The sequence below is a fragment of the Coturnix japonica genome, chromosome 4 (assembly GCF_054131305.1).
Source record: "Coturnix japonica strain WE chromosome 4, WE-NBRP24, whole genome shotgun sequence".
Lineage (NCBI taxonomy): Eukaryota > Metazoa > Chordata > Aves > Galliformes > Phasianidae > Coturnix > Coturnix japonica.
This window is the reverse complement of record NC_140666.1, coordinates 11,000,674-11,289,031: the sequence shown is the minus strand read 5'-3', so window position 1 is coordinate 11,289,031 and position 288,358 is coordinate 11,000,674. Positions and strand designations below refer to the sequence as shown.

General features: G+C 43.0%; 3 protein-coding genes and 2 long non-coding RNA genes across 35 annotated transcripts; 3 read left to right on the top strand and 2 right to left on the bottom strand.

Moving 5' to 3' along the window:
• Positions 1–4,862: 4,862 nt before the first annotated feature.
• On the top strand, positions 4,863–42,727 carry LRCH2 (leucine rich repeats and calponin homology domain containing 2). 8 transcript variants are annotated; one of them, XM_015860156.3, is made up of 22 exons: positions 4,863–5,189; positions 17,317–17,461; positions 19,734–19,860; positions 21,174–21,279; positions 21,371–21,507; positions 21,716–21,849; positions 22,179–22,266; positions 22,586–22,697; positions 22,999–23,096; positions 23,187–23,254; positions 23,433–23,537; positions 24,499–24,576; positions 27,724–27,792; positions 28,754–28,802; positions 29,829–29,945; positions 32,752–32,796; positions 33,208–33,258; positions 34,347–34,404; positions 35,287–35,399; positions 35,885–36,022; positions 36,337–36,414; positions 36,834–42,727. In XM_015860156.3, the coding sequence occupies exons 1-22, from the start codon at positions 4,892–4,894 to the stop codon at positions 36,951–36,953; spliced, it is 2,334 nt and encodes a 777-aa protein (XP_015715642.2). In that variant the 5' UTR covers positions 4,863–4,891; the 3' UTR covers positions 36,954–42,727. The 8 variants fall into 8 exon arrangements, with proteins under 8 accessions (XP_015715642.2, XP_015715640.2, XP_015715645.2 ...); XM_015860154.3 differs by having other exon boundaries at positions 22,176–22,266; XM_015860159.3 differs by lacking the exon at positions 24,499–24,576.
• Positions 42,728–50,520: 7,793 nt separating this feature from the next.
• Positions 50,521–65,454, top strand: IL13RA2 (interleukin 13 receptor subunit alpha 2). 6 transcript variants are annotated; one of them, XM_085544519.1, is made up of 12 exons: positions 50,521–50,684; positions 50,855–50,914; positions 55,416–55,539; positions 56,987–57,160; positions 59,369–59,520; positions 60,904–61,057; positions 61,198–61,318; positions 62,371–62,555; positions 63,625–63,782; positions 64,335–64,479; positions 64,638–64,740; positions 65,154–65,454. In XM_085544519.1, the coding sequence occupies exons 4-12, from the start codon at positions 57,046–57,048 to the stop codon at positions 65,194–65,196; spliced, it is 1,176 nt and encodes a 391-aa protein (XP_085400645.1). In that variant the 5' UTR covers positions 50,521–50,684; positions 50,855–50,914; positions 55,416–55,539; positions 56,987–57,045; the 3' UTR covers positions 65,197–65,454. The 6 variants fall into 6 exon arrangements, with proteins under 6 accessions (XP_085400645.1, XP_015715742.1, XP_085400646.1 ...); XM_015860256.3 differs by lacking the exon at positions 55,416–55,539; XM_085544520.1 differs by lacking the exons at positions 50,855–50,914; positions 55,416–55,539.
• LOC146760941 (uncharacterized) lies at positions 64,373–71,790 on the bottom strand. Of its 2 annotated transcripts, none has more exons than XR_014945115.1 (3): positions 71,489–71,790; positions 70,871–70,988; positions 64,373–64,508 (listed from the first exon to the last, which is right to left on the bottom strand). It is a non-coding gene; the product is annotated as an uncharacterized LOC146760941 (long non-coding RNA). The 2 variants fall into 2 exon arrangements; XR_014945114.1 differs by lacking the exon at positions 64,373–64,508 and adding an exon at positions 66,446–70,542.
• Positions 71,791–72,637: 847 nt separating this feature from the next.
• On the bottom strand, positions 72,638–263,167 carry HTR2C (5-hydroxytryptamine receptor 2C). Of its 18 annotated transcripts, none has more exons than XM_015860223.3 (6): positions 263,030–263,167; positions 141,956–142,339; positions 120,096–120,143; positions 106,568–107,210; positions 85,563–85,763; positions 72,638–76,278 (listed from the first exon to the last, which is right to left on the bottom strand). In XM_015860223.3, exons 4-6 carry the CDS (start codon positions 106,950–106,952, stop codon positions 75,446–75,448), a joined length of 1,419 nt encoding a protein of 472 aa, XP_015715709.1. In that variant the 5' UTR covers positions 106,953–107,210; positions 120,096–120,143; positions 141,956–142,339; positions 263,030–263,167; the 3' UTR covers positions 72,638–75,445. The 18 variants fall into 18 exon arrangements, with proteins under 18 accessions (XP_015715709.1, XP_085400634.1, XP_015715710.1 ...); XM_085544508.1 differs by having other exon boundaries at positions 106,614–107,210; XM_015860224.3 differs by lacking the exon at positions 263,030–263,167 and adding an exon at positions 188,212–188,380.
• Positions 263,168–263,185: 18 nt separating this feature from the next.
• On the top strand, positions 263,186–267,172 carry LOC146760940 (uncharacterized). Its single transcript, XR_014945116.1, has 2 exons — positions 263,186–263,584; positions 266,981–267,172. It is a non-coding gene; the product is annotated as an uncharacterized LOC146760940 (long non-coding RNA).
• Positions 267,173–288,358: the final 21,186 nt, after the last annotated feature.

Below are 288,358 nucleotides of genomic sequence, written 5' to 3'. Positions count from 1 at the left end.
CGCACCGCTCCGACCCCACCACGCAGCCCAGCGGCATCCAGGGACGGCTTTAATCCCGGGCACCGTGCCCTCAGTATCGCTGTGCCGACGGAGTTTGTTGTCCTGGGGACAGCACCCATGTGGGGTTGGTCCCTCAGCACACCCGGATCGCTTACTGAAGTGCAGTACTATGGGGGACCTTTCTGCCCCTGGGTCACAAAGGCAGCCAAGCAGCGTCTGCTTCTAGTAAAAAAGACGAAATGGGGGGAACAACCACTTCTATTCCAAAGGAAGAGCATCATTTTCCAAAGCTTCGAAACAAGTGCTCGGAAATAACCTTCCGTACCGCACGCACAGTGAAGTCTGTGTTCCGTGATCTCAGAACATGTTTTCCCATCTGAGCAGCTTGTACTTAGGGAGAGACGTTTCTACAGGCAAACAAATCAGGGCGAAGATTGCCTACTGAAATGTGGATGGCTCTAAGGAGGATTGAGTGTGGGATAGTGTTGGAAGGGAAGGGAAGGGAAGGGAAGGGAAGGGAAGGGAAGGGAAGGGAAGGGAAGGGAAGGGAAGGGAAGGGAAGGGAAGGGAAGGGAAGGGAAGGGAAGGGAAGGAAGGAAGGAGGGAGAAAATAGCGTGTATTTGAACCTTCAAAGTATCTAAAAGCAACAACTGAGAGATGTCCAGTTGTGTTTCCGTTTTATCCCTTTTAGGGAAACAAGAGACAAAACCAGAGTTTAGAAATGCTGAAAGCATCTTGTAAGATAACAGTCCTTTGGGTTGGCAGCATTTTAATGCAACACAGGTCAGCAAATTCCCCTTCTCAGGATGAGAGGTTTAACTACCTGTTTTTCACAGGGCCACTTAGGTCTGAAGGCTGTGACAAAACCTTCACAGGCTGTTTTTCTCCACCTGGGAAGCAGGAGCTGATGCTCTATTATCTCTCAGCTGCCTGTCTGTGACCTTTAGGTAACTCCCAATCACTTCATATGCCTAAGCACTGCCATTAACCCTACACTGTGTGAGTTCTCACGGTAACAGTGTAGCTGTCACACTCTGGTCTTGGTGAGAAGGCCCAAAGAGCCAGAACCCCACTTAAGCACAACCCCCTGTGCTGGATAGCACTGCAAGTGTTGGGCACATAGCTTTGACCCTTCAATCCAAGGGATGGAATTTCACCAATGTGGCTTCTTGAAAGCTGAAGTGGCATTATTTAGAGAACAGTTTGCCATGACTCCCTCTAGAACTATTTTGCATTGCCTAAATGACGCCGTGGCAAGCAGCCATTGAGCTGTGCCCTCACAGCACAGTGGGGCAGAGAGACCTGCAGGAGGTGCCTGGTCCTCCCTCCCTGCAAGGCACTCATATAATGGGCTCCTTCATGAAAAGGGAGTGTAATTTCAGGGCAGGGAGCATCAGAATTTATCAGGTGTTCCTTTGGTCACATAGGCAAAGCCTAAGGAACCTCAGAAGGCTTTTAGCTGAAACAAATAAAAATAGAAGGCAGTGGGAGAAGGGAACACATGGCAGCATTCACAAACTTGTATTATCTGAAATCTTTGCTCAGTCTCTGGGTAGATTTAGTGAATCCTCTGCATGTAAATGAACTGGAGGTGATTTGATGTTGCAGTAAATCTTATGCTGGGATATAAATATATGGATTTTAGTATTAATGCAGACCACTTTGGCTGTTGTTCTTAGGGCTGCCTCGTCTTGCAGCTCTGAAATATACAACTACCAGAAATACAGCTGTTTGCTTTCAGTGTAATGGACCCCAAATGATACAATGCCCTTGTAGGTTAATGTAGGGTTTTACTTGGCAAGCAGGTCTCAGTGCTTATGGGGATACATGTCAGGGAAGCGTTTCATATCTACACACCTACATTCGTACCTGCTGGGATGGAATCGCTCCAATATAGATCAGAATTGCTCAAAGGAGCAACAAAGGCTTCCACAAAGGCCCCAAAATCCGGTCGGGAATGTCGGTGACATTTCGTATTTCGCCCACCAGGGGGGGTGTTGGGGCCTTTTAACTGGGTGGAGCTCCGTTCTCAGCTGTGAACGAGTTGGGTGCTCTACGCGGCCGTCTCAACGCGTTGCTCCTTGAAAATCGTCTTTTTGGGAAGATGAAAGAATAAAACCGACCTACGGGTTTACCGAGATTGACGTTTATTTTTCCCCATCCCAGCCATCTCTGTAACGTGAGCTGCTTCAATGGCAGCACTTCAGTTTCTATGTAGAAACTATAACAGCGTGCGATGAAGGGGCTGAGGAGCACACAGCATCAGCTTCAGTTTTCACTGACAGGTCACCCACTTCTTGTTAACAGTTAATTAAGGACTCCATGATTTGGGTCTTAATGCCTTTTGCAGATAAGTGCTGGAAGACTGGAGGAATTTAGAGTAGGATTTTTTTCTCTCTCTTTATATATGTGTATTAAAGACTGAGATTTCAGGCTGGTACATGCAAAGCCTCAATTCCTAAACCCATGAGCTACACCTCTGAACTATGCAGAACATCCTTAAAGTCACCCCATTAAAATGCATGTCTAAATCTGGAGGTCTGCAGGGTGATGTAACACCAAAACCATTGTATTACAGCACAGTACAACTGATCATCTCATGTACATACATCTAGGACAAGGTCGCAGCAGCTACTTCCTATCTTAAACTGTCCTGTGTGAGATCAGAGCTGTGACTTGAGAAATGCATGGCATGCTTCATTAAAGATAACGGCAGGAGCAGAGGCTTGGGTTCAGCTCACACATGTGATAGGGGACTTGGTAGCTCTGCTGCAATCTGTATACAGCTAGCTACATCCTGGTAAGTTGAGGTACATTGATAACAGCACTGGTTGCAGTGTAGGAGTTGTTTTAGTTCATGTTGCTTCTCAGGGTCTCTGGATATTAAAATAAACCTCCAAAGAAAGGGATATATTTTGAATTTTGCCAAGAAAAAAACAAGGGAAGCATGTTGCTGCATGGCAAATATATTATTCAAAAAGGGAAGGGAGGGAGGGAGGGAGGGAGGGAGGGAAGGAAGGAAGGAAGGAAGGAAGGAAGGAAGGAAGGAAGGAAGGAAGGAAGGAAGGAAGGAAGGAAGGAAGGAAGGAAGGAAGGAAGGAAGGAAGGAAGGAAGGAAGGAAGGAAGGAAGGAAGGAAGGAAGGAAGGAAGGAAGGAAGGAAGGAAGGGAGGAAGGGAGGAAGGGAGGAAGGGAGGAAGGGAGGAAGGGAGGAAGGGAGGAAGGGAGGGAGGGAGGGAGGGAGGGAGGGAGGGAGGGAGGGAGGGAGGGAGGGAGGGAGGGAGGGAGGGAGGGAGGGAGGGAGAATAACCATGCAAAAATCATGTTAGAATGATCAGCTGAGGATAAAGTCCCTATGGAAAGAGCACTGGAAATCTTCTCATCAATGGATCTGCTGTTTTGTACAAAAGACTTCTGGTTATTTGGGGATTGTTTTATCTCTCTGTGTGAGGCTGTGGACATTTGCAGGTCTTGAAGAGGAAGAGCAGTATCAGTTAGGAAGAGGCCATACACTGATGTACAAAGAGAGAAGAAATTGAAGAGCAGACAAGGAGATGGCGGAAGGATCATGTGAGTGCTGAAATAACCATGTGTGTGTTATCTCTGTGCCTCACACATGTCAGAGGACTGAGGCTCCTCCTAATGAAGCACAGCAAGAACATTATGAAAGCTTTGGCTTTTAATTGCTTAAAGCAAGAAAGTCTCTAAAGGCTGAAAAGTCAGTGCTGACATCTTAGGAGGATTCCTGTTGCCTGGCTTTGATGCCCTTATCCCTTGTCCAGGTCATGGATCTGACCTGGGACACGACCTGTGGGATGATGGAAGATGCTTCCAAAGGAACATGGCTTGGCCTCACCTTACCCAGAGCAACAGCACCACAAGTCTTGTGAGCAGCCACAGCTTGTGATCCACACTGAAAGCTGGGCAGATCAAAGCCTTATCTAGATCTCATCCCTGTAGGGCACTAACGCTGCCTCTTGATGTTTGTGCATGTCATCTTTTGGTGAGTTTCTATCTAGAGAGGATGTGGGTAACCACAAAGTCTTTCAAAGTGGAAGCTGCTCGTGGGAGTGGGGGGTTTGGGGTGGCTGTCAGTCTCTGTACACACAGCCTCTGTCTGTGGTGTGGCAGCACAAAAATAGCTCATCCTGTGCAGTCACACTGCAACATCTGAGCGTTGCCACATCTTCCTGGATGCCTTTTTTGCTGCTGTGTCAAGCAAGAAAACACTCTCTGCTCTATAGAAGAAACCAAGGGATGGCACGGCCATGGCTTGCGGATCATTATGGCATGGAGGTCTGAGGAGCCTCCTGCTGCTGGATACATGGCTCTGGTTCTGCCTATTGCTGGTTCTTAATGTAAGAGAGAGCAGCAGGGATGGGAGGGAGGGCCCTATGGGTCAGCCTGCACGAATCTATAGCCGAGGAATGTGCACTGCTCTATTCCACACCGCCTACAGGGGCAGCTTCCCTTCGGTCACCATATTAGACACGATGCACGGCTACACGTGGAAAAATACTACATATCTTCCCATCCTTTTGAGATCCTCCTTTAGAAGAACCACAGCATAAAAGCAGGTTCTGCTTATCGCATTAAAACGCGGGTCTAGGAGGCTTTCTTAATGACGGCTGTGGAGGTATTTCTGACAGATGAATATGCAGCACCTAACAGGAGCAGATTACACGCTAATACAGATAATTACTCTTCCTATAGCATCTCATTAAGGCAGCGGGATCCACCGCATCCCGCTCCCCTACAGCGGCACCGAGCGGGCGCCGCCCCCCTCCGCCGTCTCCTCTCTCCCCCCCTGCAGGCCCGGCGGCGCATGCGCAGTGGCGGCGGCTGGCGGCCCCGCTGTTGTTATTGTGGGGCTGGGCTGCGCCGCGCGAAGATGGCGGCCGGGCAGGGGGGCGGCGGCGGTAACGGCGGTAACGGCAGCAACGGCAGCAATGGCAGCAATGGCAGCAATAACAACGGGCCGGGGGGGCTGGGGATCCCCGCTCACCTCACTCTGTCCTTCTCTGCCGGGCCGCATTGGGGGGCGGCCACCCTTCCTCAGCCTCACACGGTGCGCAGCTTGGACCGGGCCCTGGAAGAGGCGGGCAGCTCGGGTATCCTGTGCCTCAGCGGCAGGAAACTGCGAGACTTCCCCGGCAGCGGCTACGACCTGAGCGACACCACGCAAGCAGGTGGGGGACAAGGACAAGGGGGACAAGGACAAGGGGGGGCTGCCATGGGGCGAACGCATCGCTGCGGTGCTGTGGCCCCACGGCGCTTTGTTATAGCCGGGGTTTGCTTGCTGCTGCTTGCGGAATAACGTGAGTGAATGAACCTCCTTGAGTGAATGAACCCCGCGTTAGGGTGGTGGTGTTTTGTTTTGGTTGTGAATGGCTGCGTTATTGTTGTGAGTGCCTCCTGCCCATTGTGGCACCTGATCCAGCTCCGTGCTGCTGCTCCATCACATCCGCATTCTTGGTGGGCTTTGTTGTGGGCTGCGTTTGGTGCACGGAGTTAAAGGATGCCGCCGTCCTTGTGGCTGCCGTGGGTATAAAACACGGGAAGGGTGGGTTTATTCACCCCAGTCTTGTATCCATTACCTTGCTGATGGGTTATTGGCTTTTTTTCCCCCCCTCGGTGTGTGTGATGCATCCCTATGTGCACCACAGAACGGGGGGTAGGTAGAAGCGTGTTGGTTATTTCAGAATGCAGGCATGAGGTTAAATGAAGAACGTGTCCCGAGGAATAATAGCTCTGTCCCCACAAAACACATTCAGTATCACAGTGGGCCGATTTGCCGGGTAAATAAATGCTCGCTAACCAAAGCGTTGCAATGACACGTTCTATACAGGGAGCATCACTAACAAAAGACTTTCTGCATCCTGAAGCAGGTGCATCGAAGATCCCGTGTTTGCTTTACCTCTCGTTGCGTCTGGGTTTAGTCTTTAGCTCTGATTTTGGGTGTAGTTGAGTACAGTGTCTTTTAGAAGGCAGCAGGGCTCTGTCAGCACCACCACCTTCGTGAAGGACATTGTATGAAAACACTCCAAGGCAGCATCTGACAGGGGTAGCCGTAGTGCTGCAGCTTCTGCAATCACTCATTGGGCTCACAGGCGTGAGCCTGTGCGAAAACATTTTCACCACGTCACTGATTGATAGTAATAGTGATTTGCCAATTAAATCCATGCAATATGAATTTTAGGTGCCTTTCAGAAGCTCGCTGGTGAACTGAAGATGTGTAGCCTTTATTTTGACGTCTGTTGGCTGGGTGGATGGGGCTTTTCTTTTGATAAGTGGGTAAATGATATTCTGGTGATGAATCACTGACATACTTTACGGTATCAGTATGGCACAGATCTTTGGGTGTAGGATCAGCTGCTGCCTCATAGGCAGTCATTTGTTGGCATTGTAATCAGTTATCGCTCCTTCACAATGCAGTGTATCCATGAGTGAGGTTATAGGTGCAGGCTGAGGTATGGGGGGGCAAAGCCTTGGGTCAGAAATACTGCCACCGTTTCACTTTCAGTTTAAGTCATTTCAGCTGCTGAAGTTCAGTGGTGTGAAACAAACATTATAGAAACAAACAAAGCCTTCCAAAAATACAGGATGCCTCTAACAAGTCTGGATACAAAAGCTGATTGTACATATCACAAGTCTATGGAGTAGCATAGAATCATACAATGGGTTGGGTTGGAAGGGACCTTTGGGATCTTGTAGTCCCAACCCCCTGCTATAGCAGGACACCTCCCTCTAGCCCAGGTTGCTCACAGCCCCATCCATCCAGCCTGGGAGGGGGCACCCACAGTGCCAGCGCCTCCCCACCCTCACAATAGAGAACTTGAAAGCATCTGTAGCATCGCTGTAAATCCAGAATGTTCCACCTTCATGACAGTAAAATAACTAGAAATTACTTTGTTGCTGCAGTTCTTGGTGAGTTTCATACCTACAGAGACATACGTGCTTATAACGCATGGCTGCAGTTGATGTGTATCCTCAGAGATACCCGTGGACTTGTCTGGCCATACTTTGACTTACATAGCGGTTTGCCAGTCCATCACTTGCAAATAAGATGGTACATTTTGGGCATCTTAAATGATGTGATCAGACTTAATGCTGGGCTGTAAGTATGGCAGCCTGTATCTGGCCGTTCAGCTCTGACCTTACATGTGTCTCCTGTCTCACGTTAACCCTGAGTTTCCTCTCTGGCTGTTCAAACAAATCTCATGCATCTGTTAAATGCGCTTCTAGGAGGAGGGGAAAAAAAAAAGTCACAAGATATCAGGAGATGTATGAATATTCCAGTCACTTTATTAACGTGTGTGTAATTTTGCTTCTTGCTGTGTGAGCAACATTAAGCCCCTGGCAGTTAAGTAATTGAGTAATCACATCAATGTAATCACTGTCTGCTTAGCTGAGGAGTTGTGTGGTTTCTGTTCTGCTTTTTTTCCCTGCTAGGTTCCTGTGCTGTATTGCCGTCCTGACCCAAGGCTGCCTTTGCCTTTAGGAATTGGCTTCTTTCTTTCATAAGCAGTGCTTCAAAACATGAGCTAAGTAAATATGAAATGTATTGAAGTGACGGCTCACGAAACTATTTCTTTACTCCGGATAAATGCACAGATGCCCCAAAAAGCCCTCGATTCCCAGGTTTTAATGCAGGAGGAACCTCGGGCAATTGTCATCAGCCTGTAAATTCATTAACTTGGAAATTTCTCCTTGCTCACCACCTGCTGCCTTTTCATATGGTTGAGGAGGAACACCAGTCTATTACCAGTATGGCTTGAGAACAAGGCCTCCTGTCATGGCTAATCACCATCTTATTGCCAGCAGCTCAGTTCCCAATTGTGGTTCCTGGTGGGGCTGGGAGAAACATGCATGTCCTTGGCAGTACCACTGCCTACGTTAAGTGCACAACTTTGCTTTTTACATCATATTTCTGTCCTTTCCGAGGCATTTAGTCATCCGTGCAATGACAGTTTTAAAGCAACAGTGCCTATGGGTTAATAATATTCAATGTCTATTGCATGGGAATGATATTTGCACTGCTCTTCTGCTGCATACGCTTCTAAAGCAGTTCTGTTTTCCTGTGTGAACGAAGCTGTTTGTTGCTGGTACCAGTGTTGGTTAAAGTGATGGCAAGTAATTGAACAACACCGAGTCCCACTTGGAATTTAAGAGACATACAAATATGAGGTGTATCACAAATGTATGTTACCTTCTAGAGATCAAACACCTTGAAAGATGCGGTTCTTCAGTACTGACTTCTTCACATTTGAATAGGAACAACCTCAGGTTACATGGGGTTTTTTTTATACTGCTGTTTTGCTCAGACCTGCATCAGATGCAGGAGCTGGAAGTGACACCACTAATAAGAAAGCAGACGTGGAAATTTCCCTCTGTGGTTTGTGAGCCTATCCACTGCTTGGAGAAAGGCAAGATGAGTTATGTATGCTCTCTGAGGCTTTCTTGCTGAAGCCCAGTAATAAGAATGCTTGTTAAAGATGCTTATTACTATAGACAAACTGAGGAAGTTCTCAGCTCAATGAGCTGAGGTTGAAACAACTGCTTGTTAACCTGCATAGCAAATTGCGTTATGAATAATACAGCCTATATCTTAATGCTGTGTTAAAAGAAATCCGTGTTACATCTTCATCTGGGATGTTGGTCTGTGTAATTAAAGAACGTGAAACATGTAATTTTGGGGGGGAATTTTGTATTCTCCATCTAGTGAAATTGGATTTGCCACGACGTTGTTTGTGTCTTGGAATAGCAGGAAGGTTTAACCTGTGAAATACTGCTTTCAATTGGTCTGAAGAGCTTTTTGTGATACCTTATAAGTAACTTCGTTACTTGTTATTAGGGGAAGTGGTCAGTGGATTTAGGTCATGAATTGGTGTGCAAAGCCTGATGCAGTAAGAAGAGCACTAGCCTTTGCTTTTGCAGCTTCGTTGTCCTGTGACTCATGAAGGTTTCTTGGAGCTGATTGGGAACTGTATGTTTGTCCTGTTGGCAGGGCTGGCACTTAATGCTGGGATATGTCCTTAGCAATAAGATAACAGTGCAGGGGCAGTTGGAGTGCTGCGGCTTCACAGTAAATGCAGAGCTACTCCATAGTTATGTTACAGAACTATGTGTTTATTCCTTGGCTGGACAGGGTTATTACTGATATGTTCCCAAGCACTTGGAAGGTTCAGTTTGCCTGGCGAGTCAACGTGTAATTGCCCAGCAAAGATGAATTGTATGTGGCTGAAGGGAAGCCCTCATCTCAACAGCCCCACTTGTTCATAAGCTGCTGGCCAGCAGGTGTAACTTGCACGATGCAAATCCTTCACCATCTGTGTGCTGGAACAAGCAGTTACCTGGATTTGTTGCTATGTTATTTCGTTTCAGCTGGTAGAACCAACGAGCAGCAGAGAAGTGTTGGTATTAAAGATGAAAAAGCCACGTTGATTTCAAAGCAGTGTACTGGGTCTCAATCCCTCCTACCCAGTCAGAGAAGCTTCTCTTGTAAGAGAGCTTCTCATTGCCTGCTCAACTTTTCCGCTCTGCATTATGAGGATCTCTAATTACGTGGCCATGTATGGTTCCTTCCTGCTTTGCTTTCACTGCGTGGCTGAAATTAGTGGGTAACCACAGAGCAGGTATTTCTGAAGTTATTGGATCCAGAACCCAAACACCACTTCCTATCTCTTTTTGGTGTCTTTTTCATTATATTTCTTTAACCCATTACTTAATCACTACATTTGCAGCCCCGTGTTTTTACTGAAAGTGATGTTAATTTACTGTGTGCTCAGTTGTCTATTGCAGGCTGGAAAAAACCTGTTCTGTGTAGCCTTCTCTTACATGTGCTTATGTTCTCTGTATGTTTTGTGCTGGATCTTCTTGGAGACAAGCTACACAGTGCATACAGCATCCAGGTATGGGTGTTCCCTGCTCCTGGCATTGTTTTCTGCCTTTGGGCTTTCAGAACTTAAAGATGGAAAGTAATATGACCACATCAGTGTGAGCTTTGAAACGTCAGTGTGTTCACTTAGTAGTAGTTAAACAACATACTGAAGCTGGAGAAGGACGTGAGAGTGAAATACTATAAACTCCTTCTTAACCAGGTCCTTCCTCTAAGAAGTTTATTTCTTAAAATTATCTTGTCTTCCCATAGAGACTTGAAGCGGTTTGTTCTTTCAGCATGTTGGTTGCACGCTCAGATTACATTACTTGCACTATTTTGTGAGTTGGATGGAGCTTTTCTAGGTGGAAGTTCAAAACTTAATGTTACCTGGAGGCATTCAAGACAAGGCTGGATGTGGCTCTGGGCAGCCTGGTCTGCTGGTTGGTGACCCTGCATATAGCAGGGGGTTGGAACTGGATGAGCGCTGTGGTCCTTTTCAATCCAAGCCATTCTGTGGTTACAGGTGATTTGCAATTACATTTCAACCATGGCAATGTAATAAAAAAAATCCTCTTAGGGCTTTTAGATGGCATAAAATGAGGTACACAGGCTTAAATTCCTAAGTTATATCTGTCTGCTGTTTAAAAGGAATAGCAGTTCTGCCACTGCTTCCTATTTATGGGGAGGCTGTGCTGCAGAGTGAGTCCTGGTGTTTGTCATTCAGTCCTGAGTGCTCACCGCCATTAGGAGCCAGTGCTGAGGTCTGGTCTAATCTTTACCATTTTACTATGTCTGTTAAAATATGGAGCAACCACAAAGATCAGAATAGAAACAAAGATAGAAGAACAGTCTATCTTCATTCTGTTTTATTTGCCTATATGCGCCAGATAAGCATCCATTTAAATCTTACTACATAAACATTTAGCAGTCCATTTGAAATGGATTTTAATGTCCTTGTGACAGGGGAGGTGTGCTGGTGAGTTTCATTTCCTGAGAGATAAGTGCTTAGCATGTGCATTGAGCTTTCTTTTCTTCTGCTATGTGACCAGTTTGAGCAGAGCCCTTCACCATAGCTCTTAGTGTTGGAAAGCAAACAGGTATATTGGGGTATTAAATTCATTAAGCTTAATACAAAAGAAAAACCCTTGGCAAGTGTGTTATTTAAAAAATAATGATGTTATGTTTTGAAGTTGAAGCAGTTGATGTTTATATACACACTTGATGGTCTTGAAGGCCTTTTCCAACCTGAGGAACTGGGAGGAATGAGGAGTTTCAGGAACCTTGGCTTGTACATTGTTTGAATGTTAATGGGAAAGGGTAGGCAGCCAATGCAAGGGACTTGTCATCAGAATCCCTGCAAAAAGTTCTCTTTAATCTGTTTCTTCTTTTATCCCTCCAGATGTAGATTTCAGTTTCTGGCTTAGTTGGTTTCGCTTTTCTTTCTCCCTCCTCCTATAATTGGTAGCAGCGTAGGAGCACAGCTCTTAAAACACAGAAGGGTTCCATTTTGTTTTGGTGAGGTGGACACCTAAACTCATGTTAACCCAAAGATGAGTATGAACTGGGATTTTTTCCCGTTCCATATACATTCCTGGTGAAGATGGGTGTTTGCTTAATGTTGCCATGTAAATCAATGGCTGTCATGGTTATTAGGATCCTCTGTACCGTGGGTGTCCAACCTTTTGGCTTGCCTGGGTCCCACCAAGTGAAGAGGAATAAATAAAACCAGTGGGTTGGGCGCATATGCTGTGTATGAAGCAGATATGTATTTAGGCACACTTAGCTTTTATAGATGCATCGTTAATTTTCCTGTGTATCATCTGAATGGGCTGATGTTTGAAATAGCCAAACAGTGCTAAGATAGTTACACTTGTGTAATTCAGACTGCAATTTTAAATCCCCTAATAAGGTTGAAAGGGGCCTTCATAGGTCATTTAGGACAGTGTTGTGTTCGGAACAGGTCCAAATAGAGCAAGGTTGCCTGGAATCTCATCCAAGTCTTGTGCGTCTCCACTGATATTTCCATCTTTTTGAAATGCTTTTTCATGATTATCATAGAATCCTCTGTTCATTTCAGTGCATTAAAAGAGGAGTGGCCAGCAGGGAGAGGGAGGCGATTATTCCCCTCCACTCAGCTCTGTGAGGCCCCATCTGCAGTGCTGCATCCAGGCCTGGGGCCCCCAGCACAGGAAGGACGTGGAGCTCTTGGAGCGAGTCCAGAGGAGGCCTCTAAGATGGTCAGAGGGCTGGAGCACCTCTCCTATGAGGAAAGGTTGAGGGAACTGGGCTTGTTTAGCTTGGAGAGAAGAAGGTTGTGGGGAGACCTCATTGTGGCCTGAAGGGAGCATATAAACAGGAGGGGGAATGGCTGTTTGCAAGGGTGAATAGTGATAGGACAAGGGGGAATGGTCTCAAACTGAGGTTTAGGTTGGACATTAGGAGGAAGTTTTTCACGCAGAGGGTGGTGACACACTGGAACAGGTTGTCCAAGGAGGCTGTGGATGCCCCATCCCTGCAGGCATTCAAGGCCAGGCTGGATGTGGCTCTGGGCAGCCTGGGCTGCTGGTTGGTGACCCTGCACACAGCAGGGGGTTGAAATGAAATGATCATTGTGGTGCTTTTCAACCCAGACCATTCTATGATTCTTTGATTTTGTTCTGATCAAAGAAAGCATCATTGCTTAAACACTAAAATTGGTTCGTTCCTACAAAGTGCTGTTTCTGTGGTTAGTAATAAAACCAGATCTTTTCCTTTCTTAGTTTCTCATCAAACATGTCAAGGAGCCTTCCAGTTTTAGTAGATTGTGAACTACACATTTTCCTTCAGTTTTCTTTTTTTACATGCACCACTGTGTCTTAAATATCGGGCTTCAAAAGACATTGTTTTAAGGTTTATAAATTCAGCTCTTACCCTCATGTATCTTCTGACTCATGAAAGCATTTTTTCCCTGTCCTAGAATGCTCACATCACTTAGACATACTTACATGATTGCTCTGAGGATTGAAACAAGATAGAAAATGAGGAAATTATTAGTGCCAACAGTGATGACAAATTGTGTTCCTGGATGTAGTTTTCTGGTATGGGAAGAGCAAAACAGAAGTTGGCAGCTTTGCTTTGCTAATAGAACAGAATATATCCACTTGTCTTGCTTTTTGTTACCTTTTTACTTATCAAAGGAGAAAGATGTAGTACAGAATGCAGTACAAGGGATTTCATTTCTAAAGTGACACACTTAAATGCTTGTAAGGTGCTAGCTGCACTTCAGGGCCTTTCAAAGCTTAGTACTGGCAGAGTATTAAAATGAAAGATGGTATTTTCAGATACGGATAACTCAAGTTTCATGTGAGCTTATCAGTGCTTCTTAATTGCGTTTCTGAGCATCTGCATTTAATTGTTCTCAGTGAGGAAGATGGCAAGACTAAAGGAAATGTGGAAATACAGTTTGTGTAGCGTTAAACACATCTGAAGGGGAGATGTGCAGGCTTGGGATGCTTTTAGGTCTTTTTATCTCAGAAGAGACATGAAAACAGAGATATGGAAGAGGCTGCTGGATAAACTGTCATAAGTCCAACTTATTACAAATACATAGTTGTGGTGGGAGTGGTTGGGTGACAGATTACTGATGACTTTAAAATCAACAGAAACTCATGGTGGTTACAGTGCTGGAATAGTGTATGTAATAAGAGATCTGCTCAGACTTGGAAGCATTCTTACTCTTTGTGAAAAACAAATGTCTTGCTTGAAAGATGGGTGCAGACTGGGGTGTGCTCTGACATTCAGCAGTTATTTAGGATGTTGGTGGGAGGAAGAAATGGGGGAAAAATAATCAAGTAGGAATTAATGCTTCTCAGTGATGCCAATAGATGGACGTACTAAAGTGACAAATCAACACAGTTTGTATTTTGCAGGGTCTGACTTGTTGATTTCCTGCTCTATCAGATTCTTTGTATCAAACTGTTGTGCATGAGCTGTGTAATAACAGACACTGGAAAGAGCTCCTTCAGATGGAAATAACGCACAACTTGATTGCGGTGTGTTTGCTCAGTCACGATTTGTGCTTAGCTCTATAAAAAACAGCTCCGTGCTTTTGTTTTAGCTCTACATTTGCAGATTGAGCTGTAGATTGCTGCTGAAAACACTGAAGAGTGGATAAATGCAGGTGGGTGTGCTGTGCTCACTTGTGGACATGTAGCTGGCCTATCAAAGAGCTGACTTATCCTTTTCTTCACTGACAGCTACACTGTGAGCTTTCAGATTTTCTGAGTGATGATCTGTGGTCTTGTAATTATTAAAGTAGATGAGAGAAGATAGAACTCTATTAGCAAGAAATCTCCACTACCAGCATAAGAGATGCTGGAGCCTCTGTAAGCATTTTTCCTTGCATGCACCAGGAAATCAAGCATTCTTAAAACATAACAATTCATCTCATTGTCATGCATTAATTATTCAACCATTTTGTAATAGAGCATCATCCTGATATGTAAGCACTGTAATAACGTTAAATGTTGATGCAGTCTAATTAAAACAAAACCCTCCTATTCCTAAGCATTAACAGGACTGCAGGTGTGGAGTCTTCTGATGGTGGTATTGCCTAGCAGAGGTGTTGCTTGTGGAGATGGAGTGAAAGGGAGATTACTCCTTGGGACTAGGATTTAACCTGTTTTCGGTTGGTGTAGAAGCTTGTAACGCTTTGGTATTTACTAACTCGTATTTGCATGCTGTTATTTCACTACAAAAGTCCATTTACATTTTGCTTTAAATCATGTTATTTCTTTCTAACTGTATAGTTGGAATAATACAAGTGTAGTTCTGTATAGTTGTAAGTAGATAGCCAGAGGGTATCTAAGGAAAAGACTCACCACCAACTCTGAGGCCTTCAGTCAAGATGGATAATGTTGAGGCTTATCACAAGAACTCCACAAACGAGCAATCTCCAGAAAGAGATGCTGCCTTAGTGGTGGTCAGCCCTTAAATGGGATCTAGGAGAGGTGGAGTCAAGCTCTACCCCTTCCAGTAGCACAGCTGAATTACATTCACCCGTGCTCCTGCAGCTGACTTGTTGCTTGCCTCAGGTGGTTAATCAGAGGATAAGGCTGTGATCAGCAGTTTCCCTTACACTAACTCTTAAAAGACTCTGACTAAGTATTGAAATCATGTAACTTACATTGTGTTACACCATAAAATAATGCTTGAAGAGTAACTTGTACTATTTCTAAGACTAAAGAGAGAGAATCTTTCCCTCCTCTTCCTTAGCTGCTCCAGTACAAATAGTGCCCATTGCTTATTGTGGTTAGTTGTGAAGTTAAATGTGTTTGAAGCCTAACATCCTTAGAGAAGGTAATGTTAGCAGAGCCTCAGTCTTGTCTGCGGTGCTCATATCGTTCTTGGACTCTATCAGACAGAATGAATATCAGTTTTCTCTTTGGCAGGCTCTCCTCAAGGCAGGGGCTTGTCTTCCCATTGGGGATATGACAGCAAAAAGGGATGGGGTTGTTTGTGTAGTAGAACAACAGTTGGTAGCACATGTAATCATAGGGTGGCTTTGGAGTGCTGTGCTAAGTAGTAGCATTTGCCTGCCTATATGTCTTCAGTCAAGTGAAGTAATAATCACTGTCTGAATTATAATTAAACCTTTTTTATGCTGTTATAGTTTAATTAAAGCGTTAGCATGACAGATTGCAACTGTTGGTCTCCAATCCATGTTCAGATTGGCTATAAGTAAATCTTTAGGATGAGGTCTTGTATGTACAGTTTAGTTTTAGTCATTAATTTACTTCTGTGTTAGTTGTGCATATGTTTTTTGTAATTCCTGGGCTATATTGAAGCATTACTATAAAAATGGATAGAATTTTTTTAATGTGCTTCAGATTCAACACATCTCATGCAAAGTCAGGATATAAACATGAGTGCATTGGATTCAACAGCTTTCCTAGCTTCTCCAGTCTTACGCGGGTCTATGTGCGGGTGATTCTCATTGCCATTGGTTGGGGAGATCTAACTTGTTGATGGGGCACATTCTGGCTGGCACCCCAACCCTCTCGCTTTGGGTTGCCTCTTCTCCCCCTCTATCTCGATGTCATTAGCTTACAGCTTGTTCAGCCTTCATCCAGCATTGATCCCTGCATAATGCCACTCACAACTGCTTGGCAGGTTGCACTTAAAGCTGGTGAGCTCTCTCCTTTGAGCCTGACAGTGACCTTTAGCCACTTCTCCAGCCACTTTCTAGTCCACTTCCCCACTTTAGTGCAACAGGAGAAACAGTTTATTCTGCTACCACTATTACAGGGGCTAAGCAGAAGGCCAGTGAAACTGAGAACTAAAGCCTGGAATAGCAAGAGATCTGTGTTACTTCTTTCTTTAAAGAGTTTGTTCAGCGTTTTTGAGAAACCACATCCTTTTGAAACATCTTGGGTTGCCAGTGAATTTCAGAAAAGCAGGCTTTCTTTCTAGAGTAAATTCCTATTTTCCATCAAGACGGTAGTTTCCAGGGCCTGATGGCACAGGTTTTGGTAGTTAAGTGAATAGATCCTGAACTCAAGGTTCGTATTCTACTTGAACTCCTTTATATATATACATACACACACACACACACACATATATGTATGTATATACACTCCTTTGTATATATATCTTTGAAGATTACATGCAGTTAGAGGTGGTCTGCACTGTGTTCTTCCAACTTCTGCATGCAGATTGTCATAATGCATTCATACGTCGTATGAATAACCCTACTTAAAGTATTATATTGCTGTTGTCAAAGAGATGGCTGCTTGCTGCTCTTAGGCTGGGGTAAATTGCAGCCTTATTTTTACAGCTATGTACTTCTGGCATCGATAGTGTGATTTTATCCTCTTTTTAGCTAAGTCATAAATGTGCAACTGGAGAATTTCTCAGTTACTGTGCTTACAATAAAGGATGCATTTTTAGATGAGAATGGTAGCTCTTGAGCAAAACAAGCAGGGGTTTCTTTTGCTGACTTTGCTTTAGCATTGCAGATATTGTGCACAACAAAATTAGATTGTAACGTAGCTGTCAAGCAGGAAATGTTTAATGTTTACTGGGCTTGTTCCCTTCTTGGCTTTTAAGCCTAGAATGGGGGGGAAAAAAAAGCAGTTCCATGGGTGACTGGTAGTACAGGGACAAGAAGTGAGATTCAGTTTCATTTTAAACGTTCTTAACTACTAGTGGGTAAAACATCTCTGAATTCCTGACTTTTTTTTTCTATGTTCTGTTATGAATGAGTATCAAATAACACTATTTAGTATTTAAGTCCTCTTGGCCGATTAATCATATGTAATAACATCTGCTAAAACTGAATTATTTTATACTTGGATTTTTTTTGAGCATGTTAAGAATAATGGTGGGTTTTTTTAATCTTCTCTTGTTGCGGGCAAAATTTTGACTTAAAAGAAGGTTTTTTTTCCTTTTACTTCCAGATCTTTCCAAGAACAGATTTACTGAAATTCCTCCTGATGTCTGGCTGTTTGCACCACTGGAGACATTAAATTTGTATCACAACTGCATCAAATCCATTCCAGAATCTATAAAAAACCTGCAGATGCTGACCTACCTGAACATTAGGTGAGTAGTGCTTGTCTTATTGTTTGTATTTTGTTGTTAATTCAGTTTCCCTCATTGCAAAGATGGCATCCTGCTTCTGTGAAACATTGTCCTCGTGGCTGTATTTCTGTCCAGGTAAACACAATAATTGTGCTTGTTGTATCCTTGGTGTTTTAGAGCCAGCAGTTCTTCCCGCTTCCTTTGTGGGCAGGAATTGGCTGCCTTGCAGAACTTCTTTAAATAAACTGTGGTAGCTGACTGCAAGGAGAGTTGTTGAAGTTCTCTTTGTTTTTACTGTTATTCTAACAAACGGTTTAAAATCTACCCTTAGAAATTTACCTTTCTTTGGGGTAAATGGCTCTGGCTGGATCATCCTACGCATTATGTACATTAGTCACATCCATTCTTACTGTTAAACTTGGAAAGCGCCCGGTTGGTTTTTCTTAGAAGAAAAGAAGCTCAACTGGAGATTGTTCAAGTTGTTCTGTGAACATACTGCAGATGGAATCAGCTGGAACCCTCCTTTACAGAGCCCTGGCCTTGTTTTCCACAATATTCCTCACACTTTGAACACTGACTATCTAAAGTCCAGATCAGTTTCCTCAGCTGAGAGCTGTTTAACATGTCAGACTTGATTCCAGGGCTTATTTTGAAATAACTCTGTGAATTAAACTTGGAAAAGAGGAGGGGAAAAGAAACAGCCCCAAACCAGCAGCCCACAACAATCTTTAAACCTCCAATATCTGTTCTTATAGTGATTAAGAAGTCATCTGTATGTGGAGATTCTCCAGAGGATTCGTGATACAATAGAACTGCTGCTGGTGGTGTTGGTGGTTGTTTTTGAAAGAAAGATTTCCTTCATAGAAGCAAAATCCCATTTCTCTTTGGATGGTAATTGAGGTGCTCCATGCAGAAGTGCAGTAGCATTTACTTTGAAATGGGTGTTGTGTGTTATTTCAGGAGTCACCTTACCTGAGGTCGTGGTTGTTTCAGTTCTGTTCTTCCTTTTGGTGCTAATATCTGAGTGCTTTTTTCACAGCGCATGTGGTTTGCAGTGGTGAACAACAGGGAAACACTGCCAGACTAGGTTAAATATTTCCTTACAGAAGAGAACCACATGATCTCCACTTCTCATTTTGTATTTAAAAGACTGGAGGGAAGCATTACACAGTTCCAAGTTGGCCGTTCCTTTCTCAAACACAAAACAGCCTCAGTGACTTCAGATGAATTTCCAGCGTTTCACTGCTGATGAATTACTTTTTCATTGCCAAGTTTCCACAAATAAAAGTTTACTCGTGCGTTGTATCTCATTCCATCCCACCATAAAAAGCCCGTCATATCTGCCTGAGATAGAAACCCCATGCATGCATCCAAAGCTTCCTATGTTCCACTTGGTGTTAATGAAGTAAATACATTGTTCTTTACAGAGATACTGGTGACAGTTCACTTCCAGTTTGCTGTTACACTTACAGTGCCTCTTTGGAACTGAAACATTTTTGAGTTTTTGCGGCCTTGTCTGTAGGAAAAGAACATTAGGAAACTTCTTTTGACTATGGAAACAGTTGTTCTAATATGTATCCATTGAACAAAAGCAGTTAATATGATTTATTTTTTTCTGACTTAAAGTAGAGGCAATTGATGACATCTTGTAATTTTTTAGGTATGAAAGGAATTGCTTTCATACCACATCTGACCACGGTTCTTTTTTAATGCCTCTTTCCTCAATGTACAAGAATCTTATGAGAACAATTATATGCACTGCTGGCAGTGGCACTCAACAACTACTAGATTTCCTGATGCTGACTTAAAATTGTCAGTAACAATATCTATCTTGTTACCAAAGCAGACTTAAGCTGCTTTGAAGAAGTCAATGTTAATTAAAACCTAGCTGTTTTTTCAATGAAGTAATAAATAGGTGTTGAGAGTTTTGGTAATGGCATAGGAGCAACACAACCAAATGGCATGGGAAGCAGTGACTTTGTTTAGATCCCCCTGGTTGGGCTTTGATGAGAAGAATATAACTGGTAGACTCCATCAGTTTGGGTGGTCAAAGTTCAGCTGTAGTACATTCTCATTTATCCAAATAAAAAGGAGACCTACAGTGTATGTGTTTTAGTTTTTTTCTGGTGAGGAGTTCATGATGAAAATTATAACTTACTGAAGCTTAAATGAAATGATAGCTGGTGGAGAACATTGCTTTAGAATAGGAGAAAAGCAGCATCTGAGACTTACCATCAGGCTTCAAGAGAGTATTATGATCCAGCCTTGCTTGTTCATTTTTCTTTCTTTCAAGTCGAAATCTTCTGTCAACGTTGCCAAAATACCTGTTTGATCTTCCGCTTAAAGTTCTGGTTGTCAGTAATAATAAGCTGGTCTCCATTCCAGAAGAAATTGGGAAGCTGAGAGATCTGATGGAGTTGGTGAGTATTAACTGTGTTAAGGAAACTATAAGGACTTTGTTACAGCGTAAGGAAAAATATAAATCAATAATGACTTTAAAGTAAGAATGCAAAGTTCATTTATTCTTTAATAAAGATTAAGATTAATTAAATTATAAAAAATTTCATTTATTCTTTCCTGTTTATTTAATCCATACTCATATAGAAGTTATGCCAGCCCATTATTGTTGTCCCCTTATGCATTCCAAGGCCACCCCAGCCTTTCCTCCTTCCCTTGCTTTGGTAAGGTTGAAGAGAGTGATTTGTGCTATTCCCAGTTCAGGTGTATCTTGATCACTGCAAGTAAACCATATCCTGTTTTGGGACTAGGTGTGTATGCCCTGGAGATCTTTTAATGTGACCTAATTTATGAGATAAGACAACATTTCTTTCTCAGTTTACAAGTAATACGTGATTCTGATTGCGAGGCTTTTTTTAATGTCTTCTTCTCGTCAATTTGGTGAGAAGTTCTCTATACTTCAGTGTTGTAGAGATTCAGCATCTCATCAACAATTGATGCCAAGCAGCCTCTGAGGTATTATGATTTGAGGTATCCAGCTGTGTGCAGTCATCTCTCTTGCTAACAGCTGAAGTTCTGGAGCTGTGTGATGGGGAAGGAGGCTGGCTTAAGGCCTGGCTTCTGGTTGAGTCCTAGCTGAGCGAGTAACTAGAAGCTAGCCTTCAAAATCAGCTTCCAGTTCTTCATTATGTAGATAAGTATCTAAAATGTACTGGTATTTAGTCTAGGAAATGAGTCACTGCAGTGTATTTTATTGAAATTATTACTGGAAATAGAAAAGTTTAGACACTGCTGATTATATCAGTGTGATTATTGATTACGGACCACATAGATGTTGAGTTGGAGGCAGAAGTAGCTGTGGGCTGTGCTCATTTGGCACTACTTTGTTACATTCTAGGGCTCGAGTCCAAAGTACTGGTGAGCCTAGCATTACTCTGTACATTTTTGTTGCTTTGATTGAAGATTTTTAAGGAAAAAAGTATTTTTATGAAAGGAGCAGATTATAAATCACTTGCCTGCAGTGATACGAGAACTTTGTAGCTGACATAGAAACTGCAGCAGGATCCTTTGTTTCCTGGGGTACAGTTTTAGTTTCAAAACCAGTCTTCCATCATTTGTTGTTTTAACCTTTTGAATTGGATTTCAGAAACATGAGTCACTAAACAGTGAAGAAACGACGTGAGATCTGCTGTGGATGCCTTATAACAGATCTCATAGCAGTTTGCTTTTGTTTCATTTCATTACAGATAATTTGTTCATTGTATTTTTTATCTAGGATATTAGCTGCAATGAACTTCAGGTTCTTCCCCAGCAAATAGGAAAACTGCAGTCACTTAGAGAATTAAACATAAGAAGAAACAATCTCCATATGTTGCCAGATGGTAAGCTGCTCATCGCCATTTCTTGAATGTAGCTAAATGAGGTAAAGTGTTAATTGGATATCTTATTCTTTTTTTCTTTTCCTCCATACAGAATTAGGAGACCTTCCATTGGTAAAGCTGGATTTTTCTTGTAATAAAATTACAGAAATTCCAATTTGTTACAGAAAGTTACGTCACTTACAAGTCATAGTTTTGGATAACAATCCAATGCAGATACCACCAGCACAGGTTAGTATGGAAAAATTCTGCTTCAGTAATTGACATTAGAAGAGTTTCCTCTTTAAGGTCCTAACTTAATACCAGTCAGGTTTTATTTCTTGGCTGTATTTCTGCTAGTAGGGATTGTGAGCACAAACTCATCAACGTAGGAAAGAATTTGTTGGCTTGCGTTTTCTAAAGACATGCTATGTAATTAAGAACTATTTTTTGTTTCCAGATATGCTTAAAGGGTAAAGTACATATATTTAAATTCCTCAGCATTCAGGCATGCCTCAGAATAGATAAAAAACCAGATTCCTTGGATCTTCCATCTCTGGGTAAACGAATCCCCTCCCAGCCGCTCACAGATAGGTGAGTATGGGAGTTTTGTTTTGTTTGATGCTTTCATTTAAATTTATTGTTTAGCATTTGCTATGGAGTGGTCTTTGGGGTGGAGAAATGAATGTAAAACACTTATTCTTGCAGTTCAATAGCTGCAACTTCAGTCATAGAATTTACTTTTTGAGGTAATATTACTGGAGTTTTAAATTGGATCGGAGTTACTGAAAAATCTCTGTTATGTCAAGTAAAGATTTACAGATGAATATATAGAAAATATATATAAAAGTATGTTTATCTTCTTTTCTAAAAGCAAAACTACAGTTCCTTTCATTCATTGTTATTCTTTAAATTTTAAGTAGCATAGAGGACTTTTATCCCAATAAAAATCATGGACCAGACTCTGGCATTGGAAGCGATAATGGAGATAAAAGATTGTCCACAACAGAAGTAAGTGTATTTCACTGGTGAATTTCTGTAACCTGTTTTATAGAATTTTCTTTGCTTCTCTACTTCTTATAGTTTGGGAAATGCTTAACAAAGTACACTTAACACCCTTTAAATATTTGTACAGGTTAAACCATTGAGCTGATAGTATCAGTCAGTGTTCCCTAAACTGTTATTCTCTTAAAAGAAATAAGAAGTTTCTGTGTTGGGAGCTATTCCTTGTGATATGGGTGTGTCATGTTATAACTCGTGCTTTATTAGCAAATCATCTATCAATGTGGTTTATATGCAAATTCTGTATTTAGTGTGATTGTCTTTGCAGCCATCTGATGATGATACAATCAGCCTTCACTCCCAGGTATCAGAATCAACAAGGGAACAGACAGTGAGGAATGACAATCATGTAATGGGGAGTAAACTCGATCCGCAGAAAGGTAATATCTGTAGTGCGTCTGTCACTTTAAGTAAAAGAACTGCTTTTCTTAAGATAGTATAATTTGGGAAAATGGCACAAAATGATATGAAGGTATATTGGAATTCTGTCTTTGTCAATTCAGGAAAAGAAAAAGTAATAAGAATCATAAATGAAGGAAGATGGATCAGGGAGATGTGATTTAATTGTATTATCTTTATCTGTAATTTTTCATTGGTACTTCTGACTGTGACTTTTCTCTCGGCATTTGATTAAGAGAATTGTTAATACTATCTTTTCTGTTCCTAATCAATCTTCACTAGACCAGGAGGTGTATGATTACATTGATCCTAATGCAGAGGAGGGAGCTGTTCCTGAGCAGGGAGATGTGCAGATTGGACCATTGTTGTCTTACATAAAGGTAGCATAGCTTGATTCAAATCTCATTCAACAGACTACTTTGTGTGTGTGCATTAAATTGAAGTCTAAATTGTTTTTTATCCTAAACAAGGAACGAGGAAAACATCCTGAGAAATCCCAAAAGATAGAGCACAATGAGGACTGGGGAGATGAAAAAAGGTAAATCTTTACAGTCTTTTTTGATGAGGGCTTTTACTTATAAACTCATTGCATATAGAAGTCTGTTAAACACAGAGGTCATCTTCTTGAGCAGGAAAAACAACGAGGAGCTGCTTGTTGCTGTTTCTGTATCTTGCTCTACTGAAGTCAGGCAAGTCACTGATGTTTAATTTTTCAGGCTCCAGAAAGAACAGCTGCTGGCTGAAGAAGATGATGAAATCAAGGAAGTGACCGACTTGAGAAAGATAGCTGCACAGTTACTGCAGCAAGAACAAAAACACAGGTATTAACAGTGTTATTTAACTGTGTTACAGTTAATGTCTTTTTTTTAGCTCATCTTGCACTTAAAAGTTCTTTGTTCTGGGAACAGTTTTGTCCAGTTGAACAGCTGAAGCAATAGGCTGTCCCATGTTTCTTTTAATAACATTGCTGTCTTAAAGAAGGAGTGATATCCCCATGTGAAGAGGAAGACACAATAGGGAAAAAGTGTCTTGATTTTGATGGTTTGTATGGCAATCTATTTTTTCTTTCTCTGACCAAGATAGCATGGCCAGATATCATATAAGTAGACTATTATCTGCATTTAACATGTGGACATATATCTTCTATGATGCTTGTGTATATTGCATGTGTGTCTTGTCTGGTTAGCTTTAGAATGTCTTGGTTATTGAGTTGTTTGAAATTCTGAGCCACTGGTATGCTTTGAGTTAGCTTTGTCATACGTTCTCTCTTACTGCAGTGACCTTGTCAAATGTTTTACTTTGCTCTTAAATTGATCCTGGTTGTGTGATCTCAGTAATTAAATTTTACTTCTTAGTTTAGGCTTTAAATATAAAGCTTGCTTATGTATCTTTAGCTATATGGGGGGCAAATCTCTAATATAAAATGGCACTTATTTGCAATTAGTAAAGTGAAACTTAGGCCTGATTTTGTACCTGTGGCTTGTGGATTTGTAGCTTCTTGCCATAAGCATCAGAAAGAATAACATTTCAAAGTTGAATTGAGATATTTTTGGGTTTGTGGAGAACTTGTAAAGCCTGAGTAAGCAAAATGCTCAGAAAAGAGCATTGTGAAGTAACTCCTTACTAATTGCATTCCTGTTCGTTCAGTGTTTGCTTTTAATATTACGCAGTGTTTCTTTTCTTTTTGCTTGCTGTGCTAATGACTTCCCTGTCCTTTCCCATCAACCTGTTCTGCTTCCTTCTTCCGTCTTTGGCTTTGATGTACATGAAATATGAATACAGACGAAGGCCATTAAGCTATAGAACTTCATTCAGTGAAAAACTCTTCCAGAGGACGAGGGCGGCAGGACGTGCATCCAGGTATACAGTGTTTGTAGAGAATCAGATTTTCTAAGACAAAGTGTGGAGAGCAGAAACGTTTCTGGCCATTTTTGGAAGCAAAGCAGAAAACAGGGGCTGGCTATGTTAGCCAGGTTGCAATGTATTTATTGTTAGTTGAGTTGAAACATTCTTCCAGGAAATATTTAATTAGGCAGCTGTGCAGAGCACATTTAAACGACCCCTGACTAGAAGCCTGTTTGTTCTGTCCCTATCACATACTTTATCTCCTTTGTGTTTTTCACTTTTGTTTTTGAACCTAACAGCTCTAGTATGGAACCTCAGAGAAAAGGTTTGTTTCTTCAGAGACCTCTTGAGTTTAGTGATTGCTTTTATATTAACGTGACCGATGAGAATTTGTCTTGTATTTGTCAGCCGTGAGTGAAGTAACAAGTACACAAAACTCACAGGAACTCTGGAATGGGACTGGGTAGGTTATACTGAGACATGTAGGTGATGAACTGAGTTCTTTCAGGTTTAGTCACCTTAACAGTTAACTGTAACTTACTCTGGATGCTTTCTGCTGAAGCAGACCAGGAGTAGGATAATTAATTAATTGAAATGATCTTCTCTGGTACTGAGTGGGTGCGTTTCACTTCTTGTGAGCGTTGGGTGTAGGTGCTCCCCTGACAACAGGAACTGTCTGAAGCTTTAAAGAGCAAAGCTTACAGTGACAGCATAATACATGAAGGCATTAGACTGATCCTGAACGAGTGGAGTCTTTCTCTTGAGTTTAAAATCTGTTATTTTGTCTTACAGTGAAAGATTTCTACTGTCTTTGTGAGCTCAATAGACCCCCAGATAGTTCTAGTATTTTAAACATAGTGATGGCAATCCTTTAAGCACCAGTAGCATCATTCGCTTCATTTGCATTCCTTAATTGCAGTATTGTGTTCATTTAAAATATAAACAAAGACAGTTGAGAAGATGCTGCTTTATAAACTCTCAGACCTTGGAAAGTATTTTCCAGTAACGTAACCGAGTTATCAGATCTTTCCCATCTCCTCAGCAGTTTGGTTAGTTGTTAGTTTGCATGATTTACAACTAGAAAAATGAGTCAGCATCGATTTTTGAGCTTAATGTATATAAATATGTGTAATTGTGCTCTTGAGTTTTCACGTTTCACGCGGTGTATGTTTTATAACCCTTGCAAAGCAGGAGATGATCTGTGTAATAGCGCATTTCTGTGGTCTGTAATTTCTGTGGTCAGTGGGATCTGTAAGTAGGAAATGAACTGCAGTACTCATGCAGTTCTCTTCTGCACATTCTTACACTGGGATTCAATATGAGCATCAGCAAGTCCTTGCCTAATCATCTGTCCAAATCTTTGTGTAGCTGCATTTTGATAGATGGCAAAAACTAAAAGCAATTGCTGGGCTCTTTGTGCCATTAACATTGCATGTAGAAGAGTATCATGTTAGGATTTGTCCTTCCCTTTTTCACACACTGTTTTGTATTGTATTTCCTGGGAGAAAGATGTAAGCTACCAAGTTTGTATTTTTTCTCAAGATAAACTATTTTGCTATGAATTTGGGAGTCTGTAGTTCTCTAAATTCATGTTAATTTAATATGAATTATGACGTACATGTAGGTTTGGCATAGGTAGGTAGCATATGGCATAGTTTTTCCCTAACACTTCCTTTAATGCTTATGAAGAGGAAATAGCCTTTACTACGTAGAATCATTGGGTTTACAGGAGTTAATCTCAGCATTGGTGAAGCAGTTGCATCAGTGTGTTTGGATCACTCAAATTCCTACATCTTTTCATCTCATCTTAATGATTGTACATCACTGCGAAATTCCTCTGAATTTCTTATTGCCTTCAGTTGAAGAGGCAGTGCTAAATGACGAGGGAATTGATTCTAAATTTAATGACTGTAGAGCAGTTTATTTCACGATGGTCGATGCATCCTGTGCTCTGAATGTTAATTTTTGGATGAAACTTGCTTCTTTCTGGACTTCTTTAAGTTCTGGAAGGTGCCTCAAGGTTGTTTCTGTAGACAAAATACAGGGAGCACATGCTGCAAACTGTGAGTTATCAAGTTTTTGAGGCTTAACTTGTCAGTCCTATTAAACTGAATTTCACACGCTCAGATTTGAACTGAAAGAGTGATGAGTGACCTCAGAGTTCCAGCAGTAATCAGAAGTCTGATTAGAAATTAGCCATCATTTGAAGTTCTTTGTTTTACTGCCATACGTAATGATAATAACATATAAAAAGAAGGTGCCTGCAGAATAGTTGATTTTCTTCCTGGTTTGGTTTTTTTTTCCCCCTGTTCTTAGTAAATTCTCTACATAATTTGATGTAAACCTCCTTTGATGTCCGTCCTCTCCAGCACAATGCTGAATTCAGTGTTGGTTCATAATGTCGATACCTCCAAGAATTCATTAATCATTCCAGTTATTTGATCTGATGATGGGTGTGGTACTTTTAACATCTTAAACATCATCTCCTTCCCATGTGTGTAACCCAATTTAAAAATAATAATCTGAATCTATATGTTAAGATTTTTTTATTGTTTAGAGTTGAGGAAAGTTGAATTTCCATTGCTTTTTTTAGACTTAGCTTAGTTCTTAGCTTGCGTTTCTCTTGTTCTCCAGTTTCCCCCTCTCCTTTTCTTGCATTTCTTTTGCACTTGCAATCTTACTCAGCTGCCCTCCTTCCTCCTGCTGACTGATCTGTAGTGCTCAGCCTGTTGTTTTTCTGTCTGCTGTAGTTTGACCATCTTCTCTTCTAATTTTAGCAAACAGTGGGGCCTTTTATGTGGAGGGTGGAGTGGCTTCACGCAGCTGCGAGATCAGCTCAGCTGGTAGATATCTAAGGAGAAAAGGGGAAGCTGCAATTTGGTTTGGATTATGATCAATGTCAGTTTGTTAAAAATCAGAACAGAAGTATTACATAAGCTGAGAACTGTGTTGTTGATTTGAATGGGAGCAGGACTGGTCTTGGATCTCCTATCTGTGCGTACACACATACATACTCCAACTCAATGGAAAATCCTACCTTATTGTTTAAACTTTCATTTTCAGGATAAGTTATACTATGTAAGTAATGTGTGTTCTAAGAAAAAAAAAAACATCAACTACAAAACTGTTGTATATAATGCTTTTTTTTTTTTTTTCCTATAGGCTTCTTAATCATTCAGCCTCAGTAAGCACAAGGAACAGGCCAAAGCAGCCAGTGGAGTCTGAAAAATGGTATGAGTCTATTTTACTTTATCATAGCTTTTAATATTTTATGAAACTAATTCTGCTATGCTTTGTGTCAGTACTGCCATCTTCTGACCTAGTGTTTTAGCTCAGGATGAAACAACAGGAACAGGTGTGTACACAAAGTACGTGGGTGTTACAGACTATTTGTTGTCTTATTGCGCTGACATACAGGAACTCCAGTCACCTGCTCTGAAGGAATGTATAAAGATAATAGAAATACTAATGTATCCATAAGGAATTCATGCATATAGACCGTGTAGTTGCTATAGATACATACTAACAGCAGAACATGATTATTTGTTGTAGCAGTTCCTGCAGTTCTCAGCTGTATTGCTTAACAGTCTAACAGGTGTGATTCAGACAGGTCTCCTATGTCTGTCAGCTTTACAAAGCAGATTAATTAGTTTGAGGCGAACGTGAAGAAAAAGGAATAGAAAATACAGGAATTAAGAAATGAATTTCTGTGCCTGGTTATTTTACCTGGTTATTTTACCTGGTTTTGTTACCATTGCACGCAGTGCTGATTCCTTGTGTTAAATCAGCTGTAGTCTTTTGGTATACTGCAGAGCTTCTTAACTCGTGTTTACTTCAGCTGTCCGAATGTGAATGGAATGGTTGTTGGTAAGCTGATGGAGCTGAATTTCACAGAAGCTCATAAGGTTTAGGCACCATCCTTGGCCTCGAGGGTCTTTTTGAGATCGTGCCATTTCATTGTCCCATCTTAAAATGTCTCTCCCTTCCATTGTTAGTGTAAGCTTCTACTTAGCCTTATGGAGCTAACAATGAAATGAAAGCTGTGAGTCTTCCCAGTACTTATGAACAGATGTTTTGTCAGCTTTCAAGTAATGTTGGATGGTTTGCTTTGAGAAACAAATAATGGATCATAGCAACTTCTTTTTGTGTAAATACACAAAAACGTAGTAATGGAATCCCTTTTGATTTTTAGTGTCTCAACAGATGAAGTGAATTCTCCAGTGTCTCCGTACAGCTGGCAGGTAAATATCCAAATGCAAAAGGTTTATTTGCTTCGTAGTTAAGTCATTTTGTTTGTTTACTGCAGAAAATGCGTCAATTTGGTTGCTTGCAAACATAGTATACATGTAATCGTGGAAAATGGAAAACTTCTCAACTTTGAGATAGTTTGACTCACGTTGTGTAATGCAAGGCTTTTTAGGAGGTGTAGTAACAGCTGTATGATCTTGAGACCGCTGAGATACAAGTTTAATTGTTCTTTGAATTTATTTGCATAAAAATAAAGATCATGGCAAATCAGTTAAAAATAAATTATTTCTAAACGATTTGTATTATGTGCATCTTTCACTCCGTGCACCTCCTTCAGTCTTGCGTGACATGAAATTGCCGTGAAACTGTAAAGGGTATTTAATTATTTCGGGTCTTAATCCACTGGTTACTTACAATTGCTAAGTGGCCCAATATAATACAGATGAATATTTGAAAATGTAGATATTCTGTCTTAGCCTCTTTAAGAATCAGTCCCTTCAGCTTATCCATTGGTTTCCACAGAGTAAGCAGCTATATTTATTCTTCTTTTAAGAATGAATTTCCATTAACTGCCTCTATCAAAGTATTCTAGTATTCTAAATATGCCTCTGTATGCAGCATTCTGAGGAGACTTTTATACCGCTATTTGGCATTGGCACACAAATTCTTCTTATATTCATCCTCTTCCTGTGCAGTGAATGTTCATACTGAGAAATGAGATGTGCTGGTGGCTAACCACACTTCTGAATGGCTCTTCCAAGTCATGTATGATAGCATTACATGGCTTCCTATTGCACCTGTGAATATTAAGCTAGTGCAGAAAAGTTTGTTTTTCTCATAAGAATGATTTTATAGTTCCTTTTTCTCGTATAAAGTGTATTTTAGCATTTGGAGTTTTTTTTTTAAGCGGATAGTTGATTTCTACTAGAATTGCCTGTGATAATTCCGTGCCTTAAAGCTACAGTGTGGGAGGCCAACTGCAGTTTATAATAATTAATGGTATTTGTAAACTTTCCTAGCCACTGGAAAACCAGAAGGATTCAATGGATGATCAGCGTTGGCCAGAAACACAGCCAATAATTTGGCAGAATGAAGAAAGGAGGAGAAGTAAACAGATAAGAAAAGAGTATTTCAAGGTAATTCACAGTGATGGTAATTGTATTTTTTTCCTTTATCTTGAGTTGCTTCGACTTTCTCTCCTTTCTTTGCAAGCCATATGAGGTTGGAAAGGACCTTGAAGATCATGTAGTTCCAAGCACTGTGCTACAGATAGATTGCTCAAAGCCCCATCCCCTCTGTTTGGCCTCAGTTAGAAGGCTTTTATTTTCCATCTAAGGAAAATGTGCTTTGTCTTTTCTTGCAGTGTCATTACAAAGGATGCATGTGCATTTTGGTTCTCACTGCGTTTCCTCTGTATTGATTTTGCTATTGCAGTGAGTATCTTTGGTCAGCAGATGTCAGTGTCTGCTTGTTGTAGAATGGCTGAGAAGTAACAGTGCTATCAGGTTCAATTTGCTTTTACACACAGAAGAGGATCAGAATAGTTCTGACCACTTTTAAGTTGAGTTAAAATTTAATTTGTTAATTATAAGTCAGTTTCTTGGATCTCTACAATCAAAGATGGTTATAAAATGATAGGGAATTTTAAAGAAAATAAGCTATAGGGGGGAAAAAATAGAGTATGCTTTAATCACAAGGAAGTATCTGGATTATAAAGAAGCTATTAATTTTCTTCCCCTCAGGAACCTAGGGAGTTGTATCCTAACTTGAATTCCAGTGACCCCTTTCCAAGGTTTCAAAGAATCATAGAATGGCCTGGGTTGAAAAAAACAATAGTGATCATCTAGTTTCAAGCCCCTACTATGTACATCCTTTAATTAATTTCATCCTGTAGTCTTTGAGGGGATGGAGGGGAAAATTCTCAATCAGAATCCTGCCATTGAACACATTAAACTATCCTTGTTTAATAAGCATCCATATGGAAGGTTTGAATCAGTTATTTCTTATCATTTCAAAAGATGTATTTAAATGCTAATAGTTCTGAGCTCTGTGGCGGCAGCAGATGCCTGAAATTACTTTTCATACAGCTATTAGTATGTCTTAACAAGCTTAACTTATGTATCAGCAGCAGAAAGTACTGTCTCGCTTCATTCTCATCAGTTTCATTTGCAAAAACAAGGCAATAAGTAAAGGAAATGAACCCTTTAATCCATGACAAATAGTGAGGGGAATCAACCAAACATAAGTGAGCTTCATGGCTGTTCTGAGAGCCAAATCAAAGTGCAGTTCATAGTGTTCATATTTTCTTGTAAAAAAATAGCATTGAATAATGTCTGTAACGCCAAACATTAATGACTATCTGAAGAGATTACACGTCAAGTTACTGCAATGGGTGTTATTAAACCAGGAGCAATTTACTTGGCTCAGCATCCTGAAGTATTTATAGAGCATCTTTATTATATAATCTATATAGTTTTATTGCTGCAATTGTTCAGTGCAGCTAAGGATGCCTGTGAGAATCAGAAGTCCTTTTCCTGTAGCATGTCTTTGAAGCTTGGCCAATATTTCAGATCTTTATTGTACTAAATATTATTGTTACAAGAACCTTTACCATCTAAGACAATTTTATGAACCCAAATGCAATGGAATAATTTATAGTTGGATTGTAGCTCCATCTAGGCAGAAATTCTGGTTAGCATACCCACAAGGGAAAAGAATTACTGCCTGTGATATGGTTAAGTATGGGGGGAAAAGCCTGAATGCAGAACTGGCTGAAGGCCTGCATAAAAAAAAAGAAGTCATCTCTAGACATCTACAGGGCTCAGAAAATTAAGCTTTGGCATACAAGCTCCCAAAAGAATATGTATTTCCTTGCAAACACATTGGAAGTATTTCCCTTCAGATATACAGGGAATAACCTGAAGAAGCAAAATATCCAGACGTAGATGTGTGTGACACATCTGTATGTGACCCCAGGACTGCCCACACTGTGTACATGGGTTCTTTTTTAGAAACAAAAGAAGTTATTCAGTCACTCTTGAAAAGACATCTTCTTGGAGGAGGACTGACATCTCCGATGTTTCAGTTAGACACAGAACTTCACCTAACAGAATTATCTAAGGCTGCATATTTGTGAATGTTTAGAACGGGATTTCAAGTCAGTTTTCTCTTCTTCAGTTCTTTGAACCATAACTTACAGGCAGCCTTAAAAATCAGATCTCTGAGGAGAGAGATCCTGGAACTGGATTCTTCCATTTCACAGTCAGATTCTCAATCTGTCATGTGTTTTATGTTCTGTCATTAAAGCAGATAGTGCAGCCTAATGCACTTAAAGCTTAGAGTTTTGTCGAGATGGAACTTTTTAATTCTACCTGTGTGTTCTTGTTTATTTGCATGTTTCCTCTAAACTCAGTGAAATACATTTATTTTCCATTCTAAATAGTGCTTTTGTAACTTTCTTTGCTTTGATCCCTCCTGCGTTCTCATTGCACTTCTCAGACCAGGAGGAGGGGCAGGAGCAATGTGCAGAATTTCACAGACCTCCTGTGAAAGAGCAGTGACCTTCAGTAGGTAGAAGTATGTGATCAGGCTTTGCAATTGTAAACGAAATCCATCTTAAAATTGCTTCTACAGTGTATTTTTGTATCTAATGCCGAAGGGTATCATTTATTCAGGTTGGTCTTCTTGAATCAGATGTTATACGCCGTCAGAATTCACATTATAAAAGTATTTTTGAAATGGGTTTGTTCTCATAGAATCATAGAATCACAAGGTTGGAAAGGACCTACAAGATCATCTAGACCAACCATCCTCCCATTACTATTGCTGCCACAAGCCACTAAACCATATCTCATATCTCCTCATCCAGACACCTCTTGAAGCCATGTAGTTGAAATGAGAGCCATGCTTCCATTTTAACGTTGATAATTGTGTGTTTTGCAGTATAAATCCTCCAGAAAGAGTTCAAGTGGAAATGAAAACGATGAGGTAAGAAATGGTAATTGTGTGAAATACATAAGAGAATTGTTTTATTTGCCTCTTATCAACATCAGTGAGCCACATTTGTGGAACAGCATAGTGTTGGCTAGAGTTGGTGCAAACCACCTTTGCATTCCCAAGGCCGTAACAGGAATACATTGAAATAAATATACATGTATTTTGGAATAACAAACAGCCACCAAAACTGTGTGCTGTGGAAAAGGTATTACTAAAGTAATGCTCTACATAAGTTTTCTTAAGCAGAGTTTCCTGTATTACCTGTCTTTAAATTCAGTTTCTACCAATGTGTGCCATACTTGACAAACGTGTGTCTTGTGTGCCGTGTATTTTGTTATTTCATGTGTTCTTGTTAAATCATAGTTTTCATTTTATAATCTCATCTCTTTGGTTTCTTTTTAGCAAGACAGTGATAATACTAATGTGTCCCCACAGTCTCCTGTGTCGTCCGAGGTACAAGTTTGTGGCTTTGTTTTTCATTCAACAAATGTTTCTTTGTGTACATGACTCGTGTCCTCAGGTTTGCTATGCAGACAAAAATTTGCTGGCTTACTTTGAAACTGGATTTAGGGATATTTCTCTGTAATGAAAGGTCAGAGGTAGAAACTGGAGGCATAACTTGTTTTTACCTTTGCAACTATCTGGTCTTCCATAGGTGTTGTTTTTTTTTTTTAATGTAATTGATTGATATGTGGAAAGACACATTACTTTGTCTCCATTATTTTCCAAATGAAAGTAGCTAATGAAGATTAATCAGATTTGACGTACTGTGTAGTAAGCACTGTATGCACTGTAACTGTTCAGAGAACTTCAAGTAGAACTTGTGGTTCAGTTTTCAGCACGTTGCAGGGAACCCAGAGGTACTGACACTGCTGAAATGGTCTCATTCTTAGGATTTTCTGTCATCTGTATGATACAGCCTTGCAGCTTCATTCATCAGTTGTGTTGCTTTATTAGTAGCATCTGTACAGTCTCACTGTTCTTGCACTGATCTCCTAATCTGTAAACATACCATACCAAAGATAAATGTTTCCAGCTAATGCTGATATGAAGCCTAAGGGAGTGGAATGTGTGGAACATCTCCCAGACAGAAGGAAATTCATTGAACTAAGGATTTCTCATGTATGTACCAGATTGCTGAGTATTCTCTCTCATATTTTGACATGAGAAAAAATTATCTTCATAATTGAAAGTAAACATTTCTTTAAAAAATCAATTGTGAAGATGTCTGTTAGCTCACATCTGCATTGGAATTCAGTTAGCAGACTGCTTTGCAGTTGTTTGAAATGATTAAGAATAGATATTAATTCTTAGAATAGATCTTAGTTTGTCTGGTGCTGATTTTTCTGCCTTGGTAAGATTGGTTCAGTTCTGTTCCATTTTCTTTATAGTGTCCACTTCTAAGAAGTGTTTTAAAGTTAAGCAGAAGGGCTAATTCTGTTCTTTTTTTAGATGAGAATAATTTAAACACTATCTTGATGGGAACAGAAGTTAATTATTGTAAGGAACAGAAGGAAACAGACTGTCTCTCTTTTTGACAGGATTATGAGAGGACTGACAGTAACACTCACGGTCCATTTGGTCTCAAACCGAGGTCAGGTAAGCTACCATGATGGAACAGGTTTTTATTCCCCAAGCTGGAGCAGACAATAAGGACACCAGATGCACAAGTTGGAATGCGCACAAAGGGAGGACGCAGCACATTTCACTCAGTGTACTTACCACAAGCATAGTTCTGGAAAAGACATGGTTTGCCAAAGCAGCTGTCAAATAATGGAAAGTTCCCAGCGCTGCACAGTAACTTTTTTAACTTCACTGATTTATTTTCTGCACGATTAGTCATGGTGAAAGAAAAGGGAAACAGCGTGCAGTTGTTCTTGAGACGTGATGAGGCAACAGGGTTTCAAGAGAAGTAGTTTTATGTAATTTGTCCCGTGAAAGGATTGGCTTGTTGCATATAGGAGGGCATGACTGGCAGTGCATAGAGGAGGGAATGACTGGAGTTATCTGTGTCCTAGGCTGTAGGAAGTTGGGGTTTTATAGAATTCAGGAGGCTTGTTAGTTCTCCTTTGCCAGTATTCTATAAAATACAGTTGTCGTTAGGCTTTCAGAACATGACGAATGAAGTGAATTGCAGTCAAAGTATTTACGAGACAGGCTTTCCAAAGAAGTGCTCTGAACTTGTTCCTTTCTTTATCCTCCATGGAAATATTTTCAAAGCTGGCTTGTGAGATAAGCTTGAAGAAGTCCAAATAGAAACATATAACTTAGGTGTCCGAATCCTGAAGAATGTTGTGTCTGTATTTTGAAATAATGCACTTGTAGTTAAATAAGATGATTTATATGCTTTATTTGAAAACCAGGTCTTGTGGACAGTATCTGTCACTTCAGGATACCGATAGATCCCCCTTTCTGTCAGGTTCTGTAGCATGTTTTTCCCTGCTGTTATCCTTAATGGCTAACTTCAGTAATGTTCAATAGCTTTCAGCCGTGCAGCTCGCCAGGACTATGGAGCAATGGATCCTGGATTTACAATGAGGAGGAAAATGGAGCATTTGAGGGAAGAAAGGGAACAAATAAGACAACTTCGCAATGTATGTACTGTTATTTACTATGTGGGTGCAGTGCGTTTCGTTTGCTTTGTACCACAATTGAAACCTTGGTAGTCTTTTACTCCTCCTTCTAGTAAACTTGTATATGATTTCAGCCCACAAATTCTGCACAGTAACAGCTGTGGAGGTATTCAGCCTAACATTTCTGCCTCTAAATTCTGTGCTTTCCTCTTATGAGCAGTGGGATTCAGCATATGGTTTTGAGCTGTGTTATAGTAGTTGCTGGCTGAATGTCTGTGTCAGTGTATGTGGCTGTGTCATTTAAAGGAAAAAATAAAGCAAGAAAAGGGAATATAATCTTAATGCAGAGAAAAGAATAATTGTGCTCAGCAAAGTATGAATTGACTCTGCTTAATTCTGATATTAAAAATGTGGTTTTAAAACTGTCCACTTTAATACAATACCTTGTATTTAAAATGAGTAATTAGCTAATGTTGAAAATAACTCACTTATGGACTTTTTAATAGAATCTTGAATCAAGGTTAAAAGTGATCTTGCCAGATGACATTGGGGCAGCACTGATGGATGGAGTGGTTCTTTGCCATCTAGCCAATCACATAAGGCCACGCTCTGTTGCCAGCATTCACGTACCATCGCCAGCAGTGGTAAGTCATGTAGCTCCCTTTTTTGCACATGTAGCTCCCTTTTTTTTGCAGTATAATTGAAAACAAGTTTTTGAAGTTGACTGCAAAAAAGTCACATAGAGTATCTACTGTATTAGTTGGCTGATCCCTCACTTCGATTTTATTCAAGAAGCATTAAATAAGGCTCTGAAGTTTAGTTGAAGAGCTATTTTCACATATTGGATCTATATAATTTGTGTTCTGGTTTGTGTTTTAGCAGCTGTTGCAGAATTTGCATCAGTTGTAAACAGTACTTTACAATTAGGTGATGGAAATATGTCATCTTCTCTTTACAGCCTAAACTCAGTATGGCAAAGTGCCGAAGAAATGTTGAGAACTTTCTGGATGCTTGTAAAAAATTGGGTGTTCCACAGGTATAGTAATTGCCTTAATGACTAACATTATCACACCAAAGATATGTCAGTAAATGTAGCCTACAACAGGGCCTACCCTGTGGGGGCAATAGTGATTATAACACTGTCCAAGGAGCTTAAAGATATGAAAAGAAGGGAAGAGTCCTATTTCTGGCATGTGGCATTAGATTGAGGATGCTGTGTTTCCAGTTGGCACCCAACAGCAGGAATAATACTGAGAATCCAATCTGTTAGTGCTTCCAGGAGGTCCCAAGGGGAAAACTGTAAATTTTCTGCATGCAAACTACACGGAAAACTTAAAGCCAAAGATTTTTTCTATGCAGATATCTAAAGTATATGCAGCTTCAGGGAGAATGCTTTAGTTACCTGGCTGGGAAAAAGTGGACGAAGCTTAATACATATGCTACTTTATTTTACAGGAGAGACTTTGCTTGCCTCATCACATACTGGAGGAAAGGGGTCTGGTGAAGGTTGGCCTCACAGTTCAAGCTCTGCTCGAGTTGCCCACGTTGAAAGTATCTCAGCTTTCCGCCATGTAACGCTATTTCGTGGAAGCTCTGGAGCAGTTCAGCTTCCACATAGGATTCCTACCTAGGAACATCCAAGCCATCAAAAACTAATGTCTGTCCAGATGCTGTAGAGAGCCTTACTTTGGAATTATACATGAAGACCTTCGAGTCAGCTGATGTTAAAATACCATAATGATTCGTTTCCTTTTGTAGTTGGATGCACAGAGATGTTGGTAGCATCAGGTTCCCTTTCCATTTAAAAGTTAAAATTTTAAGTTCCAAATGACCATTTAACACCTCACAGTGTTACAGTTAAATGCTGGATTTCTTTTTCTACATTGGAAACGGTTTTTGAATTAATTCAGAAGTACAAAACCTGATCCTCCTTGCTTGAACTATGAAGGCCAACTATCTGATTTAAAGGTAAAGCGAAAACGTGGCGACGGTGTGACGGTAAAAACGCAGTGACTGATAGCTATAATCCACTTCCACTCTCTTAGAAACCTTAACATTAGTGTTCTCTCTTTTAATTTTTGCACTCCTGATTGTAACTTACGCACTTCCAACATTGCCAGTATTTAGTCTGAGTGTGTGGTGACGCAAAGCAATGGGAAAAAGGACACGCTGAGGTTTTCTTTTTCCAGTCTTCTAGGTTGGTGCCAAATATTTTTATTTCAGTTGTACTGTAGATTGTTTACATGTGAAGTGCCTGTGTAACTGATAACTCTTCATAGTCTTAAAACATTTTTTGAGATTTCTTTGTTGAAAATAGATAAAAAACGGGAATTTTTAAATATTTTAATAGTTTTTTTGTAAACTCGATATGTGGAGATTGAACTAATAACGCTTCACATTTTTTGATGTTGGGTGTTTTTAAGTTTGTTGCACAGTTGATTATGTCGTTATCTAATAATTAGAAAAGACTGTAAATACACTTTATTTATGATATTTAATTTGATAATACCTAATCGGTTCCTGTTTGTTTTTAATGTATTGTTGGATACAAACCAAGTTGTCTACTTTTCTTTGCTTGGGGCAAACAAACACACGCGGTGAGCATGACGTGAGGACTCGTGATGCATACAGAGGAATTGAAGACATTTTGATAACGCTGCCAAAATCTCAGGTTTATTCGGTGAATTCCAGGACTTCATGTAATACTGCTCTTGAATTGACATTATGTTTTATTTACAGTTACCCATCATTTAGTTGAGGAATATCAGCATTTACCTTTGTCACATTTGCAGGGTTTCTTGCGTGGTTTGCATAAGAGCGTGGCATAACACACAGATCAATTTGTACGGATGTCACTGAGATGTGAAAAAGCAGAATTCCCACCATGCTGCTTCTTTGTTTTTATCTTCATGTGTTCTGCACAGGTTCTCAGTATTTTGAGAGCATTCTGAAACCACGCACAGAATACACAGCTGAATTCATTTCCAAAGAGGCTGCGGATAATTTGGTCATTTCGGTGGCAGTTTGTTGAAGAGGTAGTTCATATGAATATTCTGCCTTAGGCTGAATTAGTTTCAACTGAGGGATGTGTCTGCCACGTGTGTAATAGGATTCAATTCTGTCCTTTCCTTTAACGTTTCCCAGCTCATTGAAAAGCTGGTGTAAAACTACATTTCCAAAGCCCTAGATCTAAAACCTTAACTTCCTTAAACAGAATACGTGTGTGATCTGTATTGTTTTGACCTTTTGAAATGCTGTAGATGCTGTATCTCAAATTAGTTTTTGTATAGTTCACACAATATTCATTTTTAACAACTTAAATCTATTTTTTACAAGAGGCAGCATCTATAATTCTGTGACCTGAAGTCACGCAAAGACTAAAATGAGAAGGTGATATGTTTCATTAAGCAGATTTCTTGTTGCTGTGTGCTGCAGTTGAAGAACCCAACCATCCAACAGGAGTAACTCATTGTCTTTCAGTTCCTTGCTGTGTAGTATCTGATGGCTGTAACAGTTCTGTTTCAGTTTATTGGCCATTGGATTGCTGGCTGTGAGTTGTCACTTTATATTACTTGGTTTAACCCAATTCACACTGCTACTTAATTGTCTTTTACATTTTTTTTTTTTCTTGATTTAAACACTTTTCATCCAAATAGAGCTAAACTTCTCAACTTGCCACATCACAGTGTAAACATTAAGAATCCTCTGTAAGTAATGTACCAGATGTTTTTCGGTTACATGGGATTAGCGTGTTGTGTCCTAGTACCATGATAACTAGATATGGAATTCATGTCCTTATCTTCAATTGTACCTCTGAAATTGAAAACTACAGAAATAACCCTTTGTAACCACTCCAGAATCCTTCCCCATTGAGTGTGCTGGGAACAGCCTTGCTTTGATTTCTTTGGAAATTATTACAGCCTCCTTAATGCCTATGGGGAAAATAAGTCATGATACTTAGAGGATTTCCTTTTTATCACTGCAAAAAGTTAAGAGTTTCCAGTATCCTTAAGAGCAAACTGAGTCAAGCTCTGCTGTACCTGAATGAATCTCTTCTCATTTTCCTGTAGCCACATTTCCAAATAGTACTCTGGAGCAATGCTACAAAAAAAAAACCCAACAATATGCAAAATGAAAATGAAGCTACATTACTTACTGCAATAATATGACATGCTTTATAAGCTGGAGTGAATCAGCATGCTGACAGGGCTTCTGCCTGCCTGTATTTGTTTCTTCCTGTTCTGTGTGTTACTGGATGCAGCACGTGGATGCTTTAAGCAACGTTATTGTGGGCTTACAGCAGTGGCATTGAAAGGATAGCTGTAAAGGATGGGGGCTTCAGACACTGTGTTTCAGAAATGCTTCACGTCTAGTTTATAATGCTGCTGGTCTGCAATATTGGTCAAGGGTTGCTGGCTGTCCAGAAACCTGTCTGTACGCACCTATCTGAAGGTCTTTCAAAATAGAACCAAAAATTAAATTACTGTAAGATACAGAAGCAGACATTATGAACAGTGAATGTTTGACATGAATTGTAGGAGTGTCTGGGTAAAGTCCTGGCTTCAGTGAAGTCAGCGCATACTTTGATTTCAGTAGATTTTATCTCTCTAGAGGCAGAATGTGAGTTGTGTGACATGAGCGAAGCTGCGGTGTCAACTTCTTAGCTAAAGCAGTGATCTCTGGTTGTATATTACTGATTTATCTACTTCATGCTAATGTTCTAATGTGCCATACAGTGTTAAGATGGTAGGAAAAAAAATACTCTTAAGCAGAGCTTTTGTACTATTAGAAGGTCTGTCACCTCAATAAAATTGGATAGTAATAGAACAAGGGGGAATGGTTTTAAACTGAAACAGAGGAGGCTTAGGTTGGATATTAGGAGGAAGTTTTCCACCCAGAGGGTGGTGACGCACTGGAACAGGTTGCCCAAGGAGGCTGTGGATGCCCCATCCCTGCAGGCATTCAAGGCCAGGCTGGATGTGGCTCTGGGCAGCCTGGTCTGCTGGTTGGTGACCCTGCACATAGCAGGGGGTTGGAACTGGATGATCATTGTGGTCCTTTTCAACCCAGACCATTCTATGATTCGTCTCACTTTGCTGCACTGAAAACTTTCTTACTACAAATACTTTATTGCTTAGCAGCAGTCTTCTCAGCTTAACATAAGGCTGGCCAAATTTAAACAAAAAATGGAGGCATCTATTTTCACTAACACCAAATTTCCGTGCCTTCTCCCTATTGAATAGGAGTATGAAGGGTCAGCATTGTGCATGTGTGCAAATATTTAAACTATTTATTAAGGAAAGTAAAGTAGCTCTTGTGTGTAAAACGGGTGGTCTGCTTGCCTCCAAAGAGGTCTCTGTACCAATGCAGATGTCTCTATGCTAATACAGAGGTCAGGTGTGCTAGTCATGTGCCAAATCTCAGTCAGGCAGTAAGCAAGACTATTCAGCGATAACTCAAAGCAATCTATATCTATTTTTAAACTCAGGAGTATGGATTTCAGCTGGACGCAGTGCAAGGGTGAGGTTTTTGGAGGAGTTCTTGGCACCTTTTGCAGACAGGAGGTAACTGTGTTGGTAAATGAAACTTGTTGTTTTTCTTCCCCAGATCAGACTAACACATGTGTTTCTTTCAAGAGGTGCGTCTTATTTAAACACTGACCCTTCCTTGGAAAAGCAAGCTTGAAAACCCCACTCCTCTGCAATGCACACACAGCCTATGAAACATTTCCTGTTTACAGATGACCTTTTGGAATTAAAATAATAGTAATAATAATAAAACTCTGCTGATCTCAATTGTTAAAGTAGAGGGAATGTGATAAAGTCGGTGCCGGATTAATCTCACCATTACAGGAGCTGTTCTGCCTCCTGTGTTCCTTACGCAATAAACCTTTGCTTTATTTGCCTGTATGTATTTCTCGCAGTGCAGTTCTGATAGTGAGCATCCTGCAGTCGTGGTCACATGCTGGAGTTGCTCCATTACTGCTTTTGGCATTCCTCTCAGATAGGAAGCAAAGGAGATAGCCGTAAGCAACACGATTTCTCTGGAAGGAATAAGAGTTGATGTAAACATGACATCATCGGCCATTTGTAGTTCAGATGTTTTATAGCCAACTTATACTTTCTAAGAAGGATTTTTATAGATATTTTTCTCATCTACACGCATCTTAGAATACTAATTTTCAAACAGACCCACTCCCAAAAGCCTTTCCAGGATCTCTTGATTCCCTTAGCAAACGTTAGAGGAGAAGAATGGTTTGAGCTGACAGCAGATGAAATCATCTGGGGGGTACTTTCCGTTGCCTTCAGTGAGAACAGAGTTTCCCTCAATAGTTCTGAGAGCTACACCACAAAGTCAGACATTGAGAATGAGTTCTTGGCACTAAGGAGGGATTCCTTGCTTATTCCAGAATTGCATGAAATAAGGAAAACTTGACTTTTTACCCCCTTTTGTGGTTATCTGAGGGGAGGTTATGAAACAGCCAACGAGTGGATGTGGCCACAATGATGCTTTTTCATATTTTTTTTCTTTTTAAATATGCAAACGAATCAATGAAATCTTTCCAGAATTGCTACATATGTTGGTTGTGCTGTTCCTGGCTGGTCGGTATTGAAACCTTTTTCTGTGCTCTTCACTTGAACCAAGTGTTAACTTGGCTCTGTTCACCGAACTCAAGTGTTTCAGTAAGCATTGCTGCAGCTCTGGGGTTGATTTTCTTGTTGCAAGGATCGATGTCTCTCATACTGGCAGGTAATGAAAGCTCGCAGTGCTCAAGGGGGGCACGTGGAGGTTGGTGGGTTACGTTGGGAGTGATGTGAATACTTGTTACTATGGTGTGATGTGTAGAACAAGGAGAACGTGATTTGCTTTCGGTTATCCCTCGGTATTCGGTGACTTTATTTTGTGATTATGGAACTTAGGAAACGCAATGTAACCGAACGATCAGTATGTAAATGTGTGCAGGACGGCACAGAAGCAGTTCTGAGGCACAGCTGGAGGGCGATCATTTCCAAACTTAAATGGTGTACATACGTAACGTCTATTGGATAGCGCGTTTGAATTAATTCTGCATTCCCTGTTCTTGTAAAGCGCATTTTCCACATTTCCGAAGATTGTCTACCTGTATTATAGTGTACTCAGTGTTTTTACAGGACTTCCATTGCCGCTGGAGCTTCCAACGTGTATATGTTTCTTTTGAAGAAATGTTCCTACTGTTGGTTTGGTTTTGGTTTTGTAAATAGACTATTTTATTTTTATTTTATTTTGTATTAAATTTGCATGGATAAAAACCCACATTTCCAAAACGAGTGTACGTACACTCCGTGTATAAAATACAAACTGTTTCATAACCTTTGTGTAGGCAAGTTTATTCCCTCGGTTTCACTTCGGTCTTTGTGTTGGTGGTAAATAATGTCAGTTTGTGTGCTCTTCAAACGTGCTTGTTGTTGTGTTAAAAGATAACCCGCCCGGCTGCATATGGAACAAAAGAAATGGTAACTCCCATTCCACGGAAATCCAGGGGATGTATCTTAGGTCTTCTGGTTAATCAACAGTGAAATAGGGGAGGATATGGCGGTTAAGATGATTGCATATTAATTCAGCATGGAAACTCCTATTGATGGAGGTGATCCGCTTCCCTCCCCCACTCTGAGCTGGGTGGAGCAATAGCGCAGATCACGTTTTGTCTCCTTTGCAGTCGTCAGGTGCCAGATCCAGCAGGGGGGAAGCAGAACTGCTGGTCTTGCCATTAGCTGTTGTTAAGTTAGGTTATACCATCAAAGTTAAAATACACCATATGACAAGGTTGATATTTTGTTTCCCTGAATTTCTATCTTTTCAAAGCTCTGTGCAGTTTCATTACGTTGGGTGAATGTCAGAAGGTTTTTGAGGGAGCTGTTGCTCTGTGATACGAATACAGTATGGTTTGGGTTGGAAGGGACCTTTAAGATCTTGTAGTTTCAACCTGCTGCTATAGCAGGGACACGTCTCTCCAGCCCAGATTGCTCACAGCCCCATCCATCCAACCTGGCCTTGAGTGCTGCCATAGAGGGGATATTCACAGCCTCTCTGGGCAACCTGCGCCAGTGTCTTTTCTGCAGCACACAGCTCTTCTGTGGTGGAACTCTTTAAAGCAGAAACTGAAAAGCAGCGTTGCTAAAAGTGAGCAACATCCCTTGACAAATAAAGCTGGGCAGTTGGGTTTTTAGTATTGTTTTTCTCTTAATTAGAGCTGAAGGGGCTGTTAGATTTCATTCTGAGTCTGTTGTTCAGTTTCCAGCCCTGAAGAAAGCTCTCCTCTTGCAAACAGGCATTCTGGCTCTATAAGAGGAGCAGCCACATCTGCCTCAGGCTGCATGGACCACATCAGTCCTTGGTCATCTGCATGAGAAAAGTCACTCTTCAATAAGAGAAGTACCAGCAAATAATTTCCATCAGATGTACTGAGAGAAATGGTGGACTTATGAAGTGGGTTTTTTTAAGTATATCTATTTTTCTACATTTGAGATTGATTTCTTACAGCCCTTCCTTCGTGCCCTGCTTGCACGCTCATTGCACACCTTGCTGTCTTTGCCTGCTGTTTTGCTGTGGTTAAGGCCCTTGGCTATGGCTGCAGCCTTGCATCTTTCCTGCCTAAGAAATACCTGCACCAGCAGTGATAGAACTGCATTGCCCCAGGTCAGTACTGCTGTTATGATGCTCTTCAGTTGCAGAGCTGTAAGAAAAGCAATTAGCTCCTCCTTCTTTCATTCTCAGAAGCATTCTGGCTTCAAAGCATTGGTTGGTGGCTACAGCTATTACTCAGATGGTTGTTATAAGCCCTTCCAGAAATGTTATCCAAATGACACTCAGTGTTGCACATGAAGCCAATTTGCAGGGAAAAAAAATAAAAGTAATTGGTTTTTAATTAGTCCTTGTTAATAAAGGAAATCTTGTACTAATAGTATTCTAATTATCTAGCCAAAGAACAGCTCGTGATACAGTCTGTTTGTTTGGAATCCTTTTGCAGTTTATTTGAGCAAGGCCTACTCATCTCTTACAGTAAATATTAATTTATGTTAATGAGAACTTCCAGATAAGTGTGAATTCACAAGTGGAGGAGGCATTGTTATCTTTGGCCTTTTGCTTTTGGTCTCCAGGATCCCTTGTTCTCCCACAAACCCAACAGCACTATGCAGTGTGGCATAGACTCCCAAGGGCTTCTGAAGAGTATCTATTGAGAGGAGCCCTCCCAGGCTCCCCCAGTTCCAAATAAATCCAAGTAAAATAAAGAGGAATCTCCCGAGAACTTCCATCCGTATCATTTAGAAATGGGTAAGCGGTGCTGAACTCAACTACAAACTATATTTAGTTTAAAGCTATTCTGCTCCTATAATCAGTGACTGATGAGTTCGTTATCTGCTGAAATGGGAAGGTCGTGTTCTTGGTCCAGTGAGATATTTATACAAGGATGTAACTGAGATACTTCAGCCAACACTGATAATCTTGTGATGTTGGCTCTGAAACACAAACTTGTATTTCCTGGGAATATCAGTTAGCGGATGGCTGCATTGTTTCTGGTGCAATGGCAGGGCAATTATCAAACGGCTTCCTGTCCTCTTAAATCTCTTCTTTTGAAACCTTCAGAAATCAAAACTACTGCACTTGGATTCCTTCCTGCTCCCCGGCCCCCAGAAATTGAGCTTTGTTTGTTACTTTTGCATTCTTGCCTTTCCATTTGGTTCCATGCTTTGTGCTTGCCTGTCTACCAGTAGCACATGTGGCATCACTGGGCCTTTGATGTGTGTTTCGGGACTTCAAAACTCCCTCAGCTGATCTTGAACTTTTGCCAGTGATTGTGAAACAGCCCTTAATGTGCAGGGTCAGGTTGACAGGTGCTCTTTTGATTAACTTGTATTAAGAATTTCTTTGAAATTCCTTCATTGTGAACTTGATAGTTATGTTTGGTACCTCAATTAAAATGGCAAGCCATGCTGTGTTTAAGACCAAGCACTCAATTTATTCCAGATTTACTTGACTGTGCTGAAGTTATTACTTGTTGCAAGCTCACACACATGAAAGCCAGGCAATGCAGGTGGGTCCAACACACAGCCTATAGAATCAGTGAGGTTGGAGAAGACATCCAAGATCACCGAGTCCAATCCCAACCCATCCTCACTGGAACAGGTTGCCCAAGGAGGCTGTAGATGCCCCATCCCTGCAGGTATTAATGGCCAGTCTGGATGTGGCTCTGGGCAGCCTGGGCTGCTGGTTGGTGACCCTGCACATAGCAGGAGAGTTGAAATGAAATGATCACTGTGGTCCTTTTCAACCCAGGCCATGCTATGACCGAAGCAGATAACTTTTCTCCTATGACATCCTCCTTGTGAGTGACAGTTGATCAGCACATTGATGGAAGATTTATTAATGAATTTCTAAAGGTGGTCCCATGGGAAGCATCCACAAAAAGCATTGCTGCAGGAGGCATGTTCTTAAAAATAAGAGTGGGGAACCAACTTCAAACCAAGGTAGGCACCTGAAATTGCACTGGTAAGATGTGAGAAGTGAATTTACTTACCTTTTTTGTCCTCGATAGCAGCCAGCTCAGTGTTCCGTTCAGCCCTCTGCTGTAGCTGTGAGGACGTTCTGACCTCAGATGAATATTTTCGGTCCCAGATGTTCACAGCGATAAAAACCTACAAGTATGGGGAAATTTTTTATTGGGCTTTTTTTTTTTTTTTTTTACTTTTTTTTTTTATGCTTGATATTCTCAGGGCATAAATCAGGGAGCCAGCAAGGGACAGATGCTGTGGGCTGGAGGATGAGCTAAGGCAATTTCCTTTGTGAGCTGTTATATCTTTCTTTCCCTTGTGGCAAGCAACCTGCAATGCTGCATGTCCCCCTGCCCCCCAGCATCCCCAGGCCTTCCCTTTGCCCAAGGCAGGGTGGGCACAGGGCTGAACCAGCAGTTGTCTGTCTGTGTTAGTGAAGATGCAGCCATTCCAACCCCATTCCTACTCCTGCACCATGCCTTTATAAGAGTTTCCAATGGGAAATGCGTTGACCGCCATTCCTAGGCTTCTGTACCCCAGAAGATAAAACAGATTTGTTCCTTTTCTCTGGTGGCAGGTGATGAGGCAGGGGAACATGTGAGTGCAGTTGGAGGTCAGGCAGCCTGTTCCCGACAGAACTTCTTCAAACCCTATTTAAATTCATAATTAACTCTATCGTAAGGCAATTCAGACAGAGCCAGTGCCCAGCTTGAGGACTTACTGGGAACTATGACTTCATTAAGAAAGCATTGGCAGAATGGCCCCAGGGCAGGTGGTGCAACTCCGGGAGATGCTTCAGGAGAAATCAGGGCTTTGAGATTAATACTTGTAATTGGATTAGGAGTGATCGTAAAGTCACTGCTCAGTCACTGGGAGGATATAAGGAGAGCATAACTCACGTCCAGAGGAGTGCAGGCTGCTGTACCCACCGGCTGGGGGTAAGTCCTTACAGATGCAGGCAGACTGCTGAGCTGTTTTCATTAAGGGTGGACAATGATCAGACAAGGGGAAATGGATTTAAACTGAGACAGGGGAGGTTTAGGTTGGATATTAGGAGGGAGTTTTTCACCCAGAGGGTGGTGACGCACTGGAGCAGGTTGCCCAAGGAGGCTGTGGATGCCCCATCCCTGCAGGCATTCAAGGCCAGGCTGGATGTGGCTCTGGGCAGCCTGGGCTGCTGGTTGGTGACCCTGCACATAGCAGGGGGTTGAAGCTATGTGATCATTGTGGTCCTTTTCAACCCAGGCCATTTTATGATATCCTATGATCTCCAACACAGATTGGTATGACCAAACAATGGATGTAGCACAGAGAGACAGTGAGTGGTGAAACATTGTTTCACTACTCATTGTATTGTTTCAAAAGACCTAGGGGTCCTGATAGATGAGAAACTTAACATGAGCCAGCAGTGCGCTCTGGCAGCCCGGAAAGCAAATGGGATCCTGGGCTCCATCAGGAGAGGGGTGGTCAGCAGGGATAGGGAGGTGATTGTCCCTCTCTACTCGGCTCTTGTGAGGCCCCATCTGTTGTACTGTGTCCAGGTGTGGAGCCCTCAGTACAAAAAAGACATGGAGATCTTGGAAAGGGTCCAGAGGAGGGCCACGAAGATGATCAGGGGGCTGGAGCACCTCCCCTATGAGGACAGGCTGAGGGAGTTGGGTTTGTTCAGCCTGGAGAAGAGAAGGTTGCGGGGTGACCTCATTGTAGCCTTTCAATACCTGAAGGGAACTTACTCCCAGGAGGGGAGTAAACTCTTCGAAAGGGCTGATAATAGCAGGACACAGGGAAATGGTTTTAAGTTAAAAGAGGGAAGATTTATGTTGGATGTTAGGGGGAAGTTCTAGGGGAAACCACTAGGGGAAAGTGGTAAGGCCCTGGAACAGGCTGCCCAGGGAGGTTGTGGATGCCCCGTCCTTGGAGGTGTTCAAGACCAGGTTGGATGGGGCCCTGGGCAACCTGATCTAGTAAATGTGTATGTTTGGTGGCCCTGCCAGGCAGGGGGGTTGGAACTACATGATCCTTGAGGTCCCTTCCAACTCGGGTCATTCTGTGATTCTGTGATTGTGCAACAAGTGGGGCACCTCGGTTGGTGCAGGTTTTTACACATGCAGCATGCAGCTCTTGTTCATTGCTGGTGAAAATGCACAGCTCGTGGTGATGCCAACATGGGAAAAGGGTGTTTCGTAGCTGAGAATGTCCTCTGTCAAGCAGTGCCACTGTGCTCTCTGTAGCTGTCATTGTTTCCCTGGAAATTAATAGGAGGTATTACTTACTTTCAGTGACCTGCATACAGAGTCATCTCTTGGTAGTGTAAGGCAACTTCAGTTACAGAGCATAGAACCAGTGGGAGTCAGAAAGGGAGCAAGTAGGAAACAGCATGATGATTTGGGGCTCAGTCCATCACTCCCACGGGAACTTTCTGCTTTTCGCAATCAATAGCCTTAAGGCCATAGCTGAGGTGATAGCTGATGTTTTTATCTAAACAGTGTTTGAGCTGGTTGAACCCCACCTGTGAGGTGAAACTGGGCCAGATGCTCATAGCCTCCTGCAGACTGATCTGCTATATGGCTATTCCCAGCTTTGCTCTCATTTTTGGCAGGCAGCAGTTGCCTTTTAGCTTCCTGAGCATGAGAAACACCATAGAACTGCATTTTTAAAAAATAAGTACAATTCCTTCCCCTGTTTCCTCATTTTGTGTGTGGCCGTAACCTTTAATGCAGCTATGAGAAAATGAACATAAAGTGCAACGTTGTGCAGCTGACAGACTGCATCCCTGCACCCTGCCATAGTGCACAGAGGACTTCAGGAACGGGCACCTGCCACGTGTGCTTCAGGACCTCAACCTGCATTCATTCTAGGGACAGGGCTCTTATTCAGGCGGATGTGGGCATTGGGGCACACTCAGCCTTCAGTTACAGGGGTCCTTGGAGGAGGCGGCTGCTTGGTGCTGAGCCCTGGTTGCTCAGCCCATTGGAAATGAAGGCAATTCTTTGGCTGGGAGCATTTTTGCTGCAGCACGTCCACAAGAAGTGCATTAACAAATCCTTTTAGCTCTTCAGTAGTTCCTCAGTTCATCTTCGCCCCGGGCTGCTCACATGACATCACGTTTTGGCTCTGGCAATGTGGTGTCCCTTAATGCGTAGTAAATGGAATGCTGATGATTTGTGTGCAAGATGTTGCATCACTTTACCTTCCTAACCCAGGCTGAAGGGCGCTGGTTGGTGCCAGCACTGCTCTGTGAGCTCCTCCAAAGGGCCAACTCAGCACAGCTGCTATTGAAACGGATTGTACAGAGACTCATGTGGGAATGGCCTGGCCAAGCTGCAGCTTTGGAAACCCGTTGTGCTTTGTAGATCTGTGAGCAGCGTTTCCCTCAGGTCCTGCCATGCAGGCCCCTTCTTTTGGCAGTGTTAGAAATGGTTGCTACGTTATCTGGCAAACCTTCTGTCCCCCTATTGCTAGGACCACCTCTGGCCACAGTCAGCCTCCCTAGCATGGTGACAGGAGACAGTTACTGCTCCTCTGCCTTTCTCTTTGCTGTTATCTAGTGTGTGGAGCCAGCCTATATGAGAGCATCCAGAAGCCCAACTGTACCTGTGAATTTAACTGACTCCTGGTTTCCCTGACCAACAACCAGAACATCCACATCCATGCTGGGCGAGAACATCCAGACATACCTGCACCTTGCTGGGAGCAGTCACACAATCAGTAAGGTTGGAAAACACCACCAAGATCCTCTGGTCCAACCATCAACCTGTCCCCTTTTGTTATTAGCCCTACCAGCAGCGCCTCGTTCAGAGCTGTGACTTTCAGCTCAACTGACAGCATCTTCTCTCAGGACATGAGCTGACCTCCCAGAGGGTGGATCAGCTCCATCCCAATAGAGCTGCTTCTACCTAAAGTCACTTGGGGCAATTCTTTTTCCTTCTGTGGTGTTTCTGTCTGAAAGCAGCCGCCTTCTGATCAGAACCTGATCAGAGTGGTGATGTGCTGGCCTGGAAGTGCTCCAGAGCAGTGAGGGACGTGGCACTGAGGGATGCTGTGATGGGCATGGTGGGGTGAGCTGGATTTGGGCATCTGAGAGGTCTTTCCCAACCTGAACGATTTTATGACCTTAGTCAAAAGATATTTCATGGGAAATAATGCAGAGGAGTTATCCTGTGGTGAGTAAGGAGCCTCACTCAATTTGAAAGGCCCCAAGGGGAAGCGCAATACAGAATTTCCCATTGAATAAAAAGATGAAGTGGTTTGTTTTCATGGGTTTTTTGTTTGTTTTTTTCCTTCTTCTCTTTATATCTTCTTCCCACAGCTGAAGCTGTTCAGCAATCAAAAACCCTCACAGCCTCACCCACCCAATCTGGGCTGCAGAGCCGTAGTGCAGGACGTGCAGAGCCGCAGCAGCCACGTGTTATAGGAGCTGGGAGGTCTATGACCTCTGTAACCAGCGGGGTACTCATGGATTTTCCCAGCCAGGCCCCAGCCCTTTGCTTATCACAGGTCCCATAGCGTGTTGCTGCGATGCTGTCCCCATGCTGTTAGCAGCTGGCTGGCAGCCAAGCAGAACAGTGCTGGCAATTAGCTGGAACCAGTGGGTTTCCACAAAACCCTTCCGTTTGCACAAAGCAAGGTTCTCCTATCGGAATCCATCCATCTCGTGGCAGGAAAATCCCTCTGCTGCTGGTGTGGGGCTGTTTACTATAACCCACGTGCACAATGTGCTTGTTTTGCTGTCTGGGAAGGGATGTCGAGCCAGATTTCAGCAGCGGGCAGTGAGCAAGTGGGTGTTCTTCCTCTTTGTGTTTCTTCATGTGCATCCTATACACAGAGTGCTCCCAGGCGGGCTGCTCGGATGCGACTGCTTGAAACTCTCTCTCTAGAACTAGGAACAGATGTGAGGCTTTTCCTTTCATTTTCCTGCTCCAGTTTTTTTTTTTCTTTTTTTTACAGCTGGTAAATACCTTTTCCTCACACATTACCTGGCTCAGAGGAAAATCCGGAGCTGCTGCGGTAAGCTGTGATTGGCACTAAATATCACTCAGCTGCCTTTAAGCCCAATGGGAGCGGGAGAGCGTGTCTGCTTTGCGTCTTAATTCTGTGCTGTTGTGTGCTGTTGAAACTCAACGTGCCTTTGCAGATGTAGGATGGAGTATTGATTTGTGTTTGCCAGTGCTCCTGTATGAATTATGTGGAAAAGCTTCCCCACACTCCTTGCTTTTCTTAGTGCTAATGACGGTTGTGTTCTTGAAATAACATTGGCTGCTTAGAGAGCTGAAGGTGGTGCTGGTGTCGCGGGGTTGAGGGTGGGCACAATTGTACTTCTTTTTGGTATTTACACCACTGCTGCTGGAAGCATCCCATCCGCCGTGAGCTATCCCCAAATCCTCCTTGTGCTCACAGCCAACATAGGGCTGCTCTCATGATATGACAATCTTCAAACAGCTTCCAATATAATTAATGGTAGCTGGTCTTTTCCTAAATGAAGGTGGGCTCGCTAGGAGCACTGCCAGCTGTTGTTGCTGAGGTGTCTGTGGACAAGCAGCTCTTTTGGTTGCAGGGAGGTGGGTGCCGATTTACTGACATCTGCAGAGGGCAGAGCTATCCAGCAGTGTTTGAGTGCCTTCTTTATTATCATTATTATTTAAAGAACTCTTTTTGTTCGTTCATCCCTGGGCCAAACTTTGTACCTTTGATGGAAACACCCAGTGAAGCACATTCTGACACCCGTGTGTGAGGTGCAGGGATTTGGGCTGCTGGTGGCAGTGATCATCTCTGGTCACTATTTGGGATACGCAGAGGCACAGAGAATGGTTCAGCACTCTGCACCCTCCAGAAGCCCCAGAGCTGCAGGAGAACCACCACTCCCAAGGTGTATCTGTATCTCCAAGGATGCAGAGCTCAGGGATGAAAGGCCAGGCTGTGATAATGGTGTGGACCTTGCAAGGTTGGGTCAGTAATAGCTGAGCACTGTGCATACAGCTCCCGCTGCATAGTGGTAGTGATGGGAGGCTGAGAGGGCTCTGCTTTTGTAACAACTTCTTCTAAAGTTTATATAATTCTCAAGCAACCCAAGAACAAGAGTGGAACTAATTACTGCTGTCTCAGTACACTGAGCTAGAAAGAACAAAGCATGCAGACAATGCAGATCTGCTTCTGAGGGTAAACTGATGGGGGAAATAATAGGCAGGAGGAGAGCTGGGATACAGTGGGACGCGGGGCAGCTTGTACTTACAATGGGCTGAGTTTGGGCTCAGCCATCCTTGACCCCAATTGGTCTTGAGTATGGGGCAGGGTGGGATGGTTCCCCCAGTAATTAGCAGTAGAATGCTCTTGGAAGCCTGGCTGCTGAGCATTGTGTGCTGCTCCCAACTGAGTGGAGAGAGGCTTTTATGGAGAGCACTGGTTTGCCCTGGGAACTGGGTTGACTGATGCCATTGCATGAGCAGCAAATTGTAGCCCCCTGCTGGAAAGCTGCTGCTCCTTAACACCAGGCTGGGGGACCTTTTATTGTCTAGCATAAATGAACCAAGTAACTGGATCAAATCCAAATGCTGGAGATAAACAAGAATTCAAACAGGAAAAGCTCATAACCCCAGGGTGGCTGCAGAGAGCTGGCCCAGGGGCGAGAGGAGCCACGCAGGTTGTCTGAGATCATGTTTTCTGAACATTTCTTGTTGGAGGGCCCTGGCACTGTGCTAAGCCTACTCCAAGGCAGCCATCATAGGGAGCAAGCTGTGCTGGGGTCAGGAAGTGCAGCTCAAGCTGGGTTCAGCTCCATCAGCACTATGTGCAGATTGCAGGCAGACTCCCTGCACCTGGAGGGACCTCCAGATGAGCTACACTCACAGCTGTAAAGCTGGAAGGCTTTGGGCTTTCCTAAGGCACCTCTTGATGGATCCTGCTCAGTTTTCCCCAGACATCCATCGTCCAGCTGCAGCATTGGCTTTGTCCCTTCAGCTCCTGCTGAAAGATATTGCAGAGCCTTCCAGTTCCAAGATGAATTTGTTTCTCTTTTCCTTTCTCCCTGGCTATCTCCCCTGTGCCCCGCTCTGTGCATTTCCCATTGCAGTCCTGGAGGCGACAGGTCTGCTTTACATCGCTGATCCTCTTATTCTGGCGCCCTGGAAAGAGCTCTACTAATGCAAGTTGTGCAACTCACCTCCCTGAAGCATGAGGCAATTAAGAGGCTTTTATAAGTCATTGATTTTCCTTCCTGCTGGCAATTGCAGAACCATCGCTTTCGATCAAATGAGATGCGCTGTTCGATACCCAAACATTCTGCTCATCGCTGGAGCCTTTTATTCTTTATTTCATGCCATAGGAAGCGACTTGTTAACACGGATCTGCATTGAAAACTTGAGAGCTTTTGTTCTGAGCGATCAGATCCCAGTGCTTTAACACAGGAAGGCAGTGGATCACCTGACAACTCCAATTTGGGAGAGAGCACATCAAATGTTTCAACCAGAAAGCAGTTAAGCTCTTGGCCCATTTCTCTGCATTGGCTGCAGCAATGAGATTTTGGGTTTCCAGCATCTCCCACTGCCCTGCTGGTGAGGGGGCGCAGAGCCAGACTGGCTGGCCCAAGTCACCCAAAGGAGCATCCCATGTTGAATGGCATCACCAAGAAACCGAGGGCAGCTGGCAGTGAGGCTGCCACTGCTCAAGGACTGCTGGGCATTGGGTGGTGGCTGGTGAGCAATTGCATTGAGCGTCACTTGCTGCAAAGAGGAGGACAGGTTTATCAATGCCACAGCAAGTGAAGTAAAAGAGCAGCATCCTCAACTTGCAGGAGGAGCCAGTTTGAGCAGGAGGTTTGTGCAGATGCCTTTCAGCACTCCTGTTCCTCCCTGCGTGCTCCAACACTGCTGAGCTGGGGCCAAGCCGGCGGCTGTGCCGGAGCCTCTGCTATTGCTTTTTTCCAACCTAATTTTCTCAGGAACTGACCCAGTTCTGGCACTTTGGGAACTGGCATTCACTCTGCTGGTGAATACTTCTCATCTGTTTTGAATGATTGGTCCGGTGTGACCTTTTCTGCTAAAATAGCTTACACAATGAAAAATGCATCAGTGTTAAATTCTAACGTTGCATAACTCTGAAAGCAAGACCGTGCATTTACCAGCAGGAAGGAGGCTTTTTTTCCCCTCACTCTGTAGAAAGCGAGAAGGAAACAGCCAGAGATGTGTGACTGCAGTGAAAGGGGACACCCCTCCCCCCCCAAAGCTCCCATCTCCTCCCTACAAAATCAAGGGGTGACACAGGGGTTGTACCACACGCTCATTGCTTCCTGAAGAAGAAAAGGTGCCATTCAGCTGTGGGGTGGTGGGCAACCACGAGCGAGACCTCACAGTTTTTGGGGCTGTTTCCCACTCCAGGACCAGGCATCTTGCTCTGTTTGCTCACTGCAGAATGGGGAAGATTCTATCTTTGCTGCTTTGGAACGTTCCCATTGACTCCAGCTAGGGAGCAATTCCAACAGCGATACCATCAGCTCTGAATAAGTGTTTTGAGGATTGTTTTCCTACCAAGAATCGCTCCTTGTTCCTGGTGCTGTTGCTCCTGTTCTTTAGGATGATTTCACCATTTCTCAATATTTCTAAATTTGGAGCAGGAAGATGCACGTTGTAGCCCAGGGCTTGTCAGGGCAGCTCCGCATCTGAAACATCATTTCTTGTCCCACCTGGAAGGGAGCTGAACCACCCACTAATTACTGATCGTGACCTGGGCTGATCCCTCAGCACAGCAACAGGAATCATAAGGCTTCTTTGTTTTCTCCTAGAGGAGAGCACCACGTATTTGGCAGGCAGAGCTTTCATCAGGGGGCAAACCAAAGGTGATGGTGGTGGTGCCCATTCCCTGTAAGGATGTGCAGGGCTGCACATTTGGTGAAGTGCAGGACGGGCTGAGATGTGGGAGTGGTGCTGCAGTGGCACAGCTGCCCAGGGAGTGCTGGGATCACCATCCCTGGAGGTGCTCCAGAACTGTGGGGATGTGGCACTGAGGGATGTGGTGATGGGCATGGTGGGGTGGGTTGGGGTTGCACTTGGGGATCTCAGTCGTCTTTTCTGATCTGAATGATTCAGGGCTGCCCTTTTGGGGCCACAGTTGGACTACATGGGCTCCGCATGGGGATGATGCTTGTAGATGCTGGGGACAGCCTGTACTCACATTGTGCAGTTTGTTTTTCATTTTAATGAGTCACTAAGATATTTGAAACACACCTCTGACCTACTGAGCTCAGTTACAGCAACAGTTAGCACCTACACTTCATAAATCCTGACAGTGTCCTGCCAGCTGCTGGCTTAATAAGGCCCCTGATCGTGTGGGAAATGCCATCACTTTGCAATGTGATATCTGATCCCTGAAGTGAACAGACTGAGCTCTTTAAAAACCTCCACTGCTGTAAGAAATGTGAAGTTCTGAGTGGAGCAGCCTCGGGGCTGCAAGGAGCTCAGTGCTCGGAGGCAGAGGTCCAGGTAAGAGCACATCACTCTTATGAAATCTTTCTGTACAGCTCATCTCTTTTGCCTTGCCTTATGAAACCGTGTGAACGTGTTCAAATTAACCACCATTGGAAACCAAAATCTTCCTCATCTCGGACTCATGCTCAGTGCTTTGGATGCCGTAATCCATCAGAGGTGAGCTATGTCTGCTTCCTTCCCAGCTCTGAAGCCAGCTCTCATCACCATAGCACCCATGTGCTGAATTATGAGACCTTTCAGAGGCAGAAACTGATGCCTGCATCCCATTGTAGGGTTGGTAAGGACACAAGCCCATGTCCTGTTTGGTATCCTACAAGCTAATTCCAGTCATTTCTTCTGGCAGGAGCTTGTTCTCTCTTGTTTCAGAGTAAAACAGAAACATGACCAGCACTGTTTACAGGCGTGTGGAGCGCTTGGGAGGGTTTGGTGTTTGTTTGAGTTGAAAATTAGCTGATGAAACTGTTGTGTATTTTTGACTGCTCCATGTGTTCCCAGTTAGGATTTCTGTTTAATTCAAGCTCCCTCCCTCTTTCCCTCCAGAGTGCCCTGATCCTCTTCTTCATGTTCCATGGGATGGAGTTGGGGTTGGCTGGGATATCCCAAGCTCAGACCCTGGTTACGTACAGCAGCTGGGGGTGAGGAGTGGGCATGGCCAAGGGCTGCCCCAGGGCTGCCATCAAACAGGGGGATGTGGGCTGCAGCCTGAAACAGCTGTGGGCTGTGCTGTGTGCTCTATGCTTTGTGCACGTGCATCTCTGCTCCTAGCTAATCTGTTCCTACACTTGTACCTGTATGTAAATGTCAAAGATAGATGTGAAATTCTCCCCAGAAGTAATGCCTTCTGTTTCTTTCCATGGAAATAACAACAGATACAAAGAGCACAATAACTCTATTTGGTAGAGCACATTCTCAGCTGCAAACCACTCCTTATTAACGTAGCCACTGCTATTAGTTTGGTATTTTTGTCAGTGATGAACAAGAGCTGCATGTTGAACTTGCAAGCACTTGCACCAGTGGAGGTGCTCCATAGTCACTGTGCCACTGCACCTCTCACTGTGCCACAGCCACCGGTTGGGTGCCAGAAACACTCATCGGGTGCTGATGAATGTCAATGGGTGCTGTTTTTTTCCACATGGGCAGGTTCATCCCCTGCTGCCATCCCATCAACGTCCACCTTTGACACCATGGGCTGATGTCACAAAATAGGAAGCATTACTTTCAGAGCAGCCCGGTTGAGAGGGGCTGAGTGATATCCATGTGTTGGAGAAAGGTGTTCTGGTTTGGGGGGTTTCTAATGGGAATGTGTCGGCGTGGAGGTGCTGTTAAGGGCTGTGTGCTGTTCTCCAGCTTGTTTCCCAGAGCCGTGCCGTGCACAGCCCGCTGACGGCTGATTGACTTTCGTTTGCAGAATGCTCTTAGCAAGCCAGAAACTATTTCAAACAGTGCCAAAATCTCAACCATGTGTTGTCATCCCCAGAATTACATTCATCAGGGAAGAGGGGGGAAAAAAAAAACCCCAAAAACCATTTAGAAAAACCCCCTCTGGGAAATGATGAATTGGTAAACAAGTAAAAGGCGATTGTCATCTGTGTGCACCCTGCAGAGGGAATTCCGCGGCCCCACCACAGTCATTGAGCCTTTCACCGCCGCGCTGCTCCAGCAATGCTGCACCAAAGGGCTCCTTCAGCAACAGCGACGGCTCTGCAGCCCATCTCCCTCCTCTCCCTGGTGTTGGCGTGGGGCTGCGTGGCATCCTCTTCCCCCTGGCACACAGCAGGTAAAGCCATTGGCAGCCTCCTGGGCTTGGGGTGGTGCTGGGCTCTGCGTGGTCTTGTTATTGTGAGGGGTGGATTTATGAATGGGCAGTTAATGTGTGGTGTTATAGCAGGATGTTTCTGCGAGCGGATCCAAAGGAAAGTGCCTTGGGTGAACAGTCAGCAGAGTGATTGATGGAGGGCTGGTGTTTACAAACAGCACCTGGGTGCATAGTGATCCCAGCTGTGTGGGGGGGGAGGGGGAAAGGGGGGAGGGTGATGTAAGAAGTGCTGCTCGGTGAGCTGTTGGCCTCAGAAGCAGCACCTGAAGTACCAGTGCGGGCACTGCCCTTTAAATAGGCTCCTTGCATAGTGCTGGGATGCAACCATCCTGTGTGCCCATGGCTGCTGCAGTGCTCTGCTTTGTTGCCATGAAGGTGATACTGCAGTGACCGCCAGTAGCACCCAGGTGTGGGATGGGGTGTCTGTGTAATGGGGTGGCTGAAGGATAGGATGGATGTGTTACAGGGTGACTGTGCAGTGGGGTGGCCATGCAATAGGATAGATGGGGGATTGAATGGCTGTGCAGTGGAGTGATGGAGCAGTGGGTTGCCTGCAGGATGGGGGTGGCTATGGGGCAGGATGGCTGTAGGATGAGATGGCTGTTTGATGGGTTGATGGTACAATGGGATGGCTGCAGAGATGTTCAGCACATCAGGATGTGATTCAGCACAGTGCAAATTGTGTCCAGAAGGAAGGAGTTCTGCAGGAAACACTGAGGAGCAGCTTTCGTTCTAGGCTGGATGACACAGTCCTATGCCCTGCATGGAGAGTATGAGACTTGTGCCTTCAATTGTATTGAGTCATTAAGGTTGGAAAAGATTGCTAAGATCATCTAGACAAATCATTTAAGACTGTAATAATGAGAAATAATGAGAAACTCCGCAAGAATCTGCGCTGCTGTTTAAAACGGAGTTGAGTTCTGGAATGAAACATCCAGGAAGCAACATCCCAACACCAAGCTTTTCTATTCTCTCTGAACTTTCATTGTTGTCAACATTTCTTATGGAAAAATTCCTTGCTGTTGTTTCAAAAAGGTGTGTCTGAGCCAGGATCGGGATGGAAAGAAGTTTCAGAATGTTAGCATTTCCTGAGAGACAGAAATTCCACTTCAAACCACCCCCAGGGCTCTCGTGGAAGTTATGTCTGGATTCCCAAACAAAGGCAAGCCGCTCTGTTTGCACAGCAGTGAGAGAACAACTGCCCATGCAGGACGAGGCTCCCAGCCCTGCCCGCTACAAGGCCCATGTCCCACTGGTCCTGCAGCTGCCACTGTCCCACTGCCAGTGTCTGAACCCTCCAGGCTGGGCTCAGAGCTGCTGGGAGGCAAAACATTGCACTGCTTATATAAAAATGCATCAAAGCTCATTGTTTTCCTCCAAATCATTAGAATCTATTGCTCCTTAACCCAGTGTCTCTCTATGTATGTTGCTGCGGTATCCGACATTGACACCTAACACAACAGTTGGTCTCCCAGACAGAAGCTTCACACGCTGGGAAGTGTGGGAGCTGAAGACTGCAATGGGTCTCACTGGGAGGGCTTCCTCAGAAGTCATCAGTGATGTTCTCTGCCAGCTTTCTAAAGAGGGCACATACAGTGGCAATGCTGGACTGACCCAGCCAAAGGTGGACTCCAAAGCATCACAAAGAAAACACATCATGCCACGAACACGGAGACACGTGAATGGGTAATACCACCTCCAGACAGTGCATGCAGAGAGAAAAACCACGTGTTACACACATTGACTTTGTCTGAACTGATAAAACAGAATGAGCTCAATGGCTTCCTTTGTGTGAATGAGGTTCTCCAGGCAGAGCTTGGAGGCAGCCTGTCTTATTAACCCCAAGCAAATAGAGGACTTGAAAGTTCATGGTGAGACTATGGTTTTATTTAGAATACTTCCAAAGGGACTGACAAAGATACTGTGGCACTGTTAGGCCTCTTCAATGCTCATTGTGTTTTTTAGTGGACAGGAGGAGAGGTTGTGTGTGTATGGTTGAGGGCAGGTGGTTGCACACACACAGGACTGGATCTGAACCAGCTGTGTTCCCCTTCATAGCCACAGCATGCTTAATTCCATCACATTTACTATCGGTTTGTTGGTTTTCTTTTTAACGTTGTTATTTTTAATTAACATCCCTTTTACTCCCTGCTTTGTTTTCCAATGCAGTTGCTCCTCCACAAGACCTTCAGATCACTGATCCTGGGCTTTTAGGTTCTCTCGATATAGAGTGGAAACCTCCATCCAACACACAGACCTCCAATGAATGCACAGTGAAATACAAGTGTGAATACCGTAACACCGGTGACAGAGAATGGAAGGTGAGAGAACACAAAGCTTCACCCTCCTAGATTGCTATTGATCCTTTATTTCTGGCATGGGTTTATATATGTATTTAAAGCACCAACAGGGACTGGTAAAGCAGCACTTCCAAGCGCCATTCCACAGGATCAGTGCTTGGAAGTGTTTGCTGAAGAGGAGCATGCTCTGCAATTCCTCAGCAGCAGCAATCAGGGTTGGAAAAGGGGCTATTTCTGTCAGAAGTGTGCTGCTTGCTGCCAAAAATAATCCGCCAACATCCAGTGTCATCCCTTGTCATTAAAAGGCGCTGCGTGTTTTAGAAAGTCTTTGTTTATAAGGTCTTGAACTCAGGCAGTGTCACGTCCTTAGGGATGCAGCATGGTAAATAAATAGAAGATTAAGTTCCATTAATTATCCTAAACAATCCCTATATTCAGAAGAGTGTTATTAATCAGCGTTTCCTTCAGTCTTTTAGATAAGTTTGACTCCAGCTCAGTTCCATGATAAGATAGTCAGCCTTAGATCATAGATGTGTAGATGCAGATAGACATGGGGTTGCCAGAATGTTGTGGGAGCCCATGGGAGAGGAAAGCTGCCAGAGGGGCTGGAGGGAAGAGGAGAAACCCAGTGGCAGGCTGTGTGGTTGGTGCAAGGTACTGGGGAGCGCCAAGAGATATGAAAAGGATATGTGCAGATTCCTGCCTGGTGTTTGTAACCGCTGTTTAACACGGGGAAAAAAAGAATGTAGTTTAAAAAGAAAACAACAAAACAAAACATGTCAGAATTCTCTAGGTCATAATGGAAGTGTCTGCAAGGCAGAGCCAAAAGAGAGAAAATAGCACGGCTTGTACCTTGCCAAAATGCTGGAAAAGGTCACAAAAGTTGGCCATAAAAAACAACCCATGGGGTCATCGAGGAATCCATCCATGTGCATTGTCTGGCAGAAGGATGTGGCTCAGCAGGGCTCTGACGCTCTGGGACTGCTGACCAAAGCCTGAGTGTGGGCTGTGGTTCCTCTTGCGCAAGATCGTTGGCTCTGCATCCCATCGTTTCTGTCCTGGTTGGGTCAATTCTACCCCTTCTCCCTCTTCATTTGCTACAACTACCCCCAGCTTACTTTTGTCCTGCATAAGAGAATGAAGAAGGAGCCTTCTCTGGGCCTTGATTACCAGTTTGGGCTTCCTTTTTCTGGTGTGGAAGGGAGGATTCACAGCCAGTGAGGATGGGCAGCCCGAGCAGCAGCACTGAGTTATACAAGTGCTGGAATAGTGCTGGGCAGGAGAAGGAGGATAGAAAAGGAACATGAAAGCAGCCAGATGAGCCTACCAGCAGCCGTGGTGCAGTGGTGGCTAACTCTTCAGCTTGGCAACAAGAGGTGCTTATAAAATCTGTCTTTCAATCAGGTTATTTTTACTAGGAAACTAAAACTCAGAGTTGGATTTGACCTCAGCAGGACTGCTGAAGTGAAGGTCCAGACCCTGCTCAAAGGATGGTGTACCAACGACGTGGAGGTTCAGAGTGAATGGGTTTATGCCACCTTTCGGGTCCCACTGCAAGGTTAGGAGCAGCCTTCCTTCTTTTTGACCCCACCTCCTCCTGTGATCATTTTTTGTCTTGACAAGGAGGCACATGGTTGTTCAATGATGTTTCCGTCTGACACTTGGCTACACAGTCATTATTTTCCTCTCATTTGGCAGGGAAAGTGGAATCCAAGGTTCAGGATTTTCATTGCGTCTATCATGACTGGGAATACCTGAAGTGCACGTGGCAACCGGGCATCCTTGCTCCTCGTGGTATAAATTATGGACTATTCTATTGGTACGTATCAACAAAATAAAACAATATCCAGTCAGCGATTGAGTGAACCACCCTTGGAATCACTCAGCATACTTGAATGCCATGGAAAATGCCATGGGGGGTAGCAATAATGCACATTTCTCAGTTGTTTCTATTGTTTTTTTAACAACTTTTGTTTTTTGCAAGAAAAACAAAGCCAGAATGATGTGTTTTGGACAGCCTAACTTATACTTCGTTTCCTGTGATGTGATGGCGAGAGTGATGGGCTGTTTTGTGACTTCAGGCTATTTGTAGAGAAAAGCATAGCTGCAGCTATTTAAAAGCAGTTTCTGTATGGCTCTTGGAAATGTTCTTCAAAGCAGAAACACCAAATTTACAAACTACTTGGAGAAAACCATGGAAAAATTCACTATTTGTTACTTGAAAACAAACCAACCCCAAATCCACACACACACAAAAAAACCCCAAACCAACAAACCTGCTGTTGTTTAACTGCCTGTAACCAAAGCAGGCATTTGGATCTTTGTCCTGTTTTATAACAAGGATGGGCGGAAAAACAGCCTTGCTATCCTTTGATCCCCGGGAGTTAATGTTCATAGCACTACCATATGATTTCTTTCCCCACATAATGACGTGCTTTTCAGGGAGACTTTCATCAGGCACAGAGTACAGAGGCCAGACCCAGCTCTGCCTCAATGGCAATAACCCAACAAGAGTCACGTAAGGTTATGGGAAGCCCCATGTGGCATTTCCAGCATGGGGACCGCATTGGGGAGTAACCTCCAGAGGCTGGAGGTGATTTGGATTGCTTTTGCACAGTCTCTACTAACCATGAGACCCCTTGAGTTTCCTTTGCAATCAGCTGTTTTTTCCCCTCCTCCCCATGCTTTTCCCATAGCAGGAAGGATGCACAGCACTGTGCTTTGATGGGTAGGGCAGGCAGGACAAAAGGGATGCTCATGGTTTAGGTCCATTTGCTCCTGTCTAATAGTCCTTTAAAAAGATTAGAAAAAGGCTTTACCCCAAACTAACTTCCATTGCTTTGATGGCCTTTTTTAATGTTCTCCTGCTAGGTACGAGGGTCTGGAGCATGCGGTGCAGTGCGACAACTACATCCAGCATCATGGAATAAACATGGGCTGCGTGCTGCAAAACCTGAGCCAGGCAGAATACAAAGACCTGAGCATCTGTGTCAATGGGTCGGTGGCAGCCACCTTGCTGAGGCCACTGTATGCCACCCTGCACCTTCACAACCTGGGTAAGCCTAGTAGGAGAGCAACAGGGCTTGGGGTACCTGCATGGCCACCAAAGGCTCATGGCTTGCATGAGGGGCTCAAACTAACATTTGCTCTTGCAAATGGAGAAGGGGACGTGCATTGCTGTACTCAGTTCTCCAGCAGTGTTTTAAGGAGGTGATGATGCTCAGTGCTCAGGTCACTAGGTGCCTTGCTTGACATTGGATGACTCTGAGTCAGTGGGCTGCTGGGTAGAGAGCAGAGCAGCTATGGGTTTTTATTTGGTCCCAAGCAGCACAAATGCAAATGTGGCTCGATTTCCCTCCTGCTGGAATTGAAACCACTGTTCTGCTCCTGCAAGCACAGGAGAGCTCTGCAGGCATAGCTGCTGAAAGCAAGCAAGGGGCAGGGGAGAGTTGGGTGCAAGGTGCAGTGGGGTCTGCCAGAGCCATGGGAACAAACAAAAAGCAAGGGTGGGTTTCAAGCCCCCCACATTCCCTTACAAATAAGGAAACAAAGCAAAAGATACAATCTGATACACATGCTAGGTCTTTGCGATGGGCACTTTCTGTTCTGATGCATTCCATTGAATCATTTGAGTTGGAAAAGACCCTTAATGGCCATCTGGTCCATCTCCTGCACTGAACAGGGACACCCACAGCTCCATCAGGTGCTCAGAGAAAAATTTACCCACACGTAACTGTCAGGGGATACATAGGTTATCCTCCTGGGTTAATTAGCAAGATTTCTGGATTCAATTAGGGGCGTCATGTTCTTCTATATGGCTTTGGGCATATGGCATAAAGGATGCAGCATCAGGAAAACACAACAGCAATGATGCACTGCAGGAGTCCAGGCTGCCCTGTGAGAAGTGTGCCAAGCAAATCACTTGGCCATCAGCCCTGTCTACATAAAAACAAGGAACCCAGCCCCCGTGTGGATCCTTTGCTCCTGCAGCATCATGGTGCTCCAAAACCCCATCAAACCCCATCAGTGGGAGTATGGGACAAAGCTTGGTGGTGATTAACCAAAGCCATTCCCACCAGGATGCAGTCAGTGGCACCTCCTGACTTCTTCTCTTTCCTCCCCCAGCCAAGCCTTCACCCCCCCAGCAGCTGGTGGTCTCCATGTCTGCAGCCGAGGAGCTCCACATGGCGTGGAGCCCACCTGGTGGCCAAACACCACCCCAGTGCCTGGAGTACGAGGTGCAGCTGGCAGAGGAGCAGGGGGAAGCCAAGGCTGCCTGGGTGGTAAGGAGAATGAACACGGGGCTGCCAGCAGCCTGCTGTGGGCAGAGGAGGTGGGGGCCTGTCTGTGTGTATGTATGGCCTCTACAGAACATGGTTTGGTTTGTTTTCCTGAATCTGATAGCATGACATGATCCAACGAAAGGGTGAAGCCTCCAAAGAAGCCATTTGGGACACAGCGTATGTTTATGCATAGGGCTTTTCCCTTCTGTGTCATTCAGATATGTTTTTAATAGCAAGAATCATTCAGCTGTGGGGAATGTTTGAAGGGCACGTTCTTTCTTCTACATAAGAATCTCCATAGCTAGCTTCACAAGTGATCAGACACAAACAGTGACCGGACACAGAGAGGTCCCATGAGTGTCTGTGGTTTCAGGAGGTTCAGCTCCATAATAGCTACCAGCACTGGATGGCCCAGAGCTATTATGAAACCATCCAAAAGTGCCAAAACGTAATCCAAGGATTTGCAAAGCATGTTCAGCAGCATCAGGCCAGCATCAGAGAGCTACCTCTGGCTGCTCAGAACTCCTCACTGCTCTCCGTTTTCTTTCTCAGTCCATGTCCATCCAAGTGGAAACCACTTTCTCCATCTCCAGAGCAAATCAGAGCCGCATTTCTTGTGTCCGTGTCAGAGGAAGAACAAACAATTTCTGTGCTGATGAGGGCTTCTGGAGCGAATGGACGCAAGAGTGCTTCTCTGGTAGGGAACCAACAGCCATCAGTTTTTGTCTGTAGTGAAAAAATCAATGTACCTTGGATAAGAAATCACTTGAATGCATGGAGCCTGAAGTTTTAAGAAGCAACGCAACCTGTTCTGCAAGATAGGAATTTCTTACTTGCTGTAATTTCTCATTGCAGTGTCCAGAAAAGAAGTCAAGCAGCTATTTATCCTCATTCCAATCATCCTGGGGTTGTCAAGTAGCCTTTTAATATTTACTTTGATTGGCCAATGCAAGAAAAGGTAAGTGCTACAGCAGCCTGTCCATGCAGTGTGCTCCTATAGGGGAAGTCTCAGCCTATGGTTATAAATAATATACAAGATATGAAGAGACAAACACGTATCAACAGATGAGCTAAGATCAGCAGCTTATTTTCAGGCATGACCACTTCTGCCTCACAGCAAGCCATAAAAGCAAGGACTCAAATCCTGGTCATGTAAACCCAGAATACTCCTATTAAATGCAGCAAAGTTACTCACATGTAAAGCAGCAGAAATAATACCATTATTTTGCCCCAAAGTGTAGAGGCTAGTGATAAACCTGTAGCCCTGTAGCAAGCAAATGCTTCCTGCGTTGGCACCGTGATGAGGCAATGTGTGATGGGGATGCCATCGTGCACCATGGTGCTGGCAGTGACCTTCTGTTCCCATTGCAGATCCCCAGCAGGAAAACCATTGCACCCGTTGGTGGGATGCTAACTGCACCCATGGCTGCTGTGTTTGATGGGCTGCTCTCACATCATCCCAAGGACAGCCAAGAAGCCTGGTGCTTTCTAGGCCAGCGTGGGTCTTCCCTGCCCTGTGTGAGGCTGGTAGTCACAATGCAATCCTCAACAGGCCCAGGAAAACACGGGAGGAGCTGTAAACTGATCGGAGCAAACTGTTTCTAATAACAAGGCAAAGGAGAAAAAGAAGGCATGGAATTCGTGATGAATAAAGATAACACGTTGCTCTGCGGGTTCTATTCATTTGTTTAGTAATTTAACTTAAGGACTCCAGGAAGCAGTATAGCAGGGCATACACCAAAGGGCAGCCCCTTACCCAAGCGTTGGATACCAGGGCCTGCACACAGCCCCTCACCACTCCTTCTTTCCCTTCATTGCTGTGCCTGAGCTAATTGCAATTGTTTCATTAATTGCTATGCCTTAGCTGCTGCAAAGCTGAAGTGGTGAGAGAGCATGGGAGCAACTTTTGCTGCAGCATTCCCAACCACTGCAAGGGATGTGGTTATGAGAAGTGCAAGGCTATTCTTGCAAAGGCAGCAAGGGAACTCCTCTAGGAAGTGGGCACGGCTCCTGCCATTCAATGGAGCACCCAGGATGGCTCTCAGCACCGTGGACCCAGCTCATGAAACTGCTGATTGACTTTTAAGGATGTCCCCCATGAGAATGGTTAAAAAGTAAATCCAAGACATGCAGTACAGCTGGGTGAACCCCAGCTGAGATGCTGCCCTCCAAAGCCTCCTGCTTCTGTTTTCATTCATTTTTATTTCCTTTTGTCACAAAAGGGAACGAACTCAAACCCCTATGTGTAGTTATGTTTCATTTCATCTGAACATCCCAGAAACCCCAGCCTCTTGCAGGAGTATTTATTTGAGATGGGAATTTCTTCTGAACAGAGGAAGCTCAGAGGGAAAATCAAGTTTGCATCAATCAGCCCTATAAAGAGATGGGTGAATCCAACCAGCCACAGCACAACACAGTGAGTGCTGCCTTACACAGCCAAGTGCAAAATTATTCAATCCCTATCGCCTGCTTCCACTGCTATGTGGGCACCAACCCAGTGTTATTTGGGGATGTATCAAGGAAGGAAGGCACTAGAAGAACCAACTAGTCTACGGACAGACTGGGGCAGAAAGGAAGCTTCCCAACTGCTGGTATTTAGGCAAGATGCAATTCTACCCCTTACTACCTCTGGGTGATGGGAGGGAGCAGTTCTTTGCTTATTGCCCTGTGCAGAATCCCCTTCCTTCCACTTCTGGTCACCAGGTGGGATGTGACAGAATAAGGGACACAGCCCTGCACCACACAGCTCAGACATTTTGCTTTGCTTGCTCCTGAGGCCAAACTTGGGGTATCCATGGGGCATCCGAGCAGGGCAGAAGCAAACCTGGATTTCCAACTCGGAGTGCAAGCTGAGCAGAGATGCTCAGTCACACCCATTCTGAGGTCTGTGTGGTAATTGCAGGAACCACACAGGACTTGGGCACATGCAGAGACAGGTGCTCTCTAGGATCTGTTTTTTTTCCAAACTGCCTTCAGGGCAACAGTTATTCCTTTTGTAATGGCTAAAAACAGAAAGCACTGAAGAAAACTGTTGGAAAGAATCCCACTGAGGTTTCCCTGCTAATAGAAATACCTCTCTGTCGGTCTCTGATATCCTGTCAGGCCCTTAAACTGTTTAAATTTCTTCAGCAAACAACCATGCAAGGTGAAAGCCATCTGTGTGAAGGAGTGGTAGGAAATGAGGCTGGTGCAGATGGAACCTCACCTGCTTTACACCCCAGGAATGCCATGCACAAGCATTTGGCCATCCACATGTGGACCCACAGCTCATGCTCCCCTGGGACCTCTCGCTGCTACTGCATCCCAGCCTGCATGCTCTCCCTCTTTTGCTCTGGAGGCTGCTCCATCACTGTAGCTGGTGGCAGCAGGCACAGCAGAGACCTCAGCAGAGCAAAGAGCCTTTTGCAGACAAAAAACTGCTAGAACAGGAGAGAAACAAATGAGAACAGGCACAGGCAGAGATGGAGAAGGAATGGATGCCATATTCCCCAGCTAAAACTCACCCCCAAAAAGATCAGAGCTATTTCTGTCACTACAAAATATAAAAGTTAGATGGAAGCCTGCCTAGAAACCTGCCTAGTAACAGAGGGATAAATTACATGCATTCTCATACAGTACCTGTGTGCTGTGGCTTGATGGGAGTGTTTTGATGGAGGACACTGGGCTTGGTCCTTCTCAGTCCTACATTTGCTATAGTCCATATTTAACATTTACAGTAAGGCTGCTTCAAAATCCCTCCTGTGCCACACTCTGCTCTTCCTGTTCCCTGCTAAGTCTGGGTTCCCCTGTGCCTGGCCAAGCATGTCTTTGCCAAACACACACCAAGAGCTCCTTTACATACCCTCGAGTTCAGGGTCTTCTTTCTGTCTCTTACTGATAAAGTCTTAGCATTAGGGAACGAAAAGCAACTTTTCCTATGGAATATTTCCCCCAGTGGATGTCAATACTTGTCAAACATGTGAAAGCACAACCCTGCATGTGCTGCAGGGAAATGCAGGATCTGTTTGCATCTGTTATATTCTAACAACAGCTTTCGGGAAGGAACAAAGCAGGGAAGGTGGCTATTGAGGTCACAGCAGTATCTGGGCACACAGCATCACCCTCCTCTCACTGAGGTCTATTTTCCAAACGCCAACAAGAGAACAATTTGAAAACCAATCTACCTTCTGTTTGCTCGTTTCCCATCCTCATACATTTTCATTTCTTCTGAATACAAGATGCAAACACTGTAACCTGCCAATAAGTTCTGCAAGGAGCTCCTCACTCCTCTTGCACAAAGGACATGAAAAGGCAGGGTTTGCATCCCACCGCCCCGAGGCATTGCTGCTGAGAGTGCCCAGCTCGTAAAGCCGCTACCATCTCCATGGCCACTGGGTGTCAGCATCCCTGCTTGATAGCAGAGGAGAGGGACAGCATCACTTCCACTAGAATTCAGCATCTACTGCATGAAAATCGAGGCGACAGTGGCTCTCGCTGTGAGAACGATGCGTTTTGCTCTCTGTGCTGTTAAGTAGAGAAACGCTGTAATAAACGGAATATCTCCAATTGGAAGGGACCCATCAAGTTTCTCACCCAGAGGGTGGTGACGCACTGGAACAGGTTTCCCAAGGAGGCTGTGGATGCCCCATCCCTGCAGGCATTCAAGGCCAGGCTGGATGTGGCTCTGGGCAGCCTGGGCTGCTGGTTGGCCACCCTGCACATAGCAGGGGGTTGAAACTAGATGATCACTGCAGTCCTTTTCAACCCAGGCCATTCTGTAATTCTATGATGTCCATGAATCATCAGTAAATGTAAAGAATTCCATGGGCTGTGGTTGGTTTGCAGCTCTCTGTGCGGCGAGGGACATCTGAGAGCACTGCCAAGCTCTTTGTGCCTGTGTATGAGCCAGATTTTCTCAGGAGGATATGTGCTTCTCACGGCTGAATCATTTGAGTTGGAAGGGATCCTTACAGCCCATCTAATCTAACTCCCCTGCACTGAGCATGGGCACTGACAGCTGGAATCCTTAACACAGCCTCAGCGCTCCTCTTTCCAATGGCTCTGTTTGAATGAAGGCTCCAAAGCACTTCTCCAAAGCCAACAGCGATGTGCATGATTCATTTTCACTCAGGGAAAAAAAACCCAACAACAACCAAAGAATAAATATCTTTCGCTCTGTTTTGTTCCTTCAGTGCTGGGAAGAACTTCCTTCCTTAACAGAATTAACTCATCTCGATATCTTTAAAAACACAAAAGGCGGCAGAGCATTCTTCACTGGAACTCACACAGTGGCAAAGAAAACTCACATTCCAGACACACAATGTTCTTGGGAAAAGATGAGCACTTCAAGGTTAACATCTGTAAAGACAGCAGCTCCTCACCACTCAGTGCACTGCAGAGCTGTTTATCTGCCCGCAGCTGGAAAGAAACCTTGCACTGGAACACATGTAAAGCAAACTGAAGATGCTGCACCTGAGCATCCTTTGCAAGGTCTGCCTGCTGTTAGCTGGGCTGGAGAGAGCTGTGTGCCACTGACAGGTCCCCACCTCCCACGTAAAGCCCAGGAGAGGAATCTCCATGCCTTTTACCTGATGGTGTTCCTGCTCTGAACTGCTGACCTGGAAATACATCCCATCCTTTAAGCCTCTTCAATCGGTTTAGCTGAATTTTTGCCCATGCTGCCAATTTATTTAGAAACATCACGCTGAGAAAACAATCACTTTACTGCCCGTAAGGTTCAGCTGAGTTCTCTTTTAACAATGGAGAACTTGAAAGGCCAACCTCACTATTTTACTGGACCAAAAGCATGGAGCTCCTGGGTGCACAGCTGGAAATGCAGCAATGGAGGAAAGCATTGGAAAAAGTTAGACACAGAGACTGCACTGTCTGACTCCCAGCCCTCAAAGCTGCTCACCAGCACGTCCTGAGCAACACCAGCCAAAGGCAACCCAATGGGACATTACCTCAACGCTGCAGCACCCCAGAGCAGACCAAAATTGGGTCCAATGAAACTCAGCGTCCACAAAAATGCTCTTGTGGGTAAATTAAATAAAGCCTATTTAAGTGGCTGAGAGCAACCGGGTTTGAACTAACTAAACTGGTTAATTCTGGATGCTTCTGCATGTGCAAAAGAAATATTGCTTCATACACTTGGACCCGGGCTCAGGGCTGGGAACACACTGCTTCCACCACCCTCTGACTTCATGACGCTCTCCCTAGGGGGAATGTACTGCCTTGCCTCCAGAACTGTGGCATTTTTCATGGCTTCACCAGGACTTGGAAGGGCCACGGCATAAAAATAGTGTTCTTGCCTTGAGATGTTTGTTCTTCCCATGCTTTGGGATGCATCACCGAGGAGGTGAGAGGTGCAGATGGCTGGTTCAGAGCTGAGCAGTGCCAGCTGGCAGGCACTGAGCTGTGCCCTCCCACTGCACCCCTGCAGCATAAATTCCTGTTGGAAGGCAAGGGCTGAGCCCTCTGTAGGCTTCTTAGTTGCTGTTCCTGCTCCCTCATTGGAAAGTACTGTTCCAGACCCAGAATGCTGCAGTTGCTAGAAACCCGCCTTAATTCCTAGTTTATTTCTGGTTCTTTTTATATGTCAACGTTCTTCAGGCCAAATAGTTCCTCTCCTTTCTTAGTCAGAATAAGCACTCCCTGATGTCCTCCTGTGAGCTTTCTTCCCCCACCTTTGGTTACTAAGAGGAACAAGTCAAGCTCTCTTTGTGGTAGAAGTGCCACTTGCTCATCCTGTGTCCCTTCTCCATGCCTGTCCCCAGGATGGCTGCTCAGAATCATAGAATCATAGAATTATTCAGGTTGGGAAAGACCTTTAAGACCCCCAAGTTCAACCCCAACCCACCCCACCACGCCCATCCCCACGTCCCTCAGTGCCACATCCCCAGAGCTCTGCAGCACCTCCAGGGACGGTGCCCCCAGCACTCCCTAGGCAGCTGTGCCAATTCAGCACTGCTCTAATTCCAGTCTGAATTTTTTAAAGCAGAAGTGCCAACTGACCATGATACAACAGGAAACCACACTCGTTTACTCTCAAGGAGCACAGAACTGACTTTGGAGGAGTAACATTTGTTGACCGTGGTTTGCTGCATTACCTGCTTTGTAGCATGGGTTGAATGGCGCATCCCAAATCTTCCTCTCCAAAAAGTCACCAAAGGGCTGTTCCAGCCTCCAGTCAGCAACCAGGACCCTGATTCAAATCTTCAGTGGCTTCTGCAGGAGACACTAACAGCAGTGGTGCACAGAAAGGCAAAACTGCCTACACTGTCAGCAATTGCAACCAGGCAGTGGTCTAACAGGCAACAGCCTGCAGATCGCTTTTAATGCTTCAGCAATTTCAAGAATTCAAAATGCCACAATTACATCCTATTAAAATTTGATATTTAGGCTGTATTTTAATGAAATATTAATTTATCCGACTTGCTGTTGAAGTAATTACAATTCAAGCACAGGAAAGCTCAGAACAGGGGATGTAACACATCCCTGCTTGATGCTGCTTGATTCATTTCTCTAGTCCTCCACTACCAAAGTGCTACTGGAGTAGTAAAACTGCAGGCATTGCCCCAGCAAGCTTATGGCAAAATTGCATTCACATGCTAATCTGCCCTTAGTCTTTTGGGCCACTGTTGGTTCAAAATCTGCTGGCATGCTTGTTCAATGGGCAAACATGCCTTGCTGCACGGATTGTCTCAGATAGCCTTAAAATCACTCACCTGAGGACATTCCATCTCTGTGTTGTTCTGGAGTTGCAGCATCCCTGCACAGCCAAATGGGAACGACACATCTCTAGGTCTCTCTCAGCTCCTCACAGCTCCAGAGCATGAGCTGAGTGTGGGTATAAGCCAAAAGCTGGAGGCCTGGCACTCAAGGAAAAATGAGGGAGAGACAAAACAGTCAACAGCAGCTTCACGTTTAGGGACAAAGAAATAAAAGCACATTTTGGTACAGCAACTTAGAATCAGTGAAGTGCTGGAGGTGGAAGGGACCCTTAAAGGCCATCTGGTCCCTGCACTGAGCAGGGACACCCCCAGCTCCATCAGCGCTGGGGGCCCCTCCATCATCCAAGGCCCATCCAGCCCGACCTTGGGTGTTTGCACCTGTACCCAACTTCACCAATACATTTTCATTACAACACCCAAAGTCTTGGCCATCTTTGGGAACTCCTTCCTACAGTTTTCCTTGCCCAGAGAGAAATGGAGACAAAGCCAGGTGCAGTTCTCAGCTCAGCATACCATGACCCAGGGAGGAAACCTGCCCAACAGACATCTGCATCTTTCTCACATGATAGGTGCTGCATTTGGAACACGAGTTACCATCATTCGCCTGTAAGAGCACCAAACACTCTTCATTAAAAGCTAAATAAAACATCTGCAGAGCTACTTGTGGTTTGCTTTTCCTCTTCAAAGAACACAAAAGGCAAAACGGACAGAAGACAGCAACTGTACCTGAGCTGAGATATGAGCACTGACCCAGAGCCTACAGTGGGTAATGCTTGGGCACCACTGTGAGCAATGGCTACAATTCAGGAGGAGCAAAGCTGCTATGAGAGCAAGGTGATGGTGGTTAACTCAACTCCTCAAACTGAAGCAATTTGGAAAACGTCATTTTTAACAGACATTCCTGGAGGAAGGAAGGAGAAGAGGGGGAAGATGGCTATTTATCAGCATTATTTTGCTTAGCATGGTAGAAATGTTGGGTTATCAGCACTATTTGCTATGGTTAAAAGAACCACAGGCTATGCTCCGAGAGGGGGAGGAGAATCAAAGTTCATTATCTCCATTTTTTGCTGCTGTTGTGATATTGGTCAGACATATTTTTGACCAGGAAACGTTTTAATTGGTGAAATAGGAAAGAAAGAGAGGGCACGTCCACTTATTTATTTTTCCAACAGACCATGAAAAAAAATAAAATAAAATAATAAGAGTGATTAAACCAACAATCTTTCTTTAATAAATTAATAGCAGCATCACAAAACCCTGATGTGAATGACCCAAAGGAAGTTGGGTAAGAGACAGTGTTTAATCATTCCCAAAAATGTTATCAGCCCCTGGCAGGCAGATAACGCAGGCTATAAGGCAGTCCCCTTGTCTGGTTATCTGGAGAAGGAACATCCATCAGAACGGGTCCAGCAACACTCGACATATTTACAGTCCCAGTGCTGAATTATTTTAAAAACATTTATAAAAACTCTGTAAACTCTCAGTTCAGTTCTTGTTATTTACATCCAAATAGAGCGGGTGCCCTTTTCGCCCATACAACAGAACTGGCAGAGGTAAGACGTGAAGGCTCTTATGCAAAGAGAACACCTTTGTGTGGTACAAGCTGGAGGATGCTGTGGCCTATGAGCTATTCACACATGTGCTAGAAGCTACTAAAATTCAACTTATTGCTAAATGCTTTCCAAGTCTGATTGACTTACATATATGTATGTATATACATATATATGTACACGCATATATATACACACAGACACACACATGGCTGTAAAAGATGAGCTATGAATTCACCCAAGGAAAAAAAAAAAAGTAGAATTTTGAAAGCAATGTCATCTTTCTGATTTTTCTGTTCCACTTGAGGTATCCAAATCTGACATAGAACAAAGGGCAGTCATTGAAGGCACAAGTCTGTGTCTCTGGACAGTGCTTTTCCTACAGGTTACAGACCTTTTTCGACAGGCAGGTGCAGTACCAAGCATTCAACCAGCAGCAGCAGCAGCAGACCAGCACACACACCATGCTTCTTGCTCAGATACCTCACCTGCCTGCATGGAAGTACTACGGATTATGCACAGGACAGAATGAAGGACAAGAGAGGGTCACCAGCTTCATTGATTCAAGCTAGAAGCAAACCAGCAGCAGATGCAATCTGCCTCGGCCAGGTTGTTGCTGTGCACAGCAAAACAACAGCACTACACTGCACCAGTACAGAATGTTGTGTTTCTCCTTCACTTGGGTTCTGGGGGGATGACCACAGCAAGCTTAGAGTGCAAGCAGTTCGCATCAGTAAAATGCAACTTATCCATGCCTTGTGTAAGCTTCTTGTTCTGAGGAATTCCATGGGCAGAGGCTCCTAGCAGTGCTAAATACATCCGCATTAGATGGATGACTGCAGCGTTTGTGTTTTAGTTAATGAAGATGTGAAAACATTCCGGGTTAGATCTGGCATCACACAGCACCCTGCACATGGCAAACTGCACAAGTGGCATCACCCAGAGGCACTGTGCCAGAAGGACGTGGTGGTGCCATTCAGGGTTTGTCTACACAGGAGCACAGAGGGAAATTAATAGTTCCAACTGCTCATGGTGTTAATTAAAAGCAGATTAGTTCAATTGCATTAAAACACGATGTGGATGTTTTCATTCAGATATAAGTGGCTTTAACGTGATATAGGATAATTTACTTTAGGAGTGAAATTGAGTAAATCAAACTGAACAGATAATCCAGATCAATCTGCCATATAGGAATGTTCCAAGTCACAATTCCTTGTCTGTTTCCTTTCTGACCCTGGTCACAATTTGTTATTGAACCTGTAGCAAACTGTTCCAGTCACACACCCTGTCCAGCTCTGCACCCCCCTCCCAAGACTGGGGGGAAAAAAGGGATCCTCATTTATGCCTCTCTCCTCAACATCCCCCGGGGTGAGGAGCATCCCACATCCTCCTCCCAACCTATGCCATGAGCACAGCACATTTTGCTCTACACCCAATGCACTGTTTTACCCCCAGCGCTGCACATCCCCGTCTTTGGAAAAATAAAAGCAAATGCAAAAGAAGCTAGAGGCTAAAGAGGCGAGGGGATGGAGAAGGTGAGCTCACACAAAGCCAGAGCACTCCTCTCCAGGTCAACCAATGACCTGATCATCCAAGCAGTCCCCTGAAGGCAGTGCCACCCATTCTGAGTATTGCTTCCCCCATCCCAGAGTAGATGAGTGTCTACAAGAACAGGGGAGGGTGTTTTAGAGTGGTTAAATCAGGTAACAATTTGGCTCTCTTTCTCATGATTCTCCTTCACGTTTGCAAGAGATCCCAACACCAGACCAGAAATGCATTCCCAACCAAGGATCAAACTGGTGAACGGAGAGGAAGCAGCAGGATGGTCCCTAGAAGTGAAATGTTGCCCCAGGATGCAAGCGAGCCACAACCCTTACCACAACACATCTGGCCAGTTGCCTACAGCTCTCATGCTGTCTCTGCCAGGTTTCTGTACACTCTTTACACGGCACAAATAGGGGTGAGGATTTAAAGTATATATTTACTGTCAACTTGAAAAAGAAAGTTATAGTGACCAAGTCTAATAGCATGTATTTGATATATAACTATTAACGTGCCATTCTGGACTCCAGCAAATGCCACCTGAGATAAATATTCAGCATTTTTGTTCATGCACTGGAAGAAGAATTCAAACATTTTGTCCATGACATATGCAAAGTAACTAGATCTGATCTAGTATTAACAGTAAATATAGAACCTTAAACTTCACTGCAGTATATTAATATATATGATTTTAAGTACTGGACTGGAAAGACAAATCTCTCTTTTTTCTTTTTTTTTTTTTTCCTTAAAAAAAAAATCTTTGTTCAGAATGCAGTATTTACATTGTCCATTGACCAACGCTTACATTTTTATACAATATATTTTGGCCACAGATAGCTGAAGGCTGTGTGAGCCACCTTTACACACAGCTCACTCTTTCACTCACAACATTACAGCTGTTTATGGAGAGCTCTGAAGTCCCTGGTTGCATTTCAAGGCCCTCCTCAGCCTCATCTAGTTCCATGCTGTTGAGTTCATTGCCGTTTCGGTAACTAGTTAAAGTCAGATCTTTCCCGTATAAAGCTGTTGAAGCAACATTCAGACACTGATTCTGTCGCAGTGCTGATTTTTTGCTGGTCTTGTATTGGCAGCGGATATAACTGGAGAAAGCCCTGCGGTAGGTTTTATTGAAGAGTGTGTATACGAGGGGATTAACCCCTGAGCAAACATACCCCACCCAAACAAACACGTCGAGGAGTTCACTCAAAAGGTCTTTATCGCAGGCTTCCTTGCAAAGGACGGACATAACATTAGTGATGAAAAATGGGCACCACATGATGAGAAACAAAAAGAAGACGATGCCCAGGACCTTGGAGGCTCTCCGCTCATTGTTGATGGACTGCATAGTTCCTTTCCGAAAAAGCACTGCCTCCTTACTTACAGGAGAGTTCAAATGCGATGCCCCTTCGTGATTGTGAAGCATGGAAATGTGCTCTGTGTTGTTTTCTTTCTTGAGGCAGTTCACGCTGCTCCTCCTCTGCTTGGGCACCTCTCCGCACATGAACACCGTGGCCTGTCTCTGTAGCACCTGGACGGTCAGGCAATATGTGATCACCATGATGATGAGAGGGATGAAGAATGCCATGAAAGACCCAATGAGGACAAAGTTCTCATCGTTGAGGACGCAGGTCCCATTGATGAACACTCTGGAGTCATCCTGCAAACCAATGACTGGAATGGGCATAGATATCCCTAGAACAACAAGAACAAGAAAGAGATGGTTATGAGGACAGACAGGGCTCCAAACAAGGAGCATAGAAGGTGGGTATCCTGCATGCACTGAGCCCACTGCCTAAGGCTACCCAAAAGATATGGTAATGTTTTCACTTTACTTCCACATGGAAGGTAAAGCCTTATGTAACAACACTCCACAGAGTGCAGATCCAAGGCACAAGCACCCTTCGCTGGGTGCAATTACAGATTCTCTGTGCTCCACAGCAACACAGCAAAACCAGCACAACTGCTTTGTCAAGCACTTTTTCTAGTCTGAAGTGTGACTTGTTGGTGTAGTGACACCAACAGTTGTTCCATCACTGTGTCACAGCTGGCCGCCACTTTGGGGCCTTTTGAAATCACAGGCACAGAGTAGATATTGGTGAATACTGCAAAAGAAAAGGATCAAAATGCAAAAGAATAAGGAATTGGGAGCACATTTGTTTAAGATGTTAAAATAATCCAGAAAGATGGCCACTTTTACCATGGCAATGTAGTCACCTGGGAGAAAAGCTCCTAGTTTTCTTGGGTCCTTATGAAGTGCAAGCAGAGTGATCCCCACATGCCCTGCCTGGTCAGGCATTCATCCACAAACAGCATGAAACTAATAAGTACCACAATCAATCCTATTCCAATTCCTATTGAAAGCACAACTGGTTTGTCCTGGATTTCAGGACATCAGGCAGTCCTGGAACAGCAGCAGCCCTGCCCAAAGGGTCTCTACATACAGCTATGTTTCTTCTGCTGAGCTCTTTGGTACATGGGATCTCAGTCCCACACCAAAACAGACGTAAAGCCTTCCAAGGAAATCTGTCTACATATAGCCAGAAGCAACAACAGCATGTTTTGGAATCTCTTTACCTAAGTATGTGTCAGAAGAGATGTGGTGGGCCAGATCTAGCTCATAGCTCACTCAGCCCTGCCTCGTGTCTTTGGCAATCACCAGCTGTGATGGCCGTGGTACAAAATGGAGCAGCACTTACAGCTTAGAAAATTCCACAGCCAAGGTTGCAGACAGACTTTCTTTTTTAAAAAGCTTTGAGAGATCTGCCTTCTGCAAATTCCTGATCCCATTTGTACCTTCATAATGTGTAGCGCCAATCCGTTCCACTATTGCTTGCCATGTGAGCAAACGATGGCCGGCTCATTTTATACTTGCTGCCAATAATTTCCTTTCATTCCCACAGTTTCTCTTCTGTGAGAAATGGTGAAAATCACTCTCTCCTCACCTTTTCCACCTCCTCAGTGATTTTATAGATCTATATCATCTTTACTTTCTAACATCTCTTTTAGAAGCAAAGAATGCTTTCCTCTATCCTCACGCCATACTCATTTTATGCCTTTGATTATCTTTCTCCATTTCTTTACAAATTCCTCTCTGTACTTTCAAAGGAGCAGCAGAATGGCTCTTGTTGCCCCATCGCTTCTCCCACAGCTCCTGCCTGGCTGTGGGCTCTCCTTCTGCACACATATCTTTAGGGCTGGCCATGCTCTTCCATCTCCCCAGCAATAATCGATGTTGAGGTCACTGTTGTGCCTGGATGGCTTTTTCTGGATAGCTGTGAACAGCACATGTCTTAGAGCTATTCCTCTGGGAGTCTGAATTTCTAAAGAGAGAGAGTAACATGCTGAAGATATTAACCAAGGCATTTTTCCCATTCCTGCTAAGTGTTTTCCAAGATTCTGAAGAATACATCTGCAATCTGTCATTACCATATAATTACCATTTGCCAGTAAGCCAGCAAAGGAATTTCTTCTCGAAAAGTAATGCATATAAATGCCTCCTGTGATTATAGCATGCACTCCTTTAACTCAAGTGATAATTCCACTAATGTTTATCAGCTTACCCTTAGCAAGGCACTTGCTTCCTCTCTAATATATTTTTTAGCTTGCCTGTACCAAGTCTGTGACTGAAACAACCTTCAGCCAATTGCGACACTGACTCTTTATTGTTAAATGCCTCTTTCTGATGCTTTGGCTCCATCGAATACCAGACATCCCAAAAACGGTGGGAGGTGGACCAAGCAGCCTTTGCACAAAGAAGAAATCTGATTTAAATCAATGGCATTGTACTGGGATTGTATTTACATGGGTAGCTTTATACTTCAGAGTCTTGTAAAACACATATCCCTTGAAACAAACCACAGAAAGGAATACAGACTTATTCATGAAGCATTCATCATGGAATTTAGTGTTATTGCTTTCATCAAAGGAAATGAGATGAGATTTCAGGATATCCTCTTGGTCAAACTCATAAAGTACATTCAGAAAGAATAATCTAGTTCTGGAGTATGATGAGTATATACAAGTCAGGAGTGCTGATGGCATTCTAAATCTCTGCGTGAGTGTGAGAATCCCTAGCACTGACCACAGGGAATAAGGAGGTAGCAGCTGCGATGGGAAAATGCTGGCTACTTACTTCATAACAAAGTGGGATTTAAAATTGAGAAAGCACAGAAAAGGGGAAGCACCTCGTCTTTGCTTGCTCCTTCCTCCTATCCAGGTAAATCCCATTACTAAACAGCATGGGGAGGAAAGATGCCCTCCAAGGAGCTTGCCAACTTGTATTCATTCAGCTGCCAGCTATCCTAGAGCACTGCTGATGAACGGGCATCTCATCTCAAACACCTCACACTTCTCCTTTGCAGCTCGTTGCATTACAGCAGGTAGATGTTTTAATCATAGCTTCATAAAGTGAACTCTTTAATATGAGCCTTACCACTGATCCATCCCACATTCTATTCCTGGGGGGGGGACTGAGTCTGTTGGGCAATGGAAGCAACTCTACATCCCCAGCAGAAAGAAGCGAAGAGCTGTGAGTCTCACATACCCCAGAGAGGCTTCCTTCTGTGGAAGGGTTCCTACAGCATCATAGCACCCATAATCCTAAATGCACCAATCTCTCCTTGCAGCCACATCTCACAGCCTGACCTTGGTTTTAATAGCTTACCCTGATCACTGTGTGCTGCGTATACCAGTAAGGATCCCTGTGGCATCTGAACGAGGGTAAGCAAGAATCCCTGCCTTATTTTAATTCAGCTCTTGGAACAAGCACAGAGAAGGCATTCAACTCCTCTTGACCCAAATGACCCACAATACTAATGCTGCGGTTGCCACCGTTCACATTTTAAGAACTGAGTTCATCAGCTCAGAGGGCAGCCAACCTCTCTCCACCAGCACAGGCGCTGAGCCGACTACTGCTCAGCTCTGAGCCCCAGTGCAGAGCGTTCCCCAAACCTCATCTTTGCACCAATCTGGCACACTGCTCATCATCCTTATAGCTGTTCTATCATCACTGCTCCTTGTCATCAGCAGAGCTGCTCTCAAGCCAGCAGAGCAGTTCATCAAACAGGGCCAGGACAATGCTGCAGACACAGAGTAACAGATGCTCTTCACAGAATCCCAATTAATAAAACAAAACCCAAATGATTACAAATATGGCTTCATAAAATATTTCCCAGCTTGCTCCAGAAAAAGCCAGGTAAAAAATCCAAATGTACAGTCACAAAATTTAGGAGTAAATGAAAAACAATACTGTTTTTGTGTTTAACATCTTGTTTTCTTCCATGAAAGCCTATGAGACTGATAGAGGTTACTGGAAAGGTGGAGTTTTTCATGTTCGTTTTTTTTCCACTAAGAAAGGAAATCTCATTCTGTTTCACAACATTCTTGTACAAAAAGATATTTGATTTCCTTCAGGGACAACAACCTCAATAAAGGAAACATGAGCCTGCATGCATGTTTACTCTGTCTTTCCACATGTGGGATTTCTCAGCTTTGAACACAAGTGGGGTCATGTTTTGCTGCAGAAAGATATTTCACAGAATATCATAGAATGGCCTGGGCTGAAAAGGACCACAGTGATCATTTCATTTCAACCCCCTTTCTATGTGCAGGGTCACCAACTATGAGACCAGGCTGCCCAGAGCCACATCCAGCCTGGCCTTGAATGCCTGCAGGGATGGGGCATCCACAACCTCCTTGGGCAACCTGTTCCAGTGCGTCACCTATGGGTGAAAAAAACCATTCCCCCTTGTCCTATCATTATCAGCCCATGTAAACAGCCATTCCCCCACCTGTTTATACACTCCCTTCAAGTACTGGAAGGCCACAGTGAGGTCTCTCCAGAGCCTTCTCTTCTCCAAGCTAAAGTAACCCAGTTCCCTCTCTCATAGGAGAGGTGCTCCAGCCCTCTGATCATCTTAGAGGCCTCCTCTGAACCCACCCCAAGAGCTCCACGTCCTTCCTATACTGGGGGCCCCAGCCCTGGACGCAGCACTGCAGATGAAACAGAGAGAAAGAGGTGTGTGCCAGGCATACAGCCTATGGCTGCCACAATAGCTGTCTGTGTTGCAAAGGCAAGAACACTGCTGTCCATGCTAAATCCTGCATGTTTAAGTCTATTTCTTTGCCCTCATACTTATTAGCGTGTTGACCTGAATGTTAGCAGCTGCTGGAACTGTGCGTTAGTATTAAAGAACTGACTCTCCAAATACACTCAGAAAAAAAAGAACACTAAAATAATTCTGTTTGGTTTCTTAACAGAAGGGCCTTGCAAAATGCCTGCACGTTTCTCTAATAATAACTGACAGTGAGCAGCAAAAATCCCAGCAGACAGCAGCCTCTTGACTTGCATTAAGAAAGAAAAGGCACTGGTTCTCAGGAAGCGAGCTCTTCAGCAACAAATTGAAGGATGTCATCTTTTGAAGCATTCAAAAACATACAAATTCCATATTCTCCACATGTCAGCAGACTAATTGCAGTGCATTTCATGTGCTAATGCAGTAACAATGCACCTTCAGGGATGGATTAGGTCTGGTTTTATTGAAGTGGTCTAACAGAAACGCGGTGCCAGACCTGTGTTGGTTTAAAGGCAAAGATAAAAGAGGGCAGAACTTTGAAGGATCTCCCTGCCTGCAAAGAGCACAACTGCAAACAGAGGAATGCAATTACTGCCTGTGCCTGAGCAAGCTGCTGACCTTTACTTAAACCTTGTGAGAGCGCTGAACAACCCAAGCCCAGAAGGAAAACTAGCAAACACCAGTAGAAGACAAAAGAAATAAATGATTTTCCCACCTGCCCCTCTATTTTGCTAAATTGCTTTGCTAAAATCACACAGCAGTGCCTGACCTCATGCCCAGGAGCAGCAACCTCAAGTAGGACACAGCAGTATTTCCCTTTCCCTCAGGAATGGACCTGCTGGGACAGTCAATCCATCTTCCGCACAAAACACAGACTGTCACCGCCTGCTGCTCTCCATGGTAAAATATTTCACTGGCGTTTGATGACAAAATCAAACTAATTTCAGCACTCACGACAGAAATGCCAAGGCAGTTCCCTTGCTACAAACTCAGCTTTGCAACTGCTATGGTCTCCATCACCCCCATAACTCCTGCTGATGTGCCAGAGAGATCGATGCTCCTAAGGGAATCAAGCTACAGCAGCTAAGGCAGAGGAATGGCTTCAGACAAAATAACCTTGTAGACAGTTAAAACAGATGGAAAATGAAGGCAGAAGAAGCCTTAGTGTCATATTCTAAGCCATAAAGCAAGGGGATGACCAAGAAATAGGCCACAAATAGAACCAGCCTGCTTGAAAGGAAAGGTCTCACCAAATCCTAGAAGTGCATCAGACCCTCCATTGGTTGCCTCCCCCATTAGTGGTGTTTTGGCCAGCTCTTTCATGAAACGTGTCCAAAGCTTTGTTTGCTAACGAAGGCCTGAAGTCTGCAAACAATCACATGGGTGTACAATCCCATCCCCAGGAACAGCTGGATGAATTGCTCCTAACAGCCTCATCCATCATTCCCATGCAATATCTGTCCTTAGCCTGTAAGAAAAATACAACTCCTATAAATACGAGCAATGCTACCCTAACAGTGTCCCATCAGTGAGACAGGGAGAGGCTCAGCTGAGAGCTGAAGGCCCTGTAAGGACACTATTAGGATGACATGCATGAAGGAGGCTGCACAGCCTGCATCTTTGATGGCAATTTAATGCTTTTTCCTGCATCATGAGGTGTACATGTAAAGCCTGACTGCCTCATCACTCCTGCTGAATGCTGCATGGAGATCTCCTCTCTTTCTCTTTAATCTAACAGGAATGGCTCAAGGTCACCTGTCCCAGGGCAGGACAAGGAAGTCTGGTACATGTTTTAGCATAAACCTTTACACCTGCAACAGTGCAAAGCCTGAAGCCAGGAAACATCCCAACTCTGCCAGCAAGCTCACCGCCATAATTTATTTTCACTTTCAATTGTGTGGCCATTTCCCCTGCCTACATTTCTATTTGCAGCTTCTTCAGAGCACTGTCACAAAAGCCCTGTTCACAAGGCACTCAGCCCTGCACTCCATAGCACCCACTTTTCTCCACCCAGACACAGAACGTTCGCTTTTAGTTCCGTTTGCTCAGACACAGGGCAGCTGACTGTGACGCACTTTAGATGCAGAACAAAGAGGACATTGGAACAGATCCATTTGCAAAGCAATTGCCAACAGACGGGAGGACCTCTCGTGTTCCTCTGCTTAAAAACCCAGCCATGAGTTTCAGCTTGTGCAACCTGCCAAATTCACAGCTCAATGATCAAAGAACCTCTATCATATATTTTGCTGCCATCATTAACATTTCAGGAAAATGGAATGCAGAACTCCTATATTCACAGAGATGTCATGCTTTTCCTTCTGATTTTAAATTCTGATTGAGGAACAGAATTTGGGATTCTTTACTTGGGATATATTTAAAAGCTCATTTGGTCCAACTGAAGTAAGATTTGGGAAATACAAACTGCCTGGCCTGCATATTGTTCTACTTTGGATTTGTTACTTGATTCTGTGCAGTGATGCACAGATTATTTTGTGATACTGAAGGGGGTTGAATTTGCTCAACCCATTTCATCCTCTGAGAATGCCTTGTGTTTCCACCAGGCATTAACAAGTGACAGGTGAGGTGGAACTGGAGGATAACAAACCTGAGGTGGGTTCTTCTCTTTCATTTCATGTTCAGTTGATTCCTTTGTCCGTCACAGTTCTGTAATGGTTTATGAAGTAAAAATAGTTATGCTAAATAAGCTAGAGATGTACCAAGAGTGCTTTTCTTTCCCTGTTAATGCAACCTCATAGAGAAAGCAAGAGTAGATGGATAAATGCTATCACATGTAATGGGGAGGGCAGAAAACCAACAGCATTTCGGTACCCTGCTGTTCCACACCATGAACAGAATTAGTGACCCTGCCTTCATCTTCAAACAACAGGCATGCAAGGAAAGACTTCCATGGGTCAGCTGTGTCTACAGCAAAAGGGATGAGCAAAACATCACCAAAATCCAGACAGTACAGACATCCTCTGCGAGACTCCTTACAGCTTCTTCCTAAAGGCCTTTGGATGCTGGGGTTTAAATGCAGCACCCACTGTCTCACTGATGGCTTGAGAAGCCATGTGTCTGCAAAAGAAAAGTACCCTTCCAGCTCCCCTCCAAGTTCTTTTCACATCCTATTGTGAATGCAGACTGCTCAACATCACACAAGACATCTGGGTAGGCATGAGGCATTCCAGCTCTACAACAGAACAAAGTCACCTTACCTGTCCTGGCTCAGTACTTCTGCCCTCAGAGAACAGAAGAGCCTGCAGTGCTTCTGATTTCCATCATCCTGAGCCATCCCCACCCAGTAACTCCAGGAAGAAACAGCCTTACAACCGCTTTTCATCTATTTGCTCAGGCCCCAGAGCTGTGTGCCAGTCTGCTTACTCAGTGAAGTACACGTGAAGTACTCTTCATCTGATTTCATTTGGACCCACCATCCAAATCACAGCTCAGCCTTCAAAGTGCTTGTGCAGGCGTCCACGTTCAGCAGCAAGCTTATCCAGGGATACATCTGCAGCACACAGGCAAAAATGTGCAAGTTTGCTCCAGCAGTGGGAGCAGAAGGGTTCCATCCCTGTGCTTTTGCAATGTGCTGCTTGATGCTGCTGACAGATGAACAGGGCTCTGCTGGCTGCTGACTGCTCTCTTGGAGTCCCAGTGCAAAATGCTGCATGGGCTCAGAGCTGGCTCTGCCTGAGGGTCCTGCAGGGGAGGCTGTCTGCATGCAAATGCTCATGCACTGAATGCAGCACCTTTCCTTCGTATCCCAGAAGGAACTCATTAAATCCAATGTAATTTCACTGCAGGTTGCATTACACAGAGTAACCACCGCAGCAAGCCTGTGTTTCTAACATGTTCCTATTATACTCATGAAGAGAGAAGGTGTATTTACTCTCTTTTTTTCGCTTGTTTCCATTAGCACTTTCCTTGACAAGCTTCTTCAGAAGCAGACCAACCCTGCAGCACCCAGACATCAAGGATCACAATACAACTGGAAAGCAAAAACCAGGAGAAGTTCAAGCACCCAAAGCATTATTTTCCTCAAAATACCACTCAGGCAGTGACAACTGCTTTACGAAAGAACAGGTAAACATTAAGTACTTGTCAGGCTGCTTTATATTCAAGCAAAAAGAAAGGGCAATGCAACAGAAGGAAGAGGTCATCCAACCTTTCTCACTTTGCCCCAAGTGTCTCTTTCATAGACCGCACGGAAAGAATTCTACCCCAAATGTTTTTCTTCACATAGTAAAAAATACTACCATCATCTTGCTATCATTTTTCCTTTTCTTATCTATTTTACTGCAGCTTTATTGACCACTTTTTTATATTAAGGCAAAAAAATTGTCATCTTTTATGCCTGCTCCTCATTCACTATGACTTCCAACTCTCCAGCTCGGACTCGGCAACAATCTGGCTGTGGTGGAATGTAATACAGGCTATAAAGCCTGCACCGGAGGCAATAAATACCTGGCAGTTACCTGCCTTCCGATCCACGCTGCCTTACTTAAACTGCAAGAAGTTTAACTGCGGCAACAGCAGCGTAGACCTCATTTGCGTTGGTCGGGTGTTACGTTCAGACTCTTTGCTAATGCTATTTTCTGCTTTGTTTACACCGCAGTGTTACAGTCCCGTTCGTCTGCGTTACCCTTGTTATTGGCATATTGATATGCACACAGCAGCAATGCTTCAGCATGGGAAGAGCTGAGATTCTGGAAAACCATCACTTACTTTTGGCACCGACCAACCACAATGTAAGATTCCTATTTCCCAGTCATCATTTGTTATAGTCAGCCATGCAGGCCAGGTAAATTAATTTGAATATCCCCTTAAAAAATCCTAAATGAAAATCAGAGGAAGACTGTTATTCATTAAGACACAGTTAAGATCGTGAGCCGCATTGCTTACCTATGGATATGGTCCAAACTGCAGCAATTTTCATAATAGCCTTGGTGCGGGAATTGAAGCGGCTGTGCTCAATGGGATTGCGTATTGCTACATACCGATCAAGAGAGATGGCACAGAGATGCATTATAGATGCAGTTGAAAAGAGCACATCTAGGGAAATCCATATAGGGCACAACTGTTTAGGCAAAGGCCAAGCATAATCTGAAACATAGAGAGAAAAGAAATGAAAGGAAAAAAAGAAAAGGAAATAATTTGGGAAGCTAGGCCATCAATTCTGAGAGCTTTTGGGTATTTTCACTCTACGGTAACAGAAAGGGGCACGTGCATGAGAAGCAGACAAGGAAACCTCTCTGGGGGTATCCCCCCAGCTCAGGGTGCTCCACAAACCCACAGCCACTTCCACACAGCTGTTTTCCAAGGCCCATTCTGGCAGCAGTTGAACACAAAGAGACATTAATTTGACAACGTCTCAAGGTGACCGTTCCCACTACCATCCTCTTTTGCACCTTCCCCCAAACCCTTAATATACATTCCATTTAATTATCATTGGTTAATCACAGTTTTTTCAGTGGATTACATAGAGTGATATAAGGGTGATATGAACTTAAATCAGATCGATTCTAATCCTTAGTTTCTGTCTTCCCAGGAGACAGACAGCCAACAGCTCTCCTACTGACAGTCCAACCACCAGCCAACGTTCACTACTCCTCTTAAGCATCGTCCCCAGCTGGTTTCCCTTAAAAACAGAGCAATACTTGCCACCTCACACAGCAGCTGGGATCGAGTGGCTGAAGTTTAAAAATTGCTCTGGGGGTAGAACTGAGCAGTACTGTTTGGAGGAACAAGCAGAGCAATAGAGAGGACTGGCAGCCACGTCCGGCAGCAGCTGGCGCACAGCTGATTTGGGAGCCTGCATTTGTGAATCAGTTTACACAGGGCTGAAGCATGGCTTGAGAGTAAAAGTGACCCAGAGAGATCCTCAGGAGGCACCAGTATTTCAATTAAAGCTCAGAGAAAATTGATTTTTGGATGATACTCCCATGTTCTAATGCCTAGAATGGATTGTGTAAGATCAATGGTGCGTCCTTGCCAAGCACTTGGCTTCCAGCACACATAGCAAAATAAATCAACAGTATCCACAGCAGCTGGAAACATGAGAGATTTCATAATAGTTGCATAATGAGGTATTCTTCTATCTTCATTTAGAACACAGATATCTAAAGCAATCTTGAAGTCTACCCCAAGGACCAGAGACGTCACTCTACAGAACCAATGTTACAGTAAGAAAGCTGCTGCTCCATGTTACCAACCCCAAATGGAAAGAGGGAAATATTAGGCTCAGAAAGCATATTTTGAAACAGATGACTTGGATGAAGAAAGACCCATATTACCTTACATGCAAAAACACAGGATGAACAGAACCAGAGGAAATGAATTAGTTGTCCTGTCGGAGCCCGTGAACTTTTCCCAAGGAGCAGAGCAGAACAGCTCAAACACATGAGCTCATTTAGTACTGGGAAATCCACAGAACTGCTGAGTAACTCACAGAACCCACAGCAGAAGAGCTCAGGCCTGGGGAGATCCACCTGCTCATCCAGCAAATCTGCACCATGCCTGCTAGAGGGACAGACGTTGGATGGATATGAAAGCAGCAAGCACTTAAGAGATCCTTACCAAAGGAAACCAAGTGCTGTGCAGCTGGAGCCTCTCCACTTCGAAAAGCACCTCTGCTCTAAAGATCCATTGAGCTTGGTTAAATTATGACTTCATGAAGCTATGATTGAATTCCAAGCCTCCTGCAATGAGCTTAGGACAAAATTGCCATTAACCTGCAATTTTCAGAACCTTAGGTAAGCGCATGCCCGATTTGCTGTTTTGTCACCAATGTCCTTTGAATTCTAGTTGCGCTCCCTGTCAGCAGCAGGAGGCTCTTGGGGCTGATGCTGCTGTAGCACTTCAATGAACGTTTGAGGGGAAAGCAAGCCTCATCTCCTGCAGATGGTAAAGGTGCTCTTGTACAGCCCTGGGATTTTGTTACCAGCTCAGTCTAAAATCCATTCTGCTTTTACATCTGAGCTGAAGAAAAGCACTGGGGAATGTGCTGTGATGGATGGAGCAGTCCTGGAGAACACACGTGGGGCAACCATGGCTGTGCAGCACTCTATGCCCAGAGGGATGCTGATGGCATGGCTGGGTCTCCCCTCCAGGCAGGCAGCCAGAACACCTCAGGTGTCCCCAGAAAGCTGCAGGCTGCCCTGTGTGTGGGAGCATTGCCACAGCAGTGGGCACCTTCTGATTCCTGACATTTACCAGACCTGGGAGAGGTTTCTACAGCAACCACTTTTCCAGCATTGCTGGATGATGAATAGCCTCTGTTTGAAGAAGGAGCAGAGCTAGCTGAACACTTCCCAGAGCTGATTCCCACTGGAGCTACTTCTGCTGTTGCTGCAGACTGGGAAACGGCACTATACCCAAAGAATTTACAGGAGCAAAAGCAGCCATAAGTGTTCATACTCATGGGGACAGCTGAGCTGCTCTGCTGTCAGCCCTGGTGCAGCATGAACCACCACCTGCCCCAGAGCTGAGCCCTTTCTCACACACAGCTGCAAACAAGATGAGAACAATGCTGCCCAGAGTCAGCACCCAGGTAAGCTGTCAGGATGTGTGTAAAGACAAAGGTGATCCGAGAGCCCTCCTAATGGCTGACCCTTCCAGCCTGCAGCACCCCAAGGCACTCTGTTGTGCTTCTGGCTGAAAAGGCAGTTAAGTGAGGAGATGTTTTACCTTCCCAAGAAGTTTCTTAAAATGATCTGCGATAATAAAATGCCACTCTGGAAATGTGTAGAAAGGCAGCTTGTTATGCATGACTACACCTTGATGCGAAGGGCAGAGCATAAAATGCTATCTCAGAACGCAGTTACTTCCATGCAAGCACAGTGTGTGTGTTTGAAATACACCTACACGGCACATGAAGCCAGTGATTTGAGCCAGGGGAAAAAAAAAAGTTGATGCTATTTCTGTTGAAATAAATGTACAAAACATAGGGAATGTACCCCAGGACTGAGTCAAGATGCAAATAAATACTGAAAATAAGCAATTTTACACATTTAAAACAATCTTATCCTCAGAAAGACTCTATCTGCAGAAGGTAACATTTCTCTAATTAGTTCTATCTTCTCTCATTTTGTACATAAATGATATAAATTACCATATATTTAGAATTGCAGAGGACTGAGTGCAATGAATTCTTGGACCACAGCTCTTCTAAGCTTTAATAAATGCATCTCCAATTGAAAACATGCATCTCAGTCTAAATTTGCCTCTGGGAAGAATGAAACAGTGCTAAGCACCTGGATAGCAACACCCAAATTCTTTGGAAGAAACACTGAGTTTTGTGCTTTGAATTAATCTATGCCACTGAAATCAGCCTAACATTAAACGCATTGGCTGGTAAAGCTGATGGAAGGAAATTAGGTGAATCCAGCAGGCCAGAACAAAAGGAGACATTTCTTCACCCACTGCATGAACAAAGTGCAGACTTTTTTTGCCTCCAGACATTTTATGGATGCTGGAAGTTTCCACTGGACAAATTTGTAGAGAAAAGTGCATAGAAGACTACTGCAGAAACGTCGCTTCTTGATCAGAGGTTCTGGTTCTGATTAGGATAAAAAAACAATGCGTGGAATCCTATAATCCTATCCTATGTATCCTATCTTCAGCTTCCAGCGCTGAAGAGCATCTCATGGAAGCCAGGCAGTCAAGCTTCCTCATCTCATTGGAAACATGGGTCAAAAGGCTCATATTGAACCAGGAGTCATGGTAACAACCCATGGTGCGGGTTTTTTATTTACCTCCCACACTTCAGAGAGCTGAAAAAGCAAATTGCAGTTCCTATGTGCCTCTGAACAGCTGAGATGGCACTAAACGTTGGCAGCAAAGTAAGGAAAATCAAAACCATTTTGGCAAAGTTGGAAACCATCTCTGTCTGCAGCTAATTTGCTGTCAGATGAGAGCTCCCTTAGTTTTTCTGTGTGCTTTCCACCAAGAAAGATGGCAGCAATTAAATCTAATCACTTTTGTCAGAGGTTTTATATATGTGGGTTAAAAGTGTTGTATAACATCGTTGTCATGGTCATTTTGCTCTTTGCTGCACAAGAGTCAAAATTAGAGCCACTGCAGCAGGAGGGGACCGAACAATCCAAAACACAGAGAATGAGAGCAACATTAAATACATGCAGTGGTAAAACAAGATTACTCCAGGCTGCAGGAGAAGAGCTGAACCAGAAAAAAGCATTTGAACCTGTGGATGAAATGGTTGTAGGGTTGCAAAATAGACCGAAGCGGATACAAACCCACTCCTCCTCCTCCCCAAAGGCTTTGATATGATCTCATGAGCTCTCCACAGCTCTTTGTGCTCAGCTGGAGTTGATACCATTTGGCGAACACATATGCATAAACATACCTCACACTACAAATGGTCTTGCCCACTCTATTTACATTTAGAAAAGTTGTTACTGTTTGTACATATTGACTGCTTTACAGCACAATCTGCCCCAGGATACCCCCAGGGAATACATGGTGCAATGCTCAGGGCAGAGCTGGTACGATGCTGGGTGACAAAACACCTGCTTACACCACGATAAAGCAAAGAGTTATGTAAAATTCATCACTGTCACTTCAAAAATCGTTCATGGCAAACACAGCGAGCTGCAGCAGTCATTTCTTTTCCAGCCATAAAGAGGAGTTTGGAAAAGGCTTCAGAAGAAATTTATGGTGTTAAGCCGGTGCTCTGTAAGTGTTGTGACAGATAAAAATGGGGAAATATCCTTCAAAATCACAGAAAAAAAGAATAAGGCTCCTGATTACATTTTATATAAATAAGCATATACATATATTGCATATATAGGTTTATATGCATTATATACATATACATACACGTACATAATGCATACACAGAGAAAAACACAAAACCAAGAGGTGCAGAATAAGAAGAACTAAAGATGCTTACCAGTTCAGATACAGCCTCTCTTAATGTTGTTTCTTGTCTTCACCAAAACTTAAAAATCACAGAATTATGTCTTGCATTGGGGTTCTGGCATGTACTGTCTCATTTTAACTACTGGTAGCCTCAAACTAAGTGAACTAAAAATGGAAGGAGGTCATTATTGAACTAAACGCAATCCCAGTGCCAAGCACCATTCCCAGCTGTTAAGATGGCAACAAAAGATGAGCTCTCTATGACATGTTCACTGAAGCTACCTCGGCGTATCTGAAAGCAGTAGCCCATAAGGAATGGCCAAAAGATGACACCTTCTGGTAGATTCTGCATCTTTTCAAGATTTTCTTCCCTGTTGCAGGAATACACACAATTGTGGGCTATGCAAAAAAATCAACCTTTGCCCCGTGGCCAAGTGGTGGCACTGAGTGATGCGGTACAGTGGGCATGGTGGTGGGTGATGGGTTGATGGTTGGGCTTGATGACCCTAGTGGTCTCTTTCAACCTTAATGATTCTACGCTAATGGTTGTTTTATCCCATTGCCACCACTAACCTGTTGCTACTGAAGCATTTTATGCAAGCAGACTTTCCTGTATTCACTACAAAGTTTCATGGAAGCCACAGGCTTTACAAAAATAGAAAGTAATTATATACGGTTTTAACATTACTGCACTGCACTATTCCCAAGGGACTAAAGAATTTAGATGATTTTAGTCTTCTCTCTTATCTAGTAAGTGAACTATTTCTTAGCCCAAAATAGCATATCAGCAAGTGTAAAGCCACGTGCCTTCTTTTTGCTAATTTATTTCCTTCAAATTTACATAGAGAAATGATTCAGAGACATTCGTATCATCTTGAGAGTCACACGACCAGCCGTGCTGAAAACCTCCACGTGCCTGAGAAGTACAGAACGTCCTGCTGAACCCTTTCAGTCCTCAGAGATTACCGCCATGTCCACAGAACAGACCACACTCATGCAACCCAGATTCCTGGCTGTAGGAATAGCTGGGCTGAAGGGCAGCAGTGCCAATGCTTCTGATTTCATCACCGACAGAGTGGAATTGAATGTTTCTCTGACATATTGAACTCTCGGATGTTGGGTTACATCAGAGCTTAAGCTTTTAGTTTGTGTTTTTCTGGAGAAAGCTATTTAAATCCCTTAACAAACATGGATTTGAACACAGCCAAACACGAGGACATAGTGTCCACACAAAGAAACTCCAGATGCAGCCACAGATCTCCAAGCAGGCTGCATTTTTGAACACAGTGAGCCCCCAAGTGTCCCAATAGATGCTCAGCAGAGGATGGGCTCTCAGGTAATACGATCAGCAAGGGGGTGGGAGGTAAAAGAAACAACCAAGAAAGAGGAGAGTGACACAACATTTGTGACCACCGCTTGAACATCTGCACCTTAAAGATTTTGCTATGGTAGCACACTACACAAAGGATTTACCCGTGTCTGTGCCACAGCCCACATCCAACTCACAGAATCATTTAGGTTGTAAAAGACCACTGAGACCACCAAGTCCAACCCCAACTTTCCCCACCATGCCCACGACCCACGTTCATCAGCGGCACATCTCCGCTGTTCTTGAACACCTCCAGGGACGGTGATTCCATCTGTGCCTCTCTTTCTGAAAAGAAATGCTTCCCCTAAAATAAGTTTAGGCTGCCCCACTCCAGGAGCCTGGATTAGCCCTGGTGCTATTTTTATTTATCCAGATAAGGTGTTTTCAGGTAATTTCTCAGTCTGCCATACCTTGCTTTATGGTCAGTATTTTTCCCCATAACCTCAATGCTGAGTTACTCATAAGGAAGAAAAGGAACACATCTCAAGAAACAGAGCACAACATGAGGCCAAAAAGAGATCCGCAATTTCAAAAGCAGCCATTGACTTTGCCTCCTGTTTGCTTACAGGATGGGAACAGGACACAGCCTCCACTTTGGCCTTTGCTCAGTGTGGTGACATGCTAACAGCACTCCAGTTCCAATGCAATGTTCAGCATGCGCTTAAGTGCTTTGATGGATTTAGGAACATCAAAGCTGTTCAGTGAATCAGCTCCGCTTCTTACTGTGCAGCACACCTTCCTCAACTGGAAGACAGCTATTAGGGACAGTGGGTTAATTATCTGGCTGAGCTGTTTGCCAGTGTGAGTCACATTCTTCTTGCCTGATGAGGTTAAAAGCCAGCACGAGCAGTCCTTGCTAAAGTGTGCTCAGTAAAACTGAAAAAGGCAAGAAATCACTTCAAGCAAAAGAGATAAGCTATATTTTGGTCATGCTCACAGATGTCTATTTCCAATTCCAAAATATCTCAGGAGGGCTTGCAAAATGCATTCCCTTTTTAACTTCCTCCAAGCCCATTGCCACATTGCCATGTCTGATTCTTCACAATTAAGCAGGTAGAAATGGCAGTGTGGGAGTGCTCCAAAGAAACAACCGCAAAACACAATTTCCAGGGTTTTCCAGGAAGCCCAAAAATTCTGCTCCAAATCCACGAGTGCCACCTGCTGTCCTCCTACCACTGAATGCCTTTTTGACTACCACACTCCGGTGGCTTCTGAACAAGAACAGATATACCTCTCACAATGGGAGAATTACCAGTTTGGAGTTCACCCCTTCAGAACTTCCTCTGTGGGAACCTGAATGGTGACAGAACATCTTCGATGGTTTTCACACTGAAATAATTTGTTAGCCCAGTGTTTTTCACACTACCCACTTATTCCAGCCCCAGAACCATCACCATGGCAGAGCAGAGGAGCAGTTCAACTTGGACACTGATTGCTGTTAGCTGCCCATGTAGGATGCTCAAGCTCTGTAACCACAAGAAGGAATAAAGGCACCTTCCCTGGCAGAGCAGGCTGAAGTAGCCCAAAGAAACTATGCATACAAATGTGGAGCTGTATAACCCTCATACCTCAGCGACACCAGCAATTTGGCGCTTCCCCATTTTGTGAGGACACAGGAACACTGGAGGCTCTTTTTACAGGCCTGGGAAATCATTTTCCACAGCACGACTGGGTCTGGAAGCAATATTAGCAATGTGGTGCCTGCTGGAAAGCACATTTCTCTGTCAGCAGCACAGCAGCTTTCCTAGACAGCCCAGACACCTGCAGGACATGGATACGCAAGAGGAGATCCCCTGGTGTGATCTGCTCCACTCCTGTAACCACAAGAAAATACCAACTTTAAAGGCTCTCATCTAATCAAGCCTCTCTGCATTGAGCTACAAACAGACATAACCATGCTCTGCGAATGTCTCAACATTAAATCTCAGAGAGAAGACAGCTTGCAGAATTCATGTAGGTATGTTGCAATGTTTTTTCCTTTCTCATATTTGCAAGCCTGCAGGCTGACTCTCCCCTCAGCCCAGGAGCAGGCTATTGGCAACAGGTTGAACTTCAGCCCCTCCTGTAGGATTTCTGCCACAGCATGAGCTGGAATCAGCCCTTCAGCTCAAGCAACCACCCAGCCATTGGGTGTGACAGCTCAGCTTGTAACACTGCACAATGAGATGCTAAAGATTAGTATTACTGTAAATAATTTGATTAAGGCTGCCCACTACTTACAGCTTCTATCACAAAATACTCGAAACTTAGATTTAAGCCTAAGTGCTTTCATACTAGAGTGTTTATATCGTACAGGATGACAGACTGTTGTCAGTCTGCTGCATGAGGATCTCAAAGAGTCAAGCCAACACAAAGATTCAGAAACACATGCGTGTATGTAGAGCAGCACCTGTAGAGCAGGTGCATCTCTCAGCAAAGAAGAAAACAAATGGGCAGCAATATTATATATATGTTTGCGTGTATATGGGATATAAGGAAAAAGTTGCTTACATTAAGGGTGGTGAGGCAGTGGCACAGACTGTCTGGAGAGGTGGAGGTGCCCCATCCCTGCAGACACCCAAGGTCAGGCTGGATGGGCTCTGAGCACTGATGGAGCTGTGGGTGCCCCTGCTCAGTGCAGGGAGTTGGACCAGACGGCCTTTAAGGGTCCCTTCCAACTCAAATTCCATGATTCTATGATCAACTACTCCTGATTTTATGCCCCCCCCCCCCCCCCCTCCCAAGACACAACGTAGGTACATTGTTTGCAATCCTGAGAAGGATTAAAGACAGCAGTACTTCAGGACGTGATCCTCTTTCACATAACAGTATCTCACCATGTTAGAGCATATTCCACACAGGCAATATTGGAGAGAAGGTGAATCTTAACATATGACCACCATTTGGGTACAGCTGGACTCCTTTCTTTTTGAGATATGCTGAAATTGTAAGGCCCATTATAAGTTCTATTAACATGAAGTTTAATTTAATATGGGTAAATGAGGTGTGGGTGTAGTGATGTATTAGAAGCAATGCTATTAGCCAGAAATTTATAGTGGTCTCATGAGGTAGAAAAGGAAACTAAAGAAATGATATTTAGTTAAGTTCTATTATTGGGTGTTTTTTTTATATATAGACTTGTTTTTGCTTTGTAATCAAGTGCAACATTATTCTATTATTGTGGTTATACTGTTATTACAATGTACTTGTGGTTGATTACGAATCAAAGCCAGTCATAACTATGATAATAAAACAAAGTGTTAGCATAATAATCTAGCAAAATGTAATAAATGAAGTGTTGCCATAGATTCAGCAGATATAAGAGAGTAATATGGGTACCCTGGTAGAATAGTTACTCCCAAGATACTTAACACAGTGTGGGCTAGAAAACACCTGAAAAAGAATCTATATGGAAAGAAGATAAAGTAAGGTGGAATGGGTATATTTTAAAAGCTTCATTTTGGAAGCTGTTTCCCCCATGTTTGTGCTTTTCAACCTCAACTTGCCATATTATGTGCAACAAATAACCCTGTTCTGCTGCTGTCCATCTTGGATGGATACAGCTATTTAGATTTTAACAGTAAAGCAAACTGACAACCTTCATCTTCTACTCTGCTGATAAGCATTCATTTCGATAAGGGATAAACAAAAGGTTAACTTTTCTGAAGGCAAATTCAGGATTTTACCCAACAAACTCAAAATTTGCACAGCGGAAAGAGAAGTAGTCACCTTTCAGAACAAACATGAGGACACAGCTCTGCTGCCTCTTAAAACCAGTCATCAATATTCATAGGTGTCAGATATGCATTTACAGCCTTCCGCATCCCAGTGGGTGCCAAATAGGTATGGTAAAAGCCTGTCATACAATTTCCATATCTCAGCAACACCAAGACTTCTTTCTACAGCTGTTGCGTTTGATTGCGGATGGAAGTAGACTTCTATAAAAACAAACAAAACACCTAAAACTTACTTAAAATAAACACATCACAAAAGATTATGCATCAGAAGGTGGAAACAGATTGGTCAGGGTAACAACTGGTATATTGTGATATCTCCAACATAGTCAGAGATGAGAGTCTGAAGCCAGCACGTCAACAGGAACAGAAATCAAACCACGCAAGAAATAATAGAGAATCATCAGAATCCTACCAACAATCTTGTCTTGCCCACAAAATACTGCACCTTTTACATGAATAGAGAGTGATTAAAGCCATTCCCCCTTGTTTTAACTCAAAGGTGGGAGATGAAGGTTAGATGTTGAGGAACTATTTCACAGAGAGGTGGTGAGGTCCTGCACTGCTGCCCAGAGCTGCGGTTGCCCCATCCTGATGGCATGGACTGGTGAGGAGCAGCCAGCCAAGGAGTGTGGACCTGGGTGGAAGAAGTGGTCTGTAGCTTGAAACTAATACATGAATCCAAAGTGTTGATAAAGCACGTACTGGTAATCACAGCCTAGGCTCCATGACAAGTTCATGCACAAATTCCCTTCATCTCATTAGCATCTTTAATGACAGTTCTGGCAGAAAAGAGAGAGAGGATTACATTTTGTTTCTCTTGTGAGTTGTCCATTCAGAAAAGGATTGTATTGCGTCAATAAGGCTGTGTGCAAATTAGTGCAAGGCAGAGAAATTGGCATGTGGCCCTTCTTCCATCAATGTAATTTCCATTTAATTACTGCGCAAGCAGATGAATCACATCAGAGCCTCTTTCCCAGCATGTGCTGATAAAACAAGAAGTGGGAACTTAATGGTACTGTTACCACTATGTCTCAGGGATGTGAACTACCCTACAAGGGTATTTATGCATATTTTAATGAATATTAGGGAACTGTAGAGTCAAAATTTCAAGGGATACGCCACATGAATTAGAGAGAGACTTTAAAACCATCACTTGCTCTGATGAATTTAATGATATCGATTCAGCAGTCAGATGCAAAAGGAAGTAGAAGAAAAAAAATGAGTTAATTCTGAATTAATTCATACAATCCTGGAAAGATTCATAATTCAAAATATGTATGAGATGGGTATATTTACCTTAAAGTAGATCTAAGTGCTGTTTGGAGGTTTGACCTTGCTTCTCTCATGATTCCTTTCCATGTTTTGCACAATAGCAGTCTATACCACCTATATATGTAGGCTCCCGAACAATGGTGGTGATTTTTCCATGCTTTCAAGCTCAAAAGATTTGTTGGTCCATTTCATACACTGAAAACATTTCACTGGCCCTTTTCTTATCACCATCACTTATGCAGAGCCATAAGGCAAGGAATTTTCATACTATTACATCAAATATCACAGGATGTACCCCAAAAGAACAAAATGGTGGAAGGAAGCACCTATCTACATGCAACAACAGTCTTCCTCAGTGAATGCAGGGCATAATTCCCACACAGGATGAGGACGAAACAGTTCTATCAGTTATGCATCAAGTCAGAACCGAGTACAGAAACGCAGCTGACCAAGCATAGAGTGGTTCTGCCTTGCCCCTAAAGCTCTCCAATATCTGCAGCTGCAGCCAGCACAGGAAAATGAGCCATATGTTAATCTTTACAACAGACGGCAAGTAGGACCATTCCTGGAAATTATAACTGCTTGTTGGCAAGTGCGAGGCACACAGCTAACTTGCTCCTCCATCCCAGTGTCATTCTGCTGGGGTGAGTGAGAGGAAGGAGCAAGAGCTCAGCATGAGATATAAGCATCCTCAATATTTAGTGTGTGAAAGTGTTGCTGGAGAGGAAGCAAGGGCCTTTAGGGTAAAAGAAAATAAGAGTGTTTGTAATAATCTGGTGTGGGGTATTCCTGATGAAACCACTGAGATGCACCAGCTAATCCAGCATGGTCATCCCTGTGTTTTAAATGCCAGCTCCTGTATTCACTGTATGTAAGGCAGGCCACTGCATTTCCCACATCTGTAAATTAACTTAATGTTTGGGTAAAAGTCGGGAAGAGTGACTATTCTTTTCTCCTTGCTATTCCAAGGAATTTATTCTCTCTTGAAATCCCTCTGTTTGCAGAAATCAATAGAAGCAAATGTCAGTCTGCAGGCAGCTCCCTTGCTTGCTGAGCAGCTGCTGCTGGAGCTGCAGGCTCTGCAGTGTGGTTGGAGAGGTGGGGCACACATTAACTGAGCTGCTCTCCAGATGGACAACAGACTGGGAAAATGAGAGAGGCCTGAGCTGCAGCTGAGGTTTGCAAAGGGCCACCAAGGTTGGGGTGAGCGTTTGTAGCTAAGAAAGTCTTTGCAAGAAGTTATCTCAGGTAAAGATACATGGAGATAGATCGATGCCGTGCCATACATGTTGTACACTAAAATGAACTCAGCCTTTGCAAAATGCCTGGAATTCTCATTAAATCACTTCCCTTCATTTTGAGAAGTGTGTTTCAACACACCCAAGGGTGGCTGTGCCTCACCCAAGAGCAATGCTGTTCTTTCTCCCAGATGAGGCTCCATCTGCCTATGGGAAACACATCAGCTGTCTTCGTTTGACGGGTGAGCCTGGCAAACCGCCTGGCACCTTTACAAAGCAGCGAATTTATCTCCAGAGCTGTTTATTGTCACAGGGTCTTTCTGCTCCTATATAACAGTTCTGCTTCCCCTCACTGTCTTCTATCAATTCCTGGTTTGCCACAAAACACGTAACTTTATATTTATCTTCAACTCAACTCATAAAAGTTAATTACAATGAGGCAATGCACTTACAGAGCTACTACTGGAGCTAACAGGCTACTGTCATAAAAAGTAAACAAAAAATTCATGCATTTTAAAGCACATTTAGCTTCACTGATTTAGAAGCAAATTGGGCATGAGATGATTGCACTGACAGCATTAAAACTACTGTTGTATTTAAAGTAACATCAGTTCTCCTGTAAAACAAAGATGTAACTATACTCACTCTGGGTTTTGGGGCTTCACTGGTCTTATAAAGCCCTTAAAATCCCGTAGATTTTAAAATCTTTTGCATTCAGCCCAGGTTGTTGCCTTTTGAAAGAAGGTTGCAAGGCTCATTTACTCCTCCTTACAAAGCACAAAGGGACATCAGAAGCTCTGCTATTTTTCAGCCAACAGCATTTGGACTTTCTATTTCAAAGCTTCTACTTGCAGGAAAGTTGAGGATGGCAAAGATAAGAATTTTGATTTGGAAATGAACTGCTCAGAGATTTGTCATGGCTTTCTGTTGCTACACGAATCCCACACACAGATCCAGACTTCAGCAGCCCAACAGCAGGCAGACCTGAAAGCAAACAGTCTCTGGAAAACAGGAGATATGACTGCAATAGCTCTGCCTTACCAACATCTGGCAGTAACAGCATGCAGTGAGTCAGAAAGCCTTTTCAGCTCCTCATTCCTGTGAGATCAGGAAGCTCTCGTTGGAGTCTACAGTTTTGTTTTCCTATTTGGATCATAGAAAATCTGATTTCTTTGTCTGAGGTGATTTGCTTCCTCCACCTCTGCATTTATTTGTACGACCAAAACCAACCAGCCAACCAAAAAATCCTCTCTTGCAGCTAATCAGTCCCAGAAGAGATTAGTTTTCTTCCAACACAAAACACAGAAAAAAAGAGAAGCACCTCAAGGAGCACCAACCACAAAGACAACACAAAGGCAATGGCAAGCAGCTCTCATTCCCAAATGCAAAAGAATGTGAATGTCCATTGAAATTGGGAACATCAGAAGGGACAGTGTTCCTTCCCATTCCATTCCTTTAGGAATAGGCTCCCCAGGGAGCTGGTTGAGTCACCATCCCTGAATGTGTTTAAAATCCATCTGGATGTGGTTCTCAGGGACATGATTTGGCAGAGGGCTGCTAGAATTGGGATAGTATAGTTAGGTTGTGGTTGGACTTGATCATCTTTTCCAATCTAAGCAATTCTATGATTTTATGATCAGGACCTGCAGTATGAGAAACATTCCAGGACACTGACTGTATTAAGTCATTTTACTGCCACAGGTGCCAGCTCATTGCGCGTTACCTACATGCATCATGAACTTCTAATGGGAAAGTCACACGTGCTTTGTGTGCATTGCGTTGGTAGAGATTTCCTTACACTCAGAGGAACCAGTGAAACCTCTGTGACCCTTTTACAGGAAGGATGCTACTGTAGTTGTGCCAAGAGCTACAGCTGTCACCTGGCAGAAGGAGTATAAAGAGGGATGAGGAGGCAAAGAAATACTGGTAAAAGCTCCAGCCTGTCTGAACAAGCTGCCAACGTTCCCCTTGACCTTACTGTGCTCAGGCTCTGGTGCGTTATGCAAGAAGCCATTCCCCAGATCCACCCGTAAGCATGGGGAAAATCACAGTGTCACCCACCTGCAGGCTGCTGGCACTGACCACAACAAAGGAGGCAGCAAAATGACACTTAGACAACAGGATCTACAGTTTCCTTTAGCATTCTTGTTTCACCTTTCTACATTTAGAGAAGAAAACAGGGTAAAAGGGGAGGGAAACGGAGAGAATAGCTCTTCTCTTTTCTACCTGACAACTCCCCTTTAATCTCAGATACATGGATTCATGCTTCCATGCAGCCTTCAGCAGATGAACATAACCAGTTTTTCTCAGGCCTTTCTGCAGGAGGCACCATCCTTCAAAGAGCCTGCCAAACCCACAGGGAAAATGATCAGAGTGTGCAGCATCTCTCAGAGCAGCTGGAAATGAGGCCCAGGATGAGCTCAGCGATGCACTCAGGTTATCGGGTGGTGCAAGCATGGATTGCACATACCTGCCTCAAAGCAGCCGTGTAGCCATCTGTATGACCACCCAACCCACCACAAACAGCAGCTGTTTGGTTTGGTGATGTTTTCCCTCATGCTGAGTCCACACACGGCAGCAGATTGGGGGCTAAAGGCTCCATTAACCCACAGCAGAGTACGCAGCCCGTTGCTTAACAGCAAGAGGTGAGGAGAAGCAAAAGAGCATGTTTACAAATGGGAAGAAAATATTATTCTCTGGTGTTTTCTCCTAAAGCTGGCGTGTGGGCAGGATCCTCTTGTCAATGGAAACGAGCACGGGGAGGATAATAATAAATATCGCTGCCTACACAGAGAAGAAGGATGAAGCCAACGCTGAGCGATACACGGCAGTACAGAGAGGAGAAATAATAAGAAAGAGGCAAATGGTGAAAAAAAATTACTGGTGCTCATCCTGTGTCTGTATCTGACAGCAAAAATTGGTCTTCAGAGCCCCACAAACTGCTGCTACAATGTGGATTATGGATGAGCTCAAATTAGTAATAAGGACCGGCAACGAAACCACCAGGCTCAACACGTAGCAGGTGAGAGAAGCAAAATTCAGGCTCTCATAAAGCTGGCACTGATTGACAGCTGAGCACAGAAACCTGCTTCTGGTCCCACAGCTTTGGCCACTTCCCATGCAAGGTTCTCAGCAGTTTTCATGGGGCTGAAATACAGTTGATAGGCCCTGGTGATGATGGTACTCTTATTTCATAGAATCATTAAGGTTGGAAAAGACCTCTAAGATCAAGTCCAACCGTCAAGCCATCACCATTAGCACAAGAGGTCACTGGAGAGCAAACAGAATGGGGACACAAACTCCCTGATACCACACAAATAGTCCACCAGTAGCAAGGGTAATCCTGTCCCTCCTCCAGCTTTCCACAGGAGGAATGCTGTAGAAATGGAGACACTTCTGCAGAGTTCTCATTTTCAGCAACACAGCTTATTTTGTTTTAAAAAGTCTATTGACACAGAAGCATTTGGAGCAACTCTAGCTGCCATGATACGCCAACATGAGGAGCTGTGCATGTCCAGAGCTGACAGGGCTCCTGAATTCTGGGTTTGGTAGGTGAATGGCAAAGACATTTGGGTACACAGCACAATGGAGACCAGACTTCCAGGGGCTACAGCAGAGCAGGAAGAGGAGAGGCAGCTTTGCTGATGGAAGCATTTGCTTCCAGAGCACATAATGAATAACAGCATGCATTTCCAAACAGAAAGCACATACAAGCACACCTTGTGCAACATAACCTTCATTCCTGCAACTGGAGTTAATGAAGCTTTGCTGAGAGCGGAGGAGGGACACTTGTGCATTCGTTACGTTGGTTATTAACACCCAGTTCACTTGTCCTACCTTGGGAAACAGATGGCAGCGCAGGCAGGATGGATATCAGAATATCATGGGGGTTGGGTCACAGTGATGGTTGGCTGCACCTTGGCAGCGTTGTCCCACAGTGCTCACTGTGGCTTTGGCTCCTACATGTTGCACTCAGCAGAGTGCACAGCCTGGTTGGGGGTCTAGAGGGAAGACTCAAATCTTACTTTCAGACAAACACAGCAGGAATGCAGACACAAGTAGCAGCCCGGATCCAGCACAGGTCTCATTCAGTATAGGGTCAAGGTATCAACCATTAGGCCTTGCTCCCACCTTCCTTGTGGGGCCATTCAGACTGGTGCTTGGGGTATGCTAACAGCAAGCTCTGCCAGCTCCACTCCCTCCTCTTATTCCAAAATATCTCTGTGTCTGTCACAGCCCGCTTGCCATGATAATACTGCTGCTCATTGCAAATTTAGCAGCTGCTGTTGCTCTGCACGCTCACAGTTCAGCTGAGGAAGGGACAGATTCATCCCAAGGGATAGAGAAGAGCTTCCACACTGAAGATTTAGAGTGGGTCCCACGAAATTATTTAGGAAGAATTTACAACGCAAGCCAAGGTTTTACTAAAATCTGAATTTTTATGGGGCTGCTTCCTATTATATTAAAAGCGACAGGCTTTCTAAATCTGCCTGCGAAGCTGCAGCACACACATAAAAACAGCTCAGTTGTCACTAAAGGACATTACCATCTGCCCAAAGAACTGAGAGCAGGTCAGACACTGAACACTGTTCTAATTTTCTTTACTAGAAGAAAGATATATCCTGCAGATGTTGCTTAGAAATGATATAGGACTGCTTCCCAACTTCGGGCTGAGATTTAATTCACAAGTCCAGTAAACTCAAAGTAATGCTTTAACGTCAGTTCCCTTTCGTTCCTGGTCCACCCGGTGTTTCCAGTTCATCAGTTAAGCAAACAAAAAATAGCCCAAGTGAATGGATACAGCCTATATTGGTGTCATTCTACAAGTATCAGGTTTGATTTCACACCTCTCATTATAAAAAAATACAAGTCTTGAGGTCTTCAGCTAAGATATCAATACTAAAACGTCAAAGTAATGGGAAAGGATAACAAAAGACTCTCTGATGAGATCAGAAACGGAATTAAGAAGAAATCTATGCAAATGGAGCAAAGCCAGCCCTCAATATAATGATTAAAAGATAAAGGGTCCTTCTGGAAATGCTTTGGGAACAGACTGATGCTAATACAAATGACCAAATTTGCTCACTGCTGAGAAATGACACGTAGCATCACTCCCTCCTCCTGCCAGATGCCATCATTTGCAGCCCTGAGCTCATGCACTGGTTTCAGTTCTCCACACTTGATTCTCACTTGAGCAGTAACTTACTCAGCAACACCTTGTCCTTTCTTTGCTCCATCAGCTCTCCCTGCAAACTGTTTGCTGCTTTCAGGGAGCACCACTGCAGAAAGGCAGACTGGGATCAGGTGAAAGGAGTTGGCAGAAGCAGCTGTTGGACTGACAGCTCTTCCTGCTCCCCCCACCCTTCCCTCTGCACCCTTCCCTCTACAGAAGGCTGCTGCAAGTGCTCAGCACATACCTGTCACTGCATAATAGTGATGATAATTAGCAATAATAACAATAATCTGGATGTAAAGCTGCTCCAGTACTCGGTGCTAATGGATGCTGCTTCTAATAGCAGCTTTGCTGGAAGCTGTGTTGGGCCACCAGCTTTATGATGCTGTTTGAATCTCAGGCAGAAGCCTGAAGCCTGGACACGTGGAGACCAGGACATGTGCTGGCCACTAGCTGGACACACCAGCAACTCATTGACAGCTGCCAACCCATTGGTATGGAGTGGTAAGAGCAGAGAAAGGTTCGATATCTTCTGGAATTTCTGCTTGGAAGAGCTGATGTCAAAGACTGATGGTCTTTAGTGGGCATCGTGGGGATGGATGGATGGTTGGACTAGATGATCTTAGTGGTCCTTAATGATTTGATGATTCTAATGAAGGAATACAAGTGAAAACTACTTTATGGGCTTTCCCTTGCCCATAGCCACTGGAGACAATGCAAACCTATCGCTGCTTTTCCCTAAATCACCCTAAGGAGTACATCTCAGTACATTGTCAGAAGCTCCACTATGTGCAGAACAGCTGATGCCCTCCTAGGTCACACTCATATCTTTAGTTACATCCAAAGTTTCTCTACTGAGATCAAGCACAGTTTTAATTTTTCATTTACTCTCTCTGATGCTTGCTTATTAATTAGCTCATTAACTTAATTCTTTAGGAATTACATGCCATGGAAAATGTACTCAGTTGTCAAAAGCAACTCATCTATTAGTACAAGACATTCAAGAAAGACTAATTGATACATACATCAGAGCACTGACTAAATGGTGAGGAACCTAGCATAATGCCTCCTGCAATTACTTCCTTTGTACGTAAGTTATGGAATTAATTGGCAACTTGATTTTTCCTTCTGAAAACAAATGGGAAAAAAACAAAACAAACCCCAACACAAAACAAATGCACAGACAGGAAAGGGAAGCATTTGAGGACAGAGAGCATCCATTGGATTTTTTGGTTATGGTTCAAGTGAAATCTCTTCAGTCAATCTCATTAAATGAAAATTAAGGAAATGAACTTACTCTGCAAGCTAGAAATGATCATTGGGTCTCAGAGAGGTGATATGGAAGCACACTCAACTATTTACTACTCGTGTTTTTTAAGGTTCCCTTCTGATTACGGAAATTAAAAGTAACTCCTACAACTCTGGCAGAGATCCGCTGCATACATTTCTCTGTACAGCAGTTTTCAAATATCCCAGTGTCATAAAGTATGGGCTACAAAGTATGTACATTAAAATACACAGGATAAAAATGACCCCTCGTTCTCAACTGCATCTCCAATCCTTGTCTTTGGCCACGATCCCAGGTGAAGTGTGAATATTCCCCCCACCCCCCACACCCTTAATCACTTCTGGTGCTGGATTGTGTACTATCACAGCAAACAATGCAAAACCTATTAAAGCATTTTTAAAGACTTTTCTTGACTTCTAGCAGTTAGAAAAAAAAAGACAAATACCAGTGTTCCCCTGGCCATGGTGGTGTCTAAAGTGCTTGCAGGCTGCTGCAGAAAGAGGGATTTTCCTAAAGGTCTAACATTAGTGCTCTGCTAGAAGAAAAAGGAATCACTGTGGTTCCTCTTCAAATCAATGATATTTACTTGCCTTTAAATACGTAGTGTACTTCACACCTTTAAATGACCTTAAGGAATAATTTCTAGGAACAACAGAAAATCCATTTCCATTAGTTTCCAAAGACTCGGAAAGTTTATATGTTGGGGATCACTGCCATAAATTCACCTTTTAGACTCACCGAGTAACTCAGAATTTATGCAAGTGCAGGTCAGTCAAATAATTCTGTATTTATATGCTCCCTGTCAAGCTCTGGAGAACCACAAGCAAAGCACTAAAAATAAAACACATGTGCTGAAATTTGCAGAAGATTTAGAGATAGAACTATTATGATAGCCCAAAATAAAAGGCTTTATGTGTAAGAACTCAATGGATTGGTTGGTATCTAAATCACATATTGATTTAGCTCTCTGTAGACAGGTTATATAAGCTTTGGAATTATGTATTCTTGATCCATGTGTTTTCGAAATGAATCTCTGGCTGATTTAATCATTCAAGCAAGTGAAGAAGTCACATAAATATCTCTAAATTTTACTTTGTAGGACAGTTAACCAATTTCTAATCAAATCAGTAAGTAAACAGCATTATTTGTTTCCAACAAATATCAATATTAAAATAGTTTTCAAAGGAAATCTCAAAACAGACATAAAAAATGATAAAACACTATATATTAAAAGCACACCCATTATATTGATACGCGTGTGTACAAGCACAGTGATCAGAGATACAGAAGCAATCGCAGTATCCCTTTGTGATATCCAGTGATGGAGAGCCCTAGCACCGCACTGAGAAATGGGTTCACAGTCTCAGGTGATGAAAGAGCTGGATGTGGTGGGTGTTTCACTCCTCTGAAGTGCTAACCATGCTCCTAGACTGTATCACTATTCTTCCACAGCACAGGACAAATGCACTGACCCTGGTGCAAGAGGGAAGAGTCACACAGCAATAACAAGTGCTCACACATACAGGTCTTACAGCGGCTTAAACTGAGGAAGTTGTTCTTGGGTTGGAAATAGGGAAACTGAGGCACAGGCATGCAAAATGATTCCCTGAAATGAACAGAGCAAGACGAACAAATGCCAAGAACGTTCTTCTGAGTGCCCAAACTATCATGTGCAGAACTCCTTTCTAAGTTACCACTCAAATCCCACTTATGTCAGTGGGATTCAAGCTCAAGGACCAACAGACCTCACAAGGAGCTGGCTCAGCTCCAGCCACATCACCCTGCTTTTCCCAAAGCTCTGGTTTCTCAGCCAATTTGGGGGCAGTTCCACCAAGAAGATAAAAGAGGGACTCAGTGCTGCAGCTTTCCAGGGCATACTCAGCAATAAAAATCAACACCGACGCTGTGCATGTGTCATTCCTGGCAGCAAGGAAACAAGCAGGGAGTGCCAATAAGGAGGGAAGCCACTTACCATACAGCACTGCAATGAGCGACACGGGCATGACCAGGATACCCACCAGCATGTCTGCCACCGCCAAGGACATCAGGAAGAAGTTTGTGGCGTTCTGCAACTTCTTCTCCAAGGACACAGCCATAATTACCAGTATGTTGCCCCCGATGGTGAGCAGGATGATGACCAAGATCAAGAGGGCTGGCCAGTTCTTCTCTCTCACTGACATCCGAGAGACTTCACCCTTCTCAGAGGCATTGAGAGGATCGGATGTAGGTAAACTCTGATTCAGAGTCAAATTGGTACTTAAAGACCAAGCCATGAGACCACCATGCAAACTAAAATCCAGCGTAACAGACACTGTTGTCAAGCTGAGTAATATTCCAGTGCTACTTAAAGTGCTCATCGTCTGGGACTGCTTTTTCTGTCTCTTAACTGTGCTGCAGAGGTGATCCCTTTTCCAAACTGTGGGTCCAAAGCAGATGCCGAACTTCACAAAACCTGAGCCAGGAAATCATTTGATCTCCCATGGTGAATCAGACCTTACAGAAGTCAGCGTGGAGCTCCTCTGGTTCCCCTGGGAGCAGTGGAAGGCGACCACTGACCAACAGCCTTGAGGGGCAGTAGACTTTGCAATCTCCGGCTGAATCCCACGTCCACCATTCTGAAAGGGAAAGAAAAATTGCATTCTTAACTGAAATCACATTGCATACAACACCTTTTTTTATCCTCATGCAAGTGACATTCTTATTCTCTCTCTTCCTGCTGGCTAGGATGTTCTCCAGACTGCACGTAATTTATCTTGTGGGTACAGACTATGCCTATAATCATGGGGGAGAGAGGGAGAGAATCACATCAGTGTGCTCTGTCTGGTTAAAAGCTGATTATCACTAATTAAATGTTTTGTGAAATCTGCAAAGGCAAATGCGAAGAACAAAATATGTTGTGGTTGATAGCCACTTCACAGATACTCTGCCACTGTGTAAAATAGTATTTGCGTGAAATTCCAACCAACCCAGACAGTACCGTCACAGCACAGGGTAAACCATCTCCTTGAGCTGGGAGTGGTTGGATATATTTTGTATATTTTGAGGAAAAAGCAAGCAGTTGTTGTAGAACACTCAGATGTTAGTGATGAACTTTCCCATGATCATAAAGCCCACACTTTGTCTTATTTGGAAACTAACGGTATAGAAAACCCAATATGCATCAGGTGACAGCATACAGTGTTACACCACCAGCTGCTCCAAACAAAGAGAGATCTTAAAGGGGACATGTTCCCAGCCTTGGCTAAATCACATCCTCAGGAGCACAACCATTTTGGCTGCCAATAGCATTCAATACATTAAAACAGTAGCTCATTTCCAGCACATCAGAATCCAGGATCCCAACAACTGGTGGTGTACAGAATAGGACCCAAAACACAGAAGGCGAGCAGTTAGCACCAGAACGAAACATACACTGCATGGAAGAAGGCCACGAGGTAGAATTAATCAAATAGCATGAAGTATCCCACTGAACTTTTTGTATAATCCACAGGAAAAGAGCACTGTCATTACTAAACAAATATACAGAGGCAGATTTTAGTCCTTGAATACATTGTGTTAGAGATGTAAGAGACAGCAATTTGCTCTTTGGGGATCAAAAGCTAAATGTAACATATGGGATTACATGAGATTTTACGTAAAATAAAAAGTGCTCAGAGTCCTATAATGAAATGTTTAACTTTCATGGAGGTTTTGGGAAACTTACTAATGGGCTTCATGCAGAAAAATGTTTCTTAAATGAGCAGTGTGTACAATGAACCCAGATTTGCTTCTGCATTATGGTTAATTACTCCCCAAGGGTCTCTAAACCTCATATTTAGGAAGAAGTTTTTGCACTGTGTGCATAGAAAATAATTTCACAGCTGCACAATAGGATGAATTAGTGAGAAATCGTTGGGCCGTTTATTTTTCCAACGTCTCCAGTCTAAAACAAATCTACTGAAAGTTTCCAAAGACTCGGATGTATCTTTTTTAGAACACAGCAAAGCTGTGAACAAAATACCCTTCCTTCCAAATCACTTTGGCACAGTGATTTGGGGGGCGCAGAGCAGCATTGTAGCATCTGAGTTTTACTGCGCAGCACAGCCCTAATGGGAACCCCCAGGTGTCTAGAAATGCTTGCTTTGGCTCTCTGGCTCTTGAGCGCTCCTCATCATGTCACACTAATGGTTTGGAAGGACTAGTAGAGAGATTACATCCGAGCTTGAGGAAATGGTTCCTGCACAAAGTTAGCTCTGCAGGTCTGGTGCATGCAAGCTTCTCAGCAAGAAATCACTGTTCTAAAAATGAACACATTTCCCAATAGTTTGGACTGTGAGGGTAGAAATGAATCTCAGAATGCAAAGCTCATCTTTTCTATTAACAGGAATTAGGACTTACTTCAAAAGTCGGCCTACTCGCCTGTCTGTTATTCAGAGTGACTCAAAGAGAACCATTCACGTGCCAATAGAGAACAAGCAAAAGAGAGGGAAATTGTGAAGGAACCTGAAAAAAACCACCCACATTTTCCCATGTGCAGTTAAAAGATCCAAAGTGCAATCCCATGAATAACTGTGTGCACACATAGAAGTATAGAAAAGAAGCAATGAACTAGCAGGAGCTCTGCCTCTCCCTACAGCCCCCCAAACCATGGCTGACTTGGATGGAGGATGTTGACACCTCTCAGTTTTTACTGGCTATAGAATTGCTGCTATTCATCCCAGAACAATATCAGCCAGAATAACCAGAGAGAGCAGGATAACAAAAGCATTCAGAAGAGGCACAGGTTTTATCCAAGACTACAATGGTAAAAATAAATCATCATTTAGAGAAAAAAGGGGAAAAAAAAAACAACAAAAAACATCCTTAGATGAACAGAGGAAGTATTTTGCCAATATTCGTTTTGAATAATGATACATGAGAATGTGACGGTGGCAATGCTGAAGACAGAGCTCCACCTTCAGAATTAACGATCTTACTGCTCCATTAGTACATTTAATCTTATTTTTTACACGGATCCTGACTGGAAGTCATTAGCTTTCTTCTTCATAGCATCACAGTCCGCACAAGTTACATTTTTATGACTAATTCCATCAGCTACAGCCTTCTAGGTACGTTACTGTACCAGAAAAATAATTCACATTTTATTCATGAATTCTGGGTATATTTAAGGAATATCTCCATAATTTTAAAATAAAATCTGTGCCTTACACACATTTTTCCGCTAGCGAACTTGAAAGCACATATGCTAAATTTTTGTGATCGATCATCAATTTCAATTCAATCTTCTACTGACAGCCCTTGAGATGATAAGTTAAACATTGGCCAAAGCTGAATTACTCATCTTTGATGGAGGTGAGAAGGAATTAATTTGGAGATGGCTTTTCCTTTCTGTCTTTAAACCAAAGCTAGGAAACAGTTCTTGTTTCCCTTCTGTCAAACCCACGTGCATTATTTAAAGCAGGAGCTGGGTACACCAATGCATCCAGATGCTCCAGAATGAGAAGTCAAAAGGAAACCAAAGCCATGGCAGTTCATAAGCCTATACTTGTAGGGCACTGGGGGGGCTCACACACCTTTGAGAGTGTGTACTGCTATTATTCTACTGCTAAAAGGAAAAACAGGAAACAAGATACAATTTTCTTGGAAAGAAAACAATTTTTTTTCCCCTTTGAATTAAATGCATTCATCTTTAGCTATTTAACCATTCAACACTCAGAACAATTCTTTTGTTTCTCTTTTTTGCTATAGAAAATCAGCTGCCTGCTGAGCAACTCAAGGCATTTGGCAGCCCCCAGTCAGGATCCAGCCTCTCCCAGCCAGACCATGGAGCTGCTAAGCTCCCATAAATCCTTTCTGCTCCAACTCTCTGGGACTCAGAGCCTGAATGTTAACAGCGTGCACTTAAAATTGGGTATGACATCAAGGATGGTCATTTAATCTAAAAGCGAAAAACAAAACAAAACAAAACAGGAGTCTCAGAAAGACTCAAGAGAGGAGAAAGGAGGTTGCTCCAAAAGTAATGCCTCCTGGTTTTCTTTCCATACAAACTACAACAGATACAAAGTTTGACAGAGCACGTTCTCAGCTATAAAACACTATTTTTCAACACTGCCATCATTATGAGCTGTGCATTTTCCCCAGCTTGTAAAAATCTACACCAGCGGAGATGCCCCGCTGTCATCGCTGCTGAAACACACCACTCACCCCTCACTGCGCTACATCCACCAACTGGGCTCTACAAGCAAGCTGCAAGCACTGATGAACATCAAAAGTCATAACTTGTTGCTTATGGAGGAATTTAATTCCACCCCTTTGCTTCATCTGCACTTCCATGTCAGACACTATTTTGTCAGACTGCCCCTCTGCTGCCATCTGTCACGTGGCAATAAAATGTAATGTAATATTGGTGGGAAGGTTCCTCCTCTGCTGTCATCCCACCAGTATCTGTGCCTGATGTTGTGTGCTAACATCATTAAATAGGAGGCATTACTTTCAGAGCAGCCCTCATATTAATTCAGAGTATTGTCATCAGAAAGAACAGATGTATATGATGATCCAAAGTGATGAATTTCAGTAGCTCCCTCCTCACCAGGACAATAAGCATTGTCCAGTGCCTCAAAGGCACGAAGGACATTTGTCCTACAGACCAGTTGCCCAGAGCCACATCCAGCCTGGCCTTGAATGCCTGCAGGGATGGGGCATCCACAGCCTCCTTGGGCAACCTGTTCCAGTGCGTCACCACCCTCGGGGTGAAAAACTTCCTCCTAGGTCTCCATAAAGTTAAAGATAAATCTGAAGTTGATCGCACTGAACTGCAAGTACTGCCATTTCTGACAGGAAAACAGTTGCGCATAGTTCACAGTTATGTGAGCCTGGGAGTCAGCTGGTGTAAATGGTTATTGCTCCACAAAGATCCTTACAGAATGGCAAATAACTTCAAGTGATATCACAGGTTACACAGTTTATGCTCCAGAAGGCAGATTTAAGGCTTCGCTCTTCACCTTTAATTCCATATTCCCTATGACTCGCATCTTCACCTATTCATTCATCTTAAAGCAGTGCTAAATTCATTTCCATTTTCCATCACGACTGAACTCTTTTTTTAGGCATTTGCAACTAATCTTTCTCCTTTTCGTCACATCACAATGTGCACAACTATTTCTGCGCAGACCTATTTATAAACGGTCTATGAAAGCACAACCAGTCCAACAGAGCCCATCAGCGTGTCCGGGGCTGCAGCACCTGAAACAGTGGGTTTGGTTCAGCATCAGGATTGCTTCAGCCCAAGGGAAAAGCAGAGAGCAAATGTATTCACTGCCTGTAGCTGGAGAAGATCATAGAATCACAGAATGGCCTGGGTTGAAAAGGTCCACAATGCTCATCCAGTTCCAACCCCCTGCTATGTGCAGGGTCACCAACTACCAGACCAGGCTGCCCGGAGTCACATCCAGCCTGGCCTTGAATGCCTCCAAGGATGGGGGCATCCACAACCTCCATGGGCAACCTGAAATTATGCACAGCATATAAGAAAAAAAATAAAATAAAATAGATTAAAGATAAAAAAACATACGGTAAATGTTGTTAGAGCTATAAACTGGGTCACAGAGAGGTTTTAGGATCTCCATTGTAGCTGACACGCAGCTGGGGGTTACCATAAAGGCACCTGATCCAACTTTGAAATTAGTCTTGCCTTAAGCATGGAGTTGAACTAGAGACCTCTGAGAGATCACTTCCAGCCTGAATAATTCATTGGTTGAATCTGGGATATCCTTCTGAAGGAAAAACGTCCAACATGGCTGTGTTTGCAGCCCCTCTTCTCGGGATATGCCCACACTGATCCCTACTCAAGCCAAGGCCATGAGTAGGTTCAAAGCCACATGAACCACTTTTCCCTGTTTATTTCCCCAAGGCCAGCAATATTCCTTTGTGGCCAGGTTGTGACAGTACAGTCATGAGGTTCCCATCTCCATAAGAGGGCGTTAGGGCCCTACAGCAACACATGCCCCTGTCTCATGGTGGAGATGCACACAACAAGGCTGTGTCCTCACCTGCTCCTCTGTGTCCAGAAACTCTGGTTACCTGTAGGAGTCTGGGGTAAGTAAAGTTCAAGAACTTCCTGAGAAGTGGCAATAGAAGAGAGCCCTTTTTCACTTTGGGCAGTTGGCAGAGAGAGGGAATCTTCCTGTCTTTTGAAAGCAGTATTTGTGCCAAAGTAAAACGCTTTCACAATCTTTCAAGTGGGAAAAGAAAATCAACACCTAATGATTATTCTGCAGATACCTGCTCGATAATTAACTGAAGGCGCAGTCCAAAGAAGTGCTTATGCCAAATCTCAGGCATTTAAATACTTTCCAAAGCTGCTCTTGAACTAGGGATTGCAGTACCAACCCCCTGATAAGGGCAGGTACTTTCTTTCCAAAGAAATATCTGATACCGTCTCTTCTGTTATACGAGAAATTCTGGATATTTTCCCAGTAGGCACAGGGGATAAAATAAAACAAAACATTTAATAAAGCCTCAGGGAAACCTCCTCAAACACAGATCTTGCCACTGTTTTTAATCCCAACACAGAAAATAACTACTAAATTACTTGCAAACTGAAAAAAGCATATTTCATGGGTTTTTTTTCACAGCAAGAGGAAAATGGATTTTCTTAGATACAAGTTCAAGTAATTACATTCTTTAAGGCCGTAATAGTGAATCACTACCATTCTGTCCAAAACCAAATAGCATTAATTTCCTCTACTCTCATACTGAGTCAGGAAGGCCTTCATTTCTTCTTAAGACATTTCAAGGAAATACAAGCACACAACAGACGTCTTAATCTACCCTCCAGCATCCAGACTAGCAGCCTTGTTTGTTATTTTCCCTTGGTGGAAGAGCATCTGAGAACCTCAGGACAAGGTACAGATTCTCCATCACTCCCTGTGATGATAAACTGGCAGAAATACCATAGCCTCATCCTAACCTCATGGAACAACTACAAAGCAGTTATTCACACTTTCTATAAGGAGATATAATAACAAACTGCTTTTTTGTCCCCAGTGGCTGAAATTCACCATTGTAAGAAGACCAGATGGACAGCCCTCCATCTCCTGTGTAGGTATATTACTGGTTTCTATGTTTATTTTCTGCTGTGCATAGACTTAACATTTGGATTTAGCTTCCTCCTTATTGAGAGATGACTGAAAGGCCAACCCTTCCTATAGGCATTGACTGATCAACCTCAGGCTGTGCCAAATACATAAGGCAATCATTGCTTGTATGTATGTACACATGGCAGCACACACCTAAATGTACGCAAGGAGATATATGTATTTTTAGAAGATCATTAAGTGATTTGGTCTCAAATGATGTTTTGAGGACATATCACATGCAATAAAAATGAAACCATCAGCCTGACATTACTGTATATATTTTGCAATAGTAATATGGAGCAGCAGTCAATCTGGAGAGGAAGCACATGAGTGTTTGCCAGGCCAGAACCATGAGTCATGCCATGAATGAGCATGAACCATAAAGCAAAACATGTGCCCGTTTTGGGGAGAGCAGTGGTGACTCATCTATTTCTTAATAACATCGGTTTCTTAACCAAGCAAGAACTGGTTTGATGTTGCATTTGTAGCCTTCTTTCCACCCCAAATCTTTGTGCCTTCCCAAAAGCCCGCCAGGTTCGTATCATTGCTCATCTACTAACAGAGAAACAGGGATTTATTATGCAATGACTTGGGGCACACCCTGCCCCACATGCCATGCATGATCCAAGGAGAGCCTTCCATTTGCTTTTGCATGTGGACCTTGGGGCTGGCTGAAATCACCAACACGTTGCCCCTCCTCACTGCACCCCACGCACCTGAAATTGCTTCTCCTGGCATTGATTTTCTCAGAAAGCACACAAACCTGCAGAACCTGCTAATTCAAACCTCAGAGATGTCTTTATTTTAAGCAGAGAGATGTTTAGTAGAGGTCTCCTACCTAAAGCAGCACTATTCATATCTACCATGAGTACCCTTCCTGCTGTCAGCACCGCCTGAGCTTCAAGAAATCACAGCATCAGAGAAACAAGGCAAAAGCAAAGAAAAACAGAAGATATTTATAACAAAGACTGTCCCTAGCAAACTGGACAACTGTATTTCTTTTCGTCTTCAGGTTATACAGGTTCTAAGGTGGCTGTTTAAAGTATGAGGAATCCATCAGATCCCAGGAATGTTAGAGGACAAAGGCTGATCAATAATTTAAATGATTCCATAAAGAAATTCTAAAAGAAAACAAAACAAACACATGAGAACACACAAAGGTACAGGCAAAAATGCAGCTTTTTTTCTCTTTTTCTAATATATATATACTTTTTTTTCTGTAGAACTGACCCATACGGACCTGAAATGGCACGACTGTTAGCACAGCACTTCTCTGATTTAAATATACCGCAGATGGATATTTTGGTACATGAGAACTAAGGAAAACCCTAAAAATAAGAGTAGGAAGAAAAGATGACTTTTAATGACAGGTATGGGGAAAAAAAAAAAAAAAAGACAAAGAACAACATCAGACAGAAATAGTAAAAAGAACTCATCTCTGTGATGCCTTCAATTAAAGATCAAAACTGAACCACAAAAGTATAAACCTCCAAAGCTGGATTTAAACAACAGAGAATTTCAGAACAGGTTTTTTTCCTTTCAATTCAATACATGAAGATATATACCCAAAGAGCCATAAAAAGCAATAGGAATCTCCTAGAAGTACTTTGTAATGGTCTGGTTAGATGCCTTGGGGTTGTTTTTTGCTTGCTCTCTAATACCTCATCTTCTAGAAAGCCAAAAAAAGCACATCTAATTTACACAGACTTCCTTAAACCATTTGATATGGTGTCACCAGGGAGATTACCAGGTGTCCTCCAGAGAAAAAGACAAACAGCACGACAGTGAAACCTCCAGCTTGTTCACCCTGGTCAGACTAAGAGCGCAATGGAACAACACGTGGTGCCTTCACCAAAGAGAGGGTGATCATCTCCACCACTTCTGTGTGCCCACTGCATTTCTTTCCATGGGCTTTGCTGAGGTGTGGCCATAGCTACAAGTCTTGCTTTATAGTAAATAGATTTCACTGGTACACACAGTGCTGTAATAGCCCAGCAATGCCTCCCATAAAGCGTTCCTGAATTCCAAGTATTCCTGTGCCTTTCTCAGTAAGTTCTGTGTTTGCACTAAAGAACATTTTCTTCTTCAGCTACATCAATCATCTAAATAGCCTTTAGCACCTAAATGATTACATGGTTTTCTATGTGCCAGTTTGCTTTCATCCACTCTTCCTCACCCCTACACCATTAAACATCCTGCTCTTCTGCACCCCATCAGCTTCTGTCCTGCTCCTTCCCAACCTGCAGCACTACGGGGTGGCACCTGAGGACCCAAAGGCCCTGCCCTCCCAGCAGCACTTACCCAGCCTTGCTCCAAGGTTGCTGGTCCAAAGATACACCCAGCAGTGCTTCACCCACAGACCAGGATCCTAAACCCAACATTTCACATCCTCCCCTTCCTCTCCCTCCGATCAGATACAACCTTATAGACATATGCAGTCATCCTGTAAGCCTGATTCCCGTTGTCAGCACTGAATATAGTCACTATAATATTTTTTAAACTATTTTTTAACTATTATTTGTTCTAACCACTTGCCTTTTTGACTAAATCTTACTAGCTGAGATTTAAAGACATCTTAATAGCTTTTCTGATTCAACTGCATTTTCTAGTTGCTCCATTTCTTTTATTCTACGTTCTTCCCTCTCTGTGGGGAGGAAGAAAAAGTGGACAGAAATCAGGATGTTTGATCAGTGTTAATTTAATTTAAAAAAGAAAAAAAGGAAAAAAAAGACTTAAAAATCTTATGACTTTTTTTCCCCAAAATTGTGCCAAGGAAAATATATCCCAATATCAGTTCAAGGTTCTGTTTATTTTCTGAATACAACTGTAAAAGTTTGAGCTTTTTCCAACTCATTGCTCTATAACTTCAGGCAATATCCTTGAATCTCAAATTCATTGTAACTCATGTTAAATGATCTTTAGAGTGATGTAGTAACTCCATTATGAACTGTACATCTTTAACTCTCTTCCACTCTTTTAAGAGATCTACTAATTACCATCAAGTTTTCTTCCATACATTCTCCTCTGAAAGCAAACAGCCAATAGCTCCCTATGCTGATCACTTCTGGATGCCTTACTCCCAAATAATGGGTAACATCTGCCTTCTGCTACAGCTCACAGGGACAGATTCTGAGCTCTTACATTAAAGCAAATCATAAACATCTTCCATTAAACAAAAAGGCATAATCATCTGTCTTGTTGGATAGACATCAGTACAGTCTCCCTTGACTTGGACTAGACAAGGACCAACGGTGTTGAAACATCTTCAGTAGGATCAGAAGCCGGCTTTTCACTTAGAGAAATCATTTAATTTTTAAAGCGTTTGACTATTTTAATAGACATCATCCATGAATGAGTCAGGGTGTGTAATATGCCTGAGGCGAGAAGGGAAAGGTTCATTAACTCTGAGAGAACAGACAGATGGGCACATCAGGGTAGAGCTGTGACAGCTCCCGAGTTATGTAAGAAGCAAAGAGCGAGGGTTTGGATGCCACGTGCATGTGTGCAGGAGTCATTTCCATGGGAGCAAATCACAGTGACACAAGCTGTCATTTACGACATCAGCAAATGAGTCAGGAAAAATGAAGGGGAAAGAGACAAAACATAATGGAAAACACTTCAGCTTCCAGCATGACGTGAAAGGTAGAGGAGGTCTATCAAACCCAATACAATTTGTACGAATCCAATTCTCTTTACGAATGTGCACATGGGAAAGGACTTCATGCAGCTCAGGTACTCTCATCAATATGGTGCACGAAGCATGCTGGGACTGCAGCAAGGAAAGCACTCAAGTGTCTGGTGCTGCAAAGAGCAAGTGACATCACTCAAACACCATTCTAAGCAGCCGTTTCCTTTCTTAAAGGAATACTTTTTCTGTGTTTACCTCAAATCTGGGTAGCACTTGACAGGCACATCAGCAGTGTCTTCCAGCCAGACTGTGAACAACTGCTGCAAATTGGGCCAGTGGATAATGCTAAAACCAAAGAGAGCCACCCCGATGTGAGCAGCTGATGAAGGGAGACCAGTCTCTCCCTGCATAGTCTGAGCATCAGAGGGAGCTGGTCAAATGCATTTTAATCAACTTGACTGGAGAAAAATAATGGAAACTATCAAAACAATTCATCCACGAATCACGTAGCGTCTGCATCTTGATAGCTGGAACAAAGGCAGCTGAACTCTAATGGAGTCGTTTTCTCTTCAAAGTGATTACAAAATTTCTTCCCCTTTGTCAGCAAGGTAATATCCACGTGAACGGCTTGGAGTGAAGGAATTTAAAATCCATCAATTGTCAAAAGGGAGAGAAAACATGGGTTTTTTAGTCCTATGGGTAAAGCACACCTGAAAAAGGAATAATTCCAGCGGGAGCCAAGCTCCTCTGGTAAGAACAGGCCCTACACAAGAGGAAAATGCTCCATGTGAAATAACAGGGCATGTCCATCACTCCTGACTTTTCATCTCCAACAGCTTCAGTATAACCACAAACTCATACTGGACGCTGATGCACTGCATTACCAGTGAAGGGGAATTTTACCACTGACTCCAGTTCACAAGGAGTAAAACTAAGTTAAAAAACAGAAGCCAGAAGTCCAGATTCTGATCTCATTATCTGACCACATTTCCTGCATGTACCATCTCTGGGTAAGGCTTCCCTACTGTACCAGCAGCCTGGCATGTGGAATGATTACAGAACGAGCCTGGGTATGTCAGTGCAATGACAGGACAAACACCTCTTGAGTTCAGACAGTTCAATTACCACTTATTTTTTTCCTTTTCATCTTATAAAACCTCCAGCAACCAATAAAAGATTGCAGGGCTATTCCAGAAAAAGCAGCATCAGGCCCAGCTAGCCTAATATTTCAGGTTACTTTACACCCAACGATGAAACAACTGCAAACACATTCTGATAAATGGCAGCACTTGAAAAAGAAGCAGTTATGCTAGTTGCATTAATTAAGAGGCAGTAATAGACTTCCATGTGCAGATGAGCTAAAAATTTCATAGTGTAATTTTTAAATTACACTGACATCTTCTTTCTCTCATACACAACTGACCCTCAAGGAAGATTTGCACTCTAAGGCCAATGCGGTAACAAACACAATTCTCTGTTGCCAGTTTTATGACATGAAAGCAGCACAAACAGCAATTAGAAACACTGGATACTGAGCGAGGCTGAAACCAGCTTCGTCCACAAAGGTCAGGAGGAGCACATCCCATTCTACTGATACTGCTGTGTGACAGCACTCAGTTTGTGGGGCTGAAACTGCTACCTTCAGACTCGGGGAGGTGGTACAAGCATTAGTTTTTCATAAGTATTTCACAATAGGGATGATGAGGCACTGGCACAGAGTATCCAGAGAGGTGGTGGTGCCCCATCGCTGCAGACACCCAAGGTCATATTGGATGGGCTCTGAGCACTGATGGAGCTGTGGGTGTACCTGCTCAGTGCAGGAAGTTGGACTAGTTGGCCTTCAAGGGTCCCTTCCAACTCAAACAATTCTATTAGCTTTAATATGAGGGCTGCACAAAGAAAAGAGAAAGAATTCAGTAGTGCTTGTGGACTTGAATGAACAACTTTAGCTTGAAGGCCCGTCAGCAGTCTTGTTTAATAACTCTCAGAAGTAAAACTAAAGCATTCCTATTGATACAAGATCCTTGCATAATGACCTTCCACAATCTGCCATCCTTGTAACACAGAGCTACGTGCACATCTGGACATTCAGAAGGAAATATTTGTGCATGGAGTGTGACCCAAGCATTGTTTCCAGGTTTCCTTAGTCAGATACGCTCTACTCCAAAATTAACAGACCTCTCAGTGTCATTAAGAACAAAATCTTACCCACGCTCTTTGTTGCGCGAGGCTGAACTGTCAGAAAACCAAGGTGTTCAGTACAGAATCTGATACAAAACAGGACTTTGTTTTCTGCTGTAGAAAGCCATTCTGGGCAATGGACACCAACAGACAGCATGATGCTGGTGATGCGCTGCTGGGTAACCTATGCAAGAATACCTTTCTTGCAACAAAAAGCAACAATAAAACAACAACAACAAAAACAAACTGACCAAGGAGGTCCCTGAGCATTATTCCAGACCAAGCCTAAACACACCTGGGAAAACCCATCAAGCAGCACTGCAGCAGGAAGGAGGAACAACAGAAGGAAGACATTCAGCCAAGTGTGAACACTGTGCTGAAGTTACAAACCACAGGGACTGAGAGGCAGCCAGCAGCCATTAAACACACTGCACAGAAGTACCAGTTTGCAGATCCTGAGCAAAACAGAAGATTTTGCACATAACTGCTGCCTCAGAGCGTACATACAGCTGGGAGAGCTGCTGAGATGCAAACTGTTAGAAACTAAACACTTCAAAAACATTGGAGAAACTCACCTCGGTACAACTGAAGCAGACAGAGAAGTCTTGCAGTAGTTTGTCTTTCTATAAACAAAAAAAAAAAGACATTGAACGCAAAGATCTTGTTTGAGCCTGTGAGAAGTACAAGGTAAGGCACATTGTGCTGAAGCTGTTTCATTGCTGGACAAGCTGTATCAGCATATGTCATCTGAGGACAACGAGATCATCTCAGGTTAGAGAATGCCGTAGGAACTTTACTAAGGCACAATAACTTCACCAAATGTGGGGCCCGAGCCCCACAAAGCCTGAAGGCAACACTGCCCTGGGCATAGAAGGGAGGAATTCTGGAAGGAAGAAAACATAATCTTGTTTTCGCTTCCCTAGCAAAGCTGTGTGGGAGGACAGACGTTGTTCAAGCACAGATCTGAGAAAGAAAGCAGAAAAAAACCCAACAACCACCACCAAAATCTAGAGATTGTAACTTCATTGAGGATTCATAAGGCATAACAGCACCAAGCAAATTCTTCACATCTGAGGCCTCTGCAGTATTAAATTCATTTAGAGAAATGAAAGGCATAATACTTTGTACTTCCTAGATAAAAGCACTGTCGTAGTCATCCGGGTGTAGAAGGGCTTTATTCTCCCAAAAATATCAAATGCTGCAGTGCAGAAACTCCGCAACACTGCAAGACTCAGCTCTGAATCAGACAGGCTGATTCATTCAGAAACAAGGTGCTGAGCTTCTCCCCTTCATCCTGCTCAGCAAGCTGCTGCAGCCCACTGAGAACAAAGCAGCTTCTGCTACTTCATGTGGCAAATGAAATAAAACCTCTTCCTTTGAGAGCTTACAAGAACAGGGCTCGTCTCACCCAGCTGCCAATGAGCCACGAGGCGGCAGTGGCAGCACTGAGGAGTGGGACTGGGAGGGCACGGTTGGAAAGCTGGGAGAACAGGGCTGAGTTCCTGAGAACTGGAGATAGTTTGGCTGTTTGCTTGTTACCATAACATAGCCAAAAACAAAGAAGAAAAAAGCAAGACCTGAGAAATGCCTCCATCTCTGGATGCATTCAAGGCCAGGCTGGATGTGACTCTGGGGCAGCCTGGCCTGGTGGTTGGCGACCCTGAACATAGCAGAGGGGTTGAAATGAGATGATCACTGTGGTCTTTTTCAACCCAGGCCATTCTATGGTTCTATGAAAAGCAGAAGTTTACAAAGTTGAATAAATCATGCAGATTGCTCCCAGGAGAGATACAGAGATAGACCAAGCAGAACAAAACAGGCCTGGCTATTAACATGAAAATGTCGAACAAGCATTTTTACAAGGTCAGCTGAAATATACCTCAAAGCTGGAAATTCGATCTTCTTGTTTTTGTTGGTTTTGTTGAACAACATCATAAATAGCTCTGGCAAACATTAAAATACAGCACACCTCGCTCCCACTCGTTGCTTTTTCATATTAAATAAGTTCTTTTTACTTTGTTTTTCCTAAAAGCAAAGCCTGCTGAGTCCAGTAAGAACAGTGCGAGTTACTCAGAGTGGGAGAAGAAGGGCATTCATTGCGTTGTCCAGCTCATGTCAAACTACCAGTAGGGCATCTCACAGCAGGAGGGGCTCTCCTGATCAGAGCCCTCCGTGCTAGTGCCAAGAGACCTCGTTTTCACAAGAAAGCTTTTATTTGTCATCTACAGAGCTACCACACACAAAACGCACACAACTTATCTGCAAGTGAAGCTAAGCAATTTGCCTAGACAAAGAAACAAAAGCCTTTTATTAAAACCCATTCCTACCTCTTTTCTTGCTTATTTAGAAGTTTTCTCTTTACCAGTACAGACAGCACAGAGCACATTTGTGCTGGTGCACTTCACACAGTTATCAAAAACAAAGCTACACATCCCTAGGTGTGCTGATCTTTAGTAGCTATGTCCTGATTTATAAGGAACGGCAGCTGGGCACTTTAGTCTCTTCCTCTATGTTTCAACATGCCTCACTGATACCAGCCACAAACCACCAGGGAATTGCTCCTTGCCAGAACCATCCCTTATTTTAAGGAGATTTTCTGATGCCTTTAACATCTTCCACAAATACTGAGCTCTGCGCTGTTTCCTGAGATGCAGAACTACTACAACCCTGTCCACACTCTGCCAAGGTCATTGAAAAAGCCTGATTATTCCCCAGTTTACAGCTCAGACTGGAAGGCAATAAGTTCATCTGTACACACTCCTTATCTCCAAGCAGTTTGGAAGGGAGATCCTTCCCTTTTCTGCCTTAGTGCTAAGGATCACACTGAGCTGGGCAGGCAGGAACTGTCACAGCTGTGTCATCAGGATCCCCTACAAATGGCCCTCACATCACTTCACCAGAAGTGTGAAAAAGTCCTCATGTGGCTTTTTTTTTGTGTGCTCGTGTGTTCTTTCCCCTCAGCTCTTCTGCTGGCGTTAATTTCCAGCCATCATAAATCTGTGCCACAAATAGCTGTTACGTACTCTGCTCCTGGAAGATGGTTTGGGTAGAATTTGGAGACAAGCATCGTCTTCCTACATGATGGAAGAACAGAATTGTGCACCTTTTCCTTCCCACTGCTGGCTGTATCCCAGGGTACCACCAGGCTCCTTCCAATGTAAACACTACACAGGCACTGTGATATCTCCATAGTCTGCAGCATGCAGTTACAGATAGAAAATACCTGCAAGTTGGAGGAGTGCCCTCAGCTGCAAGGACAATGCTCCAAAGTGTGGGCAAAGCTTGCAGCAGCTCAGGGTACACCTGAAACAGAAGCTAAACAACTTAGAACCCGTCCAGCAGGATGCACAGCTATTGGGGCTGTATTAATTGACATTAAGTACTTACTACACTTCCTCCACAGTACAAAGGGAGAAAGAAGGAGTGTGAACAAGTAATTGCTGGCTTCTGCAAATATGAAAGGGCTCCATTCCACTTAACAACTAGCAGAGATTGTTTATTCTCTCATATGCTCTTTGGCCATTAAGGCTGTCTTGCTTATGCTTGAAGAAAATGAATCTGCTTTATCTCGACACCTCTGATAAATTCTGGCAATCCTGTTTACTTGTTTTGCTTGCAACTGCTAAGATGCAATGCAAAGAATACTTATTGCTGGAGTTGGTTGGAAATCGTTCCACAAAACGTTTTTTGTGCCAAAAAAGGTGTTACGCCAACACAGAAATGTTTCAGGCTTTTTTTTCTCTTGGAAGGAGGGGGAAGAATTTTGATGCATTCCTCAATGGCAAAAATTATACAGAAGGTTTGATTCATGGCATCTGAATGCAACAATAAACCTGAAGATTGAGGTTGTTTATTGCATTCTGTTGTCGACTGTAGCAGAAGAAAAAGTGGTTCCATGTTGGAAATGGTTCTGGCCATGTTCTTAGGCCAGCAGTAAAAGAGAGAGACACCATGCTGCTCTTTGGATCCAACACGTTTCCTTCTGCCATGCTAGGATAGAAATGTGCAAACAGCAACATCATGGAATACAAATTCCAGCCTCATGGAATACAAATTCCAACCTCATGGAATACAAACTCTTTTGTTTTTTCTCTTCCTAATGAACTTCACAAACAATGCACCATAATTATGCCTTCAGATGAAACTATTACACTACCAGAGATGCTAAAAAGGCTCCCTTCTTTGGCTGGCACCCATCTCTGCAAACACTGTCATCAACAATCTCCAACCTGTCACTTCAGCAACTGCCCCACATGGAAAAACAAATTTCTTCTAATTAGTCTAAATTCTGACTCCATGTTTGAAGAGTATCATTTGATTTTTTTTCCCCCTAGAAACTCATTAACTACTTGAGTTTAATTATTAACATTTGTTTTAAAGAAATCATTGAATTAGCGTCCAGTAGGGCAACTGTGCTGTTGCTGTGGTGAGAGGATGCTTATTGCTGTGGTAGATGGGCATATCACCATGGGAGGTAGCATGGTCCAGGTCCATCTCAAACCTCATTGGAACGCCAAAGAGATGGATTGGCTCTGAGCTCACCAGGTGACTTCAGGCAAGTTAAACTATTTTCCTTTTGAAATATATTTAGGTTGGTCAGGCTGTGAACTGTTTGGAGCAGGGGGTAAATCGAACAGTCAGAGTTGGAAGGATGGGAGGGAATGGCCTCAAGTTGCACCAGGGGAGGGTCAGGTTGGACATAAGGAAACATTCCTTCTCTGAAAGAATGATGAAGTATTGGAACAGGCTGCCCAGGGAGGTGTTCCAAAACAGTGGAGATGATTTACTGGGCAGTAGTGGTGGAAGGTGGATGGTTGGACTAGGTGATATAAAAGTCTTTTCCGATCTTAATCATTCTGTGATTCTTTCTAAGGGAGCTCCCCTTGCTCAAGCAGGAAGACCTAAAGCAGGTTGCCCAGCACTTCTCTTCCTATTTCTCCTCCTTCATTTCCTCAGTGCTTAATAAAGTGCCCATCATAACAGAACACCGAGTTCACCATTGCAGTAATAGTTGCTGACACCTTAAAGAGCAGAGCTGGCAGGGAGTAAGGTGTCAGCTCTTGGGGAATGTGCTCCTGATGTTGTGTTGGTAAAGTGAAGCTCTCTGTATGAGTAAGAAATCATGTAAAAATTCATGCCTTAGCATGGCATAATACCAGGGTTATCAATGTTACAGCTCCTGCAGGGCTGTGAGAAGCAAGAAATCTGCTAGAGAAACCCTCAGTTTTCTGGGATAAAACCGGATGAGATTGATTCCCAGATAGGAACCTTTCAACAAAGCAGAAGGCCATGATTTATTCAGTAACAAGCAGGTTTTTCAAACAGTGTTGCAAACACTGAGTGTACAGGCACAAGCATCTGCCTAGATTCAGTTATAAAATGTATGATCTACCATAGGGCTCTGCATCCCCCACCCAAACCAACCCAGAACAGTCAGGACATTGTGGGGTGGTTGCTGAGTTTGGGAAATTCTCTTTTTTAAAACACAGATTGCATTCCAGGAGGTCACAGAAGGATAGATATCATCAGAAAGCTGTTATTCTATAAAACTCTTCCATTTGGTAATACATACGTGTATATCTATCTATCTATATATATATATACATGTGTGTGTGTGTGTGTGTATATGTATGTATGTATATATATATATATAATCTAATTATTCCTTCTTTTGGTATAAATTAGGAAAGTTAATGTGTTCAAGGATTCTGTTAAAAGTGGGCACAAGGCTTCATGAGCAGGTTGCCCAAAGAGACAGTGGGTGCCCCACCTCTGTAGGCTCTTAAGGTCAGGCTGGATGGGCTCTGAGCGCTGGTGGAGCTGTGGGTGTCCCTGTTCAGTGCAGGGAGTTGGTCTAGATGGCTTTGAAGGGTCCCTTCCAACTCAAAACAAGTCTATGATTCTGTTTTCTCAGGCTCCTAGGGACCATATTTCATAGCATCTCTGGGTGAGTCCCTCCATGCTGAGGATTTCCCAAGTCCTTTTACATTCTCCAGCTGGTATTTGCTGCAGAGTTTTGGATGTGCAGGAATGTGTGAAACTCCCAGAAAACTGAAGGGCTCCAGCACCAGCTCTCTGCTATTTGCTAACTCTGACATTTCTGCTTTACAGCAAAGGAGTGCAACACAAGTTACTTTTTGTTATCAGCTTTAACACATTCGAGAAGCCTCAGAAAAAAGAGCCAGTGAGAAAAAAGCAGCTAGCTGAAAAAATAAGCCTAAGTCTCCAATGTTTTATAAGATGGTTTCAGATGAACAGAGGGATAAACTTCTACAAGAAATTCTCCTTAAACTTCAATATCTGTCTGCGTGAGACTTGGGAGCTTTTGTCATTTCTGCATTTGGTAGATTCAGGCGTAACAATTCCTAAAGTCCTTTGGCTTTTACAAGCAGCTATGACAGACAGCCTCTAAATGCTGTGCTTTTCATGACAACCGTGATTGACAGCCCCTTGGTGGATGGCCCAGGCAGCCTAACAACATTATTGTTCTCTAGTAATTACCTGATCACTTTTTTTTTCAATGCGTTGCAGTCAGTTATGGTTCAACTAAGGAAGAGTCCTCAGAACTTCTCAAAAGTTGATTTAGCTTGCGTTGATTTCTGCCTTGCCTTTCTGATTCTGTGGCAGTGCAGGGATTGCAGTCATCCTTGCCCAAGGTGTATAATAAACTCACAGAATTGCTCAGGTTGGAAAAGACCTTCAGGATCACCAAGTCCAACCACAACCTCACCATTCTACCCTAACTAACAGCCCTCCGCTAAGTCATGTCCCTGAGCACCTCATCCAAACAGATTTAAAACACAACCAGGGATGGTGACTCAACCACCTCCCTGAGGAGCAAATTCCAGTGCTTAACAACCCTTTCTGTAAAGAAGTTTTTTCCTGATATCCAACCTAAACCTCCCCCAGCGCAACTTGAGGCCTTTTCCCCTTGTCCTGTCACTTGTCACCATTGAGAAGAGACCAAGCCCACCCTCACTGCAGTCATCTCTGAGATACTGGAAGAGAGCAATAAGGTCTCCCCTCAGAGTCCTCTTCCCAGACTAAACAGCCCCAGTTCCTTCAGTCTCTCCTCACAGGCCATATTCTCCAAGCCCATCACAAACCTTGCTGCCCTTCTCTGGACTTGCTCCAGCACCTCAATGTCCTTTCTGCACTGAGGTGCCCAAAACTGAACTCAGCACTTGAGGTGAGACCTCACCAGTGCTGACTACAGGGGCAGGATACTTCCCTAGTCCTGCTCACCACACCATTCCTGATACAAGCCAGGATGCCATTGGCCTCTTGGCCACACTGCTGGCTCATATTCAGCCAGCTGTCCATCAGCACACCAAGGTCCCTTTCCATCAAGCAGCCACTCCTCTCCAAGCCTGCAGGGTTGTTTGGGGCTGTGACCAAAATGCAAGACCCAACACTTGGCTCTATTGAAACTCATACAGCTTACCTTGGCCTATCAATCCAGTCTATCGAAATCCCTCTGTAGTGCCTTTCTACCCTCTGGCAGATCAACACACCCTCCCAACTTCATGTTGTCTGCAGTCTGCCAGACTACTTGTAATTGATGCTTTCCATGGAAAATAGCATATTCAAAAGGCCAGATATGTGACAATCCACATATACTTATTGTCATTCTGGCATTTATCACTCACGCTGCTTTTGTACAAAAATAAATGTTTCTTCACTTAACACTCCCTAGAGCATCACAATTCAGCAAGTAGTTTGCATACATCCAAGGCCAGAGGCTTACGTAGGATTATGCATACATCTGAGCTCAGTTCAGCACAGTTTATTATTTCCAAGCTGCTCCAGACGGCAGCTTGTTTAACTTGTGCTGAAAACAATAATTGAGACTTCCCATGTTGCAGAAAGACCATTCTCAAGAATACTCAGCTTGGGGACTGACTCATGGGAATCACTGACAGAAAATCCTGACCCATCAGGGTCAGCTCTTTGAATATTTTCTGCTGCTGAAAAATAAAACTAATGACATTCTTTTGATGTGGAGCAAATCAACCACAGCGCTACCTATTAGAGAATGACAATTCTTGTTAGAAAATGGTCAACTCTTTTACCCTTTCACTCAGTATAAATCAAATCTGTCGCTCTCCTGAAATTTGAAAGCACACCTTTTCCATCTCTCTCTCAGTTTCCAAGTAGGAGGGAGGCAGACAGGATGGATCAATAAAATCCTCCTTTTTCTCAGTTTTCTAGCTGAGAAATACTCAAGAATTCTTTGGATCTCTGCACACCTACAAAACTGAATTTAAAAGACAGGTTTGCAGTTGAACAAAATGTGACTCCCAAATCAATTAGGGAATGAGAATGCTTAGCCCTGGGTTTTCAAGTATTTTCAGTTCCACTGCTGTCAGAGAAAAACCTTTTGAAACCAGAACTAAGGGTCGTTGGCGCTGTTTTGTAGTTCACCTGTTTCAAAGACTGATCTGAAGTCTGGCCTCTGTGCCAATATCCATTATACATCAGTAAACACACTATAGAATTAGGGCTCGAATTTGCCTACAGAATATTGTGGGTTTTGTTCACTTTTATTGCAAATGCACAGATTGTATAGCCAAATGGGCTGATTTTGCTCATAACCATTTGTTCACACAGATTTAGGGGCTATGTTGAGGCCAATTGAACAGTTGGGTCTTTATTCTTCATTAGTTTGATTTCCGGCACTTCTGAATTTTATCAGCTTATTTATAGAACTGGCCATTACAACAAGGCATTATGTATGGCCAGTCCAACTCCTAATTATCCAAAAAGCTGGTTCTTCTGTTGAGTATTTTTCACTTATTAAAAACACATTGGGTATTTCCTAAAAGATGATTTGGGGTTGATATGTTGCATGCAGAACGACAGTGCCCAACCACAGACAACATGCGAATACACACATTTTTCCCACTGCACCTCAGGACCCAGCCAGCCATGAGGAACAAGAAAGAAGTTTGAAGGAAAAGCAGAGCAGCTCATTCCACAGCAATGTGTGGGAAACAGACACTGAAAAAAACAGCCGCGTGCACTTCCAAACTGGCACGGATGCTGGTATGCAGGCAGTAACATTCCCTCAGGGCACAGCAGTCTTCTGTGCATCCAGAACTGTTATAAATCTCAAAAGCAACTGGAATTCTTCTACTGCTTCACACGAGACTCCCACACATTTCCCCAGCACAGACCACATCCTGCCAGGTACCCTGCCTCATACATCCTGTCCTTCTGATACTTCTCAGATGCAGAGTGACACTTAAGGTAATTCTGCTGCACGGAAAAGTAAGATGAAAAAAAAAACACCACTATTTGATGTATTTTTAGGCTGAAAAGTGAGGAGCAGAAGCCACGCAAACAGCCAGCTCTTCACAGACCACCAGGTGTCCACAAACAAGAAAATCCTGCACATGGAAGAGTGTCAGCAGCATCTCACAACAGCTTGTACCAAACAGCTCTGTAACTGCAGCACGTGTTGTACCAGATACATTCAGCTAAGGCAAATCAATGCTCAGTTCTGAGGTTGCTTTTCTGCAGTGGGCGGGAAACCTTCCCTTTCAGCTTTTGGTGGGTTTCAGTTCATTTGCTTCATCTCTTTCCAATCAGTCCTACACCACATCCCCTTAAAGCCCAGATGGAACTCCAGAGAGCAATCAATTAGATATATTCATTATTTCTTACTAGATACAAGTTAATGATTCATCTACGTTTATTTGATATGTTCGCAGTCCCATAGCAGCTTTGATGACCCTCAGGTTCATTCCAAATTTACAGCAGAGAAATATTTAGAACTATTTTATATCTCACTGTGACTGAAAAACAGTAACCTAAAACCTGTAACCTAAGGTAGTCTTAAGTCTTGATTAAGTTCCTTTCGTTCTCTTAATTATCACTTTACCAGCAGATGCACTTCCAGCATCCTCTTCTCATTCATTTTTCCTTAAAACCATGTTCTAAAGCCAGATGCTAATTAAAATTCAGATTTATCCAATTTCCAATTTCACTTATTATTTATCAGATCATCTACATCAGTTTCATTTAGAACGATCAGATTATAGTTAAACACAACAGATTTTTCTGTTACAAATGTTAACTCATCTGAAAGCAAAATATACACTAAAAGTGAAAAAATATCCTAAACTCCAATCTCTGTTCGAGGTCTGAATCTGTTATTAACGTGTTCTTAATCATTCTCTCCATATTATTGTAATTCAAAATTAATAAAACAAAGATAGGGGAAGCAGATTGTATTACTGAATATAACAGATCCTGCAAAATTGCACCAAAGCATTTTAACTTTCCAGAAGCAGTGCTAAAATCAGGCCAAGCTCCTACATTCAGGAATGAAATGAAATATGAACACCTCTAAACAAGATGGATATGTCCCCATCTGGGGAAGGGGCAGGCACTTCCTTCCTTAATTACATCCTGAGAGCTTCACAACATTGTATTTTAAAATGTGTGTTTGTATTAATGAAAGAAAATATGCACATTTGACCCAGATAATGTGATTTCTGGTCCTCATAGCTGCGCTCCCAGCCTTAAAAATGCAACTTGGTATTTCCTCCAGTGGTTCCTTCTGCAGCATTTAACATCTGCCCTTACACTTTCCAGCCATTCACAGAAGGGAAAACAGGGAAATAACCATAATGGCATCTTCAGACACCACGTTTGTGAAGCAACAATCTCTCCACTCTTACAGGTTTCCCAAATCTGAAACAGCTCCGCCAAGAATGCAGTCATAGAGCCATAGAATGTTTTGAGCTGGAAGGGATCCTTCAAAGCCATCTAGTCCAACTCCCTGCACTGAGCAGGGACACCCACAGCTCCATCAGTGCCCAGAGCCCATCCAGCCTGACCTTGGGTTCCTGCAGTGATGGGGCACCACCACCTCTCTGGGCAACCTGTGCTAGCACCTCACCACCCTTATTGCAAATACCTTTTTCCTTAAATACAGTCTAAAATTCCCCTTTATAGTTTGAATTCATTTCCTGAGTTTGGAGCCTACCATCTCACTCCCATTCTGCATATCACTTATACCCAAACATGATTTCTTCCAGAGGGAAAAAATGACAGCACTTGCTCTGCAGATTAACACTTGACTGTTATCTCCGTATTTCTCTGTTTTGGCTTCACTGAGCAAAGCCAAGTACTTGCGGTCTTTCAGTTGCCCTAAATCCTGTCGCTATTAACACCAGAAACACACTGCTATCTTTTTTGGTTTTGTGGACCATTTTTCTAGCCTGAGGATTTGGGGGGCATTTCAACAAAGTGGAAGAGAATGGAGCACTGACATTATTTTGTGTCGCATTTCCAGGCAGAGTGGCTGAACACCAGTTCTCAGAATTTTTCTGAGAAGCCAATTGATCCGTGCTTGTCTCAAGTCCCAGCATCCTTGTGAGAAGCTGTCAGAGGGCAGCCAAAATAGTACAGTTGCTTCACCTGTTTCCAAGTGCTGAGATAAAAGACCACTCGCTTTCAATCACAAACAAACCCAGGGAACTGCTGTGGAGCAGCCTTCCCTGAAATTCAGGTTGTACCCAGAAGTTCATGACTCTGTTAGTTACTGCTGGAAATCAGCATGGCTAATCAGCTCATCTCTGCATCTCATTGAAGCTTGGATTCATTTCCATCAGCCTGAGGACCTGTGGGGAGGTTTAATCCAGTTGTGTTGTGTTGTGTTGTGTTGAAGGAACCTCATCAGGGCTTGCTTCAAGCCACACTTGGAGCTGTTCTGTAGGTAGTGTGATCGACCCACCACTCATATCAAGCCAGTGGCAGGAGCCATGCTGACTGCCAGAATCACAGGGGAAGAAAGAACTCAAAACAGCACAGCCTGGACTTCTTTTGTTTTTGCAGTCTCAGAAAACAGTCCAGAAAAGTCTTGGAGTTTGTGTCACATAGAGAAATGAGGTTATCACTTAGACACATTCTTTCTTTAGGTGAACTAGTTCACCTGCCCATATTTCAAAGCATCCTTAAGACACCAATATATTGGTTATCTTCACAGGAAAAAGAAAAAAGCACAGAAACAGTGACAGCTAATTTAGCAGGACTCTATTACAAATGCTTACAAAGCAACTCAGTTACCCGAGGTATCTCAGACAGCCTTTCAGCCACACAATGTCTGTATAACACCTCTAAACACACATACATTCATTTTACCACCAGAAAAATCCAGAAATACCATACTGGAAATAAAATGAGACAAGAATGGCTGAGTAGAAGACATACCTCAGCTGGGTCCATTCCTGGTTTCTCACTACAGAAGTTTGTGCGCAACCACACAAGCAAAGCATCCCTTTTTTATGTACACTGAGCTCTGAAATTGCTCTACTTGCCAGCCTAGCAGCAGTAAAAGCAAAGCAGAAAATAGATGTAAAAATTAAGATAGTCAGGAACGTATTTCACAGAACTTTCATGCTTCACTGCTGCTACATCAGACACTCATGGGCAGATTTGCACTGGCTACTTATCACGCCTCAAATTCGTCACTTGAAAGCAAGCTGTAGCAGATCACTAGGCCACCTTCTTTCTTTTTTTCTTCCGGCTGGGTTATTCATGGTCTAATTAGTGAGTTAAATCTGTTCACTAATGGGTTCAGTGATTGCAAGCACTAACACAAAAGAAGCGTTGGGATGGTACAGACTGTAGTGAAAGCTGGTGGGAAAGTCTGAGCAGTTCAACCGCTGTCAAGAGAAATAAGTTGCTCTGTGGCTGAGCAGAGCTCAACTCATCCTGTGCATCTTCAATAGAAGTTGAATACCACCTACACATCCAATAGGGAAACACCACAGAAATACTCTCTGTAGCTTCTTGACACAGTCTAAGCAAGTTGCATGAATTTCAGCACTATGAATGCCTACAAAATGTTATGGCTCAAGGAGCCTTTCTATTGTGAATTTAAAGCAGTGGTACTGTCTGAGACAGTTTATTTGATGCAAATAACTGAATTCAAATTAAAAGCAACAATCAGCAAACAGAAGGCTAAGCATCTCTGCCTAAGGCAGAAGAATGCATACATTAACTAAAGGATAAGGTAGAAAAACATCAAACCTCAGGAAATTCATTTGCTTCAAAAACATATTAAGACTGTCAACAATTTGGCTTGGATGTTCACCATAGAGGACACAAAACAAAATCAAGTGCTGCGGAATGCAATAAACTTGGCCCTTAACACTGGAAGTCGCAGTTGAGAGAGGTAAGCTACCTGGGAAGCAGCTCGATCAAAGAATTCCTGAGATGGAATCCCGATTTCACAGTTGATGTGACTAAACTGCAGGGTTTCTTCTGGCATAAGAAAGTCCAGTTTGATCCTTCTGCGCATAATCTTGAACCACTGTTCTTATTTTCTCCACTGTGCATGTACACACACAACACGTTCCATTCTCATGGATTCCCAGTGATGGGCAGGATGTCTCTGGGCTCAGTGAGCCATCACTGCCTATAGAGCTTCATATCAGCAGAGTAAGAAAAAGTGCATGGCTAAAGATAGAAGCTGTGCTGTAAGGGCAGCTCAAAGCTTTAGCAAAGAAAGGAAAAGAAAGAAAGAAAAAGAAAGGAAGAGAAAGGTTGTGCAGCAAATTGGGGCTTAACTACATTTTTAACTAGCTAAAATATCTGTAGTAATTATTTAGTATTTTGGGACAAAAATTACTTGTTCTACGTCATAGAAGTAAGAATGAATCAAGTCCTAAACAAAAATGCAATGGATTCTGATCTGATAAAATAATGATTTTTCTATGCAGGAGAAAAGAAGTCTGCTCAGTGGTACAGAACGTTACTAAATTAGAGGTAAGAGGTACATTCAAAAGCAATTTATGCAGGTAAAAGTGACATCATCCATAGTAAAAGCAGGCACAGTTTATATGGTATCTGAACTATTATGCTCATTACAGCAGTACACTCTAATGGCTGCCTGAAAAATACACTTATCTCCCCGGAAAATTCAATGAGTAACTACCCATCTCTGAAGTTTTAAGTTTACCTCTGAAACACTAAGAGCAGCCAGCACCAGTGACATGGTGACACCCTCCAGTAGCAGTCATAGGATTGCTGGAGGTGGAAGGGATACTTAAAGGCCATCTGGTCCAACTCCCTGCACTGAGAAAGGGACACCCACAGCTCCATCAGTGCTCAGAGCCCATCCAGCTTGACTTTGGGTGTCTGCAGGGATGGGGCACCACCGCCTCTCTGGGTAACCTGTGCCAGAAGCACTTCTTCAAAAACACATGGTTAAAACCACTGGACTCATTGCCACAGAATGCAATGAACACTAAGTTTTAGATGAGTTAAAAAGCAGTTCAAATAACATACAACAATAACAAAATCCATTTGGGGCTATTAAACAGGATAAGAGCAGATTTGGCTTAGGAAATCCCTAAGAAGAAATCACTGGAGCCTGGGAGATTAATGGGGAGAGCTCTGGGTGCTTGCCCTTGGCCCAGCATTCCTCCTTTTACAGGTCCCTGTTGGAAACAGGATGCTGGGCTGGATGGACACTGGGGCTGACCCAAATAGTTACACTCGGAATGCCAAGAGCCCATGAGAGATGAGTGAATCAATGTCGTGCTTCTTTAACATGCAAGCAGCCATATAGATTTAGTTTCTGTATACATGGCCTAACGAAGTCAAGGGAAATGAGCATCTGTTACACCAGGGCAGAGTTCACCACAGCTGAGAATACAGAGCACACTGCGGACATTTAAATGACATCTTCAGAGCAGCCTTATCCTACAACATCCAATCTGTTGTGCAAAAAAATGTCAACAGCAGAAATCATTACAGGCAGCAGATGATAACTGTGGGGGGAGGGTGGGATGCTTTGTTTTCATTTGTTTGTTTAAAAGAAAGTCAACTTATCGAAACCAAAATAAATGAGAGTCCTCAACTAGAAAATCAAATTCCCTCCTTCCCTCCCAAAGAACTACCAGGTTTGTCTCCCAACAAGAGGAAAAAGTCCAAATTCTCAGTCTGAATGTAACAAAAGGATGCTTGGAGAACACAAGAAGCAGCTGAGCTATATTGGAAATCTATTGTGATGCGTGCCATGGGAAACATCTCAGCCTGGGCTCTGCAGGATTTGGCTCCCTCAAAAAGAGCTGGAAAAAGAAGAACAATCTATACTGTTCTGTTGGTTCCCACCCTCCCCCCGTCCCCGTCCCCAACTGCTCTACAAATTCAACTCCTTCAATTCTTATCTTCCCCATTGTTTACTGCTTTAGTGACCTTGCAGAAAATAGATAGAGATCATAAAAGCAGAATACTAAAAGGATTAATGGTTTTATTATCCTACTATTGGAAGCTGATTAAAAGCATATACCCTTTCACAGACTACTCTGGGCATTAACACCCTCAGATCTCCTCCTGCAAAAGGTCACTGGGGGATATTAAATGAAGCCTGAAGTATTGAATCCACTTCGAGACCTGGTGTCCTTCTCATGGCAAATGTCAGAGGGGATTGTCTCTCTCTAGCCCAGACGTCCTTTCTCACTCTTACTAAAGTACAACAATAATAAAATGCACTTTATTAAGACAATATTACTAGCCTGCTAAAGAGCCAAAGCACTGCGGTGTGAGATGGATATCACACAAGTAGCTGTGACTTTCACTGCAGGATGTCAGACAGATGTCTCGTTTGTGATGGTTCCAATAAGCCACTCTGCAGGGCTACACTAAAGAAATGCATGAGTTGGCTCAGTCCCTTCCACATTTTTTCTGAGTGGTAACACAAAACCAGAATAACTGTGTGAGAATCCCTCTGCACCTCATAAGTCACACCGTCAGACTAAGGTCATTTTACAGGGCTTGAAAATAAGACCTTCAGCATTTTCTCATAATAACAAGCCACCTTCCAATGTCATCTTTTAGGTCTTTATCAGCTGCTTTGGCAGTATGATAGGTTCTTAATGCTTCTTCCTATCGTGTGGACCTGGCAGTGATTGAACCCTGATTACTCTCAAAATAGATTCTCCCTAACCAAGAAAGGGGTCAGACAAGAAAAAAAACAGAACCGTAGAATCATCTGAGTTTGAAGGGACCCTTAAAAGTGACACACTGGAACAGGCTGCTCAAGGAGGTTGTGGATGCCCCATCCCTGCAGGCATTCAAGGCCAGGCTGGATGTGACTCTGAGCAGCCTGGTTTGGTGGTTGGTGACCCTGCACATGGCAGGGGGGTTGAAACTAGATGAGCATTGTGGTCTTTTTCAACTCAGGCCATTCTATGATTCCATGATTCTATAATTAAAGGTCATCTGGTCCAGCTGCAATGAAGAGGGACACCTACAGCTCCATCAGGTGCTCAGAGCCTGGTCCAGGCTGACCTTGGATGTCTCCAAGGGTGAGACTTCCACTTCTTTGAGCAATCTGTTCCAGGGCCTCACCAATGTCGTTGTAAAAATCTTCTTCCTTATATCCAATCTAAATCTCCCCTCTCTTTATTTGAAACCATTCTCCTAAATGCTCCCAGTCACCCTGTAAAAAGTACCCATCACAAAACCAGCATATATAAGATTAAGTTTAAGGAGGTCATCGCCCATTGTACCCCACAATCTCACTGCATAGTCACACGAGTCTTTGAATAAACTACTTATTATTTCATATCTGCTTTTGCTATTAATTCATATGTCAGAACACCAGGGCAATATGGTATTAATGTGAGGATAAAAGCAGGTTGCCAAATGGACACAAATAACTCACAGTAGCTGAAGCTATTTTCTCTCATCCCATCTACCTCTACTCTTAATGCATCACTGCCTTTATGGAAGAATCCCCCACAAGGTTACAGAGCACTATGAGTCAGTGCCTCCTCTCAAAATAAAAGAAGGTAAGGGTCAACTGTTCTCCTACAGTTATTGGCCCAAAGAAGTGAAAGAGTCTTGTGTGCTAACAGTTATTATGCAATGGAGATAACCCGTCCTTCTGCAGTCATTTGTGGGTGTCAGGAGAAGCTAAGAATAAACTAGGAAAAGCCTCCTGAAAGATCTGCAAAGAAGCAAGCTGGAAATGTTGCTACTGAAAGAAACATCCTCAGGACACAGTATGCTTACCCTCGCTTAACACTTAGAACATACGCTTATGCAACCTATGCTGGATGACTGCAGATCTTCATCACATATTGCAGACAGAAGCACTGATTAACCTATCCAGGAAGTGTTAAAATAAGCAGGGGAAAGTAGATGTTAGCAACAATGGTTACATTTCTGTTCATATAGCTAGAGATGCTAAGCTTTAGAAGACAGGTAGGCTTCCCCTCCTGCTCATTACAGGGAGTTATGAAGTGAATTGAAGCATTTGAAATCCTGCTTATCCACAAGCTGGATAAATTAGGGATTTATTTTTTTTAATAGCTTGTCTCAAAGGAATTACGAAAATATGCAATAGTGTCCAACAAAGAAATCAGGCCAGCATTAGCCCCCAGTCAGAAGGAGAGCCGATCCATAAAAAGAAAGAAGCCAATTAGGACATAATTGGGCATCCCTAGTTAGGAAGATATTAGGGGGAAAAGAAAGGAGAGAAAAAACAAGATTATCTAATGATGAGCAATCTCCACAGCAGCGGATGGAGCAAGTCTTACACTGTTGTGGATGATTGGCAGTATGGGAACCAAATTAGCACTTAAACTGTATGTACAAGTTAGGATTCAACGAGAATTACCATCTCCTCTGAGACATGAAGAGTGAGTTTATTATCTTGGTCTTCAGGATAAACACAGTTGTTCTGGTTTGGGTCCCACTTATGCTAAGCTCAACAGAACAGTAGAACTGCAATCCCAGTAAATAAAGAGTTTTATCAATTGAAAATCTGACCTTCACACTGTTGTATCTGAGGTTCTGCCAATGGAAAAATGGCTTCTTCAGAACTGAAGAAGCTGATCACAAAAATATAATTTTATGATCATCTTAACTTTTCAATATCTTTCAAAAGAAAATCTGACATGTAATCTGATCTGCATGCTCTCCAAAACCAAAGGTCAGTTACAATACCTTTTCACTGTGCCTTCCCCCCAAAAACTGGGTTACTGGATGTACTGAAGTGGTAAACACCAGCTAGAATCAAGGACCACAGAAATTAATCTAGATGAAAATGTGTCTTCTAGAAGTCACCAGATATTGGCTTTTGAAATATTATTAAAATGCTATGTGTAGACCAGCATTTTCATCCAATGTGGCAATAAAGAGTTCTGATGGCATTTACATCTAGGGGAAAACAATGACAACAACAAAATCTAACAAGTAAAGCTTTGCTCAGTATAAAAAGCACCAGTCTTTGTAATGGAGCAGAAAGATTTGTTCTTTTCTCTCTTCTCAAGAAATAAAACTGTAAATGCTGAACAAGGGTATCTTAGCAATCTGAACCTTCTCAATGGTCCATTAGATTGGGCTTCTTGGCAGCTAGGGAGCTGAATCCAAGGAAGAGAGCAGAATGAACCTGAAATGGCTGTTCCTCAGTTGTCTGCTTCCAGATGCTACTGCTGATGTCCCGAAAAAGCACTGCTAAATATTTATCTCATTCACTTTCAAAGAGGACAAGCAACAGCTATTCCACAGCTCATAAACTCTTAAAAAGACAAAAGAGAAAACTACCCATCCACACTGCTGAGCACAGAAACAAATCCAGGGAGAGCAATGATGCCTGAAACATGCAGTCAGAGCCCATTTGTTGAGCTGGTACAAGTTTCCCTGGTAGTGGAAATCCATTCCTAGGATTCGCTTTGGCAAAATTGAGCACCACACAGACTAAAGACTAAACCACACAGATTCCCTGAAGACTAAACCTAGTGATTTGCCCCACCGAACAATATGGCCAGTTCTACAGACCAATGGTTGATAAAGAAACTGGAAAGCCCGTGGATGTTATTAACCAGAAAAGAAAGAAGAAACTGCTATTTCTGACTTGCTTTTATTCCCTACAAACACCGGTTTCCCACCACCATTTTTTGACAGAACACATCAGACTTCACGTAACCACCTAATGAATGATGGATCAACAGCATATATCGCCTGAGAAGAAATGGGAATCAAAACAGAGCATCCATGTCACAACCATCAGAAATGGGCTGTATAGATAGACAATTAAGCAATAAACATTGTATTCCTCTGTTGTTGGTGGCTTTTTTTTTTCTTTATCTTTGCTCTAATCTGTTGTGTTGCCTGGAAAAGGAAACCCTACAAGAAGTGCCTATTATTTCCCTTTCCATTGAATAAAGAACTTGCAGACCAGCTGAAAGTTTTCAGCATAAGTCCACTGGATCATGCACTTTTCACAGGCTGCTGGAAAGTTTGCTCTGCTTACTTCCATCACCATGATGCTGCAGGAAGTTTCTCTCCATGTAGTTTGTTCATGGAGATGCCCTCCACTGCAACTGCAATTCCAAAAAAGAAAAGAAAATCTCACCCTACATCCGTATTTGAATCCACAAATGGCTCCTGATAGAATAACACTTTGATTAAGTCATCAAACAAAATGCTCCTTGGCACTGATAGCAGCAAAGCAGCAGCTGTTTCTGAGAGCAATTATACATCAAGTAAAATAGCTGGCAAGTTTGAAGTTAACGTTTAGCTACCTGATCAGGTTATCTTTGCAATATCAACAAAGTGGAGTCAGCAAGAATTTTTCTACCAACAGCAAAGAGAAGAAAAGGAACTTCTGCCTTTCCATTCATTATTTAATATACTTGATGCAACCCTTATGTTCACAATCTGTAGCTACACTGAGAAACATAAGTGATCCAAAACCTCTAAGGACCTTAATCGTTACAGAACATGCAGGAGGAACTTGTTGACAACAGCAGCAGTAATTTAAATCTGCTGGCACTTTCACAGACAAATAGCTCTGTATGAAATCCAGCTGGAGGTGCCTTCTCTGCTTGGTTTCTGAACACTGAAGTCGGGACATCCTGGCCTACATCCAGCAGATGAGTAGCAGGGCAGTTGGTAAATCCTGCAGATAGGCAATCACATGGATCCCACCTACCCATCATCCCTGGAATAAGGGAAGCTCCTCCAGCAAGCAACACTCCCAATGGGAGGGCAGAACCGGGAAATGCAAGGATGGAAAGCGTATTAAAAATAGAGTCAGGCACTAATTTTATTGTCTTTTTAAATGAAAAGTTACTGTTCTTAGGGGGCAGCCAGCGGATGAGAGAAGATAATTAACTGAGATACATAAAAATTAGATGCCCATGTTTCCAAGTTCAACACAGAGGGAGAGCACACAAGTAGGTTGGGATGAGCTTTGTCTCTTCTGGGAGTATCACAGAGCTATTCTATTGCAGACATCTACAGGGAGAAATGCAGAAATGCTCCCCCAGAAGCAACCTGCACAGTTCTTCACATTTATTCTTAAATGTACATTTACTGCTAGACAGCAGCAACACTGCAACCAAAAGCAAAACTGGTAGGTTTCTCATGGGAATATTTGTTTTTTTCTAACTTACAAATCTTCTCTAACAAACTACCAAATTCCACAAGCAATAATGTGCCAGTGCTGTTAGAGACTTTGGTTCATTTCTCCACCAGAAAGTTATTTTCTCTTAGACAAATTCTAACCAATAATTCCTATCCTTGCCAGGAGAGGAAAACTGAACGTTTTAACACCCTTTCTGAAATGAACCCTTTGGTTCCTTGGTGCACTTGTCCAAATACCAGGAATCTCCCAAGGAACACATTAATTGTTTGCCTTTGAAACATTCACTGGTTATCTCTGCTACCTATGCCAGCACATTTGTCACCAGTTCTGGTCCTGCCTGTTCTCGAGAAATCTCCCTCAAAGACAACTGTGGCCAACTGGATCTACTGCTCCCCAGCCCTATGCAAAGCACTGACAAACCCAGTACCCACACAGAGCACTAGGGAAAAAACATCCCATCTCTTCCTGCATTGGAGGACATTGAATCATAGAATAATTAAGGTTGGAAAAGACCAGTAAGATCATCTATTCAAGCACTCTGAGCCTTCCAGAATCAGCAAGATGAAATCATTAAAAATCAAAAAGTTTAAAGAGTCCCTCATCATACAACTTTGCCCCACATCTTCTTTTCCATATAGCAACACACAGGAACAAAGCCAGGAGAGTAAACTCTTGCAGAAGCTTTCCTAAACAACACTCAAATGGCACAGGACAGCAGCGAGCAACTTACCAGCACAGCTGCAGGAGCTTGCTCTTTATCTGTATGTGTTCTCAAAATACTCAGAAAATAATAATAAAATTAAAAGAGAAGCAAAGTTAAAAATAATGAAGCCCAAACCTCTGCACTAACTTTGCAATTGTAGACTTGCCTGTACTTCAATTTGTATTTCTGCAGGCTAAGCTGTACATAAAAACACTGATACACCAATACGTGAAGAGAGGGCAGGAAATTGCTGTTATTTGGACAAGATTGCCTAGAATCAGCACATCAGGAGGAGATGGAGGGAGAACTGCATGACCCCTAAACTGCATGTTCCCAAGTGCCTGCAGTCCATCACTGGTACTGAAAGGCATGGTTAAGGGTATGGGGACATGGGTAGATGGTTGACCTTGGTGAATTTAGTGTTTTTTCCAACCTTAATGATTCTATGTGTTGCTGACCAGTCGGGTTGGCAAACACTTATCTGGAATTTTCTCCACCTTGTACGAAGGACCAGGATCCTTCAGAAAGAGGATTTACAGAACTGGGAAGGTAATGCCTGCTGCCCTGCCAGCAGCACTGCAGCAACATATTTCTCACTTCCAAATGGTTTTAGCTGTATCAGACTGCAGGAAAGCAAGCTGAAAACAACAGGAAAACTTCTCTGCTCAATAGCCAGTCCTGTGGCATCAATCACAAATTACAAATCATTTCTAAATGCAGGACCACAAGGAGGATGCAAGAACAGCTGTCCTGTGATAAGAGGGAGAAAGAAATGCTAGCAATAACGGGTATCATCAGTATTATTGTGACAAAATGTTTGCAATTACTGCACTGGCAATTTTTCCAAGTAAGTTGGCTTGGAGACAGGTCTCTTGCACTGATGACTAAATTCTTTTCTTTACAAAGGCCTAAGTACCTCTGTTTTCCAGAAGAATAGCCTGAAGCCACTTGGTTTGGAGCGTTAGTCCCCTGAGATTCAGCTTAGACTGTAAAGAAGTGAGAATGGATGAACAGTAGACTATCCTGTAGATGAACCCAGCAGTGGTTTGACAAGAACATTTTAGCTAAAGCACATACCAATTTAGAATAAGATAGGGAGGACACCTAGAGCTAGCTGAAACAAAAGAAGTAAGAAGCAGTATTTGCTAATGAAGCATTTTAAAGCAAGTAAAACTTCCTAAAAAGAATCCTGGAACCACTTCATATCACCTCATCTCAGAGACTTGCCTGACCCCACAGAACCAGCTAAGTACCCCAACAGCCAACACACCTATGCAGTATTTGTCATCTGAGCACACAGCAATAAGTTTGATGAGGAATTAATGCCCAACACTTACTTTTTTCTTGAAAGAGAGCGTCTGTGCTCAGGAGAGGGTACTCCTTGCTGCTGTCTGCACATCTGGTGTGTGGCTGCAAGGCCAGGGCAGGGCGCTGGGGCACAGTGAGCATCTGTACACAGTGTCACCTAGACACATGTATCCATCAGGCTTCATTCACAAGGAAAAGGTCCCAGGCAGCATGTAGTTTCCAGAAAAAAGCCAGGTTCAGTCCCTCTGGTAGCTGATCCCAAAAGGATTTGGGGCCACAAGGTCACAATCAACGACAATTTGCTCCATCTGTGACTCAGGGTCTTGCTAGTATGTCTTTAGTAGGCTCTCTGTGAAACTCTGCACTAGTGGACTGCACAGAGCTGGACCAGGGTGGAGATATGCCATGGAGACCTAAGTGGGGAGGAAAAGAGAGAGAGGGAGACATTGGAATTAAGAACTTTGTTCATCCTTTAAATCTCAACCTTTCTGTGGTTTCTACGCAGTAATTTCACATACCCTCATTAAATTAGTCCATTAGATAGACTCCTGCTAATTGGATGACTTGGTCAGCTGTGATTAACTCAGAATTCATTGTGGTTTTAGTATTTTATGATCGAGCGTACCTATGAGCAATTCAAATCTCACAACACCAAGCAAAAATTGCCAACAATTAACAGCTTCAGATACGAGCAGCATTCGTCACACAAACATCACTGAGAGCTCCCAGCACTCTGCACTCCACTTGACTTGTCTATGTAGTCTGTTCTACAGCTAAATTTCTTCCCCCACGTAAAGTGACGCAAGCTCACACTCATTGGAATCACTCCTCTGCAAACACAACAAACCAGCTCTAGCTGCTAAGCTTTAATCTGCCATTGAAGTTTTCAGCAATCAGACCCCTAAGCATAAACTTTGGTAATTAAAGTAGCATATGTGACAAATTAGCAGAGGGAATATAACAAAAGATTTCTGTGCAATGAGGAGAATTTCTACCTTTTGCAGTCACTGGTGGACTATCAAAGCCAGTATAGCATGACATGTGATGTTACAGCACCCCCGAGCTAGCAAAGTAAATAATCTGAGTCACCCATAAACAGAAAGAAATTCAAACAGTCATTAAAAAGAGCTACTAAAGCCTGTGAAATTAAATACATACATTAATCAATTAAAAACTCTATGAAACAGCAGAGTTGAATTTGGCTGTAGTAGATTCAGATGGCTTTGGAAATTGCCCTTCAGTAATCCAATTGAAACTTGGCGTGTTTCCACCTCTGCTTATTCTCCCTGGTTATGTTTACAACACAATTAAATACAAGTCTGAAACATCAGAAATAAATGAGAAGCAGGATGTTGGAATACAAGAAAAATAAACACTAGTATCTAGCTTTCATCTTGTTCTTCACATTCATCAATCTCCAACTAATTTACCCAAAACAGTGAATAGCTCCTTTTTGCCATTGTGACTGTAGCCATGAACCACTGCACGTATTGTGAAGTACAGCACGGCAGGAAGGGACGCTCAGCCCTGTGCAGGAGCCCAGGCCAGGGTTAGCACAGAACCAAATAATATCTTCCACTGGCCTGCACTGACTGATGCAGGCCCCAGAGCCTTGAAGCAGCACCAGCCAAGGACCATTCTGCTACAGCCTGTAAGGCATCCAAGAAAGATGGAAATCTGTGCCCAAAAGTTTTCTGTAAGCAGCTAACAATGCAGAAGTGCAAAGTGAGTGGGAAGGTGGAGGAGAAGATGCAGTACTGCAAGGAAAGACATTTGCAGATGCATGTTAGTTTCAGCACACAGTGTCTGTGCCACCAGTTCAACCCCAAAGCAGGATCAGCTCAGAAACAAGAGCAGAGTGAAGGCACTGTTATCTCTGAGCATGGAAATACACAGGAAAGTTACAGAAAATAAGTGATCTCAGATATGCCACAGGCTTACTTTCACACTGACATACTGAAAACCAAGCCATCAGTGCTCTTGGAAGATGGATGAAAGCCAAGCATAAGGTGCAGGAGACTTGGACATCGTGTTCTTGCATGAGAGGATCCTGTGGTGGAACAGTCATTGCATGTTCTTGGCTCCACATCACTGTCTGTTTTTAAGCACTGCAAAACCTCTGCCTTTGAAAAGTCCTTTCTCCAACAAAAGTAACTCTTAATTGGCAACTCCATCTCACCAAGAGCAACCTAATTTATACTGTGCGCAGGCCAAAAATCCCACTGAAGACCTTGCTGTGCTACTACATTTGGGGGTGAAGGCACTCTCCTGCGTTCTGATTCCCAAAATAAAACAGTGTAGCAGGGAATAAAACCATTTTTAAGGGAAACAAAAGTGACAATCCAACAGTCTAGACCTGTCCCTGAAGAAGCTTTGGCAGTTTATTAGTCAGGGCTAAACCAAGTAGGAGAAAATAATCCAAAGAGCTCTGAGCATGCTTCAATGTAACATGTTAAATGTTAAAAAAAAATCAAGTGCATCTGCACATTGGCATTTTTTTCCATCTCTTTGGCTCAATCGATTTCTTTTCACATTTGTATTCAGAACAATGGGAAGAACTGCACATTCCACAAAGCCAAGAGATCATGTGTAAGATTTTGAAAATCACAAGTATGAGAATGTTTCCAAACTATTCCTTTTCTGTAAGAACATCCGTTTTTAAAAGCCCTGCATACAGAAAACTGTATTAAATACTTCCTGAGATATAACAACTTGTTAGCTGCATTCCTGACTGGTTTCCTAATTGGGCTCAGAAGTAAAATTATCATTCAGATGCCACCAGTTTTGCTGTGCAAAATCTAATTCTGATTTGAAAGCTTAAAAATTTTCTATAAATATTTAAATTAAATAACATTTGCATTTGCTTACTGTTTTTAATTGAGTTGCTGTTCTCCTGAAACGTGTAAATGTTTAAAACCTGTGCAGTAGGAGGATAACGTCAGGGTGCCGAGGGTTCTGTTTCGATCTTAGAACACTTTCCTGTATTTTGCAGGCAGTTCAGTGATGTTTTTGAGCTGACACACGACTACTCGGAATAATCTTTAAAAAATAATAATGAAAGCTACAAAAAACAACAAACAAACTGAAAAAAAAATGAGCTCAATTTGTGACGCACAGCTGTCACTTCCTCAAAACCCCGCAGAGAGGTACAGTCAAATTGGATGCACCCTGAGCACAACAAAGCCACGAACCTGCTTTCTTCATTCCTCTGAAGGAAGGGGTTGCCTTCTAACTGATGTTTCAACCCCCCCACAAGGCTTCCAGAGACAAGCTCTCCCAGCACATGTACGTCTGAATAGGAATTAAAACACTGAAGAGATTCAGGACATTGGATAGCAGCAAGTTAGATGCCTGAAGCCAAGGACTGAGGACAAAAACATTACAGGTATTTAATTAGAAAACCAGCTATTAAAGTAGATTGCAGTTGTTTAATAATAGTTTGTCAGTGAACTAATGTAATTAAATGTCAGACAAGAAATGGGGACAATATAACGATGACAGATCTTGGAGAGAAGCTACTAGAAAGGAATAAACTATGATGGTTACAAATCCAAGGCTCAGTTGCAAGTTGCTTTCTCTCTTGCTCCACAAGCAATTAGAAATGTTTTTTCCATTTATCCTCATCTTTAAGAGGATGACCACAACATTCTGACCACAGCTCAGGCATTGAACCACTATGGAAAAGCTTTTCTTTGCGTGGTTCTGCTTCTTGGCTTCAAGGAGAGTGGCCAAGGCAGGATATGTGCTATGCTTACCCCTCTCCCCCAGAAGTGCTTACATAAAAGAAGTGGGAACCAGTAACGGAACAGCTTCATCCATTTTTCCCCTTGTTCATGCTTTCAGTCTCCAATCTGTTTCAGTAATACTGGATGCTTCTGACTAAAGCAGAGGGCAATTCTTATTTTACAGAAAATGACTTTTAGCCATTACCTTGAATGGTTTCATAGCGTGTAAGAAGATAAAACAATATATACATACACTATCTGTATAACTCAAGAACATCTACTTCATCAACAATAGCACGCTTGGTGAACTGAAAGAAAAACAAACACAAAACTTCAATCCAACAGAGCAATTCCCAAACACACATTCATTAGAGAGCAGAAGATAAACTCATTTTGGTCTAACATGGCTATCATGAGAAAGAGCCCAATTTGAATACAGAATACCATTTCCTTCCACAGACACCAAGCAACTCTGAGCAGTATGGAATAAGAGAGCCTTTACCCCTTCCATCCATCTCACTTCAGTCTGTTATGCTGATTCAATTGGTGACATCCAAAGTCCCAAGGTGTGAGCACATGGCTGTTCCCTCATTAAAAAGTCAGCATGGGCAATTTGGGATATGCAGATTTTATAGAACACTCTTAGGAAACAAAACAGAATAAAGCAGAGCAACGAGTAAACCATTACTTTTTTTCACTGCCACAAAAAACAGGCAGTAATGTTCTCCAGCACTCTTAAATTTCCATCCTATGGAACTCAACACTGAGCTGAAATTAAACCGGCTGCAAAGCGGCACATTGCCTCTGATTAGGGCACAGTAAACCTGCAGTAGTTCTGCCTATCTTTCAGCTTTGCCCTCTGTCATTTCCCTCTTCACTGCTGCCCTTTGCAGTGAGAATGAGATGGTTGCAAGCACCACTGGTAGCTCTGTCCTGAGGACATTTCTCCTCTGACATTGTCTTCAATTAGCATACCCATTAGTTATCCAATATACCACTGGTTGTAATTTTAGTGCAGTCAACCACTTCCTCCTCAATTGAGAGGAAGGTTAATGATGCTTCCTGTTACTGTTACTGTATGCTTTGCATAAAAGAGGCAATGGATTTCTTAAATAAAAGGAGAAATCATTCCTTTATCGAAACACTCATTACTCTGCATGCAACACAGCCAAAAACTTAACAGTTAAAGCTCTGAGTGACTTTCCTTGGGACCCAGCAGCATGCAGACTCTGCTCGGTCCATAACACAGACACAGGAATTGATAGCCCCAGGTGCTTCTCAAACGTTGCCCCCATTCATTAGTTCACTTAGGGGCTGGCATTGATGCTGTTGAACACCAGCTAATGTGCGACAAGAAGAATCCTCTGCTTGTTGGCTTGTCTGCATGGGGTCTCTCACAGACCAGGATCAGTGCCAACACCACTTAGTGTGATGTGGGTATGGGTGCACTCAGACACAACTGATGAGGCCGGGTAAAAGCAAGCAGCATGCACGCTGTCATATCCCATTAGATGGTATAGAGAGGAAAATATTCTCTATTTCATCTGCTGCGACAGCTTAATTATTCAGGAAAAAATATATCATCTTCCTGTTACAACAAATTTTGTTTTCCTATATACAAGAATCCCACACATGTTGGTAATTAGGCACTCCAAGCAAACTTCCTTAATAAAAACAGAGCAACTAGATACCAAGAACATCCTTTCTCCAGCAGCTAAGTACAAGTGGGCTGCCAATATATGACCCGTTCAGGAGTTGTTTCTTCACTCCCAACAGACAAGTGTGGCCAAGAGAGAAGCAGCTCAAGTGTTTTTAGGTCCCTATCTAGAATAGAGCAAAACATTGTCCCTTGGAAGGAGAGAGCCAAATCAGAGCAGTGACAAAGCTGTTTGCATCCATGCACTCCTAGGGTTGGTTTCACCTTTCCACTACAGCAGATGCTTAGCTGAACATCACACACATGGACCCACACATCACCCCTGTCCTGAGACCATGCTGGATGGAGGGAAGGAAGGATCTGTGCTGGAGGTGGGAAGGGCAAGAGTGGCATCACCACAAAAGCAAGTCATGTTCTTCCCAGTTTGGGCATTTTAAGAGGAGAAAATGTTAGCAGAAGTACGGTGTAGATAAAAATGTGACCTAACATTAGCCAAAACAAACTCATTAAAGTAGCTGAAGTTAATCCTGTTGAACCTTATTCTCCCCCAGAGACAAAGATCGACTGTAATTGCTTGGTGACAGCTACAATCGATTGTGCCATTACAGTAAATTTGATATTATTTTATGCTAATAGTACACCTTGGTTAGCAGCTATGCCTTTTCCTAATTTTTACAGTTCTTATTTATGAGATTACTAATTTTATTTGTGCCAAACTGCTTTTGCATAGGAGCTGCAATTCAATTAACAATATGGAAAAAATATTTTAATGGGTGCACCAGCCATATGAGAAAACATTCAAACATGACTTGCATTTAAATGGGAGTCATTATACAAAGTACATTATCTTAATAATTAGTTTCTAATTGTTACCAATTGTTGCTAATTATAATAAGATCAAAGGGCTAAGAGAGACCTCACCTAACCTACAACTTTGCCTAAGAAGGAATTAATGATAACTGCTCTGCTGAACTATAACTGTTTGCAATTAAGCATAATGTTATGCTTTTAGCCCAAGATTTCCCTGGGTTGTAGCTTTCTTTATATACTATCAGGAAGCATCTAGTGCTTAAATATTGATTTAGTGTAAATTTAAGGGAATGCAATCAGTTTAAATCTTAATATAAGAATTGCTAGATGTCATTTTAATTCTGAAGTGGATTATTTCAAATTATTTGGCTTCAAATAGAAATATCGTATCTAAGTTTAAAAAGAAAAAAATAATCAAGAAAAACAACAAAATAACACCACTGTAACCCCACAACTCTTCACACCCCTTGGATATGGAACAGATCTGAAGGATGTTACCAACAAGAACAAGCACAGAGCAGATTTGAAAGCTTAACCCACAATGACTGCAAAGCAGATGGGGCAGGAAATGTAGCCCAGCACCCACACACAACCAATTCACAGGAGCAAACAGGTCAATATTTGAAATATGAGAGAGTGCCTAAGCACGATGTTGGACACATCTCAGCTCATCAACAAGCTCAGACACCTCCTCCTTCAGCCTCTCTTTTTCCCTGGATCCCAATGACCTGTTTGACAAAGTGGGAATGCTTTCCACATAGAATCATAAAGTCTGGATCATCTGGTCCAACTGCCAACCCAACCCCACCATGGTACTAAACAATGTCACACAGTGTCACGTCTTCGTCTTCCCTTTTCTTGAACACCTCCAGGGAAAGAAACTCTACCACCACTCCATTTTTCAGGCAGCCTGTGCCAATAACTCACCACTCTTTCTGAGAATAAATTATTCTTAATATCCAATATGAACCTTCCCTGGTGCAACTTGAGGCTGTTACTTCTCATCCCATTCTTGTTACCTGAGTGAAGAAGCCAACCCTCACCTCATCACAACCTCTTTCTGAGTAGTAACATGCTACTTGCCCCAGCAATTTTGCAATGGTAGTTTTGCTCAGCATCACAATCACAATGGATACTGGTCTCAGGAGGGTACAGATGCTAGCAAGGTTCATCTCCATCCACCAGGATGCCATCCCTCTAAGCCAACAGTGAAGCCCAGCAACCCCAGAGCAGCACAGGAGAGAACCTTGCATGGCCACATCCAGCAAAGAGCTTCCCCTGTGTCTGAGCATGCAAATCAACCCACAGGGCCACATCTGGGCTCTCCAACATGCCCAGGTGAAACCAAGCCATAGGACACAGATACTCCTCTGAGCTCAGCACCTTGCTACCCCAGCCATGATGCAGGCAGCTGTAGTCTTGCAAGGTCTATGTTGAAGTTTCAGGGTTTGGTTCAAACAGGAATTAATTCAGGGAGGCCCTTAAAGATTCCTCTTAGCTCAAGTATCTCTTAAAGCAAGCATAAATCAGTACCGTTTTGTCTTGGCGCCAGGTTTTATGCTTACTTTGTGTTAGCATGAATGACTGCCAAAAGGGAACGGGGGGGGGGGGGGGCACTCAGGTCCATTAGCCATACTTTATTTTTTCATGATCTTCCCAGAAGTCACTGCCCACAGTGCTCTGATGCAAGTTTGCATTCCTCATCCAAGCCATTGAAAAACACAGACTGCAAAAAGAGAGCTGAACCTCTGAACAGCATTATTGAAAGGAATAAATTTTGCGTTAGTTTGCTCTTTCTTATCACAGAACAACGTGCACTCTCCATGCTGCAAACATCATACAATGTGGTCTGATGTATGCAGCGTGAAGGAAGCGGTGTTTCTATTAGCAGGAAACATTCAGACCATATTCAAGACTCTTAATAGTAGTGCAGGGAAAGAACACCAACAGTTCACAAGCAGTCAAGTGGACCTTATGCCTGGAGTTCAGAGCCAGAAGTCTAACTTTTTCACCACTGAAAATACATCCAAAGCCATGGAGCCACTTCTACTAAAATGGGTGGGATTATTTCTGTCCCTTTGGGGGATAGATGTGTGAGAGGTGCACTGCATGGCCTTGCTTACAACCACTGCATTTGCAAAGTGCTTGTATATAAAGCCATTCTCACGGGCCTCTCAAATGTGGTGTTTGAGCAGCCGCAATCCAGGAGGCTGGACAGACATTACACAATCCCATGCCTATGTTCAGTTCGAAGCATGATGTCCATGCAAAGGTTTTACACAATTTCATACACTGCTGCAAGGTGGCACACAGATACATTGCACTGCAGAGGAAACAGAGCCTGGAAGAAGGCAGGGGGGCGGTTGGACTGTGATCTTCAAGATCTTTTCCAACCTTAATGATTCTATAGCAGTGGATGGGGAAAAGTGCAAGCTCTGTATAACATCTGACATGGCACAGCATACTGCACATGGCAGGTTAATTGGTGCAAAAGACCCCAGAAACCAAAAACTCAAGGGCAACCTTAAGAGTTATACGATGTAGGAGCTCCCAAGCGCTAGAATTTTAGGTTTGGAGCTACTAGTGCTATAGATGTCCATATCACTGTAAGTCTCACAAAGCTCACATTCTGTAATCAAAATACTGATCAGAAATGTAAAGTTTTGTACTACTGAAAGCATATCTGAGAACTAACAACCTGAAAAATAACTTGAACCTAAAATGAATGAAAGGTACAAAAGCATCTTTAACTTCTGCCCAATATGATGGTGCTGAGTCATGGGTTTTGAGCATGTGCCAACACAGCGCTGCACAGAAAAAAAATAAGAAAGCTTTATAAAACATGTTTTAAAGCTGTTCTGAAAAGAATCTCTTTCAACTGATTTGCTAAAATTTCCATGTGGATAATGAAGAATTACACATCCAAAGGCACACACAGCATTACGGTGAAGCTGGTCCTGCCTAATGACGGGTCAGAGTCCCTTGTGCAATTACTGCACAAGGAGATGAATTAAACACAGAGATTATTTTATGATACATTTTGAAGATGCATTGATTTGTGTGTGATGAAACTATTACTGTTTTTCCTTGGGAGATAAAAGTGACAGGATGTCTAGTGCTAAGATGAATTTTCTAATTGGACTTTAACAAACCTTGTCCCACCTCTTGATGGAGCCTTCTCACTGTTAAAGATCAGTCAGTCTCTACTTAAAGAACAAACCCGCATTAAGATTTAAAGCCTCCCCTTTAGCGGCTGTGCTGTGAATGCTGAATCTTAATTTCAACCTGAGGCAAAAATCCTTCTCTTTCTCAAAATGAAGAATCAAGGCATTAGCCTAATGGAATTACATTACGTTATTTTAGATAATGTAAATAAACTATTCATATTATTTCATTTGCAAGGAAAGGCAGTTAGGAAAAAGACCCTCAGGAAAACAAACAAACAAACAAAGCACTGCTGATTGTTGGCTGATTAAAAGCAACAGCAAATCCTACATTCCAGGAGCACTTTATTTTCCTAAAATTCCCCTTTGAAAGATTGATCACTTTGGCTTTCCAAAATGAGACCGCATTTTGATTATTCTGCTGTGACCAACGTTATGACAAATGCCTCAAAGCTGGCAGCAAACTTTTGCTATTCACACTGTCAAGAAAGCAGTTACCAGATTTATTACTATTCTAATGATTTTTGCTAACGTTCACTGGTTTGGGTTGGAAGGGACCTTTAGGATCACGTAGTTCCAGCCCCACTGCTATAGCAGGGAAACCTCCCTGTAACTCAGGTTGCTCACAGCCCCATCCATCCAGCCTGGCCTCCAACATTACTATAGCAAAGAAACAGTTGGTGCAATTCAAGAAGACATGTTTCAGACCATGCTGGAAATGTGCACATGCCAATGTCACTGAAGCAAAGGGAACAAAGGGGATGTCTCCCCTCTTGTTGGTGCTTCCCTTGGTTCAGCCCTTCCTCCAGGCAGCAATGGAGCCCAGAACACAAGGCTCTTTCCTTCATATATATTTCTTGCTTTTACCTCAAGGAAGCTCCTGAAGCCATTGTGTCTATATTATGAATCTGCAATGCCAACTCAGGCTCCAGCATTCAGTGAACTACTCTCATCAGTCTCATATTCCAGATTCAGGAATTCAAATTGCTGTTGTGCTCAACAGCTCCAAAATTAACAAATATAGAAAACTGAGGGAAACTCAGCTTGTTTTTCTCACCTTACACTAAACTTGATACTGAAAATACATCTTCAGTCTAGAAAAGTGCACTAATCACATAATTCATAGGAGAACTCCTAATCTGAGGCTAGGCAGCTGCTTGCTGCCATGCCTCTGTAGTATCAAATACTTCACCTATTGAAAAGACCTTCATCATTGCTTTCATATTCTTTTAATAGCCACCTCTATCCCCAGTATAAAAACCTTGTGTCATTACATTCCTAGCCCTAAAAGCCCCTTGCTGCTCTGTAGGGAAAAAAAAATAATAATCCAAGGTGTTAAACAGAAATATCATTCCAAGGCAAAAATAATGGCAGAGATGAAACCTCCTTCACAAAGAAAACCTGAAGTTCGCTTAGAATTTTATAAACTTCATTAACAAAATGCATTCTGGATGCCTTCAAATGTTAATTAAGCCCAGGACCTTAAACAGTTTGTCAGACAGATGAGTGTAGCAAAGCCTCTCAGAGAGGAACAACCTGGGATCTGCAAAGCTGACAGAGAGCAGTAGCGCAAAGAAATAAAGGCTAATGAAGGAAGTGCGGTGCTTGAAGAGGCAGCTAGAATAAGTATTCTATAGAATATAGAATATGATAGCTAGAATTACTATCCGCACGCCTAACTGGACCAAAATCACTCCATGGGACTGAATCTACTTCCTAATATCAGATATTTTATGGTACAGAGCTGCAAAGTTCTATAAAAGTTTGTTCTTCCCTCTTTGATCTCCTTCTCTTCACTCTGCTCTCTGTCTGAAAGGTCTCTCTGCAGTTATTTCCAAGTTATTTATCACACCAGCAAACAGAGGAGAAAACACCACATGCATTCCCATAAAGCTGCTGTAGTGCTGTTGCAGTCCCTGGGCCAGCTCCAGCCCCTCCACCTCCGCAGCTGCAGACATACCCGCAGAGAAAGTTGCTCCCCAGTGTCCTCCTCTCTGAAGCAGCCAGCAGCCTACAACTTATAAAGGCTTCCATATGCATATATATAGGTATACTCTAGCGTCCCATAGCTGGGCAGAAATGTAAATCAGGAAAGCCTTCAGATACATTGCTGGTGACAGAGCAGAGGAAGGCAATTAGGACTCAGCGAGATGCACAGAGATGTGCCCCAGAGGAGATCCTCCTCATCCTGCCTGAGGTCTCCTTACTTCTCCAGGCAAATTAGACACCCTGAGAGGTGTGGGGGGGAGAACACAGGTGTGGGGACAGAGGTAGTGGTCACCTCTACTGGTAAAGACTGTCAGGAGTGCAGCATGTAGCTCTCATTCATCACTGGTGAAAATGCATAAATCATAGTGGTGGCTATACTGAAAAACAGCATTTTGTAGCTGAAGAGGGGCTCTTTCAAATAGTGTTATCGTGCTCTTTATATCTGTGGTAGTTTCCCTGGAAATAAACAGGCATTACTTTTGGAGCAAAATGAAAACAGGTAAAAATATCCTTTAACTCACTGTCCCTGCATCTGTGCACAGGCAGGGCTCCCTACTACTGCAACATAGTAGCTGTCATCAGGATTTTGTTTGTTTGTTTGTTTCACCTTTGTGTTTGCTGAAAATAAAGCAATCAGAACCAGTTCAGAAGTGAAGCTACAACCCCAGAACAGCTTTGTTGTCAGCTGGAAACTACATGCTAAGCTTCCCTTGAGCTCATCACCACTCAGCTCCAAAATCAACTGGGCAGATCCAAAACCAGAAAGGTGAATTAATCAAGGGAATTCTGTAATACCGTTTGCTCAGGAAATTGGATGTGAGAGTATTTGTTGCTGCTGTGGACCACTGATGAACACCAGTCATTTTCTCCCTGGGCAAAGCAACCTCCATGTGCTCACTCTACAGCCCTGAGCTCACTAACATTGTGCTTAGTGCTATGGATGGAAACAACAACAGGGCGCAAAGCAGAGTATCATTTCTAAGCCTTAATAAAAGGAAAGCTGCAAAGTACAAACCTGGCTCATCGCTTCCACACAGAAGGACATCACTTGGGCAGCTCCCCAGTTCAGTGCATCCTCAGATAAATAAACGAATTAAAATGCACTAGGGATTGGTTTTCTATTTGGGCTACTGTGTGAGAGCATCACCATACAAGAACACAGGACTCACATGCTCCCTAAAGCTGCACCACACTCCCCCAGCCACCACCTGCTACTTTCACCTCTCCTTTACCATCTTTTCTTCATCCATATCTCAATCTTTAATTTAAAATCATATATTTCACTGGTGGTTCCAAAAGCTCTGCTTTTATATTAAATTGATTTCTTAGTTTGAGGAGCACCTTTGAGATTAACAGCATCAAAGAAACAGCCTTCATGTCCTGAGCAGAATATTCTTAGAAATAAGTTCTAGATAGCAGTAAGTGTAAGCAACTGATTTGCCTGCAAAATGTGACATTATGGTTGGCAGGAAGTAGAAGTAATTAGTGAAACTAATCATGAAAAGGCGTAGGAATGTTTCTTTCTCTATTTATTGAAATTGGGAATTATATCCAAGATATATTTGAATACAGATTTGGGGGGCAAATCTCTGTAACTGCAACTGCTTTCCAAAGGCACAGAGCATGTCCTGTACTTGCAGAGCATTTGCTACCAACTGCTGCGTACTTTTGCAAAGGTTGATTTTGCTGTTACAAGACGTACAGCGGGAGATTAGTATTTTTAATACTGCCTATGATATTTATAGCACTACCAGGTATTGTTCCATGGCCAACCAATACCACAACAAGCCAACTTCAGCTGTTCAGCTTCATCTCTTAGGAAAGAAGTCCACTTATACCCCTTCCCTTTTGGCCTTTCTGCTTATTCCTTTGGCCATTTTGCCCATCCTCTGCCCTACCTAGTGAAATGAATCACCCGCTCCACTAGATGTATCTTACAATACCACAAAGCTATCCTATAAAGGGTTGAGCTCACTACTTGCCCAGAGAGGTGGTGGTGCTCCACTCCTTCAGACACCCAAGATCAGGCTGGATGGGGCTCTGAGCACTGATGGAGCTGTGGGCATCCCTGCTCAGTGCAATAGGACTAGATGGTCTTTAAGGGTCCCTACAGAACACCTCTTATTCTCACCACCTCCTGGATGCCTCTGCAAGTCTGATGTTTAATGCTCCCAGGCTCCTCATTTGGTGTGCAGTCACTATCAGAACCACTCAGCTGCTGAGTGGTTTGGGATCAAAGAGCTCCCAACACTGTTCATAGCACCTGCAGCTACTGAGCTACCGAGGAGAGCTGAGCGATCGCACCCACATATTTACAGTGAAACGAAGAAATAGATCCTCTCAGCAAACCCAAGCCTGCAAGAACTTTGCAGATCATGTCAAGTTCCACTGATAGAGACGGGTCACACGCAGATGAAGTAAGCGATAAAGCAAATAGCTGCAAAATGAGGGCCCCACACACCCACATCTGAAATGTCACCCTGCATATGAAGCAGTTTATAATCTCCCATAATGCCCAAGGAAGTCAAAAATGCATGGAAACATGATTTATTTTAAAATGCAACAACCAAAGGAGCTCTCACAGAAGGGAAAACATCCCAATTCATTTTTTTCTTCAAGTATTTGTGCTATTTTAGGGACCTGGTGTGTGCATCCATCCCACTTACTTTGCACGGTATTATATGTAAACCAGAGCAGTTCAGAGGCCATAACACAATTTGCTCCTTAGTGTGAGCTTTGGACTCTACTATTCATCAGACAGGCTGGCACATAAGTGTCATCCTTGTTCTCATAATTCATGCTGTTTCTACCTCCTTATTACTATTTCTTCTCCTACTATTTTTCACCATCACACTAGTCAAAACTTCACAGTTCTGAAGCCAAAACCCTTTGGAGTTACGGGAGAAGCAGTGGGAGCAAAGGGCAAGTGCTGGTCATAGAATGGCTTAGGTTGGAAGGAACCTCATGGATCATGAAGCTCCAACCTCCCTGCTGCAAGCAGGGCCACCAACCTCTATATTTAATACCAGACCAGGCTGCCCAGGGTCCCATCCAACCTGGCCTTGAACAACTCCAGGAATGGGGCATCCACAGCCTCTCTGGGCAGCTGTTCCAGCACCTCACCACTCTGTCACTGATTTCCGTGGGATTTTATTTCTGTATATTGAGAGGTGACACAAGTCAATTTCTGCTATTTCTTTGTACTTTTCAAAACAAAGGGATGTTCTCCACATGTGCACACTGCAGCCAGAAGGACTGCATCACTTGATTCAGTATTTACCTTTTCTCAGGCCTGGTATTCCAAAACGCTCTGTGTATTACCACCCTGCTTTATATCCCAGAGTTCTCCTAATGTAACATGGGGCAAGCCAAAATATTTTTTGCTCCATTACCTCAGCACCAGCGCTGAGTGTAGCAGTGTGGTAAGACAAGGAACATTTGCATGTGAATGGTGCTGCACTCCCAGACACAGCCCGCTAACACTTGTCATCTGCTGGCTGGGAGAACAGTCCTTCCTGCAGTTGCATATGCTCTGAGAGCTGGAACTATTTTTAATTGTCAGCACTGCTGCATTATGGAGCATGGAACGCATAATAGCAAATCTCAGACACAAAAGTGATCATTTTTCAGCTGACCACCCATACCAGCACAGTAATTTTCAATGGGTGTGGGGATTAAGGAGGAGGGTGTCAGCTGCAGATTTCTATGAGGAAAGGGCAGAGGTTTCCTCCACCCATCAGCAGCAGGGGAGGAGATCAGCCTCCATGGCTCAGAACCCAGTTCAAGCTGTACAGGTCTTCCTCCTCCTATTGAGAACAGGATCAGTGCCAAAAGACCTTTTGGACCCAACACAAAGCCAGACCAGCTGCAGTCTCCAAAAATGTCCATGTAGCTCCTCCAAGTCTTCCCACAAAGGGATCTGAGCCAGTGAATATTAACATACCGCAATCTCCAAAGCCTCTGCAAACAACTGAGATCACAGTTACAGAAAAAGGAGCAAGAGGACAGAAAAAATTCCACATCTTACTGAGCAGAGCACAGTACTTCTCTCAGAGGGGAGAACACAACCTTACACTTCTCAGCTTTCATCCTCCATCACCAGACCTACCCATCTAGGGACAAACTGCACAGGTGACACAGCGTGATCCAAACCACTGCGCCCTACAAGACAACACAATCAGATGTCAACAGGTAATGAAATGAGCAGCGAGGCATACAGCGAGGGTGCAGCAGATCCCAAGAAACAAAAGCACTTCCAGCCCTTCTTCCTTGGAAATACAAAGCTGTGACTGGATTTTAAAGCCTAACTCATGGATTTGGACAACCTCTCTGAATGCCCAAAGGTGGCAGCACCATCTACCAGCTATCATAATGATAGCTGCCAGCTTATTAAGTAACTTTTAATTATTGGGTCTATAAGAATTTACGGCGTTGTAGGATATTACAGTAGAGACTACACGGCCTGATATGCAATGCTTCCATTCAGCAAGACGGTCACAAAAATGTTCTGAACTTGTGCCAGGGTGCACAGCTATAGGAAGCTGTAACTCTACAGACAAAATCCAGCAGAGGTTTCAAAGGGAACATTTTCCAAGTCCTATAAGTCCCCACCATATTTCATACTTATGCTTCTTTATAAGGGTAATATGAAGATTCTTCTCTGCCAGTGAAGCACCCCAAATGCTTGTCAAGTGTATGTATGCGTCTAAAAACACCAGGCACTGATCTAGGAAAAGTGTTACCTAATTTGCTCTGATGATTATAAAAAGAAAAGACCCACAGCTTTCCTTTTTAACTCTTCACTAACATATTTTTTCCTGTATGTCATAAAACCCATCAGCGATGTGGTGAAATGGGCAGTGGAGACCTCATGTGACAGTAACTCAACCCTGATCCTTGGCTGTGCGGACTCTCTCCTGGGAACCCTTCCCACGTGTATTGGAGCCTTCCCACGTGGCAGCCCCTGAAGTTGAGTGGTGGTGGCTGCACAAACAAATGCTTTTGGCTGCTGTGAAAATGAAAGAGAGTTAAAGTTGCAGCAGCACTTACCGCAGGCCCAGGGCTCATATACAACTATCACAGCTCAGGTAATGCACAACGAATGGTAGAAGTAACCATACATCTGGAATTTTATCCATTTACACTGCAACGACAATACCCTGCTGTCCAAAATCCCCTAAAATCAATGAAAACTCTCTGCTTTCTATGCCTTTGCTTCTTGCTACAGCTACATTATTTACTTTGACCAATGACTGCTTTGTGTACTATTAGCTGAGCAAAGTGTGGCTTCATACAATAGAAGAGCTGAAACACGGACTATGGCACAACCCGATGGCTTGCAATTCCCCAGCCCCTTCCTTACCAGCTCTTTTTTAAGCCAGCTTTGAACTGCAGGATCACAGAATCATTAAGGTTGGAAAACATAATCTAGTCCAACCACTCACCTACCACCAATACGGCCCATTAAACATGTCCCTGCTACTTCATACATTGACTTCAGTCAGATCTTGTATAATATTTACAGCTGATGGCTATATTTACTGCTAAAGCCTCAGACACCATCAAATCATGAATCTGAAACTTCACCTATTTACACTACAGTGATAATGCCCTGTTTGGAATTTAAGGCAAGGTCCTTACATATTTCTCACACAAAAAAAGAAAGACAGATATAAGAAGTTAACTGTTCTTTTGCTAGCAAAGCAAAGAGAGGTGGAAAGTTGAATGCAAGCTTTATTTAGCCTTTATCAAGGAAATCTGCCAGTAACAGGCTGCAAATCTCAGCAGCTTGGTTGCTCCTGTTGTTAGCAACATGTGAAGTGACAAGGAAAAGCAAAGGGGGAAAAAATCTTTTTGCAGAAGTTTTAGCAGTTCTTCAATAGTCACAGAAATAACATAGTCAAGAGTTGTCCATAGGATACTGCAGATGCAGACACAGGAAGGGAAAGAACCACACACACAACACGTCTATCACTCACTTGTTGCTATGATGCAGAGCCAAGAAGCTCACAATAGTTTTCAAGTCTCAATGCTTTGCAGCAGCTTCTGGAGCTGGAGCAGCCGGGGCTGTGAGCAGGTGCCCTCCAAAGTCACCTTTGAGTATGAAATTCAGAGGTTGTCTTTGATTTATAGCTGCTCTGAATCAGCTTTAAAAGTCTCTATATTAAAAACAACAACAACTTGGCATCGCAAAGATGGAATTCAGCTCTTAAGACATCAGGATGATTTGTGAAGGGCTACAGCAATATAGAGCCTACAGGCTCGAGTTTGTTCAAAGCTGCTAAAGCTGCACGACGGATTTGCAGAAGTCTGGCTCACGAGTACAGAATGGGATGAAAATAACAGTTTGGGCAAAAATAGCCCTACAAGAAAATCTGTCAGAATATATGGGATCAAAAAGCTTTCAGTCTTTAGAAATCCAGTATTTTCTTAAGGTGAAAAACTCCCAAAGTCCTATTTTAAGTTTCAAGACAAATAAGCCCTGGAATACTTGAGAAATAAATACCAGCCTGTGATTCACAAGGGATGTATTCCCAATTTTCCACCCTTAAAGCACAAGAAGGGAAGCATTTAGAATATTTCCTCCTAAAACAGCTCTCCCTTTTGGTTACATAGATCAGATGCCTGCCTACAGACATTATAATGAAACTGCAGGACTATTTCAGTGCTATCTCAGCTCCAATATATTATGTGGATACTTTAAATAGATGCTATGCACCAAAGCACCGTTCCCAATCATATTTCAGTATAATACTTCTTTTGTTAATGTGGAGTTTGGGCTTCATCTATTTGCCTTTTGCAGCACTTGAGTGCCCTCACGTGTAGATTGTCCAGGAGCTGCTCCCATCCCAAGGCAGAGCTCTGCCCTTGGCCAAGTGCACTTTGGTGCCTTCATTCCTTTACCTTACAAAGGAGAACAGTGCTAAAGGAGAGATGTTGCTTGTGCTAGTTTTTCCCCAAGAATATATGACCTGTCATTCCAGGGATGGTAAACCACTCTTTATGCACAGGATCAAACATGAATGATTGCCTTTATACCACACTCCTAGGAACCCACTATTTTAAAGATTAAAGTAGTAGAGTGGTTCGAGACATGAAAGACCAAGGAAACCAGCTATGGACAGGACAGAACTCAGAGCTAAACACTTCCAAACATGAAAAAATAGAAAGCACAAAGCTAAAAAGCATTCACTGAAATGAGAACAGCATGTTTGTAGTGAGCTCCACCATGCATCTTGGATGTGAGATTCACAGCAAAAGCGTGTAGAAAGGTTGCTTTGTTTTGTTAGGAGACTTATGATTCTTGGCAGAATCCATGCAATACAGGACTCAAAGCTTTGATGATTTCTCTTGACATACAGCTTCAGAACTGCCTATAGCTTCTTTTTCTTCTGAATGGCCTTACGAGTTCTATTGGAGCCTCTTCTATACCCCATACATTCAAGGTCTGTAGAAAGCCCCTTCCAGACAATAACCAAATATATATACTGAGTTGCACAAGCAAGAAGAATGAGTGATTGAAATCATTTCCCCATAAATGCTCCTGTCACAAAAGTACTCACACATCCCCAGGCAGCAGGTTGTAAAATAATTCCTCTTTTAGTATTCCAAATTGAATTGCAACACTTTAGACATGAAAACACCTCTTAAGCTTCTTGTGTATGGATTTTCAAAAGACATCTCAAAAGCCAATGCTTGCTGAGTGGTAATAAAGAGTTTCCAAAACTTTTCAGTTATAGAGCATGTTTAATTATATATATGGAGATTATAACTACAATGTTACCGACTCATATATTCTATTTGGAGGTGGAGGAGGGGTTGGAAACAACTCTGATTTGCTGAAAGTATCTCACCTTGGCCAAACCATGGTTCCAGCCATGTCTAAACATTTAGCTCTGTCCATAGCACTGCTGTCTCCCTGAGCACAAGCATAATAACCATCAGAAGTATCTGCTCTCTTTAGTCACACAGTTACCTATCTTAGTTTCCACATACAAAGGAGATCTTAATTCAGAATGGATAAGAAAATGACCTTCCTGATGCTTTGTAGCTAGAACGAAAACATTCCAAAACCGTGTAAACACAGTTCTCCTTCCCTCTTTTGAGGTCAACACTCAAACCAGATCCATGATTCAGAGCTTTGTTCCAACAGATCAACCTCCACTTTGTGGGTTAAACTCAATACCTATATACAGAATTAAATGCACGACACCATCCCCAGTTATGTACACAACAGCACTGTCATCACAACAGATTCAAACAGCTTTCCAAAAAAAGTCAGGAGTGCATTTTAGCCCAATGATACTAAAGAATATCTGCCCACCAAAAAAAAACCCACTTTGCTATTGCCACACCCCTTATCACAGTGCTGGTTCCATAAAGAAGCCCCAGACCATCAGCTCAAAGAAATTGTCTAAAAGTCACTTTCTTCATCTCCAAAGGAAAGAAAAAAGACATTCTCCTTGCCCCATGCACTCTCTGCTCCCAATGGAATATTATGCATGGCACAGGGGGCACCTGAGAACAGAGTGCATTCTGCTGCAGCCTCCACATCCTGCAAAATAAAGCACTTTGGCTTTCTGGAATAGAGGCATTTGCTATCCCCTGCTGCCCATTGAGGAACCAGAAACGTCTTTGTGATCATTTCAGCTATTATAAAGATTTAATTTTATGTCATAATATGCTACTTCGTGCTTCTTTCTGCTCTGATCGCTATGATGGATTTATAAGGGTGGCTGATAAAGCATTAATATATTTATCTGTTCTTATGCAAACAGAAACAGCGAATTTGCTTTTTCATGCACTGGAATTAAATTCAGTGTGATCATAAGAATATGTTAACACAGTAAAATACCTGATGAATAATTCAGGCTCTTAGGAGAGAAAACGGAGGGTGACATTTTCAGATGACTGTGCTGACGAGCCCTGATGCCCAACATGTTTGATGCAGAGGAGAATAAGTTGGAAAGCCTAAGTCATTTTTCTGGTTTGTTTGCTTCTCATCAGTAATATACGGCATTGTGTCTTCATTTTAGATTCCCTACTGGAAAGACTGGAACATTCATGCTGGAAACCAAAAGTGCATCACAATGACGTCAATACCCAGATATATGAATGAGTCAGTTACGTGCTTCTGACCAAGACAGCACTTAGAAGAGTTAAGAAAAAAAAATAAAAATATATATATATATATACATATATATATATATATTTACAACAAGGAGAACTCATGCATCAGTTATGCCACACCTGCTGGTAAGTTCAAGTTGGTAAGGGCTGTGCTTTCTCTGATAGCTTTGGGAACATGCTGGCTTCTGGCCAGGCTGTCAGAATGTCAGTCTGGAAACGAGCTGTTTTCAAGCAGCCTTTTTTTTCCCCATCAGGCTGAGATTTCGTAGAGTCAAAAGCAATTTGTCTGGATCTCAAAGATTTTAAGTGTTGGCCCGCTGACTGTGATTTTGCAAACAGACCAAGCAGACTCATTGCAAACATGCAACAACAAAGGGCTGGAGTTAAGCTTCCTTATGTCATACAAACTACAGCAAGGCTCCCTTGCTCCTCCCCACAAGGTGCTCGCTAGTCAAGTTCATCATATCACATTAAATCACAGTCATCATTTTAAATTAGTAGTGATTTATGCGACCACGTACATGTCTACTGAGTACAATTAACCTATAGCGATACATCACTCCAAAAAATAAGATAATAATCACTCTTACACTTCTAATTACTAAATAATGGATTTCTCTAATTGCTAGAGAAACAGAGTTAACCCAGCACAGCAACAGCTCCGCAGGTCAGAGATGTACAGTACAAGGGAAAACAGGCAGCTGAGCCAAGAGCACACTTGAGACATGACAGGCTTGTCACCAAGCCAACATGTTACACCTCTCTTTATCACATGCCTCAGTGTTGCTACCTAAGCAGTGGCACCTCGCAGGATGCTGAAAGCTCAGACCTGCCAACTCCCTTGATTTACCAGGACTGCTGGCTTTTCTCTGAAATATGCAAAATAAAACAGAGGTATAAAATTGAGACAGGCGTTGCTCCACTGCCTCAAGTATCCATCTACAGCTGCAAAGGCAAGATAAAACTGTTCTTCACAGACATCCTGTAAGAGCTTTCCCCTGGGCTGCAGCAAGCAAACTGCAGTTAAGGGAAAAAAAACAACAACAACAACAAAACAAGTTCCTTATCCCCTTCCCATCACTGTGAACTTATCACAACCAATGTTCATAGAATAGAGTCGTAAGTGTTGGAAAAGACCACTCCAGTCATCTAGTCCAACCACTGACTCATCATCACAACCCATCATCCACACTGGTAACTTCTGGCAAACATGAACCTTCTGTTATCTACAAACTCAAGTGCTGAGCCAAAGCTGGATGTGGACACGGCAGCTGATTTCAGCTATCCTTTGGCTTCAGGTCAAATGTGTAACCCAAAATACATGTGGTCAAATCCCAAAGATGAAGCACAAACCAATAGCTTATAGTTTCTAATGTTTCACCAACTAGTGCAATATCAAAAGAGAGATACCGGCTCTGGAAGCATCTGAAGATCTGGACTGGTGATTATTCACACCAATGTTCAATGAGAAAAACTTTCAAACTCAGCATCTTAAACGGAGCTTAAACAAGAGTCTTCCTAACACTGCAAAGTCAAACTACGTAACGGCTATAGTATAAAGATAAATTAGTGTTTTGACCATAAAATCATAACTCTGACAAAGCCACAAGATTTAAAATTACCTTTTGTCTGATTTCAATAGGGGCTTATTATCTAAATGTCAGCTGCAATCAATAACATTACCTTTCGGTATATCTCAGTGTACATGATTTATTTGCGGTAATGTTCCATAATTACAGACGATGTAAAATGACTAATCAACTCCACATATCAACACAGTTAACCATTCTATTCACAACTTCCACATCACTACTTAAAACATTGTTCAAGGCAGTTGAGCAGTCCCTAAATACATCAGTGAAGTGCTGTCCTTCATGTAGATTGGTGCATAGAAATACACACGTTCGTGCATGTGCATGGTGCTGACCAACACTTTCTGTTTGCCCATTAAAATATTTTACAAACTCATAACAGCGGCCTATTTTCAGTGCTAGTCACAGCAGGCTAAATGACTGAAGATTTGACAAGTGACACAATTAAGCCACTTTCAACTTCCTTTCAGCTCATGTCATTTGTTTTATTGGATTACAGTTATTAGAAGCTGGGGGAGGAAAGTGGGCTGGAAAAGGGGGGGATTAGGTTTAGTTGTTCGCTCGACAATGTAACTTACTCATTTTGGCACATACTGCTATGCCTATTTTTACATTATCCATCGCTTCGCTTTCCCCAAGATATGCCTTCACCCACACACCACTTGTGCAATGTACAAGTCTTCGCAGTTATGTAATGGCAACATTTCAGCTTGGAGATGTAGGCTTTTGCCACAGCACAGGAAGGTGCTATCACAGTCATAGAGAGGAACCAGTGGGGACTCAGACATGGGGATGGAGGAAGAGGGGCTCAGCAGCTCCTGGCTGGAAGGGCACAGACAGCTATGTACGTCCCTCAACAAAATACAATAATGACAATACAATATATCTCTATAGTATTACAATATGTATTACAAAGGCATCTTCATACCTAGATATATTGATATTAATAATATCTCTTTTTCTTTGGGCTCTACTGACTTTACTTCCTAAGCGTAAAATTTCAAGTTAAAGAGAACATTTCCCATCATTCAGTAACTGTAACTATAAAACAGATGTTTCAAGCTACAGCCGATCACATGGCTTGCTCCTCACCCTATTAAGGAATCAATTTACATGAGAAATTAACACCAAACCACCCATTTTTTGTGATTATTTTTTGTCAAGACCCCATGATGTTATTAATCAATCATGTGAAAATCCTAATTAGGAAGCTGGAACTAGTTCAATAGATCATTCAAAATGCTAAGGTTATGTTCTAGAGTATATATTTTATTTAACCTCACTGATTCAATGAGTTTTTTTTCTTTCTTTTGCACTGGTGAACTACTACAGACAGTTATCCATTTCGAAGTTACAGAGAAAAGTACAGTGATACATTAACCAGTCAACTTATTCTGTTCACAAAAAAACCAACGAGACTGATAGCACTGAAACAACCAAGGACCACAAAGACCGCAAGGTGGTTGTTGTCCCACTCCTCTACAACAAACACAAGAATCATAGAATCACCATGATTGGAAAAGACCTACAAGACCATTCAGCCCAACCATGAAATGTTACCTTGACCTCGTGACAACTTAGTAGGAAAAAACACAAACTCATCAGCTTTTCTGCATGAGCCCATGACATTACTCCTAAAAAACTTATATTGAACAGATGAGATGCATGATCATGTTGTCCACAATTACTTCACTAATTACCATCAACCAGATTCAGCACTGAATACATTTCAGAGAAAGATCAGTTAAACATGATAAAATATCATTATTAAATGATTTAATAATCTTGATGACAAGAACAACAGATTTCTAGATATCTCGCAAGGAAAGCAGCACACTTATCTGTGCTATGTAGAGAAACAAATACATACAAATAACTAATAATAGTAAAGCAGAGTCATTGAGCAACTCAAAATATATAATGGTTCTCCTTCCTACAGAGCTCGTAATTATATAACAAGAAAAAGATTGTAACAAACTAATTTCATCATCATCATTATTATTAGCCCGTACAGCTTATGTAAATGGTAACAAGGGTTGTCAAGACAGTTAGATGATAAAGCATATGTAACAGACAGATTGGTTCAATTTAGCATCTGAATTTCCATTTTAACTAAAGAGTGATTTAAATATGAATTTTAATTTGAATTAAAATATATAAAAAAGGATTTTCATAGAGACACCTTGTTTTCTGTAGACCTATATAGAAAGAAGCCATTATGAAAATAGAGTTATTTTAGTGGATTCGTTTCTAAAAAGACAGGAGGTGAATGATATGAAAATGAATGGGCCCATCAAAATAAATCTCGAGCAATTTCTCTATATACGATGCTTTTCCCAGTGCCACTGACTGACTCCAACACATTGTGCTTTGGTGAATGCCTCCTCATCCCTCCATCCAGCCAAGCTGCACGGCCTGGGGCACTGCCTGACTTCTGATCCCGAGGTGAAGGGATTCAAGACAGGAACACTTGTGTGCCCACCCTTGGAGGCACCCAAGATCAGGATGGAAAGGGCTCTAAGCATCTGATGGAGTTCTAGATATCCCTGTTAATAATGGGGAGTTGTACTGCATGGTCTTTAAGGTTCCCTTCCAACTCAAATGATTCTATGAGAGATCACCAACTGAGCAAATTGAATTAATGCAGTGGATCACCATCTCTCAAAAAAAAAAAAAAGCCTCTTGATTTGTGCTGGCATGAATGAAACAAGTTTTTAATGCTCTGGATGATGCCAACCTTGGCACAACTGTTGGAAGGATCCATTTTCAAGCAAGCTGGAACTCAGGCTCTGTTCTCTTTTTGCTTTGTGAAGAGCATATTCCACACAGAAACTCAAGAGACTCAAAGTTATCCTCTGTGGCTTTTGTTTCTTACCTCTAGAAATCACGACACCTTCTATGATGCCTAGAATCTTCACAGTGCATGATCCAATTGGATACTACTATAGCTGTTTCCAGAACAGATATCTCTTGTCACCAAAGCAACACTGTGCATCTGGAACAATTCTATATATAGTGTGAAAAGGTTTCATTTCCAAAAAATGCAAACTTAAATTCAAGTCTATGAGTGTAGAAAACGTGGCTGCTTTGGGCAGACAGAAATGCCAAATGTTTGTCATTTCATTGGGATGCTCCTGGAATAATTCTGGAGTACTTCAGCACACAAAGCACTTTGTGCGGATATGGTAAGAAGGTAAGCTACAAATACAGACAAAAGATGACCTGAGAGTGAAACTGATGACTTCAGCAGTGCTAATTATGACATTGAAAGCCATAATTCAGGCATTCAGAAGAAAAGATTGATCGGGATGGAAAAAAGCAACCATGGCAATACTCAAAATGGAAACACCTGAAGAAATGCAAGGCATTTTCATGAAACCTTAGAAACCCAACAGGCAGCTACTTAAGCTATACTTTGGGACATGCCACAAACAAACCTTCAGGAATAAAAAAGGAGCCAACCTCATCATCAATAGCACCGCAGTACATTATCTATGTTGCAGTGAAGTTCCTGGCTTCTGTTGGGTGGCTACAGCCATTTCCTGGCAATTCATTGCAAGTCTTCATGGTGCAGATGACATCAGAGCATTAAATCTTTTTCCCTTCCTCCACTGCATATAGGAATAAAACTGGGATTATGTATGCTGGCGCACACACACACTGTGCATCTACAGGTCATAAAAACAACACATCCAGTAAATTGCAGTCACTATTTTTGCCAAGTAAAAATAAAATATTTCATCACTTCCAGAAAAAAATAAATCCACTAAGTGTTGAAAGGGGATGTTATATTTGTATTAAAAGTGATCTAAATATTACTCTTTACTGCCAGCAAGAATTTGAGGAAAAGTAGTGTGAATTTTAATTACTGTGCTACTGAGAAATGCAACGCACTCAGTTTCAGTTTAAAAGTATTCTGCATGCTTATTTAAAGACTTAAGGAAATATTTAAAGAATTGCTGCATTAGAATTTATTACAACAGGTGTTCTACATATATAATATTATACCAGAGACAAGAAGGGGAAAGTGGCCTTAAACAAGAAATGTCAGTTATTGATGAGCTATCAGAGTAAAGCCAACTCGCAGGTGGAGTCCAGGTGGAGCTGAGCGTACACTGAGCACACAGAGATCCAGGCAGCAGCGGCAATAAAACTAAATTAAAAACAGCAGCTAGAGAAAGCAAGATTAACAAGTAAAAAGACACAATTCACAGAGCACACAGGACAGAAGCAGACTGTGAAAATCTGATTTAGAAGGGTGCCAGAGACATGGAGAAACCTCTCCTAGGGTTAGGATGACCCTCTATCACATCATGAGACTCTAACCATTGATCACCTAGATGCACTGCTTGCAACCCTCAGCCACAACAGCTGAGTTCTGCCAACTGTATCCTTAGGGCCAACAAATGCATAGGAATTGTGAGAAAAGAACACAGACAGAATCTGAGATTTGCTTCCCACCACAATGCAATGCTTCCCTGCAACCACAGACACGTGCTAAGATTATCACTGAGTTGTACCATCTTCTCTCTGAAACCTGGCTTCACATTTTTGTTTCTGGAACTAAGATGAAGAGCAGTATATTTTAATAAATCAAATTTAGAGAGTTCAGTACCATGGACTACTAATACAGACAAAGATTTCTGCAATAAGAATGCAGGATGAAGGCCCAAAGCGGTTGAATTTACATTCTCAGAGTCCCCATTTACAGAACAGGCTTTGGGAAGAGATTTTACATGAGACAGAAAGGAACGTGTGCTCATTAGCAATTCCTGCTGAGGTTGCAGAAGCCATAGATTTATCATGTTAATGTTTTCTTCTTCCATAGATACGACATGTATATAGCTTGTAATTACCAAAATGAAATATAACTAATTACATAGTTGAGTTTTAGATAATGAGATAGTATCTTGGAAAGCATAATTAGGGAACAAAGGGTGAATCTGAGGCCATTTCAGCACCTCAACTTCTCTAACAGCTCTGAGATTTCCATTGGCTAGCATAATAAAAATAAAAACAAGCTATAGTTAAGACCTGGTAAAATTCAAGTAAGTTTTAAGGTTGCTTCACAGCTCTGAAGATCCTCCTGCACTGAATAAAGCTGGTGTGGCACTTCACTGAGGAAGAGAGAAAATCACACACTTAACAGCTCAAATACCACCCATGGTACAGGTCCGAAGTGCCCATTAATTAGTTGTTCAAAAAACAGAGCAGCAAAGACAAGTCCTTTTGGAAACGTGTGTTTAAATGGCTTTTGTTGAGCTGAATTATGACTGCCTCGTACAATGAAGAAAAACAACAGCAGAACTGAAAATCAAAGCCATCTTTCTGGCTGCCTTACAAATCCGTAGTTGCATTCTGCTTTATGGAAAGTCCATCAGGACCACTTCGCTCTCTGCATTGCACCATTCCTACAAAAGCAGCTCTTTTATTTCTCACAAGTAAAATTTACTTTTCCTTTTGGCTGACGGGATGACGGCACACCAGGAATTTATCTTTGCCTGCAAAAACACCGCCTTCACCATGTCCTTTAAACGGTGCTCCTTTCCACTCTCCCATCTCCCCTTTTGGCTGCACATCGGCACTGCTCCGTGGGGCTCTCCTCCTGCTGTTCTTACTCAGGCAGGACTCCAGCAATGCCCCTAACACCCCTGTACAAGCAGGCTCACTGCACACAGGAGACATTACACCCTTTCATATAGAAACAACCAAGAGAGGAAACCCTTTTCTGCTTTCCACTTAAAGCGATGCATTCAAAAGCTCCAAAAATAATTGACTACTTCAAGTCCTTCCTCCAGTCTCTGATCACCTTTGGTACAGTTAAAGAATTTATCACTTCTCCTGTACATTAAATATAATCCTTGTTTACTAAAAGGAACTGAGCCAAACCATCACCTAAACAGACTACACAGGAACTAGACAGTTGCTTATACCAGGCAGCTCATCTTGGAGTTTGGAAACATCATTTCCAAATAGTTCAACTGTTTTGTTTTGATAAACATTTAATAAAGTTTTAACTCAGGAGAGGAAAAGGAGGTGAGAAAATTATGAAAACGGAAACAAGATTTTCTGTGAAACACAACTTATTTCTGAAGGGCCTTCCAAGAACAGCCACTTCTAAGGAATGAGTTCTCTGCAGAACAGTTCCTTTGTGACTGACTGAGTAAGCACAGTTCCAGCAAATACATTGCAGTCGTTTTGCATGCTGTTAATTCCATGGGATTTTTAAGTGTAATGAGAATATAGGGGCAAAAAGTGATCACCTATGGAAAAAGAAAATCAACTAGATGGACTGGGGATGGTTTTGTTTCTACATTACGCACCTTCCATGCATGTTCTGAACACAGTGGAATTTATGCAGGGGAGAAACAAATGGACAATTTTTACTTCTTCCTGCAGCTTGTCAACTTTATCATTTTGACCCCACCGTGATCAAAACCCCCATCAGCATCATCAATATCTTTCACATATTTCTTGTAGCAGACAATCTGAGCCCACAAAGTATCCACCAGTAACCACAGAGTCCAAATCCTAACTCATTATTACTTGTAAAGGTGTATTTTTGGACAACATCAGCTGTGATGCTGCACCTATGAAACAGATTAATGTCTGGATGTGCTGATTAACATCCTAGTGCAAGACTTTACATAAAAATCAGCAACCAAAGGGAGCTGGAACATTTACAGAACTGGAGCCAACAAGGCACAGTGAGGGCAATGTTTAGCTTATTTGTATTTAACACGTTCAATCCAGTCCTGGTATCCTTTTGCACTGTGTATTCATTTCTAACTAGTCTAACAATCCATCATTTACTAATGCATAATATTCCTTCCCCATACAGACCTAATATAGCTGTCACTATCGCTTTGCACTTAAAAGCTTCATTTCTAAAAGACTGAACAAAATACCCCAAGTTAAATTCACATTCAGCTGACAGGCAGTCTGTCATTTCTGCCTTTCCTACTTCTGAACACATCTTTTAACTCTTGGTTTTCAATTCTTCTATTGGAAGAGCCTTCCTGAAGCCCAAACACTTTTATTTCTAGCGTTCAGGCTGCTTTGCCCTCAGCATCCAGTCACTCTGTTCCTAAGTGATTTAATTACCCATCCCTCCCAGTTCCATCCTATAGCTTTATTTCCTAACAGCCTCAAGGGTTCCATCAGCCAGCCCTGTTCTCTAAAGATGATTCTTTTGGCTCTTCCCAGGAGCACACCACACCTTGAAATGGGTCACATTGGTGCTAGGTAGGCTGTTGGACTTCAATGACCTTAGAGGTCTTTTCCAACTTTAATGACCCTATGATTCTAAGACTCCAGCCTCAGAAATTCACAGCAGAACTCTGCTTGGTGCATCACCTGAGGAAAGAATTATTCATTTTGTTTGAAATTATGGAGTCTGCCTTTTCAACACAAAAACAACCACTGCTTGGACTGAACAGAACATTTTAACAACTGAGAAAAACATTTGGGCTGCAAAGACCTGCCGGTTTAAGTAAGTAACAGAAACTTTTCTGTTTCAGACAGATGTGTGAACAGGAACTCAGTAAGAGCACAGAAAGCTGATGAAGAATCCTCAGTGGTTAAATGACAAAAGCTGCAGCAGTGTTACAGGAGGGGCAGAGGCTGGGAGGAGGAAGAAAAGGAACTGTTTTAGGAAGGTGTGATCTGGCACAGTGCATTCATATCAGTGAGGCCAGGGGAAAGGTGCATAGCAGTTTGTTTTCTTCTTAAGGTCTTAAATGCAAGGAATAACTGTGCACAGGTTTGGAATGGAGACCACAGCTGCTTTCTATATGCAAAAAGGGAAAGAACCCAAGTGGGCTACAGTATCTTTTCTCACACATAAATCCCTAATCATACCACAAGAGAAAGGGAATATATAGCTTTGTACACCTTCTGGAGGTTAGAGATGGGGAGCACATCACACACCAGCTGTGCTGCATAACCTGGCAACATGCTTCTGCTTTTGCTTGCAAGGATGTAGCCCTCAGCAACAAAAAAAGCATTTTAAAAAATAGGAGTGGAAGTTTACAGCATAACAAACAGGCAATAATTTCTTTAACAGCAGTGCGTTCTGTTGTAGCCCTAAGCATGCCAGAGGCACAACACCAACTTCTCCACAGCTGCATTTTTATGAAGCCCCAGGATGTATCTGGTGGGAGCAAGGATCCAGAAGAAGACAGGTGCAGGGCAAATTCCATTAGCAAACAAATATCAAAATAGCAAAGGCCAGAGAAAATGCAAGAGTCGATAAATAAATGAAATACATAAAAGAGATACCACAAAGCAAGTCTAGGCTTCCTCCAACATGACAGAAATTATGAGCAGAGTACTCCTGCATTTTCCTTCCACCTAAGTAACAGTATTTTGAGAGACACCCTCAACACTAGACAAGAAAGAGGGCTGTGTTGGGCTGCAGGGATGGTAGGTGCTGAGAGCTGGAGCAGCCCTCACTGCTTCTAATTCCTTGCTTCTAATGCTGGGTTTCTCATCTTGAAAGACAACTAGAAGAGAACTTTATTTAGTTACATTTATTTATTTATTTAGAAATTAAGCACATCTGAAAAACAGACAGGATGGGCAAAGAAAAAATAGCATGTTTGCAAAAAACTGTAGACCCATCATCTACTACAACAAACTTAGCACAAGGACGCAGATTGGGAAGCAGCATATTTGCTGTCATCTCTGTGTTTTTCCTCATGCACTTTGTAAATTTTCCTTCCTATGTAGGTATGTGATGTATTGGAATAGATCTTGGCCCAAAAGTCTGAAGCCAAATACATTTATAATGCTCCTTAGAAGGACAAAAAGAACCACAGTGAACCGTTCATGTAGATGAGTGAGGATCATTAACAGGAAAAAAGACACAGGAAAAACTAACCTTTGTGATGCTCATTTAGCCAGTCAGCTGCCCCAGTGTATGTAATAGCAGTGAATATGGCAGTCAGGTGCCAAAACTTCAGTCCAATCTGGGAAAGCAACTTAATATATCCTGTGATAAACTCCTCAGAAAGCCAGTTTTGATCACTTCCATCAAAAATGACTAAAAAGGGAAAAACAACAACAACAAAAACCAAAAAACACGGGGAAAAAAAAAAACTAACTAAAAAAAACCACCAACCAATCACCTGCTGTGGGAAAATAGAACCTGCATCTTCTACCCTTCTCCCATGCAATGTTCTCCCATTCCGGCCCTCAACTCACCACAGCTCTTGTGGGAGCCACTCTATAAATAAGATGATCCACGCCATAACCTATCTCCCATTGCCTTCCCTGGTAAAGCTTTACCTTTAATCCCTCTCTGCACCATTAACAGCACCATCGTGCAATGCTCTCCTTCCTGTAGTTGAAATATCACAGCAGCTAGACACAGAACCATTGCTTATATTTATTTAATTCCGCTATACGGCATCCTTTTGGGGATATTCAGCTTTTTTAAACAAAACACAGAACAGGAAATAGAATAAGCCTGTGCCACAATGCCCATTTTCAGAAGGATGTGCTGCATTGCACTAGAACTGCCAAGGTCCCCCTCATTCTGCCTTCCTCTGTTGCACTCTGAGACTATTCATTCCCAACACAATCATCCACATTTCCATTCTGATTTTATTCTACTTAGATATGATGCAACCTGTATTTAACAGTGCATTACCATTTCCAAGGGCAAATATTTTCCTGTAATCCCAGCTATGTCAATTATTCTCTTTCTATTACACATACTTTAAATGTCAAAATCCATCTCCTAGAACTAATCAAATATAAAACGAGCTTAGCAGCAGAGAGTCGGTTTGAAAGGGGTATTCCATATGAAATAAAAACTTGAACATCCTGTATTTAAAATAGGCCTTGCCTATTATTTCATTTACTTTTTGAAACGATGTACCAGGGACAATATCTGGCAAAGAGATTCATGTCTCTCAGCTCTGCTGACATCACCCACTACCCACAGCAACACCTAAATACTGGGGTAGATTTAACCTGATAATTACGAAGGGAGACAGGAAGATGCATCACCGCCATCTTGATTATAGAATTCCTTTTACTCCCAATAGGTAAGCAGTAAATGCATGGAAAAAAACCAACCATGAAAAGAATGTCTGTTTTATGAAGATGGAAAGGTATCAACATTTCATGTTCAAGCGATTTGAACTTGAGTTATGTTTTTCATGAATTCCTTTACTTATACCTCATCCTCTACTCTCCTAGTAGTTACTGCTAGCATTAATCTTATACAGTACATAAATAATGGTTTACCTTTCAATGTCGCCATCCAAGCTGATCTGATACCTCAATACACCTGATTTTATATTTGTAGTACAGAAGTCTTAATTTATTTATTTCTCCATGAAGTCACAGAGTAAACCTTATCTTACAATCCACAGGACATGCTACATGTTGGTATAATTACTTTTAAATTTCTGGGCAATTTTTAATTGTTTTTCTGTTTGAAATTTACTGTAAGCTTGTTCAAAGCTTAGCTTTGTTTCTTCTGGTTCCTTCATCATATTAGAACTAATTTCTCTGTAGTGTCACAGTTCCGTTTCTGACAACAGTGCACCAACCAGCCAAGTTCTGAAAGAGCTGGCAGTGATTTCAAGTGGCCGCCTTCTCTTTTCCCACGTTCTGCAGGAGGATAAGAAGATACCTAATCCTACCTTTACCACAAACCATCTAACCAGTTTGTATCCCATACTAAATTCATTGCTGCAGCAGAGTTCAGAGCTTCCACAAGCGGCTGGCTTTAATGCTTCACAGTCCCTGCAGCTGGAAAATAATTCCTAAGACAAAGACATTATTTACTTCTTTTATTTCCTGCTGCTATCCACACAGTAATTCATGAAGATTATTATCTTCATTTATTTTATTTTGCAAATTCACGAGTCTTTTTCAGACTCAGTCAGCTGCTGTTCATCCCCACCAGCCTCATATCCTGAATTTCTCATCTTTCCACACTTCAGAAACTTCCATTTGTCTGCAGTTTTCAAGAACGTTAAGCATAAAACTTTCTCTTCCAGATAAAACCAAAATCCTTGCGGTTACAACCATAAGCTTTTTAGTGGTGATGTGAAGTTGCCCCTTTATACCTGCGCAGCATTCATATTGCCGTCAATGGACCTAAAAACAAAAAGGTTTTCACTCTAGTCAGTCAAGTCCCTGCTGATGGGAGCCCCATGCTGGGTAGTCAATAAGGTTGCCAGTGGCAGGATTCCCCACTGTGTTCGCCTGCTGAGTTTACAGCCAATTTTAATGCACATGAACTTTTCCAGGAAGCTCTAAACCCAGCATACTGCAATATAGGTCTTTATAGACATTCCCCCAACGTGCAGTGAATTCTCTTATATTACTGTACCTTCCTCCTCACTAAAGTTTAAGACAGTGATTTGGATGAGCATCTCTGGTATCGCACAATAATATATAAATATATATATTTGAAATACAACTATATGTTTAGACAAGGCTCTACTTAATAAGAGTTCTCTTGCTCTTAAACCACCACACTAGTCCCACATGTTCCTTTTCCATAGTTACTCCCTAAGACAGGCATATATTACTCAACTGAATGCAAGTATAGGCAAAAATGAAATGGCATTCCAGACTATAAACTTAAATATAACTTTGGTAGATGAACAAGATGAACAATTTTATTTGCTTCCCAGGGGAATGCATTTTAACAGGCAAAATCCTGCCACCAAATGCATAGTGACTGGCGAGCACGCTGGGTGGGTTTAGCAAGGGCAGGGATTTAGGCTCCTCACTGATCACCAGAGGGTGCAATGCACGCTCAGTTTCACATGCTGAGAGAGAAAATGATGGGGAATCTCATGAGAAACTTGTCAATGAACATAAATTAAAAAAAAGGCCCTTGATCTGCCAACTTGGTACCTTAGAACAAGGCGAGGTAAACGGTGGCCCATCAGGAAGTATTATTACTTACCTTCCAGCTAAAATAAATTATAAGCCTTAAGCCTGGCAGACAGTTCTGAAGCCTGCAGGAAAAGCAGGTAAATTAGAGGTAGCAGCTCTGAGGGCTGGATAGTTCCTAAATCTCTCCGTATCCTTTTCTAAACTTCCCTAAGTTGCAAGAGGGCCTAGAAAGTTTGTTTCCTTGAAAATCCTGGCCCCATAAGGTATATGAAGCAGGAATAACTACATGACACCAGCCCGGCCTCTCTCTGGACATATTTTTCCTTTGACTGAAGCAAGTGATTTACAGTTCTGGTAAAGCACTAAATGGAAATGCTCTTTCCTTCGCTGCAGCTATGAGTCACCATCCAGACACCACGGCAAACTCAGTTACGCATCGAGCAGAGGTGGCTCATCACCCTCAGCCTTATCTATGGGCACTGGTGAGGAACAGGCCACCTCTCAGCATCTCTAAATCAAGGCTGATTCAGCCCATGAGCAACGAAGGAAATTGCCTCCACTTCCACCAATTACAGGGAGTCTAGTAAGAGCTTTGAGCATCCCTGCTAGTGAATTAGCAAGGGATAATTATTTTACCTGGACCTCAACACTGAGGCATGCGGATTGATGGTGGCTGGAGGACTGCAGTCCCCATGATAACTCCAAGCAGTGCAGCTGACTGATTTGTTGCTTGGGTGGCTTGTGTTTCAATTTACCTCCTTCGCCTTAATTTCTGCAGAATCCCTGAGATGTCATCTATTTCCCAACGGAATTGAGAAAGAGAAAAGTGGAAATCAAACGGTGTTAAGTGAGACGCAAAAAAATGAAATGGTTGGAGAAATGACACAACCCCGGGAAAATTAATTACAAACTGTCATCTAAAATGTCATCAAGAATGGAGTCACATATATATATCCTAAGGCCTTTGATAAAGGAGGTCTAATACCAAATCAGGAGAAGGAGAAGAAAGCAACTTTCAGTAATTCACACGCTGGAAGCTAATCAACATTCAGCCATGAAGATGACATTTCCTTTAAATGAGCTCCCCTTTAGCTTGTCAGAATAGTGACAGTCTTAGATTGTACTTCACCATTTAATTACTAATGGATTTTGTTTTGTTCTTTGGTCGCCTTTAATTTAGTGCGGGAATTAAATTTATTTTGCTTTAAAAATTACCATGATAAAGCCAACAGCCATCCATTCTCCTCCTAACAACTCCTTCTACGAGATGTTATTAAAAACTTGTTAAAAAGCCTAAAATCTCCACATAGGGCAGAACATTTAAATAAACAGCACAAGGGAGCATTGCAGCCTTCATTTGTCTTACACACCCATAAATTAGATTTATTATTCCAACAGATTCTTGGGTTTGGAGCCACAGGGCCTCAGACTCCCTTCTCCCCCACATGCTCTGAGCTGGAGATAGCAGAGTTGTTCACTGCTGGCCAAAACCTCATGGAGAGACTTAAAGGGAAGCAAAACAGCTTTGCCCTTCTAAACAAAGCATCACTCTGTCTCACGCCAGAATATCCCCATAACAGAAGGGCAGCACACACCTGAGGACCTGAACCTTGGGTAGGACATCTGGAGATGAGAAGAAAATAATGGAAGTATTGGGGAACATGCTCTGCTTACAACCTGCAGTGAGTGAGATTATACGGCGCTCTGAGAAGCTACGTCTTGCCCTGTAATAAATCCAATGTTTGGAAAACATTTGTCTTCATAGGAACAGAATGAGTTTGGGCAAAGTATGCATTCTCTGGGAATTGGGTGACTGAAATAAGCAATAAATTTGGTATCTGTCCTGTACTTAGCTGGTTCACATCAGCGCTGTATGGACGCTCATAACACCGTTCTACTGCTCCTATATTAGTCCTGTGTGTCCCACAGGCAAATGCAGCAGACAGAGATTACAGAAGCTCTAGAGACAGGAGGCACAGAGAAGGGAACATGTCTATACTGGTCATACCTCTGCCACCCCCTCCCAGCACACTGAATAAAGGGACAGCATATTTATATGTGTAACAAGGATAGCCCCTTGTTAAGATCTGGAATTGCTGGAGCAGGGCTCAGCACACAGGTGCTGCCTTGGGAGCTCCATCCAGCATCAACAGCGAGGCTCTCCTGTTTGTGCTGCAGTAAACTCCAGCTAAGGAGCTACAAGGCACCAAACCTTCCTGGCACAGTCTCTTGGACATCTGGCTGCTTAACAGTATAAAACAGGCCCACAGTTATGACACTGTAATCAAGTAACCATTATTAGACAAATATCTAATATTAATGACAGGTGAAAAAGATAGCTTCCCAATTATCAAGGTTGGAAAAAACCACTAAGATCATCATGGCCAACCCCAGCGCATCCCTTTCATGCCCACTAATCACATCTCTCAGTGCCACATCTACCCTTTCCATGAAAACCTCCAGGGGAGGCCTAAATGCCAGAAGAGAAAATCATTATCACTCCTGACTTAGAAGAAAACTGGAAGTTTTGGTTTGTGCCTGCTAAAATTACAGCAGGATTCTTCAAAGTATATTCCTTGAAAGAGAGACTACTAATACATGGATGCCCTTTATTAGCAGCAGCCTTTGAGGACAGAAAGGAAATAAAAGGCAATGACCTAAAGAGAGCAAAGAGCTGATGTATTATCAGTGGTACCACCCAGCGGTCAGATTGGCATAAAGGGCATTTCCAGAGCTGATCAGGTCCCTCTTCCAGAACAGGCAATGCAGCAAGGCTGATACTAATGACTCTGCTAGTTATGTAGCAATGAAGTCAAGAGTCAGCACCATGAGAAGCAACTGGAGCTTTGCAAGACAGTTCCTGAGCACGTACAACCTCCAGTGACTAAATCTCAGCTTGCTTTGCTTTCATTCTTGCCACATACATTCATTCTTATTATTCATCTGAGCTTTCAAGTGGAACAACGTCCCGATTCGAGGCTTTATGTCCCAATCCCTAAGCAAATTCTTAGCCACAATCTCAGGAGATCCGGATGATTTCTTCCCCACACCTTTAAAGTAAAAGATTGCCTTTTGTAGAACACACATTGATGCAATCCTGGCTGCTTCTCATGCCAGCAATAAACGCAGAAGTTTTGATGGAGATTTTCAAGGTTCGCACAAGGCAAAGCCCCATCCTGGGCACCCCATGAGCCATCTGGGGGAGAAGTCTCCCCATGAATTATGTCTATTGACTCAATAAAACTGCATTCAATACAAGTTTTAGCATGATTTCTACCTCTGCAGATGGGTTCACAGGCTCAGCTTGCCTCTGAAGTGTGCCTACTCCCTGCCTGAGACAGCCCTCATCAGCAGAACGCAGAGATGTGTGGTTTTGTATTGACCAGAAGCTGGGATATCACCTGCAATCCCTCCTGCACCCCTGGCTAGAGTAAGGTTTGGGGTAATTCAGTGTAATGCTACTTTTCTTCCAGGCTGTGACAATGATTGAAGACTACTGCCTATGGAAGTCACTCACGTTTACCACTCTGGGCAAATGTGCTTCTCTTAAATCAAGACGTCTTATTTATTTTACCTGTTCCTGCCTCCCACCTCTTCCCCCTGCCTTCTCTTCACCGTAGCAAACCACAGATTTCACTTCCCTTCCCTAACCCTATAGCAACGTGTCTGTAGGTACACATAAATGAGTGCAATCAAAACAATTCCTATTCTACCAGTCCCAGTAATAAAAGATGAGGCTTCACATACCTGAACAAGTTCACAGCAGTGCTGTAAACCTTCCCTTCTCACCTCCCACCCACTGAATGCAGAAACACACAATTCCTGACAGAGATCATCATCTCTTGTCTACCATCTTTCATTAGTTAATTTCAAAGCAATTTGCTAAAAAGTTCCATATCAACACGACAATGATGGCTCAGAGAAAGTGATGTGTCTGTCAGGGGTTACAATATGGGTAATTTCAAGAATATAAGCCTGCATACCTTAGTTAATTCTTGCTTCCTTGCATCTAACAAATCTGATTTGTAGTTTTAGTACACAGAGCCCCCCATCCCATCTCTTTCCAGCTACAAACCTCAATTTCATGAGATGGCTGGAGCAGTAAGCGAAGGTGATAACAAGTTATCACCATCATTTCAAAAGCTGCCAAGCTGTTTGTTTGAGAGGAAATCAAGCCACAGCAGCTTTTCACAAGCTACTAAGCCATACCAGTTTAACACTTATGTACAGTCACAGGTATCTATGGTAACAGAGAAATATATTGCATTGCCACAATACTAACACTTGTTTCTCCCTCAGCTTTAGGTGATCTACTGGCTGGAACTGAAGACCTGCATGACAGCCAGTCAATACCTCTCTGAAGTTACAGTCCAATCTCAGCACATATCACACTTTCCAGAGCCAAAGTGCTGAGGAAGGTTGCAGTCTTGCTGGCACATCTTCCAAAGAGATTTACAAAAGTTACCATGTCTTGTGGCCAGCATCTTCATTGTTGTTGGTATTTTCCCCATTCCTTCCTCTACCCCCAACTTTTCCTCCCTCTCTCCTTGGCATTTAAAGCAAATCCCTTGGCTTTGCCATCACTATCTCATACACACACATCCACGTCCTACAGAAACGCCTCTGTCCCAGGGACACCACAGCTGCTCTAACTCCTTTCTCCCCCCTAACACTTTTCTGATGTTGTTCCCCCAAGGTGATTCACAACTCAGGGCCCCTCCTGCTATCACAGAGTTTTGCTTCTTTCTTCCAGGGCTCGGCACTGACATACTGTCATTTCTGCAGCCTCATCACATTATGCACTCGCGTCTGTTTGTTAGGCCTTTATTACCACTACATCTCCCAGGGCTTTGCTAGCCTCCCCCTCTCAGATCTGATTTATTTCTCTTGGATTACATGCCCTAAATTCATTAGCCTGTCCTTTCACAGAATGAATCTCAAAGCAGCTTTTTGGCTGCACTTGAAATTACTCCAGATACTTCTGAATTTTTTCCTTGGCATTCAGACAGGGATCCAATTTACTGTGATCTGCCACTTTTGATACAGAACTGCTTCTTCACTCTTTGAGATCACCAAGGGAAATGCTAGCATCAGAAAAGGAGAGAGATGACAACTTACGGAAAATCCCTTCAAGTTGTATTACAAGAAAACACAACATCATCTTTCTCATCAGTACTGAAGCCAGAGCAGATCACCACCAGTGTCAGTGATGGTGAGGCTCTCAGACTTCCTAGAATTAGAGAATCATTTGAGTTGGGAGGGATCCTGAGAGGCCATCTGGTCCAGTTGCACTAAGCAGGGACACCCACAGCTCCATCAGTGTGCACAGCCCAGCCAGCCTCACCTTGAGTATCTCCAGGGACAGGACACCCACCACCCCCCTCTGCACAACCTGTGCCAGTGCCTTCTCCTTCTTAATGTAAACAACTTCTTTATATCCAGTCTAAATTTCCCCTTTTTTAGATTGAAACCACTTCCCCTTGTCCTGTCACAACAGACCCTGCTGCACAGACTGTCCCCTTCTTTCTTACAGCCCTTCTAAATAACAGAAGGATGATCAGGACACAACAGATGATCAGGAACTTTCCCAGGGAATTCAGACATGATTTTGCACTCAACTGCCCTATTCCAAAAGAGGAACAAGAACAGAAATGTCAACATTGCCCCAACGCACCCAACTGCTGCCAGAAGAGCACAAGGGAAGCTCGACCTCAAAACTTCTAACTTATAAAAGTGTGATTTAGGATTGAATACAATAACTCTACGTTGAATACATTTCAATCCTAGTGATCAGGTCCTACAAGTCACAACAGGGTAGTTTCTTAAGAACTCAGAAGCAGAAATAAATCCATAATTCCATAAATCTAACTGATGTTTAAAACTACTTACAATAACTGAAAGATCTCCAGGGCTGGCTGTTCAGCCATTCATAGCTTTCTGCATTGAGAAACACACACTGTGCATGGAAGTGTTTAATCTGCAGCAGTTATCACCTGCTGGGAGTTCTGAAATGACACTCCAGCACCTGGGAGAAACCACGCATTGCCAGGGAAAACCCGAATGAATCCAAGATGTAAAATATCCTGGACTTATAACCAACACATAAATTAAAACCAAAGGCAAGAAATTTTACAGGATAACTCACAGAACAGGACTTTGTGAAGATTAGATTGACAGGAAAAGAATTTCTTTCCTCAGAAATGGAAAAGAGGCAAAACAAGCCATACTGATCCTCACTCCAAAATACTCCATTTGGAAAATACAGAAAGGTGACAGCTAAGCAGCTGCCATCAGACCAGCTATTAGAAACCACAGAGCACACACTTCATCACTCACCATTTGCAAGGATAACCAACAAGGAGTCAGCCTTCATGATTTACAGTAGTGTTTCAGATTCAAGCACTGGCGAACTCTGATAATCCCAAATAAAAGCCACGACACAGTGCTGATGGTTTACTTTATTCCTCCATATTACTGGGCATCCTAAAATCATTCTGCCTTCCTCAAAGTTATTTGTACAACCCATTATTTTCCCACCAGTCTCAGTAGAATCACAATTCCCCAAAAGGTCATTTACCTAATGGGAAAAACATTATTTACTGACTCATTGCACTGAGACTGGCAGGATGCAAAACAGAGAAAACAGAGAAGATGTGGGTCTTAACCCTCTGGGTTATGCTTACATTACACTGACAGTAACTTGAAGGATTAAAGCAGCATTTCAGTTATATATATATATAAAAGGAAGAGAGTTTGAAGAGTTTGGCTGCTGAATGCCAGAAGGGTGCAAAGTGATATCTACACAGAAAATTCACTTGGTGTATTCAGCTCATTGGCTGCTCAGGTACGAGCCCTGCAGCACACTGCAGAACTGGGGTCGTACAAGAGCAAAAGAGATACACAGAAAAGAGCAGGTAGGGAAATAGTGAAGAAAACAAGTTATTTCACAGCAGATTTTTTGTTATTGTTATTATTCAGTTTTTCTTCCAGAGCTAAAAGTAACTTTTATCTCTCAAGTTGCGCTGCTGTTTTTGGTTTGTTTTTGAAGATATTCCTTAAACCCAGCGGCGTTCCAGAATTTGGCAAAAACAAAGCAAAAAAAGAACCCACCCCTCCAACAGTCTGAACATATGGCCTCGCTCCCACTGCGTGTTCAACAGCCTTCCTGTACACACCCAAGCTCAGCCTAACCCCACTGACCTACATCTTCAAAAAGCTGGTAAAATGCAGGAATAGAAGAATCACAGAATCACTCAGGTTGCAAAAGAAGGTTCTGCCATAAAACGTGGCTGCCCTGAGCCACCCCATGCACACCCACCTACCCACACAGCTCCTTTGCCTTTACGCCTTCCATCAAAGCGAGTGCTCAGGGTCAGCCCGTAGGGAGGCCCAGAGGATCAGTCGCTCAAGAGAAGAAAAATAAACCCAGTTTATATTTATTGGGCACTTCAGAAATGCTTTGAAGTGCATGCTGAGTTCTTCCGTGAAGCAGAAGTCTGCAATTGCCATGCTGTCAGAAACAAAAGAAATGCCCGAATGGGTGACTGTCATGTCTCAGGTCTGATGGTGACAACTGCGGGGATCAGCCTGTTCATCAACCCAGTACTGTTATTTTGGAGGGTTCCTCCTAGAACCCTCAGAAGCTCACAGACAGCCATGAGCAGGAGCACAGTGCCTTTCTGAGCCTATCTTTGCTAACTACAGCCCTCTGAAGTGGCACATGATTCTCTTTGAATCTCTCTATCCTCATCTCCAACTGGTAATGGTCAGCCCGATAGAAGGAGCTCCTGCCACAGCACTGGAGGTGCTCTAGAACTGTGGGGATGTGGCACAGAGTGACATAGATAGAGAGCATAGTGTGGGGATAGGTTTGGGTTGGACTTGGGGTCATTCCAGCCTGAATAATTCTATGATTCTGCAGGATGGCCTCTTCAAGATCAAGAAGGGATTTTTCCAGAATGGCCAAGCTGGCCAAGGAGGTGGAGTGAGACTCTGATGAGGGCAAAGGAACATAAATTTGTCCTTGTCCAATGAAAGCCCAAATAGGAGCAGAGAAGTCCCAGTGTTGCAGGATGATCTAGTCCTTCGAGGTAAAAAGTAATTAAGAAAGCTGCAGATCTTTTAGCTAAAGCTAAGGGTTAGCCTGCAAATGGAAAGGTTTGGCTGGAGGTCATGTAACCTCAGGCAAAGAGAATGGAGCCCTGAATATCCAGAAAAACTGGATTTCACTTGAAGGATTTTCTAGTGATGCTCTGAGGGAATACTGTATATATATGGTGTTCATACATGGATGTACATCATATACACACTGAAAATATATCTCATTTAAATATGAACATGCGCACACGTATAGAAAAAAAATCCATAAAGGTTGGAGGCAAGATACGTTCATATGAATTCAATATGAGTTCAATATGAAGTTCAATATCAGCCAAAATATAAAGCATTTACACTAAGTTGTCTTTAACCATTCAGCTCTCACAGCCCCCCAGAGGAGGCAGCTTATATTTTTCACTATTAGAGACTTAATAAATCATATTTGGTAAGAGTGCTACATTGCAAACCCTCATCGGATTCATTGATTTGATCTTCTTTTCTCTTTTTCCTTAGGTTGAGTTAAAACTTGTGCAGACATCCAGCTGCAGGCCTAAAAGATATTCCAAAGCACATTCAGTCTGAAGATTCATTCTGTGTGCTGCGTTGCAGGTTATGCTACACCTGATGGCCAAAACTGAGAAGCTAAAATTCATCTTGAGAGATAATTAAAAAAATTCAAGTGTGAAATGAAACTATCAGCATGTCGCCTCTTAACTAACAAGATTAGAGTTACAAAAGCTGCAAGCTTGTGCTGTTCTCACCAGTGTAAATGCCACAGAACTGGAAGCTTTATCAAGGATTTCAGCCCCAACACAAAGACGTGGAACCAAAGACTTAAAAGGCTCTTCTTTCACCTGCAGCACACTCCTGTAGTTTCATTTTGGGCATTTGCTCTTGCCTTTGGTTGGCCCAGCAACACATCAGAAACAAAATGCACACACCTTCAGCTCACTCACATCTCACATGGGCAGAACACACCCTGTCCATAGCCTAAAAAAGTCCACACTGATAAAAAAAAAAAGTGATGATTTTATTATTGAACCACCAGTACCCTTATCTACGCTTGTCATCTTACTCAAAACATCCATGAAGTTTCGCTGTATCCATCCGAGAACACTGAAAATTAAAGCTCCACCTTGGATTTGAAGAAGTCAAATACAATCCTCCAACCCAATAAAGCTGTTCAATGAATCACACTTCTCTATGTAACAAAATACCTTTTCAGCAATACAGTTTCTGGAGTCTGAATTGACCTGCAATGCTTTTTCTTACTGCAATGGGAGGCTGTGTTGGGTTTGTTTAGTACAGAAGAATGAATACTGATAAGCTCTTGGATGTGAACTTACAGTACTATGTTTACATAGTGCCAGCAACATTGGACCCATTGCCAAAAAGAGGTCTTCATTTTGAGTGCAATAGGAAAAGCAAAACTTCTTTCTACTCATCAGAAGAATGTAGTTAGAAATCCACTGCTCACCGTAACAGCATAACTACACCACCTAGTTTCCCACTAAATTAAATGAGGTACGGCAGCAATAATCTGTATTTGTTACAGACAAGGAGACACTCAAGCCTTTAAACCAGCTCCTTGCAACTGGTTATGCACCTTTCATTAACATTTCCATGCATATTTCCATGGGTTTTTACCAGATGATTGTGAACGAGCTGAAACTCACAGCCAAGGGGCAGCTGTGCCACAATGGCCACAGAGCTGCACACCACCAGTGCCACAATGCTGGCTGCTCTCAGGCACCACCACATTTTACTGGTGCTGTAGATCTCCATGCAACTCAGCCAAAGAATTCCTGATCCCTCCCTGCATTCACAACCCCCCCACAATGTGCCTGCAACCTCTGAATCTTCTTGGCAGCCACAAGGCTCTGTGACATTCGCACTTCTATCTTCATTTCAGAGGCATTCAAGCAGCATCGCAGGGAAGTCAGAAGTACAGCGAAGCATAAGGAAAGGCAAGTGCCTCCCTGCCCGCCCCAAGGGTGGATTGCCATGGAGATGGCACCTCCTGGGTGATGCAGGCAGCTTGTCTGAGCACAGTGCTGCTTGGTACTTGTGCCCTCATAACACATTCCAACTGACTTACCATTGGGCAGGATGCCATTCAAAGAGCCTGGAACAAGCAGAGATGGTTAGAAAATGATCTTCCTGCAAAATCATTTTTGCTGGCGGCAGCAACGTTTGAATTGCATTTCCTCCTGTTCCTGAACAGGTCAGGGTTTGATCCCTAGCAAGCTAACTGAGCCAGGAGACTACAGAGCAGGGGGCTGGCTCATCTTGCCTGAATGCTGCTCGGTACTTCCTTTGCTCCTATTACTTCTCCAAGTTTACACTCAGGACAAAGACAGGTTTTCACCAGAATCACAGGGAACAAAGCACCTTTGACAGAGGATGTGTTACAGCCCAAACCCCAGCACATGCATACACCACAGCAGCCTCTGCTGCTTTGCTCTGTTTCCACCAGGTTAGAAGTCAATTGAATACATTTCCTTTGCTTTCCTACCACCGCTCAAGCACATCCTTCTCTCATCAGGACACAAAATACAAGCGGAGACTCCCAAAGCAGATAGTCAAAGGGGAACACTCAGTGACGAGTTGCTCTTGTAGAAGGCAGTGCAGCAGGAACCTAATTCAGGATTCTGAATTGCATCTGAAAGTCTCACCACCAAGGCTGAGTTAGCTTAAATGATCCCCTTCTAGCCCCTGCATCAGGAGTGCCTGAAGATCAGGGCATCATCTCCCTCTCCTCCAAACAATGCCCAAAGATTGTAAACTTTGCCCAGTCCTGTCTCTAAATAAGATCCCTCCTTCATTAAATATCTCCCAGACATAGTTGCACAGGATATATAGTTCTCAATATAAAGATACAGGTCATTACAGCAGAAGGGAAAAATGCACCAAATCAAGAGGAAGACACAGTCTCTCCTATGCACTAACTCTCCTTAGAAGTTCCCTTAAGACTGTGGCAAGAAACATCTCTTCCTCCAAGAGAATTCAGAAGCACAGTGAGGCATCTTACAGCTCAGAAATACACACACACGGGTATTTCATAATCATAGAATCACAGAATGGCCTGGGTAGAACAGGACCCCAATGACCATCCAGTTTCAACCCCCTGCTATGTGCAGGGTCGCCAATCACCAGACCAGGCTGCCCAGAGCCACATCCAAGAAGTAACTCATTCTTGCACCCAGAAGTGCAAACATTTCATACCACACTCAGAGATAAGCAATAAACTATTTGCTCCTTCTATAATATCAGTCTTAGAATTCAGAGCAGACACCAAACAGGCTATTGGGCAGAGGATGTGGTAACTGGTTCCATTCACATGAAAGCTGGAAGGTACAGCTCACTGAGACCACGGGCGAGCATCAGCCAACAACGAGTGCAAAAACAGAGGAAAAGGCAGCCCTGCAAATCAGAAGTTTAGCTTTGCAGGAGGGAAATAATAAAATAAAATAAATCAGTGTATCCTCAGTAATTTAGGTGCCATCTGACACACACGAACTTTAATTCTAGGTTGCTAAGTCAGAACTATTAAAAAACCATTTGGTGACTTACCCTGTTCTAATTTCAGCCCAAGTTGGCAAGGAGAACTGGGGGGAAAAAAAAGCAAACAAAATATCTGTGCATCCATGTGATCTTACTGCGTGCTAAATAAAAATTAGTTCCCACACATCAAGTCAGATTCTGAAGTTCCACACTCATTTTTGGCTCCTAGCAACTGCTACATCGATCTGATCCAGACACAGAGCAGTATTTTTGTGAGCATTTCCACTGAAATACTCTTTCCTCCTTTCAAGCTCAAGACGGTATCAATAGGAAGAGATTTCTCAGAAATATCCAGCTAATAAAACCTGAATTTTTGCTTCACGTCCCAGACACGACAGATCCTCTGCAGCTTCCATCAGCCCCAGTAACTGAGCAATAGAGAACAGTCACTCTGCTTTTCCTCCAGGTCCCACGAAGCTTTTGCCTCTCCAGCCCCAACAGCAGACCCATGCTGTCACATCTCCATCCATGCTCCTACACAAGAAGCTCCCTTGCACACACAGCTCCATACAGACTTGTGCTCATCACAAGATATTCTGAAACCACATTTCTAATCAAACAGCTGATCTCCCTCTTCCCACTCTCCCACCACCGATGTGCCCTCGAGCAAAAAGAGAACCAACAACAGCGAAACTGCAGCTGGAAGAAACCAAGCCAGAAATTCAGACCTCACATTTTGGTTCTGGTTCTTACCATCCTCAACAGCCACCACCATGCCATGACCGTGTGATGACGATGACGCTGTGACAGCTCCAATGCAGTTCCCATTGATGCTTCACCCAAAGCACTGTGGTCATCTCCAACTGAGAGATCCCTCAGAAAAACCGAATTCGTGGCACTGAGCAGCACAGGCTCACTCCCAGGCATGATAAAATGAAGCGCCTAACTTCACCCTAACGATATGAATCATGCATTTGGCCCTCAGACAAACCTCTCTTCTTTCTTTGCTGTTTTAATGTGAAAGTGTTTCCACTGAGAAATGCTGGCGCGCAGCAAGGTCGCACTTGTCTCAAGTCGTTCACACGTTCCAAGTAAACACTTCAACACAATCTACCTACCCAAACCATGTAACCTTTGTGAGGGAAACCAAGCAGCACAGAGAAGATTATTACTTTTCCATGTAACTGATATCCTGACCAGAAGAGCACGCATAACAAGGTATTGTCTCTTCGAGCAGCAGAGCTCATTACAGAGCCAGATCAACTCTACACCAATGGAGATTTGCAAAGTGAGCCTCCAGGAGGCTGTGTGAGCAGAACAAGCTTGTCACCAAACTATGGATAGCAGAAGGCGTTTAGTAGAAGCCAGAAATATCATCCTCTGCGAGCTGACGAAATAATCAGTTGAAATAATAGCCATCTCTTTCCATCTGTGATGGAAAGAGGATTAATAACCAGCAGTGACATTGCAGAGGTCACACCTAACCACATCAGGAGCCTCTCAAAAGCAAGGATTACTAGAAACACACAGAATTCTCATAAGTTAATCTTGGATAACAACAGCATCATGGTGGCTATCTGCTTTCACACAGAGGGTGGTGATGCACTGGAACAGATTGCCCAAGGAGGCTGTGGATGCCCCAACCCTGCAGGCATTCAAGGCCAGGCTGGATGTGGCTCTGGGCAGCCTGGGCTGCTGGTTGGCCACCCTGCACATAGTAAGGGGTTGGAACTGGATGATCACTGCAGTCCTTTTCAACCCAGGCCATTCTATGATTCTATGAATATCACTCTTCTGGAAGAACAAGCTGCCTTAAAAAGGGGAAAAAAACACACATATGCATAATCCGGCAGAGAGCAAGAAGCCACAGGGACAGAGGGTTCAACAGCAGTAAAAGCATTGGCCCGAGCACTGCAGAGAGGCAGAACCAGGAGCAGTGCCCTGGCTGACAGCAGCTGCTGCTCAATCATGGCTGCATTGCTCCCCACGCTGCTGCCCTCCTCCACCTGTGCTGTAAGCATCCTCACACCCCAAATGCAGCACACCACTATGCAGTTACTGTAACCCAGCACTGCTGTGAGCAAATTCGCCATGCTGAAAGGAGAAACAGTCGGGATTAATTAGTGTTTCACCGCTGAGGAAAGTGCCATGTTGCTGCAGTTGCCTCAGTTGGAGCCCTCCGACCACAACTCCACAGACACCTTCATGCATGAATATGCAAAGCACTGCTTTGGGTTGGGACAGACTGGGACTGTGGGAGGTGTAACAGCCAGCCCCAACCTGGTTGCAGAGAGACTTGGCTGCGGAAATCCCAGGCAGCACCCAGTGCCCTTCTCACTGCTGGTTTGAGAGCAGCAAAACCACCATCACTGCAGCTGATCTGAGCTGTGGGAGGCTGTGAGCACAGACAGGCAGCGCTTCCACAAGGAGACCAATATACCTCTCCTTCAACACTTCCTCACACATAACTTTAATGCTTTATGATAGATGCGAGGCACTGTACCCAATTTTCAGCAGCTCCATCAATGTAGCCCTTTTATGGCTGATATCATAGAGGCATTTTTCCCTCCCAGGGAAGCACATCATCCTCCAGGTGTGTGCAGGACACAAGACAGGTGAGAAGCAGAAGAGTGCTGAGCTAAACCCATCTTCTTCTGTTCTTCTCCATCACAGGGAGAGAGAGTGGATGGAAAGGTGGACTGAGAGGGATAATGGCAGAACCCATCCACACCATGGTCGCCATTAGGCTGCTCAACAGCTAGGCAAAGAAAGTCTAATCTGCTGTACTCCATGCATATGTTGTCTCAGAACCATAAAAACAACAGCAGCAATACTTTATATAGAAAAGAAACAGAACTAAACAAACCAAGCAGTTAAACAATTTCTGTGCAGATGTCTCAGAAAAACCAATTTAACCTGCAGACAGCAATACACTGTCATTGTTTTTTTCTGCATACTTTTTCATGTAGACATTAAGTACAACATTTCCATTATTACACATGGATTTTAGTATCTTTTCCATACAGAAAGTACAGAGATAATGAGCACCTTTGAAATATGGCAAAGAAATGGGACAACACACTGACAGGTTAGTGTAAAACTTGAAATGTCAAGTTTTCCCTTAACGTAACAGATGATGTTATTAGACAATGTAATTATTCCATTAAGCTAAAGATTGTATTTATTTAGGGCAGGAGCTGCAAGAACAGCTGCCTCACCAGACAACACAACTCCAGGCACTGCAGTCCCTGTGAACCTCCTCTCCTCTTTTCTATTTCTGCAAGGAACCACAGACCTATATGAAAATAACACCTTCCATCAAATTGCGTTAACCAGCCATCCCCATTGACAGGAACTGGCAGAGCCCAGATGCAGATGGGGCTGCCCAAGAGCCAGGGCAGACCCCAGCATGGCTGCTTATTGCTCATTGCAATACCAACATTGTCTCTGTTCCTACAAAGACAGCACTGTGAATCACAGCGTCATCTTCAAACATCAGCTTACTAAAGCTCAACTCTGTTCTAATCCCATTAAGTTTTGGTATTGACTTTAAAGGAGAAAGGGGTAAGGTCTTACTCACTGCCGCTCTGAGCATACAGGCTAATCACCAACAGCTCCTCTTTCCATTTATTTTCACTTATACTACGCATACAAAAATCAATTCCCTCCATAAATTATAACCATGCTCCCTCTGAATTCTCTGATCCAGGTGTGAAAAGCAGCAGCAGCAAAGGAAGTTTAAACAAGACAATCATTTGTGCAAGTGCTTGTAAGAAGCCGGAATAGCTACACCATCATGGAAACGTGTTGGAATGAATTCATTGCCATCTGTCTTTATTTTGCTAACCAGCTCAATCAGACACCACAAATATACTCAAACACAAGAAAAAATATTTAAATTATTTGTGCTACATCCTTTTGCAACGTGGAACTCTCCCTGTCACTGGTTTTTATCAGTACCGAATGCCCATTAGTAGCAATGAATTCACTCTTGCACTGCCTTTACAACACATCTGTCCAACTTCAGATCCACTTTGTATTAGCAATGTAAAAAATATAGATGTGAAAAAGTTATGATATTACAAGTACTATAAAAGTATGCAAGGAAGCACAACAAAAATGACAAACATCACGTGGTTCTGCCACAGTGACCCTCAAATAAAGCATAATCCTAGTGAGCGAGAAGGAATGATGGAGAAAGAAAGAAACAAAGAAAAAATGCACTGTAAGAAGAAAAGATAGAAAGAAATGGGGAGTAATCAGAAAGCAATTAATGGAAGAAGAGGAAGGAGGCACAGAGCACTGCAGTGGCTCTGCCAAGGCACAGTCACCACTGCCATTCCTAGTCCTTGTGGCTCAAGGGCAGGAAAGGGGCAACAAGGATTGCTGGAGGGGAGCACACTGCCCAGACACACACCTGGGGATGTGAGAAACACTATGCCAGCTTTATTTGGCCCACAGACAGCTCCTATTTTTCTCTCTGCCTCAGTGGAGTGAAAGTTCCAGCCTTTCCATCCTCCAGCCCATGGAGGCAGACCTACAGTACACAACGCTGATCCCAGCAGATACTCTGTGTTAGAGAATCTGTACAGGTTTGGGGGGTTTCTTTGTTTTAATGCAATCAGGAGGGAGACCTGGCACAGCAGCACTGAGATGGGAACTCAAGTTCCCACAGGTCGATGACAAATATTCGCTCCAGACCTTGGACTGTGTCTGAAAGAGCATAACATTACAGAGATAAAATACTTCCCCTTGTCCTCCCCAAAAATGCATGCTACAAACATTAATCCATAGGAAAAGATGCAGGCAGTCTCTTCTATAGCCCCAGTGTGGAGGGCAGAACTAATCGAACTTATTTTTTAGATACATGGCAAAGCTTTCCCTGAGCCTGTGAACACATCACATAGCCACACTGCCACTTATGGGCACTTCCCTGACCCTAATGCCATGTCCCAGCCTCAGCAGTGTGGACTGAGGGCTGCAGAGCCTGGTTCTGCTGTTGGGACCCACAAAGCCCATGATGCTCACACAGCTTCACAGCCATTGCCTTCAGCTGCAGTGCCCAAGTCCTGAAGGCAGTAGGGAAGCAACCAACACCAAGAATGCACCAAACACTTCTTTCCCAGCCCCAGTGGCTGCTGCCCAGCTCTCCAGACCCCTCAGAGCAGGGTGAATCTTCAGCAACAGAATGCAATTAACAGGATGCAGAACAAAGCGCCATTAACAGTATGCACACATGCACACCCACCAAGCACCCAGCATGGCCCATACTTCACTTAAACCATCCTGCTGCTGCACAAGGCTGGTAGAAATGCAGTGGTAAGCACAGAAAATGCAGCTGCACTGCTGTAGCTGAGGCATTCCCTGCACCAGGAGCTGCCTGGGGAAGCAGGCACAGGGGAGCAGTGCTTCACCCCCTGATGCAGGTTATGCATGGACAGCAGGATACAACGACCTGCAGTGCTCCACAGCTCAGATATCTACTGCACAAACAGTGTAGGATGTCTCTACAGAGCATCTGAAAGGAACCCTGTTCACTATTAGTTGTTTAGTTTAAGTGACCAAGTCCCACGTTCTCCCTGCATGGAACACTTTACAACAGGTGGCTTCTATCCTCAGCACTCAGTGTCCTCAGCCAGCACCACACACATGAAACACTGCTGCTAATACAAACAAAACGACCCATTGGGATTGACAGGAAAAAGCAAATGTATGCAGTAGGGTTGCAAGTGTGCTAGCAGAGGAGAAATCAGCACTTCAGTGGGGCTCATGACTTTTAAAGTGGAAATGCATGAGGGAAAGCTCTGCTGACTCTTTCAATTTCTCTTTTTTCAGGCTTTTCCTGAGTTGGTATTTTCCACTCAACATGCAGACAATACTAAATTTGGAGTTCTTCAGCTGCACACAGTACTAAAAACATGTCGTCTTCTAATGCTGCCTCTTGTGAAATCTCTTGGGTTTCTGGCACAGCATCTTTATTGCTGGTACAGACTGAAGATACAGAAAGTTTCTCAGCACAGCCTGAAGGCTAAATTTATTCCATGTAAATAAACATTTCTGAGCAGCTTTAACGAGCAGCTGGAGCTGTGCCATCAGGCACCCCACAACACAAACAGCATTGCAAGGATGGTGTGAGAGCTGAACCCCAGCACACAGCTCCCAGAAGATCCAAACCCAGCCCAGGACCCAAACCCCAGCTCCTGCCTGGGACACCAACAGCGCTGAACTGAGACAGAGCACATTCAGAAAGTAAAGACTAAAAAATAAAGCACATTTGGTGAGGCATTTGTTTGCATGCCTTTAGGAACTTAGCACTGTTGCTTTGGATGACATCATTCAGTAACTCAGCTCCAAATCCCACTTGTCATCAGGGGACCAATAGCAACGCACAGGAAGTTTGGGTCTGGGTAGTAAAGCATAAGTTGGATCAAAGAATCCAAAAAATGCAATTTGAGAGTTGGACTGGTCCATAGTTTTTTGTCTAAACCCTTCATCCAGGAACAACAATCTTTCAGCATCTTCTCCTTGACAGCAATCTTTCATTTAATTCAAGATGACAGAGATTAAATGAAACTCCTCCCAAGTGAGGAAAACAAATGTCAGAGGAAGTTTTAGTCTCCAGATTAAAAAATGAATAGTAATAAGTAGCTCTAGCACCCGTATTGATTTCATTCTAAAGAGGTAATTAAAAAGAAAGACTTCCAAAGCAGGCTTGCAAACTAAGTAAGGCAGGCAACTGTGTGCCCTATATCAGACATGTGACATCATTAACTGGAGGGCTGGGCACAGTCCTGGCTCACCAGTATTTTTTATGCACATAGATGGTCAATGGAAACTACAAATGGAGAGTGGAGTTTGACAAGGGAATGCTTGCTAGAAAAAGATGGCTTAAGGTGCAGATGTTGAAAAGGGAGATATGGTTAGTGGGCATGGTGGGCATGGGCCGATGGCTGGACTTGGCGGTCTTAGTGGTCTCTTCCAACCTTAATGATTCTAATACGCTTCCATCCTCTTTCAGAAGGTAATTTCCACTGGCTTTTGTGCCATAAACACCTCCTCACGTACTCCTCTTGTTCTTTTCAACACAGCTAGATCAGCTTCTAAGGAGCAGAGTTACATATAATGAGAACAAACAGGGATACCCACAAGGACAATGAGAGGGAACTGGTGTGTAGCTTTTGATGTCAGTAACAGACACCAGCCAAACACGAACAGAAGTTATCTACTATGAAAACATTCAGTAACCAGACTGTTACTAGATGCTCTCATCATGATAACAGCCTCCCAGCTGAGACGGGAGTATTAATATTGGGACCCTGATGGTTTCCTCTAATAACTTTGGCCTAAAAACATAAGCTGCTTTTACATTTTTAATTACAACTGGATTTTATTCTGGGCCTATAATCTCTTTCCAGCAATTGGATTAATGCAAATAATGACTTAAGGAAAGGGGGGAAAAAAATATAAATCCAGTGAAAGCAAAACCTCACCTACAAAGAAAAGGCATTGCCTCTGGGGGGCCAATGGGAGCATGGCCAGAACAGAGCTCACTCAGCTCCCAGCGGCTGCATCTGCACCAACATCTGTAGGGCCTATGGGTTAAGCCCCACATTCCCTTGGAAAAATACCTGGATGGAAAGCAGGGCTCACAGCACTGGAAAACACCATCACCCTCCATCACTGATGGCTGTAGGATGTGAAGGACACAAATCATGACCTGCTGTGTGCCAACAAGGGTAGCAAAGGTTCCAGGGATGGACAACCTCTTCACCAGTCTACAGCCTTGGCCATTTTATTCAGTCTTCTCCCAGTGTAAAACAAATAATAGTAGTACAAAACATCAGCATTAGTAATCCTATGAAATGCAAAGCTCCTAAAAATTATCACAGAATGAAATAATGCTTTCAGCAGCAACAGCAGCAATGCACAACCAGCGTTGCCCTGAGATGACTGGTTGTATTTCCATCACTGCCACCAAAAACGTGTCTTCAGTCCCCCCAACCCTGCTTTTAAAGTTAAATCCAGCACAGTAGGAGAATCACCATTCTTTCATGAAGCTCCTGTTGTTGAATGGGGGTTCAGGTCTGCTGAAAGCCCATGTTACAAATTCAATACACACACAGTTGACAATGAAAATCCATTTTTGCTGCCTCCACGAGTCATTTTATAGGTGCACTATATTAATTTTAACAATTTTTGCCTGTAAATACCTGATTCCAAGTAACTCAGCATTTGTTAGGATAACTTATGGTCACAAAAAGATTCATCAAAGTAATATGAGGAGAAAAAAAATGACATTGTTTAAAAGCGCTGTATGGGATGCGGCTCTGCTTTGGGTCATGCAGGTGGGTGTCTACAACTGTGCAAACCAAAGAGCTATTTGCAGCTTAAACAACACTTTAGGTAACGGCCTTAATTGTACCAGGGGAGGTTCAGGTTGGATATTAAGAAAACTTCTCTAAAAGGGTGATAATGCATTGACAGAGCTGCCCAGGGAGTGGTAGGGTCATTGTCCCTGGAGTTGCTCCAGATCCATGGAGATGAGGCACTGAGGGATGTGGTGATGTGCATGGTGGGGTGGGCTGGGGTTGGACCTGGGGATCTTAGTGGTCTTTTCCAGCCTGAATGATTCTGTGGTTCTATGAAAGAGCATTTTCCCCCAGCAGTAAGCATTGCAATAAAGAGCAATGTTAAAAGCATATAGATAGCAACAGCAGAACTAATAGATGTGAACTCTCAACGGACCAAAATCAGATTCCTGTGCTTTTAAGTCCTACTTATGTGTTTCTTTGTGGAGGACTGGAATGATCCTATAAGCGCTGCCACTGCTGCCTTCTCACTAATAAAGTGCATCTCTAGCACAGTTTTTCAACCCAGTTTCACACACAAGTCCTCCCTGATAGAACTCACATGCACACACACACACACAATCCAATTTTAAAACAAGCCATCACCATTTCTCCAAGGCCTTTCACATCTTGCTGGGCGTCAGCTGAGCTCCATTATGTCCACATTGCATGCGCTGTGTACGTAGCAAATACACACAGCATGTACAATGAGGACAACGTAGAGCCAGATCTGAGAGGTCGTGGTGTGTAACTTCACTGAGAAAACCATCACTCTGCACACAACGTGCTCCGACAGCAGTAAAACTTGGCGTGACAAAACCAATCCCAATGATTCAATCTCACAGGAAAGGAAATATTTTAAAATCTGCTACGTTAAAATAAATAAAGTACAACAAAAGGCCTCTTAAGTGCACAGGAAATAATATAACTTTAATTGCAGTTATCGATCCATCAGTCTAATGGCTCTGCGGTGTTTCTGGAAGCCAACAGATTCATCAGTGCATTAAGTTTTAAAAACAGCTGCACTCGCATTTTGTTTTAAACACTTGTTCTGTTACTTGGATCTTTAAAAACCACATCCTTAATGATGGCCAGGATCACAAAAATATGAGAATAAACGATCTTGCAAAACAATGTTGAAACTTCGTGCTTCAGGGTTAATGCAGGAAGGCCTGTATGAAAGCCCACAGATGTCTCTGGGGTTACTGTAAATGGGTACTTATAAAATCACAGCAGAAAAGGGGCACTGGAGAGGCGTTAGGAATTTCTGACACAAAAATAGAGCTCTCTCCTTTTTCACTTTGCCCCTGACAACATGGGAGAGATCAGATCTTCTGCATCTCCTGCAGGTTAACAGAACTGCTCTGTGAGGCAATGGGAGGGTGGTTTCCAAATGAAGAGGCCCCATAGAAAAGAAATGTTCCACAGATTTCTTCCCATTAACGCTCAGCAGGAAATCTCCTTTATTTTTTGTTCCCTGGAGCACACAGAAAGCAGCGAGGTATTCTCAGTATTTTTAAAGCCATCATCTGTCGTCTCCCCACATATTCAGAGCAGGTCAGAAATGAACAGGAATTCATCATTCTGAATACTTCACATCAGGTTCTCCCTATTTCCTTCCCTTCTCTGCACCTTCATGAGGTCACCTTCTCCACAGCATTTCTGTTTCATCTATCATTACATAAATTAACAACATCTACGCATCTGCATTTCACAGATGAGAAACTCAAAACAGCTTCAAGCATGCTCAGAAGCCCAAATATTTGCTCACAATACCGAGTTCCCATACGGTCTGTTTCCATACTCTTCACCTCTAAATGGTTCACCTCAATTGAGTCTGTTTCTCGACAGCTGAGGACAACCCTTTACCTGAAACGAGGTCAGGAACTGCAGGAGCAAAGGCAGAGCCCGAGCTTTGTTGTGCAAACACAATTTTGCTCAACAGTTGCTTTAATTCAGTCATTCTAATAGCTGGGAGATTTCTACCTCGCTGCTCTCAGAAGTTGCTATGGCAGCACAAAATATAACCATTCCTACAAATCCAGCCAGATGCCAAGTGCAGTTCTTCTTTCCAAGCATCAATTTGCAGAGTAATAAATCAAGTCAGATTAGAATCCTTCCATTCACACCAACCAGTGCGAAGTGCAGCTTTTCTGCTCATGACCTGTTTGGCCAGCGCCAGAATAGCGTTCACTGCAGTTTCAGTCCATTTTATACATACTGCATACTCAGCAACATAGCTGCATTCGTTGACATCCCTCACCAGATCAGTGACCTGTGCCCATCTCTGGCTGAAAGCAGCCTCTGACAGAAGCTGTAGGAGACAGAAAACCTAAGCTGGAGCCATCAATCCTCATGGATCTGGCCTGCATCATGGAAGAACCAATGTACTGCAGAATAAACCTGTCCTTAGCACGCGTTACTTAGACCAGACTATATATTTCATGATACCTAAGTGCCAAAGAAACCTTTAGCACTAACAGATGAAGGAGGTCTGTGTGTTAGATCAATGAAGCAATTGAAATCCATAGTCTTCAACTGAAAAAGATTGTAAAGAGCTGACACAATGCAATCTGTTATCATCTGTATGATCTGATATCAATATAATCTATTGGCAGACGCTGTTCAGAAATAGACTCCCATGCTTACATAAACAGAGACTGCAATATCTGCAAGCTAGAATAAGACAGAAGATGATTTGAGGAAGGCAGGATATTTGCTAGGAACACAGAACTGGGAGTCAGCTTTGTGCTCGGGGAAAGCAGCGCCAGCCTTCCTGCAGGGATCTCTCTCTCCTAAACTTAAGAATTCTCAACTGCATCTTCATAAAATGCAAAAAGATGCCACTCTCCTTTAGCAGAAATCTCAGCAGAAAAGGATTGAAATTTATATCAAGTGTGGGCATATGTAATTACCTGAATGTATTTTCTATATCAAGCTGATAATAGGTCCTATTCAATATCCATTTACATCTGAATGAATAAATACAACCACCGAATGCCAGAGGTACGTTTGGAATATTCAAAATTTCATATAGTGAAAGCGCTGACAATGTTTGATATACTGAATTATGAATCCTTCAGCACCTCGGGCTCCTGGAACAGAATATGATGATAAAACATATAGGTTAGGAGCGAATTCCAAAGGTCGCTTGAGAACTTTTCATGTGTTTTCATAAGCCATCAGAACAGAAACACATTAAGGATTTCTACATATATTAATCCATCATGCTGCCATATACAGTATTAGTTTTTTCAGTTATATAATGCCTATGCGCATTCAGTTTCTAATTTTACAAAAGAGGCAGTTCTTATTATATCTAAAGAACACATCCATCTACAGGGCAGGTTAACCATTTGGGTACCCTCAGAGCTCATCCATCGCACACTATGGGGTGGGCAGCTGTGCTTGGCACTCACACCATCAGCTGTCCTGTCAGGTTCCCGCATGCTGACCTTCTGCAAGCTGCTCAGACCCCCATAATGAAGGATTACTTCCAGAGAAGGAGAATGATTAGCAAGAACTGGAAAACTAACATAAAACTTGCTTCTCTTCCAGGGCATAAATCCAAAGCCTAATAGTATTTCCAAGCAACGCTTGAGCCAGCTCCAATTTTACTAATTAATGAGCAGCAACACTCCTTACCCTTTAAAGTATTCTGGCAACAGAAATCCCCAAATCAGGCTTTGAAGAGTGGGGCAGCCCCAGCCTGTCACTCACACTGATGGATGTGAGCCGTCTCCAAGCATGGAGATGTGGCAGTGAGGGCTGTCATTATGGGCTGGGTGGGGATGGGTCGGCCTCGGTTATCTTAGAGGCACTGTCCAACCTTAATGATTCTATGGTTCTGAGAGAGGAATTCAGCTGTGCCCTGTGGCTGCACACACGGCCTTCTGCCCCACAGCAAAGCTCCAGAGCTTGGGAGCAGGCATAGGGTGGCCCTGGTACTCTCCTCTTCCCAGCAGATCTCCTGCCAGCACAGTGAGACAATGGCACTGTCCTCTGGGAGATGCGACCAAGAGCAGACCAACATTTACCTTTATGAAAGTATCTGATTTCACATTGAAAGCACTGTTATACGAAACAGAGATAACTGATCACTCTGAGCTCAATCTAATTTTCATTCCACAAACAAATATTAAAAACTGAGAATCCTAAAGCAATTCTCATTTCTGCAATGAAATCTGAACAGCCTACTATGAGTAAAAAGGACTTCAGATATTTTTCCCCCCTAAATTTCTGCACGATCAGCCCTTGTTAGAAACTCCTCAGCAGCCAGATCCCTAATGGTTTCTGCCTTCTTTCTGGGACTCGTTAAAGCTAAAAAGGAAGGAACTTCTGCATATATAATCTGACCATGCTACAAAGCATTGGTTTGAGTTCACTTCTAAAAACAGACAAGTATTCCAAAATACTGAATGAGGCCCCAAAATCATTCAGCCCCCCTATGTAATCTCTGTTACCATTGCAGATACTCGAAAATTTGCCAAGCCATCTGTTCTACTCACAGATTGTTCTTCATGCCATGATTTCACTGTAACTCCATTAATTTGATGTTACTGCCCTCAAAACACATCTTGCAGATTCAGCATAGCCCATGGACCGCTGCATTCATGAAGGCAGGACTCAGGATTTACAGCACTCTTGGTTTTCAGGAGACAAGGGTTTATAGAGCAGAGGTAGGGCAAAGCCAAGACTTAGATTGGATATAAGGAAGTTTTTTTTATATAATAGGGTGGTGAGGCACTGGCACAGAGTATCCAGAGAGGTGATGGTGCCCCATCCCTGCAGACACACAAGGTCATGCTGGATGGGCTCTGAGAACTGATGGAGCCGTGTGGGTCACTGATCAGTGCAGGGAGTTGTACTAAGCAGCCTTTAAGAGTTCCTTCCAACCCAAATGATTCTATGAGTCTAGAAGTCCCTGCTTTTCAAGCAGAACCTGTGTGCCATTTTGTACATGGGAAACGCAGTCAAACATTCAATGGGCAAGGAGAAACACCTTCCTCTACAGAAGAAAACAAGAGCCATTCTTTCTGGAAACACCCTATAGAGCATGACTGTTTTGACAATCAGTCACTTTAAAGAAGTCAGCATCTGAGATGGAACAGCAAGGTATCTGCTGGGTGAGAGCCCACAGCTGTGGAATTTAGCTGGAGAGAATAGCAAAAGCACTGGGAAAGTGCTTAATCTTAAAAAGGTGATTCCTGCTTAACAGGAGAGCTTGAACATGTTTTTACTGAGCAATTCAAGCTGACAGCAAGCACTGCACACATAAAAAAATGCATTTCTTCAGAGCAAAAAAGCTACACTTGGACAGAGCGTGACCAAAACACTCCACCTTTCCCCACGTACCACAAGGGCCGGTGCGAGAGCCACCACCTCAATTACCCAACAACAATGCCTTGTTTGGGACTTCCCATTTTGCTTTTGCCACCATACTACTGCCAGAGTAACACAGAGTTCATCATGGGACACATCAGCTAAATGATGCTCAACCAATGGCCAAGGGTTTGGCCAAGCTGCCATAGTAGGGAAAGAATCACAGCATTTCATGGACGTCAACTCTAATCCATCCTGGTAACATTTATATTCCTGAAATACACATCCTGCATTTATAACAGCAAGGAATTAAGCTTGCAGAAGGCAGGTCATCATTTTGATGGGTGAACTTAAACCCCTAAAAATTCAAAACAAATACACTTCCTATCGCACAAATAGACCTTTTGCTGACAACAGCCGGGTTAAGTCCCAGCAGCTCAATATTTAAAGGGATCACTCCCAGCAAGAAATAAACAAAAAATACATCTGGAACACACAGGGCTGAACTGAGTACTCCTTGAAGGAGAGCTAAATAAATAAATAAGGAGTGTTTTGCATAGGCTCCTGTTATCTATATTCCATTTTCTTAAGTCTCACATTAAAAGCATCCTATCCTCGTAAGATGCCATGTTTAGCAAGCCATCTCTTTTGTGGGTTTTCCTTTAATTCTGCTAAACTGTGAAAATAAAAACAAGAACGAGAGAATGGGAAAGCCAAGGAAATCCACTGCTGGTGTGCTACCACACTTCATTAGAATCAGCTCTAAGTCATCAGCATGGGAAGAAAAATCTCCCTTAATGTGCAAGGTTTGCAAGTTTCTGTCATCTGTGTGAAACTATCAAAGACTTTCTTGTTAAAATGTTTAATTCCCATCTCACAATACGGAGGCTGACCTGATTTTTCATTATTAGGTCAGGAAATGCACCATGCAAATTATTCCTGATCAACGTGTCAGTATTTCCATACTAATAGGTTGCATCCACAATGTATGTCATCAACCATTAGATAATAAGCAGCTCTGTTATTATTTTCCAGTGTGCTGCTGAAATTGCAATTAATTTTACTTCAGTAGAAGAAGCCGTGATGTTTCCTTTGCTCTGTTACATCATTCAAAGCTTGGCTGTGACAAATTACTACTTGGAAAAGATCCTTTTGAGTACTCCCAAGGCCACCTGACTGTCACATGGTGCTGCTGGAGATCAGGGTGAAGACGGGGAGGGTTGGCTGTGCATAATTTTGAGCCATCCTTTCTGTTCTGGTGCAGTTGCAGAGGTGGTTCTGATTTACGGACTCCACACCAGCAGGTAAAACAGCCTTGAGTGAGGATGGGAGCAGAACAGCAGCACCACTATGGTGGGAACAGCATGGAGGAGGAGCTGGGGGGGACGGCACATTGAAGGACCGAATTGGTCCTCAAGGCTATAGCTGAAGGAAGACAGGGAGTTACAGCAGCAGGCTCAGCAGGAGCTCTGCTCTGAGAGCAGCCCCCCAGGGAGCCCAGCAGCTACTGGCTGAACATTGAGAGCCTCAATCCACCACCAGGCAAGACTGCATCTCAGTGAGCCACAGCATCCCCCTGCTCCTGCTGGGCTCTCCACATGGAGGACAGCATAAACCTGACAGTATCCTCTCTCACTGAGAAGGTGACTTTGGCTGCCTTTGAAGGATGTCACTGGGGTCAGCCAGTCCTGAGACCCTCACTGACACTCCTAGTGAGGCTCCTCCCACCCCAAAGTGGCAGCACAACATGGCACATCAGTCCCCTACCACCAGTTACACCAGTCAGTCAGAGCCTTTGGGGGCACACAGAAGTGGCCATCACTATTCATGACCCCGAAGTCCTCCTGTGCTCTAGGACATGACTGCCAGAACCCCCTCTGAGAGCTACACAGGCATCATCCACTTTGGGAAGCAGCTGTGGAACAACAGTCATGCTACAACACCCAGAATAGAGCAGGAGCATGGATCTGAAAGGAGCTTCCATCTCAGCTCTCATGTCTCACACGACTACACTGCCTAAAACAATGACTTTATGTGACATGTCAAGGTACCATTAACTGCTAATCGCTTATTTTTTTCCTGGGTTTTGGTAAAACCACCTTTAGTGAGTCAACAATGCAGAGCACAGACCCAGAGCAATAGTTTCACAAGTTCAAAGCAAAGATGACAAACAGTATTAGAACTAGCATAGATCAACAAAAAACCTCTTCAAAATCAGCCTGTCCTAAAACACATTATTCCTCTTTTTTATGGCATGTAAATAGCTTGGTTTTCTACTCAGCAACTGCTGCACGTTTCTCTAAAAACAATTACTTGTAAGTCACAGCTTCCAATTGAAACGTTCTCTGAATTAGTTTTGTCGTGTAAGTTAGCTGAAAAAAAAAATCACTCTTGGTGATAATAGCGTTCCTATAGAGTCTTGTGGTTTCCCTAGAGATTACACAACATGCAGAACATCTTTTAGAAAAGAAATGAATCAAACAGTTAAAGTACAGCAGAGCCTCAAAAGGTTTTATGTGCTATACTTCACCCGACCAAGCCCGAGCCCTTTGGGGAGGGGTGGGATGTCCCATCTCCTGCAAACAGCTCACAATGCCCACCAGCATCTCCAGAAGGGTCCAATTCCACCTCCAAATACACCAAGAAGTCTCTCTTCTGGAAATACAGGCATATCCTTAGTGAATCAGGAAGGAAAGAAAGGACATTTCCAGCACTGCTAAGATATTGCTGCTGGCTTTGTTGGATACAGGTGCTCCCAGTGCAGGTTTCAATTGAAAGAGGTTTTCCAATGTCTAACAAGCTTTCAGATGCTCACTGGTGAACAAATCATCCCACCATCTTAGCAGTAAATCACTATTCAGCTTAGAAAATCAGAAGTACATCATCATGATAAGACGGCTGAGAGTGGCAGATGAACTCATAATAGGTTAACAGAGAATGAATGTAAATCAATAATTTAGAGCCACTCTAGAAATGGTGAGCTGGGAATATGGGGGCTCTTCCAGCCACCATAATGTCCCTTTTGAATACAAACAATGCCACCTATTACACAGATGGCTCCACACTGGGTACATTTTAGCAAAACAAATTATGCAGTTTGCACATTGCTGCTTGGAATGTTAACTAACAAGGTAGAACAAAAGGCTAAAATTTAAATGATCTTTTAATTTTACTTTATTTTTCTTTCTAAGTTTACTCAAAGGGGAATGATCAAGCAATGGGAGCATTTTGCATTACAGCAGTGGAAACATGAAACAGTTTCCATCAGCTCCAGCTTGCAGAAAAAACCACTTCCATCCCAAAGAGCAAGATGGCAGCAGATGTGGGTCGGTGACCACAAAGTACAAGCACACCCCTACCAGCCCCAGTGGAGATGCAGGTGGGGACAGCACAGTATCACTTGCACACCATGCTTCCTGCAATGCCAGCATGCCCAGGTGAGCATCCATTTGTTTGGAACTAAGAGGGATGGATGCTGTGATCAGACTCCATACAAAAAAACCCAACACTGAAATCAGTGCACACCCCCAGCTCATTTCTGTTCTCGTGGCAAGTGCACAGCTCTGCTCCAGGAAGGACTGTAAATAACACATCTTGTTATCCTTCTCACCCTGTTCAAGGAAAGTGTGCTATGCCCTAATCTAAAAGCTAGATGACTCTGCAGCCTTTTTGGTCCTTCTAACGAGGGGATATGGAATAGCAAAAAACAGTTTTATAGCCAAAGAGGGAGTATTTCTGATCAGCTAAAAGCAGAAGGCTCAGCTTCATTCGTATTTATTAAGATTGTTTCCAAGCAATAGACCTTAGTCCAATGCCTGGAAGTACTGGAGAATTTTACAACTGCAGAAATACCCCTTGTTCAATTTTAAAGACATTTTCTTATAACAGAAATGGATGCATGAAAAAGCAAACTATTAATACCTTATTGCTTTTACTCTTCTGGCTTCACAGCCTGTGTTACAAGGGTATGAAAACACCAGTAAGCCATGCAGCACTAAGTCCCACACGGTTGTGAAGGTCAACATATGGCCAGCTATTTACTACCACTAAGAAAACTCAATTAACACAGTAGCGTAAACAACAGAGAGTAATCAGAATAAAGTGTAGGCAATGCAAGACCATTTACCGACTGTACTTCACCAAAAGGGATTATTCACTTCCCAAAGGACCTGGGAAACTGCTTCCCTCATCAGAACCTCCTGCTGCTGCCTGGCCAGATCTCTATGTGGCCTCTGCAAAGATTTGAATGCAGGATTCAGCAGTGGGTCACTTCTGCTGTTTCTAAGATATTTCAACAGCAGAATCTTCACTCTTTCCAGTTGCGTTTGGTTTTTACACTGTTATTTTACACTGTTTTAAAAACCTCTGCGTCCTACTGCCCAGTGTTGCTGAAACAAATGCTGGAGCAGACTGCTCAAAAGCTCTCAAGGCAGCTGTGGTTACAAAATAGGAGCAGAGTTTGTAGCCACGTTGGCTCAAACACTGCCACAACTGAATGGGAAACGAAGAACGTTGCAACACCAGAAAGCAACAAACAGCAGCAAATGATCTCCCAGCACTCAGTGCATTTGCAGATAGATGCCTTTGTGAAGCGCACAGAGGAAGATGTGGCCCTCTGCTTCCCCTCCGCCCCCAGGTGTGTCAGAACCAGCAGCCTGACACTCAGCCTCCAACAGCTGATTTTGTAAAGCTATTTGCAGAGCAAGAGGTGCAGCATTTCCTTTCGCTCGCAGAAATAAGAAATAACAAAGGGAAGTGATACAGAGAGGCCTCGTTATAATCAGCACACAAAATCGCCACCACACACTGCCAATAACATCCCTCACATCTGATGCTATATTTCTTTCACAGTGGTATCGCAGTACTTAAGTTAAAGTTGGTGCATATTAAGGCAAGCAATAATAAGAAATGAAATCTAACTCTGCAAAGAGTCTGTTCAACACCTACAAAACAAAGGATTTTAAATCTTTCTATCCAGCCTCATTATTCTATTATAAACTATTGCCCACAATGTTTTTGTTCTGTTTCCCCTTTTGAACAGCAGAAAAGAGTCTGATACACACCAGCGGAGGTGCAGGTTACTATTTGAGCACCACCCCCTAATGCTTCCCCTCAGTTTTTTCTTTTATCTTCTCAAATAATCCTCAATTCACACTTGTGAAGAATTCTGTATTGAATGAAGACCTCCCCCTGCACTGCACTCCTGCCCTCATCCCCACTCCTGCTTCCTCCACCCCGCTAAAAGGAATAAGATGACAGAAGCAGAACAGCCTCTCTCTTCACTTTCACACCTTGGGAATTAAACCCAAAGAACACGTTTGCACATTGACCCATTGCCAGTGTTTTCTCACACTTACACAGTTCATGTGAAGCACAGCACAAGAGGTGAAGAGATCATTGCTATCACGCAGATGTTTGTGTGCTGCTTCAGAACTCACAGCTGTGTCTGCAGTGCTCAGACACATTGGCCTCTTCTCTTTTGCTGCAACACTGAGAAGCACCAGATCATCATCATTGCTTTGTCTAATCACTGACAATTAAGAAACACTAAGGAGACTTACAAATTATTCTGCAAAGTTTTCCGTATCAAAGAGCTCCTTCTCTAGGCACAGCCCCATAGGTAAGGAGGAACACAAAACCTGAGCATCTGACCCTGCAATCTATGGGAAGGTGCCTCCTTGCAATTGTGCTGCGTTACTGCAGCTCCTCATTGGATTTTCCTTCCCTTCCAGTTGTGTCGTGTTGCAGAGCGTACAAAACTTGTGTCCTACTGCAATATCCTGAGACTCAGAGTAGTTCAATTTCTCCCTGAAAGTGCTTGCATTGATGACCAATTAACTCAGCAATATTACTTTCTCCTGGTTATATATATATTTATATATATATATATATCCTGCACACAAAGAAAACAAACCATCAACCCAAAGAAAGCAAGTTATATTTAAAAGGTTCCATTTCTCTTGGCAGCTTAGGTGGCTGGCAGCGAACGCAAGCACTTCTAGCAGTCACTCATGAGAAACCACTGAGAAGACCAGTGGCAATACAAGGCTCACCACAGCCTGCTTTATTTGCCCATTTCCTGAAGCATGTGGTTAAAACTCAGTAGGAGCTATTCCACATCCCAAAGTTACAAGGTGTGGGGCAGGGTGAGTGCATCACTTTATGCTCCTCAGATGAATTTATGTAGCCCAAATGCTGGGGAACAAAAATTGATTTGCTTCTGCAAATCCCATTCACTCTGAGATACTGTGGACAACCAAACCTGCACCTTGGAAACAGTCAGCATAATGCTTGGCAGGTTGTGTTCTGCTCTAAGAGCTAATGAACCTCTTACAGAAAGCATCTCTCAGCAAATCAAATCACAGATCAATGTGAAAAATTAAACATTTCAACAACAGATAAAAGCATCACCAGCAAGACCCGTAGAAATAGGGTGTTCAGAGACTTGAACGTAAATGCCATCGGTTTACGCAGTCTCTTCAGGTCAGCTGTATCAAATGAAGGGTTTGGGGTGAAGTCAGCCCCATTCTGGCATAGGCACTGTTCCATATTGCATTCTGTCCAAGCATCTTGGCACAGCTACCCAGGGAGTGGTGGGGTCACCATCCTTGAAGGTGCTCAGAGCGGTGGGGACGTGGCAATGAGGGACAGGGACATGGTGGGATTGGACTTGGGGATCTTAGGTGGTCTTTTCCAATCTTAATGACTCTATGTGTCCATAATATTTTAAGTGTGCACGTGAATGTACATAAACACATGTGCATATCTGTGTACCTGCGGCCTCTGCAAATACCTTGTAGTAGTAAATACATTTTAAAAGAGCATAAGATAAATACTTACACAATTCCCCAATAGCTCCAGAAGCTTGCTGCCAGCAACAGAGGATGCATCAGCTTCTCTCTCCTCTATGAGGTAAGAATGCTTAAAAATGCCAAGGATGATGCACAGACATTTAAAGAGTGAAAAGAACTCTGCTGATTACCTTGTGTGTCATACTGCACACAGAGATCAACATTTTGCCAGAAATACCTGGTCAAAAGATAATGCTGGTTTACCTGAGGTTCAGCCAAGCTAAAAGCCCTGCAGTTTGTCTTCAGAGCCAGCGTCATCCTCAGCAGAGAACAAAGTGGAGCCAATGGCAGCAAGGGGCAGGCAGCAGTGCTACAGCTGCTGGAGGAGAAGGGAGTGATGGCAGCAGTTCTATTCAACCCTGAAATGTCGCTGCTCTCTGGGCAAAGAGGTTAGGAGCGCTCAGAGCAAAAATGTAAGGGAGAGTCTTTCACATGGGCTTTCAAAATGAAATCAATTAAAATAAGAATCGCATATAAATTACTCTGTAAAAAGAGTAAAAGTGGTCTAGCAGGAATTAAAATCTCCTTACATGCAGCTTTTTTTCTTTTAGTATCTATCCAACCACTCCAAGTTCACCATCAGCATTTGATTTTCTGTCTGGTTCCAAGCACCAGACATCAGGTCTGGAAACCATCAGCTGTGAGCTGGTTGCTCTCTGGAAATCCAACTGGCCCACATGAAGCCCTCGCATTGTCCCAGCTGGTGCTTTGCTATGCTTGCAACTGTGCAAATCATTGTCTGCCACCAGAACTACGCACACCTGAGGAGCAATGGGGCTGCCACCTGCTGCAGGTCTGAATGCCAGCTAGGAGAAGGCAGGCTTGGAGATTACATATTATGTTTAAACACCAAAATACCCATGATGAGGGTTATGTTATACAAGGAATTAAATCCCCAGGACTTCCCCAGGAATTCATACGAAGATGGAACAAATCTGGTAAGCATGCGAGGGGATACGATTCATAAAGACAACTACTAATTTTTCTTATGATTCACTCAGTAACCTCCACAGCTGCTGCTTTCTAAGCAGCAAGGAAAAGTTGATTAGGGTACAAAATAGCTGCATGATTAAAGAGGTTCCTAACGATGCTGTGGGATCTGCAAGCACAGATCCTCTATTCAAGGAGTCCATAGTGAAGACAGCCCATATTCTCATCACACCTATACAATAAAAGGCATCATTCCAACACAATAAGCACTAAACCTTCTGAATTCACTTTGCTGCATGGATTTAGCTGCTTGATGACCTACAGTCTCAAAAAAAGTCAGCCAAATGAATAAAGAGATGGTTTTGGAGCAGAAAGCCATTTGCAGAGGACTGGAGTGCTGATCCAGACACACACACCATGGAGCTGCTCCAGAGCTATTAAGGGGGTGTGAGACTGTGGTTGGAGCAATGAGAGAGATGTCAGCCCTCATTTCTAACCCACATTTGTCATTCAGAACCTCTCCCCTCCCTGACTCTAATCATTAAGGCCTAATAGATACTCAAAGCAGACATGCACAAGCAAGAAAATAACACACACAACTGAAAATAGCCACTAAGGAATGTATGGATCTTGCTGAGGTTAAATTTTCTACTGCTACTCAACTGAATACGTTAAGTTGGTTGAGGGTAAGCATGTATAAATTGGATAACTGCTAATTGATCCTTCACATTAGATGCTGAGTATGTTACTGCAAGTCTCTTCTTTGTAAACTTAGCTCTTTTGAACAACTCCTTGGAGACAAAGGATTCTCATCACAGAAAACGTCCTTGAGAGCTGTTAAGTGCAGCCTCTGCCCTTCTCTCACACCCTGGTTTGCGCATCCAGGAGCAGTTGGGGCAAACACAAATTTACAGCCAGTACCAGTTTCCTGGCAAAGAATTTGCCTGGGTGTTTTCATTGCCACAAGATCATCATTTGTGACCTGTTGCAGATCAGGCTGGTTCAGTACAGAGAACCTGGACAAAAACCTATTTGCAGCTTTAGGCTGTGGTTTAGATATCATACAGAAGAAAATACATAAAGCCTGATGAAACTGGGTCTTGTAGCCCTAAGGATAATCAGCTGACAAAAGTGAAATTACATTTTCCAGCCTCATTCTTTAGCAGAAGTAGAACTGTGCTAAAGAAAAGCTGGCCTCACCTATCACTGTCAGCAGGCAGTCCCACATTTACCCCCATGTTCACAGTAGGGTTCCACTTTGGCTTAGATCACAGGAAAAGCCAGCCCTGGCCCATTGCTGCTCTTCTTTGGCACTAAAACACGTGCTAAACTGACACACATTTGAGAATGTAACAATTATCTATGAGCACATAGAAAAGTTAATAGGAAGCTGCAGACAGCTCCAAGCATAAGGAATTGCACCCCTGGTGCTCTTTTAAGAGATCTCACTTCAAGCTTCCGCACATGACAGTGGAAGACAAGCGACCCTTTCTTGCCATAGGCTGCTCCAAAGGATTTCAGCTTCAGAGCATCAGAACTGATGAACCAAACTTAATAATATGTCAATGCGAAGGAGAACAGAGTGCTGCTGCCACCATCTGTCAGAGGCACAAGGAGAGCAGTGACAGGGAAGCATCCCAGCAGGAGCACACACAGCTCCAGGGCAAAAAGCCTCAGCACACAGCCTCTATCTAACCAGCACCAGCAGGCTGCTGGGCACTGGCACCTCCTCAGCAGTGCAGGTATGGGCACAACCATCTCATCCCCTCAAAGTCACCCAGAAGGAAGGCTTCCCCCTCCAGCCATTCTGAATTCTAATAGAAACAGAGGGAAAAGCTTCTCTGGGATGCAGTTCCCATCCCTGAGTGGGAAAGCTGAGCTCTGTGATCTCAGAGGCAGAAAGCTGTTCAATCATATATATACTGGAAAGAATAAAGAACTGAAGCCACCCCTTACCATGGTTTGCAGTCAGGAATTGGAAGAGGGGAACAGAGATCTGCCTGCACTGGCATGCAGGTGGGAAGACAGCAAAAGGGAGCAGTGAAATTGTAAGCCTAAGATGCAACAGATAGCAAAATGGGTTCCCAGGATACTTTTAGATGTATATATGTATATTATTGTCAGCTCTTCTGAGTAGAAGCTAGAACAGCCTGTCCCACAGGCATGGCCCCTTCAAGCAGCACATGGAGAGCTACTTGAGGGCGATGGCAGTGGAAGCAGGGACCAGCATGTCCCAGTGCTCGTGCCAGGGCAGCACTTCAATGCTATCAGTCAGCTTTGGAGCTCTAGGACTGTCACTTCCAATTTTTCCAAGGATGTTTTTAGAAGCTAAAAATGTCTCTCCAGTTTTAGAAGCTAAAAAAGACTCTCAGATTGTCCTTTTGACCCTTAAAGGATGTGGCAGGGTCACTCCACCTTTAAGCTGTGGCTCAGGGTAAATGGAGTCCCTCCATCCTGGGCTGGTGGGCTGCTGGAGCACAGCTGGGTGAGGATGGAGGAGTGCATCACCCACACCTGCTGTGTGTGGAGCAGGGCTGCTGAGTGGTTATTTCCCTTCCATTCCTCCCTAGCATCCTACATGCCTGCGAGGAGACAGCTGTTTAGTTCAGCAATAGAGGTAAGCAGGGACAAACATCCTTTCTCTCATCTTCTGCCTCTGCTGTGACAGAATGGGAGTGTTTTTGCTGAACCATTTACCAGTATCAGTTGTGAAGAGAAGAAGCAGCACTAAGTGGAAGAAAGGACCGAGAGCAGAGCCAGCTGGAGGAAGATTGCCATCAAGCTAATTTTTAGCCAAAGCCCTTTTTTTCCTCCTCCATGTACATATCTCTGTAGGAGACTTCAAATAGTAATTACTCTAATGAAGTAGACCATGGGAGAAGAGACAAACACACACTCCAATTCTTGGCCAGTTCTAGCTGATGTACTCTCCAGAAGAACAATATTTAGCATTTACACTAATGGCTTGCATCCAGTAACTAATTAATCCTCTCAACACTAAAGTATAAGACTTTCTTTTTCCTTCAACATTAAAGAAATAAAAGGAAAGGAAAGAAAAAGTGCACTATCTCATGCCTATCTGCAATTACAAGTCCACCTCCTAAACAGAGAGTAAGACTGCTATTTTAGAGCCTGATGCTGCAGGATTGCACCAGGTCCACTTCCTTTAAAGACAGCACTGAAAAACAGTGCATCACAGCTAACTGTGACCAGCCACCCCAAATGCCAGATGTTCAACAAGAAATTAGCTCCCTTCAATCTATTCAGGGAACAGTTACAGACTGGTTTCACAGCCTAGTGTGTCTTTAGGGATGAAGATGTTTATTTCCCCAGCAAGGGTCAAATTAAATTGAAGCACATTTGAATAGAGAGAGGCATCTATCACAGTGACTTTCCAGCCAAGAGTTGATATTGTTCATAGTCTTGCTGATGGAAAATATTGCTGCATGACCATTAGGAAGCAACTTCAGTCCATCTCCTAGGCAGAATATTCTCTGGTGGTTCCTACAGTCAAAGAGTTCTGTGTGCATCTCACCCAAAGCAGACATCTCTGCAGAAGAGGTTGGAGAGCCAAGCAGAGCCTTGGCCATAACTTGGGCAGGCTAAAACTGAGGTTTGCTGCCAGTGCAGTAGGACTGCAGGGAATGCATAGAGAATGGATTTAAAGGCTGTTTCCAGAGCACCAGTGTCATAAACTGGGTGATGCCCAGTACTGGCCAATAATTCTATCCTATCTCCTATAAAATCCTATCTCCTATAGCAGTGTTTAAGGAAGGTGACCAGAAATGAGCTATAGAGCCAGGACAGGGCCCCATGTTGGCAAACACTCCGAAGAGCAGCCTACAGCACCCAGCTCTTCTACTGCCACAGTAGTGCTTCAAAGACTTATTACTTCCAAAGGTGTGAGAGCAGGTTTGGTGGCTTTATTTATCTGAGGCAGTCTGTTTAAATATAGCATTTCAGGCCATATGGGACCTCCTTGGATGCAATCTGCATTCAGTGCACAGCCTCAGTGAACTTCAGTACACTGTCATGAATATGAAAATAAAATAAAAGGGGCATTTTTAAAGGTGCATAAGCACAGATCATAGAAAATATCCTCCCTTGGCAGTGCAGACAACAGCCAGCAGGCAGTGACTCGCATCCTACACATACAGTTTTCAGCCCTCTCTCATCTGAAGTGAATCAGCACAAAACTTGCCAAAGTGCATCAAAACTTAATGCAAATCACACATTGAGCTGCAATCACAGACAGAAAATATTAGATCCGTTCCCTCTTTGGTGAGAAGTTACCCTCATAAGTGTGTTGTGTGAGCAGCAGAGGTAGGCATGAAAGATAAAGGAGTGAAATCCTTGAAAGAAATGACAATAATACTAATTGTTATAACATATACATATATACCAGGGTAATCAAATGTGAGGAGCCCAACATTCTGCCCTCCTTGATGGTTTAGAAGAGATGAAAGCCCTCAGTCTAAGAAGTGAAAGATGGAAGAAAAGGGCATCAAGGAAGCACAGCAGAGGTAGAAAAGATACAAAAATGGGGCAGCAGCCAGAAAATCAGGCTGCAGGGCTGTGAGTTCTGCCAGAAGATGGACAGAAGCCACTGCTTGTCTGAGGGAGCAGAAGAACTCAGACTGTCTCTTCATACTGGCTCAGGATGGGAAGGGCCACATCCGATGTCGGAGGGATGCTGCAGGAAGGAAGAGAGCTGCATTCACTGCATGGACAGAGGATGCCCTGTGGTGTCAGACAGCAGCTGGAGAGGAGACAGCACAGAAACAGCTGGTTTATTCATGGATGTGAACAGGGCTCTCGAGGGATGAAACTGGAGGATGAAATACTGACGTGGACAGCACAGAAAAAAGGCTGAAAAGCAGTGTGTAAAGCTATAGAGCTGCTGACAAATGTTGCTCAGGCTTATCATACCAAATACCGAGGTTGTGGAAATGATGCTATTTAAGGTCTCTGTGCAAGCACATTATAAAAAGCATGCACACAGTTACTGACTGAGGACACATTAGCTCGGGGATCTAACAGTCCAGCCAAGAGGTCTCTTCTTTCTATGGCAATGAATTGGAAAGATTTTCTCTCGTGCATGAAACAGTTTTGGCTTCTGAACAGAAGTAGACAGCTCTGTCCCAACTGATCTACCTGTTCCAGAAAAGAAACGCAACATTTGCCATCAGCTGAAGAGGTCACTGTCTGAAGCTGACACAAATCCTTTGACTGCTTTAATACAAAGGAGACTGCTGTATTCTTGCCAGAACAAGCATCTTACTGGAGCCAGAATCAAAGCAGAAACTAGAAACAGGTGCATATCAGGCTTCATTCAGATCTTCCTATCTGCATACTCAGAGCTGATCAAGATGACTTCATTTAAGGCACTCCCTTAGCTGGTCTAAACTGATAAAGTGCCCCAGGTGCTTGATCCCTAAATCACAGCAGTGTTTGACAAGGCTGCAAAGTCACTTTGCAGAAATGCTGAATTATGGTTTCCAACCTCTGCATATGGAGAAGTACTAATTCTTATTAACGGATCCAAAGATCTATCACAGGATGAATCACCTGATGAATTACTCAAGTATTTGATTCTCTGCAGATGGTCTCATTTCCTACTGCAGCTCCCTATGAGCTTCTCTTTACGGCTAGCATGGTGCTATGAGCCATAGTGCAAGTCTTGGTATTCCAAAACAGCAAAGAAAAACATCAGTAACTGGATAAACATTGCATATCATCCTCAAGGTGAAGTCTACAGCAGTTTGTGCCATATACCCTCTCTCGGACACTGCTGAAATAGTCACCCTGTAAAGGTAAGCCAAGCACGCAGAGCTGCATTACCGGGTTTTGTGGTCACAGACCATACAGTTCATGTTTCTCTTACAGCCATGCCAGTCCAGTTAGAATCCAGGAAGAAAACCTACATCCTCTATTTTGGGGACAGATCGGATGAGCAGTGGTGATAGAAATAGGGCCCCATCCCTGCAGGCATTCAAGGCCAGGTTGGATGTGGCTCTGGGCAGCCTGGTCTGCTGGTTGGTGACCCTGCACATAGCACAGGGCTTGAACTGGATGATCATTGTGGTCCTTTGCAACCCAGGCCATTCCATGGTTCTATGATCTCCATCATCTGCCTCAGGTTTAAACCAGCAGGCCTAACTCCTGACTTTCTTTCCCATCCACCCTCAGCTATGCACATTCAGCCATCAGTCCTCATTCAGCACCACAATAAAAGGACCAGGTTCCCTCACACAGGAAAAAAATAACCAAAGTCCAGCAACATTAGGAGATATTTCCCATGTCCCAGCACAGCAGGGGCACATCATCATCTCTGACATGCTGGCTCATACTTGTCACTAGGATTAATTCAGAATTTACCAGTATAGACCTAATAAAAAGGCACAGTCACCTTCAGGGCAGAATCTCAGAGCCCTGCCACCACCACCACATTATACAGTAGCAGAAATGTGGAAATTTTGTTTCAGCATTACATTTTTCAGAAGAAAGAGCAGCCAGAGAGCAGCAGAAAATGTCAGCAAGAATTACACCAAGGAGAGCTCAACCATGCTGATTTGTAATTTATGGCATATCTACTGGAACTCGTGAGAACAGTCTGCAGTGAGAGCAGCTGAATATCTACTGACCTCGTGGAGTCTATAGCCATATACCTGATAGCAGCTCAGTTTTTCCTGCAACCACAAAGACTGAAATGGATATTTATCCTCTAATTACAGCTTACCGTGCAACCTTAAAGTGACTTCTCTTGAGAAACACTAACAAACAACAAAGAAATTAATGTCAAAAGGGCACATGGCTTACAAGGATCTTCTGCTTAAACATGCAATACAACAAAGTCATCACCTCCTGTTATAACAAGTTGCAAAATTACATCCAGGATCCGCCAACATCATTATGATAAACAGTAATCTCAACAGCAGCAAGAACACTGGGAGCAGGATTGCTCTTAGCAGGGTTGATGCAGAAATGGCACCCAATAACCCATTTTCCCTTGCCCTGTGGCTCACTCGGTGTTTCCTTGCCCATTTAAACACAAACCATTCAGACAGATCAGCACAAGCAGCCACTCCACTCCTATCAAAGCTGCCAGTACAGGGCTTGCATCCCTGATCCAGCATTGACATGTATCACAACATGCATCTTTGCAACTAACAACAATTCAGACTTTTTTTTTTTTTCAATAAAGCAAGACTATTTCCTCATTAATTAATTAACGTGCATGAGAAAACCTCTGTCCTGTCTGCATTTAGTATTATTTTTACCTGAATTCCACTGCCAAACAGGTTATATATCTCCATACCTCTATAAATACCACATAGTGGTCCTCCATGCACCTACTTCAAGCCATGGGATGCACCACAACTGCCTCCATCCATGGTCTTCATTCAGAAGTCCTGCTGTTAATTGACCCTCCTTTCCAGATAAGACAGTGCTTGTTAGCAGCAGTCCAGCAAAGCAACTTGTTTTGCTTTTTCTATCAAGCTGCATTCAGACAAGTTGGACAGTTTTCTAGTTTTGCTTCACCCTTTCCTCTGACAGATGCTTTAATACACATTACCTCAAAACTGACAGCTCTTCCCCAAGGTGCAGCACATAAAGCCATGCCCAAGCCTTTGTAAGTGCATTCCTCACCACCCCAACTTTTACACACACTACCCTCCACCTGTCGCCCAGCTCTTTCTTACAGCACATCCTTTTCTTAAGCCCACTCCTTAGACCACAAGACAGGGTTATCCCTGGGGGTATCTCAAGGGGGTATCCCTGCCAGGGCCAATTTACTATGAGAAGCTTTTCATGCACCTTGCCCACTCTTCCCTATCCCTCCTTCCATCACTTCCACCCCTACACTTGCTCCCATTGATAGATCCTCAGGAAACTTCAAATCCTGCATGGTCTCATCCTGTCTGGGTTTTGCCCTGATGTATCACACAAAGAGATCATTACTCTCTCCATATCATCAGCAGTAATTGGTAGAAACATCAAGAACAAGTAGACAAAGCGCTAATGCTTGTCTGTAAGTGTATTTTACATTCAGAGATGCAAGATAATGATTTTCTCCTGCTTCATCAGGTGTCAGTACTGCAGTTCTGGCAAAAGGCCACTGGCACATACTTGGTAAAACACAGGAAGAGGAAGATCACAGATGCAGCAAAGGGTGGGCAGGATGGGCTGTGTGGAGTCAGTAGCACTTCAGCAAGCAGTGAGAGGTTGGTAGATCCGGATTAATAAGTGAAAATGCACCAACAAACAACAATAACTGCCAAAAATGCATCAGAATAAAATGATACAACAAGATTGATATAAGATGGTGAAATGAAGAGATACTTTGGGAAAAGATGGCCAACTCTGACTGCACCTCTCTAGCTACTTAAAGATAGGGAGCTAGATGGCTTAGTGGAGACATGATAGAAATCAGAGATTTGTTCACAGAGGTTTTCCATTTCATAGGTTCATACTGATTTAGAAGGAAGGCCTGAGCCGAGCTGTACATCAATAGCGAGACCTTGAACGTGAAGCAGGATTGAAAAGGATCAGCCAACGGAAAGGTGTCTGCCTTCATTTCTCTGTTCCTAATCCAATCTGTCATACTGCAAAAAAAAAACCCCAGATGAGTCAGTACCCCCAAAAGGATTTATTTCAAACAAGAAAACATAATCAATGTGCCCACATGTAGGCACAGGAAGAGAGCTGCTACCATGACTGATTCAGATGGCAAACAGGTGACTGCAACGATCCTGTAACTCGCGCTTCACCTCCTGTTCCAGTAAACTCATATCTCAAAACATCTCCCTTTACAACCGCCTTGGAAACAGGAAAATCTGATCCCTTACCCCATTCCATGCTGCAAGACAGAGCGGGAGCAGCTGAGAAGCTCTGAGAGCAGTGAACAGCCCACTCATTTTGCTCTCCTCTCAAATTCATCTCTGGATTCACTTGCAGATCAAATCGAGCCTCTACATATGGAGAATTCCTAAATATTGACAGCTTGTAAAAGGCTAAGCACAGAGGACAGCTATGAGATATTATTTCATGGCTCTCCTGAGCAACCTGCATTTCACTAACAGAACAGAAGCAATCCAGTATTCAGAGAAAGCTTTCCAAAACACAGCCAGGGCTGGAAGCACAGCATAGGACTTCAGAATGGAAGGCATCAGTCAGTCACTTAAAAAATGCAAAAAGAAAACCCATCAAACAACCCACACCTGTGCATGGAAGCATGCAGACAACAGAATTCTCGAAATACAATGTGCACCATTGATATGAGGTTCACTCTGAGCTTTGGGAACGGGCTAAAAACCAACAACAACAACAAAAAAAACTATGGGGGAAAAGAAAAGAGCATATTTCTGATCTGGATCAGCTTCTCAATTCAGTTTACCAGTTGTGTGAGCACACAGGATGTAAGGATAGGACTGAAAAACAGGATATTGAGATCGCTTATTTCAGCATCAGCACTGACCTCCAGCTTGTCATTACAAACACTTATTTCTCTTTCACAGCACTCAAAGCAGCGTTTCATGATTTCTCCATATTTAGACTTATACCACCAAAAGGTAACGCCTAATTTCTAGAAGCGGGTTCTTTGCAGAACGGATTTTACTAAGCTGATTATTTAATGCTAGCTTTGGGTTTTTTTAATTATATTCATCAATTTCTGCCTTGATAAGCCATTGAAAGCACACCCATTCACGCCTGCAGAGCTGATGGACATCTCCAGCCAGTTCAGCCCATTACACCCTCAGGGACAGCTGAATTACCCCTCGCTGTCCGAAGGCAGTGGACGTTTTGCAGCAACAAATGTTCTTCTTTTGGAACTGAGAGCTTTGGAAACTCTGCACCAGTTTGACACGTAAATTATAAAGTGCCTCACCAGTTTCAGTACAGTACTTCTGATTTGCATTTATGTGGCTAAAAATAAGATTCGGGGGAAAAGTCCAAAACAGCCCCAGCTAGATTCAGTTCCCTGCCTATTCCCAGTGCTCTGTGAGTCAGCTAATGAAAAGCTTAAGGGAGAGCCTGTGTCACTGGCCTTTTCTTGAAACCCCACTTGGAGATGGCTGCAAGCATTTGAACTCTGGTGTTCCCTGCTTGCGTCAGTTCCAGACAGAAAAATCCCAGGCAGCAGAGGATGGGATGGACTCATGCTGACGCAGCATCCCATGTCAGACCTGCCTGGTGCTCCTCAGCCAGCCCTGCTGCTGGGTTTCATTCTACTGCTCTGCCCGCTCTCAGTTTGGCTCATTGCTGCTCTGTGCAGGCTGTGCATTTCATTTGTAAGTAAAGCACCCAGAAATGTGAAATCTTACACAATTCATATCCACAGAATTCTTTTCAGGGGGTGCTCCTGAAAGCAGTTATCCAAATGCAACACTAATTCAGAGGTTAACTGCAGCCTTTGGATCACTATAATAAGAACTGAGACGATACTGACTGTTAACGAATCAATGGCACATGCTCACAATTACCTTGAAGCAAAAATCCTCTTCACACTCACAGCTTACAACAGAGAAAAATACTGTTTAACCCTTAGCACACTTCTAATTCAAACAAAAGACATTCCTTCCTATTGAGAGAAAAGATGAGCCAATGAGAAGCAACATACCATAAGAGCCTGAGCAATTTCAGGCTTGAGTTTGAGCCTGTGCAATAGAGAATAATTATCATTATTCATTATTAACCGCTTCAATTATGAGCAAAGCTCATTAATTTCATAAGTTAGAACTTGAATATGACTACACCTGAGGAATGCCATGAAAGAAGTTGTGTTTGTTTAATCAGACCATAGGTAAGAGAACAAGATCTGTCTTACACAGAGCAATAATCTATGACATGGCACAAGGAAAAAGAGTAAAGCTGAGAGCAATCCATGGCTCTGAAGCTCATAACTCATAGTGCTCTTTCACCACCCATTTCTTGGCATGCCACTGCACAAAAGCAGACAGCTACAGCCATAGCAATGCCTTCATCCCCTGCTTGCTGTTGTGAGAGCACCCGCATGCAACCAGATCATCTCATTAAGTCTCCCAGGCACAGGTCATTTCCATTGTGTATTTATATGGTTGCTAGCGCAATAAGGTCTTGGTTCAGGAGTACAGCTTCTAGGGACATCAGTAATACACATTCATTGATATGATGCACTGTAAAAATCCAGTCATATAGCCAATGAGATAGTGTTTAGTAATCCTAATATGACTATGCAGAAAAATACTTATACGGAGGGCTAGGGAGGATGAGGGCCATAATGTGCAACAATAATGACATAAACCAGAGAGAACCACTACACAAATAGAAAAGAAAAAAAAGATTAAGGAAGCTCAGTCAGGACAGCAATTACAAACAAGAAGATGCTATAAGCAGTGAAGAGCCTACAGACACTGGACCAAAACATCTGAGCTCCTTGTTCTCATGCTCTGAAGTCAGAGAACAATCAGGAAGAGTGAAAGGCCAGCAGTTTAAACCCAAAAATAAAATCTCAGCTAATCCTCTGCCCGCAGACCAGAGTCAAAGATTAAAGCAGGTTTCTATAGACAATGAGGCAGTGATATCAGCCTACACGGACAGCTAGGTTTCAGTGGAAAGAAAAAACAAGAAGCTGAAATGACTGCAAGCCCCTGTTTCCCTTGCAGGGGATCATTAGCTGGGTCTCAAGCTGCATATTTCATTCTCACCTGCAGCAAGCTTCTCATTCCTCTCACTGAAGATGTCTCCAATGGCGGCAGTGGAGGTCTGATCCAGACCATGGGCTGCGTGCCTCCACCCCAGAGAGCCCAGAACAGCCTTCTGTCCCAAATTGGGATTACACATAATCCTCTGACTCAGAAAACATCATACTGAACATGGACACACGTCTCTCAGTGTTTACCGTGGGATCATGGGGGCTCCCTGGCTCAGCAGGCTCAATGTGCCACAAAAGTGCTTAAAGTGCCCCTTCTCACCAACCCTCTGCTCTGCATCCTGCCCTCATCCTCTGCACACACCAAAGGGAGACAGAATGTAAAGAAAGGCAGAGAAAATACAAAAACACCCTCCAAAATGATCACCTCTCACCTCTGGCTAAATGCCTTTCTATTTCTCTCATTCACATTTATCAGACTGTATGTGCAAGTGTTTCCCACAACAAAGCAGCAGCAAGAGCTACATGTGTTCAGGATTATATTAGCTGGTCATTTTCTTTGGGAGCCCAGGGAGCTTTGAATTTTCAGTTCCTGGAAAAACTCCCCATCGTCTCACTGACCAAACTACACCTGGTCTGCCAGCAAGCCCAGTTCAAGGTCCTGCTCAAAACAGAACACTAAAGTTTCTACAACTCAGATCTAGTGGCTATGAATGGAAAGCTCTTCCTCTCCCCAGGGACAAGAAACACTTTAAACTCTCAACTTAAAACTGTAGCGGGGTGGATGTATAGGCTTAAAAGATACATATTTACCCAAACGCTTGCTATTTCTTTCTTGTATTTGTACAAATAAGAGTTAAGTGATAGCTTTTAATGGGTGTTTCTTCTGTAACTAGACATCCAATTACACATTCTGTTGGTGCTGTTAAAGCATGGAAGCTTCTCTTTCAGAAGACAAAAATGCAGTTTAGCAAAGGGATGCAAAGACAAACCACCTGTATTTGGAGTTTTTATTGCTAGAAAGCAGACTGCCCATCTCACAGCCTACAAAGACATCAGCCCAAACTGCTGCAGATGCTTCTAATTACAGAGGACTCCCCAGTTCTCCCAGGAGCAGATTGGGTAAGAACGCAAGTTGTGCTAACACAGACCCTGCTGCTTTCTTCCCTGGAGCCCTTCTGTCTCCTGACACATGCAACAAGACAGAGCAGGACACACACAATGAAACACCAACTCTGTCAGTTGCCAAAACAGGATAATTAAACATCATCACAGGACTGGTTTTCAGAAACAAAAGGCAAGGAATGGAGTTATGAAGCAATCAGGTACATCTGCATTGGAAGAGATAAGAACACTTCATAGCAGACCAGCACCAGATCCCTGATGCCAGGATGCTCCCTGTGAGATAGGGCAGAGAAACAGCCTGGGGATACCCTGAGAGCCATCGGGATCCTCCTTGAACACACAGTGCAGGTCAGGGCAGATTGTTCAAGCATTCAAATGTTCCTGAATTTAGGGGAACTTGGACTAGACAAAACTGTAACACTGAGCTGTGCACTGAGCCCTAAGGAAAGCAAGACGGTTTTCAGCCCTTAAGTTTGATTGTTGTTTTAATGACAGCGCTATGGACCTCAAAGGCACAGAGATGCGTGGGTGCTGATCCCATCTTGACAAGGAATGATGGGGAAAGAAGTGCCTCTGCTGCTCCTGGACACAGGGCCAATCTGCCTGTATTCTGCTGCTTAGCCCTTCAGATCCCAGGATGCTCACAGCCTTCCTGTCTGCAATCCTCTCATGCTCTAAAGGCCTTTGCTCAGGGGGCCAATAAAGCAGCTGCAGCTTATCTAGTTTCTGCTTGCTTTACACAGGCCTTACAAAACCTTAAACCTCATTAACCAGCTACTCAGAAATGAGGGGATGGTCTGCAGCTTACTTTGCTTCAGCAGGGTTCTATGGGAGTTTTGACTCTCACAGCTTAGCACAAACTGACCAATCCACAGCAAGCACTTACATGGTGCAACAGACTCCAGAAGAGCTGATTCAGCAAGCTAAGATCTTTAGAAAATTAACATCACCTGTACTGGAGGTTCAAAGGAAATGTGATGCTACAAAGCCCTTTGCAGGTTTCATAGCCCAGGCCTCTCCAACACGTAACAAACCTAACAGGAATGCAGCCATTATGTCCTATTACCTAAATATCAATAATGCAATTAGCACAGCAGCCAAGAACTAGAGTCACTGGAGCATTATCTCTACATGTATGTGCAGAGAGAGAAGAAAAGGCAGGTCTTTCCCCAGTATTAAAACCATACCCAACAGGAGGTGGGAAATCAGAGGAAAGGGATAATAAAAATAAAAGACACTCATAACTCTTCTCCAATGAAAAACCACCATCAGAGCTTACCACCCGCTCTTAATGCTCTTTCTCAGTGGACCAAGCCATCAGAGCAGTTTGCAGATGAGCAGTGTTAGTTGTTTAGTTCAGCGATTACAAGTCAACAGAGATAAAGCAAAGAAAGCAGAGCACATGTATGCAGACCAAGCAATCACACAGGCTAAGCTGAGTGCTTTCAGGTGTTTGCAAAAAAGGAATTAGAATACATAAGAACCAAATAGTGAATAGCCTTATATTGGCATATGCAATTCATGCAGCATCAGAAAGACCAAGAGACCTCCAGTTTTGATGCCATACATCATGTATAGATGTTTGTGCTATAGGAAGTACAGGCATCATCTCAACATATCCATCAAAGCCCTGTGGGAACCCAAACCCAACTGGCTCAGCGTTCCTGCACACAAGGCTGTGGCTCTCCCTTCTGTATCACACCCGACTCCTCCTTTCAAGCCATCACGTTTTTGTTTTCATTATAGCTCTTCAGCTCGGGGAATCCATGTTGCTAAGCTACTTTTCTTCAGAAACTGAAACATATAAATATTTCTGGAAAACACAGAGAGCTCAAAGAGGCATCTTTCCCTTACTTTCATCAGAAAACAACGACCGCATCGCCTTGAAATGCATTTGTTCATTCACAAGCATATTGCCAAGCTATTATTGGTTCACTGGGAAATATGGCAAATAAGCCAAACAACTGCAACGCTTTGTGTTTGCAGCAGTTAACAGCACATGGAGCGTAATCTCAAATAAAAACTGTTTATAAGGCTTTCTGTCCTGTTCTTGTCAATCACTACATACCAGACTGCTTAGTGCTGTTGATTTGTTCTTATTTTCCTTCAAATGTTTCCACTTGTTCAAGCTGTTTTCTCAGATGCAGTAAATGTTGTTCTGAGTTTCTCTGCACGTTCCCCTTATAATTTTGCAGAAACTCCACAAATGTAATAGCAGTTTACTGCTGCCATTCACATCCCTCATCTCTCCCTTTAGCTTTTACTACCTTTCAAAGTATAATGTTAAGATTTTACTGGATGCCCTGCTTCATAGCAATTCTTCTTTGAATAAATTTGGGTCCTTTTACCAATTGCTTCTTCAGTTATCGATCAGTTTTAGATCTGTCTGATCTTAGATCTGCTGTGAGAGGACCTCGGGGTTTAATGTTCCACACTGTCATCTCCTTTCTAACTGCTGGCATTGGCTGAAATCCCTTAGAGCTTTAATTACAAGTAAAAAGAAATTAAAAGGGAGTCGCTGTCACAATGCAGCCCGGGCATGGTCAGGGGACACAGAGAGGGGAAAGAGACCAGGAGTTTTCTTGCCCTTTCCTTTCCTGCTCCTCACTGGGTCCTGCTCTGTACAGCCTACACAGGAGGCATCCCAAGGAGCTCTGCCCCACCTCTGCCCTTCCACAGAAGTAATGCCAGCTCCTTTCCATCCACCTCACCACCCAGCACTTCATCCCAGTATTTGAAAACCATCCTACAGGACCCCAATATCCTCACACAGGAAAAGATTTCATCCTGTTGGCATGCATAGGTCCAACATACACATCAGTTCTGAGCCACACTTAAGCTGCTGAGCTTTAACACGTGGCTTTATTCCCCCCTGGCTTTAAAGGATGAGTAGCTTTTGTCTAAGCTCATCTAAAATTAATCAAGACGCAGGCATTACACAGATATAACTCCTTCTTCCTGAAGCCATCTGCAGAATGACATTAGGAATGGCAAATTAGCTACTGATAAACCACCTAATTTGCATTCTAGGCTACTACAGACAAGGAACAGTTAAGCTACAGGTAAGACCCAGCACTTCTCATTTCTAACATCAACTCGGGTAAAACATGAACCAACAGCATCCAGTAAAGAAGGGCTGAAGAGATTTGCATAGTATAAAATAAACTAGACCTGAATGCAGAAGTAATTTAAATACAGAAACACTTCACAGAGCATATTTCAGCCATCAATAAGCGCTTAAATTAAGCGTGCATTAAGTCAGGCCTTTAAACAGAAGAAAAAAAGAGCAAGTACTAATTGACTAATTGTAACGACATACACTAACTAAAGTATAGGTTTCCATCAGTGCAGCCCTTCTGACTCCTCCTGACAGCCCAGGATTTTCTGCCCCAAATTACTGCTGCTTCTCTCTCCCACAGAGGTCTCTGGGAAGGAAAAGCTCAGCAGTGAGCAATGCTTTTACTGGCATGAGGCGTGATGGGAAACAATCTGGCTGCTGGCATTTCATTTTAGCTAGCTCCTCTCAACTCTATACAATGGCTCCAGAACCACCGTTTCTAGTTGTCTTTGTTGAAGATTCACCATTGAGATTTCTTTATAAAGAGAAGCACCAAACTATTAGCCACAGGCAAAAATCACTGAGATTATTGTCTGTGGAATGTATTATTTCCCTTATAAGCAATGTCCGTACACGATATCATGTACTTCTTTTGATTATTCCTTCCATCAAGTAGATAATCATGCACTTTTAATGAGTTGTTTCATCCATATGGTAAGCGTGCATGCAAGCTCATTTTGTTAGTAGTGATATGCATTTAGTTCATGTCACGTATCTTTCAACATTATATTTAATTATCTCCCTGTCTGTGCCTCCTCCTCCATACAGTAACACTGCTGCCTTGCATAGGCTGTTAATCCGTTCATAGATCTACAGCTACTCCAGGCAGTACTCTCTAATATTTTAGCTCATAAACTACACCATGCAAGCTACAAAACCAGACTTCCTATTTTCCAAGCCTGTGCTTTATCCTGCCTTGCAGAGATGAGGTGGTGGTTGCTGACACTGCTCATAACAGATAACCCTTCACTTCAAGGAGACAGTTCCATGTCAGTCTGCACGCATAGATTTTCTGTTACTGTGAATTCACTTGAGCACTTACAAACCAGTGATGATTTGATTACACATTTGAGTTTATATCAATAGTAATTCCATAGTAATCAGCAGAGTCACAGTAACATGAGATGAGAACCTGGCTTCAACCACATGGAGAAACATGGGTACGATACTTAAATTGCACAGAATACAGTAATTTATACTTAAAAGCTAGCCACCAATATCACCAGCCTAGATAGGAGCTTCATTTCAACTCTTCAGCACTCAGACGTGGCACAGCAAGGACGTTTCAGTGCTTTAAAAAGTCAAAAACAGTAACAATAACCCATAAAAGCACATCTGGGGACGCTGTATTTTCAGAGCCTTCCAGTGTTTTGCTACTTTAGCAACAGAGCAACTTGAGCGTTTCCAGCCACAAACTGTTAATACAGAATGAGTGAGCCACTTAGGAATTTATATCTATTTACCCAAAACAAGCTGCAGGTCATGAGAGCCAGAATGGCTCTCTTGCCTTAATCAGGAAATACTTTCTTTGAGTTTCTTGGAAAGATTGACAGAAGCAGCTCTGACAATGGATCACTGTTAAAGAAGCAGACCATGAATGGTTAGCAAATGGAAGCTTTATGCTAGATAAAGAAATATCCCCTTGAAGTTTGGTCTACAGCCTGACAAATGGTTTTCATGGTGCTTTCCCCCAAGGATGACCAGGCCATGAAGCGCAGTGAGTGACTCTGGCGACAATAGGATGAGCAATGGGTCAGAAGGTCTGAGAAGAGTTATACATCCTTCTCCCTTGGCTAAAACATAGTTACAACTTGTACATTATTTCTCTACTATTCTCCTTCAAGATATCTTTTCAATTATAGAATCATTAGGGTTGGAAGAGACCTCTGGCATCACCAAATCCAACCCATCTCACCGTGCCCCTCAATGCCACATCTCTATGGTTCTTGAACACCTCCAGTGACAGCGACCACACCATTTCCCTGGGCAGCCCATGCCAATATCAGAAGTTCTGGCACTTCCTATGGGCACTGAAACCACTCCATAACATAGTAAAGCAACAAGGCTCCAAGCAAGAGGGAGAACGGGCAAGTCTCAAGGCCTGGGAAATGACATCCCTTCAAAAGGTTTTAAGAACAAGAAGGCCACCCCAAAGTCACCTATTAGTCAGATGCATTTCTGCCATTTCAGATGCTAAGTAAGAGCAGACTCAGACACAAATCATCCAGAGACCTGCCAAAAGAAGAATGCCTTGGGGAATGCTGAACGATCTGTGCTATTTAACAAACTGGCAGATACTTCAGGTTTCTGCCGACTCATATAATTACTTGAAAAAAGTCTTGGCCTAATTTTACCATTTTTTAGCCAAGAAATCTGCTAGATGCTCTCCTTCTTCTCAGAGAGCCTGATGACACTGCTCTGACACAGGGAAGTTGACAAGATGCATCTTTTTGCTGTTTTTTCCTCCCTCAAGAACCTACTCCTTGTTTGCATTCCCAAGGTGCAGGGTGCTCAGGAGCGTGGAGACGGAGGGCATAAGATGAGCTTTGAGCTGTGATGCGCTGACCCTGCATCTTCTCAAACAACTGAAGGTCCCAACGATGATGAGTGATTCACAGCTGTCCTCACCATCGCCTACTCTCTCTTCAGTGAACTGAAATCTTGCCTCGGCAAAGAAGAGAAGCAATTGCATTTCTACCTCCTCTGTCAATATTTTTAAGTTTTTCTTTTGTTACTTCTGGAATTCAGACGTTTTAAGAATAGGCTTGAAAATGTGGTTAAAAAACAGCATGCAAATACATTGGCGCATCATGAGGATGCACAGAAGTACTCTCAGAGCTTTTCTGACTGTTATTTCAAAGTAGAAAATACACAGGAAAGAAAAAATAATCAGCTTTTGAACAGTTTTTGAACCTCAGCAGCAGGATCAAAGCACGGAACTCAAGGGATATTAAAGCCAACCAAACCAAGCACTTTGCAGGACTGGACCCCAGCTTCACCGCTTGCCTTTCTCAGCTTTAGTGAATGTAGTGCAGTTGGAAGCCCAAAGGAGAGACGCTCACCCCCAGATCTACATCGGTACTGCAGCCTTGCTGCACAACCAGCAAAGAAAACGTCAATCTATCCTGTGCTGAGTGCAGGCTCTGCTCTGCTCCATGAAGGGAACTGCAGCTCCCCATACACCAGCCTGGCTGGGAGCCTGGGGTCCACAACCCTTCCTGCTTTGCTTCCCTCCCTGGGGACGTGCCTCCCCACTGGGGTGCAGACTGGCAGGAGCAAAGCTTCTCCCCTGTGCTTCCAAATGCAACACTAACAATACCTGAATAATGCAACAAAACTTGCACAAAGAAGCAGGAATAAAAGCAGTTTACAACAGGGACAAAAGAAAAAGCCTTCAGCATATTCTGCACCTCTATAGACCGGTGAGGAACAATTCTCCAGCAGTGCTGGCGGATGCTTGGTCAGAAATAAGCTCCTAAGTAAACCCCAGACAGGTCTTCCCAGTTCAGCCCCAAGGGAAAAAACAACTTGCATTGTGTGAATCTGGAAAACAGAACTACTGAGGACTGCTGTAAGAACCAACATTATCTTCATTCAGCCGAGGCAGCTACTCTTACACGTGCTGAAGAAATCATTAATGTGGCTGTATGCTGAAGCTGCTCTGCAGGTGAAGGGTCTCAGCTCTCCATACTGTGGTACACACTGGTAAAGCTCCCCAACGCACTTTGGAGTCTTTGTTTAAGTGCGGGGTAATTATTTAGCCGCGTAATTAAATCAGTAAATAGGCAGATACTCACTAGAGTGAAGGCTTTTTTTTTCCTGTTATGCTCAATTGCTACTTATTCAAGGACTCCTTTTAATGAAGGAGACTCTAAAATACATAACCAAACACTCATACAAGAACATTCAAAGCGTTTCAGGAAATGCTGTTATATTACCATCATCATAAATTCCCAGCAATTCCACATTAATCATCTTTATCAGAACTATCAGAGCACCTCAGAGTCACCAGGGCACCAGTTTCAAGCACTTTACGAGCACAATCCCAAATGACTGTCTGTTCCCAGAGAGTTTACAGCTCACGTATCATCAGTTCCTTATGGGCTTTATCCATTTGGCATAACAACTCCACCCGGACATTTCTCATTTCTCATCCATGGATGGGAGGAATGCACTGTTAATACAAGACTTCAAAAGGAAAAAGAATATCTGGTGGCAAGTTCTAAACGTAGGAAATTAAGTAATAAAACAACACAAACTACAGGGATCCAAACCCAAATGTTCTGTAGTTTGTGTCTCTCTTACAAGAATGGTATATCTCTGAAGCCACAAACGTACACAGACATGGGATCGCCCTGACCCAAGTAGAAACCCTTGCACTTGGTCTTGTTGGAATTCATTAGGTTCACAGGGGCACACTTCTCAAGCATGTCCAGGTCACTTGGGGTGGCAGCCCTTCTTTTTATGTTGTCAGCTGCACCACTCAGCTTGGTGTCATCAGCAAATGTGCTGAGGCTGCACTCTATTACACTACTTTGAAGATACTGAAGAGCACTTGTCCCAAGACAGACCTCTGAGGACACCACTCATGACCAGCCTCCACTTGGACACAGAGCTCTTGACAACAACCCTCTGGCTGAGACCATCCAATGAATTCTTTGTCCTCTTTGAGATTTCTAGTACCATACAAGTACCAGCCTAGGACAAATTCTCCTTCTAACAGGTTCTCCTTTGTGTCACAAAAGCGAGCTATGGTGAATGATGAATCAGCTATATAGCTTGCCTCATTTCTATAGTGAAACATGTTTGCTGCACCTTTTCATTGCAATTACCATATCTGCAAATTCATACCTGCGAGTGATACCAGTGAAACTACTGTGCACAAGCTTTATCGCAGGGGGGTATTCATATAATTTCTACAGCATTATTTTATTTTATTTTTTTTTACATTTAAGAACGTGGAAGGAACCCCGCAAGCTGCCAATTCTAAAAGCACCCCAGGAACTCTATTATTCAAAGGTTAATACGCATTCAGAGTAGACCTTAACCCACTCACAACCCCCACAGCACAGCCTTGTGGCGTCAGAGCATCTCACCCTACAAAGCCTCCTGAATCACCTACCAGGATAGGCCATCCAGCTTTTGTCATAGCTACCTATTCCCAAAGTACAAGGGACGCTCTGTGTTTGAAAGTTATCATCACAGGTTTTTGTTCCACATTTCTGATGACATGGTTTATACACATGTAGCTGTCCTTGCAAAAGGTTGCGTTTTCCAGCAGAGCACTGTCACAGAGCAGGGAGCTCCTCTCATCTCATCTGCACACAGACAGCAGCTCCTCTTTGCAAAGCTGTCAGCTACCCAACAGGTGTATGTTGGAAGTCTGGCTGTTTCTTTTCTTCAGGCATAGTCGTATTGATAGTAACCTTTCATTTTGCATTCTTTTTTATTGCAGATTTGTTTCACTTGTGCAAGTATTTGGAGTGGTTACTTCTATTCAAATAAAATACAAATAGTAACCACCTGCTGTACTAACTTTTCATCTCTGTATGAAGACAGGAGTGCTAGCTCTGTTTTCTATGACATCCTCATGCTCCAGCGAGCAGAGATAAGAGATAACCAGCTTGTGAGAGGTGTAGCATGCAGTTGCAACATAAAGGCGTTGCAAAGGTGAATTACCACTAACCACATTACTCATTTGCCAGCCATTCAGACTAACAACAGAAACTATTTTCAACCATCCTCCACAGATTTGTCTCTAACAGCAAGGTCACAACACAGACAGACACAGTTCGGAGCGGTTTTAAGCAGAGGGATGAGACATGAGAAACAGCGCAGTCCCTTCAAATGAGCTCTCCTTCACATCCCCAGCCCTTCTAACTGCCAAGTGCAATTTTCGTGCAGTGCACTGTTCAGTAGCGTGGAGCATTAAGACAAATCTCTTGCTAATGTATAGGTTTGACATTTTCAGATTTATTCAGACATATCAACCATAAAATGGCTCTAACACAATCAAAGGACATTATCAGAATTGCCTGTTCCCAGGATGTTTGGCACTCCATAACTCAGATGCATTTAGTTCTTCAATAACTCTTGCACATTTGGATAATTTGCTGCAGTAATGTATAATCATGCCTAGAGGATTCATCCCTTAAGAAGTTTAATAAATTAAACAGAAACCTGTGTAGCCCACATTTAGCAGTCATCGTCCCATTGGCAAGACCATCCCAGAGAGCCAACATTACATGACCTCACCGTGCTGTCTGCAGGCAGCAGTGCCCAACTGTGCCCAGGTTTCACAGTATCAGAGATGGAAGTGAGGGGATGTCATGTTACCCCCCAGCACTCCCAGGCCAGAGATAACTATAAAATCATAGTTCAAGGTTTCCAATCCTTGTCACAAGTCAAAGCAGAAAGAAAGAAGTGGATAGGGGAGGAAATCAAGTGTCTGTTCACCTGTAGGCAAAAGTCAGGGACACATCTTCCTCAGCAGCATCACATTCCCACTCCTTTAAATAAAAAAATAAAAAATAAAAAATAAATAAAAAAATAAACTGCTCTGGAAGACTGTGGAGATGTCAGGGATACGAGGAGTAATGTAGATACTGATAAGCATTGGAAGTCTTTTCTTTTTTGGGTGATGCACTCCAATGAGGAGTCTTGCCATGCCTATCATATCCACATCACTCCTGCTCAAGTTCAGGACTGATGTTATAAAGGATAAATAAAAACAGGACTATGAGGTCTGCTAACATCTGCTCACAGATGCAAGGGCTGCAGCTGTTGAGTCCTCAGCACCCTCTGTCCTTGGAGGGATCACTGCAGCCCTGACAACCTGCGTGGCAATGCTAAGCTCCTGATTTTCAGTCAATCGGCTAAAGGTTTTAATCTAAAAAAGAACATAACCCTGGAGGGAGAGCCACAAATTCAGGTCTTGTCAGTGCTTTAATTATACGGGTTTATTTGCCTTGTTTGTAGCTCTACCAGTATGAGATAATTACGCTAATGGGAAAGCACCACACGCATAGAAACTGTTGCCATCAACAGGAGCAGAATCTATAAAGTCTGAATCCACCCAGAGAATGTTGTTTTATTTCAGCTTCCCTCCATCACACACTTCTATGAAGATACTGAGGTGCAGCAGTATGGGATCTGCCTTCCAAGGGGTGTATAGAAGCACACAGACATTATCGGCTCCACTCTCTCATAGCAGAACCAGCAAGAGGAGCATCAACATGGACAAAGCAGCACTAAAAGGATGCTCTTCCCCTTGTCTAACCCCTACCTCAGACAAGTCACACCCTGTCAGAAAATATGGGGTTGGAGCAGTCTGCAGGAGACAGACATTTGTTACACTTCCTCATTTATGGAGAAGCGAATTTAAAAGATTCATGTAAAGGAGCTCCTTTAAGATGCTTTTGTTAAACTATTAAGCTTGTGAAGAGCTCTGCCAAAGCTGGCAGCAACCATTGATCACCGAGACAGCTTCTTTTTTTCTTTCCATTTTTTTCTCTTTATTTTTTCTTAGCATTCTCTCAACTATTCAGCTCTTTTTTTATTGCTATTTCTATTTTGAAGTTGTAAGTGATGATGCTTTTAGGATCAGCAAGCATGCCAATAACTCATTTAACCAGGATATACTTTGCTCATTTTTTCTACTACTTATCTCAGACCAGAAAGACCTGGGTTTTTGTTGTCTTTAGGTACTAAAGGTTACATAGCTAAACAGCATCAAAGCTAGGAGTAGAAATCACTGAGCACAGTGCCATCCATTGCAATCAGTCTCAGACCTTCAAAGGAGGCAGAAGTGTTCCTTCATCATAAATGCTAGGACTCTTTCTAACAGGAAGAAATAACCTTCCAGTTGTTTGGCAGCTCCCACAGGAGAGGGAGCCCAATCCTTCTCACCCACCACTCAGTATTTCTCAAGACAGGTAGAACACAGTGTCTGCCACAAGATCTCACACAAGGCACCAAATTAGGATGGGAAGTGCAGAATAAAACCCTTCAACAGAAAGGGAGTTAAGCACAGTATAATTAGTCAGACTAGAACTTAACAAGAGCATCATTCGCAGCATATTAATATCAGGGTTTAAGTAAAAGCTTGGTGAATATTGCCGTGGAATATCACAAAAGCTGTAATAACTCCCTGCTGTCTGGTTCTCAGTTTTTGGAGTCTTCCTGAAGGAGTGGCTGTAGATGTAGGGCACCATGGCACAACTCCAGGGTCTTTACTCTGCAGTCAGCACCAGCTTAGAGCTCATCCAACCCTGAGCTCAACCACCCCCAGCCTTCCTCAAAACCTCATATTTCATTCACAACCTACAGCCAGGACAATGCCAACACACTGTCACAATATGATTATCACATCACCCCACTGCATGACATGCAGTACACAACAACAGTTGTGTCCGTCAGGAAGAGGAAATGGGCATCAATTCCTACATAGACAATAAGCCGTTGATGTAATATGCACACTAACACAGTACTTACTCATTTAAAAAAAAAAAAAGGTAGTTTAGATTCATTGTTCCTACCACATATTCCATTTTCAAATGCAATTCATTCCACATTTTAAATGTACAAGCCAAGTCATTCAACAATCCCATCTAAAAAACTCAGTTTTGATTCTATAGCAACAAGACCTTCTCTTAATAGTAAACATCTGAGAAGAAAATTACCTACCTTTTTCTTTCCTTTGTGAGATTTCAGTGCAGAGAATTGCTTTAGGATGATTCTGCATGACTTTTAGACCCATTTGCATTTGTAATGCCAAACAAACAACACCTGAAAGCAGCACTTTAAAGTTTAAACATTGCCCTTATAAAGTAGGTGCTACAGCTAGATCAGCCCTGCAGAAGTCCAGAGAACATCATGCATTCAGTTTGAAGTTTCTTTAAGCCTGGCATGTAGAAAAATATGGGCGTTTCTGGAAGGTTATCCAGCTTGCTTGTTGTTACCCTCCAAAACAGCATCCCAACACTACTAGCTCAAACATGCTGAGCTTCTGGGTATTTTAAATTATTTTTACACCTGTGGCAAAACTCAACTAGTTGGTAACAAGTTTATCAGCAGGGGCACAGCTGGCCCAAGACTTGCTTCCACTTCTGCATCAGACCCACCTGAGCCAGCCAGAATACTTCAGTGACCACATCCTCCAAAAGGTGAAGTGCCCTCTGTGAAATAATGCAGACAATAAACGGTTTGGGAAATGTGAAGGGAAAGGGACAGGGAAGCTACAGCTGAATTTTGAGAAGATATCAAAAATCCTGATTTACAAACCCTCATATTCAAAATGGGATCCTCAGCTGCCAAGAAAGAACACACAACTTCTGAGGGACAGAAATCCCATTCAGACCGTGGTACAAACACTGGGTCAATTCAATCTGCATTTCTTTTGTGGCTAGAGGCAAAGTCCACCAAGCTGCAGATCAACAGCATGTTAGCTGCTTGTTGCAACAGTGGTCAGAATAGCAAGAACATGCACTTATGCAGTCATCAGAGGTATGTCAATGCTGCGCATCCACACCCTCATTCACCTGCAGTCTGTTCCCAGAGCCTGGCAGTGCCTGCAGCAATCACATTAGGAGGAGATGTGCTTTGTGTTTCCGCAGACCGCACTCATAACTCACTCACTTGGCACAGCAATCAAGTCTTTAAATCGATATAAAAATCTCAACTGAGCTCAATAATCAATAAAGTAGAAATTTCAGCTTCTTGCTCCTTGGGATATTTCTTATTGTTGGTTGGTTCTGTTTTTTAACATTCATGTTAATACGTGCATTTGGTTGTCAAAATATCGCACTGATGGCACTTGAAGAGCTGTATCCACCAGTTCTGTGCGTTCATTTTCACATTTAATTTTGTAAACAGGAAAAAAATCTAGGCAGGATCGCACGTTCTAAAGAACAATTACCATCCTTATCAAATTAAAACTGTGCAGAGATCATTTGACACACGAAACTCATCGCAATAAATTACTGTGATCATTGTTATTTTAGAATGAACGTTGACAAGACCCATTATTGGTAAGCACTATTCATTTGTTCTATTCCCCTAAAAGTTTTATTCTCTTAACGGTTTTTACGGGACGCTGAAATTACATATGTCATAAAAGAAAAAAATCTCATTTTAAAGTATTATTAAAACTTAATACAATGGCAGTAAAATTATTCATATTATACACTGCGTTCGTTGTTATGAACAACTGGCAAATTGCTAAGTACATAATAGGCGCAGTGAGAGAAGGAAATTTGTGTTGCGTGAGAATAAATCTGCTTTACAACATGTTATTTCAGTACTTCCCCCAGAAAACAAAAATGAGTGATACAATAAATTAAAATCACATATTTTTGTGGGTAGTTATTACAGCAATACAGAGATTTCTCCTGTATTTTCTTCAGAAGTTTTATAAGCAGATGATGATCTTGTGGAGACACTGTAATGATGTACCTGTGGGGGTATCTGGACCATTTTCATGTTCCTTAACATAAACCTAACTAGAAATTCTCCCATCATCTTGCAGATGATGAATCAGACCTGGATGGGTTGGACAACTGCAGGACTGGTAAGAATGCATTTCTCTCATTTGAACATGCACAGAATGCAAAGGAAGATATTTGCACAACTCCAGCAGCAGCAGCCCTTCATTTTAATGGAAATCTCAGGATCAGCACAGTGCAATCACCACCCTAAATCACGGGAACACAATTGCCTGCTGACAAAGTATTTGGAGGTGAACAATTCCACTAAATTTAAGCAGTGCCAGGGGAATGCTTTCCCAGCCTTCCAGGCATGGGCTCATTCAAGAGCTACTACAGAACTTACTCCAAATACCTATGGGAGATTCTGTTTTAAAGAAAAAGCAAGGATCGTGCATCAGGAAACATGAATTATTCCTATGATAAATTACTGTTAAACTTCAGCACTTTCCTTGGACCACAGCAGTAATAATACAGATCATAAAGATTCAGATTGGAGGAGCCCCACTATAGAAATATACTCACATTTGATCTTTTCTGGTCAGAAGAAAGGGAGAAGTGAGGTTTTGCAGAAATAATGCAGTAAAACAACTGCCACAAAGCAGATTATGCCCAGACTTCAACTAGTACATCAGTAGAGCAGTTCCTCAATACTTGCTCGCTATTTGGAAATTAACCTTTTAGTTTACTTTCTGTCAGGTTTTCTTGCAAGGTTGCTACATCCATACAGCATCCAGTCAGTCCACACTGAAAGAAACCAAGGGACTTTCCTCACTTCAACAAATGAGATCTTTGGTATAATGGGCTTTCCCACCACTCATCACATTCTGTGCAAAATCTGAAGAGGAGTTTAGAAGATACTCCAGGAAACATTTGGTATTTATTCCCCCAGATTATCAATTCCTACTGATTCAGCCTCAGTTTAACTACAGGAGAGCTCACAAGACTCCCATACTAGCACATTCCCTTTGTTAGAATAAGGCCGATATGTAGCCCGTGTAACTGTAATGATGAGTGAGATGATTGTAAATGTGGGTGCCACAGGCACAGTGCAGAGCTGCAGCCTGATCTACTGAACTTACTGCTGCTATTGCATCTCTGCATTTCATTTTTCCTCGTAAATAATCTAAAGATGCAGAGAGGAAAGCTAAGGACACAAATAAAGGAACCGAATGCTGATGATATCTGAGTTATAATCTCTAAGTTTTGCAGTCTAGATGGAAGTAGGAAAAAAAAAAAGCTTTAAAAAAATAATTGTTCCAAAACCACCGCAGCCAATTTTTCAAAGGCAAAAAAGAACATACAAATCTTCTGCGCTGACATTCTCCCTCTCACATGGTGATGGAGTAAAGTGCAAAACTGGAAAATACTTATCACATCCTGAGTTATTTTTATGAGTTATATTCAAGCCAAAATAAAGATGTTCTCAACTCCCTTAAAGATGGTCTATCTTGTCAGTACATTTCAGCTGTTCCATTTTCCAGTTGTACACAGGTAGCAAAGACTGGTAACATTCTACCTAGTTGAAGGCTAAATGTTTACTGCTGAACAGTCTGAAATAAAAAATAATTTGCTCAGTAAATAAGATGCATAATCACAAAATACAACGCTACTAAATTATAGGTTGTGCCAATGCCTATCTCATCAACAACACCAAAAAAGCTTTATAGTTGTTTCTTCACCATAACTTTTCAACCTTTCCAAAGCAGACATTGCTTGCTGTGCACACTCATAGATCTCAGTTATACAGTTGTGTATATTCTCAATGTATTACCTGACTTTAGAAAGCATTGGAAGAGAAAAAGCCTTAGGAAATGAAGGAAGAAAACACATTAGAAACCAATAGTAGCCACTCTATTATTTTTCTTTTTACCTGGCTTTTATTATTCTGCTAGCTTTTGATACCAGCAAGAAGAGAATATTCCTCAACAAAGAACTTAATAAGAAGGTAATGAACTGGAAGATAATGATGCAAAACACACAGGTTGTTAATGTACTGACTGGTTGAGATGCCACCATTATATGGAGCAAAAACACTTCAAAACAGTGTCAGTCTAGATTATTAGGTACTTTCATCATTTTGATCAGATGGATCATAGGGGAAATATGACTACAAGAACATTTAGGTTAAGAAGAGTCGGTGTAGCAGAGTGCAGTTATTAGAACAGAAACGTTTCCTGTGTGATGAAAGAAGGGCCCTCTTCATCACAGTATGGAGTCCAAAGCTTCCATAGACTAGGAATAGACCAGGAACAGAATAGTTCAGTACTTGTGTGCCTATGTCTTGCATTACTTCAACTCTGGTGCAGGACTTGGCATTTTCCTTTGCTGGATTTCCCTATTGCTATTCAAAACCACACTGGCAGTTCTTTTTACTGTATACAGGAAATACATTTTTCCAAAGATTGACAAATACATTTACATAGCATTTGAACAAAGAGCAGGGATGGAAAGAAAGAGGCTATTAGTGAAATTCAGGTTCTCCCTGCCCAATTCATCCATGTGCCTGTGTTCACTTCCTTGTTGTCATTTCTTCTCCCATTGCATTGTTGTTACACTGTCCACGTCTGGTTCAGTACCCAGCATTGACAAGTCCATGGTTTTATACACATGCTTCCAGAACACCCTTTTATACAGATTTGATAACCAGCCACTGAACACAACTCCCAACAGCAGTGTCAGCTTCTCCAGTCAGGCCATCTTCATGATGGCCTCCAATACTCAAGAGACCAAACAAAAATAGGAAGTACACCTTTTCTAGCCTTAACTGATTCATTAAGGTTTCACTTTACTGTGGCATTACCATTCTGATAAGAATGCATGTTTTTGTAATGCCACTATTCAAAACTGGAGCAACTGTTATTTATGATAAATGTACTTTGCACAATAACTCGAACATATTTGAGCTGGCTTTAGATTTGAAACTGGGTATTATGAATGCATCAGCTCTACTCTGGTTCAAGGTTTATATTCTTTTATAGCTTAATCTTAGATAGGGGTACTAACTTCACATAAGAACATACCAGTATTTATTAAACACTAGTCTTGAAAAGATTTGAGTAATTTATCAAGGCTGTTTTCCTAACGAGATGGACACAACTGTTTAATTTAATTCTTAACCTTCGTCATTACAAAGAACTCCAAACACGCAGACGTTATGATAGCATTCTGCAATATGGAAACATCTTGCAGAGGATCAACAAATATTTATCTTTCATAAACGAGCAAATAAAGGAAGATACAGAGGAATGGGCACATTCTTAGAAGTATAAGCATCCTTATACTGAAAAGCTTAGAATTTAAATAGGAATAGCACCAGGTAAGTCATGCTAAAAAATATTAAACAAGATCATTTCTCTTGTAAAAAACATAGCTACAATTAAAGATCAGTTCAGTCGCAGCTCAGTTAAAATCTGATTTTCAATTGGTAACAAGAAAAGAGTGGATGAGACTTCAGACTTAGAGCTCAACTCCTCCAGACAGCCATCATTTAAATGCCTAACACTGATACACCCATTTAAATATAGCCATCAGTGGGAGAAGTCCCAGCAAGTTTTACCACTCTATCATGAAGATGACTTCTATTATGGGTGTTAAGCTGTGCTTTTTATTGCTGTAGCAGTTATAGAAGATGAGTTTGTTTTTATAGCCTGAAGTCCACAACATTCACTGAATTTATTTTGGAACCAAATTAGGTTTGGGTGTTTATTTTAGGGGGAAGCATATTTCAAAAGTTTAAAGATAAGCCTAACTTCTATATGACAGCTAAGTTGTCATGCTAACCCCCTAACAAAAGGGACATCTTAACATTGTATAGTGATCAAAACACTAAATAATAATGATGGCCTTATCTACTTTAAACCCATTGTTATATTCAAGTAAATATATATTTAAATTATATGGATAATGAATATGAAAATCTTTTTTGTACCTACACCAGTAGTCCAGGGAAGATCACAAGTTCTATTTTCCACTCAGTCCCAGATCTACTGCACAGCCTTGGGCAATTAACTGAGGTAGTAATAATGTGTTGGGTAAGAGCGATGCTAACCTTGTTGCACTGACAAGTTAGTTTATATTGTACTTGGGAGAGATTGAAGTCAGGCATATGGGATCCACGCAGCCCAAAAGTTTCAAGGGAACCAAGGAAAGCTCCAGCACTGAATGTCTTCACACCAGTAAGACTCAAATGACAGCTACAAATATTTATGCTACGCTTCCTGGTTTGAAGCATGTGAAGCTTTAGTGCCTGATGGAGCAGATGTCATACAAAAGAATTTTACTCCAAGATGAATGAAGGATTATAGGATTTGGCTTTTCCTCTGTCTTTAAAGTTGATTTTATTACAACATTAAAACAAAAAACAAAAAAACCCATAGGTTGCTCTGATTCTAGATATACATATCTGCACCAGACTTATTACTGCTGGGATTCAGTGTTCTGCAGCAGATTAGATTTTCTTGTGGAGAAGAAATTAATCTACAAGGAATGGATAATATGCAGAAAAGAAGGATTGTGTCTTAATTCATGTACTAAGGTCACTAATGTTTTTCTGGACTATTTACAATAAACCTTGGAGCTGCACAACTTATATGTAGTTCCTCTGTCAAAAATGTCCTGGTTTCTCAAGAGGCAATAAGCACAACAGTTTGGGGAAACGATTGCTTTGAAATCAGCAAGTCATGATTTTATTAAAAACATTTAAGGATGACTTCAAATATATCTCTTCAGACATTCCATCTACCTACGCCTAGGTAGATGAATGAGAAATATGATTATGCACTATTCCTTGGATAATGCAGTATATCTGCTCACTGTAATTGCTTCCCACTGAGAGCCACAAAACAGATCTCCACGTAACATCGAGGGACAAACCTTTATTCTAACCACTCTCGGTGTTATGTTTAAACATTACCTGCTCCCTGTCAAGACCAGGCACCTATCAAGCACACTCTCCAGGAATTAATTCCCATATACCTCCTTCTGAAACCACCTAATGCCATGGTAACAGCATCCTTTTTGATGATCCTCCACCAGCTTCCTAATCCATCCTGCCCCATGCACACACTGAAGGACAAGGTAAGCTGTCTTAGCAACTCTGCCACCAAAACTTCACTTCTCTTTGCACTTCACCATGCCCTCCCAAGATGCTCAGTGTCACAGCTGTTACAGTTGTGGAAGCCTCGAGATATCTCTTTCTCCAATAAACTGGGCCTGGACCCCTCCCCTCAGTTTCCATTCTGCAATGGAAATTGCAGACAATGTCACATACCAAAAAGACGAATTTTGTTACATGGTTGAAAGGAAAATGATCTTGCAGATGAAGGACCATTAACTTCTGAACATTTTTGATCTGCTGGTAGAGATGTTCCCTTAGGATATGAAATTAAATGCAAAAGCGGTTGGGCTCAGAAACAAATAGCTGCCTGTGATTTACTGTCTGTCAGGATTATAACCCACATTTTTATTTTCTTACCAATATCAAAGCAGAATTGGATCATATCCATAGGACCTTTTGTCACCACTATACTTCATACTTGTTCTCCCCCATCCTTGAAGGAGAGAAATGGAAATTATTGTGACTGCTTAAGAAAGTCTTTTAAATGTAAGCACATCGTGTCTTGGGCAACACTGTCATCACCAACTCGTTGCCATTCTCCTCAAGGTACATGTTAACAACTTCTCCCTCCTGCAGCACTGGTGGGGCTGAAGTCTTATTTACAGGCTTCAGGATTGGAATCATGGAAGAGGCAATGAATTGGGAACCTGGCTATACAGTTTGCTAGCACTGTTCAACTCCTGGCTGCTGTAGTAGGTGTTTCATATAGAGCAAACTAGTTTTAATAGGAGGTCAAAACCAAGATTACTCTGGGTGGAAAGCTCACCCATTCCTAGTACTGTCAGCTTAGAACCAACTCATTCCCAAAGAAATGAGCTAACTCCAAGGAAGGTATCAGATACAAAAGTCGGCAGCAAATTCAGAACTCAGTTTTGTCACATTTTCCACACAGAAATAGCTATTTTGTCAATGTCATGAGAACTTGACATTGACAAGCGAAATTTTGACAGGAGACATTTTGTGCAATTTTTGCCTTCAAAAAAGCACTTTTTTTTTTTTCTTTGTAGTTATAAATAGACTCAAAACCTCAGAAATTATTTCCGTTTCTGTGTCCTTGGCAAGATGTTTGAGGCAAGTTTCTCAGCCCTGGTTCCTGCAGCAGCCAGTAAGGCAAAGCTCTGCTCCGGCACTGCCATTGCAGCCCCTGGGCCACAGCCATGCTATCAGCAAACAGCCATCAGCTCCACTGACCACAAAGAGATGTGTGTCTTTTTTTGTTTATATTACTTTGTTACAAAATAAGACAGCACTATTACACCTTAAGCTGTATAACAGCACTCAGAAGGCCAAAAGGAATGGCTCAAGTTGTGCCAGGGGAGGTTCAGATTGGATATAAGGAAAAATTTCCTCTCCTAAAGAGTGACCAGGGAGGTGGCTGAGTCACTATCCCTGGAGATGTTCAAGAAATACTCAAAAGTTGTATTAAGAAATATGGTTTTAGTGGGGAAATACTGCTGGTATGGAAAAGGTTGGACTAGATGATCTTAAAGGTCTTTCCAACCATGGTGATTCTATGATTCTAAATACATTCTAACACAGCAGATGATTAATTCAAATCCATATAAGGATTTTGGAGATTCTCAGTGAAAGAACAACTCAATGAGAGCGATTCAGTTATCAGCATAACCACGATAGCTTCATCAAGATTTCAGGCTAAGGCCCATCCTGTACTGTCTGGGATTTCCATCTGCGGAGTTATTTACTTCTATTTGAAGGAATACAAAAGTTTCCAGAAGCGTTACAACCCTATGATCCCAGTGGAATCACACAGAGTGTGATGATGGCAATTCCATACACACAAGATCTGACACCTGCAAAATATTCTTCTGAAGAAAGCTGCTTTCAAAATAAGGGAATGATGGCAGCCTGCGTTATTAATGATCAGCATTCATATTCAAGAAACCTTCCCTTTCACAACTGCAAAATACACTGCCTCAAGCAGAAGTACACTCAGAACAGCAGACTTCAGCCCAAGCTGACCACAGTGGTTTCTGAATCATGTGCTTTCAGGAATAAAGTAAGTCATATAAGTGACTGGTGGTATAGGAACATTCTTTTTGACAGCAAAAATACACTGCATCTTACCGCATCTTCAGGCCAAGAAATGCTTAATGTGCTTTGGCGAAAACAAAGGGAAGGACAAATGAAAGCTCTGGGCTGAGTAAGAATAGAGCACATGATGGAATAATATTGCAGTAGATGAACATAGGAAATTATTTGCTTTTTTATTTTATTTATTTATTTATTTTTTCTGCAGCAAGAACTCCAGACGGATGCTTTTGTGGTAAAATACAACACAGAAACAAATATAAATCCAACAGAAGGACAGAACACCTGTGTTAGCACTGAACTGAATAAACACTAGCACGGTGTCTGCCATGCAGTTAATCCTATGAAACTCCATGAGGTCTTGTGCCAGGACCCAAACCAAAGGGAACTGAAGTAGAATTGAAGCTTGTTAGGAAATGCAGATTATCCATTTTCAACACTCAGACCTCTACAGAAGACTACAAAACCTTTGTGCAATAAAACCACAAGGTAAAATCTCACAAAGAAAACCCCAAAATTCTGCATCGTAGATACTTCAAATGCAGAATTACAAAAAAACTTACAAAAATCACATTTTAAACATAATTGGAACAACATCCTTTGATCTTTGTAAAAGCTGTCATTACCTACAGACACCTCAGGAAAAAGCCAATCAGATTTTAGGTTAGTGCATGCCAGCAGACACTACAAAGACCTCTTCAACCTCAAACCAATTCCCAGACAACCCAACCTCTGAAGTGTACCTGCAGCAAACACTTGAGAAAAACAGCAAGACTGTTAGGAAAACTGTTAGGAAAGGAGTCAAGGTGAACAGAAGCAACCAACGTTTGTCAAGGGAAGGGCAGGTTTTATCCAAACATAATGGAAGGTGCAAGGATGGAAGCTGAAAGAGATCATTAAACTTTGTACTTCATTTGAAAGCACCGGCCTGCAATCCAACAGCATCAACAGTGCAAGGACATCCCAAAGCTTTATTAATGCAACCGAAGCACTCTGAAGCAGACAGAGCATGGTAAAGTTATTATTTTCTAGCAATACAATACTAGTTGATTGATCTAGTGAATCTAAACTTGATTGGTGAATCTTAAAATATCCATGGCAAGAATGCTGAGCATCTTAGCAACAGTAGTGAAAAAGATGGAACATGTCACTTAACAGACATCAATTACTCAGCGTTACCATAGAAAATGGTATAAAGAAAATAAAAGAAAACAACTGTCATCTCAAAAGTAAGTCTGTGCCATAAAATTCCAAGATCTGTGGTGATGCTTCCCTGAAGGAAGAAAACTTCTCCCATCCATCCTCTTTTCTCTTAATACATCCATTTCAAATGGTTGTCTTTTTTCCCCCTTCTTTGGTTTTTTTGTTTTTTGTTTTCTTTTTCTTATTAAAGAGACCATTTCATTACTTGCCTAGACTATTTAGCTGGAGTTCTCACTCTCAAGAGAAAACACCCATGAGCATCAGTAAGGTAATTTCATATACAGTGGAAAACATTAAAACTAAAAGCTCCTCTGGCAAAAGATATTCTAAGAAACATCAATTTAAAATAAGGGCATGGAAAATATTAAATCAAACCAGCAAACGGGAGGGGGAAATCCTTTTAAAAAGCATGGCATTGCAGAGGAATCCCAGCTGATTACATCCTTACAGGAATTAATACCTAATGGTATGACTGCTTTCACACAAGGAAAGTGGCAGCCAAGAAGTCTGTGGAGACCAAGACTGAGGCCTCGCATGTGCATGATAGGAAGGCTGCTGTCAAGAAAAATGAAGAGACTCAGACTGAGATCCCAAACCAAGACGCTGGTGTGCAGGTCCCTGGCTGTAGTGAGTGCCGGAGCCTGGGCTTTGCAGTGCTGGGTGAGGGAGGCAGCAATTGTGTAGGATGTGACCAGGTAAACTACTTAGTCAGCCTTGTGGTTGACCTAAAGGAGGAGGTGGAGGGGCTGATGAGCATAAAGGATTGTGAGAGGGAGATTGATTGCTGGTTCCAAATCCTATCAGCCCCTAGATCCTGGCAGCCAGATGAGGCTCTGCACAGAGTACATCACCCCCTGCCACCTTGAAAACAGGCGACAGAGGAGAACCAGCATGCAGACAGTGTTCCCGCTGCAGTGAACCCACTACCATCTCCTCCCGCTAGGAACAGTGACAAAGGATCGGGGCATGTAGGGCAGTGGCATAAGGCCCCTGATTGGCGATGCAGGTGTGCCCTCCTGGTGAGTCCCCTGCACCCCCAGCTGCCCCTGTGGAACAGGTACAGCGCTCTGCAGGGACAACTGGACAATGGTGGTGGTGATGACTCACCACTTTGTAGGAAGAACACAAGGGCTGTTGTAAGGTTGGTGGCTGTGGAAACGCCTGAGTGTGGTCATGAGGGTATTAGGGTTACTGCCACTTGCAAGGAAACCAAGCTCAGGTGCCTTTACACTAATGCACTCAGCATGGGTAATAAACAAGAGGAGCTGGAGGCCGTTGTGTGTTTGGGTAGTTTTGATATAGTTGCTATCACGGAAACGTGGTGGAATTACTCCCGCAGCTGGAGTGCTGTGATTGAGGGCTACTGACTTTTCAAGAGGGACAGGCTAGGTAGGAAAGGCTGTGGTCCCTGGATGTGTTTAAGAGCCGTTTCGATGTGGTGCTCAGAGATACGATTTAGCAGAGGGTTGTTAGAGTTAGGGTACTATGGTTAGGCTGTGGTCAGACGTGATGATCTTTGAGGTCTTCTCCAATCTGGGTAATTCTATGTTTCTATGACTTGGAAAGAACTTATTCCAAAGCTCACTCGAGTCAGTGAGTACGAATTGCCAAGAGATTTAAGGCCAAGAGGAGATGGTTTTAACACAACGTAATCATGCATATGGTATAACCCAGAGATCTTTAATTAGAGACTCCTACAGCTACTCCAAAAGTCAGCAATCATGACCTTCAAAATACATCCCTAAGAACTTTTAGTGATAAAGATCCACCGTGTTGTTGGGTAAGATTTTTCAGGATTGCACTCTTAGCAACACGCATCAGCCTAATTTTAGCTTCCATGCACTGATCTATACAGTTCCATTTTTGCCTGCTAGCTTAAGAAACCTCCTGTGACCACAAAGCTCCTGCCACTGTATTTATACTGTTTGATAAGTATCCTCTTAACCTTATTTTAGCTAGACTGAGCCTGTCATTAAATACACAAGTTTTAGACTTCTTTTTTTTCTTTTTTTTTCTTTTTTTTTTTCCCAAAATACAGAGGAATTCCCTTCAAATTCTTATAATCTTCTATAGAAAGTGTTAACATCACAGCGGGGCTAAATGCCGAGGCAGCCATCTCATAGGTGTGTGATACAGAAGTAACAATCCTTCCTCCGCAGGTATATTCAGTGGCCACGTTTGCATTCATTACTGACACTCGCATGTGGTTGGCTTTCAGCACAACACCCAAGTCTCTTTCAACATCATGGCACTCCAAGATGGAATCCTCCCACCACGCAGATGTGAGCAATAGTCCTTGTTCCTAAATGCATAGCCATTGATTTGGCTGCATTTAAATGCATGGGAGACTACACTGATTACAATGGGCTTTGAATCAGGCATCAAAAGAAAATGTGCTGTGAAAAATGGGTCTTTCCAAAGACCAGAAGACAAGCCTGTTAAAAGCTTAATCCAATAACATTCTGTAGAAGGAAAGACTTAACCAAGGCAAACGTGATAACCAAACGGTATCCCCTTACAAGACCAGCAAGAACATTCAACCTAATCACTGAAAGACACAGTCAGGAACTATTTGTTGATAAGGAATATCTGCACCTGTTAGCACAGCTCTATTTTAGGCTTCAGATCCTGGCAGTATTGATGCAAAAAGTACATCGTATCTCATCTATTTTAATCTAAGCAATAATTTAATGGAAAACAAACAACGAACACAAAAACCTGGCAGAAGCTATAGAAAGGAGGCAGAGCAGAGCTGATCTAAACTGATGAATGGGAAGATTCCATCACAGGAAAGAACAATGTTCAGTTATAATTGTACAACAGAACAATGGAAAATTGCTTTCCTTAGTTTATTTCACAGATAGAGGAAAACAGTTCAGAAACACAGAGTTGCAGACACCTTGCAGTGCCTCTAAAAGCAGTCACTGCTCTTGCACATCACATCAGCTGATGAACAGTAAACCCACAATCTGACCACCCCCCCAGACACTGCATAAGCCCTGTCACTACTTGCTTCCAGGCTGCAGGCCATGCCCTTCTATTCTGAGCATGATCCAAGGCACGACCAATAATGTGATGGATCCTGTGTTGAGTTCAGGCAGCCCCTGCAGTCCTCAGGCTGTGACTGTGTGAGTAGCAACGCAGAAAGGAGATCCTTAGCATCTCATTTTCATAAACCAAAGCAACAGAAGAACACAGTAGAAAAGTGGCAACACCTTCCCTGTATCTCAACTGTCCTCTCTCTTCTACTTCCAGAAGAAATCACCTCAACTCTAATATAAGTTTCCTCCCTTTCTTGGGATGATCTGACCCTGTAACTGTCATGGCTGAGACACCAAACAAGAGAGATCTGAAGGCTTCTCTGCTGTGACAATCCTCGAATTTCTATACTATTTGCTAGCAAACAAGTAAACTCTGCCAGCTTTTTAAATAGCAATAAATTATTCTCCACATCCTCCAAAATAAACTCACATCTCTCTCAAAGCAGTAATTGTGCAGGTTAGTAGTCCTTAATAACTACAACAAAGACACCTAGACTGGTTACCAAAATTGAAGTCTTTATAGAGATACAAATATTTTTACAGGTGCAAAGCCACATTTCATCTCACAGTCTAACAGCTCTTCTGAAAAGGGCTGCAAACACTGTCAAGCAGTGAGTTTTGTCCTGCTAATATGGCACTTATAAAAAGTGGTTACCAATATAACAGTATTGGAAAAGCTTCACAAAGTACTTTTGTCTCCACATCATTCAAGTACGCTTTGATTTTTCTGTTTGTGACTGATGTTCTCCTTCAATGACAACAGCAGCGGAGGGACTGAAATGAAGGAAACATTGCCACAAGCAGTTCATGTTATGCCAGGGTACAAGTGGGATGGGAAACATTAATACTAATCAACAACTCTTATTTGACACAGCACATCACACACAAAGACTGCCTGGATGCAGACAGCAGAGACTGAGTGCACCCTCAGAACATTTGTAGATGGCACCAAGCTGGGAGGGACACATGGGTCTGCCTGAGGGTAGGAAAGCCCTGCAGAGGGATCTGGATAGGCTGGGCCAATGGGATGAGCTTCAACAAGACCAAGTGCTGGGGCTCACACTTTGGTCACAACTGTCCCATGCAGCACTACAGGCTTGGGGCAGAGCAGCTGAAAGCTGTAAGGATGAAAAGGATCTGGGGGTGTTAGTGGACAGCTGGCTGAACATGAGATGCTGGAAGTGTGCCCTGGTGGCCAAGAAGGCTAATAGCATCCTAGCTTGCATCAGAATACATCAGGAGCAAGGAGGTCAAGTATTGCAACAGGCTGCCCAGTGGTGGAGTCACAGCCTCTGTAGGCACCCAAGAGCCATGGAGATGTGGCACTGAGCTCATAGTGCTGATGGGTTTACAACCAGACTAGATGACCTTAGAGGTTTTTCACAACCTTTATAATTCTATGCTTCTGTTTTCTGGTTACTTCACTTTTACTGGCAACGACACACGTATACATGTTTTGGGGTTTTGTTGTGTTTTTGTTTTTAACAGCTGCTGCAAATCTGTTCAATATCAACTTCGCAGTCAGGTTTTTACATGTAAATAAAGCACGTAATTTTGATCAAGGCAAAATACTCCCACTTTCCTGTGGACACAATTGTTATGGATGTGGCAACCTTAAGGAACACCAGCCACAGGATACTCCACTTCAGGGGTGCAGCAGCTGGCCTTGTTAGCTTTCCAAAGCTTTATAGGTTCCCACTAAGTTCTGGTGGCCACATAACCTCCGCTGCTGTCCCACTACCTACCTCATAGGGCACAGAATGAGCATCTGTTTGGACAGAGTTTGCTCTTTAATGACAGCATTGTTTATGCACCTGATAGTTTTATCATTTCAATTAGGTTGGGAGTGGGGGGGGGAGGTTTCCATGGAAACAAACACACCACTAAGAAATAAAGCAGAAAAGGTTTTTAAGGAGGGTCCCAGGCCCTGTAGTCCACTGGCAGCTGGAGGGACTCCAGCACTTGTCACTGTGAGAAGACAGGAAAAGAGAGACATAAAAAGGGGTTAAGATAAACCTTTGTTAAATTATGTTATTCTGTCAGATTTCAGTACTACTTTTTTGGTGATGAGCAGTTTGGGCAACAGCAACATAGATTATACTGCATAAGCAGCAGCTCCAGACATGTAGTAAGCAATAGAGGCAGCATTGCTCAAAGCTCAGCCATGATCAAGGGGGACTCACCAGCTTTTAATGTCAGATTCTAACATTCTGGAAACAAAGCAGGAAACAAGCTTTGATATGTGGATTCCAATACTAGGATTCCCAGCTTCTGCATCAGGAACATCATCCTGCGTGGTACACGAGCTGTGAATTCAGATACCCTGCTGACAGCTCAATGAGAAAAAGCTTGCTCAGGCTGTGTGTCCCAGACAAGTGAGCACTATAACCCTTAGAACGGAACAACTGGCCTTTTCTTTCTGTCCACCACTATGAGGCATAAGCACATGATGGCTGGGAATCACGGTCAGCTACTTTTAATTTGTTCACCACGCAGCCAGAACTCTCCTGTCAGCCTGAACACCCCAACTAGCCAGAGGAAAAGATAACAGAAACGCAGCACTTAAGAGAAATGTTGAGATCTTAATTCCATCACTGCAACAAAAGGAAGAGGAAAAACTATCTTTTCTGAAAAATACCCACCTCCAGAAAACTATTTCCACATTGAGAGAGAAGGGGCTGCACATTATTAGAGCTGACCTCATCGTAGCCTGGATGGAAAAGAAGGAAGCTCCAGCACATTTTTGCTACAAAACCTGTGCCTAAGGCATAAGCATCACAGCACCAGCTCTGTTGAAACCGCCTCTCTCCCAAACCTAAGTAAATGGGACAGAGCTGAACAGACTCCTGCTGTTCCCCACAGCTCAATGAGCAGTTATCTCACTGGCAGGGTTCAGTGTCATGCTGCATTACCAGCCCTTAAGCTAACTGCAAAAAAAACTGATTTCCAAGCAGCACGGACTATGGTTGCCTGGGGACTGCAGCTTGACTACAGAAAAGCTGCCTGGACACAGAGTTCTTCACACACTTCTGCATCCTGAACTAAGATGGGACAATCTGACCATTACCCCAACAGCAAATACCACCCCAGGCAATCAGCAGGGGAACTTTCTTAGAAGCTTGATAAAGAACAAGAACGTCAAATAGGGAGAGAAGGCGGCCTTTACTATGGACTGATTCCAGCTACAGAACAACTCTGACATGAACAACCACATGTACTGTTTTCTTTCATCTGCCCAGTTACTGTTTTGTTCAACAGATTCCAATTCAAAAATAACAGTGTTAGCTGGTTTTCAGAAATCCCTTATTCAAGACAGAACATTCTTAATTTCTCAGCTATTTGTAACTCGTAATTGTAATTTGTAATTGTAAAGACATGTGGGTATAGCTCAAATGTGACAAGTCTGAAGTATGATTGTTCTATCAGGAAAAGGCTGGACCCTGCTATCCAGAGAGCTTGCAGTCATTTCTCAGCTCTGCCAAGATGTTTAACCTAGGCATAACATTCAAATCTTAGTTCAGTCTTAGTTCACTATTGTTCAATGAGTTTTGAATAACAATCATCTCTCATTTAGGAAAAGATGTGCAGTAAAGGCACAGTGGGCTTGGTGAGGCAATGGATCCACATGGTGTTCAAGTCCACAAACCTTGCATCTCCATAATTTCAAGAGCCAGCACTGACAGGTCGGATGGCAGATGGCCCTGAGCATCCCAGACCAGCTCACAGTATCACATGGCCTGAACATCAGTGAACAAGCACCACATGCTAATATAAGAGATGTGTGGATTATTGACAATGTCCAGGCCTACTGTCTAGTGGGCCACCAAGAACATTCAACCCAAATGCATAGAAATACATAATAATGCTTCCTATTTTGAAGTTTGGCTGTGAGAGAAAAGAACCCTGGCAAATGTATAATTTTGTGTAATTTCACTTGGATGCTTGCTGTAATAGCAGTAGTATTTATGACATTGTGAGTCATACCCATGCACTCCTCAGATAGCAAAGACACTATTATCCACACTATTTAAAAACAGAGTCCTTACACAGGAAAATATCCCACTAAAGGCAAAACCTGCTTATTTGCCTTCAATTGCAGACATAGCCTATAAATATGTACTACTTCTCTACGTACATATGTGTCACAGCCATGAAAGGCCTACAAATAAATGTGTTATAAACAGGAGAATTGTCAACATTTATGAGAAGCGCTTTCCAGTAATTCTTGTTTAGAGCCTGCTATAAAAATAGAGAATGCAATTAAATTGTTGTCTTATAAGCACAGAGAAACTGCTGTCATGCAAAAATTAAGTCATAAAACAAATCCCCTCAAAAAAACACCCATATTCAGAACGTAGTATTTGGAGACTCTTGTTGCCCACATTTGTGTGTTTCTGATTTCACGCCTTGATTCAGCACTGTTAATAACCACACAGCGTGAACTTGAACAGTAAGATACTTGTTCTGATGGATCAGTGTCTTGATTCAAGCCCTTCAGTAGATGGGGACCCTTGGTCCACCTCAACTACTTAAGCAGCACTGATCAGCATTCAAAAAGATGCTGTTGCACATGTTCAAAGGATTGAATAGGATGTAGAAGTAACATAAATATCATTATAGCTTTTATTCACTAAATCCACATACAACTTTCCTTGTTAATATCCTTCTTCCTTGCCCACAATCATCACCCACATAAAAAGTCACTAACTTGGGAAGACATTTCATCTGGAGATGTTATATTCTATGACTACCTTTAAAAGTTGTCCAGAAATGAAAAACCACATCAGCTAAAACAATCAACCCTCCACAGAGCTCAGCTGTGAACAGTAACTGCCCCGATACCCAGGAAATAGATTATACAATCTGCAAACATTGAGCACTCTCAAAAGCTTTTCTGATAACCAAAGAGCTGTTCACAGATAATTTTGCCTCAGAGCTCATTAAAGATGTAACACATTTCAGAATTGCATATACATCACCACTGCCATGGCAATGAGTTTCTATACAGCACACCAGGAATTGCTGTTAGAAAAGACAGAAGCAACAGTTCCAGGCAGTAATTTGTCCGTGGATTTTTAATCTTTTCAGGAATCAACATCTACGTTTGTGCAGAAACAAAAAGGCAGAAAGCAATGTCTCTTGTCCAAAAGGAGCTACACTTTCCAAACATTCAAAAACAGGCTTGCTCCTTTCTTCTCTTCCTTCTGCAATCAAATATTATTTCTTTCAGACTAAACTGAACTATCTTATGTAATTATACCAAGATGTTTCAAACTTGGCCCCTGTGCTACTCCATCTTCACAGGGACTGCTGCCATTACAAGACACATCCAGCCCCATCAGGCACTCTAAACAGTCAAAGATGAATGCAGTGCTGTAATTATTATTCATGTAATTATTATTCATAAAGTGTTTCCTGTGAGCTTTTTGCTTGTCTCTGGGAGATACCATCTTCTACGCCAACGTAAGAAGACTATAAATCCACTTGCAAAATCCATTGAGGGATGTGCATTCGTCACTGCTGGGGGCAGTGATGTGGCTGATAGTTCTCTCCTCATCACAGTTATCTTCATGGGCCTGGAATCCACAAACCAGGACACAGCCTATACATAGAAGTGTTGATGCATGTGTAGAATGACAATATTCAGAGAGTAAAAATTGATTTTTTGTTGCTGTTTTTGTTATACTATTATATACACATTGAGATCTTTCATTTGGATTCTGGATTTAGTTCCTCTTTCAGCCACAGCTAATAACCAGGTGACAAACTGAGCAGGTTACAGCCATATTGGAAAGCATTATGCCCAACTTTGGTGTTTGCCTTATAGCAATGGCTGGTCACTTCTCCAAGACTCATCCCTAACAGCAGGCACTCAGAAAAGTGACACTGTGAATATTGCACAGGCAAAATATTTCTGAAACAGGCACAAAAGCCAGCTCAGATCTCACCTCCCTCTTCTGCATCGCCCCGTTTTACATACAACAGCGTTAGAGCCAAGAGATGTTCACAGCTGCTCACATTGGCTGCACTGATCAGGCAGGTTCATTCAGCAAAGCATATGCTCACTGCAACCTGAACAACCTCTGCCTGGGAACAGATATGTAGTCACGGGAGACCTGTCGCCAGCATAACTAGCTCAGCAACGCAGCATGCAAAAAAATCTCTCCCCCCTCCAATCTGTCAGCGTTGCAAAAGCAATGAAGAACCCTGAGATTAGCACAGTCAGTTTGCTTTGTGTCACTTTACAAAGCTCAGTATCCTGAGCTTTGGACTCAAACAGTAAAAAGTGAATACATCTGTAAGCATTAAAGAGCTACACTGCAAACTGTAAGAATTCATGCACTTGATATCCATTATATCCATATCCATGTATATCTTTATATCCATTTAAGGAGTGGTGATGCTTTCTGCTGTAGAGACAACAGCCTGTGGTTTGGATAGAGTTGAACAATCTGATTTTAAGAAAAGGGAAAAAAAATACAAGATGTGTGATTTTAGCTATGAAACAAGAACCCTGCTCAGTCTGTGCACCCCTGCCCAGGTCTCTCATTACCTGGTTCAACCACAGAACATCTCCCACACACTTTTACAGAGCAAGGTATTTCATACCCCCTATAAGATACATAAAAAAATCTGTATCTTTTGAAACAGTATTTCCTGAGAGGTATGGAGAGAAGAGAAGGGAGTTGTTAGCCCAAACAGATTAAAAAGCAATGGAAGAGATCCCATTGTACACACAGCGCTGACTGCCTCGGTAGGGCAGAAGGAGATTTGCACTCCTGGACGGGTCTTCATTTGCCATGACACAGTTGAAAGAGACAGGGAAAAATGGTACCTTTATACACAGCAACAGCTGGGAAAATTAATTGGAAGCCCAAGATGAGGCAGGTGTCTCCAGCCTATTTTGGCAGACTAAATCAACACCAACTATACAGCAGGAGTCGGAGAAGTTAAAAGAGAATCATCATAAAAATGACAGCCAGCAGCAGCCAGAGACAAAGTTTAAATCTCCGGTTAATGGCATCTATTTCTTTGAGGGCTCAGCACAGACAAAAACGTTTCACCTCACCTTGGAAAAAGTACTGCTGCTCAGTCTGCAGAGAGGACTTCATCCAGCATTCACATCAGCTAATGCTGCCAATAAAGAGCGCAATCTTTCACCACTGCTATCCAGCTATGCTCTCATTCACATTCCAATGGTTAAAACACAAGAAAACAAAAAAGAAAGCACTTTATCTTTTGAAATACATAAAGGAGCTCTTAAAATTACTAAGATTTGTTTTTCCCAATATTTGCATCATGACAAGAACCACCTGCACAGCAAATGATAACTCCAAGCTAACCAAACTACGTCGGCAGGTAGCACAAGGTTGTCATTCTAGCAAGGGGTTTTGCAACGTAACATTCACACAAACAGGGAGAAACCTTTAGAGAAATGAAAAGCTGTGCAGTTATCGCCTCTGTCTGAATGGTTTTCGTATTACCTTTTGGCATATTTATGATTTCATTTAATGTGAAGTTAGGAGATTTCTGTTTGTGACATTTATTTTTGTTCAGCTCTTAGAGAGAGTTACATTCTTCTCCATGCACTGTATCAGCATTAACAAATTCTTAGAGCAATATCTCTGCATAATACCGATGTCCTTGCTCATCAGCCTGACTTGAAACGTGACCTGCATTAACAGCATGAGGACAACTTTGCCCCCCTCTGCTTTCCATCATGGTGAGGGGGGAATACACCACCAGGCCATATTAAAATACGTTACATAGGCACAGGTGTCCCTAATGCTGAGATGCCCATTAAAAACAGAATGAATCAACCCAAACTAAAAACGAGCCTAGTTGTTCTTAATCATAGCATCTTCGTTTTGAAGAACACTGATGTTAAAATATCCAAAGCTTGAATGTTATTAAGATTTCCAAGAGAAATACTCCACAGCCCAAACAGAGCACATATTTTACTTAAATTAGCATTACACCTAAGAGCTTTAGCACATATTTTCTTCTCAGACAGTCCTTTTTATTTTGTGACTACTTGGTATCACCCCTAAATAACACTGTCACTGGCTAAATGAATAGAATGTGCTGTACTTACAGATGATTTATATGGATTCTAAAGCATCTATCAGCAGGCATATTTTTGCCCCAAGTCTCTCGATACAGCTTGCTTCTGCATCACAGAAATTCTAAATCCAGGGCAGAAAAGCACATTAGCTGATTTACATAGACAGTCCTGAGGTACAGCACGTACAGCTTGGCACAAAGTCAGAAACCTTCATCCAGGAAAGGCTCAGTGAGGACTTCACCCACCCACCTCTGCTGAGCATCCCCTAAAGCCACTGCCAGGATCACCTGGCAGAACTCACCACAGGCACTATTATACTGCTGGGAGTGGAGGAAAATTTAGGCAGAGAACACTGTCCAATCCTATTCAACAGCCACATGGTATGCACTGGAGTATCTGAAGCTGTAGAGATTTATGGACTCATCTGTTTTAAGAGAATGAGCCTTATTCTCTTACTGGTGAAGCTGAACAGCAAAGAGACAGGTACTGAAGGCTTGTCATGTCAACAGGAATGCCTTTTTCTTCCTGTTAGTCTTTTATATGTTACCCTAAGAGGGAGCCAAGGACTTCTACAAGCTAGCAATGAAAAAAGCAACAACCACAATAAGAAAATATACTGTGTGAAGAAAACACAACTCAAATGAAAGCCTCATACCACTAAATCTGACCGCCAGCTGAGGTTAAATCCAGCTGTGGTGTGTTGGCTGCTGGAGTACTGATGGTAACAAAGTGCATAAGTGATGAACTGATAATTAGATGTCTAATGTCTGTTTGGCTTTGGTTGGTTGGTTTGCTTTTGTTGCACTAGAAGAGTGAAAGAGATATTAATACCCTTCGTATTTTACAACAACTCCTTATCCTCTTCCTCTTTATTTGCCAGAAATACATACGTAGCGTGTGTGCGCGCGCGTGTATGTAGATAGATAGTAACAATGTGGTGTTAGTATTTATATCACATTATTAAAATGACAGTGAAATATGACCACACTGCACCATCCCCAGTAGTACAATGGTAGCCAAAGAGTAAAAGAAAATATGTTATAAAATCCAACAACTTAAAAACCAAAACACTTTTCCCATTTAGTCTAAAAAACATCCTTAAAGAGACTTCCCTGTAGTGTTACCACACTTCTTTTCTTGCTTTAGCTCAATCCAGCCAGCAACTGATGGATTTCCAGTAGCACCAACAACGCATCATCTTCTCTACCGCTGTCAGCACACACCTGACCCTGTTTCCCCAGGGCTCAGTGGTGCTTCACTCACTTGCCCACAGGGCAACCATGCCAAACACCTGTAACCTCTCCATAAGCAGAGTGGAATTGTGCTTGTGTCTCTCTCTCCTCTGCACAGCCATGATTATTCCACTCTCAATATCACACTTCCCGCTACATCTGTTGTGTTACAAGGATTTCACCACCGCAAAAAACCTCCAAGGGAAAGAAATACAAACTATTCCATCAGATGCAAAGAGCCCTGCAAATGACCTGCTGAGAAACGAGCATGGCACTGCTGCAGCTTTCTGTGCTAAGCAAAGCAAAGCAAGGAGAGGGCAGTAGCTATGCAAGAAAATTTGCCACCTTGTAAAATTATCCTTTCCTCACCCACATGGTTTTAGGCATTACAACCCCCACTGGGCTGTGCATAAACACATTCACAGCACAGTCAGGCATACGTGATACTGATCGCTGCTGGCAGGATATATTAGGGTTATTATATTCTCACCCTGTTTCTTGTATTCTTCTCTAAGCATCTGCTGTTCACCACTGTTGGAGACAGGATACCAGGCTGTCAGTAATTGTTATGTCAAACAAATAAATGGACCATACTAGGGGGAAAAGTGATAAATAAAAGGATGGCAGAAAGGATGGTTAAAAGAAGAAAAATAGTTCAGGTGGAGTCATACTGAGACCCAAAGATAAGGGGTGCTAAAAAAATAAATACGAAATAGCAGGAAATAGAAAGCAATGTGCAAACCATTTGCAGTGATTGGAAAAGGAGAGGTTTTGTTCCATTTTCCTGCTGAAGTACTTACAACTCAAGAGAGGAGCAAAGGGAAACAATGATGAAGCTAAGGAAGAGAGCTGGAGGCCAGCAATGAGGAGCTGAACTGTAGAGTTTATGACAGACACCAAAGGAATACTTGAGTCCAGCAGTTGTAGGCAGACATGATAGTTATCCTGGCAATTATAGGCTCCCCAGATCAAAATCACAAAGGAACAGCTTGATGACTGAACTCATAATGTCCTTACTTTATTTTCACTCCTCAAGTGCCAGCAGGAAACCCAAAGTCGACAAGAAGTATGGAGAAATAGAACAGCGCTCAAACAAAACATGTACTTTACTTTATCTTTGTCTTGGGTGGTTTTAAGAGACTTCAACACAAATAGAAGTCTGATAAGTCTCTCCTGGAGAATATCATCCAGTGGGTATCAGGAAAGGGAAAGCAGCAGAGATGGCTGCATCCTCAGGGCACTCTGTGTCTGCTCACAGTGGGAAGCCGATCAGACCTACTGCATAATCCTGACATGATTTTTAGCACATTTGATAAAGCAGGTTGTGGGAATAAATATAGCAGCTGTGCTCACATTGCAACTTGTATTTTGCTAACAGCTTGGTGACACACCAAGTACTGTAATAATATCATTACAGGAAATTACTACAGAACACTAAAAACCACTGATAATCAGCAAGATGTAGTTTTAATGAGGAACAATCAGTGAATGGAAGTGCCTTTAACTGGGCCTACAGAGAAATGCTTTGCATCCCATTGCTGCTCAGTACCTGCTTAAGGGTAGATAGGGACTGACTTGAATGACTGCAGACAAACAACTCAGTTCTTTTCTGCTAAAGACTGGGCATTTTAACACAGCAAAAGACAAGCCTGCTCATATAGGATCAAAGAATGCTGTGCTGGATGACTTATCCCACTTGCAGGGGAGAGGGGGGGGGTTGAATTGGGTGTTTGAAATCACAGACTCAAGCATATATATAGGAGTAATGACAGATAAATAGCACATGAAGTCCTAAGGTCACTACCTGCAGGAGCTAATGACACTCTTAGACTTTTGTCCAAGTTTAGAAAGGTGATGCTGTTTCTGCGTATGGAGTCAATGAGAAGGTTAGCAGCGTTCTGCTGACCCTGAACACCCACCTCTGAGATCCACAGCTCAAAAGATTTCCTCCCCCCACCCCACCCCCCCAAAAAAGGGAGGAAAATGTAACCTGATTTAAGTGTCTGAAAACAGACTGCGTGCAAAGAGTTTAAACAAAATCACTTGAGCAAAAAGGCGGCCAAGCAACAGCACGTGAAATGACTTTTACTAGCAGCAACCTCCTTAATTAAGGAGAAAAAGGCAGAAAAAGATCCAACATATGGAGGAAGGAAATAAATTCCAATTGGAGATTTTAATTTTTTAAAGCATTGGAAATAATTACTCACCAAAGCAACTACCCTTAGGACACATTTGAGTCCCACTGATCTGCACTCCTTAATCAAGGCTGAATATGCCTCTGAAAGGCAAGAAGAAATTGCTGCGTAACATTTGCTATACCCTGTGTTACCAGTTGGTCAAACTACAGGATCTTAACAATCACTTTGGTGAAAATCTGGGCAATCAGAGAGCATTTGCCATATTCTGTGGCACTGTTCAGAGTTATGGGCTCACACTGGGTTTTATATTTGCATATGATTTTAGAAAACAGAGGAAGCAGCAATTAAAATGGGTACATTATTAAGGCAAGAGTCCTCTTTCATGCAGACATATTTGCATTCATTGCAGCACTCAACTACGGTTTTATTGCCATAAGCCAAGCACATAAAACTGGGTACCATAAAATAAAATAAAATAAAAATACAGGCTTTACCAAATAGGACCCATATTAAAATTAAACCGTAACTGTAAGAGTTTCAATAGATCTACAATTGTCCCCTTTAGAACCATTAAAATTGCAGTCTTTCAGATAACAATGTCCACAATAGCTGTTTGCAAACCACTATATACATTAAAGTGTAGATAATTAATATGCTTCTGTAATTTTGTCCTCCTTTGTAAGCAATAGCTATTATAAAATCATACACATCTGCCCAGAGCTTCCTGAAAGCGATGCTGAAAAAGAACATAGTTGGGCATTCCTGGCTAAATGTTGCATGAATGTTGCTTAGTACGCAAAAAGGAAACCCACTTCTTAATTCCACATTTTGGCTGTTGCAAGTCTACCGAGTAAACCTCAATATATAATATTCATGGGACAGAACTCATGCTACCATTGTTTCCCCTGCCATAGCAACTGCCTACATACAATGGAGTAAATGGACAAGGCAGGGACAGAAGAGCTGCGTGAAGGCCACCAACACAAACGTGCATCAACAGCATCAGTCTCTGAACTGATGGATTTCCCTGCTTCAGTTTCACCATTACACCTGGAATGTGTCTGGAACATTTAATTGCTATTTAGGAGTGGAGTAAGGAATGACAACTTGTATCTTTTGACAAAACCAGTGGGTAGCGAGATCTCTGGCCGTGTGCCATGGCAGCTCTGTAGTAAAATCACAATCCCTCAAACATTTTATGATCTCCAATTATTACAGCATTTGCACTGGGCCGATGGCTCGGATTAATCTGATTTTTAAAATTTACAGCATTTAATTAGGATTAGTAGCAACAACGATAACGTTCAAAGGAAGAAGGAATATGACAGCATCTGTTCTAAAATGGGGAGCAGGCAGGGGGAAAGAAGGAAATCAGTCCAAAGTTTAAAGATATTCTCAATAGTAACTAACAGCCAAAGAGAATAACCTTCCTGAACAATACACGATAGGTAGCAGCTGCCTCTCATCTATGGATGAAAAGTCACTTGATGCCATTGCATCTCAAAAGTATTTTTACCTTGATATGGTAAAATACCCTCTCTACAATACAAGTCCCATCCTACAAATTTTCTAAGCGATTAAACCCTAGCACTCCATTTTGACTTCTAGTGCTTTTCAGACTGGTGAGAACCATATAATGATTCATCATTAAAGTAATCTTTAAGCAGCTTTGTTCCTATTTGCTGCTATATATATTAAACAGAAATTGCTCTTTGAATTCACCTCTAAAGTCAGACTCAATTATTTTTTTTTTATCTAACAGGAATGGTATCTCCAGTCATCATCTGAATGCAGCAAAACAAGAAAACCTTTTGCATAATATAAATATCTGCATTCACTACGAGGAGGCTGATGCCACCACCTACTGTGAACACGTTTTATAAGTGGTTCAAAGCCAGAGAGGTTTCAACTGCAGCACAATCTCTTAAAGACTCCGGTCACTGTCAAAACAGCAGCTTTACCTTTGACTCAACAGGTGCTGCTGGCACAGAGGCTTTGACCACCTGTAGCTGGTTTCCAGGCAGCATCCAAAGCATCGAAATGAAATGGCTGCTGGAAGACCGCAGGCACCTAATTACTGAGCTCCTTTTGTACCCCCACAGAAGCCAGGAAAATCATCCTGCAGGAAGCAATTTCTGAAGGTTCACTGAATTCCCATTGCACTAGTCTGCCATCATGCTACATGGTGCCTTTGGCCAATGAGGGGACACTACAGGCAAGCTGTAGCAGTGCAGCACAGGATGAGGCCAGGCCTTTGCTTCAGAAGCAAACTTCACAGGGATCCCAGCCAGATGGATGATCCCAGGCCACCAATGGACCCAAATGAATATTCAACTCCACCATCACGCAGTAGGGTCTTGGCAATGGGCCTCAGCAGCTCTCACCCATGGGCCATACCGAACACCCTGCCCTTGGTCTTCAAGCCGTGCTCTTTTGTGACTCGTGGACCAGGGGATGTATCATAGTACAGCACACGTGACACACAGTGCTGATCACTTCTCATTTAATAAATTACAATTAAAAAAAAAAAAAAAAATCACCATAATTAACTTCAGCAAATAGCTCTTGACACCCATATAATTAAGAGTTTAATGTAAAACTGTCACTGACCAGAAACACTGTTTAGAAATAATCAGGAGGTCAAATGGAGTGTTTTTGTTCCCTAAGTAGATGAGAGTACAGCTATGAGGCACATATTCCCACTCACACCTTCAGCCTACATGAACAAGCTCCAACACTGTGTTGCTTTAGCAAAAGTACTTGATGAAAAATGCACTTGCTGGAACAGGGGCACAAGAACAGCCAAAACTGCTGCTGGCCAGCAAGCACCAAATTTGTTCTGAATTTTGTAAGCATGTTTGTGAGAAACGCTGTGCTTTAATTCAGCCAGCTCTAATCACCATTCTGCCTGGCTGCAAATAGCAATAAGTAGGATGACTCCCATATAATCTCTCTAGTGTTTCCTGCACAGGTAATTTGGTTATTTAATGCTCATCGTATTTCATAAACGCATTTTTATAGAGAAGCCATTCAGATGGCTTTATACCAGCACTACACTGCTGAGATTCTCCACTGGGTGTTCACACATTCATATTTCCACCTCTGAGTGAAACCAGGAGATTTTTCTCCCATTTGCAGGAGATGTGTGCGTTGCTATGGAGCGCTGCTGCCCAGCTCTGCCTCCTTCTTGGGAAGCAAGGAGCACCCCTTCGCAGGACAGAGCGGAGCAGCTGCTCCCCAAGCACCACTGCAGCCTCCATCCCTTGGGTTCTGGCTTCTGGTGTCATAGAAGCAGCAAAGCCACCAAACCACTCCTGCTGCTCCACCACCAACACAGAGGCCCTGCAGAGCAGCAGAGGTCTTTCCCAACAGATCCCAAAGGAGGCTCCACAAATATCTTCTTCTTGCAAAAAGAGCATGTGCTTTCCTGCATTTGGCCCCAGTTTGCTGATAAGAAGAAGAGAATTTCCTGAGCCTTCCCTGTGAGATGAGCTAGAGATGATTTAAGCACGGCAGAACAGTCTTGGGAAGTTCAGGGGGCATCAACAAATGCTCTGAGCTACCAGCTCAGGTGGCAACTCAGTCAGGAAACCCAAAGATAACAACAGTGACTAAAACATTTACAGCGAACATGACAATCCTGCCCTTTCTCCCCTGCAAAGAGTGCAGTTATAACACATTTGTTCTGCTACAATGCCACAGAAACACTTCTGGAACAGTTTCACAGCAGTGGCACCATTGGCCGTGCTGTTTCCATAGACCTGCAATGCCAGGAATGCGCACAAGCCTCTCACCATGTGACATAAGCACATAACCCAGGCAGTGCCCACCCATTCCACATGGTCAGGTCTCATTGGCAAGCTCTGTGATCACTTGCTCATAAACCAACATGCAAACACACACACATACAAGTTAGCCATGAACACTGGTATCAAATTGGTATCAAATCAGTACCCAGTGCACACCACTCTGCTTTTTCCAGGGGAAAATGTCTGAGAACTTCCCTTTCAGCTCAGTCTTTACAGAGAAAAGCACACACTGGCAGTCTCACGAGAAGCCAGAATGAATGGTCTGATGGTGAGAGAGGCACAGCCTGGGCTGCTGCTGGTCTTGACAGAGACTCCTCAAGAAGGCACCATCCTTAGCAAGCCTGGGGAAACCTGATGTTGAAATCTGTTGGCATTAGCAGATTTTCCTCCCTAGCTATTGGTACAAAAATTATAATAATCATTTTAAAATAGCTTCAACTGAACGCTGCAGGTAGTAAAGCGGTTAGCAGAGATGAACAGAGCTCCTCTTCACAGAGCTGGGATAGCAAAGCACAAATCAGACTCAGATAACTCCTAAAACGCATTTCTTTCTCTGCTTCCAAGTACCAAAATCATCCCTTTGAACCTTCAAATCCCCTCTCCCTCAGTGCAGAGCACCTCCTTTTCCTTGTTGGTGTAATCTCACTCCTCCAGAAAACATCGTCTCCCTGCCAGCAACACTTTGTCTCCATGTGGACGTCCACCATCCTCCCCACATCCACAGGAGCAAAATTGAGGGACCTGTAGAGTGCACTGTATGCCTGCACCTGAACCAAACATAACCCCGTGTGCTGCAGCCAGCCCCTTCCAAAGGTCGCGTCAGGAAGCAGCAGAGCTCCCAGGTGCATTTCACAGACCAAAGCAAGTTTGTTCCAATTAAGCGCAACAACTTTATTGCCAGGCATGAAAGGTATCCCTGAGGATACCCGACACTCTCCCTTCCTGCTGCAAGCACAAAAAACACGGACACATATTTCCGTCCAGCTTTAGGCTGCAAACTGAAGCTGTTTCCCACTGAAATGCATTTTGACAGCATAGCCCAGGACGAAAAGGGAACTGTATCCCACAGATAAAGCTCACGGTGCATTGCACAGGGAGCAGCACCTACCTCACTGAGCCAGCAGAGCCTGCAGGTCAACATAATTCCTCATGGATGGAGACATTCACCCCAGCCCTAGGAGCAGGGGCTCTGCTGCCATGCCCAGCACCTCGGACACACCAAGAAAGCATCTTCTGCAAGCAGCGCAGCTCCTGACACACACCAAGCAGCAGCAGCGGCGGCAGCCTGGGAAAGCAGCAGCAGTTGAATTGCTGCACATGTATCTCTGCAGATTATTTCCTGCTTGAACACTTAGCGTAAAGGCAGATGCTCTTAACCCTCTGGAGGCCTCCGACTCTGTCCTCCACTGGCAGGGGCAAACAAAATACTCCAAATACTCCGTAGCGAGGCTGGAGGGAAACAAGTGGAAATGCACAGGACATCCTCCGAGAAGCAGTCCTAACCTGGAGTTACTTGCAGTCACTTTGGGAGCCAAGCAATCCCACGGAAGCCCACAGCATCCCCTGGCAGGCACCGCACAGCTCCCACCGCATCGCCCCAGCACCGGCAGAACACACAGCTCCCGGAGGGGCCAGCACGTCAGAGGACACAGCCAAAGACAAGGTGAGGAGGTGAGGGATACAGCGGTGTCACTGACACTGGGGCACACGGGGCTCCTGCCCCCAGCACACAGCTCCGTCGTCCATCAGCCGCAGGCGCCCACAGCGTGGGCAAGCACACACTGTCCTGCCGGTACAAACAGCGCTCAGCCGGGGAGCTTCAGCGCTGCTCCCTCTCTCTCACAAGCTGCGAATGTGACTGGAAAGCATGGCTGAAAAACATGCTACAATTAACAGGAGGGAGGGGGATACTATTGCTCTCCTGCTAGTCTTAAAGGCACATTGCTCACACGAGCCTGCTGGAGATGCGGATGCCTGCAGCTCCCGCCCGGTGCCTCAGCCAGAGCCCAGAAGGAGCTCTGTTGGCTCAGGGCAAGGAGACAGCCCACAGGGAAGGAAAGAGCCCCTCAGCCTGGAGGGGAAGGAATAGCAGGCCTAGCCCCAGAGCTCCCACATCAGGGCTCAGAAATGAGGCCTCCCTCATCTCCAGGATCCAGCTGTGGCACTGTCACCCAGCAGGGATGCTTGCCCCGGTCCCAGCACAGCACAGCTGTCACTACATCACACACATCCCTGTCCCACACACATACAGCCACTGTCCCTGCCTGCACCCTACAGGGCAAGGAGAACACATAGCATCCCATGATCTGGTACCCTTCTTCTGGACCTGGCACAGTGCAATCAGCAGTGCTGCTCCCCATAGAGATACCTGCAGCACCAGCAGGTGCAGCTCTGCACCCTGATGCCATGCATAACAGATCTCCCTTCTGTAATACCTCTCTGAGCTGTGAGACACCTCAACATGCTGCTCAGGCTGCAATGAGCTCAGCAGGTCTCAGCCTGGCCACAACATCTGCTGCTGCAGCCATCTCCCACCCACAGCCCAGCAGGGCACTAGCCAAAGGCCTCACTTTGCTGATAACCTCTCTGCATTTTGCACTTCAGTGCATCAAGACATTCACTCCAACACATCCAGCCTTTCCCACCCCTGCAGCAGTAGTATCTGAAACACCCCTTACAAGTCTGCCAAATAGGGAAATTGCCCTATTAGAGATGTGCATTTGCATTTCCTCAGCATTTTCCAGGCAGGACTGAGCGGGTTGAAGCTCTGGACCTGGTTGAACTGCCTTGAGTCACACAAGGTCACATTAATGCCTTGGATTCTCCAAGCCCACTGCAGGTCCCAAATTAACTCGACTGCTACCTTCTTTCATTATCATTAGCAGCAGCGTAGACAATTTAACCTTAGCAATGACAAGACAAATTACTATGGTGAAGCAGCTCCAAGTTAAGCACAGTTTAACTCCAGGCTTCTCTGAAAAGCTGTCTGATAGGAAAGGAGCAGACCTCATACTTTTGGCACAGAGTCAGTGAAATGTTACCTGACGCAAATACACAGCGCAGCATAACAAATAGCTGCTTTCCTGTAGCGCTTGTGCAGAAGGTCTATTAAAATGCAATCATTCAGTGAGACAAATTCCACACAAATATCACTGCTTCCAGGCCACGCAGCTTTGTGCAAAAAATACCATGGGGAATGAGTTCAAGTTTTTCTTTATTAATCACAAGTGTCTTAAAGAGAAGCGAGCCTTTTTGACACCAGACCTACAAAACATGCATAAGTAGTCATCAAAATGCTGGCAGAGACACTTAAGGCTTTACACTCTTAAAGATTTTCCCCTGCGTATCAAAGTTCAAGTTTGCTCCACAGAGCACAGCTGAGGGTTTCTCAAGTATAAGGCTTCATGAACTGTGTCTGATTAGCATGCAAACACAGCACAGTGACTACCAGCACATCCTCACAGGGATCTGTCCTGAAGTGCAGCAGAATAGAAAGAAATATCTTACTATGTACATTGCTTATTTTTATTATTATTACTTAAGCTCAGGACCCCACTGATCAATCAAAATTAAATTCACTGGAAAAGACTGCATATTAACAAGACCAAACTATGATTAGAGTTATTCCATCGTGTGCAATAGCAATCTGATGTGAAGACGGTGGGGTCGCATCTTACCATCAGCTACAAGAGCTGCACATGATGCACACGTGTGAGGATAGAAGCAGGCTGTACTTAGCACACTGAGTACATTGTCTCTTTGATTCAGGGCAATGAGAAACACTTTCTTTCCTACAAACGAGCACGGGGAATATGGCGATGTTGTGAAGTGTCACATAGAAAGCGGAATAACTGAGGACCTGATGCAACACTGCCATGTCAAGGAAGTTGGAACTGAATGATGTTTAAGGTCCTTTGCCAATCCAAGCCATTCTATGATCTACAAAATGCAAGACCTGAAGTTTACTTCATTGTTGCACTAAACTGTACATCCTACTAGAAATATATGTTCCAGTTAGTGCACTCAGCTCTTCAAAGAAAGGAAAACACTAAGAAAACCAATTCTTCTTGAAGGCATAAATGTACACCTAAAGCAGCACAGCCACAGTTACCTGGGTTTTTAAAAGGGATGCTTCAAAGTTAGACACCTAAATACAGCTATCCAAAACTTACAGATTCACGTTCTTGTCTATATTCCTACCCAATACACTGCAGTTAATGATGCAAGCACCTATAACCGTCTGAAACTCAAACTCTCATGTTGTGGATGCATCCATATTGAGCGCTACACCTAGCATATAAAGCAAACAAGCTAGCCGTGAGACACAGCAGGCACATGGAAGAGCATCCAGGTCAGCAGCCTGTTGATCTTGCTGGGACTACATAAGAAATAGCAGCACTAGAGTAAATGGCAAACTTGGAGAGAGAGAAAAACAAACCAAAAAAAAACTCAAAAAGGGATGGGAGACAAACAGGGACTTGGAAGGATGATGTTGTACACAGTAACTCACTTATATGGGTCCTGCATATCACCACAGCTCAGAATTCATGCAACGCTGGCCCCAACCTTCTTTGTGTCACAAAATTTACATATCCTACTGCTAATGATTCTATGATTCTAATGCTCAGCGCCCAATCTCCTTTTATAATTAGCCTCCCATCACACTCACATAGCGCATTAAAAGCTCATCTACTTTCTAAAGACATTTTGTCAGTTCTTCATGGAAACCGGCCTTATTAACTGGTACGTGACAACAGCTGTTTTGTTCACAGGTTTGCACTTGTAAGTAACCAATTGACACAACTACTGTCAGCACATCTTTCAGGTGATACGGAAGAAAATCCTTAGAAGTGGGGGAGGAAAAGTGCTTCTGTGCTGAAAATCAATTTCAATACAATCATTTCAGACTGCTGGACGGTGACAGGGTGATGAAATCCCATGCTTGCGTTCCTCAAGCACTGAAGTGACTGCACTGGTGACTATGTTGAAAAATAACGTGTTGTAGGTGAGGATGTGCTCTATCAAATAGTGTTATTGTGCTCTTTGTTATCTGTTGTAGCTCCCATGGAAACAAACAAGGAGGCGTTACTTTTGAGCAACCTACATACTTGCCATATGGTGAGACAGTGCCATAGAGCCAAACATCTCCTTGACAGATGCTTCACATATCGGATCAGTGAAAAGTAAGGCCTGATTCTACACTCCCTCCAAGGTCACAGCTGCAAATAAATTAAGGAAACACTGGGATGCACCAAGTCTTTCATTCCTGGGTTCTCTGTAATTAGCCCTTTTCCAGATTCAGTATCTAAATGAACTGTTAGAAGGGGACAGACTGTAGCAGGGTCTGTTGTGATAGGACACAAGGGGAAATGGTTTCAAACTGAAAGAGGGGAGATTTAGATTGAATATAAGGAAAAAGTTTGTTTGTTTGTTTGTTTTTTCCAAGAGGGGCAGGGAGGTGCTGACAGGTTGCCCAGAGAAGTGGTGAGCGTCCAATCCTTCAAGACACCAGAGGTCAGGCTGGAAGGGGCTCTGAGCACCTGGCTGAGCTATAGGAGGCCCTAATCAGTGCATGGGTGTGTTGGACTAGATGGCCTTTAAATGCCACTTTTGACACCAATTAGTCTATTATTCCCAATAGAGCCACTCCCAAATATTTGTAGCACAGATCACTCTTCACCTTTTCTCACCATCCATGCCAATAGCCAGCTACTGAACCCTGTAACGCGATGGAAAGCACAGCAACAGCAGAGCAGCAAAGTCCTAGGCTGCAGCAAGCAAGGACTTGCTCAAATGCAACAGCTATGGGCACAGAAACAAAGGAAAGAATCTGCTTACCTTCAGAAGGCTTCAGCTGTGTAGGGATCTTCAGCAAGTTCCCCTTTACCTCCCCTGCCAACCCTTAAAGGAGAGCTGGGAAGGGGTGGATGATGGCTCCAGCCCTTCCACTCATTCAGGTACACTGCATACACCTGAGCTCCCCTGGGCTGGCCCTGCCTTCCACCAGGTGCTCTATCACTGCTTCAAGCCATGACTTAGCATTTCTGCTACAACTACAGACCCCTGCCGTTCAGAAACCATTGTGCTGGTTGCTAGTAGGGAGCTTCCAGGCAGCAGAAGACAGGCCTGAGGAGGGGCTCAGGTGCCACAGCAGGTTAGCAGTGAGGAGTCTGAGAAGCAATGGTACAGAGCTTCAGTGTATGGAATTCTGGAAACAAAACTTGCAGAATAGCTAACAGAAACAGAATTAAAGGCAAGGACATTTTGAATCCTTGCACATTTATTTGCAGGGTAAGCTGATAAAACTGAAGTTTATCTACATTAGCAAAATATATTTACATTGGGAAAATGCCTTTCAGAAACAGCATTAGCATCCAAACTGCATCTTGTCTCACTCATAGGGCAAGCCTGCACTACTTATCCCACGGAAATGCTTGTAGATCAGAATGGGAGCTCACAACATCCCTAGAAAATAGAGCTACAGGCATCACAGACCAAAATGCCTTCTCAAACACTGTATTTTTAAGACAAAGAATCCACTGTTGTAGCCTGGACTATTTACAAGGCAGACAGTAGCAAAACACGACAAGACAACACCTGAGAGCTGAAAGAAACTCTCGCAAAAGGTGCAGCAAAAATGCTTTAGCTCTAGCACAAGCTCCAAACTGCAAGCAGTAGATCCTCCATTTCTTGGTGCAGGCACACTGCAGCTGCAAGCATTCGAGGAAGGTAAGTAAAGCAAAGGTAATAGCTTTACTGTGAGGATAACTAGGTTAAATTGAGCTGCATTATAAAGGAGTGAGACTAAATTATTTAAACTTCCTCTCTGGCCATATGTGCTGTGAATGGCTGATAAGTCGTAGGAAGACTGCTACTTTTAGATCTCTTGACTTTCCTGCTCCAGGGCCCTTGTCTCTCCCACTGAGCATACAGGAAAGTAATGTTTTTTGCTAGTGGGAAGCTGGAGAACATAGGTTCTGCTCCTGGCTCTGGTGCCAGCAAGATGAATTACTTCAGGCTAATCATTTAAGCTCGTAACCAGTTTTATAAAAGAATCCCAGCAACTCCCCAGGCATCCAGAAAGCAATCTGGAAAGTGTCGATGCTGCACAGACCCCCTTGATGGTTTCCCAAATGGAAGTCCTAGTCCTGCACAAAAAAAAACATGTGCCAATTGGAACAACTCTAAATAAATTCTTCTTCTATAACTCAGCCAAAATCTGGTAAATCAGGTTCCTGTGCAGAGGTCCACACTCACTTGGCAATGCGTGAACAAACCTGACAAGCCCACACTCCAACCACCAGCTTCGCTCTGCCACTGTCATGTCCCACCCTATGGAGACCACTTTCTGATCTGCTCCCCCAGCATTACCTCCAGCTCCCATAGCCCAGCTGTCCTCTGCTCTGCTACTCTCAGCTGCTGCATCCCTTCCCTGCTCATCATCACCCTCAGTATCCATTTTGAACCTGTCTGTACTCATGGTCTCACATACCAGCACTGAACAACTTCTGAAAGCCAAATCAGTATCAACAGCAGACAACCATGTGATGACTGTGGAACCAATGGGGCATTTCTTGACCCAGAAACTAACCAAGAAACCCACATGCTGAGGGTGTCCCACTGCTGATCAGATGCAGTACTATCCTGCTTATGCTCCAGGCATCACCTGCTGGAGCAAGAGCAGAAAGGAGTCTGTTATTTAAACGTGGATCCATCAGCAATGTCCAAAAGCCCCAGGGGAGAAAGCAGGAAAGGAGCATGATATCACAGCTGACAAACCACAAACCATGGCATCTCCTGGGGCTGGGGAGACAGTTTCTCATACAACAGCTGTCAAAAACCCTGCTCTGAAATGGCTCAGCATGTTTTGTCTCAGCCTTGTGCTAGCTTGGAGGGCTGGGTGCAGCTCTGCATATCTTCCTTTTTCCCTGGGAGTTGCACTAACCAAGAGGCATCCTGGAGCACAGGGAGCAGCACACTGTCCCCTTTTGCACCTATGACGCATCAGGAGGTCCCGCTATCCTCTCCTTCCCACTCCTGCTCTCCTAGCAACTGGTTAACAGAGCGAGAGGGGGCAAACACTGCAGCAAGCCCACTGGTCAGCACATCACATGGCACATCACATCCCCATCCCTGCAGTTAACGCGCTCCAACACCCTGTGCTGGCCTGCAGGATGCCACAGCTGCTGCTCCAGCCACAGGCCAGGGAGGCGATCCAGCATTTTCCAGCTGGCCAGAGAAGCAGACTTTGTCTCCCAGTCCCTGCACAGGGCACTCACTGGTGCGTTGTGATTGCTCAGACTGAACGTGTTAACCCAGGAGCAATAAAAAGGTTTTGTCTGAAGCTGGGCTGGGAGGAAAATGACTAAGAAGGTTTGGCAGGTAGGGTGAAACCTATCATTAATTTTAGTAGTGAATGATCTAAAATATATACACACATTGTCCTTTCACACAAGGACTGGGTTTCTCCATCGCTGCTTTAAAAATGTCATACTAGCTCCACCTAGCACACTGAATGCTTAAACTAGCAATAGTGAATCATGCAGGATAAGCACAGTGATTTTTGTTCAGTTTGATCATCTCTTTTTTGTTTTTGTTGTTGTTTCTTTAAACAATGCAGCCTAATGCTTCCATTTGATTCCTTCACAAACTCCCATGGGAAAAATACAGCCTCCAGCCAATCTCTTAAGGGTACATTTACTAACCATGCAAAACGTTTTACAAATAGCAAAGAGAGGAAGGCAACACTTTGCTATGCATCACGTGTATTTTACAAGTCCATTAGAGCCCTCCAGATTTATCATGCTACTAGAACACAGATGGACATTTAATACAAGTACAGTTTTAAAGGTCAGTGCAGAAATCCAATCACCCAATTTGAAATTGCCTGGGGAATAGAAATGCTCAGGCCATTCCTTGCAAACCCTGCCTGGGTTTGCTTACATACCTTGTGAACTCTGTTGGTCCCAGCTGGATCAATGTGATCCTATGAAAGTTCCTTCTCAGTAACTAAGCAGTACAACCACTAAACTCTGATTCCTGGAATGCTAAATCCAAAGGAAAGGCAAGTCAGACAAAAATGCTACCGCAGCCCACTGACTGCTTGACTGTCAATTGCTTTTGCAAATTTAGCAGAGAGCCAATCAATGAACAGTAATTTTGCCTACGTACAAAACGTAAAGCTTTCTTTATAAGATCCAGTCATTGAGGTGTACCATGCACTTAGCTAAGGAAATCCAGGAGGCATTACTGCAACATCTAAACAGGACAACCTTTCTTCTACCAAGTAGTATTAGTGGTAACTGCCTTTAAGGTATCAGTTCAACAAGGAAAGAAGCATTCCTGAGGTTCTGAGCCACAGATATTCTGTGTGCTGTGTGTAACTGTTCCAAGGGAATGGATTCTTGCTGAGCATCCAAATCTGAGTAAGCAAAGGATAAATCATTCAGAGCACGTTTTCCAATGTCTTTATGACAAGGGGTATACTTTCAGAGAAAACTTTACTGCCATTCAAATGGCTGATGCTGTGGGCTGTATGTCTGGGACATATTCAGAGGAGCCAAAAAAGAATACATTGGGAAAGGCTGGGAAGAAGTACGGTGATCATATGAAGAGGACAACGCTTGTAAATCCCCTTCTCTGCACTCTAAGTGTTGCTGTTCAGGTTGTTTGTGGGTCATGGCCACGGACTTTATCATCAGAAGGACCATTTCACCTTTTTTCTGTGTCAGGGTCAAACGTGATGTTTTGGACTGGACTGGCCAACACAAGGAGTAGAGCAGGGGCATCCCGAAGAGTCTTGCCAAACTCACACTGCAGCCCAAGCCAACATTTGGCTTTAAAACCAAGCTGGGGAGCTATGGAACACATAAGGATTCATTCAGAAACCCACAGACAAGAGGAGAGCAATGGGCAGAAGCTTGGATTTGCAGAAAACAAGGGCTAAGGCAGATGACTCTATGGCCATTTTGCAATAGCCAAAGGGAGATAAAGCACAGCAACAAAGTGACACAGAAGAAGCATAAGGAAGAGCATCATGAATCATCAAATCCTCAGGACAGCATATTGCCTACAGGAAACAGACTCTTCCACATGTATGTTATTAGCAATCAAGTTTTACATTTTTATTTGAAAAGAAGATAACCAAATACAAAGACAGGTTTTGAAGATAAGGCCTTTTGCAGAGATGAGAAAAAAGAACTTACGTAGGCCTTTGTCATAGCACTAATACCAAAAAAGAGTCACGGAAACATAGATCAGAGTATAACTCAACCCATAGGGATATAAAAAGAGTTCCATGCCCAAAGGTTGCACTACCTTTCTTGTGTGGGAATCCTGCTCCTGTTTTACAAAAGCACTTTTGCTGCTGCGCACACTTGGAGCAGCTGAAGTCCATATGCTGGGGTGGCTTTGAGCCCATGCTGAACCACGTGCCAGTTCCACTAGGGCAAGAGGTGCTAAGTGGATCTGCATGCAGATGGGGAGATGCACAGCAAAGTGTGCCAGCTCCTTGGCAGGATGCTGCTCGGCATGCAAGGGCGATGCCGTGTTGATAGCAGATGCTGCTAACACTTGTTGATGGGTACAGCACTCCTTTTAAAAGCAGTCAGCTGTGGGAGGCAGGAAAGTATGGGGCTCATAGGCCCTGGGAGGACAGAAACAGATAATTGCATTCCAAGTATCAGTGGGCAGAAAACAGAGGGAAACCTGTGCTGCAAGGTTGTGGGGCCAGGCTGGACGTGAGGGAGTCTGCAGCAAACAACATCATCTGTCCTCAAGGAATAAAAGCATGAGTCTGAAGCTGCAGGACCCAGTGTGATGGGTTTTTGTTGTGTTAAATAGGATTTTCACGTGCAGCAGCAGCAAAGTGATAAGCACAATACTCTGTTAAGCTTCAAAGGAAGCTGCATTTAGCACAGTGACAAGGAGACCCCTTAGCCTAAGCCACAATGTGGGCTGAAATAAGCCACTGGGGGAGGGAAAGAGAAGTGGAAAGAAAAAAAAGGATTAGAGTCGCACAGCCAAAAATGAAGAAAGAGCACTTGCCTTTCTCAATAACCCAGCCAGGTGGCTGTACACAAACTGCCTCAGACCACAGTTCCTACCCTAGCACGGTGTCACTGCTCTTGGAGCACGGACCCATTCTGTTGGCTACTTCCTATTCACTAAGACTCTGACCTCAGCCTGACGCATAACTGTGCAATGCTCAGCCCAGGCTCTCAGTGCAGCCAGCTGCCTTTCACAGCACAGATCTGGAAGGCTACCACACCTTCATCATTCCCCTGGAGAGCACCGTTTACTCATTACTTCATTCTCCCACAGAATTGTTCTTTGTCATACAAATCCCTAGATAGGGAGAGTCCAAGATGTCAGTACAACCTTAGTTCAACATGACTTAGAGAGCATAATAATATGGAGGCTGACCATATTGTGAAGATCCTCCTCTGTTTGCTTAAATCTTACCCAGCACTTGATATCCTCATCAATGTGTTCTCAGACCAGCACTACCTGAAAGCATTACATCAATCTCTGTCCATCCTCTGTACATGATTCTATACTCCACTGCCATAGCTTTAGTGGTGCAACACACCATCTTCTTCCACTCTTCAGACTAGCAGGATTCACTCAAACAGGTTTTTGCGTTCTCTTTTCAACAAGACATTCTTATACCAGCCCCTATTCAAGTCAGCCCTGAAAAAACTCAAGCTACATTCATGTTAATACACTCTTTCCACTGCCAGTTTTTTTTTCATCTCCCCACTCAAAGCTGACATGATGAAGTGTGTTTCCATTTCAGATTCTCCATCATTACTGAAACCCCATATAGAAGATATTTTTGCCTCCCTCTGTGTCTACCAAACAAATGCCCTATAGCTAATTGCTGCCTTCTGACTACGGTTTCAAGATGCAGCTTCTTTGATAGCGCAGATGAATGAAAACAAAGGGAAAAAAAATGTTCTGGAAATACTGTCCTTTGCTTCCCAACTGGTTTAGTGCTTTCATTGAAATAATGCTAATAAATAAATAACTCTGGTCCTTGGTGAGAGACTCAACAGAAAAAAAGAAAAGCTCCTCTTATCATGCAAAGTTCAGAAAGCAAACACAGAAGAGTTCTAGTGAAGGAGCACCTCTGCTTGGTCCAAAGAATAGCTTTTGTTGGTCCCACAGCGCCAGCGCTGCTATCAGCCAGCTGGATGCATAATTTAACATACAATATCTTCTGCATCTTGATCTTATCACAGCACTTCATAGAGGCTAATGGAAATGGTAGAATAGGCTTTGTAGATCTTATATGATGCTTGCTTTGGACAGCAAAGGTTTACATTGCATCCAGTCAATTGCCTAATCCCATGTACTGAAATCTGTCAGACGAAGCACAAAGTAAAATGCATTTAATAAATGCATGGATGGAATGGAGATCAGCTGGCCATGAAAAGCATATTGTTCAGTCAGTCTCTCTTTAAACCTCCAGGCTGTATAAAACCCACAACTATTATGTATCTAATACTCTCAGATTTAATTTTTAGCACTCCTTTTTTTTTTCCTAGGCTCATTCCTCCTCCTAAGCCTTGCCATTATAAAGCCTACAACACTATTTGCCAGAAAACAAAAACCTAGCAAACCACGGCACAATATATTTTCACTGCAGAAGCTTACTTTCATTTTTGCATTTTGTCATAAGCAAAAAGAATAAGAAAAATAAAAGCACTTTGCTTGCCTTTGCCTTGTACCAAAGCCAGGTAGGATGAGACACTGAAAATAAAACTGTAGCGTACCAGTAACGTTGGAGTTACACACTTCCGTCAGTCAGTGACTGTTTTTAGGGGTAGTTTTTTGTTATCTGAATCATCAGTCTGGCAGGGTAGGTATCATGACCAGAAAATTGTTTTTACAGGGTGAGAACAATCCCTCTCACTTCTGTAGCTGTCCTGACCTTGTGATTTCTCCCCACACACAGGGAAGCTGACTTGCATCATTCGTAGAACATCACGATACAGATCTTTTCCCTCCCTCCCCAAAATTAAACCCTGTAAAAAAAGGAAGATCAATATGGATCAGCTGAATTTAGGAAGAAAAACAGGGTTGTTGCTAAAGATAACTCCAAGAAAACTGCACTCGTTATAAAAGCACAGCTATCAACGCAACTGTGTAGAAGATAATTATTTGCACTAAGATGCTCTGCAACCTTTTTCAGAACACATATTTCCGCTTGCCAACATATGGTTTAACATTTGAATTGATATCAGGATATTAGACAGGGGACAGGTAAAAATAACATGATAAACTTGCTGCATTCTTCTCATAGGATATATGTCCTTTGCTATTCCTTGGCCTCCACCTGTATCATGAATCAATGAAAGGGAAGGGCAATACAAGGGGGAGTGAGAGACACAGAATAAGGGACAAACATTCGAGTCCTCCAAGCAAGGCAGGCAAACCTCCAAGAAATCCAGCCGTCTGGTTGGATTTGCATTAAGGAGGAGAACAAGAACATGAACTACATCAGCTACCCAAAACAATGAAAAACACACCAAAAATAAAGAGCTTGATGGGTAGATGGATGGACTCTAAAACAGGGACCTCTTTGAATACTGCCCAGGGGACAAGATGTCTTCAGGCTTTTACATTGGACCACTATACCACGGAGCAGCAAACACCATCAACAACTGAAACGAGCACAGCGGCTACAAAGGGAAGCAGGAACGAGGGCATGCTGATAAATTCAGTAAAACCATCTTGAAAACACCAGAGCTAAGAGATTAGCAAGCTAGACAATACTTTTTCCTCCACGCTGTCATGGCAGATTGTTCAAAGCCTGTCAGCAGCTCCTCTGGGGCACCCTTCATAGATATACTGAGAACAGTGGGAGAGCAGGGAATCAGTCAATATTTAATAACTTTCTCACTCAGACAACACCACATGAAATTAATAGAAAATTAGAATTATATTTGGGGGGAAGAGCTTTTCTTTTGCGATAACAAATAGCTTAAAGCATTTTGAAAGGGTTTTCTCTTTTTAATCTTCAGATGACACGCGCCTATGATAAAACTGCAGCAGAACACGTAACTACCAGAGACTTCCCAGCACTATTGCCAAGACTGGAATTTGTCTTTTCTTTTTTTCCTCCCCTCCATCTCACTTTTTCAAATCAAGAGCAAAAAACAACAACAACCGTGCTGAAATCATTAGCACCACCCACTGGGTAGGTCTGCTTGGCACTGCGCACTCCCTCTCAAGACACACATTTGGAGGCTGTATGTGGACACCAGGGAAGGAGCCCACAAAGCACTCACGACCACACGAGTTGCATTAAGTTTCCTTCCCCAGTAGGAAAGAAAATTTCAAAAAGAAGCCCAGGAGCACATTTGCTTTTAGCTCCTACATCACAGTTGTGAAACTGCTATTGGAATGCTGTGCACCTATTAAGAAGTCCACAATTTTAAAAGAACTGGATATGAAAGAGCTGTAGAAATAGCCAGAAAGTATTTGAGAGGTAGAGAACGTGCTTCAGAATGAGACACCTGAAGAGCTTCTTACAGAAGCATACAGAAAAGCTGCAGTGAGTTGTAGAAGTTCAAAGCGCATGGCTTTCCTGGAAAACATGGAGAGCTGTGTTGACTTTGGGGTCTCTCGTGACAAGAAGGACATTGATTTGCCCACAGGTGTGCAGAGAATAGCAAATAAATTTGGCAAAGGGACTAGAAAACAAGACGTGCTACTCAGCTGAGGGAACTGGGGCTCTGCAGTCTGGAAAAGAAGAGGTCAAAGGGGAACCTTAAGGAGGAAAGATTAGGTTGGATGTCAGGGGGAAGTTCTTTACTCTGAGAGTGATCAGGTGCTGGAACAGCTGCCCAGAAAGTTTGTGGATGCCCCATCCTTGCAGGTATTCAAGGCCAGGTTGGATGGGCCCCTGGGCAGCCTGGGCTGCTATTAAATGTGGAGGTTGGTGGCCCTTCATGAGGCAGGGGGTGGGTGTGGAGCTGTGTGATTTGAGAGTGTGCTGGTCTCCTTTTAAGGTGAAAAGTAATGGAACGTGAGGCAACTGCATCAAGTTGCACCAGAAGATGGTTAGATCTCACCCAGGGAGGAGGTGGAGTCATCATCCCTGGAGGTATTTAACAGATGCATGGACGTGGTGCTCAGGAGCATGGCTTAGCAACGGACTTGTGGCATTAGGTGATGGCTGAACTTCATGATCTCAAAGATCCTTTCCAACCTAAATGATTCTACAGTTCTATGTACAGTATCTGCAATTCAACAGAAATGATCAAACAACAGTGTCACTTTCTGATTTTAGCATTAAACTACAAATCAATAGACTCACAGCACTCAAATATCATTCACCTCCCAGAAGACTGGGGGCATGTTTTTCATTGCTGTTCTGTACGCCTTGTCCTCCAGGAAACACCCTGACATACAAAATAACAATTTTCTATCTCCTCCATCACACACCAGTCTCTGAATAGCAATATAAATTGAGTTCTCCTAAAGAGTGAGTAATTCACCTGCCTTTGCTTGTCCCTGTCCTCCAAGGAGGAAGGCAGAGCAGTAGTGCTCTCATAAGTTCATTCGATTGGCAAATGCCTGAGGTGTTCTACTGATCTTTAGATGAATTCTGAATGTAATAAAACCTTTGACACCAGGGCTGGGATATTTCACACACTGTAGTTTAATTTAATTTCTTGTTTATCTGACTACTGCAAACAAGAGGATATTCCATGAAAGCTTATGCAGCCCTAGAAAGACATAGGAACTGTTAACAAAATAGAGTGCAATTGTGCATGCAAACCTACATGTGCTGATGCATAATCCTCAGTGAAGATGTTTTATTTGTTTTAAATATTCGGGACTCTATAAATAAACCCAGGGGGAAATATGACATTTTTGCTATCTAGACTTAGTACTGTAGAGCAACCACCCACTGTATTAAAATAAATACATAGATTTTAAAAGATCCCTTTTGCAAACCATTTACAGTTTCCTAACCATACATTTCATGTTCTGAATGCGTAAGGCACAAAGATCACAAGTCAGCAGAATTTTCAGTTCTTGATGCTAAATAAGCCCAGTTTGTTCAGCTTCCCTAATAATCCTACTTTCTAGTCACCAGCTACTTGACATTGCTCACTTCCAGATGCCTTCCAGTTCTTCTCCTCTCTCCTGTAAGCACAACACGCAAAACTGATACACATCTGTCATCCTCACTGAGGGACACGGTTTAGTGTGCATAAGTGATGAGTTAATGGCTGGGCTAAATGATCTTAGTGGTCTTTTCCAACCTTAATGATTCTATGATTTCAAGGTCTTTCTGAACAATTACAATGGCAGCAGTTAAGGATACTGTAGAGCACCATGGTGGTGGTCCTTAGGGAAAAGGCTATTGGAACTTATGTTTAAAATATATATAGGTACAGTTGAACCTGCTCAGGCTGGATAGGTGACTTTTAGAAGCCATTTGGAAATACTTCACAGGGACATGAAAGCAAAGACTTGCTCCAGTCACACATTCACTGAATGATGCTGTGTGTCAGTGACAACATGTAGTGCCCTGTTGTGACAGCTGTCTCATCAGCCAATGCTCCAAGTGTCAGTGGAGCTTAAAGGAACATGCGGCTGGAGCAAGAGTCCTTGCTTTCATGCCCTTAAGGGCTCCCAAGTATCTCTGAAAGTGACATTAATTCCCAAAAGGCCAGAGGAGAGAGGAGGGGGGATGCTGTTTCCAGAGAGCACTTTGTTGAGCTTGCAGGTACAAGTGGAAGAGCCCTTGTGCTTCCACATCACTTAAGCCCTCTCCTTACTCTCCTCCTGTTCCCCACAGGTCTCATCCAGAACTCAACTTTTTCTTCCCTGAAATCTCTCATACCTGCAGATTGATGGGTTTTGTCTTACTATCTAAATCCACACAAATTCTTATTCCTCTTTCAAAGGAAGGCTCATGCTTCATGCTTCCACTCTTAAATCAAGCCTACATAGGTTATTAACACACAAAAGCCATATAAAAACCTTTGACCTGCTGGAAGCAATAACCTATTGATTTAACATTTTGTTCACTACTATTGACTAATTAGAAGGATAAAGCCAAGCCATTAAATCACAGACTGTCACTAGCAGCTCAGAACAATCAGATCCCTTTGGGATCAGCAGAAGCATGAAGACTCATGTAAATTCCCATTTCACACCTGCACTGAATTGCAGGCAGTACCATGAATCACCTCCCTTCACAAGCTTTCAGCCCCCACCTCACTTCCCTGTGCCTGCAAACAGGACTAAGCACAATTGGAGAACCGAAAGGTTTTGAGTCATGTAAGCGTTTCAGATTTAGGTGGTGTCAGTTTGTATGCTTACAAACAGAGAACAAAAAAAAAAGAAAGTCTGAATCACAGCACATGAGCTCAGAGTTCAGTTCCAAAGGTTTAAAATAGCCTTCTTGTCACCACACAACCAAGCAACCATGCCCAAAGCTGGATACATACTCCCTCCTTCGTCAACAAATCCCTGCTCCTGCCTTTCCCTAATTGATGCATTACCTTGAGTTGTCATATCCCATTATACATGATGTGACATAAGATGACATGAATAATGCATCCCACTTTGATATGAACAAATTCATCACGTTAGCTTAGGGGAAAAAAAAGCAGAAAAACAAGAGTTCTGAGCAGCAGTTTACTTGAATCATTGCATTGTTAACTAGTTGACTTCCTCTCTCATTGAAGTGCAACCAAAAGGCCGAAGTGAAAGGAATTTATTTCCTCAGAAAAAGCATTTAGGAAAGCTTTCACAGACTTATTTTTCTTCCAAATCCAACAAAAGTTAAATGAGTCATTTCAGCATTGGTTGGCAGTGAGCTATTGGTCACTGGATAGTAACAGACACACTCCATATTTCTTTAAGAAGTGAAGGAGATGAGGAGAAAGGACCTTCTTTGCTGGCTGATTCCTTGACTAAGCAGGCTTCCCCCCTTTTCTCCAGTGTTGGTGAACAAACTGGATGTCCATAGATGCTAGAAACATTGCACAAAAGTAAAGAGAGCCAAATACATCCAAGTTTCCACCCATTGCGTTGACATGATAGTTGGATGAGTGAGAAACCATCTGCTTCCTTGAGATGAAAAGGCAGGAGAGCACACTACAGTTGTCAGAGCAGCATATCCTTTAAGATGCAGCATCTGTCCTTCCCATTCCTTCCAATTTATGGTGATTTTTGCTTGGGTCAAATTCATTGCTACATTAGGAATGAGAGTAACCTAATGTGACACCGTACCCAGAGTGAATTTGGCAGTGTGACTTCAGCTCATTCATTCTCAGGAGCGATATTTCAGAGCACTTGATCCATGATGCACAGTAGGCAAATTTACACCGACGCTGTAGGCAACTCATTTAATTTATGATCAGGTTGTACCGTTGCCTGGTAGAACAGGTTTCAGCTGAAGACATTTGGTTTAAGGAATTAAATAATAAGGAAATACATTTTTCATCACCAGCAGTAAGTTCTGTTGGGTTTTTGCACAGGAACGTTATTAGCGCAGCACAAAATCCAAGGACATCCAATTTGATCATCCTTCTCACTGGAAGGCAGCTGAAGCAGCATCTGATTTAGAGACAATTAACTTTCAACTGAGACAGAACGATATCAGGGAGCAGTCAGAACTAAAACCTAATCTTTCTGATGTGTATGAATTTCAAGAATTTTTCAGCTCGAAGAACGTTGTCACTGCTATAAACAGGATTACAGGCAGATGTATAAAACTGACAGATTTCCCCTATCACAAATATAGTAGCTGCAAATACTGTTCAAGGAAAAACCTTGATCTCCTCACTTTCCAGATAGCTGCTACAACTAGAAATCATCCTTTACAGGCTTCCTAAGCACTAAATCAACTTCATTACTGAAAACAGTATGTCAAATCCTGATGAACAAACTAACCAACAAGCTCTCCCCCTAACCCCCCTCATCAGCTGTAGAGGATCTTTGCCTTGTTTACACGGGAGTAAATGCCCAGATTTAGTCACAGCTGTGATTCATGCTCATATTTGGCCTTTTCAGAGGAATGTGTGCCTTCCTCAACAATCATCTGCCCAAATCTTACAATTCTTTCCTAGACAAATGCCAAGAATGGCACCAATGGTCAACTTGTGTGGGAACAGCAGAGTTGGGAGGTGGAGGTGGTGGTAGGGCATGGCAGCCCTAGTGTCTCCCTGACCCCACTCCTCACAGCCAGGAGGAGTGAGGGACCCTTCTTTCCTGTCCTGAGGGACAGAACAGCACTAGCTCTGCCCTGGCTGATACTGGAAAGTCATTTCTGCTTGAAGACCATTTATTCTTTCCTAAAATACACAGAAGAGCCCAGCATCTGGTACCTTGATTTACTGCTAAGGTGGGCTTCTGTCCAGCTTTTCTTAAAGAAATAAATTCCTTCTACAAACGTATTCTGCATAAATGTAAAGGCAGAGCCATATCTCTGGTAATACTGCAGATGGTCTCAGTCACGCAACATGGTTGGCAGCTTCAGAGCAATCCCCATCCTTTTCACTGAAGCCAAAATGAAATCAGTTTTCAAAGAGCTTGGCCTCTCAGGCTAGGTATTCAGGGAAGAAATGGGCTTTGTTAGGGCACCTCTACTCTGCATCCATCACAGCTTGAAGCTGCCAACACATAAGCTGCATCCAATGGGAACACACAACCAGCACTAAAGTCAGAGAATCTCTACTGGGTCAACAACAGGTTCAGAGTGAATAGCACACCCACCTCTGTGCCCTTGCTATCACTGAGGTGCTGAACACGGCTTCAGACACCTGCAGAGCCCACCACAGCCACTGTGAGCATCAGGAACTCACAGAGCTTCCAAAAGATGAGAACATGGAGAGAGGCTCAGTAGCTGAACGCCTGCCACAGGCATCCAAAATGAGCAACACATCGCCAGCAAAGGCACCAAAATAAACCACAGGAGACAGCAGAGCAAAACAAGAAGTAGAGATGGGCAGAAAGGAGCTTTGTTTTGTTAAAAGTGTAACATGCCTAACCTGGGAGCAGGTTTCAGACCCCATCAGTCTCATCTAGGCACAGGATTTAACACAAGCTAATTAACAACGAGCAATTTCAACCAAGTCTTTTTTAGCAACTGATTGCATTACATCAGCTGGGCTGTGTCAACAGCTGCTTTCTGCTTCCAAAGCTGAGGAGGGCAGAGAGCCCACCAGCTTCAGCAAGATTTTCCACATGCTTGGATGAAGCAATGGGCAAAACTCAAATGTCAACACACGTGAATCCAGCACTGGCTGAGACTTCTTGTAGTATTCAAGATACCCTGCATGGGGCTTGCAAGAAAGTTCTTAAGTGATCTGTAGCTTTTCCAAGTAGGAACTGGAGACCTTTAGAGGAGAGCTGAGGGAACCGCATTCCAGCTACCAAAAGAGATTGTGGGAAGTCTGAGCAGAAGTCTTAAATGTCTGCTGCGAGGAGGGCTGTATATAGCATTTCTTACAACTGTAGAACAGAGCAAGCTCAAAACTACGAACGTGTTAAACTTGGACCCAACACAAACCTGTTTGTGATGCAGCCACAGCTCAACTTTGAAGAATTATTTAACAGCAAACTAACTGAACTTTCAGTAAGTATATTTGCTCCTGTCATTCACTAATATACCTGCTGGCTAAAAGTGACAAGGGACTTCCAGCAAGGCTAATATGTTCTCTTTTGTGGAAGAGTCAAGAATTACTGTATTCACTTCAGAAATCCATTATCTCTCATGGTCGGTGCACAGCTGTCTGTGTTCCTAGCTCACTGGTAATTAATGTCAGTGAGAAGTAATGTTAATCCCACATATTGCCAGAAGCAGGGAACAAGTCTTCTGAAATTTATGTCCTTCTCCCCCCTTAGCAGAGGGAAGTTTCCTCTTTGAATTGATTCAAGGGGGCTGTGATAATAACAAGACCTTGAAGGTAGTTCTCTCACATCTGAATTAAGAAATGAGAAGTCCTAAGAACACCTGCAGCAGAAATTAAATTTGTTCGGACTCAGTGGAAATAAGGACAGCAATCCAGCACCTAAATATGCCTGTGAGCTTCTTACTGGTTCAAAGAAATGTTCCTCCTAAGTAGGTTTGTTTTGAATAAAAAAGCAGCTGTTTGTTTTTTTTTTTAAATCAAGATAAGTTTGTCCCTACATAAGTAGAGCATTGCCATGGTGGGAGAGCTGCAGGGCCATCCTCACAGAGGTGACAGCAGTGGGCACCAGTAGACTCCACCTTAAAGCACGGGATGGAAAGCATTGCTAGAAAAAGTCCACCCAAATGAGCAGCACTGAGTGGTTTGAGAGTGATGCTTTGAAGACAGACAGCAGGAAAGTCAAAGTGACAGACAGAGAACTGCAACAACTTCAACCAGAAACACAGCAATTCTGCCTCCAAACTGCTTTATTGGATCCCTCTGCATGCCTGAAGTTGAGAGAAGGCTTTTTAGCTTCTGTAGCCTAGAGCATTTTCACTGCATCTGACAACACTGTTTACCGATGATTACTAATTGGTTAGTCTTGGAAATGATAAGCAATTAGAATAATTTTACCCTGAAGCACTTCCAATTCTCAAAATCTCCCAAAGACTCTCAGGTTGCTCAGAGCCCCACAATGCAGCGCTGTTATACCAGGCCCTGTAAGTCACATCATATTTTCAGTCCTCCCTGCAAACATCAGCCTGAAAACAAATACTGGCAAAACCCCTGCAGTTCCAGTTCTAGAAGGTTTTGCTCCATGGAGCATCCACCCATTCAGGTGAGGACCCGTGTACCCAGAATGAGCCCAACAGGAATCTGACCCACCAAAACCTCTGGGGCTGCTCAACAAACCAAGTGTTACCGCAGGGATTCCACATGTGCCTACAGCAAATGCAGTCAATTTGCTTCTGTCCATCACATTTACTCAACAGATTGGAAACATGGGAAGACAGAAGACGGATTCCTTGATCTTAATATGCTGATACTTCATAGAATCATTTGAGGTGGAAGGGACCCTTCAAGGCCATCTGGTCCCACTCCCTGTACTGAGCAGGGACACCCACAGCACCATCATTGCTCAGAGCCCATCCAGACTGACCTTGGGTGTCTGTGGGGATGGACCATCACCTCTCTGGGCATGCTTCTTGAGTCCTTCCAACATCAGACACTGAACAACTTTCCATTCTGACTAACATCTACAGAGGAGAACATACACTGCCATAAAGCTGTCCCTTCAGGGGCCCTCCAGAGACAAAGCCATGCATTTTGCTGTGCACGCTCAGGGTACATTGACATATCCACTTAAAAGATGAAGCTAAAGAAAAGGTTTGACCTCTCTGCTTATAGGCAGTCAGAAGGCAGATCACCATGGAAATCCAGGCAGCAGAGTACGAAGTGTGTTAGTTGAGGGGATGCTGAGCAGCCAGCAGTGACAAACACATTCAGCTAAGGATGGTGCGATTTGCACACCACAAGTTTCTGTTTATACAGCTGCAGGCGATACTGTAAGAGCTTTTAAAACCCCATTCCCTGCCATCATCTTTTCATTCCCTTTTATAAATACAAGCGGGAAATCCTAATGGATCTCATCTTCAGAAATTAGCCTGATCTCAAGAAAGCAAAGACTTGGCATTAAAAATCAAGACAATCACCCAGCTGTATTTAGAGAGGGGGAATTACTAGCCAGAGCATTTGCCATAGATAATTACTTTGGATTCAATAGCCAGAAGAGCAGTTTACGTTAGACTTCCACTCTGATCCAAGCAATTTCTGCACGCTGAGGCTGCTCTCCAGTGCAACACAATCAGCAATAAAACCACATCCAATTGGATCCATTTGCTGTCTGCATATGGTGCTACCTAAGAGCGACAAAAGAAAGAATTTCTCTGGCTACAGAAATTGAAATCTTGGTCTGAGTGACCAGGACAAAGCTTGGAGGAATCTCAGGCCAGTCCCACTGTAGAAAAATGCATCAGAAATAGTGTGGAGCTGCAGGGAAAGCATCACCAGTTGGTGCTGCTTACTTTTAGCTGTTGGAAATGAAATCAAACACCTCACTGAAGAGAATACAAAGAAGCTGCTACTTTATGCAATGAACTGTTGTCATACTTCAAAAATCCTGGCTGGATCAGCACAGACAGCCTTCTGTACGTTCGCTTCTGCTCTTAATGAAGCTTTTATTATATTCAGAGGGCTCTTTGCAGTCTGAGAATAGAAGTGTCTTTTTAAGGATTCCCTTTACAGCAAAGTCAGGCAGGAAGGAGAGCTGAGGACATTTCTCAGAGAACTCTTTTCAGCACTGCTCCAATTCTGAACCACATCTTCTCCTGAAGTTAACATGCAACATCAGAAAAATGAAGGCTAATGTAACCCTTAATCCTCAGCCAATTACACCATGATGTGAACAGGATTATTCTTCTACACACCAGAAAGATTTACGTCTTCCTAAATCTCCTCCAAAAAGGTCTGCTAGATTTTGTTTCTCAACCCTTAACACAAACCCATCAAGAACAGTGAAGGTTAAAGGTTCATCTCCCTCCCAGGAGGTGAAGATGGAAGAATTTTTGCATCCCAGATTGGTCTGCAAATGAGAAAGAAGCCCCAAAAACAGCAGATGTAATTCACAAGTGGAACGAGATAGTATGATGTCTCATGGCCTCCTTTCAAAATCACTTGAATCAAGTGATATCCTTCGTTGTTTGTGTTCTTCCACAAGTTTATACCACTGTATATATTGAAGTTCACTTTCATCACAAGCGTTAATATCTTTGTCTCATTAATTACTTGTCTCATTAATAGGAACTATGCATGAGAGGATGGAAAACCGAATCCTCCTATTTTATATTTAATGCTTTATTCCCTTTTCCCTTTTAGGTAAGGAGTCTGACATCTGCTGTTTTGCCCATCTAATAAAGTTTGTTTCTCCCCTAGGTAGCATACCACCATTCATTCTTCCCTTGGCTGTGCTTCCATTTAGAGTATTTGGCGCAAAGCAGGATTAGGTTCTCCCATTAAAACCTAACTTTTCTTCTCTCTCAATTTTATGTAGCACATTGCAGCGAGCAAAATTTGGCAGCCCTCGCACAGCATTCATTTAATTAGGAGAAATAGAGCTCTATCTATTACACACGTGATCCACCCAGGAATTGCCTTGGCGCTGCAGTATCACTGCTGGAAAAGAAGCCTTCAAAGCTACAAGGCAGCATCCCCCAGCCTGGATGTACCATTACCATCTCCTGTCTGCTCAGAGCCCATCCTCCTTGCACCCTTTGAAGAGAACTCTGCCATTAATCTGTTTTTACCAATTGCCACAAAAAGTGAACAGTCTTTTAGCTGGGTAACAACACCAGCCCAAGCGAACAGGACATGGATTGTTCACACAGAATAGCCTTGCAATTACTGTCTCTGATTGTCAGCAGCGCATACAAGAGCTATTCTCATTTTGAGCTACTTAACCATGAGGAGATGTCAGGCTCTTATTATCAATCACTCAGCAACACTTGCAGATAAGGTCAGGATTTGCTTCCATTGTCTCCAAAGACAAAAGCATGCTTTGGCACGGACCAGAGGAGTCATCTCTGCAGAACAGATTTCCAAATTCAACTTGCTTGGGTGCCATCACTGGCAGTACAGTGACAGCAGCAGCCACCCCTGGCTCTGGGACAAGTTCTGTGTGCTGGCAAAGAACTGCAGCTTTCTGGGATTTTTATGCAGATTTTCAAATAACCTCCAAATCCTGAGAAGTTCACAAACTCTGTGCATAAAGGAGAACTAGGATGCCCTGTCACAAAAGCAGCATGAGGTGAGGCTCAGCTGCATCATTCACTCCTGTCCTGGCCATCCTACAACACACCTGCTCTAAACTTGTCCTGTTTTGCAAACAGGGAGCCATGAACGAGCATAAGACAGGCTTGAAATGGCTGAGCACATTCCTGAGCTGCAGCCAATCTGAATTCACAGCATTGCAGATCACAGAATGCTTTGGGTTGGAAGGGACCTTAAAGATCACTCAGTTTCAGATTCAGACTCAGAGCCTGGAAAACCAAATCCAAGGGGCAGGAGCCTGAGAATACAAAACTGGGCCTAACAAACCATAAACATCAAAGAAACCACTCATAATAACAATAGCTCATCCAGGAGATGTGCATATAAAGCTGGAAAGAAGCTCATAACAAAACCATAATACCAACTGATTTATTTTCTAAGGCATGATAACCCTTCTGTCTCCCCAGAATCCAAAAATACAGTAATTGTCACTTTGCATTATGAGGAGGTATCAGAGAAATCCACTCTTCCTTTTGGCTTTGATTCCTCTTAAAACCAAGCTCTCTGTGGAAACTCTCAGGTAAGCTGAACCTCGTTTTGAGAGTAGCGCTATATATTAAATGCGTTTCACAGCTTGGATCCATTGGTACAGAACAGCTTAAAAAGAGAGTGCTATTTTATTAGGGCTGCCTGGTGGTGAAGTGACCCACAAATCACTGCATTTCAAGTGCTAACTTGCTACGCAAACCCCACCATCTCTTGCATGATATTGGAATCTTGTACTCAGGGTAGAACGGAAGCTGGAATCCACTCAAAGCAAACACTATAGATCTTGTTTGGCAGTTTTTATAGCAGAAGTTTTATGCGGAGACAAGATGCTTAATGGTGATATAAGTATTATGCTGTACATGCAGTCCCCAAGACCTTCAGATCTTGCAAATGCTTATGCACATACATAAATGGAAGTAATTTCATTAAAAGCAGAGGCACTGTTCTAATGAAAAAATGCTGTATCTGCCCCAAAACTCTTGCAAAATTCACCAGTCATAAATCCTGCCGTGGAAAATGATCAAGATCGTACCTCCATCACCTTCCCAAACATATGCCGAAGGCTCGTAATGACAGGTGAGCAAAAAGAGTTTCATTTGCACTACTGTCAGAAATTCCCAGTTGCAGCTGGCAAAATAACTGACGTGGATAGAAGAATAGGAGTTATAGGGGGAAGAGGCAGAAATAATCTGAAACCATGACAGCCCCAACACTTCCTCATTTCAGTTCTTTACTGATAGACACATAGAGCCAGCAGAGAGAGAGAAGAGCATATCATGAGCCTCCATATCTCAGTTTACAAAAGGAAATGGGTTGAAGATTAATCTGCAGAAGTTTCCAAATTAGTTGAATTTAGGATGCGATACTTTGAGATACTTACGCTTCACGAGTCCTTAAGAATCAAGCAGATTTTTTTTTGTCTGATTAAGAGGACCAACGTTATAAACCTGTAATCACAAGAGCTAAAGAGCCCCCATTCTCCAGGAGAAAATAATCCTGTTTTTTCTATGAGATTCTGGAACAGGCCTCCAGAATCTGATGACCTTCATGTACTTCAGGAAAAGCAATGGTGCTCTCCAGGGAAGCACCCCCTCAGGCTCCAACTTCCAGCTATTAATCAGGAAGAGATTTTAGTG

Excerpts from the sequence above, each read along its gene's own strand:
- LRCH2 (XM_015860154.3), top strand. The coding sequence starts at position 4,892 with ATGGCGGCCGGGCAGGGGGGCGGCGGCGGTAACGGCGGTAACGGCAGC. Across the intron at positions 28,803-29,828 it reads TGTCTCCGTACAGCTGGCAG|CCACTGGAAAACCAGAAGGA; the intron begins GTAAATATCCAA and ends AAACTTTCCTAG. Across the intron at positions 36,023-36,336 it reads ACGTACCATCGCCAGCAGTG|CCTAAACTCAGTATGGCAAA; the intron begins GTAAGTCATGTA and ends TTCTCTTTACAG.
- IL13RA2 (XM_085544520.1), top strand. The coding sequence starts at position 57,046 with ATGCTGCACCAAAGGGCTCCTTCAGCAACAGCGACGGCTCTGCAGCCC. Across the intron at positions 61,319-62,370 it reads AATTATGGACTATTCTATTG|GTACGAGGGTCTGGAGCATG; the intron begins GTACGTATCAAC and ends TTCTCCTGCTAG. Across the intron at positions 63,783-64,334 it reads AAGCCAAGGCTGCCTGGGTG|TCCATGTCCATCCAAGTGGA; the intron begins GTAAGGAGAATG and ends TTTCTTTCTCAG.
- HTR2C (XM_015860223.3), bottom strand. The coding sequence starts at position 106,952 with ATGAGCACTTTAAGTAGCACTGGAATATTACTCAGCTTGACAACAGTG. Across the intron at positions 85,764-106,567 it reads GCTCATTGCAGTGCTGTATG|ATTATGCTTGGCCTTTGCCT; the intron begins GTAAGTGGCTTC and ends TCTATGTTTCAG. Across the intron at positions 76,279-85,562 it reads AGTTTGGACCATATCCATAG|GGATATCTATGCCCATTCCA; the intron begins GTAAGCAATGCG and ends TTGTTGTTCTAG.